Genomic DNA, 288,358 nt, shown 5'->3' with positions numbered 1-288,358 from the left:
ATGAAGTTTTAGTTCGTTCTCAGGATGTGGGCATCGCTGGCATGGCCAGCATTTACGAACATATATACACACGAATTAGAAGGAGTCAGCCCCTCGAGCCTGCTCCACCATTCAAAAAGTTCATGGCTGAACGGATAACCCCACATTTCCACCTACCCCCAATAACCTTTCAACCCCTTGCTCATCAAGAATCTATCTACCTCTGCCTTAAAAATATACAAAGACTCTGCTTCCACAGCCTTTTGAGGAAGAGAATTCCAAAGACTCACGACCCTGAGAAACAATTTCTCCTCATCTGTCTTCAATGGGCGACCCCTTATTTTTAAACAGTGTTCCCTAGTTCAAGATTCCCCCACAAGGAGAAACATCCTTTCCACATCCAGCCTGTCAAGACCCCTCAGGATCTTGTATGTTTCAATCAAGTCGCCTCTTACTCTTGTAAATTCCAGCAGAAACAAGCCTAGCCTGTCCAATCTTTCCTCGTAAGACAGCCTGCCCATTCCAGGTATTAGTCCAGTAAACCTTCTCTGTACTGCCTCTAATGCATTTACATCCTTCCTTAAATAAGGAGACCAGTACTGTACACAGTACTCCAGATAAGGTCTCACCAATGCCCTGTATAGCTGAAGCATAACCTCCCTACTTTTGTATTCAATTCCCCTTGTGATAAACAATAACACTATTAGCTTTCCTAATTATGTGCTATGCCTGCATACTATCCTTTTGCAATTCATGCACTAGGGCACCCAGATCCCTCTGCATCTCAGAGCTCTGCAATCTTTTATCGATCGTTACTAATTGCCCTTGAGAACATTTCAGAAATCAGATCAGAGTCAAGTGCATTGCTGAGAGTCAGGAGTCAGATATAGGCCACACCAAGTAAGGACAGCAGATTTCCTTCCCACAAGGATGTTGGTGAATCAGATGGCTTTTCATGAAAATCCAACAGTTACACGGTCACCATTACTGAGACAAGCTTTTTGTTCCAGAATGAAACCAGACGGACCACCTGGCATTGACAACGGCAAACCCAGCCCCGTCGACCCTGCAAAGTCCTCCTTACTAACATCTGGGGGCTTGTGCCAAAGTTGGGAGAGCTGCCCCACAGACTAGTCGAGCAACAGCCTGACATAGTCATACCTTACAATGTCCCAGACACTGCAATCACTATCCCTGGGTATGTCCTGTCCCACCGGCAGGACAGACCCAGCAGAGGTGGTGGCACAGTGGTCTACAGTGGGGAGGGAGTTGCCCTGGGAGTCCTCAACATCAACTCCGGACCCCATGAAGTCTCATGGCATCAGGTCAAACATGGGCAAGGTAACCTCCTACTGCCCTCCATCAGCTGATGAGTCTGTACTCCTCCATATTGAACATCACTTGGAGGAAGCACTGAGGGTGGCAAGGGCACAAGATATGCTCTGGGTGGGGAACTTCAATGTCCATCACAAAGAGTGGCTCAGTAGCACTGCTACTGACTGAGCTGGCCGAGTACTAAAGGACATAGCTGCTCGATTGGGTCTGCGGCAGGAGGTGGGGGGAACAAACATGAGGGAAAAACATACTTGACCTTGTCCTCACCAATCTGCCTGCCGCAGATGCTTCTGTCCATGACTGTATTGGTAGGAGTGACCACCGCACAGTCCTTGTGGAGACAAAGTCCTGCCTTCAGATTGAGGATACCATCCATCGTGTTGTGTGGCAATACAACCATGCTAAATGGGACAGATTTCGAACAGATCTAGCAATGCAAAACTGGGCATCATGAGGCGCTGTGGGCCATCAGCAGCAGAATTGTACTCAACAACAATCTGTAACCTCATGGACTGGCATATCCCCCACTCTACCATTACCGTCAAGCCAAGAGACCAACCCTAGTTCAATGAAGGGTGCAGGAGGGCATACCAGGAGCAGCACCAGGCATACCTCAAAATGAGGCGTCAACCTGGTGAAGTTACAACCCAGGACTACTTGCATGCCAAACTGTATAAGCAGCATGCAATAGACAGAGCTAAGCGATCCCATAAACAACGGATCAGATCTATGCTCTGCAGTCCTGCCACATCCAGCCGTGAATGGTGGACAATTAAACAACTAACTGGAGGAAGTGGCTTCACAAATATCCCCATCCTCAATGATGGGGGAGCCCAGCACATCAGTGCGAAAGATAAGACTGAAGCATTTGCAACCATCTTCAGCCAGAAGTGCCGAGTTGATGATCCATCTCAGCCCCCTCCTGAAGTCCCCAGCATTACAGATGCCAGACTTCAGCCAATTTGATTCACTCCGCGTGATAGCAAAAAACTGAAGCCACTGGATACTGCAAAGGCTATGGGCCCTGACAATATTCCAGCAATAGTGCTGAAGACCTGTGCTACAGAACTTACCGCGCCCCTAGCCAAGCTGTTTCATTATAGCTACAACACTGGCATCTACCCGGCAATGTGGAAAATTGCCCAGGTATGTCCTATGCACAAAAAGCAGGATAGGTCCAACCTGGCCAATTACCGCCCCATCAGTCTACTCTCAAACGTCAGCAAAGTGATGGAAGGTGTCATCAACAGTGCCATCAAGCAGCACTTGCTTAGCAATAATCTGCTCTGTGACGCTCAGTTTGGGTTCGGACAAGGCCACTCAGCTCCTGACCTCATTACAGCCCTGGTTCAAACATGGACAAAAGAGCTGAAATCAAGAGGTGAGGTGAGAGTGACTGCCCTTGACATCAAGGCAGCATTTGACAGAGTATGGCATCAAGGAGCCCTAGCAAAACTGGAGTCAATGGGAATCAGGGGTAAAACTCTCTGCTGGTTGGACCTAGAACAAAGGAAGATGGCTGTGGTTGTTGGAGGTCAATCATCTGAGCTCCAGGACATCACTGCAGGAGTTCCTCAGGGTAGTGTCCGAGGCCCAACCATCTTCAGCTGCTTCGTCACTGACCTTCCTTCAATCAGAAGGTCAGAAGTGGGAATGTTCACTGATGATTGCACAATGTTCAGCACCATTCGCAACTCCTCAAATACTGAAGCAGTCAGTGAAGAAATGCAGCAAGACCTGGACAATATCCAGGCTTGGGCTGATATGTGGCAACTAACATTTGCGCCACACAAGTGCCGGGCAATGACCATCTCCAACAAGAGAGAATCTAGCCATCGCCCCTTGACATTCAATGGCATTACCATCGCTGAATTCCCCCACTATCAACATCCTAGGGGCTACCATTGACCAGAAACTGAACTGGAGTAGCCATATAAATACCGTGGCTACAAGAGCAGGTCAGAGGCTAGGAATCCTGCGGCGAGTAACTCATCTTCTATCTCCCCAAATCCTGTCCACCATCTACAAGGCACAAGTCAAGAGTGTAACGGAATACTCTCCACTTGCCTGGATGGGTGCAGCTCCAACAACACTCAAAAAGCTCAACACCATCCAGAACAAAGCAGCCCACTTGATTGGCATCCCATCCACAAACATTCACTCCCTCCACCACCGACGTACAGTGGCAGCAGTGTGTACCATCTACAAGACGCACTGCAGCAATGCACCAAGGCTCCTTCGACAGCACCTTCCAAACCCGCGACCTCTACCACCTCGAAGGACAAGAGCAGCAGATGCATGGGAACACCACCACCTGCAAGTTCCCCACCAAGCCACACACCATCCTGACTTGGAATTATATCGCCGTTCCTTCACTGTTGCTGGGTCAAAACCCTGGAATTCCCTTCCAAACAGCACTGTGGGTGTACCTACCCAGCATCAACTGCAGCATTTCAAGAAGGCAGCTCACCACCACCTTCTCAAGACAATTAGACAAGGGCAATAAAAGCTGGCCTTGCCAGTGACACCCACAGCCCATGAAAAAAAAACTTAATTTCCTAGGAAGCTAGGTGTAAGGGAAGGGATAGGGAATGCGCTGCCTGAAAGGCGGGGTGTGGGGCGATGGAAGCAGATACAATAACAACTTTCTAAAGGGAACTGATTGAATACATGAAGGTGAAACATTTGCAGAGTGATAGCTCTTTCAAAGAGCTGGCACATGCACGGTGGTCCACATAGCTTCATCTGTGCTGTATCATTCTCTGATATTAAGAGCACTGTTTTGGGGCAGGGGAAGTGGAGAAAAAGAGTATCAGCATTCCCTTGTCACACGCTATATAATATTCTCTGCTGCTCGTCAGCCTGTGCAACACTGGGCAAAAGCCTTCGCTAGCTGTAATGCAAATCTCTGCTTAGACCAGAGGTTAGTCACTTGAGCAGTGATGTCCAAATGTGCCTTTAGGAAGGGTAAAGTGACAAAATATTTGCGGGAGTGAGAGCAAGGGGAGAAACACACATGGAGCTTCTGTGCATCTTTAACATTAAAAAAAAACCAAGACATTTGGTCCAACTATTCCAGACTGATGTTTACTCTCCACACGAGCAGGTGCTCCTATCTCTTATTTACCCACCATGTTCCCATATCCTTTCATTCTTGGCTTTATCCAGTCTCAAATGTCGACAGTTTTTCATTCAGCCATTAAACCAGGAAATGAATTCTCAGCTCATGAAATTTCTCCTCCCATCAGTTCTGAATCCCTTACATTTCACCTTCTCTCTGTGGCTCATAGTTCTTGATTGCACTCCACCAACTACTGGAAACAGACTTTTATCTGAACTATCCATTCCTTTCATCATTTTAAAACAAGAAAGAAAAACACTCCATTCAGACCAGCTAACTATGTTTAGCCACAGGACTCGCACAGGAAATTTTCATTTCTCTCTTGCTGGGAATAAATTCACATATCTTAGGCTTCCCACTAAGTCAGGGCTCCCCAAGTTCCACAGCAATTAAAACCAACAGTGACATTTCCAAATAGACGGCGAAGTGCAGGGATATCAGCAACATAATTCGTCAGGAGGGCACCACACAACCAAAAGCTCAACTTAAACAGAATTTTGTAGCACATAAAAGACCATTTGGCCCAGCAGATTTATACCCAAGTTTATGCTCCACATGAGCCTCCGCCCACCCTTCTTCATCTCACCCTATCAACATATTCTTCTATTACTTTCTTCAAGTGTTCATCGAGCTTCTCCTTAAATGCATCTATGCCAGTCATCTCAACTACTCCACGTGGTAGCGAGTTCCACAATCTCACCCCTCCTTCTGTGCTGTAAATGACTGTGACTCTCAGGGTCAAGAGGTTTCTCCCAAATTCCTTATTAGATTTATTAATGACTATCTTATAGTTATGGCCCCTAGTTTTGGACTCCGTTAAATGGAAACATCTGTCTACCCGACCAAATTCCTTCATAATTTTGACAACAAAGTAGTGTAACTGCGGTATTTTAACAAGAACTCAGATTGATTTATTTTCTCCTGCCAAGTTCAGTCGAAACAGCAGCACATCAAACGCACATTATCGAGCCCTGGTTGCACATGCGGCAGAATTCATGAGCTGCTCCAAGGCAATTAACATAAATAACGTCCCTTTGGAAATTACTTAATTTTACTAATCTTTCTCTTTATAAATTATTTCAGCAGGATGTCAGCTCTCAAACACATAATTGTCTGTGTGGTTTTGGAGTTAAACTTAAAGTACATTACTCTGGATTTGGGAATTGTGGTCTGTGGTTGAAGATGATATGTAATATGCTGCTGACTGAAGTTTTTTTAATTAATGTTCAATGAAGCTTAAAGTCAGACATAAAAAGATAGTTTTTAAAAAGATGGGTGAATTTTTTTTTTTTGAGATATCTGGCATTACAAACTTGACCAGAGGAATTTAGTTTAGAGATACAGCACTGAAACAGGCCCTTCGGCCCACCGAGTCTGTGCCGGCCATCAACCACCCATTTACACTAATTCCATATTCCTACCACATCCCCACCTGTCCAATTCAAGCTGTTCAATTCATAACCATGCAACAAAGCAGCGAATTTCTGTCAGCTGTTGGAAATTTAAGAGCCCCTGCCCCAAATAAACACCTTAAAAAACCTCCTGAGAAGCATCTGTGGCCTCTGGAGCATTCCCAATTTTTAATCGCCCCATTAATGGCCGTGCCTTCAGCTATGGAATTCCTTCCCAAAACCTCTCGGACACTCTCTCCTCCTTCAAGAGGCTTCTTAAAACCTACCTCTTTGACCAAGCTTTGGGTCACCTGTCCTAATATCGTCTTATGGGGCTGAGTGTCAAATTTTGTCAGAAAACCTTTCCGTGAAGTGCCTTGGGGTGTTTTACTATGCTGAAGGTGCTATATAAATCCAAATGGTTATCCAGAAAATGAGCCCTCGGTTTATTTTAAGTGGCACCCATCAAATAGAGGAAGGCCCATTTCAAGAGTAAATGGCAGAATTGGCTCAGTAGTGACATTTAACCAGCTCACTTCACATGTTGAAAACGTTTTTGAAGGACAAAAAGCCACCAGGATAAACATGATCCTCTCAAAAGAAAAAAAGCCATTACTGGTGTCAGACGGACACCCGGACGGCACTTTTACTGAATCAGTTTATCAGTGATAGGCAACATGGTTTTGTGCAGGGAAGGTCATGTCTTACCAACTTAATAGAATTCTTTGAGGAAGTGACGAAGTTGATTGATGAGGGAAGGGCTGTCGATGTCATATACATGGACTTCAGTAAGGCGTTTGATAAGGTTCCCCATGGTAGGCTGATGGAGGAAGTGAAGGCGCATGGGGTCCAAGGTGTACTAGCTAGATGGATAAAGAACTGGCTGGGCAACAGGAGACAGAGAGTAGCAGTGGAAGGGAGTTTCTCAAAATGGAGACGTGTGACCAGTGGTGTTCCACAGGGATCCGTGCTGGGACCACTGTTGTTTGTGATATACATAAATGATTTGGAGGAAAGTATAGGTGGACTGATTAGCAAGTTTGCAGACGACACTAAGATTGGTGGAGTAGCAGATAGTGAAGGGGACTGTCAGAGAACACAGCAGAATATAGATAGATTGGAGAGTTGGGCAGAGAAATGGCAGATGGAGTTCAATCAGGGCAAATGCGAGGTGATGCATTTTGGAAGATCCAATTCAAGAGTGAACTATACAGTAAATGGAAAAGTCCTGGGGAAAATTGATGTCCAGAGAGATTTGGGTGTTCAGGTCCACTGTTCCCTGAAGGTGGCAACGCAGGTAAATAGAGTGGTCAAGAAGGCATACGGCATGCTTTCCTTCATCGGACGGGGTATTGAGTACAAGAGTTGGCAGGTCATGTTACAGTTGTATAGGACTTTGGTTCGGCCACATTTGGAATACTGCGTGCAGTTCTGGTCGCCACATTACCAAAAGGATGTGGATGCTTTGGAGAGGGTGCAGAGGAGGTTCACCAGGATGTTGCCTGGTATGGAGGGCGCTAGCTATGAAGAGAGGTTGAGTAGATTAGGATTATTTTCATTAGAAAGACGGAGGTTGAGGGGGAACCTGATTGAGGTGTACAAAATCATGAGAGGTATAGACAGGGTGGATAGCAAGAGGCTTTTACCCAGAGTGGGGGATTCAATTACTAGAGGACACGAGTTCAAAGTGAAAGGGGAAAAGTTTAGGGGAGATATGCGTGGAAAGTTCTTTACGCAGAGGGTGGTGGGTGCCTGGAACGCGTTGCCAGCGGAGGTGGTAGATGCGGGCACGATGGCGTCTTTTAAGATGTATCTAGACAGATACATGAATGGGCAGGAAGTAAAGAGATACAGACCCTTAGAAAATAGGCGACATGTTTAGATAGAGGATCTGGATCGGCGCAGGCTTGGAGGGCCGAAGGGCCTGTTCCTGTGCTGTAATTTTCTTTGTTCTTTGAATGAGAGGCAGTACATCCATTTATCGACTAGCCTCCTCCAATCCATCTTCAGAATTTACAGCTCTCCTTGCAGTTTTCAAATTCCTCCGTGACCTTTCTCGAACCTCCATCAGCGTGAAAACCCTCCAAGATCAGCGTTAACAAATCCTGGCCTCATGCACATTGCCCGATTTCCATCACACGACCATTGGTGGCCATGCCTACAGCTGCCTGGGCCTTAAGCTCTGGAATTCCCTCCCTAAACCTCTCCTCCTCTCTCCTACTTTAAGACCCTTCTTCACCTGTCCTGATAGCTATGTGGTCTGTCAAATTTCATTGATAATCACTCCTGAGAAGCATCTACCCAGCGGCAATGAAATTCCATTTTGCAAACAGCATTTGGGACCAGACACACCCGACCAAATTAAGACATGCAACGATGAACAGCTTGCAAGGGGAACAATACGAAGAGATTTAAAAACACAAATTAACATGAACTGCATAGAATCAAAGCATAGAATGACACAGCACAGAAGGCCATTCTGCCCATCGTGCCTATTCCAGCTCTTTGAAAGAGCTACCCACTTAGTCCCACCTGTTCTAGCCCCATAGCCCTGCAGATTGCCCCTCTCCACGTATTTACCAAAATTCACCTTTAGTTCGTTAGTATTGAAGCTGCTTTCATTGCTTTTTCAGGCAGTGCATTCTCGATCACAACGCCTCACAGCGTAAAATCTTTCTCCCTGTGTTACCTTTGCCAATTACCTTAAATCTGTGTCCTCTGGTTACCAACTCTTCAGCCACTAGCAACTGTTTCTCCTCATTTACTCTATCAAAACCCTTCATGATTTTCCACACTTAAATCTCCCCTTAACCTTCCCTGCTCCAAAAGGAACAATCCCAGCTTCACCAAACTCCCGACACTACCTCAAGTCCCTCATCCCTGGAGCCATCCTAGTAAATCTCCTCTGCACCCTCTCCAAGGCTTAGACATCCTTAGAACATAGAACATAGAACATCACAGCGCAGTACAGGCCCTTCGGCCCTCGAAGTTGCGCTGACCTGTGAAACCATCTGACCTACACTATTCCATTTTCATCCATATGTCTATCCAATGACCACTTAAATGCCCTTAAAGTTGGCGAGTCTACTACTGTTGCAGGCAGGGCGTTCCACACCCCTACCATTCTATGAGTAAAGAAATTACCTCTGACATCTTTCCTATATCTATCACCCCTCAACTTAAAGCTATGTCCCCTCGTGTTTGCCATCACCATCCGAGGAAAAAGACTCTCACTATCCACCCTATCTAACCCTCTGATTATCTTATATGTCTCTATTAAGTCACCTCTCCTCCTCCTTCTCGCTAACGAAAACAACCTCAAGTCCCTCAGCCTTTCCTCGTAAGACCTTCCCTCCATACCAGGCAACATCCTAGTAAATCTCCTCTGCACCCTTCCCAAAGCTTCCACATCCTTCCTATAATGTGGTGACCAGAACTGCACGCAATACTGAAGTGCAGCGCCCGAAATTGGACACAATACTCCAGCTTGTGTTTTTATGCTATGCACCCTTATTTATAAAGCCAAAGATCCCTTTTGCAAATTATCAGCAAATAATTAAGCAGGCTATTTACTATAAACACAAATTTCTAAAATAACATGGCAAACCTTGTGCGTCATCATCCGATGCTGTGCAATTACAGTGAGCTTTTCCACGAGTTCCCGTAAGTGCTCTTGTGTCGCGTGAGATATGGTGCTCAACACGTCAGAGTTTACCTCCGTTACACCATGTTTCTTCCCTGCAGTAGGAGGAGCAATGCATCATTTATTATTGCATGATTCAAAACAAATGCCTGCATTACTTCCCAATGAACCCAAAACGCAGCACCCAGTTCTTTGGGAAGTCGCAAACTCAACACCTACTGCATCTTATTCATTATTAACAATTTTCATTTAGACATGTTGTTGAAGCTTTTCGTCTTGCATTCATCAGGACAATCTGCAAGAATACCAATGCAAGGGAAAACAACTTTCTGCTGTACAAGAGAGTGCTGATTTGTTGGCAAGTGGACTCAATGGTAGAGGCGTTGCCATGGAGAATGCACCAGTTTATGATGACGAACAGTAACTTTCAAGCTTTGTTTGAAATTTAAACTAGGCAGCTTGACTCTGATTGGTCAAGGCATTGCCCGGAGGCATGAACCAGCGAATGGCTGCCACTTATTTTGTTTAGCTGAAACAGGCACAATGTGGATACATGTTCTCTCTGTCTGCAAAGAACAGGGCCCTGTGTATTAATATATGTAGCTTCTAGTACGCGCAAATGCACCACAGTGCGCGCCCTCCTGACAATCTTAAATTGGTTGTCAGCGTAATTATTAGCACTTGGAGGATCATTTAGCAAATGTTGTCCAATCGTGGAATCACATCTGATGAGTAATGTGACATGAATTTCAATGTCAGTGTGATGCTAGGTATATTGGCCACACATCCCAAAGACTGGCAGATCGTATCAAACAACAGGTCCCTTCCGCTGTTTGCGACGGGCAAGGTACACGTACCCAATCAGCCCATGCTTGCAAAACTCAAAACTGTGTCCAACATGAATGTGACTCCACAATTCAACAACATGTGCTAAATAATCCTCAGTGTGCGAAGAATTACACTGACAACCAATTTAAGATAGTCAGTGGGGCTCGCAGTGTGGCACATATGTGTGTACTGAAAGCTACATATAATAATACACAGGGCCCTATTCTTTGCAGACCAAAAGAACACGTACAAAGAATGCACCTGTTTCAGCTGAACAAAATAAGTGACAGCCATTCGCTGGTTCATTCCTCAGGGCAATGCCTTGACCAGAGTCAAGCTGCCTGGGTTAAATTTCAAACAAAGCTTAGCAGTTAACTGTTGGTCACCATAAACTGGTGCATTCTCCATAGCAACACCACTATCAGAGTTCACTTTGCCAACCAATCAGCAATCTCTTCTTATACAGTATAAAATTGTTGTTTTCCCTTACATTGGTATTCTTGCAGATTGTCCTGATGAGTGCAAGACAAAAGCTTCAACATGCCTCTATTTTCAGCAATACTCAAGTTCTGTACTACCAAACGACAATTTTCATTTGTATAGTACCTTCAACTTAGTAAAATGCCCCAAGGTGCTTCACAGGAGCAATCAAAAATGCGGCAATGAGACACAAGGCAATATTAGGACAGGTGATCAAAAGCTTGGTCCAAGAGGTTGGTTTTTAGAAGCATGTTAAAGGAGGAGAGAGAGAAGCAGAGATAGCAACATAGAAACATAGAACATAGAACAAAATACAGCACAGAAGGAGGCCATTTAGCCCATCGTGTCAGCGCCAGCCAAATAAGCTATCCACCCACACTAGATTTAGATTTAGAGATACAACACTGAAACAGGCCTTTGGCCCACCGAGTCTGTGCCGACCATTAACCACCCATTTATACTAATCCTACCACATCCTCACCTGTCCCTATATTCCCCTACCACCTACCTATACTAGGGGCAATTTATAATGGCCAATTTACCTATCAACCTGCAAGTCTTTTGGCTGTGACAGGAAACCGGAGCACCCAGAGGAAACCCATGCAGACACAGGGAGATCTTGCACACTCCACACAGGCAGTACCCAGAATTGAACCCAGGTCGCTGGAGCTGTGAGGCTGCGGTGCTAACCACTGCGCCACTGTGCCGCCCTACCACTGCGCCAAACTAATCCCATCTTCCAGCACCTGGTCCATAGCCCCGCAGATAATAGCACCTTAAGTGGAACGGAACCCCTTTATTCGTGTTCCACATTACAACTTCTCTTGTTACCCAGTCAACAGGCTGGTTCACTGAGCAGTTGTGGTATTGACCCTCGACCCAACATTAGCTCGTGAAAGCTGAGAATAATTATCTAACTTCACAATCTGTATCAGTAGGATTGCCAATTCTCATTCAGCATATTCATAGAATCATAAATTGCAGCACAAAAGAAAGCCATTCAGCCTCTTGTACCTGTCCTGGCCCTTTCAAAGAGCTGTCATGCTTAATCTCACATCCCTGCTTTTATTCCATAGCCCTGTAAGTTCCTCATTCTCAAGTACCTGTCCAACTCCATTTTAAAACTATTTATGGAATCAGCTTCCACCACCTTTTTGTGTAAAGCGTTCCAGAGCTCGACAATACTGAGTGAAAAATTTTCTTCATCTCTCCTCCAGGTCTTAGTCAGTGATTTTAAATCTGTAACTTCAAGTTTTTGACCGACTCGCTAGAGGAAATAATTTTTCTCTCTCTACTCTATCAAAACCTCTCATCATCTTGAAAACCTCTACTCGGTCACCTCTTAGCCTTTTCTGTTCCGAGGAGAAATTGGCTAGCTGAAAGAAGACAGATGGTGGTGGTTGATGGCAAATGTTCATCCTGGAGTTTAGTTACTAGTGGTGTACCGCAAGGATCTGTTTTGGGGCCACTGCTGTTTGTCATTTTTCTAAATGACCTGGATGAGGGTGTAGAAGGGTGGGTTAGTAAATTTGCGGATGACACTAAGGTAGGTGGAGTTGTGGATAGTGCCGAAGGATGTTGTAGGGTACAGAGGGACATAGATAGGCTGCAGAGCTGGGCTGAGAGTTGGCAAATGGAGTTTAATGCAGAAAAGTGCGAGGTGATTCACTTTGGAAGGAGTAACAGGAATGCAGAGTACTGGGCTAATGGGAAGATTCTTGGTAGTGTAGATGAACAGAGAGATCTTGGTGTCCAGGTGCATAAATCCCTGAAGGTTGCTACCCAGGTTAATAGAGCTGTTAAGAAGGCATATGGTGTGTTAGCTTTTATTAGTAGGGGGATCGAGTTTCGGAGCCACGAGGTCATGCTGCAGCTGTACAAAACTCTGGTGAGACCGCACCTGGAGTGTTGCGTGCAGTTCTGGTCACCGCATTATAGGAAGGATGTGGAAGCTATGGAAAGGGTGCAGAGGAGATTTACTAGGATGTTGCCTGGTATGGAGGGAAGGTCTTACGAGGAAAGGCTGAGGGACTTGAGGTTGTTTTCGTTAGAGAGGAGGAGGAGGAGAGGTGACTTAATAGAGACATATAAGATAATCAGAGGGTTAGATAGGGTGGATAGTGAGTCTTTTTCCTCGGATGGTGATGGCAAACACGAGGGGACATAGCTTTAAGTTGAGGGGTGATAGATATAGGACAGATGTCAGAGGTAGTTTCTTTACTCAGAGAGTAGTAGGGGCATGGAACGCCCTGCCTGCAACAGTAGTAGACTCGCCAACTTTAAGAGCATTTAAGTGGTCATTGGATAGACATATGGATGAAAATGGAATAGTTTAGGTCAGATGGTTTCACAGGTCGGCGCAACATCGAGGGCCGAAGGGCCTGTACTGCGCTGTAATGTTCTAATTCTAATTCTAATTTAAGTGCATATCCAGGTACCTTTTAAAAGAATTGAGGCTCTCTGCATCCACCACCACCGATCCTGGCAGTGAACTCCAGACACTCACCATCCTCTGGGTGAAAACGTTTCTCCTCATGTCCCCTTTAATCATTCTACCAACCACCTTTAATCCCCTGGTAACCGACCTCCCCACTATGGGAAACAGGTCCTTCCTGTCCACTCTATTGAGGCCCCTCATAATTTTGCATACCTCAATCAAGTCACCCCGCAGCCGCCTCAATTTACAGGAGCAGGCATCAGCATTCAGCCCATCGAGCCTGCTCCACCATTCAATACGATCATGGCCGAGCTTCCATTTCAATACCTTTTTCCCACACTATCCCCATGTCCCTTAATATCATTGGTATTTAGAAATATGTCAATCTCTACTTTAAGCATAATCAATGACTGAGTTACCACAGCACTCTGGGGTAGAGCATTCCCAAGATTCACAACCCTCCGAGTAAAGAAATTTCTCCTCATCTCTGTCCTAAGTGGCTTCCTCCTTATTGTGAAATTGTGTCCCCTGGTTTCAGACTCCCCAACCAGGGGAAACACCTTACCTACATCTACCCCATCTATCCCTTTAATTATTTTGTAGGTTTCAGTGAGATCACCTCTCATTCTTCGACACTCTAGAGAATACAGTCCCAGTTTTCCAAATCTCTCTTCATAGGACAGTCCTGCCATCCCGGGAAAAAGCCTGGCGAACCTTCGTTGCACTCCCTCTATGGCAATCATAGCCTTCCTAAGGTGAGGAGACCAAAACTGCATGCAGTATCCAGGTATGGTCTAACCAAGATTCGATACAATTGAAGCAAGAATCTTAGTTAGACTGCACCTGGAGTAGTGCATGCAGTTCTGGCCCCCTTACTTTTGGGAGGATATTATTGCCATGTTGTTTAGCAATAAATTCCAGAGTTTCAGGCCAAGACAACTGAAGGCTAAGCCGCCAATGATGGAGAGATTAAAACTGGGGATGCGCAAAAATAGTTCTCCTGAAAATGAGAATGTCACAAAATACTATGCACTAATTTAAAAAAAAGTATTGTATTGATTGGAAGGACAGAGGATCAGCATTCTCATACCATTACAGCTTCAAATAACCATTCATCTCACAACCAAAAAAGCTGGCTCCAAGCACTGGGAAATATACATATTTTATTTTGCCTCAAGCACTCTATTTCGAGGTCACTTGGAAGACGAGTATTGTATTAAAGAGATCACAGGAGGAAAAGCAGGCTTGGTGGAAATAGGTAGAGAGCATCAGAAACAGGTATTTATTTAAAATGGTTACAATTGATTTCTATATATAATACACATGCACAAACGCCATGTTACCAACAGTGAGATGAATTTTTTTTTTTAATTAAAAAGCAAAAGATAAAACTGCTCTTGAAACAAGATTAAGCACATTTTATTTTTAAAATGTGGGATTTTAGTTCAATGTAATAAATTAGCAAGACGACAAAGACAGCCAGAATAAAAAAAAAATCACGGTAGACATTGAGCTCTAGGCACCAAGTGGCTGACCTAATGTTATTTTTAGCTCAATTTACTGTTGTCGAAGCTGGTGCATTTACAGCAACAACTTGTGTTTATGTAGGTCCCTTAACCTAATATAACATTCCGAGGCATTTCACAGGAGCATTATCAAACAAAAATTGACACTGAGTCACGTAATGAGATATGAGGACAGGTGACCAAAATCTTGGTCAAAGAGGTAGAGTGTTTGAGGGAGAAATTTAAAGGAGGAGAGAGAGATGGAGAGGTTTAGGGAGAGAATTTCAGAGCTTCGGGCCCAGGCAGCTGAAGGCACAGCCGCCAATGGTGGAGTGATTAAAATCAGGGGTGTGCAAGAGGCCAGAATTGGAGGAGGAGAGATCTGAGGGTGGTAGGACTGAAGGAGGTTACAGGGATAGGGAGAGGCAAGACCATGGAGCGATTTGGAAAGGCGGATGAGAATTTTTATAAACTAAGTGCTGCCAGACCAGAAGCCCATGTATGTCAGCGAGCATTAGGTAGTGGGTGAACGGGACTTGGTACGAGTTAGAATACAGGCCGAGTTTTGGGTGAGCTCGATTGTGCTTTACATGAGGTGCAAAGCATGTAGGCGAGGGGCAGACTATACCAGTCTCAGAATTTAAAATGTTTTAATTGAACTAGCATCCACTGCTTTTGGTGGGAAAGTGTTCCCCACTTCTACCACCATTTTTGTGAAGCGTTTCCAAACATCTCCCCTGAATGGCCTGGCTCTGATTTTTAAGGTCATGTCCCCCAGTCCTAGAATCCCTGACCAGCAGAAGTTGTTTCTCTATCTGCCCATCAATTTCCATTCAAAATCCTATAAACATTAATCAAATCTCCCCCTTAACCTTCTATATTCCAGGATTTTAAGGATAAAAAACCAAAGCATTTTAGTTGGAGTTATGATACGGATCAGCCATGATCTAAACTGAATGCGGGCATCAATCGCAATGCCTGCATTTGTTGTCCATCCCCAATTGCCCTCGAGAAAGTGGTGGTGAGTTGCCTTCTGGAACCGCTGACGTCCATCTAGTGCGGGTACACGCACAGTGCTGTTAGGGAGGGAGTTCCAGGATTTTGACCCAGTGATAGTGAAGGAACGGTGATACATTTCCAAGTCAGGATGGTGTGATTTGGAGGGGAAAACTGCAGACGATGGTGTTCCCATGCATCTGCTACCCTCCTCTTTCTATATCTGAGGAGTTGCGAAAGGTACTGAACATGTACAATCAGCAAACATTCCCACTTACCTTATGATGGAGGGAAGGTCATCGATGAAGCAGCTGAAGATGGTTGGGCCTAGGACACTAACCGGAGGAACTCCTGCAGTGATGTCCTAGGGCTGAGATGAATGGCCCCCAACAACCACAACCATCTTGCTTTATACTAGGTACGACTCCAACGAGCAGAGATTTTCCCCCGATTCCCATTGACTTCTGTTTGGCTAGGGCCTCTTGATGCCACACTCAGCCAAATGCTGCCCTGATATCCAGGGCAATCACTCTCACCTCACGTTGAGCTCTTTTATCCCATGTTTGGACCAAGGCTGTAATGAGATCAGGAGCCGAGTGGCCCTGCAGAACCCAAAATGAGCGTTGGTGAGCAGGTTATTGCTGTTTACGTGGTGCTCGACAGCAGTGATGACGACACCTTCCATTACTTTGCTGGTGATCAAGAGTAAACTGAAGGGACAATAATTGGCCAGATTGGATCTGTCCTGCTTTTTGCAGATCTGACATACCTGGGCAATTTTCCACATTGTCGGCTAGATACCAGTATTGCAGCTGTAATGGAGCAGCGTGGCAAGGGGTGTGGCTAGGGGTGCGGCTAGTTCTGCAGCACAAGTCTTCAGTACTACAGCCGGGATGTTGTCAGGACTGCAGCTTTTGCTGTATCCACTCCGGTGGAGTGAACCGAATTGGCTGAAAACTGGCATCTGTGATGCTGGGGACCTCAGAAGGAGGTAGAGATGGATCATCCACTCAGCACTTCTGGTTGAAGATGGATACAAATGCTTCAGCCTTGTCTTCTGCACTGATGTGCTGGGCTCCCCCATCATTGAAGATGGGGACATTTGTGAAGGCTGAAGGGCCTCCTGTTTGTTCTTACACTCCAGCCAGCAGCTGAGGGTTTATTCAGTACTCATCTCTGCTACTCCCACAGTGGCTGTAAAGACTGAAGATCGTGAGAAAGGCATGACTGTGTTTGTTGGTTTTTTGATACATGATTGAGATAGTGCGCATAACCAACCAAACTGAAAAAAGGAATAAATGAGTGCGAAATATTGTGTTTGCACTATTAGAACGTGTTGGGAACTAGTTTTGGGACATAGGCCCTTGTAGTATTACCAGCTGAAACTGATAATTGTACAGGTCACTTCTACGCCTTCCTCAATTTACAATCTTTTAGTACAAACGTAATATCTACCTATAGGAATATGGAACACATTACCACCTGACGTAGTTGAGGTGCATAGCATAAGTTCATTTAAGGGAAAGCTAAATAAGCATGAGGGATTACGGAAGAGAAGGATATGCTGAGGCGGCAAGACGAAGTAGGGTGTAAGGGGGCTCGCATGGGCCCTAAAGCAAAATACTGCAGATGCTGGAAATCTGAAATAAAAACAGAAAAAGTACTGGTAATACTCAGCAGGTCTGGCAGCATCTGTGACAAGAGAAACAAATTTAACCTCTCGGGTCGATGACCTTCCGTTAGAACTGGCATTAGCCAGATGAGCCTAATGGCCTGTTTCTGCGCCGTGAAATTCTACGCAGTACAATTGGGTTTGCTACCTCTGTGGGTTTCCAATGAGAAACAGACAAACTATGAGAAAAGAAGGAAATAAGAATTTTTTTTTTAAAAATCACTGCAGTGATAGATAAATGCTCATGGATTTCCCAGGGTGCTGCTCATAAATTATTCAATACACAGTAAGGACAGGAATGTTAATGCCATGTGATGCATAATGCATTATCCTGCTGCTAAGAAGCTTAAAGGTTCTAAGAGGAACCTTTAAGACTACAAGTTCAACTGCTAGATGAGTTCATAGTTCAATTGGACCAAAATCCTTGCTTTTGTTTTGAAGTGTGATTGGCAAGATAAAATCAACAGGCTGCAGACATTTAGACTTTGGTATATTCTGTTCCAAGGGATATTTTCCTGCACATTTCAACAAGGGAAGAGGTAATGTGAAAAGAAGAAAAAAAAAATGGAATGGAGGGAGAAAAGGGAGCGGACGGAAGCTTAACCTCTTGCAGGCGACATCTATCAACAAAAACGATTTGACTTGGCCATGAGATGGCAAGCAGCTGGGACATCCGGAGAAGTGGCTCAAATGTACATGTGCATCCACGACACTTGCGCAACAAGAAGGAATTCAAGAACTATATCTTTACCCAGAGAGTCCTGAGAATACGGAACTCAGAACCACATGGAGTGGTTGAGGCTAACAGTACAGATGCTTTTAAAGGGAAGCTAGATAAAGACATGAGGGAGAAAGGAGTGGAAGGCTATTGCTGATGGGTTGAGATGAAGTAGAGTGGGAAGAGGCTCTGGCAGATTTAAAGACAATGGCTGGTTTCTGTGCTGTAAATTCCACGTCGCACACACTTGGGACTCGGCCCACCTCCAGTCCCATATTTACACCACCATGGTTTATCTGCAAAGTGCATGCAAGCAGATGCACTTGAACAGAGCAGGGATTTCCTAATGGTCCAATTAGGCATGCAAAGAAAACCTATGAGTGCACAAAGGATCATGCTGATCCATCAACGAAAGATAGCAAAAGAGTCACTGCTTAAATAGGACAGCTTCACTCCACTTGTGTTATTTAGCTGTTCAGGCTTGAACAACAGTGAATGGATTTTACTTTTGCAGGTGGCTCAGGGTGTTCTAAGGAAGTTGATGAAAACTGCTGTCCCTCAGGCAGTTTATTAGTGTGCATGAATTATACACATTCCACCCTCCGAGCAACAGGTAATGCCTTTCAGTCAATAGGAGCAACAGTCGGGATCAAGCAAGAACCTTTGGGGATGGCCACAAACTCTCCTGAGCCACTCGCTAGCACTGGAGGGCTTATGAAACACCACGAGGAGCAGGGAGTGGAACGCAAATTACTGCCAAAAGAAAACTGGAAACCTGCATCACTTTCCACTCGAAGGGTCACTCAAATAACCATTTCAAAGCAGGTTTCATGATATACAAAAACCTGATGCCTACAGATAAAGAGAGTTCACTTTTCCTTCCAGATTGCTGTTATACAGTTAAGCAATTACATGAAAAGCAGTGTGAAAATGAGAACAGTAGGCCTAAAGAAACACCAACAGAATAGAAGGGGGAGAAAGAAACAACTCATTAAACCAGCACCTTGGGCGTTTGGTGTTTATCACAGGCTCCACAAACTTGCTCAGGGGAAAAGTGAGATCAAGCTAGTCAAGGAAGAAAGCCGCAGAGCGTACCAGAACAAATCAGACTTCCCTATTCAGTTACCTCTTTGTTAAAAGCCAACTCTACAACTTTAAAAACAGGAACAGTTTGCACAGACTTAGCACATTTAATATACATTTATTATATTTCCAAGAGAACTGTGCTTTTTTTGAAAAAATTACCTGAAAGAAATTGAATTTAAAAAAGTCAAATTGACTTTTGAAAAGAAAGGCCTCGTTTTTAAATGACCTTTGCTTTTTGACACAATTCCAAAAGGTGAGGGACTAGCCACTGCAGCAACTCCTGCATTCAGTGGTTTACAAAACAAGAATTGCAACAGAATTAAACACATATTCAAAACTACCTCATATAAAATAAGGACAGGATTTTATTAACAAATTACCTGGGCAGAATTCAGCTGGAATTAAATTAACTCCAGTTACAGGGGCCACTTTCTATGTATTCACTCAAGGCTTTAAAAAAAAGGCAGCTGGGAGATTCCAAGTCACACCCATAGGCTTAGTTTGGGATGAAGCTGAAATAAAGACAATAATAGCACATTCTATCCATTATCAGAGCTGTTATCATGAGCTAAATGCCTTTGAATTCAGCACTTTCTGCTGTATTAACAGAGTGCTCAAAAAGAATTCTATAATCATCCTTTTAATCACAAGCTTTGGAAAATAGAAAAGCAAAATACTGCAGATGTTGGAAATCCGAAATAAAAATAGGAAATGCTGAAAATACTCAGTAGGTCTGGCAGCATCTTTGGAGAGAGAGAAACAGATGTTTAAGATCAATGACCTTTCATCAGAACTGGAAAAAGTTAGAAATGTAATGGGTTTTCAGCAAGCCATTTGCTAGGCCATTGGTTGTGGTTGTTGGAGGTCAATCATCTGAGCTCCAGGACACCTCTGCAGTTCCTCAGGGTAGTGTCCTAGGCCCAACCATCTTCAGCTGCTTCATCAAAGACCTTCCCTCCGTCATAAGGTCAGAAGTGGGGATGTTCACTGATGATTGCACAATGTTCAGCACCATTCGTGACTCCTCAGATACTGAAGCAGTCCGTGTAGAAATGCAGCAAGACCTGGACAATATCCAGGCTTGGGCTGATAAGTGGCAGTAACATTCGCGCCACACAAGTGCCGGGCAATAACCATCTCCAACAAGAGAGAATCTAACCATCTCCCCTTTTCATTCAATGGCATTACCATCGCTAAATCCCCCACTATCAACATCCTAGGGGCTACCATTGACCAGAAACTGAACTGGAGTAGCCATATAAATATCGTGGCTACAAGAGCACGTCAGAGGCTAGGAATCCTGCGGTGAGTAACTCAGCTCCTGACTCCCCAAAGCCTGTCCACCATCTTCAAGGCACAAGTCAGGAGTGTGATGGAATACTCTCCATCTTCCTGGATGAGAGCAGCACCAACAACGTTCAAGTGCGACACCATCCAGGACAAAGCAGCCTGCTTGACTGGCACCCCATCCACCACCTTCACCATCGACGCAGAGCAGCAGCAGTGTGTACCATCTACAAGATGCACTGCAGCAATGCATCAAGGCTCCTTAGACAGCACCTTCCAAACTCCCGACCACTACCAACTAGAAGGACAAGGGCGGCAAATGCATGGGACCACCACCTGCAAGTTCCCCTCCAAGTTACACACCATCCTGACTTGGAACTACATCGCCGTTCCTTCACTGTCGCTGGGTCAAAATCCTGGAACTCCCTTCCGAACAGCACTGTGGGTGTACCGACCTCACATGGACTGCAGCGGTTCAAGAAGGCAACTCACCACCACCTTCTCAAGGGCAATTAGGGATGGGCAAAAAATGCTGGCCTAGCCACTGACACCCACATCCCATGAATGAATTTTAAAAAAGTGAAAGGCAGGAGGGTGGAAAAAGAAAAAGGAAAGTCTGTGACAGGGTGGATGACAAGAGAGATTAAATAACAAAAGAGCTGGTGTTGCAAAGCCAAAGGGGAGCGGTAATGGGACAAGTAAAGAAACAAAAGATCTGTCAAGAGGAGGTGTGAATGGCAGAATGATGAACTGCTGCTGCCCAAAATCAAAAATAATGGAAAAACAAAAGTAAAACTAAAACCTGCAAAGAACAAGGAAACAAAATAAGGGCAAAGCTTAGTCTGAAATTGTTGAACTGAATGTTGAGTCTGGAAGGCTGTAAAGTTTTTTTTTTGGGATCCTTAAGGGGGAGGGGAAGCAGCCCCAAGTCGTGGTCCACACAGGCACCAACGACATAGGTAGGAAGAGAGATGGGGATTTAAGGCAGAAATTCAGGGAGCTAGGGTGGAAGCTTAGAGCGAGAACAAACAGAGTTGTTATCTCTGGGTTGTTGCCCGTGCCACGTGCCAGCGAAGCGAGGAATAGGGAGAGAGAGGAGTTGAACACGTGGCTGCAGGGATGGTGTAGGAGGGAGGGTTTTGGTTTCCTGGATAATTGGGGCTCTTTCTGGGGTAGGTGGGACCTCGACAAACAGGATGGTCTTCACCTGAACCAGAGGGGTACCAATATCCTGGGGGGGAGATTTGCTAGTGCTCTTCGGGGGGGTTTAAACTAATTCAGCAGGGGGATGGGAACCTAAATTGTAGTTCCAGTGTACAGGATGTTGAGAGTAGTGAGGTCAGGGATAAGGTTACAAGGACGCAAGAGGGCACTGGCAAGCAAGAACTTGGTTTAAAGTGTGTCTACTTCAACGCCAGGAGCATCCGGAATAAGGTGGTGAGCTTGCAGCATGGGTTGGTACCTGGGATCTTGAGGTTGTGGCCATTTCAGAGACATGGGTAGAGCAGGGACAGGAATGGATGTTGCAGGTTCCGGGATTTAGATGTTTCAGTAAGAACAGAGAAGATGGTAAAAGAGGGGGGGGGTGTGGCATTGTTAATCAAGGAGAGTATTACAGCGGCAGAAAGGACATTTGAGGACTCGTCTACTGAGGTAGTAAGGGCCGAGGTTAGAAACAGGAGAGGAGAGGTCACCCTGTTGGGAGTTTTCTATAGACCTCCGAATAGTTCCAGAGATGTAGAGGAAAGGATAGCGAAGATGATTCTCGACAGGAGCGAGTGTAACAGGGTAGCTGTTATGGGGGACTTTAACTTTCCAAATATTGACTGGAAATACTATAGTTCGAGTACTTTAGATGGGTCAGTTTTTGTCCAGTGTGTGCAGGAAGGTTTTCTGACACAGTATGTAGACAGGCCAACCAGAGGCGATGCCACATTGGATTTGGTACTAGGTAATGAACCCGGCCAGGTGTTAGACTTAGATGTAGGTGAGCACTTTGGTGATAGTGGTCACAATTCGGTTAGGTTTACCTTAGCGATGGGCAGGGACAGGTATATACCGCAGGGCAAGAATTATAGCTGGGGGAAAGGAAATTATGATGCGATTAGGCAAGATTTAGGATGCGTAGGATGGGGAAGGAAACTGCAGGGGATGGGCACAACCGAAATGTGGAGCTTATTCAGGGAGCAGCTACTGCGTGTCCTTGATAAGTATGTACCTGTCAGGCAGGGAGGAAGTTGTCGAGCGAGGGAGCCATGGTTGACTGAAGAAGTTGAAGCGCTTGTCAAGAGGAAGGCGGCGGCTTATGTTAGGATGAGACGTGAAGGCTCAGTTAGGGCGCTTGAGAGTTACAAGCTAGCCAGGAAGGATCTAAAGGGAGAGCTTAGAAGAGCGAGGAGAGGACACGAGAAGTCATTGGCGGATAGGATCAAGGAAAACCCAAAGGCTTTCGATAGGTATATCAGGAATAAAAGAATGACTAGATTTAGATTAGGGTCAATCAAGGATAGTAGTGGGAAGTTGTGTGTGGAATCAGAGGAGATAGGGGAAGCGTTAAATGAATATTTTTCGTCAGTATTTACAGTCGAGAAAGAAAATGTTGTCGAGAAGAATACTGAGATACAGACTACTAGGCGAGATGGGATTGAGGTTCACAAGGAGGAGGTGTTATCTATTTTCACACTTTCCAAAATTGCTAAGTCCCCTGGGCCAGATGGGATTTATCCTAGGATTCTCTGGGAAGCCAGGGAGGAGATTGCAGAGCCTTTGTCCTTGATCTTTATGTCGTCATTGTCAACAGGAATAGTGCCGGAAGACTGGAGGATAGCAAATGTTGTCCCCTTGTTCAAGAAGGGGAGTAGAGACAGCCCTGGTAATTATAGACCTGTGAGCCTTACTTCGGTTGTGGGTAAAGTGTTAGAAAAGGTTATAAGAGATAGGATTTATAATCATCGTGAAAAGAATAAGTTAATTAGCGATAGTCAGCACGGTTTTGTGAAGGGTAGGTCATGCCTCACAAACCTTATTGAGTTTTTTGACAAGGTGACCAAACAGGTGGATGAGGGTAAAGCCGTGGATGTGGTGTATATGGATTTCAGTAAGGCGTTTGATAAAGTTCCCCACGGTAGGCTATTGCAGAAAATACTAAAGTATGGGGTTGAAGGTGATTTAGTGCTTTGGATCAGAAATTGGCTAGCTGAAAGAAGACAGAGGGTGGCGGTTGATGGCAAATGTTCATCCTGGAGTTTAGTTACTAGTGGTGTACCGCAAGGATCTGTTTTGGGGCCACTGCTGTTTGTCATTTTTATAAATGACCTGGATGAGGGTGTAGAAGGGTGGGTTAGTATATTTGCAGATGACACGAAGGTCGGTGGAGTTGTGGATAGTGCCGAAGGATGTTGTAGGTTACAGAGGGACATAGATAGGCTGCAGAGCTGGGCTGAGAGATGGCAAATGGAGTTTAATGCGGAAAAGTGTGAGGTGATTCACTTTGGAAGGAGTAACAGGAATGCAGAGTACTGGGCTAATGGGAAGATTCTTGGTAGTGTAGATGAGCAGAGAGATCTTGGTATCCAGGTACATAAATCCCTGAAAGTTGCCACCCAGGTTAATAGAGCTGTTAAGAAGGCATATGGTGTGTTAGCTTTTATTAGTAGGGGGATCGAGTTTCGGAGCCACGAGGTCATGCTGCAGCTGTACAAAACTCTGGTGCGGCCGCACCTGGAGTATTGCGTGCAGTTCTGGTCACCGCATTATAGGAAGGATGTGGAAGCTTTGGAAAGGGTGCAGAGGAGATTTACTAGGATGTTGCCTGGTATGGAGGGAAGGTCTTACGAGGAAAGGCTGAGGGACTCGAGGTTGTTTTCTTTAGAGAGAAGGAGGAGGAGAGGTGACTTAATAGAGACATATGAGATAATCAGAGGGTTAGATAGGGTGGATAGTGAGAGTCTTTTTCCTCGGATGGTGATGGCAAACACGAGGGGACATAGCTTTAAGTTGAGGGGTGATAGATATTGGACAGATGTAAGAGGTAGTTTCTTTACTCATAGAATAGTAGGGGCATGGAACGCCCTGCCTGCAACAGTAGTAGACTCGCCAACTTTAAGGGCATTTAAGTGGTCATTGGATAGACATATGGATGAAAATGGAATAGTTTAGGTCAGATGGTTTCACAGGTCGGCGCAACATCGAGGGCCGAAGGGCCTGTACTGCGCTGTAATGTTCTATGTTCTAAAGTGCCTAATCAAAAAATGAGTTTCTGTTCCTCAGGCTGAAGAATTAAATGACAGTCGGCCGGAAGCTCAGGGTCACACTTGTGGACTGAACAGAGGTATTCTGCAAAGCAGTCACCCAATCTGCGTTTGGTCTCCCCAGTGTACAGCAGGCAACATTCTGAACAGCGAATACAGTATATTAAATTGAAAGAAATACACATAAATCGCTCTTTCACCTGGAAGCAGTATTGCAACTCCTGCACTTGCATGGAAACCCACGGGAAGGGGAAGGGGAAGGGGTGTTGGGACGATCGAGGAGTAGACTAGGGTTATCATGGAGGGCACGGTCCCTTCAAAATGCTGAAAGGGGAGGGTGAACGGGCAGTGGGGGGGGGGGGGGGGGCGGGGGCGTGGGGTAGATGCATTTGGTGGTGGCGGAAATGGCGGAGGAGGATCCATTGAATACGGAGGCTGGTGGAGTGGAAGGTGAGGACAAGGAGAACCTATCATGGTTCTGGGAGGGAGGGAGAAGTGGGGAAATGGGATGGACATGGTCTCCCTCTGATGAAATGTCATTGACCTGAAATGTTAACTCTGCTTCCCCCTTCACAGATGCTGCTAGACCTGCTGAGCGTTTCCAGCATTTTGTGTTTACACTTTGGAAAATTGATATTTATGTGCACTGTGTATAAATAGTGCAGGATATAAAAAGCATATCAAGGCACTGCAGAATGGAAACAATAGTTACGAGAATGATACTAGAGGAGGGAGGTTATACCCACCATGGAAGACTGAACAGGCTGCGCCTCTTCCCTCCAGAGGGAAGAGGAGAAGACTGAGGGGTGACCCCATAGGGTTTGATAGGGTGGTCGTAGAGAACATGTTTTCACTCGTGGAGAGGCCAGAATTAGGGACCATGTATTTAAGATAGTCGCGAATAACTCCAATAGGGAGAAACACCACTTCGCCACCATGTTCTCAAGGGAAATTAGGGATGGGCAATAAATGTTTGCCTCGCCAGCGATGCTCATCGCAAGAATGCGCAAAAAAAATCTTCATCCAAAAAGTCGTTATAATATGGGACTCGCTACCACAAGGAGTAGTTGAGACGAATAGCACACTTACATTTCAGGGGAAGTTAGATAAACACAACAGAGCACTTTACAGCCAATGAAGTATTTCTGAAGTGCAGTCACAGTTGTAATGTAGGAAACGTGGCAGCCACTTTGTGCACAGCAAGCTCCCACAAACAGCAACGTGATAACGACTAGATAATCTAATTTAAGTGACGTTGGTTGAGGAATAAATATTGGTCAGAACGCTGAGGAGAACTCTCTTGCCATATCAAGCCATTTAAAAAAATAAGTAGAGATGCAAAATAAACTATTTTGGCACTTGCATTACGTGTCAGCAGTTGCAGTCGAAACTATTACTTTTACTTAATTAGGTCACATGATTGGTGGAACGTTGGGACATTATCATTTTGCAAAGTAGGTGAAAGATATTTTTAAAGTCAGACTTGCAAACCTAGTCACTATCTCCAAATACACTGAAAAACAGGCCTCCAGGAAATGTCCAAAAATTAATGAAGTTAAATGTTTTGTGTTTTAGAGGGGATTTGTTTGCAGTTCTATACATCAAGAACGTCAATATCTCATGTCTTCTCCTCTTAATGGGCATGAATCGTTCCTTTTTCCTGTTAACAGTTACCCCCACGGCCTCTGCCTTCAGCACCCAATTTAATGCCAAATTAAAGGAGTCTTCGGTTTTAAAACGGTATCCACAAAAACTCACTTTTATATAGAGCTTTTAAACCTAGTAAAAAAATGGTTCAAGCCACTTAATAGGAGCGTTACAGACAGCATTTGACACTACTTACATGAGATGATATTGGGACAGTGGTAGGTTTTAAGGTCAAAAGGGGTGGGGGGGGGGGGGGTGGAGTGAGGGAGAGGGGCTTAGTGAGGGAAATCCCAGAGCTTAGAGCCTTAGCAGCCAATGGTGGGGCATTAGACATCAGGAATGCTCAAGAGGGCAGAACTGGAGGAGTGCAGAGATCTCAGAGGGTTGTAGGGCTGGAGGAGGATGTTAGAGATAGTGAGGGGCATGGGTCAGGCAGCCATTTGAAAACAAGGGTGAGAATTTTGAAACTGAGGCGTTGCCAGGCTGGGATCCAATGTAGGTCAGCAAGCACAGCGGCTGATGGGAGTATGGGACTTGGTGCGAATTAGGATACAAACAGCAGAGTTCATAGATGAGCTCAAGTTTATGGAGAGTACAGGGCAGGCCGCCAGCCTTGGAATAGTTGTGTCTGGAGGTAACAAAAGGCATGAAGTAGCCAGCCCCAACCCCATTCCACTGAAGTCAATTGTCCAACAGGCAGCCGAACTTTGTACTGCCCGTTCTTGTACTCGTGATGATGACTCTTAGCAGCTACATCTTTTAAAAATTGAGCTGTTGCGATGGGACTCAGACACCTACCTATTTCTAAAGTTTTTTTCTGCAGGGAGACGGAGGAGAGAAATGCTTCGTCTTTACAGGACCGGATTATAGCGCCCACCAACTCCGAGTTTGTTGCAAGGATGCGTGCATTCTCTTCAGTGATGTTGACCCCGGCCATGGAGGCCACATCATTGATGTCATCCTCGTCCCTGGAGAATTAAAAGACATTTAGTAGCGTCAGGGAGAAGGCCATTATTAACCACATACTTAAAAGGAGACTACAATTTCAAACTCAACAGTTGGCCCCATTTGTGATGAAAAATGCAAAGAATTACATAAAACATACAACACAGAAACAGGCCATTCGGCCCAACCTGTCTGTGGTGTTTTTACTCCACACAAGTTCCCTCCCATTCCATCAGCCTGATCCCAGCCTTTCAGCATATCTTTCTCTTGCCTTTTCTCTCACATACTCATCTAGTTTTCTTTTGAATGCATCTAAGCTATTTCCCTCAACCACTTACTATGGTAACAAGTTCCATATTCTAACGAGAAGTTCCGAAAAAGGGTCACTGACCCGAAACGTTAACTCTGCTTCTCTTTCCACAGATGCTGCCAGACCTGCTGAGTATTGCCAGCATTTCTTGTTTTCATTCCATATTCTAACCACTCTGCTCATTCCCCTATTAAATTTATTAGTAATTATCTTGGATTCATTTTGAATTCTTCCACAAGTGGAAACATTCTCCCCACATGGACTGTATGCAGCCCATTCATAATTTTAAAAAAATCAAAAGACTGACTGACTTGTATCTACATCGGGCCTTTCATGACCATCGCACGTCCCAAAGCACTTTACAGCCAATGAAGTACTTTTGAAGTGCTGCCATTTTGTGTACAGCAAGCTCCCAAGAACAGCAATGCAATAATGACCAGATAATCTGTGTGATGTTGATTGAGGGTTAAATATTGGTATGAACAATGGGAATAACTCCCCTGCTCTTCTTCAAACCATTACCACGGGAGCTTTTATATGAACCCAAGGCGGCAGACAGGCACTTGGGTTTAACATCTCATCTGAAAGACACACCTCCAACAGCGCAGCACTCCCTCAGTATTGCACTGGAATGTCGGACTAGATTTTGTTTGTGCTCAAGTCTAAAGAGCGGAACTCGATCCCACAACATTCTGACTGAGGCAAGACTGCTACCCACAGAGCCACAGCAGACAAGTCAGGCTAAATCAGTACCTTGGGATTGCCTTAAAAGACTTGCTTTTATGTAGCACCATTTCATGACCTTAGTGTCCCAAACACTTTACAGCCAATTAGATACTTTTTGAAGAGTAGTCACTGTTGCAATGTAGAAATGCAGCAGCCAATTTGTGCACAGCAAGCTCCCACAAACACTAACATGATAATGACCAGATAATCTATTTTAGTGATGTTATTTGAGGGCTAAGTATTGGTCAGCACATTTGTTCTCCAAAATAGTGCCAGAAGATCTTTTACATCCACGTGAGAGGACAGAAGGGGCCACAGGGGCTCACTTGTGAGTAAATATCAAGGGAATCTATTAATTTGTTCTATGTCTGGAGTCACCACAAACATTGTTGTCCCATATGCTGCAGTTTGGTACCAGTTAGGTAATAGTTTTAACCTCAGCAGCCCATCTGGTGGAGTTGCCCTCCACAAACAGCTATGTTGTTAAATATAATGTTTTTCAGACTTTAACAATGCGAGTGAAATTAATATTGACTTCTAAATTGAACTTGAACTCAATAAGTCTAGAAGGATATGTTGCGTTATGGAATCATACAGCACCGAAGGAGGCCATTCGGCCCATCAAGCCTAAGCCGGCTTTTGAAAGAGCGATCCAATTAGTCCCACTCCCTCTGGCTCTGTCCCCACAGCCCTGCAAATGTTTCCTTTAAGGAAATATCCAATTCCCTTTTCAAAGTTTCTACTGAATGTGCTTCCACCAGCCTTTCAGTCAATGTGTTCTAGATCATTACTTGCCGAGTAAAAAAAATTCTCACCTCCCTCTGGGTTTCTAAACAGACCTTTAGCATCTGTTCTTGAAAAGTGTTGAGTGGCGCCCGACTGTTTCACTCATGTAATGTAGAAAATTTTATCACTGGATACTGTGGCACCTCTTAGTGGTTGGTCACAGTGTAGCATTATTTTTCAGCAGCTCCATTTGCTGTACATCCTATGTTCCATTTCAAGAAACGCTTCAAAATAACCAAACATGAATAGGAGATGGGGGAAAGAGAAGGAGAAAATTTATCCAGGTAGCCCTATAGCCCAAAATATGTACTGACCTCAATGATGCAGCAATGGTGACTGGTACCCACAAGGATTGTAATTATGTCATTCATTCATTACACTTTAAAATCACACTAAGTAAAAGTAGCAACTCAGATGCAGGAGGTATATTTTTACATCATGGCAGAAATGTACAGATGAATTACACAGAATTTTATAGCACAGGAACTGGCTATTTGGCCCATCTTGTCTATGCTAATGTTTAAGCTCCACACACAAGAACAAGGAGAAGTAGACCATATGGCCCATCGAGCCTGTTCTGCCACTCAAAACAATTATGGCTGATCTTGGGTTTCAATTCCACTTTCCTGCCTGCTCCCCATATCCCTTTCTTCCCTGCGAGACCAAACATCTATCTAGCTATCCCAGCCGTAAATGTATTCAATGATGGAGCATCCACAACCCTCCGGGGTAGAGAATTCCAAACCCCGAGTGTAGTAATTTCATCTCATCTCAGTCCTGAATGATTAACCCCCACACGAGCCTCCTCTCACCTTGCTCCATTTCACCTCATCAACATATCCTTCTATTCCATTCTCCCTCATGTGCTTATCTAGCTTCCCCTTAAACCTCTCTATACTATTTGCCTCAAATATTCCTTGTGCTAGCGAGTTCCATATTCTCACATTTGGATATTGCACTCATTAGTAAGTTTGGAAATTGAGGCAGTGAGCTGTACAAGTTTTAAAAAAAGAAACAGCTGGGAACATTACAAGGGCCTCTAAATCTCAAAACTAGTTCCCTACATGTTCCAATGGCACAAAGCCAATATTCCATGATTTGCTAAGTTTGCATTCAAACTGAAGTGTTTGTTCGGGTGTAGTATTCACAAAGCCCAATACCTCATCAACACCAGGCTAATTATGGAGTGTATTACAAAGATATAACACAATCAAGGGATTCAAAGGAAATCAACCAGATATCAATCTATTCCAACCCTAATACACCGTGCAATGTTATCCAACTTCAGTTATTCTGCTACAAGGCATAAACTACAGATTTTATCCTCCCCTCAATATAATTTACCATAAATACATAACTATACAGCACAGCAGGCGGCCATTCAGCCCATCACACTCGTTCCAAAAGAGATATGCAATTTAGCCAACACCCCTGTTCTTATCCCCATAGTCCTTCAAGTATTTCCTTTTCTAGTATTTGTCCAATTTCCTTTCGAAAGTTACGACTGTATCTGCTTCCGCCACTCTTTCAGGCAGTACATACAAATCATAACTTGCTGTGTAGATGAAAAAAATTGTCATTTCTCCTCTGATTCTTTTACCTTAAATCTGTCTCCTCTGGTCACTGACTCTCCTTGCCACTGGAAACATTCTCCTATTCACTCGATCAAAACCGCTCATAATTTTGAACACCCCTGGTAAATGCTCCCTTCTCCATCCACAGGATGGAAGATGGTCCCATATCCAAGGACCTTTGGTATGGTCAGGTAGCCGGGGCCAGACGACCAGTGGGGCACACAAAGTTTTGTTTCATGGATGCTTACAAGTATGACAAGACCACCCTAAATGTCGACTATTGCACCTGGGGGTCACTAGCTGGTGAAAGAGGGAAACGGCAACACATCCTGTGGACTGGTGTACACTAAGCAGTGGCTACAGCAGCTTGGCAACAGGCGCCAATGTCAAGAACAACTCACAGGGTCAATTGGCAGCTTTACATGCAGCACTTGCACAGAACCTGCCTGTCAAGGATTGGCCTTCACAGCCATCAGCAAAGGTGCACCAAGAAAAGACACCCCACCGGGGCGGCACAGTGGTTAGCACCGCAGCCTCACAGCTCCAGTGATCTGGGTTCAGCTCTGCGTACTGCCTGTGCGGAGTTTGCAAGTTCTCCCTGTGACCGTGTGGGTTTCCACTGGGTGCTCCGGTTTCCTCCCACAGCCAAAGACTTGCAGGTTCATAGGTAAATTGGCCATTGAAAATTGCCCCTAATGTAGGTAGGAGAATGGTGGGGATGTGGTGGAGAATATGGGGTGAATGTAGGATTAATATAAATGGGTGGCTGTTGGTCAGCACAGACTCGGTGGGCCGAAGGGCCTGTTTCAGTGCTGTATCTCTAAATAAAATTTTAATAAGTGGATTGCTTGCTGTGTATCCATCATCTTTCATAGATGGAAACATGCTAACCAACATTCTCCACTCCAGGAGAATTATGCCAGCTACTTTTGTCTCTCCACATAAAGTCCCTAATCCCTGGTAACATTCTAGTAAATCTCCTCTGCACCCTCTCCAAGGCCTGACATCCTTCCTAAATTGAACACAATACTCAAGCTAAGGCATAACTAGTGACTTATAAAGTTTTAGCATAACTTCCTTGCTTTTCTATGCTATTCCTCCATTTAGAAAGCACATATGCTTAACAGCTGGATACGTGAGGCATGTGAAGTATTCTACACATGCTAAAACTGAACAATACAACTTAAGTTTGGAGAATTAGAATGGTGGGACTATAGATTGAGAACTTACCACCACTATTACATATGCAGCCAACATAACTGTAGTCAATAAACATCAATTCTGGAAATCAGTTAGAACTACAGTTTGTGACTGTCAACTGCAAGGCACAAGTTCAGAAATAAACCGTGCCTGGCATTACAGCGCTGCTTAATAATTAGAAATAAAATCATGCAACTTACAAATATTCCTATCCAATGTCCCCTGTTCAGTTACCTCAACAGCTTTGAAAAATGCTTTACATTGTGATGTCACAGTAGAGAAAATCCTTTATTGCAGCACACAAATTAAAGACTTGCAATTCGACAGCACTTTTCATGGCATCCCAAAGTGCTTTACAGTCAATGAAGTACTTTAGAAATGTAGTCACTGTTGTAATGTAAAGAACACAGCAGTCAATTTGCACACAGCAAGCTCCCACAAACAATAGGACAATGACTGGATTATTTCTTTTTGAGATGTTGATTGAGGGATAAATATTAGCCAGGACACCAGTGCGAACTCTACTGCTTTTCTGTGAAATTGTGCCATGGGACCTTTTACATCCACTTGAGGTGGCAGACCAGGGCTTGGTTTAACATCTCAACCGAAGGATGGCACCTCTGACAGTGCAACACTCTCCTAGTACTGCACTGGGACTGAATTGCGTGCAGAAGGACGTGGAGGCTTTGGAGAGGGTACAGAAGATGTTTACCAGGATGTTGCCTGGTCTGGAGGGCATTAGCTATGAGGAGAGGTTGGATAAACTCGGTTTGTTTTCACGAACGTCGGAGGTGGAGGGGCGACATGATAAGAGGTTTACAAAGTTATGAGCGGCATGGACAGAGTGGATAGTCAGAAGCTTTTTCCCAGGGTGGAAGAATCAGTTACTAGGGGACATAGGTTTAAGGTGAGAGGGGCAAAGTTTAGAGGGGATGTGCGAGGCAAGTTCTTTACACAGAGGGTGGGGAGTGCCTGGAACTTGCTGCTGGGGGAGGTGGTGGAAGCAGGTACCATAGAGACGTTTAAGAGCCATCTTGACAAATACATGAATAGGATGGGAATAGAGGGATACAGTCCCCGGAAGTGCAGAAGGTTTTAGTTTAGGCAGGCATCAAGATCGGCGCTGGCTTGGAGGGCCGAATGGCCTGTTCCTATGCTGTACTGTTCTTTGGTCGTTGTAAGCCTGGATTTTTGTGCTCACGTCTCTGAAGTGGGATATGCACCCACAACATGCTGGTTCAGGTGAGAGAGTGCTGCCCACTGAACCACAGCCTTTTTTTTATTCATTCGTGGGATGTGAGCATCACTGGCGAGGCCAGTATTTGTTGCCCATCCCTAATTGCCTTTGAGAAGGTGGTGGTGAGCTGCCTTCTTGAACCGCTGCAGTCCTTGGGTTGTAGGTACACCCACAATGCTGTTAGGAAGGGAGCTCCAGGATTTTGACCCAGGGACAATGAAGGAACCGTGATATAGTTCCAAGTCAGAATGGTGTGCGACTTGGAGGGGAACTTGCAGGTGGTGGTGTTCCCATGCATCTGCTGCCCTTGCCCTTCTAGTTGGGAGAGGTTGCGGGTTTGGAAGGTGCTGTCGAAGGAGCCTTGGTGAGTTGCTGCAGTGCATCTTGTAGATGGTACACACTGCTGCCACTGCATCAGTGGTGGAGGGAGTGAATGTTGAAGGTGGTGGATGGGGTGCCAATCAAGCGAGCTGCTTTGTCCTGGATGGCGCAAGCTTCTCGAGTGTTGCTGGAGCTGCACCCATCCAGGCAAGTGGAGAGTATTCCATCACACTCCTGACTTGTGCCTTGTAGATGGTGGACAGGCTTTGGGGAGTCAGGTGGTGAGTTACTCGCCGCAGGATTCCTAGCCTCTGACCTGCTCTTGTAGGCACAGCATTTACACGGCTGGTCCAGTTCAGTTTCTGGTCACTAAATAGAACTATGACAGTGTGAATTGGAACAATGGCTTTCCAAACACAACGCAAAAGGTGCTTGAAGGACTACTGGCTTCTTTGAATAGTATTTGAAAATTCTCTCTCCCCCACCACAGGAGGCAGGAGGTCAAGAGAATTGTTCTCTTTTGTTTTGACTAAACTCTTTAGAAAAAAAAACAGCTGAGCAAAATTAACTCATTAAAAATAAATTTACAGTCAAGACGCTCCCATCAGATTCATCTCAAGACATTGGCGTCCGTTAAAAGCACTACAATAAATGCAAGTTATTGACATCAGGTAAAGCAGTTTATTGTACAAAGCTCTGCAACTGATGCAAAGCCTTGCTGGTAGCTGGTTTGAGTATGCTAAACAGGTGTACAAGGTCCAATGTCCTGGCCTGTTCGGTTATATTTATTAAAAAAGGAAAATTATTGTTGCTGCTCGTGTTATTACATTTTGCTCCTTGGATTGTAGTTTGGCTTTGGTGCCACTTGTCACTTTCTCAGTCAGACCGTCTCTTCACTTTTCTATAGTTGCTGCTCATATTTAAGTTCCACCGTACAAAGCAAGATGGAATTCCTTTTGGGGGTTTAACATAGCACTGCGTGATCTTGATAACAATGACAAGTTCATGAGTGACAGCGAACGCAGATGCTAAAAACAGGAGTTTTAGTCCACAGTCATCAGGACCAGAGTTCATAGACTGCTTGGGTCCAGTGGTCCTCGTCACCTCTGCCTCATGAAAGGCCCGTCAAGAGCTGCATCTCCTGCTACAGGATAATCTGGAATGAACACAGCTCTTCCCAAAGGGCTGTTGTTTACCACAACATAAAGATTCTGCATGGAACCAGAGCCAACCAAGCCACTACACAGAACATCTACCACTGCCAGTCTGTAGCACGCACGTGTATCAAGTTAACAGTTTGTTTGCAAAAGGCAATACTTCCATCAATAGCTTTGTATATACAAAAAGAGGCACCAGCTGAAACAGATGCACAGCTTCCACAAGGTGGGAGTGTTGTGTAGGATCAGGAAAAGGCCCTTCTGCCCCTTGAGCCTGTTCTGACATTCAATTAAATCAAGGCTGATCTGTATCTTAACTCTATTTACCTGCCTTGGTTCCATATCCCTTAATGCCCATATCCAAACAAATCTATCAATCTCAAGTTTTGAAATTTTCAACGGAGCCACAGCATCGACAGCTTTTTGTTGGGGCAGGGGAAAGGGTTCCCGATTTCCACTATCCTTTGTGTGAAGAAGTGTTTTCTGACATCAGCCCCAAATGGCCTAGCTCTAATTTTGATCATTCCTTGTTTTGGACCCCCCCACTCACCCCACCAGAAGAAATAGATTCTCTCTATCTATCCTATTAACTCCTTTAATCTTCTTAAATACCTCAATACTGATAGGAACACAAGGAGTTGGAGCTGGAGTAGGCCACATGGCTCGTCAAAACTGCTCCGCCATTCAATGATCACAGCTGATCTACATCAAATCCACTTTCCTGCCCTATTCCAGGCCCCTTTATTCCCTTAGTGCCCAAAAATCCATCAATCTCTGTCTTGAATATACTCAACCAATGAGCATCCACAGCTCTCTGGGTAGAGAATTCCAAAGATACACAACCCTCTGAGTAAAGAAAATGGCCGTCCCCTTATCCTGAGACTGTGTTCCAGCCAGGGGAAAGTCTCTCAGCATCTACCCTGTCAAGCCCTCTCAGAATTTATGTTTCAATGAGATAAATACTTGAAAAGGAGAAATTTGCAGCACTATAGGTAAAGAGCAGTGAGACTAACTGTCTAGACACGATGGGCTGAATGGCTTCCTGCTGTGTCGTAAGGGGCCAAGTGTTAAACTGAGGCCTCATCTGCCTACTCTGATAAAAGATCCTATGACAAAGAGGAGCAGGGAAGCTCTTCTGATGTCCAGAGGGTAAATTTCCTCGTCTGAAATTGCACATGTATCCACATTACTTTGGGTTCATCCATACAGGTCTTCGGAAGATGGTTCTATGGGCAAGTTTTTCAAAGAATACTTCTATCCAAGAAATGCTGTATAATTCCATATGTTCTATTATTTTACTTCATATACTTAGAGATTAAATAAACCATTTCTATTGCAAGTGATCAGAAACACATGCACAGTTTAAAAGTGCTGGATGTACTTTATAGTTTTCAAAGGGCCGATGCAGACCACCACAAGCACAGCTGGCTAAAAGAACGGCTTTCATTATGTGAAAGGAATTTTGGTCTCTAAGATTCTGCTCCCCTGCTGATATACAAGCCAGAAGTGTATACAGGTGCTCTAACCACCACCACCAATTCTGGATGTAGGGGCTCATTTCTCTTCACCAGGCCTCTACTTGGCAATTCCATAAACACTGCAATGTAAAACACACTGTGCTTTCATTTCGAGTGCTGCCCAAGGTCCTATTATTTGCTGCTTCAACATGGAGAGGTGCGTGCATGCGCAGGGTGGGGAGGAAGACACAGGGAAGATCTGGACCGCAGACTACTAAATGATATTTAACTTACTTAAAAGTGCTAGCCATCTTTAAGTAAATATTTTCACCTTCCTGCCCTCCAATCCCGCTACTTCGTGGGATATCCTGCCACTTGTGCGTAGAGATCTGCAGGTTGAGAGTTGGCCTGTTCAGTCACAAGACCACCAATGGCAGAAACTTTCGACCTTGAGTAGACGTCATCCTTGAATTGAGGGACAGCTGACGACAACGAGGGGGAGACTAAGTTTTTTTTTAAAAATTCCTTCATGGGATGTGGGCATCGCTGGCTAGGCCAGCATTTATTGCCCATCCCTAATTGCCCTTGGACTGAGTGGCCATCTCAGTGCATTAAGAATCAACCACATTGCTGTGGATCTGGAGTCACGTGTAGGCCAGACCAGGTAAGGATGGCAGATTTCCTTCCCTAAAAAGGACATTAGTGAACCAGATGGGTTTTTACAGCATTCGACAACGGTTTCATAGTCACCATTAGACTATGTAAGAGATTTGGGACGGTCAGTAAGTGCCTGCATTTTATGGTTGTCCATCATTTGCGAGAGTCTTGTTGAACCAGGTTTCATTATATCCGAAGGGTATACACAGCTAGCTGTTACACTCTACTCAACTACAATGGTCACGTGGGACCTACACAGGCCATTCTAACTTTTGATACGACTAAGAGTGTGAAACTAAAAGCATAATTCTATTACAGGCTTTTGTACATGCAATGATCATTTTTGTGGCAATTCTCTTAACAGTTTTTACCTGAAGGTACTGCCTCCAAATTCTTGTTTGATTATTTGACCAGATGAGGCTTGAAGGAGAACATTCCTGTTCATTTGTGCGAGTGTTACTTTTGTAACCGAAGTTGCAGCACCTGATTATAGAAAACCAAGTTTATTCCTTTGAGAAGTTAACAGTATTCTGGTGAGGAAATTGTCAGTCTACTATTATACTTGTATAGTTTCACACTTTAGACAAAATGAGATATAATGTACTAATAAATAAAGGTGAAATGTTTTCTAAATTAACGCTTACATTGATACAGCATCTTAGACAACCTCAGGCATCCCAAAGCACTTTATAGCCAATGAAATAATTTTTGAAGTGTAGTCAGCATTGTAACATAGGGGAAGCAGCAGCTGATTTGCACATAGCAAGATCCCACAAACAGCAGACAACCAACCAGCCAGATAATCTGTTTCAGGCCAGAGCACTGGCAAGAACTTTTAGATAGTGGCATGAGATCTTTTATATCCATTTAATGGACAGAGGGGGTGCCTCAGTTTAACCTATTAAAAAGACAGCACCTCCAACAGTGCAGCACTCCATCAGTACGGGCACTGGGAGGATGTTGTGCTCAAGTTGCTGGAGTGGGATTTGAATCCACAATCTCCTGACTCATAGACGAGACTGCTACCCACTGAGCCATTGCTGAAGCTCAACAGGATAAGTTTGGCAATGATGGAATATTTCTGCGCACCTTAAGTGACAGCGCAACCAATTAGTTTTCATAACATTTACATTTCAGTGATCACTGTGTTGCATTGCGATGTCAACTATTTTACATTCAATTGAACAGTATCTGTATGAATGAGGTGCACTTCCTAACTTGGATTGCTAATCATGTGTTATTATCTACAAGATGGTTAATAAGCGATCAGTCAGATCTACAAATTAAAAGAAAACTATTAGCAGAACAAATGCTGTGACGACTGCTATGCGTGTCTGAATTCAGATAGCGATTGATTGCACTTGCAGTTCTGAATTTAACTGGAACTGCCGATACAGATCACAGAAACATACACCACAGAAGGCGGTCGTTTGGCCCATTGTCCTGTGCCGGCTTTTTGAACGAACTATCCAATTAATCTCACTCCCCTGCACTTTCCCATAGCCCGCTATTATTTTTTTCCGCTTCAAGTATTTATCCAATTCTCTTTTCAAAGTTACTGCTGAATCTTCTTCCACTGCCCTTTCAGGCAGCGTGTTCCACGTCACAACAACTCGCTGTGTAAAAAAACACTTCCTTCTGTTGCCTCCGGTTATTTTGCCAATCACCGTAACTCTGTGGCCTCTTAGTGAGCCTTCAGACACTGGAAACATATTCATGATTTTGGACATCTCTATCAAATCTTTTCTTAACCTTCTCTGCTCTAAGGAATATAATCCCACCTTCTCCAGTCTCTCCACCTAACTGAAGTCCCTCAATTCTGGTACCATTCTGGTAAATATCTTCGGCAGCCTCTCCCAAGGCCTTGACATCCTCTTGGAATCAAGAAGTTTTTGAAAGTTAAAATCAGCAACAGGAAAAGCTTTCAAACCACCATTAAAGTGCAAAGTAGTCAGGAACAGACAAAAATAAAATCACTCAGGGGTGCCAGGGTTCGAAAAGAAATTAGCAAGTGTATGCTTATATGCCTCCACCCCTTTATTCTTTTTTAGTCCATTCCAAGCTATGTTATTAGCAGCCACGAGCAGCTAACTCCAAGGCCACAGTCAATGTCACACTTACTCAATGCCTCTTAACAACGCAGCAGAGTTAAGAAACTCAAAAACTGTGAGGAGGCCAAGCTCAACACACACAAGGCCATGACAAACCACAAGTTGGGGCATTAAAGAACCACTCAATCATGGAAGAAGTATTTAGCTTTCATTTTATCCCCAATCAGGTTTTAAAGCAACACATCTAGCTGTCAGCAAAAACAGCTCAAGAGCGTGTGACATGCTTGTCAAATTAATGAGTTTAGAAAAATGACACCATCACCAACCAAATGTCATTTATTTGCTATTTGGAAGCTAGGTTTGCACATGTACTTACTAGTTTGAACTTCTTTGACCTGGTTTTGAGATAGAGGAATAACAACATGGTTTGGGGGTCTTTGCAAAGTCACTGTTTGAGTTCTAGGCAGCGTGCTTGCTTGTGACTTGGTAAGTACTCCAGACTGTTGAGTGGCCTGCAAGTGAAGCAAATTATAACTGGTAGAAAGCAGACAAATTTGGTCCAGCTGCTGTGCGTAAATGTTCTTTTTATATAAAGCTCCTCATGCCTTTCGTAACTTTCCTTTAACAAGGAAATCCAGGTGTCTGGCACAATAATCACATCTCATATTCTCAATAGTTCATATTTTGGCTGACATGAAGTCTGTGCAAAAACAGTTTTAAAAATCTGTCAGATTACCTTACGTAAAAGCAAAATCATGCAGCACAGAAGAGGCCATTCAGCCCATCATGCCTATGCTAGCTATTTGAAACAGCTAGCCAATTAGTCGCACCACCCCACTCTTTCCCAAAGGACATAGGTTTCTCCTTTTCAAATACATGTCCAATTCCCTTCTGAAATTTTCTTCCACCACCCTTTTGGGCAGTGCATGCCAGATCACAACAATTCAGTGTAAAAAAATTCCGACCACCACCGCCCTCTGGTTCTTGTGTAAATTACCTTAAAAGAAGATAGAAATTTGTCACATTGGTCTATATAATCAGATTTGATTCCCAACACCACCACCATTTTCAGGTGTTGGTGTATAATAGTAATATGGTTGTTTCTTACCATCTGTGGTGATGACAAGCTCTGCAGGACTTTTGCCTGCTGTGTAGCACTGGTTACTGTGATAGTCTTCGTCACCTGCCCTGGGTTGGCTTGTTTCGATGCTCCAGATACAGCTGCAAGGGTAGCAGCTGGAGCTGCAGGTTTCTGTAGGCACTGTTGAATGAAAGCCTGGGAGTTCGGCATCAACTTCCGTAAGGCAGGTAAACTTCGCTAGGGAAAAATTAATACACAAATAGTTTGCAGAATTGTTTTCCTCTAATGGAATCATTGTGGAATGTTCTAAACAATGCAAGAGTTCTAGAATTGAATTCTTACAATATTAACTCAATTATCTTACTTAAAACAGATCACTTTCCAGCCAAGATAGGTGAACAAAACTACAAATTTCTCAACAAACCCAACATCCAAAATGCACATCGAAAGTGCAGAGGCGAAAACCTGACAGTTATTCAATTTTCATCTATTAAGTAAGCAAACAAAATGAGTTTTAGATGGCAGAAGGGGCAGCTCATCATCTTCCATAACTGTTTTAATGTTAGAACAGTTTCCTCACACCTCCGCATCCATCACGAAGCTGCCTAACAAGCATCACCGTGAACCTCACTACCACACGGAGTGCTTGAGGTGAATAGCATAGATGCGCTTAAGAAGCTAGATAATCACATGAGAAAGGGCACAGAAAGATATTTTGATAGCATTATGAAGTAAATATAGTGTGAGGGGAGACTGGCGTGGAGCATAAATGCCAGCAGAGACCAATTGGGTAGAAGGGCCTGCTTTTGTGCTGTACATTCTATGTGATCTCCGTCCTGAATTTAGTCTCCACAAATGGAAAGGCAGGTAAGGATTAGATTCTGGGTGGGCAGTGGAAGGCTGGTAAACTATTATTTAATAAAACCTGAGAATTAGAAGAATATTTCAAGATCCCTCTAAGCACCACTATCAAGCAGAACAAAAACTAGGATTATTAAAACATTTTCTGAGATTTAAATAAAAGCAAAATACTGTAGATGCTGGAAATCTGAAACGAAAACAAAGTGCTGGAAATACACAGCTGGTCTGGCAGCATCTGTGGGGAGAGAAACAGAATTAATGTTTCAGGTCTGTGACCTTTCATCAAAATTGATGAACTGGTGGTAGAGTTCACTGGTTTGAAAGGTGCTGTCAAAGGAGCCTTGGTGAGTTGCTGCAGTGCATCTTGTAGATGGTACACACTGCTGCCACTGTACATCGGTGGTGAAGGGAGTGAATGTTGAAGGTGGTGGATGGGGCTGCTTTGTCCTGGATGGTGTCGAGCTTCTTGAGTGTTGTTGGAGCTGCACCCATCTGGGCGAGTGGAGAGTATTCCATCACATTCCTGACTTGTGCCTTATAGATGGTGGACAGGCTTTGGGGAGTCAGGTGAGTTACTCAACACACAATTCCTGCTCTTGCAGCCACAGTATTTATGTAGCTGGTCCAGTTCAGTTTTTGGTCAATTGGCAACCCCCAGGATGTTGATAGTAGGGGACCCAGTGATGGCAATGCCATTGAACATCAAGGGGTGATGGTTAGATTCTCTCTTGCTTGAGATGGTCATTGCCTGGCACTTGTGTGGTCCAAATGTAACTTGCCACTTAACAGCCCGAACTTGGATGTTGTCCAGGTCTTGTTGCATATGGACACGGATTGTGTCAGTATCCAAGAAGTCACGAATGGTGCTGAATCATCAGTGAACATCCCCACTTTTGATCTTATGATGGAGGAAAGGTCATTGATGAAGCTTTTTGTAGGAGATGTCAGAGTTCACAGCACAGAAACAGGTCATTTGGCCCAGGATGGTCCAAACATAATATTTTTACTCCACGCAAGCTTTCTCCCACCCCACTTCATCTGACCTTATCTGCGTAATCTTCCATTCCTTTCTCCCTCATGTTTTCTAGCTGCCTCTTAAATACATCTATGTAATTCCTCTCAACTACTCCACATAGAAGCAGGTTTTTCATTCTCAGCATTCTCTGTGTAAAGCAGCTTCTCCTGAATTCCTTACTGGATTTATTCAGTGACCAACTCATTTATGGACTTTGGACTCATCAGAAAGTGGAAATATCATCGCCAAGTGTAAGCTTTTTTTTTCTTTCATGGGATGAGGGCATCGCTGGCAAGGCCAGCATTTGTTGCCCATCCTTAATTGCTTTTGGCAACTTAGTGGCTTGCTAGGTCATTTCAGAGGGCAGTTAAGAGTCAACCACATTGCTGGGAGTCTGGATTCACATGTCGGCCAGACCAGGTAAGGATGGCAGATTTCCTTCCCTCAAGGACATTGTTGTAAAAATCCATCTGGTTCATTCAATTTATGATAGTTTCACAGCATCATTACTGAGACTAGCTTTTAATTCCATATTTTTTTAATTAATGAATGGAGTTTAAATTCCACCAACTGCCATGATGGGATCTGAACCCCTGTCCCCAGGACATTAGACTCAGCCTCTGGATTACCAGTTTAGTGACATTACCACGAACCACCGTCTCCATGGCCCCCGTCAGACCACCTACAGGACACAAGTCAGGAGTGTGATGGAATACTCTCCACTTGCCCGGATGAGTGCAACTCTCAAAGTTGAAGGTCGACACCATCCAGGACAAAGCAGCCCCCTTGATCGGCACCCCACCCTCCACCTTCAACATTCACTCCCTCTACCACCGACGCACAGTGGCAGCAGTGGGCATCATATACAAGATGCACTGCAGCAACTCACCTTGACAAACCCGTGACCACTACCACCTAGAAGAACAAGGGTAGCAGATGCACGGGAACACCACTGCCTACAAATTCCCCTCCAAGCCACACACCATCCTTGCAAATATATAGCTATTCCATCAATGTCACTGGGTCAAAATCCTGGAACACCCTCCTTAACAACACGCTCCCTTCCCTAACAGTACTTATACCACATGGATTGCAGCAGTTCAAGGCGGTGGCTCATCACCGCCTTTAGAAGGGCAATTAGAGGGGGCAATAAATGCTGACCTCGCTGTGACATCCGTGTCACTTGAAAGAATACAAAAAAACCTCTCAAATCTTAAGGCCTCTATCAGGTCACCCAACATTAAACCTCTTGATATTTGCTGGAACATGCTGAGCGCAATCTGACTGATGCTTTGAGTTTAGACAACAATGACTGCACATCAAGGGATAACAGTGACTGCACTTCACCAAGGGCTTACGTGATTGCACATTCTTAGTCACGTCCATATCATCTCGCAGTCGCATCCACCACCAGAATGTTACCAGGTCTCAAAAGGTTAAAATATGAGGAGATATCACATAAACTCACCTTTTATTCCCTGGTTAAGGGAATAAACTGATTGAGTTTTCCTCAGATTTTAAAAGAAATTGATAGGGTAGATGGAGAGAAACTTTTTTCATTAGTGGGAGAGTCTAGGACAATGGAAATTAACAGTACAATCAGAGCCAGACCATTCAGGAGAGGGGTTAAGAAATATTTCATGCAAAGAGTTGAAGAAGAGTGGAACTCTCTCGCACAAAAAGCAGCAGATGCTAGCTCAATTAATTTTAAATCAGAGATCAATAGATATTTGCCAGCCCAAGGGCATGAAGGGATATGGAACCAAGCTGGGTGGATGGAGCTCAGATACAGATCAGCTATGATCTCATTGAATGGCGGAATAGGCTCGAGGGGCTAAATGGTCTACTCCTGTTCCTATGTTCCTAGCATGGGTTAAGTTTCCTCAGCATGTTCTGAAAAATATATACAGGTGCATTAAGTTGGTTGCCAAAAGCTAGTCCACACAACTATGAGGAGTGAATGTATTTGTATAGGTTACCAAGAAACATTTATGCTACACTGCTTTGTATTTCGCACCTCTTCTAAGCTACAGTCACATTTTCAGATTTAGATGGAGTCTTTGACAAAATGCAAAATTAAGACTTTTTAAAAAAAATTTTCTCACTCTCATACCAACCCCACTGAAGTGGATAGCCTACATCAACAGAAACCAGAGATGTCAAAGGCCTCACTCGGTTAAACAAAGGAATGTTCATTATTACCATGCAGCAGCACTCGATTTACACCACTGACCATTCTCAGTGAGCTGTACAAACAGTGCTCTCTACTGTTTTTGAACAGGTACTGAGGCACTCGATTACTTTGAAAACAAAAAGCAGCCAACGAAAAAACCACTCACCCATTCAACCTGCTTTTCCAACACCCCCACTTCCCCCATATGGTCCCAGACTAGCAATCCATTGGCTGGGACGAATCATCCCGAGACCAACAGTTCAAACCTCATCCTGGCAGTGAGAGAATTTGATTTTAGTTTTCCCGCCCCCCCCCCCCCCCCACAAGTGATCATGAAACTCAGATTTTTCTTAAAGAGCCAACCTATTTCCTTCAGAGGAAGAAACTAGCTATCCTTAAAAGGGGTCATGAAATATCTTTAGCAAACAGGGTTAAGGAAAATCCCAAAGCCTTTTATTCATATATAAGGAGCAAGAGGGTAACTAGAGAAAGGATTGGCCCACTCAAGGACAAAGGAGGAAAGTTATGCGTGGAGTCAGAGAAAATGGGTGAGATTCTAAACGAGTACTTTGCATCGGTATTCACCGAGGAGAGGGACATGACGGATGTTCAGGTTAGGGACAGATGTTTGATTACTCTGGGTCAAGTCGGCATAAGGAGGGAGGAAGTGTTGGGTATTCTAAAAGGCATTAAGGTGGACAAGTCCCCAGGTTTCTGTGGGAAGCGAGAGGGGAAATAGCTGGGGCCTTAACAGATATCTTTGCAGCATCCTTAAACATGGGTGAGGTCCCGGAGGACTGGAGAATTGCTAATGTTGTCCCCTTGTTTAAGAAGGGTAACAGGGAAAATCCAGGTAATTATAGACCGGTGAGCCTGACGTCAGTGGTAGGGAAGCTGCTGGAGAAGATACTAAGGGATAGGATCTATTCCCATTTGGAAGAAAATGGGCTTATCAGTGATAGGCAACATGGTTTTGTGCAGGGAAGGTCATGTCTTACCAACTTAATAGAATTCTTTGAGGAAGTGACAAAGTTGATTGATGAGGGAAGGGCTGTAGATGTCATATACATGGACTTCAGTAAGGCGTTTGATAAGGTTCCCCATGGTAGGTTGATGGAGAAAGTGAAGTCGCATGGGATCCAGGGTGTACTAGCTAGATGGATAAAGAACTGGCTGGGCAACAGGAGACAGAGAGTAGCAGTGGAAGGGAGTTTCTCAAAATGGAGACGTGTGACTAGTGGTGTTCCACAGGGATCCGTGCTGGGACCACTGTTGTTTGTGATATACATAAATGATTTGGAGGAAAGTATAGGTGGTCTGATTAGCAAGTTTGCAGACGACACTAAGATTGGTGGAGTAGCAGATAGTGAAGGGGACTGTCAGAGAATACAGTAGAATATAGATAGATTGGAGAGTTGGGCAGAGAAATGGCAGATGGAGTTCAAATCAGGGTAAACGCGAGGTGATGCATTTTGGAAGATCCAATTCAAGAGTGAACTATACAGTAAATGGAAAAGTCCTGGGGAAAATTGATGTACAGAGAGATTTGGGTGTTCAGGTCCATTGTTCCCTGAAGGTGGCAACGCAGGTCAATAGAGTGGTCAAGAATGCATACGGCATGCTTTCCTTCATCGGACGGGGTATTGAGTACAAGAGTTGGCAGGTCATGTTACAGTTGTATAGGACTTTGGTTCGGCCACATTTGGAATACTGCGTGCAGTTCTGGTCGCCACATTACCAAAAGGATGTGGATGCTTTGGAGAGGGTGCAGAGGAGGTTCACCAGGATGTTGCCTGGTATGGAGGGCGCTAGCTATGAAGAGAGGTTGAGTAGATTAGGATTATTTTCATTAGAAAGGCGGAGGTTGAGGGGGGACCTGATTGAGGTGTACAAAATCATGACGGGTATAGACAGGGTGGATAGCAAGAAGCTTTTTCCCAGAGTGGGGGATTCAAATACTAGGGGTCACGAGTTCAAAGTGAGAGGGGAAAAGTTTAGGGGGGATATGCGTGGAAAGTTCTTTACGCAGAGGGTGGTGGGTGCCTGGAACGCGTTGCCAGCGGAGGTGGTAGATGCGAACACGATAGCGTCTTTTAAGATGTATCTAGACAGATACATGAATGGGTAGGAAGCTAAGAGATACAGACCCTTAGAAAATGGGCGACATGTTTAGGTAGAGGATCTGGATCGGCGCATGCTTGGAGGGCCGAAGGGCCTGTTCCTGTGCTGTAATTTTCTTTGTTCTTACACAGTCTGGACCTGTACGTGACTCCAGTCCCACACTACTGTGGGTGACACTCAACAGCCCTTTGAAGTGACCCAGCGAGTCACACACTCAGTTGCATCGAGAGACAGCACTGCAGTGGCTTAAAGGGGGAGGAATTCTTAAAATGCATACAGGAAAGCTTTTTGAGCCAGTACGTAGAAAGTCCTACAAGAGAAGGGGCAGTACTGAAACTAATCCTAGGGAATGAAGCTGCACAAGTGGTAGAAGCATCAGTGGGGGAGCATTTTGAGGATAGTGACCAGTGACAGTAGTTATGGAAAAGGACAATGACGGGCCAGAAATAAAAGGCACTGAATTGTGGGGGGGGTTGGGGGGGGGGGGGGGAAGGCCAATTTCAATTCGATAAAACAGGATCTGACCAAAGTGGACAGGGAGCATCTACTTGTAGGAAAGTCGACAACAGACCAGTGGGAGTGATTCGAAGAGGAAATAGTGAGGGCTCAGAGCCAACATGTACCCGTTAAGGTGAAGGGTAGGACCATCAAGTCCAGGGAACCCTGGATGTCAAGGGATATAGAGGATTACATCAGGGAAAAAAAAAAAAAAGGAGGCTTATGGCAGATTCTGAGCACTGAAAACAGCAGAGGCACTAGAGGAGTATACCAAGTGTAGGGGGTACTTAAAATAGTAATTAGGAAAGCGAAGAGGGGACATAAAAAAACATTGGCGGTCAATATAAAGGAAAATCCCAAGACGTTTTATAAGTATATTAAGGGGGAGAGGATAACCAGGCAAAGAGTAAGGCCCATTCAGGACCAAAGTGGCAATGTGTGTGTGGAGCGGGAGGACATAGGTGAGGTTTTAAATGGTGACTTTTCATCATGGAGAAGGACGATGTAGGTGTAGAGATCAGGGAGGGGGATTGCAATATACTTAAATATATTAACATTGAAAGGGAGGATGTATTAGCTGTTTTAGCAGGCTTAAAAGTGGATAAATCCCCAGGTCCAGATGAGATGTAACGCAGGCTGTCATGTGAGGCAAGGAAGGAGATAGCAGGGGCTCTGACACAAATTTTCAAATCCTCTCTGGCCACAGGAGAGGTGCCAGAGGATTGGAGGACAGCGAACGTGGTACCATTATTCAAGAAGGGTAGCAGGGATAAACCAGGTAATTACAGGCCGGTGATTCTAATGTCAGTGGTTGGGAAACTATTGGAAAAAATTCTGAGGGACAGGATTAATCTCCACTTGGAGAGGCAGAGAATAATCAGGGATAGTCAGCACGGCTTTGTCAGGGGGAGATCGCCTCCAACTAACTTGATTGAACTTTTCCAGGAGGTGACTAGATGTGTTTCTTTTGGGCCTCCTTATCTCGAGAGACAATGGATACGCGCCTGGAGGTGGTCAGTGGTTTGTGAAGCAGCGCCTGGAGTGGCTATAAAGGCCAATTCTGGAGTGACAGGCTCTTCCACAGGTGCTGCAGAGAAATTTGTTTGTTGGGGCTGTTGCACAGTTGGCTCTCCCCTTGCGCCTCTGTCTTTTTTCCTGCCAACTACTAAGTCTCTTCGACTCGCCACAATTTAGCCCTGTCTTTATGGCTGCCCGCCAGCTCTGGCGAATGCTGGCAACTGACTCCCACGACTTGTGATCAATGTCACACGATTTCATGTCGCGTTTGCAGACGTCTTTATAACGGAGATATGGACGGCCGGTGGGTCTGATACCAGTGGCGAGCTCGCTGTACAATGTGTCTTTGGGGATCCTGCCATCTTCCATGCGGCTCACATGGCCAAGCCATCTCAAGCGCCGCTGACTCAGTAGTGTGTATAAGCTGGGGATGTTGGCCGCTTCAAGGACTTCTGTGTTGGAGATATAGTCCTGCCACCTGATGCCAAGTATTCTCCGAAGGCAGCGAAGATGGAATGAATTGAGACGTCGCTCTTGGCTGGCATACGTTGTCCAGGCCTCGCTGCCGTAGAGCAAGGTACTGAGGACACAGGCCTGATACACTCGGACTTTTGTGTTCCGTGTCAGTGCGCCATTTTCCCACACTCTCTTGGCCAGTCTGAACATAGCAGTGGAAGCCTTACCCGTGCGCTTGTTGATTTCTGCATCTAGAGACAGGTTACTGGTGATAGTTGAGCCTAGGTAGGTGAACTCTTGAACCACTTCCAGAGCGTGGTCGCCAATATTGATGGATGGAGCATTTCTGACATCCTGCCCCATGATGTTCGTTTTCTTGAGGCTGATGGTTAGGCCAAATTCATTGCAGGCAGACGCAAACCTGTCGATGAGACTCTGCAGGCATTCTTCAGTGTGAGATGTTAAAGCAGCATCGTCAGCAAAGAGGAGTTCTCTGATGAGGACTTTCCGTACTTTGGACTTCGCTCTTAGACGGGCAAGGTTGAACAACCTGCCCCCTGATCTTGTGTGGAGGAAAATTCCTTCTTCAGAGGATTTGAACGCATGTGAAAGCAGCAGGGAGAAGAAAATCCCAAAAAGTGTGGGTGCGAGAACACAGCCCTGTTTCACACCACTCAGGATAGGAAAGGGCTCTGATGAGGAGCCACCATGTTGAATTGTGCCTTTCATATGGTCATGGAATGAGGTGATGATACTTAGTAGCTTTGGTGGACATCCGATCTTTTCTAGTAGTCTGAAGAGACCACGTCTGCTGACGAGGTCAAAGGCTTTGGTGAGATCAATGAAAGCAATGTAGAGGGGCATCTGTTGTTCACGGCATTTCTCCTGTATCTGACGAAGGGAGAACAGCATGTCAATAGTCGATCTCTCTGCACGAAAGCCACACTGTGCCTCAGGGTAGACGCGCTCGGCCAGCTTCTGGAGCCTGTTCAGAGCGACTCGAGCAAAGACTTTCCCCACTATGCTGAGCAGGGAGATTCCACGGTAGTTGTTGCAGTCACCGCGGTCACCTTTGTTTTTATAGAGGGTGATGATGTTGGCATCGCGCATGTCCTGGGGTACTGCTCCCTCGTCCCAGCACAGGCATAGCAGTTCATGTAGTGCTGAGAGTATAGCAGGCTTGGCACTCTTGATTATTTCAGGGGTAATGCTGTCCTTCCCAGGGGCTTTTCCGCTGGCTAGGGAATCAATGGCATCACTGAGTTCCGATTTGGTTGGCTGTATGTCCAGCTCATCCATGACTGGTAGAGGCTGGGCTGCATTGAGGGCAGTCTCAGTGACAGCATTCTCCCTGGAGTACAGTTCTAGGTAGTGCTCAACCCAGCGGTCCATCTGTTTGCGTTGGTCAGTGATTATGTCCCCCGATTTAGATTTGAGGGGGGTGATCTTCTTGATGGTTGGCCCAAGAGCTCTCTTCATGCCATCATACATTCCTCTGATGTTTCCGGTGTCTGAGGCCAGCTGAATATGACTGCATAGGTGTTGCCAGTAGTCGTTTGCGCAACGCCTAGCTGTTCTTTGTGCAGTACTTCTGGCTGCTTTAAGTGCTGCGGATGTTAAATCGCTGGGGGCTTTCTTGTAGTTCAAAAGTGCAATGCGCTTAGCGGCTATGACAGGTTCCAGCTCTTCATTATGAGATTGAAACCAGTCTGCATTTCTCTTCGCACTTTTGCCGTAGGTGGTCAAAGCTGACTCATAGATGGCGTCTCTGATGTGGGCCCACTTGGTCTCAGCATCCCCTGTGGGAGTGTTTTGAAGGGCTGTTACAAGTGAATTTAGAAATTTTTGTAACAGCTGTGGGTGAGAAATTCTGCTCGTGTTGATGCGCGGGTGGCCCTTCTGCTTGGAATGATGCAACTTCTTTGGTCTGAGTCTAACCTTGCTGCACACCACGGAGTGGTCGGTGTCGCAGTCCGCACTGTGGAAGCTGCGTGTGATTTGAACACTGTTTAAGGCGGCTCGCCTTGTGACAATGAGGTCTAGCTGGTGCCAACGACGTGATCTTGGGTGCCTCCATGAAACCTGGTGACAGGGTTTAGTGTGAAAGAACGAGTTGGTGATGCAGAGGTTATGATAGGTACACAACTCAAGCAGTCTCTGCCCGTTCTCATTCATCCTTCCAACGCCATAGCGCCCAAGGCAGGAGGGCCATGAGTCATGGTCGGCCCCAACCCTGGCATTAAAGTCCCCCAGCAGGAATAGGTGTTCGGTGTTGGGGATGCTGCTAATGATGTTATGGAGTTGTTCATAGAACTGGTCTTTAGCTTCAGGTGCGGAACAGAGTGTTGGAGCATAGATGCTGAGTAGGTGTACTGGACCAGAGGTGGTGAGCAGTCGGATGGACAGTATGCGTTCCGAGCCATTTGAGGGAGGCTCTATCATGCTGAGCAAGGAGTTTCTGATGGCGAAGCCCACTCCATGCTGTCTTGGTTCTTCAGGATCCCTGCCCTGCCAGAAGAAGGTGTAGTCTTGCTCTGCTAGAGAGCCACTCGCGGGGAGGCGAGTCTCCTGAAGTGCTGCAATGTCCACATTGAGTCTACTGAGCTCGTTGTTAATGATGGCGGTCTTCCGAGAATCGTTGATTTGTGTAAGGTCTTCCGACAGGCCAGGACACATAGTTCTGACGTTCCAGCTTGCAAAGCGAAGGGCTGGTACCTTCTTTCCTTTTTTCATGTTGTTTGGTGCGGTGTATCAGTCCACCTTTCGGGCAATGACCCTGAGCTCCAAGCACCCATTGAAGCAGGCAGACTGTGGCGGGACAGAACCTTATTGACCGGGGGCTGCCTGGTTTGAGGCGGGCGGTAGCTGTCCAGTGAGGTGCAATGACCTCTCCCACCGACAAAGGCAACCCGTGGCGCCCAGTTTCTACGCCAATTTATCTGGACTTATAACCCGTAACTGCTGCCTTCCGTGTTGTTTCAGTCGCTGTGAGGCAACTATGGAGTGACCTCTCCATGGCGCATGCCTGGGCAAATTTATGGAGGTTGAGAGTTGCCCAGTCGTCAAAACCCCCCTCTCGGCCTTTCTGGTGGGGTCCAAAGGAGTGCAGGACACGACGTTTGGCACCAGTATGGCTGCAGGAACTGCCGGAAACATGCCAAAGGTGACACATGACCGCCTACGGGGTTCCGCTCCGGATTTTCTGTTAGGGTTTACTCCCTTAGCCTTGGTCTCTCCCGAGACGCCCACAAGGCAGTGGGGTTGTTGGGGCCCCTACACAGGTGTAGGATGGTGCCGGTGGGAGGAGGGGATGCAAGGGGGAGGGGTAGAGGGAGGGGGTGGGGGGGGGGGTGCAGGGGAAGGGGGTGCGGGGTGAAGATGGTGCGAGGGGGGGGGCGGGCTGGGACGGGGTTGTGAGGGGGTGAGCTGAGAGGGTGGAGCAGGGAAGGGGACGGGGGTGAGGTGGGGTGGAAGGGGGGTAAAGGGGGGGGAGGGGGGGGTGGAATCTGGTGCAGGTAATAAGCCATTTCCTCAGTGCCCACCATCGACGTCCGGAAAGCTCATCCACGTCCTTCGGGAGGTGAAGCATCATTTGGTAGACTTAGAGGTGATTACATTTGTTAAGGGTTTTTTTTTTTGCAGTGGTTTAAATAAAGGCATGCAGCATTGCCGACAGTGCGCTGCAGATGCTCTCCGAGCCATCTCCCGCGGGCGCTTTGAAGTTGCGGCCGGGGGGGCCGTTCGTGGATGTTTTGGGTGTTCGGGGCACCTTTTCACAGGACTTCTCTCGGGTCCCGCAGCTGCTTCTTCACCTCAATGGACTTACCGCATGCCGTGGCTGCAGACACTCTGGACTGTGAAGACAGCAGAATCGGAGATTAAAGTATCGGCAGCTGTTCTCGTCAGTGTAGATGTGTAGATGAGGGTAAAGCAGTTGATGTAGTCTACATGGACTTCAGTAAGGCTTTTGATAAGGTCCCACATGGGAGATTGATTAAGAAGATAAGTGCCCATGGGATCCAGGGCAATTTGGCATGTTGGATCCAAAATTGGCTTAGTAGCAGGAGGCAGAGGGTGATGGTCGAGGGTTGTTTTTGCGAGTGGAAGCCTGTGACCAGTGGTGTACCACAGGGATCGGTGCTGGGACCCTTGCTGTTTGCCGTGTACATTAATGATTTAGACGTGAATATAGGAGGTATAATTAGTAAGTTCGCAGATAACACGAAAATTGGTGGGGTCATAAATATTGAGGAGAAAAGCCTTAGATTACAGGACAATATCTTTTCTTCTTCTTTGGCCTCCTTGTCTCGAGAGACAGTGGGTCGGCGCCTGCAGGTGGTCAGTGGTTTGTGCAGCAGTGCCTGGAGTGGCTATAAAGGCCAATTCTAGAGTGACAGACTCTTCCACAGGTGCTGCAGATAAAATTGGTTGTCGGGGCTGTTGCACAGTTGGCTCTCCCCTTGCGCATCTGTCTTTTTTCCTGCCAACTGCTAAGTCTCTTCGACTCGCCACGCTTTAGCCCCGCCATTATGGTTGCCCGCCAGCTCTGGCGATCGCTGGCAACTGACTCCCACGACTTGTGATCAATGTCACAGGAGTTCATGTCGCGTTTGCAGACGTCTTTAAAGCGGAGACATGGACGGCCAGTGGGTCTGGTACCAGTGACGAGCTCACTGTACAATGTGTCCTTGGGGATCCTGCCATCTTCCATGCGGCTCACATGGCCAAGCCAGCTCAAGCGCCGCTGGCTTAATAGGGTGTATATGCTGGGGATGTTGGCTGCCTCGAGGACTTCTGTGTTGGAGATACGGTCCTGCCACCTGATGCCAAGGATTTTCCGCAAGCAGCGAAGATGGAATAAATTGAGATGTCGCTCTTGGCTGACATATGTTGTCCAGGCCTCGCTGTCCTAGAGCAAGGTACTGAGGACACAGGCTTGATACACCTGGACTTTTGTGTTCTGTGTCAGTGAGCCCACACTCTCTTGGCCAGTCTGGACATAGCAGAGGAAGCCTTTCCCATGCACTTGTTTAATCCTGCATCGAGAGACAGGTTACTGGTGATAGTTGAGCCTAGGTCGGTGAACTCTTGAACCACTTCCAGAGTGTGGCCGCCGATATTGATAGATGGGGCATTTCTGACGTCCTGTCCCATGATGTTCGTTTTCTTGAGGCTGATGGTTAGGCCAAATTCATTGCAGGCAGCTGCAAACCTGTCGATGAGTCTCTGCAGACACTCTTCAGTGTGAGATGTTAATGCAGCGTCAGCAAAGAGGAGTTCCCTGATGAGGACTTTCCGTACTTTGGTCTTCACTTTTAGACGGGCAATGTTGAACAACCTGCCACCTGCTCTTGTGTGGAGGAAAATTCCTTCTTCTGAGAACTTGAATGCAATATAGATGGGCTGTAAGATGGGCGGAGCTGTGGCAAATGGAATTTAATCCTGAGAAGTGTGAGGTGATGCATTTTGAGAAGACTAACAAGGCAAGGGAATGTGCAATGGATGGTAGATCCCTCGGAAGTACAGAAGGTCAGAGGGACCTTGGTGTACTTGTCTATAGCAGCAGAACAGGTAGAGAAGGTAGCTAGGAAGGCATATGGGATACTTGCCTTTATTAGCCGCGGCACAGAATATAAAAGCAGGGAGGTTATGATGGAGCTGTATAAAACGCTAGTTAGGCCACAGCTGGAGTACTGTGTACAGTTCTGGGCACCACACTATCTGAAGGATGTGATTGCACTGGAGAGGGTGCAAAGGAGATTCACCAGGATGTTGCCTGGGCTGGAACATTTCAGCTATGAAGAGAGACTGAAAAGGCTAGGGCTGTTTTCCTTAGAATAGAAAAGAATGAGGGAGGACATGATTGATGTATACAAAATTATGAGGGGCATGGATAGGTTAGATAGGTGGAGACTTTTTCCTTAACGGAGAGATCAATAACCAGGGGGCATAGATTTAAGGCAAGGGGCAGGAGGTTTAGACGGGATTTGAGGAAAATAAATTTCACCCAGAGGATGGTTGGAATCTGGAATGCACTGCCTGAAGAGGTGGTAGAGGCAGGAACCCTCACAACATTTAAGAAGTATTTAGACAAGCACTTGAAACGCCATAGCATACAAGGCTGCGGGCCAAGTGCTGGAAAATGGGACTACAATAGTTAAGTGCTTGATGGCCGGCACAGACACGATGGGCCAAAGGGCCTGTTTCTGTGCTGTATAACTCTATGACTGTATAACTATGGCCATGAGTGGTTCAAGGCAGATCATTACCACCTTTTCAGGGAAATAAATGCTACTCATCAGAGAAACCCACATCCAGAGACTGAATTAATCTCCAAGACATTCAGGCTGCTACAATCCACAGACACGATCAGCTCTCTCAACCCCATTACATCACCTGCAGTGTTTGAACTTAACAATCCAACTCAAGCACCTCATTTAGTTCCCAACCAGTTATCTGCCCATCCTTTGTCTTGAAGCTGTTAAAAACATAGCTAACATAATGTAACCAGAGCTGAGGACTGTCAGACTTCATGTAATTTGGAGAAGATAATGAGGCTGTTCATTTAGCAAATTTGTGCCCCCCTCCCTTTGAGAGCCAAAGTTTCATTGACATCTTCCACAGATCCACCCCAGATCTGCAGAATCTTCAACCCTGTAATCAACTTCTTTTCATTATGAGCAACCAGCAATAGATTCAAGATTGCTTTTTCATCCCCTCCCTTTTCTTCTGGCATAAATACCCAATATTCACCTGAGAGAACCTGAAAATACATTGGACAGGAGAAGCCTTGTGGCTATTTGAAGATTTTGGTTGGTCCTAAACAGAAATGTTACGTTAAACTTGTTGAGAACCTTGATTCGACCACATTTGGAATATTGTCAACAGTTCTGGTCTCCATATTATAGATAGGATATAGAGGTGATCGTCAAAATGAAAAAATATTAGAAAGATGATGCTAAAACTGACACGGTACAACTATCAGGAAATATCAAACAGGCTGGAGACCTTCTCTCTAGAAAAGGTGGCACGATAGAGGTCTACAAAATATGAACGGGTACAGTTCTGGTTACCACACTACAGGAAGGATGTGATTGCACTGGAGAGGGTGCAGAGGAGATTCACCAAGATGTTGCCTGGGCTGGAGCATTTCAGCTATGAAGAGAGGCTGAAAAGGCTTTCCTCCTTTGTTTTCCTTCGAACAGAGAAGGCTGAGGGGGGACCTGATTGAGGTATACAAAATTATGAGGGGCATTGATAGTTTAGATAGGAAGAAACTTTTGCCCTTAGCGGAGGGGTCAAAGATTTAGGCTAAGGGGCAGGAGGTTTAGAGGGGATTTGAGGAAAATCTTTTCACCCAGAGGGTGGTTGGAATTTGGAACACACTGCCTGAAGAGGTGGAGGCAGGAACCCTCACAACATTTAAGAAGTATTTAGATGAGCACTTGAAATGTCATAGCATCCAAGGCTATGGGCCAAGTGCAAGAATATGGGATTAGAATATTTGGGTGCTGGATGTCCAGCACAGACATGATGGGCCGAAGGGCCTGTTTCTGTGCTATTTAACTCTGACTCGATGGGCCTAATGGCCTCCTTCTGTGCTGTAATGACTCTGACTCAAATAATGTGTTCCAAAGCCTGGACTTTGTAACATGATTATGTTTTAAAAACTGAGATTGTTTTTAAAAGGTTAAGATGGAGTCGGAAAGTCAGGCGACCTCACATCCACTCTGCTAAGCAAGACAGACATCTTGGTTACCAGGACAACAGAGGACACAGATCAAAAGACTTTCTGAAAAAAAACTGCAGTGGTAACACCTGAAGAACAATGGGTTTCACCCTCCCAGACTTGCAGATCGTAAACAAGTCAGTGATGTTTAAGATGCAAATGCACCAGGCAGCTGTTAACACCTGGTAACAACGGAATGCCCAGGTTGCTCTGTGAAACCAGACTTCTGGACTTTGCATATTGGAAAAGGACAATAAGCTGGCGACTTTTGAGCCCAGATAAATTTAGATCAAGATCTAATTGCCATTACTGAGATATGGTTACAAGATCATTAAGGTTGGGAAATGACTACTCTATAGGGTACACAATATTTCGGAGAGACAGAGTGAATGGCAAAGGAGGAGGGGTAGCCCTGATATTAATGTCCTTATGTTATCCTTTACTAAGAAGGGATCTGGCCTCAGAAGATCATGAAGTAGAATCAGTTTGGGTGGAAATTAGGAATAGCAGGAGTCAGAAAACACTGGTGGGAGTAGTTTACAAGCCCCCCTAACAGTAGTTATATTATTGGAGAGAACATTAAATGGGAAACTATTGGAGCTTATAATAAAGGTAATTTATTAATTGTGGGGACTTGAATCTGCATTTAGACTGGGACAGTCAAATTGGCAACTATGGTCTAGAAGATGAATTTGCAAATGTTTTTGTGACAGTTTTTTGGAACAATATGTTGTAGAACCCATTAGGGATAAAGCTATCTTGGATCTTGTATTGTGTAATGAAACAGGATTAATTAGCAATGTTGTAGTAAAAGATCCACTGGGAAACAGTGATCATAATACCACTGAATTTCATGTTAATTTTGAAAGTGACATTTCAATAACAAGAATCTTAAACTTTAAGCTAATTACGAGGTATATGGGAAGAACTGGCTATGGCTAATTGGGTAAATAGACTAAAAGGTATGGCAGTAAATCAACAGTGGGAAATATTTAATGAAACAATTCAAAGGGTTCAGCAAAAATACACTCCGTTCAGTAACAAAAACGCGTCAAGAAAGACCCATCCGTAGCTCACTCAGGAGGTTAAGGAGAGTATTGGTTTAAACGAAGATGCTTACAATGTTGCAAAAAATAGTAGCAAGTCTGAGGATTGGTTGTGTTTTGGAAACCAGCAAAGGGCCACCAAAAAGTTGATAAAAAGGGTAAAAATACAATGAGAGTAAACTAGCCAGCAATATAAAAATTGCAAGAGCTTTTATAAGTACATAAAAAGGAAGTGAGTTGCTAAAGTAGGCATTCGTCCCTCAAAGGCAGAGAAGGGACAAATCATGGGGAATGAGGAAATGGCTTAAGCATTAAACAAATATTTTGCGTCTGTCTTCACAGAAGACACAAGTTCCATACCAGAAATAGGCAGTAACGAAGGTGCTAAAGAGAGTGAGCCAATTAAGGAAATTGATATCAGCCCAGAAAAAGTATCGGAGAAACTTGAGGGACTAAAATATGACAAGTCTGCAGGACGAGATGGCTTACACCCTAGGGTTCTAAAAGAGTTAGCTGCAGATATAGTGGATGCTCTGGCTATGATTTTGAAGAATTGCTTGGATTCAGGAATGGTCCCGTCAGATTGGAAGTTGGCAAACGTTACACCGCTTTTCAAGAAAGGAGACAGACAGAAAGCAGGGGACAACAGGCCAGTTAGCCAAACTATTATTAAAGATGTCTTAACAATGCGCATGGAAAAGCACAGTATGATTAGAACAAGTCAGCATGGTTTTACTGAAGGGAAATCCTGTTTGACAGATTTATTAGAATTTTTTGAGCATGTACCTAGTAGGGTGGATAGATTAGGATAAGGGGCAGATCATTCAGGACTAAGATGAGGAGAAATTACTACACTCAAAGGGTTGTGAATCTTTGGAATTCTCTACCCCAAAGGGCTGTGGATGCTCCATCATCAAATAGATTTAAGGCTGGAATAGAAAGATTTTTGGTCTCGCAGAGAATCAAGGGATATGGGGAGTGGGAAGGAAAGTAGAACTGAAGCCCAAGATCAGCCATAATCGTACTGAATGGTGGAGCAAGTTCGATGGGTCATATGGTTTACTTCTGCTCCTGGTTCTTGTGTCCTTGTATTAATAGATATTCTGAAAGGCAAACAGGCTGTAAGAAGGAACCCAGTGGTTGCAGCCTCAGAACAGATTGATTGCAAGGAAGACAGCCAACGATGGTGGCAGAGAACGAGAGCAAGAAAGAGTGAGTGCGAAAGAACAAGTACATATGAACTAAGAGCAAAAGTAGGCCATTCGGCCCCTCAAGCCTGCTCTGCCATTCAATAAGATCATTGCTGATTTGTTTTTGTTTCGAATTCCACACTCCCACCTACAACCAATAACCCCTAATTCCCTTGCCGAAGAATCTATCTACCTCCATCTTAAAAATATTCAATGACCCTCCCCCCCCTACCCGCCTCCAACACCTTCTGAGACAGAGAAATCCAAAGTCGCACAACTCAGAAAAAAATTCTCATCTCTGTCCTAAAAGGGCGACCCTTAATTTTAAAACAGTGCCTCCTAGTTCTGGACTCACCCACAAAAGGAAACATCCTCTTCACATCCACCTTGTCAGGACCATTCAGGATCTTATAAACTTCAATCAAGTCTCCCCTCACTCTTCTGAACTCCAGTGAAAATAAGCCCAGTCTGTCCAACCTTTCCTCATAAGACAACCTGCTCATTCCAGGTATCAATCGAGTAAACCTACTCTGAAACACCTCCAACGCATTTACATCCTTCCTTAAATAAGGAGACCAAAACTGCACATGGTATTCGAGATGTGGTCTCATCAATGCCCTGTATAACTGAAGCATAACATCCTTTCTTTTATTTTCAATTCCTCTTGTAATAAAGGATAGCATTCAATTAGCGTTCTTTATTACCTGCTGTACCTGCATGCTAATCTTTTGTGACTCATACACGAGAACACCTAGATCCCTTTGCACCTCGAAATTCTACAGGCGTTCTCCTTCAACAACTGCATAGGAAATACTGCAGGGGAGGTGATGGCATAGTGGTAATGTCACTAGACTAGTAATCCAGAGCCCAGGTGAATGCTCTGGGGACATGGGTTCAAATCCCACCACGGCAGGATGGTGAAATTTGAATTCAATTAATAAAAACAAAATCTGGACTTTAAAACTAGTCTAGTGGTGACCATGAAACCGGTCAATTGATGTAAAAACCCATCTGGATCACTAACGTCCTTTACCTGGTCTGGCCTACATGTGACTCCAGACCCACAGCAATGTGGTTGACTCTCTAAAATGGCCTAGCAAGCCACTCAGTTGTCAAAGGCAATAAGGGATGGGCAACAAATGCTGGCCTTTCCAGCCATTTTTAAACAGTCTGCCCTCATCCCTCCCTATGGCTGTAACCTCCGCCAGCTATAAAATCCACCAAGATCTCTGCGCTTTCCCAATACTGGCCTCCTATGCATCCCAGATTTTAACTGCTACCAACATTGGCAGCTGTGTCTTCAGCTGCCTGGAGCCTAAGTTCTGGAATTTCCTCCCTAAACCTCTCTGCCTCTCTCTCCTCCTTTAAGACGCTCCTTCAAATCTACCTCTAACCAAGTTTTTAATCATCTGTCCCAAATTTTGTTTTATCAAATTTTATTAATCGCTCCTGTGACAGGCCATGGAGCATCTTACTATATTAAAGGCGCTATATAAAGTAAGCTGTTGCTGAGTTTCAGAAGAGTAACTTGTAAAGCTACTCTCAAGAAGTTATATTTAAATTTAAAGGAAGCTTGCACAAAGTATCTTTGACAGATTCGGTATGCATCTGAGAGAGGCCAAAGGCAACTTTATTTAAACTGTGCTTCAGGGCTTTGCATAGACCATAAAGACTCAAAATACAGAGCAAAATGCAAGTCTTTCATTGTAACAAGCTAACTAACAACCAAAGCAAGTTGAAGTTCTTACACATTTCATATAAATCCAACTGCATCAACATTCTGTGCAGTAAAACTGCATGACAATTAGCATATGAATGATCTTATGATACGCCCAGGATGATGGTCTGTCGTATTTATCCAATTTTTACTAAAGCTCGAAATATCTCACATGCCTTGCAACTCAAATCACTAGGGAGACAGACAATCTTCTTCAAAGGACAATATGCTAAAGGCCGACTACCCAACCCGAAGCCGACGACATGCGTCGGGGTCGGGTCGCACTTCCGGGTCTGGCATTCGAGCTCAGGTCGGACACGCTCTATCACAGGTAAGTGGCTCCAATGTTAATTTAATTTTTGGACGAGAAAGGTGGTTTTGTTAGTTATTTTGTGCAGATCAGCAATAAAGTGAAAAACGGAAGGCAAGTTAACTGATGGCCGGGTCGAGTGCGGGACAAAAATGGAAGGATTCGGGCCGGATGTGGTTCTGTCGGGCTCGGGTCGGGTTTTTTTTTTTTGCAGACCCGAGCCGGCCTTTACAATATTCCTCATGGCCTTGGTTCACTCTGCAGTCTCCCAATCCTGTAATAGAACAGCAGAGGAGGCCATCTGGCCCATCAAGTCTGCACTGGTTCTTTCGAAGTGCAATCCAGTCCGTCCCACCCGCCCCTCCTTTACACATATCTATGCAATCTTTTCCCCTTACAAGTATTTATCCAATTCCCTGTTGAAAGCTGCTATTGAATCTGTAACCATCACCTGACCAAGCAGTGTATGCCAAATCCTACCAATCAGCTTAAAATTAATGTACAGTGAAAACTGCTTTCCATCAGTGCAAAAGTGTGAGTGTAAGTGCATTCTAATAGTTGTAAGTTTTTAAAACTTCACATGATCGCAAGATAATCCAATGGTTACCTTGAGAAAAGGCACAAGGTAAGGCTGTGGTGAAGACTTGAGTTCTTTGTACAACTGGTTTGTGAATTCCTCAACTTCCATCATCCCATCCTGAAGGAAAACAGATTGCATTCCACAATTATAACATACATTTTAGAGGTTGAAATAATTAATTGACTGAAACTTTGTTCACATCTCTATTAGAACAAGAATGCTGAAGGAGGAAAATTTGGAGATTTGGAGTCCTACAGCAGCCGAATATCAGCAAAATCAGATGCTGAGCAACACAAGACAAAATCTATAACTTGTTCTGGATGTTTGACGTGAGATGAAAGTCGCGTTTAATTCAAGCTTCCTACATATACCAGATTTACAAGCTAGATTGGAGGCTCAGCTTTGAAGACAATCCTGCGGCCAAATTTCTGAACTGATATACAAGTTTACATTGCAACAGTGCCTACACTTCAAAAGTACTTCATTGGCTGTAAAGCGCTTTAGAAAGTTAGGCGCTAGATAAATGCAAGTTTTTTTTTAATACTCTAAACACAAATTTCACAGAATTGGAAGGTTACTGACTAGGTTAATGGAAAATTTTAGAATCAAAATTGACATATGTTAGGTCAAGCAATTAAGGATTATAGACCCAAAGTGGATAGATGAAGTTAAGATACACATCAGCCATAATCTACATCAATAGCAGAATAGGGCCGAGGGGCCGAATGACCTATTCCCATTCCCATGTCTCTTCCTATTTCTGTCAATAGCCTAGATCAGTTTTGCTGCATGACAACATCGATTGCCATTTTTAACTGCATCGACAGTTTGTTCCTTGGCATTAAATTTATGCGCACAATTCTATTTGCTGTTCACACAAGGTAAACATTCCCTCACATTTCTAAAATTCCAAAATCCATCATGAATTAACTATTGTCCCGCTCAACCACAAAATTAAAAAGTGAACAGCTGGAAAACTAGCAGCAGGCAAGTGCAGAAGCAGAAAACTGGCAATTATCTTGCTTAATTGTATCATTTAACACAAGTTCATTCAGTTTTGATGCTCAGACAAAAAAAAAAAATTACTGCTCGTTCCCAGTGGTCCCATAAAGTTGCAAAGATTGTTTTATTGGACTTATTATTTTGCACTTCACGAGTAGAAGTTAGGTTTTAATAACGCACGGCACACATGCAACATGTTATTAAAACCTATCTTCTACTCATGAAGTGCAAAATGCTGTACACGGCCAAAAATCACATGAACTCAGCAAATGATTTTACATCCAAGTGAATGAGATTCAATTGCATGACATTACCAAACATTTACAAACTCTTATGTACCAGGAGAGGGAGGTTATATCAAAGAAGATTTAACTCGCTGGGCTCTTTTCTCGAGAAGAATGCCGAAAGGTGACCTGATGAAGGTCTTGAAAATATTGAAGGCTTTCGATGGGACAGACGTAGAGAAGATGCGTCCATTTGTGAGGGTGGAGTTCAAAACTTGTTTGGGGGGGGGGGGGGGGGGTGGAGTTGAAGGGGTCAGAGACATAAGTTCAAGCTGGTCACCATCAAATCCAATAGGGAATTCAGGAGAAACTTCTTTACTCAGGGGTTAAAATGCATTGAAGTGGAAGTTAGATGAGCACACGAGGGAGAAAGGAATAGAAGGATATGTTTGTAAGGTGAGAAGAATATGGGTGAGGGAAGCTCCTGTGGAGCATAAACACTATATGGAGCAGCTGGACCGAATGGCCTGTTCCTAAGCTGTAAAATCCATGCCAAGGACAGCTTTGTAAAAATATTTCCAGGTCTCTAAACAGCAGCTCTGAATGCAAGGTTTTGCTCTTCTTGACAAAAGGGCATTTATAGAAGATGGTCGATCATAAAGGGATAAGATGCATTTTACAGTGTCATGCACCGTAGTTCCCTGACACAAACATTCTGTCTGTAAAGATCAACTCTTAACCTTGGTCTTGAAACATATCCCACTTGTGTGACAACACCCTAGTTAGGGCCACACATGCTGTTACACTGATGAGACTTGCAAAGGCCTTCTGATGCTATATTTGGTGCAATGAATCAAACAATCGTATGCCCATTTTCTTTATTCTTTCACAGCAAGTGGGCATTGCTGACTAGGCTAGCATTTATTGCCCAAACCCAATTGTCCTCGAGAAGACGGTGGTGAGCTGTCTTTTTGAACTCAAGTCCATGTGGGTTAGGTACACCCACAGTGCTGACTGGAAGGGAGTTCCAGGATTTTGACCCAGCGACAGTGAAGGAACGGTGATATAGTTCCCAGTCAGAATGGTGTGCGGTTTAGAGGGGACCTTGCAGGTGGTGATGTTCCCACACATCTGCTGTCCTCGTCCTTCTAGGTGGTAGAGGTTGTGGGTTTCAAAGACGCTGTCGATGGAGCCTTGGTAATTTGCTCAGTGCATCTTGTAGATGGCACACACTATGCACCGGTGGTGGAGGCAATGAATGCTGAAAGTGGTGGACGGTGTGCCAATTAAGTGGGCTGCTTTGTCCTGGATGGTGTCAAGCTTCTTGAGTGTTGCTGGAGCTGCACCCATCCAGGCAAGTGGAGAGTATTCCATCACACTCCTGACTTGTGCCTTGTAGATGGACAGACACTGGGGAGTCAGGTGGTGAGTTGCTTGCCGCAGAATTCCTAACCTCTGACCTGCTCTTGTAGCCACAGTATTTATGTAGCTGGTCTAGTTCAGTTTCCGGTCAATGGTAACCCCCCGCCAGGATGCTGATAGTGAGGGATTCAATAATGGTAATGCCATCAAGGGGAGATGGTTAGATTCTCTTTTGTTGGAGTTGGCCATTGCCTGGCATTTAAGTGGCAAGCAACATTTGCGCCAGGCATCAGCCAAAGCCTGGATGTCATCCAGCTTTTGCTACATCGGGGCAGTGACTGCTTCACTGAGGAGTCGCCAATGGTGCTGAACATGGTGCAATCATCAGCGAACATCCCCACTTCTAGCCTTATGAATGAGGGAAGGTCATTGATGAAGCAGCTGAAGTTGGTTGGGCCAAGGACACTACCCTGAGGAACTCCTGCAGTGACGTCCAGGAGCTGAGATGATTGACCTGCAAAAACCACAATCTCTTTTGTGCTAGGTATGACTCCAACTTGCAGAGAGTTTGCCCCAATTCCCATGGACTTCAGTTTTGCTAGGGCTCCTTGATGCCACGCTCGATCAAATGTTGCTTTGACGTCAAAGGCAGTCACTCTCACCTCACCGCTGGAGTTCAGCTCTTTTGTCCATGTTTGAACCAAGGCTGTAATGAGGTCAGGAGCTGAGTGGCCCTGGCAGAACCCAATCTGAGTGTCACCGAGCGGGTTATTGCTCACTAAGTGCCGCCTGATAACTATCGACAACACCTTCCACTTTGCTGATGATCAAGAGTAGACTAATTTGGAAGTAATTGGCCGGGTTGGATTTGTCCTGCTTTTTGTGTACAGGACACACCTGGGCAATTTTCCACATTGCCGGGTAGATACCTCTGATGAATTACCCATTCGGACTGTGCCAGCTCTATGAAAGAGCTATCTAATTAGTCCCCACAAGTTTTTACTTTTCAATCATATATCCAATTACCTTCTGAAAATTATTGAATCTGCTTTCACCGCCCTTTCAGGCAGAGCATTTCAGATTATAACACGCTGAGTAAAAAACTCTCACCGCCTCACTGGTTCTTTTGGCAATTTTTTTCTATTTTTCCAGCATTATATAAAATCTGCAATAACATTTAATTTCAATCCTGCCAGGTTTGCTTAATCTGCAAAATCACATTGAAATCATCAGAAATTTGCCTCCATGCCTGCTAGACTGCAATCTGGATACAAGATCACGTCCTAAAGTGAAGGAGTACCATCTGGAAAACCAGCTCCTCATTTACGGAATTTGTTTGTCCTGTTATATACCTTGACTTCTACCTAGTTTATGCACAAAGTAGAGCTCCAATATGTAATGAAGTTAATATACTTTGTTAGGAGAGTAAACAATTGCTCAGTAGGTGCTGCAATCCCTATTAAAATACTACTGGCATACACAATCATCGATAACATGCCCACACAGGGATGAGGATGTGTCAGAGACACAAACACGCAAAGAACTCACGCCCCAACCCCATACAATGAGAATTATTTATTTGTTGAAAAGTTATTTAAAAAAGCAGACATGTATAATGTTAAAGACAAACCAATCTTACCAATAGTTTCTGCACTAAAGCCTTCACATTATTAGACATTTGTGGTGAGTGGGATCCACTGGAAGCCAGTTTAATTAATGTTGCAAGGAAGTTCTTGCATTTCTTCACGTTTTCCAAAGTTTCCTACAAAAAGAAAAGAACGGCATTAAGATAAATTGAAGAAAGAGATACTCGAATGCCTCGTGGCCTCTTGTTCTGGATTCCCCCAGCAGAGGAAATTGTTTCTCTATGACACAGTTATACCCTATAAACCATCCTGAACTCCTCAATTTCATCAACAATTTTCTACATTAAAAGGAATACAAGTATAGTCTATACAACCTTTACTCATAAGTTGACCCTCTTAGCCCAGAATCATTCTGGTGAATCTGCACTATATCCCCGACAAGAAAACCAGGCAAGTGAGCTGATGACCAGAGGTCATACTTTTGAAGTAATTAGGGCCCTAGGGAAGCCGTTCCAATGCTACTAGGTACAAGGTAGCCAAATAAAAAGAGACATGTATTGGTAAAACTAATTAAATGGGGATACTGGATGGACTGAACGAAAAAAAATTACAAGCACAACTCCAAAAATCCTTGGCAGATTAGAAGTTACATACAGATACCAAGCACAGTCCAATAATCCAGAAGGAAAACTGATTGCAGGAAAGACTCAAGAAAGCACATTAGACAAAGATGCAAACTGGAAGGTACAGGGACATTATAGTCATAACGGATTCATTAGTGAGGAAAGTGGAAAGCCATGTGTGCCATGAGGATGACACCCAAGAGGATGGTGATTTCTTTTATATATTACTTCATGGGATGTGGGCATCGCTGGGAAGGCCAGAATTTATTGCCCATCCCAAACTGCCCTCAAGAAGGTGGTGGTGAGCCGCCTTCTTAAACCATTGCAGTCCATGTGGTCGAGGTACACCCACAGTGCTGTTCGCGTTTGTTTACCTGGAGGTGTGTACCAGGAGCACTCATGAGATTGCGAAGCTGAGCCTCTGGGGAGGGGAGAAAGTGACACAATGAATTACTCTGGGTGTGCATCTTCAAAATCTAACCTTATAGGCTATGGACTCAGTCAGCAAGAAAAAGTTTTGCTGGGTGAATTTAAAACAACCAAGAATGAATTGGGAATATCCCAGATAGTTTGGACTCAGAGGTGGAAAACACAATATATCACTGCTTTTTAATGAAGAGTGTTAAGGAGGCAAGAGTCAGTGAGTATCTTTGTAAACTGTATATTAATTGTGTATTTGATTGTATGCAGGTAGTGGACATTAACTGGAAATTCACTTGTGCTCCATTACATATAGCAGCAGATTGAAACTGTGGTTGTTAGTTAGGAGGTGCATGTTTGTAATTTGTATCTCTGTAAATAAAAGTGTGCAAGGATTGGCTCCAGTTCTATCCTTCACCACCTGGCTTTCCCGAATATAACAATCTTGACCCGATAATATTAATTTCCCCAGACAACAGGAAAACCCACAAATTCTAGTAGCCTTGGTTTTTTTTTACATTTTTTTTTTAAGTAAAGAATGTTTTACTCGATTTGTACTGACACTCTCCAGGAACTATGTATTTGGACTGCTCATTCTTAAAAGTTCAGCATCTTTCCATTGTGTATTCCATTCCTTAATTTGCCTTGTAAAACTAGCCAACCTATTCACCTTAAATTGTATCCTCTACCTGCCTGCTGTGCTAACTTATCTACAACTTTATGATCTTCAGTCAAAAGCCCCTTGTGTGAAAAGCAAATTTCAAGAACATGCTCCCCCTGCCCAAGGGCAAGACACAGAGACACAGTGGCCCAAACCATCCGAGGATACACCACTTCCAACTGCTCTCAATCCAAGCAACATTCCTTTATCCCATTTTTGTCTGCCAGCCAACGTTCTACACAGACTGTGCATTTCCTCTTCTACCACAAGTTTGAGTTTTGCCAACAAGCTTTTTATACTGTATCCACTGAATTCTTTTCATCCATTAACATCTTCAAAGAAAAAACTAAAGTTAGCAAATATGATTTGCCTTTAACAAATTTATGCTGGCTGCACTTGACTAACCCACATTTCTCTAATGCTCATTTTTGTTTTGGCAATTATAGATTCTAAGAGATTAGTTACAACTGACACTGGACTAACTGTTCTATAGATACCTGGTTTATCCTTCTCTCTCCGAGTTACAGTTGTTATGTTAGGGAATGAGGGAGGAGAGAAAAAAAAAAAAGAACGTGGTGCTTCAGGAATTAGTATTGCAATTGTTAACAATTTCTAACTTTGCATCTATGACTCGAGTTAGGGTAATTGGACAGCAGGGGTGGAAAAAGCCTCCCCTCTCATGTTGACATACTCATTTCTTGAGTTTCATTTCACTAGTATCTGCCACTTTTATTTGGCTCATAACTTGCATTGGTGTTTGCCCAACTCTTATTGCCATTTTCCATACCCGCCTAGAGTTATAACTGGAATTGGAATGTTAGGCATATATTACTAACTTTAAATTAGACATACTCACTGCAAAGAACAGTTGTGCTCAAGGTCAAGACAGAGCATAGATTTGAGTGTAAGGGTTTTAACGACAATTAAGGGAATAGTGCTTAGGGTCAGAAACTCAAAGCACATTGGTCATATTTGCAGATGATGCCAAGTTCAGAGGCAGCTCAGAAAATACACAATAAAAAAAAAAGGATGAAAAAATGTCAGGGCAAGAAATTGCAGGACTACAGGGAAAAAGGAGGGAGAGTGGAACAAATCTGTACCCGATTCAAAGAGCCGGCACAGGCACAAAGGGCCAAACAGCCTCCTTCTGTGCTGTATCATTCTATGATGCTGAAGTTAGGAAACAAAACACACTTACATTTATACAACACCTTTAACAACCTCATGACCTACAAATGCACTTTACAGCCAATGAAGTGTGTTCACTGATGTAATGTAGGAAATACAGCAGCCAATTTGCACACAAGCTCCCACAAACACCAGTCTGATAATGACTGGATAATCTGTATTTTTTTTTTTCTTTCAAACTGATGTTTCTGCAGTGTTATGACCAGGTGAGAAAGAGGTCTAGGATTCCCTTTCAGCCTTCATCTGGTCTTACCATAACAGGGTTTAATTTTAAACACACCATGTTTTTAGCTCCCCCTTGGTGAATCCTTGTTCACTGCTTTCCAATTATAAGGCAAAGAAACCAGCACAAACAGGTTTTCTTTGGTTTAAAGAAAATGTTGAAATTTATTAAACTTAAACTCCAACTCGGTTGACGCCGACGGAGACACAACGTGCCCACGCTAGGATGTACATGCGATACAAAAATGCAAATAGAGATAGAAAAGAGAAGAAAAACAAAGTGGAAAGGTTTGAGGCAATATCTGAAGAGTTTTTGTTACAGTTCTTCGATCTCACTGTAGAGTCCTTGATTGTAGGTAGATCTTGCTTTTCATTGGGCCCAGTGTTCTTCTTAAACATTATTCGTGGTAAGAGATTTTTCTCTCTTGGGGTTCATCTGCCTTCAGTGATTCAGAGGCTTGTGAGAAAGAAATGGAGCAGACAGGAGAGGTGATCTCAGTCGAGGAGCAAACAGTCTTTCTCAGTTCAAACTCTGGCTAGTTCAAAAGAAAACCCTGGAAAAGTCAGTTAGTCATGTGACCAGCTAGTCAAACCAGTCCTGGTCCTTGTAGATTTAATCCTCCTTAGCAGGCCTTGGAATGCACTTCCTCAACTTCAATGTGTAAATATGTAAATGCTGTTTTCCAGCCATGGCTGATCTGTTTAACAAATCATTTTCTCGCTCCAACAAGTTAAAAATCAATGTTCATGACAAAATTGATGCGCCTCATTCTCAGCAGGTGGGAGCCTCGCATGACAGCAGGGATAAATATTGGCCAGGACAATGGGGAGAACCCTCCTGTGCTTCAAAATAATTCCCATCTGGTTTTAACATCCCATCTGAAAGACGGCATCTCCAATAGTGCAGCCTTCCCTCAGTACTGCACTGAACTGTCAGCCTCGATTTTAGTGCCCAAGTCTCTGGAGCAGGACTTGAACCTACAACCTTCTGACATGGAAGCAATAGTGCTACCCACTGAGCCATGGCAGAAATGCAATATGGACAAATACGATATCCTCTGCACAAAGAAATAATCATGTGAACTCGCAATGAATGGTGTCAAAGTGGGACAATGACGTTGGAGAGACCTGGGGCCCAGTTTAGGTTGTTAATGCACCAATGTGTACAATTACTCGTCTCCCTGTGGAAGAATATTTACCTAGTTATCTTACCGTCAGCTGTGGTTCAGTAGGTAGCACTCTCATCTGAGTCACAAGGTTCCGGGTTCAAGTCCCACTCCAGGACTTGAACACGAAAACCTAGGCTGACGCTCCAGTGCAGTATTGAGGGAGCACTGCACTGCTGGAGGTGCCGTCTTTCGGATGAGACATTAAAACCGAGGCCCAATCTGCCTGCTCAGGTGGGCGTAGAAGATTCCATGGCACTATTTTGAAGAGCGGCAGGGGAGTCCTCCCCGGTGTCCTGGCCAATATTTATCCCTCAACCAACGCCTAAAAACAGATGATCAAATCATTATAACATTGCTGCTTGCGAGAGCTTGCTGTGTGTAAATTGACAGCCACGGTTCCTACATTACAGCAGTGACTACATTTCCAAACAAAATACTCCATTGGCTGTAAAGCACTTTGAAAAGCCGATATAAATGAAAGTCTTTTTTTTCCTCTGTCACTAAGAAAGAGCGATTTTAATTTCAGTTCAGTTTGATAATCTTACCGGTGAAGCACTGGTCTGCACAACTGGCACAGTGGCTGAACGGTCTGCTGATGCCGATGCTTGTTTCTGGGCGACTGTTGATACAGACTTTGGTGCAATTGTTCCACTCATAGTCTGTGGCTTAATGAAATTAAAATAAAGCAATTAACAACTGAAGCATCTACCTCCCTGTGTAACTAATGCTTCTATTTATCAGAAAAAACATTTTACAGGCATTAAGAAACAAGATAATAAAAGAAAAATACTGCAGTTGCTGGAAATCTGAAATAAAAATAGAAAATGCTGGAGAGTAGGTCTGACAGCATCTGTGGAGAGAGAAGCAGAGTTAATGTTTCAAGTCTGTGACCTTTCATCAGATGAAATGTCACAGACCTGAGAAGAAACAAGATGTTTATTACAAATATTGAGCTGCAAGCAAATACTTCACATTACAAACCTCCAGTAATATTTGAAACCAGTACAAAGTACATTTCAAAAAAAAAAATCACAAACCAATATAGAACTAGTAGATTATGTTGACAGGGTGAGATGAAGAGGGATGGGAGGAGGCAGTGCTTTGTGGAAAGCACAATTGCCACTAAGGGCTATTGGATCAAATGGCCTGTTTGTGTCATAGCTTCTATATCGTTCTTCTTTGGCCTCCTTGTCTCGAGAGACAATGGGTAAGCGCCTAGAGGTGGTCAGTGGTTTTCATACAAGGGCATTTTCATACTACGATGAACCTTGGCTATGCTCAGACACTCGGAAGGCTCCCCATTTAAACCTTCAATGAATGGAGCTCATACACATCAGCTTGTGATGACAGCAATTGGTAACTTTGTTCAGAACACCAATAGATGAAAAATTAGATGGATAAAGGAAATTCTATTTTATAAAAGAATATGGCATCTGTAACTATTGCAAATTTGTTAAAAGCAGTTGGTGTGTACAAAAAAGAACATTTATGGAGGGAACACAGGAGCCAATTTGCGCAGAGCAAGCTCCAACAAACAGCAATGTGATAATGGCAAGATCATCTGTTCTAGGATGTTGGTTGAAGGATAAATATTGACCCAGGACACTGATGGGAAGAGTTACCGCCCTCTTCTTCAAAATAGTGGGCACGGGATCTTTTACATTCACCTGACAGGGTAGACAGGACCTCAGTTTAACATCTGCAAAAGATGGTGCCTCCAACAGGGTAGCACTCCCTCAATACTGCACTCGGAGCAGCAGCTTCGGTTTTGTGCTCACATCTCTCAAAAGGGACCTTAACCCACATAACCTTCCAACATCGGACAAGAGCACAGCCCGCTCAGCCACAGCTGAATGCCACAACTTGAATTTAACCATTGTAATGGGCGATGAATTAAAAAAAATCAGGGCAGGATTTTACACATAATACTGTAATTTTATATAAAAGTAGAGTATTTTTAAGTGATGAGAGATTGGGAAATGTTCATATTCAGAGACACCTGGGGGGGGGGGGGGGGGCGCTCCCTGTACACAAATCACAGTTAACAGGCAGGTACAGCAAGCGATTAGGAAAGCAACAATTATGCTAGCCTTTATTACAAAGAATGATAGAATGGTTAAAGCACAGAAGGAGGCCATTCAGCCCATTGTGTCCACCCCTGAAAGAGCAACCTAGCTAGTCCCACACCCCGCTCTTTCCCCAGAACGCTTAAAATTTTCTCTCTACCGGTGCTTATCCAGTTCCCTTTTAAAAACCACTATGTCTATACATACATGATGTTTCTTCAAGAACATCCTACAGGACAAAGAAAATGCTTGCATATTTCGCGTGGGTGTCATACACATTAGAGAAACTGGAGAGCAATGGGTGTTGTAGAAGATATTACAGTACTTTAATCCTAGTAGACTTAAGAGTGCACATGTGTGTCAGTTTTGATGCAGGTCAAAAGGTCTGACATTTCTAATCATCATTCCAAACCTTTCCCATTCATTTTCCATCGATTATACTGTATCTGTACTGTGGAATAATGGAAGATTTAAAAAGAATTCAACCTGAAGAAGTGTAGGGTCATGCATTTTGGGAGGGCAAACAAGAGTAGGGAATACACAATAGATGGTAAGATACTGAGATGTGTAGAGGGAACTTGGAGTGCTTGTCCACAGATCCCTGAGGGTAGCTGGACAAGTAGATAAGATCAGAAGGAATACAGCATACTTTCCTTTATTGGCCTGGAGCACAAGAGCAGAGAGATTAGATTAGATTAGATTAGAGATACAGCACTGAAACAGGCCCTTCGGCCCACCGAGTCTGTGCCGACCATCAACCACCCATTTATACTAATCCTACACTAATCCCATATTCCTACCAAACATCCCCACCTGCCCCTGTATTTCCCTACCACCTACCTATTCTAGTGACAATTTATAATGGCCAATTTACCTACCAACCTGCAAGTCTTTTGGCTTGTGGGAGGAAACCGGAGCACCCGGAGAAAACCCACGCAGACACAGGGAGAACTTGCAAACTCCACACAGGCAGTACCCAGAATCGAACCCGGGTCCCTGGAGCTGTGAGGCTGCGGTGCTAACCACTGCGCCACTGTGCCACAGTTATGCTAAAACTGTTTAAAACACTAGTTAGACCACAGTTCGAGTACTGTGCACAGTTATGGTCACCGCATTACAGGGAGGATGTGATTGAGTATAGGAGTAAAAAAAAAAAGTCTCACTGCAATCACACAGGACCTTGGTGAGACCACATCTGGAGTCCTGTGTACAGTTTTAGATGCCTTACTCAAGGAAAGATATACTTGCCCTACAGGGAGTGCAACTAAGGTTCACTAGACTGGTTCCTGGGATGACCGGACTCATGTTCCATGAGCAGAGATTGAGTAGACGAGACCGATAATTACCTAGTATAGAACACTGAGGATGAGTTAATCGAAACATTGAAAATCCTTACGGGGATTGACAGGGTAGATGCTAAGAAAATGTTATCCTTGCTGAGGAATCTAAAACATGGAGTCACAGTCTCAGGATAAGCAGTTGGCTTATAGGACTGCGACGATGAGAAATTTCTTTACTCAGAAGCTCGTCTGTCTTTGGAATTCTGTACAGCAGAGAGCTGTGGATGCTCAGACATTGAGTATACTCAAGACAGAGAATGATAGATTTTTGGAGACTAAGGGAATCAAGGGATCTGGAGATAGTGCAGGAAGGTGGAGCTCAGGTAGAAAATCAGCCACGATCTTATTTAATGGCAGAGCAGACTCTAAGGGGTTTATGACTTACTCCTATTTCTGATGAGAACATTACAGTTCAGTATCAAATCTTTTTTAAAAAATGCTTCTCACCTGCACTACTGTGATGCGCTGTGCTGCAGTACTCGTCTGAACTCCAGCTTGTAATTGGTTCATGTGCTGGACAGTGGGCGGCTTCACTTGATTGGGAACTCTCTGGGTCCCAGTTGCCTAGTATCAAAGCCAAAATAATCAGCAAAACATTAAAATGACTGACAAAAAGAAAAAAAACACAGCAATTTAAGATGGAGCAAACGAAATGTCAACACCCTTACCTGCACAGTGGAAATTCGGACCGTGGGTGCGCTAATAGGTGCTGCAGACGAGGTGTTCCCGGTTCCATGCACTTGAGCCCGGGCTTTAGCCTGAGCAATGACTTTCTGTGGAACTAGCACTAGCTGTCCACTGTCACTTCGAACAAGCACCATACCTGTATGGCAACACAGACAAGTTACAGATCAACATATGTAAAATGGAACTGCATTTCAGTATTCAAAACTCATTTCATTTCATGCAGGGCCCTTTACAGCATGCACCAGCAGCATTCTTGTACAATTAGATCATTCAGACAGAATATAAACCCAGCTGCATCTACTGAATGCAAACTTCTGCACCACCTAGTCCCAAAATATGCAATGTTCCATAACTGTAAGTAACCTTCATTATAACGGACATACAACCGCGACATTAACTGCCAACATCAGATTTACATTTTCAGTTCTCATTATGTTGCCTTATTTTAACATGAAAGACAGGCTTGTATTTACTTAAGGACCTTTCACAACCTTAGGAAGGTCCAAAGTACATTTTTTTGAAGTGCCGGCCCTGATGTAATGCAGAAAACGCCACATAAAATTTGCACACTGCAAGCTCACACAAACAGCAATGCAATAATGACCAGATAATGTGTTTTTGAGATGTTGGTTGAATGATAAATATTGGCAAGAACACTGGGGGTAACTCCCTTGCTCTTCTTCAAAATAGCGCCATGGGATATTCTGCGTCTACCTGAGGAGGCAATAGCAGCCTCAGATTAGTGTCTCATCTGAAAGACGGCACCTTTGACAGTGTAGCACTCCCTCAGTGCTGCACTGCAAGTGTCGACCTAGATTATTGCGCTCAAATCCCTGGAGTGGGACTTGAAACCACAACCTTTTGATTCCGAGGCTAGAGCGCTTCCAATCACTTCAAATCTGCACCCCCTCGTCACTGACCTCTCTGCTAAGGTGAACAGACCCTTCACCTCCACTCTATCTAGGCCACTCATAAATTTTGAACATTTCAATCAGATCTTCCCTCAGCCTTCTCTGTTCCAAGGGGAACAACCCCAGCCTATCCAATCTTTCCTCATAGCTGTATTTTTCCAGTCCTGGCAATTTCCTCGTAAATCTCCTCTGTACCCTCTCTAGTGCAATTACATCCTTTCTGTAATGAGGTAACCAGAACTATACACAGTACTCAAATTGTGGCCTAAACAACAAGTTGTACAGTTCCAGCATAACCTCCCTGCTCTTATATTCTATACCGCAGCTAAGGAAAGGAAAGGATTCCAAATGCCTTCTTAACCACCTTATCAACCTGCCCTGCTACCTTCAGGGATCTGTGGACATTCATTCCAAGGTCCCTCACTTCCTCTGCACTTCAGTATTTTCCCATGTATCATGTATTCCTTTGTGTGTTCCTTTGCCTTGTTTGACCTCCCCAAATGCATCACCTCACTTCTCCAAGTTGAATTCCATTTGCCACTTTCCTGCCCAGACCATCAACACCTTCCTGCAGCCTACAGCTATCCTCCTCGCTATCTACCACACGGCCAATCTTTGTGTCGTCTGCAAACTTCTTGATCATGCCCCCTACATTTTCGCTCAAATCGTTTATATACCAGAAGGAACAGGGGACCCAGTACTGAGCCCTGCGGAACGCCACTGGAAACAGCCCTCCATTCACTAAAACAGCAGTCAACAACTACCCTTTGTTTGCTGCTGCTGAGCCAGTTTTGCATCCACCTTGCTGCATTTCCTGGATCCCATGGGATTACATTTTTTTTTAAATCAGTCTGCCGTGTGGGACCTTGTCAAAAGTCTTGCTACAATTTATGTAGACCACAACAACTTCACTACCCTCATCTATCTTCCTTGTTACTTCAAAAAATTTAATCAAGTTGGTCAGACAAGATCTTCCCTTAACAAATCCATGGTATCTTGGATTAATCTGTGCCTTTCTAAGTGACAGTTTATCCTGTCTCAGAATAGATTCCAATAATTTTCCCACTACTGAAGTTAGACTGACTGGCCTGGAATTATTTAGTCTCTCCTTCGCTCCCTTTTTAACCAGAGGTACAATGTTAGCAGTTCTCCAACATCCGGCACCACACCTGTATCCAGTGAGGACTGGAAAATGATCATCAAACCTTCCGCTATTTCCTCTCTGGCTTCTTTCGACAGCCTGGGGCACATTTCTTCCAACCCTGGTGATTTATCAATTTTCAAGTATGCTAATCCATTAATACGTCCTCCCTCCTTATATTGATCACATCCAATACTTCACACCCCTCTTCCTTAACTACAATATCCGCATCGCCCCCCTCTTTTGTGAAGACAGACGTAAAGTATTCATTAACAATATCAACATCTTCTGCCCCTACATATAGGTTACCTTTTTGGTCTTTTATGGGCCCTACTCTTTCCTTAGTTATCTTCTTACTCTTAATGTATTGATCAAACATCTTTGGGTTCACCTTGATTTTGCTTGCCAATATTCTTTCATGCCGTCTCTTTGCTTTCAAGTGAGTCTAAATAGCAGGGGCCAATATATAGGGGAGGGCAGTCGGTGGGGAGGGGGGAAATCAAGGAGTTCACACCTGTCCTCAGCAGGCAGCAACACAAATTATTCAGAGGTCACAGAATATCTCAGGAACAGAAAACAGAGAAATGCTTTATCTCAATTGTCCAGGTAGCACTATTATTGACATGTAATTGAGGTCAGCTAAGTTTAAACCAGGGATCAAACCTAAAATCCTGATATGCACAACTCTGTTTCATAGTCAGCACTGCACCCAAAACACCAAGAAAGTGCATTTGTTTGCACTTGAAAACAAAACTGCCCAAAATAAAGTCCCAACCTGATGGTTGTCTCCAAGGGCAAATAGGTGCGGAAAGGAGACTGCATTACCACCTTTTTATGTCAATCTACGATGGGGATAACACTTGACTAATTTATTGGCAATCTTTCCCGGTGTCCTGGCCACTTATATCTCAATCAACATCACTAAGACGGATTATCTGGTCATTATCACATTGCTGTTTGTGGCTGTTCATTGTGGGCAAATTGGCTGCCGTGTTTCCTACATTACAAGGGTGGCTACACTTCAAAAGTAAAGTGCTTTGGGTCACCCTGAGGTCATGAAAGGTGCTATCTAAATGCAAGTCTGTCTTTCTTGGGGCTTTTTGCTTCCTAGAATTGCAGGATGGTCATTTGATGCAAAATTCTTCACTATGCTTTTTTAAAATCTCCAACTGATCATCCTACACCCATATTTGTGGATTCTCTATCTTGTTAACAAGCACCGTGATGTAGTAAATATCAAATCACTTATGTCTGCCAAGCTGTTCATCTATTTTAATGACAATATCTGGCAAACTTTGTTCAGGTCAGGAGAAAAGGCAGAAGGGGAGTCTGAATCCCATTAAAAAGCGTACAGCAAACATGTTTTGCTGCAATTATGATCTGTACACAAGGAACAAAACACTATCAGCTGCTTTTCTCCTGCAGATATACAGCGCCCCTTTAATGTTTGCCAATAACAGGACAACATATACACTCAAATTTATCATACTCAGATTACACAACAATGAACTGAGGGTTACTGAAATATGATAATCAAATCAGTGTTCTTCTTTTGAGCGCAACACCTTCCTTGCAGAAAAAAGGGTCCACTTTTGTTTAACACCCCCTTTCAACCCTTTGAGTTCTTTAAAGGTGAAGGATATTTGCGCTGAACTCCAGTGATGAGGGGAGAGTGACTGCCCTTGAAATCAAGGCAGCATTTGATCGAGTATGGCATCAAGGAGCCCTAGCAAAACTGGAGTCAATGGAAATCAGGGGGAAAACTCTCCGCTGGTTGGAGTAGTACCTAGAAGGAAGATGGTTGTGGTTGTTGGATGTCAATCATCTCAGCCCTAGGACATCACTGCAGGAGTTCCTCAGGGTAGTGTCCTAGGCCCAACCAACTTCAGCTGCTTCATCAATGACCTTCCTTCTATCGTAAGGTCACAAGTGGGGATGCTTGCTGACGATTGCACAATGTTCAGCACCATTTGCGACTCCTCAGATACTGAAGCAGTACGTGTCCATAGGCAGCAAGACCAGCACAACATCCAAGCTTGCGTTGATTTGCACCACACAAGTGGCAGGCAATGACCATCTCCAACAAGACAGAATCTAACCATCTCCCCATGACATTCAAAGGCATTACAATCGCAAACCCCCCCCCCCCAGTATCATCATCCTGGGGGTTATCACTGACCAGAAACTGAACTGAACAAGCCACACAGATGCTGTGTCTACAAGAGCAGGTCAGAGGCTGCGAATTCTGCTGCGAGTAACTCCCCTCCTGTCTCCCCAAGTGCCCTGTAGATGGTGGACAGGCAAAGTCAAGAGTTTGATGGAATACTCTTCACTTGCCTGGATCAGTGCAGCTCCAACAACACTCAAGAAGCTCGACCCCATCCAGAACAAAGCAGCTCGCTTGATTGGCACCCCATCCACCACTGATACACAGTGGCAGCAGTGTGTACCATCTACAAAATGCACTGCAGCAACTCACAAGGTTCCTTTGACAGTACCTTCCAAACCGACAACCACTACCACCTAGAAAGACAAGGGCAGCAGATACACTGGAATGCCACCACCTGCAGGTTCCCCTCCAAGCCACACACCGTCCTGACTTGGAACTATATCGCTGTTGACCACTGTCGCTGGGTCGAGATCCTGAAACTCCCTCCCTAACAGCACTATGGGTGCTCCTATACCCCAAGGACTGCAGGGGTTCAAGAAGGCAGCTCACCACCTTAGCAAGGGTAATAAATGCTGGCCTAGATAGTGACACCCACATCCCCCCAAGGAATAAAAAAACAGTTTTTGAAAAGGTCACAGAGCTGACTTTGGGAATTACAGGTCAGTGAGCTAAACATATGTGGGGAAGATTTTTTTTTGGCATCCACGTATCTGGATAGAGAAAATAGCTTTAAGAACCAGCATCTACCAGACAATGTGGAAAATTGCCCTAGTATGTCCTATCCACAGAAAGCAGGACAAATGCAATCTGACCAATTACTTCCCCATCAGTCCACTCTCAATCAGCAGCAAAGTGGTAGAAAGTGTCATTGACAGTGCTATCAAGGGGCACGTACTCAGCAATAACCTACTCAACGATGCTCAGTTTGAGTTCCCCCAAGGCCGCACAGATCCAGTCCTCATTACACAGACAAAAGAGTTGAATTCCAGAGGTGAGGTGAGAGTGACTGCCCTCAACATCAAGGCAGCATGTGACCAAGTGCAGCATCAATGAGCCCTAGCAAAACTGGAGTCAGCGGGAATCAGGAGGAAAACTCTCCACTGGTTAGAGTTATACTTAGCACAAAGGAAGATGGTTAGCGTTGTTGGAGGCCAAACATCTCAACCCCAGGACATCACTGCAGGAGTTCTCAGGGTAGTGTCCTAGGCCTAACCATCTTCGGCTGCTTTTCAATGTCATTCCCTCCATCACAAGGTCAGAAGTGGGGACGGTAGCTGATGCACAATGTTCAGCGCCATTTGCGACTCCTCAAATACTGTAGCCGACCGTGCCTGCAAATAACAATGCCTGGACAACATACAGCCTTGGACTCATAAGTGGCAAGTGAAATTCACGCCAAACAAGCATCAAGCAATGACATCTCCAACAAAAGTGAAAATCTTACCATCTCCCCTTGACATTCAACAACATTACCATCGCCGAGTACCACATCAACAACATCCTGTGGGTTACCACTGACCAGAAACTTAACTGGACCAGCCATGCAAGGACTGTGGCTACAAGAGTAGATCAGAGGATGGGAATTCTACAGTGAGTAACCCGCCTCCTGTCTCCCGAAAGCCTGTCCACCATCTACAAGGCACAAGTCAGGAGTGTGATGGAATACTGTCCACTTGCCTGGATACGTGCAGCTCCAACAACACTCAAGAAGCTCAGCACATTCCAGGACAAATCAGTCTGCTTGATTGGCACCCGATCCATCACCTTCAACATTTATTTCCTCCAGCAATGTGGCAGCAGTGTGTACCATCTACAAGATGCAAGTCGCCAAGGCTCCTTCAACAGGACCATCCAAACCCGCAAACTCTACCACCAAGAAGGACAAGGGCAGCAGACGCATGGGAAACTGCCACCTGCAAGTTCCCCTCCAAGCAACACACCATCCTGACTTGGAAATATACCACCATTCCTTCACTATCGCTGGGTCAAAATTCTGGAACACCCTTCCTGCAAGTTGCTTCCAAAAGAAGAGCTCATGGTATCGGGATTTTTTTTTGAAATACTCGTTCATGGGATGTGGCTTCGCTGACTAGGCCAGCATTTATTGCCCATCCCTAATTGCCCTCGAGAAGGTGGTGGCGAGCCGCCTTCTTGAACCACTGCAGTACATGTGGGGTAGGTACACCCACAGTGCTGTTAGGAAGGGAGGTCCAGGATTTTGATCCAGCGACAGTGAAGGAACAGTGATATAGTTCCTAGTCAAGATGGGGCATGACATAGAGGGGATGGCATTCCCATGTATCTCCTGCCCTCGTCCTTCTAAGTGGTAGAGGTCGCAGGTATGAAAGGTGCTGTTGAAGCAACTTGGTGAGTTGCTACAGTGCATCTTGCAGATGGTACATACTGCCGCCACTGTGCATCGGTGGTGAAGGGAGTGAATGTTTGTATATGGGGTGCCAATCAAGAGGCTGCTTTGTCATGGATGGTGTTGAGCTTCTTGAGTGTTGTTGGAGCTGCACCCATCCAGGCAAGTGGAGAGTATTCCATCACACTCCTGACTTGTGCCTTGTAGATGGTAGACAGGCTTTGGGGAGTCAGGAGGTACGTTACTTGCCACGGAATTCCTAACCTCTTACCTTCCGGGAGTGGAGCGGAGCGGAGCTCTTCCAGCGCGCTGGAGTTTTTTTTTTAAAAAGCCAACAATGACGTCAGAGGAGAGCTGCAAGGTGATTGGTTGGCGAGTAGCAGCTGTTAGAATATCTTAAAAAAAAAGGGGAAAGTTTTTTTTATTGGAAAAAGAACCTCTGGTGATAAGGTGAGTACTACTAAAATGTTTTTTGTTCAGGACTTTACATTGTAGTGGGTAGAACAAGTGTAATTAGTATTTTTTAATTAAGGGAGTAACAATTAACCTAAGGGTAAGTCATGACAGGAGAGCTCAGCCCCATGATATGCTCCTCCTGCGCTATGTGGGAAATCAGGGACGCTTCCCCTAATTTCGATGGCATCAGACAGGAACTCTCAAAAGTTGAATGGGAGAGGCTGCTTACAGGTAAAGGGACATCTGGCAATTGGGAGGCTTTTAAAAGTGAGATGGGAAGAGTTCAGGGCCGGCAAGTTCCTGTTAGATGGAAGGGCAAGGCTTGCAAGTTTAGGGAACTTTGGTTGACTAGGGATATTGAGGGTCTGGTCAGGACAAAGAAGGAGGCATATGTCAGGTATAGACAGTTGGGATCAAGCGAGTCCCTCGAGGAGTATAGGGGATGTAGGACTACACTTAAGGAAATTAGGAGGGCGAAAAGGGGCCATGAGATTTCCCTGGCAGATAAGATAAAGGAGAATCCTAAAAGATTCTATAAGCATATTAAGAGCAAAAGGGTAGCTAGGGAGAGAGTAGGACGCCTTAAGGATCAGTGTGGCAATCTATGTGTGGAGCCACAGGAAATGGGTGAGGTCTTAAATGAATATTTCTCGTCCGTATTTACCGTGGAGAAGGTCATGGAAGCTAGTGAGTTCAAGGGAGGGAACACCGATATCCTGGGGCATATCAACATTACAAAGGAGGTGGTGTTGGAGGTTTTGAAGCACATTAAGATGGATAAATCCCCAGGTCTTGACCAGGTGTATCCTAGGATGCTATGGGAAGCAAGAGAGGAGATTGCTGGGGCCCTGGCAGAGATTTTTGTATCATCATTAGCCACAGGTGAGGTTCCGGAAGACTGGAAGATAGCTAATGTTGTGCCTTTATTCAAGAAGGGCAGCAGGGATAAGGCAAGGAATTACAGGCCGGTGAGCCTTACTTCAGTGGTGGGAAAGTTATTGGAAGGGATTCTGAGAGATAGGATTTATATGAATTTGGAAAGGCATGGTCTGATTAGGGATAGTCAGCATGGCTTTGTGCGTGGGAAATCATGTCTCACGAATTTGATTGAGTTTTTTGAGGAGGTAACCAAGAGGATTGACGAGCGTAGGGCAATGGACATTGTCTACATGGACTTTAGCAAGGCCTTTGACAAGGTGCGCATGGTAGGCTGGTCCAGAAGGTTCGAACACATGCGACCCAGGGTGAGCTAGCAAATTGGATACAAAATTGGCTTGGTGATAGGATGCAGAGGGTGGTAGTGGACGGTTGTTTTGCAGATTGCAGGCCGGTGACCAGTGGTGTGCCGCAGGGATTGGTGCTGGGCCCTCTGTTGTTTGTCATATATAGTAATGACTTGGATGTGAATGTAGGGGGCATGATTAGTAAGTTTGCAGTTGACACCAAAATTGGTGGTACAGTGAACAGTGAAGAAGGTTGTCTAAGGTTACAACAGGATATAGATCAACTGGGAAAGTGGGCAAGGGATTGGCAAATTGGATTTAACGCAGACAAGTGTGAAGTGATGCATTTTGGGAAGTTAAACCAGGGTAGGACATATAGAGTGAATGGCAGGGCCCTGGGAAGTATTCTTGAGCAGAGACACCTTGGGGTGCAAGTACATAGTTCCCTGAAAGTGGCAACACAGGTAGACAGGGTGGTGAAGAAGGCGTATGGCATGCTTGCCTTCATTGGCTGAGGCATTGAGTACAAGAGTTGGGACGTCATGTTACAGTTGTACATAACGTTGGTTAGGCCGCATTTGGAATACTGTGTGCAGTTCTGGTCTCCGCACTACAGGAAAGATGTGATTAAGCTAGAGAGGGTGCAGAGAAGATTCACAAGGATGTTGCCTGTTTTGGAGGGCTTGAGTTATAAAGAGAAATTGGATAGACTGGGTCTGTTTTCCCTAGAGCGAAGGAGGCTGAGAGGGGACATGATAGAGGTATATCAAATTATGAGAGGCATAGATAGGGTAGATAGCCAGAGTCTGCTTCCCATGGTAGGGGTGACTAAATCTAGAGGGCATAGATTTCAGGTGAGAGGGAGGAGGTTTAAAGGGGATCAAAGGGGTAAATAGTGGGTATCTGGAATGAGCTGCCTGAGGTGGTGGTGGTGGAGGTAGCAACAGTAGCGACATTTAAGAGGCATTTCGACAGGTACTTGAATGAGCAAGGCATAGAGGGATAAGGAATTAATGCAGGCAGGTGGGATTAGTATAGATAGGCATTATGGTCGGCATGGATGCGGTGGGCCGAAGGGCCTGTTTCTATGCTGTACGACTCTATGACCTGCTCCTGTAGCCACGGTATTCATATGGCTACTCCAGTTCACTTTCTGATCAATGGTAACCCCCAGGATGTTGATAGTGAGGGATTCAGCGATCATAATGCCATTGAATGTCGAGGGGTGATGGTTGAACTCTTTCTTGTTGAAGATGTTCAATGCCTGGCACATGTGTTGGGCGGACATTACTTGCCACTTATCAGCCCAAGCCTGAATGCTGTCCATATTTTGCTGCATATCGACATGGGTTGTTTCAGCATCTGAGTCGTCGCGTATGGTGCTGAACATTGTGCAATCAGCCAACATCCCCACTTCTGACGTTATGATTGAAGGAAGGTCATTGATGAAGCAGCTGTAGATGGTTGGGCCAAGGGTACTACCTTGAGGAACTCCCGCAGTGATGTCCTGCGACTGAGATGATTGACCTCCAACAACTATAACCATCTTCCTTTGTGCTTCCGGAAGAGCAGCGGACAGAAGCGGAGCTGCGGGTGAAACACGGAGCGGGGAGCAGTTAACTAAAGCCCGAGGTTCGTGGCCTACAGCACTTACCTTCCGGGAGAGCAGCGGACAGGAGTCCAGGCGCGCCAGAGTTTGAAAAAAGTGAACAGCGACATTACATGAAAGCAGTTTGTGATTGGATGGTAAGTAACTACTGTTACGGAGTATCTGTAAATAGCTGGGTTAGTACGCTACTCTTAGGATGCATGTGCAAACAGCTACAAAATAGAAAAAAAACGTAATTAAAATTTTTTAACTACCTTATAATTAATTGAGGCACACAAGCAGAAGAGAAAGGTCTACTGTTCAGTTTCATTTTAAAGCAGTAAGGTTTATTACTGAGATTATTATTACTAGTGGTATCATTTTAATATTGGTAGGGTATATTAATAGCGTTAAGTGGATATCACAGGGAAACAGGTAGGTGACTGGCTGGGTGAGACTTTGCAGCTACAAACAGCACGAGAAGGGGGAAAGAGAGCCGCGAAGCACAGGGGCTAGTTGGTGAGTTTTCTGGTGAGGTTTTTTTTTAAAACTTTTTCTTTTTTATGCTGATTTTTTTCTCTAACATTTAAGTCTATTTACTAAGTAGAAGCTAAAATACCAGTCGTCGTCATCTTAAAATAAAAAGATAAAATAATTAAAATAAATTCCTAATACACATATCTGTCTAATTAAGAAAAATATAACTTCAGTTGTAGGTGGTACTATCATTTAATAAGCACAGTGAATTCTACTATTCATTAGGAATTATTCAAAGTTAACTAGAAAGTAATTGAAGTAAAATTAACGAATAGCCTAAGTAACAATGGCAGGACAGGTGTTAGGTGCAGCTGTGATATGTGGGAGCTCCTAGATGCCAAGGCGATCCAAGACAAACATGTCTGCAAAAAGTGTAAGCAGCTAGAGGAATTCCAGATCAGGATTACTGATCCAGAGGCCAAACTGCAAACACTGCGCAACATAAGGGAGAAGGAGAAATACCTGGACATTTTGTTCCAGAAGGCAGTCACAGGAAGATGTGACCGTGAGTGAGGCAGGTAAAGGGACCAAGAAGATAGTAGTGGAGGAGCCTCAGACTTTGCAATTGTCAAACAGGTTTGAAACGCTCTCAACCTGTGTGGACAAAAGCGAGGTCTGCAAGGCGGATGACAGGGAGAGGATCCAGTTGTCAAGGGCCATGTAGGTACCAACGACATAGGTAGGACTAGGAATGAGGTGCTGCTCAGACAGCATAAGGAGCTAGGCACAAAATTGAAGAGCAGAACCTCAAGGATAATAATCTCTGGATTACTTGAGCCATGTGCCAATTGGCAGAGGGCACATAAGATGAGTGAAATGACTATGTGGCTCAAAAACTGGTGTGGGAGAAGCAGCTTTCAGTTCATGCGGCACTAACACTAGTACTGGGGAAAGTGGGAGCTGGACCGTCTGCACCTAAACTATGCTGGGACCAGTATTCCAGCAAACCGTATAACTCGGGAGGTAGTGAGGGCTTTAAACTAAACAAGGATCATAAGGAATCAAGCAAGTTGTAGCAAATCAAGGGGTACAGTCAAGACAGGAGAACAGAATAGTAATATGAGAAATGAAGGTCAGAGAATGGCAGGGACAGAGAGAAAAAAAACCTAAGAATCAAGACTAGATGTTACAAATAACAAAAAGACAAAACTAAAGGCTCTGTATCTGAATGCATGAAGCATTCATAAAAAAGCAGACGAACTAATAGCGCACATTGAAGTAAATAAACATGATCTGATAGCCATTATGAAGACGTGGCTGCAGGATGACGAGGATTGGATCCTGAATATTGAGGGGTATGTGACATTCAAGAAGATTAGGAAGCTAGGAGGGGTAGCACTGTTAATCAAGGATGGCATTGGTGCAATAGTTAGAGATGATCTTGGTTCGGGAGATCAGGATGTAGAATCGGTTTGTGTGGAGATGAGGAATAGTAGGGGGAAATAAGTCACTAGTGGGAGTGGTCTACAGGCACCCTAACAGTAATCACAATGTAAGAAGTGTGCAAGAAATATGGGTGATTTTAATCTACATATAAACTGGCAATGTAGCCTGGATGAAGAGTTCATAGAATGCTTTCAAGGTAGTTTCTTAGAGCAGCATGTTCTGGAACCAACCAGAGAGCAGGTTATATTAGACTTGGTTTTGTGTAATGTGATAGGATTAATTAATGACCTCAGAGTAAAGGCACCTCTAGGTAGCAGCGGCCACAATATGACTGAATTGTACATCCAGTTTGAAAGAGAGAAGAGTGAGTCTAAGACTAGCATCTTAAACTTTAATAAGGGCAACTATGTGAGCATAAAAGCTGACTAGCTGAAGCGAACTGGGTTACTAGGCGAGGAGACAGATCAATAGAGAAGCAGTGGTAGACATTTAAGGGGATATTTCAGAATAGTCAGGATAAGTATATTCCTACTGTAAAGAAAAATTCTAAGCGGAGGACCCACCAACCGTGGTTAACTAAAGAAGGAAAGCATCAAACTTAGGGAAAAAGCACATAATTGTGCAAAAATGAGTGGCAGGTCAGATGATTGGTCAAAATATAAAGAACGGCAGAGAATGGCAAAAAGGTTAACCAGGAGAAAGAAATTACGAGTATGGGAGGAAGCTAGATAGAAATATAAAAACAGACAAGAAATTTTAAAAAAGCCTCTCTTCTCGAGAGTGAGAATGGGGAGCTAATAGTAGATAATAAAGAAATGGCAGATGAAATGAAAAAATATTTTGCTTCTGTATTCACTATAGAGGATACAAAAACATTCAAGTAATAGCTGTAAATCAGGAGGTGGAAGGAAGAGAGGAACTTGGTGAAATTACAATCACCAGAGAAGCAGTACTGAGCAAACTTATGGAGCTGTGGGCTCACAAGTCTCCGAGTCCTGATGGGGTTCATCCTAAGGTCTTAAAAGAGGTGGCTAATGAGATAGTAGATGCGTCGGTCTTAATTTTTCAAATTCACTAGATTCTGGAAAGGTTCCATCAGACTGGAAAGTAGCAAATATAACCCCACTATTCAAGAAGCAGGAGGCAGAAAACAGGTAACTACAGGCAGTTAGCTTGACGTCTGTCGTGGGGAAGGTGTTAGAATCGAGCATTAAGGAGGCTATAGCTGGGCACTTAGAAAAACTCAAGGCAATCGGGAATAGTCAGCATGGTTTTGCAAAAGGGAAATCATGTTTAACCAATTCAGTGGAGTTCTTTGAAGGAGTAACATGCGCTGTGGATAAAAGGGAGCCCGTTGACGTACTGTACTTGGATTTCCAGAAGGCATTCAACAAAAATGTTACTGTGCAAAGTAGGAACTCAAGGGGTAGGGGGTAACATATTAGCATGGATAGAAAGTTGTTTCTGCCAGCAAGCCAGAGAGTATGCATAAATGGGTCCTTTTCTGCTGGATGTGACGAGTGGAGTCCCGCAGGGGTCTGTGCTGGGGCCTCAACTTTTTACAATTTGTATCAATGAGTTAGCTGAGGGTAGCGATGGCATGGTAGCTAAATTTGCAGATAATACAAAGATAGGTAGGAAAGCATGTAGTGAAGAGGACACAAGGAGGTTGCAGACTGATATAGATAGGTTGAGTGGGCAAAAATCTGGCAGATGGAGTATAATGAGGGAAAATGTGAAGTTATTCACTTTGGTAAAAGGAAAAAAAGCAGAGTGTTACTTAAACAGAGAACGACTGCAGAATTCCGAGGTGCAGAGGGATCGAGGTGTTCCAGTGCATGAGTCACAAAAAGTTAACACGCAGGTACAGCAAGTAATAAAGGCGGCTAATGGAATACTATCCTTTATTAAGATAGGAATTGAAAATAAAAGTAAGAATGTTATGCTTCAATTATACAAGGCATTGGTGAGACCACATCTTGAATACGGTGTGCAGTTTGGTCTCCTTACTTAAGGAAGGATGTACATGCATTGGAGGCGGTGCAGAGGAGGTTTACTAAATTGATACCTGGAATGAGCGGGTTGTCTTATGTGGAAAAGTTGGACAGACTGAGCTTGTTTTCACTGGAGTTTAGAAGAGCGAGGGGAGACTTGATTGCAGTTTATAACATCCGAACGGTCTTGACAAGGTGGACGTGGAAAGGACGTTTCCTCCTGTGGGTGAGTCCAGAACTAGGGGACACGGTTTTAAAATTAGGGGTCGCCCTTTTAGGACAGAGATGAGGAGAAATTTTTTCTCAGAGGGTTGAGAGACTTTGGAACTCTCTGCCTCAGAAGGTGGTGGACACTGTGACATTGAATACTTTAAGGCGGAGGTAGATAGATTCTTGTTAGGCAAGGGAATCAGGGGTAGATGGGAGTGTGGAATTCGAGACACAAACATGATCTTATTGAATGGCAGAGCAGGCTCGAGGGGCCGAATGGCCTACTTCTGCTCCTAATTCATATGTTCGTATGACTCCAACCAGCAGTGAGTTTTCCCTGACTCCCATTGACTCCAGTTTTGTTAGGGCTCCTTGATGCCATACTCGGTCAAATGCTGCCTTGATATCAAGGGCAGTCACTCTCACCTCACCTAGAGTTCAGCTCTTATGTCCATATTTGGACCAAGGCTGTAATGAGGTCAGGAGCTGAGTGACTCTGGCAGAACCCAAACTGAGCGTCAGCGAGCAGGTTATTGCTAAGCAAGTGCCGCTTGATTGCACTGCTGATGACTCCTTCCATCACTTTACTGATGATTGAGAGTAGACTGATGGGGCGGTAATTGGCCGGGTTGGATTTGTCCTGCTTTTTGTGTACAGGTTGTGTTCACATTGCCGGCAGAGGCACAGCAAGATTTGGAGCACAAGTCGTCAGTACTATTGCACGAACGTGATCAGGACACATAACCTTTGCAGTATCCAGTGCCTTCAGCCGTTTCTAGATATCACATGGAGTGAGTCGAATTGGCTGAAGACGACATTTGTGAAGCTGGGGACTTCAGGAGGAGGCGGAGATGTATCATCCACTCAGCACTTCTGGTTGAAGATTGTTGCTAATGTTTCAGCCTCATCTTTTGCACAACGGTGGCTGATCATCCACTTCAATGCCTTTTTCCCACACTATCCCCTTATCCCCCTGATGTCATTTTGTAAGAGATACAGCACTGAAACAGGCCCTTCGGCCCACCAAGTCTGTGCCGACCAACAACCACCCATTTATACTAACCCTGCAGTAATCCCATATTCCCTACCACCTACCTACACTAGGGGCAATTTACAACGGCCAATTTACCTATCACCTGCAAGTCTTTGGAGCACCCGGCGAAAACCCACGCGGTCACAGAGAGAACTTGCAAACTCCGCACAGGGAGTACCCAGAATCGAACCCGGGTCCCTGGAGCTGTGAGGCTGCGGTGCTAACCACTGCGCCGCCCAAAATCTGTCAATCTCCGTTTTAAACATAATTACTGAGGTTCAACAGCCCTCTGGGGTAGAGAATTCCAAAGATTCACAACCCTCTGGCTAAAGAAATTTCTCCTCATCTCTGTCTTAAGTGGCTTCCCCCTTATTTTGAAATTGTGTCCCCTGGTTCTAGACTCCGCAACTAGGGCAAACATCTCAGCTGCATTTACTCTGTCTATCCCTTTAAGTATTTTGTAGGTTTTAATGAGATCACCTCTCATTCTTCGAAACTCTAAGAGAATACAGGCCCAGTTTCCCCAATCTCTCTTCATAGGACAGTCCCGCCATCCCGGGAACAAGTCTAGTGAATCTTCGTTACACTCCCTCTATGGCAATAATATCCTTCCTACGGTAAGGGGACCAAAACTGCATACAGTACTCCAGGTGCGGTCTAACAAAGGTTCCATACAATTGAAGCAAGACTTGACTACTCCTGTACTCAAATCCTCTCGCGATAAAGGCTAACATACCATTAGCCTTCTTAATTGCTTGTTGCACCTGCATGTCAGCTTTCAATGACTCACTGATGAGGACAACCAGGTCCCTTTTTAGATCTACACTTTCTAAACTCTTACCATTTAAGAAATACTCTGCACATCTGTTCCTCCGATCAAAGTGGATAACCTCACATTTTTCCTCAGTATATTCCATCGGCCACGTTCTTGCTCACTCACTAAATCTTTCTAAATCTTCTTGAAGCCGCTTTGCATCTTTTTTTTTTAAGAATATGTAGTTTGCCTTTAAAGCAATACTGATCCCTTGCAAGCTTTAAGAGCTGGAAAGCCTTAGGAGTTATAGGAAGGTGCATTTTCGTTGCCTTAGAAACAGCCATTTGGACACTGTGATTCAAAGACTGCATTCTCGATACCATGGAAACAGCCACTGAGAGTGAGCCTGATTTGATAAATTTGTTACAATTCAGTTTGAACTGGCAGTTAGTAAGACAGTTTGAACACACAGACAGAAGATACAGAGGACACAGCTGTGGTGTCAGCACTAAAAAAGAGCTCTCAACCACTTAAACTGAAGGAAATAGGATTTAAGTCTGTTTTAATTATCACTCAAAATTCTAAAACATTAAGCCAAAACAGAGATCTCTGGTAATTTAAATTGAAGTTAGACTGTGACAATCTTTTATCCCTCAAAAACTCTAAAGTCAGAGTGATTCTATCAAAAGTGTTTGCCAGTTGTTAATTGTTGAAATTCATCGCCGAAGAAGGAAGCAGCACCTACTGCTGAAGTTAGACTACGGACTGTTCTACGTGGAAGAACTTTTCCCCCATCGGACGGCTGCGAGGACTTCGAGCAACATCCTGTGAGGACTTGGAGCAACACTGGTCTGTAAATTTGCAAGAACTCAAATTTTTTCTATTTTAAATGTTGTTTATATCTTCATAGTGTTTAAGAATTTAGTTTTTCTAATTAAACAGTTAATTTAAAGACACTTGGTTTGGTTAGCCTCATTCGGGGGTTAATAAATGGTACAATTTGGCTGGGTCTTTCTTTAACTTGGAAAGTTTCAAATGATATGTTAGCTGATCTGTGAAACGACGGGATTGAATTAACAGTCTCACCACAAACAGAATCGTATATTTTGATTTGGGGCTTTGACAGGAGCGGTCGGTCCTAACACAACACACATTTCCACCTAGTTCTGTGTCATCCGCGAACTTGGAAATACTACATTTGGTCCCTACATCCAAATCATTGATATATATTGGGGCCCAAGCACTGATCCCTGCAGCACCCACTAGTCATAGCCTACCAACATGAGAATGACCCGTTTATTCCTACTCTCTGCTTTCTGCCTGTTAACTAATCGTTAATCCATGCTAGTGTATTATCTCCTATCCCATGTGCTTTAATTTTGCTAACCAAACTCCTGTGGAGGACTTTATCAAAGGCCTTTTGAAAATCCAAGTATACCACGTCCCCCTTTATCAATTCTGTTAGTAATATCCTCAAAAAACTCCAACAGGTTCGTCAAACATGATTTCCCATTCATAAATCCATGTTGACCATGCCCAATCAGATTATTATCCAGGTGTCCGTTTATCACATCCTGTGGAATGGATTCTAGCATTTGCCCAATGACTGATGTAAGGCTAACAGGTCTGTAATTCCCTGCTTTCTCTCTCCCTCCCTTCTTAAATAGTGGGGTGACATTTGCGACCTTCCAATCTGCAGAAACCACTCCAGAATCTAGAGAATTTTGGAAGATGATCACCAATGCATCCACTATCTCCATAACTACCTCTTTCAACACTCTGGGATGTAGAATATCAGGTCCTGGGGATTTATCAACCTTCAACCCCATTATTTCCTCCAATACAACCTTCTTACGAATACTAATTTCCTTCAATTCCTCATTCCCCCTAATCACTTGGATCTCTCATTCTGGAAGATTTCTTGTATCTTCCTCAGTGAAGACAGACACAAAGCAATCATTTAGCTTCTCTGCCATTTCTCTATTCGCCATTATAAATTCTCCTGACTCTGCCTGTAATGGATCCACATTTGTCTTAGACAAACATTTCCTTTATACGTACCTATAGAAGCTTTTACAGTCTGTTTTTTACTAGCTGGCATTCAAATTCTATTCTCCCTTTCTTCATCCTCCTTTGCTGTATTCTGAAGTCCTCCCAATCCTTAGGTTTACTACAATTTCTGGCAACTTTTAAGCCTTTTCTTTTAACCTTATGCAATCCTTAACATCCTTTGTTATCCACGGTTGACTGTCTTTATTTTTGGGGGGTTTTGTGCCTTGAAGGAATGTATAGTTGCTGTAAACTACGTAATATTTCTTTCAAGACTATCCATTGCCTATGTACTGTCATACCTTTTAATGTATTGTCCCAATTCACCCCTCATATCTTCATAATTTCCTTTGTTCAAATTTAACACCCTGGCTTCAGATTGAACCACCTCACTTTCAAACATAAAGTAAAATTCTATCATATTATGGTCACTCATCCCTAAATGCTCGGTTACAAGATTATTAGCCCTTTCTCATTACATAATATTAGATCTAAAACAGGCTGTTCTCTAGTCGGTTCCTCAACATACTGCTCTAGAAAACCATCCCTAACACACTTCAGAAACTCGTCCTCCACAGCATTGGTGCTCAATAGGTTTACCCAGTCTCTATGCAGATTGAAGTCACCCATGGTTACTGCATTGCCCATGCTACATGTTTTTCTAATCTCCTGATTAATGCCATGACCCACACTACCACTACTGGTTGGTGGCCTATCAACAACTCCGACCAATGTTTGCTGCCCATTGTTTTTTTTTTAATAAGAGTCATTGAGTTATACAGCACAAAAACAGGCCCTTCGGCCCAATGCGTCTGCACCAACCATAAAGCACCCATCCAATCTAATCCCATTTTCCAGCACTTGGCCAGTAGCCTTGTATGCTATGGCGTTTCAAGTGCTCATCGAAATACTTAAATGTCGTGAGGGTTCCTGCCTCTACCACCCTTTCAGGCAGTGTGTTCCAGATTCCAACCACCCTCTGGGTTAAAACATTATTTCTCAACTCCCCTCTAAACCTCCTGCTCCGTACTTAAATCTATGCCCCCTGGTTATTGACCCTCCGCTAAGGGAAAAAGTTTCTTCCTATCTATCCTATCAATGCCTCTTTGTATACCTCAATCAGGTCCCCCATCAGCCTTCTCTGCTCCAAGGAAAACAACCGCAGCCTATCCAGTCTCTCTTCATAGCTGAAATGCTCCAGCCCAGGCAACATCCTGGTGAATCTCCTCTGCATCCTCTCAGTGCAATCACATCCTTCCTATAGTGTGGTAACCAGAACTGTGCACAGTACTCCAGCTGTGGCCTAACTAGCGTTTTATATAGCTGCATCATAACCTCCCTGCTCTCATAGTCTATGCCTCGGCTAATAAAGGCAAGTATCCTATATGCCTTCCTAACCACCCTATCTAGCTGTGCTGGAGAGCGCGCGAGAGGGAAAAGTGAAAGAGAGATGAAAGGAAAGAAAGCAGCCCCTCCCTCAGACACCAAACTCCCACTTTACACTCTGTGCACTCAAATTTATTTTCTTATTTTATAGTTCCCCTCCTTACCGAACTCCATCAATTACCAAACTCCCTTCTTGACACGCTGTGTCCTCCAGCAGCACTCAATGCAGACAAGCAGCACTGAGAGTCCCCTCAAGTCAAGTAGGTTTTTCCCTCTTGAAGGTTCCCTTACCACCTGTAGACCCATCTAGCAGCTTTGCCCTTTAGGACTCGGCCAGCTCAGTCAGTTGTGGTGCTACCAAGCCACACATTCAAGTGGCTCACCCAGAGTACATTCTGCGCCCTTGCTACCCTCAATGCTTCTTCCATGCGGTGTTCAACATGGAGGAGTACTGATTCATCAGCTGATGGGGCGGGGGGGGTAGATGATAATCAGCAGGAGGTTTCCTTGCCCACGTTTGACCCGATGCCATGAGACTTCATGTGGTCCAGAGTTGATGTTGAGGACTCCCAGGGACACTCCCTCTCGACTGTAATCCACTGTGCCACCACCTCTGCTGTACCTGTCCTGCCAGTGGGACAAGACATACCCCGTGATGGTGATGTCTGGGACAATATCTGTAAGGTATGCTTCCGTGAGTATGACTATGTCAGGCTGTTTGCTTGACTAGTCTGTGGGACAGCTCTCCCAATTTTGGCACAAGCCCCCAATGGATTTTAGTAAGGCATTTGTCATGGTCCCACATGGCAGACTGGTCAGTAAAATGAAAGCCCATGGGATACAGGGAAACGTGGCAGGTTGGATCCAAAATTGGCTCAGTGACAGGAAACAAAGAGTAGTAGTCAACAGATGTTTTTGTGAATGGAAAGCTGTTTCCAAGTGGCCTTCCACAGGGTTCAGTGTTGGGTCCTTTGCTGTTTCTGGTATATATTTATTTGGACTTAAACGTGGGAGGCATAATTTTAAAATTTGCTGATGACAAAAATTGGCCGAGTAGTTGATAAGTGAAGAGGATAGCCGTAGAATGATATTAATGGTTGAGTGGGCGGAAAAGTGGCAAATGGAATTCAATCCAGAGAAGTGTGAGTTAATGCATTTGGAGAGGGCAAATAAAGCGAGGGAATACACAATAAATGAGGGGATATTGAGAGGGTACACCTTGGAGTGCGTGTCCACAGGTCCCTGAAGGTGGCAGGACAGGTAGATAGAGTGGTGAAGAAGGCATCTAGAATGCTTTCCTTTTATTGGCCGAGGTATAGAATACAAAAGCAGGGATGTAATGCTGGAACTGTATAAAACCCTGGTTAGGCCACAGCTGGAGTATTGCATTCAGTTCTGGTCACCACATTACAGGAAGGACATAATTGCTCTGGAGAAAGTAAAGAGAAGATTTACAAGAACATTGTCAGAACTTCAAAGCTGCAGCTATGAGGAAAGATTGGATAGGCTAGGGTTGTTTTCCTTAGAACAGAGGAGGCTGAGGGGTGACTTAATAGAGGTGTACAAAATTATGAGGGGCCGAGATAGACAGGAAGATGGAGTTTCCCCTGGCAGAGGAGTCAATTAAGGTGATCAGTAGAAGGATTAGAGGAGACATGAGGAAAAAGATTTTCACCCGGAGGGTGGTGGGTGTCTGGAATTCACTGCCAGTAAAAGTGGTGGAGGCAGAAACACTCAATTCTTTTAAAAAGGTACCTGGGCATTCACAGGAGGTCCTGTAAGGCTATAGACCAGGTACTGGAAGGTGGGATTAGATTGGGCGGCTAGTTTTTTCGGCCGGCATGGACATGACAGACTGAAAGGCCCCCTTCTGTGCCATAATTTTTCCATGGTTCTATGGTTAGTATGGAGGACTTTGAAGGGTCGACAGGGCTGGGTTTGCCATTGTCGTTTCCAGTACCTAGATCAATGCTGGGTGGCCCGTCCAGTTTTATTCCTCATCAACTTTGAAGCGATTTGATACAACTGAGAGGCTTGCTAGGCCATTTTAGAGGGCATTTAAGAGTCAACCACATTGCTATGGGTCTGGAGTTGCATGTAAGACAGACCAGGTAAGGGCAGCAGGACGACTGAGAGCGGGGGAAAAGGAGAAGGCGGCGTTGGAAGTGGGAGAGATTCCCAAGGCTGGTAGTGTGCTCACCGGAACGTTCTCCCGACAGGTTTCCCGCCCCGCCGTTAACAAGCGGCCCTCCCAGCGCCAGCCCGTTAGTCACTGCCGGGGGACCGGGGTTAGAGGAGGAGGAAGAGGGTGGGTCGGCGCTGACAGTCGGGGCAGGAATTCTGCCGCTCTCAGGGGGCTGTTGGCCCGTCGGCCGCGCCATTTTGGGGGGTTCGGGGGTGGGCATGATTCAGGCGGCAAGACAGACAGGCGCACATCCAGTGCTCCCAGCGTGTCAGAGCCCGTCCCAAGGCTGCGACCACTTGGTTCCGCTCTCCTTTCCTGAACCCATGTCCTTTCTTGCAGCGGCGCAGTGAGAATGCGGGGCTTGGACTTCCCGCCATAGCGGCTCGATTCCCCCTCCGCCAAACCGGCATCGCCATCTTTGTATTGACACAAGTAAGTTCGAATGTAAGTCACTCACCATCCTGACTTGGAACTATAATCACCGTTCCTTCACTGTCGCTGGGGCAAAATTCTGGAGCTCCCTCCCTAATAGAAGTATGGGTGTACCTAGACCAGATGACTGTAGTGGCTCACCAGCACCTTCTCAAGGGCAATTAGGGATGGGCAACAAATGCTGGCCTTGCCAATGAAGCTCACATCCAACGAACAAGTCAAAAAAACAATGCGACACCTTACATATCCAGCATGTGTTTATTTGTTCTTGGGATATCGGCATCGCTGGCAAGACGCACATTTCATGCCCATTCCTTGCTGCCCTCAAGGTGGTGGTGGTGAACCACTTTTTTGATCTGCTGAGGTCGATGTGGCGAAGGTGCTCTGACAGTGCTATTAGGTTTGCGAGTTCCAAGATTTTTGTCTCAGTGAAGAAGAAATGACGAGTACATGTCCAAGTTGGGATGGTCTATGTGACTTAAGGAGAATTACAAGGATTGTATTACCAACATTCAGGACTGTTAAACCCACCACTGGAAACAATTAACTGTCCTCATCCACACACAAGCTTCATGCTCCATCATCTCTGGGCTTGATCTACAAATCAGTCCGAAAACGTCTCAGTTTGAAACCTTCACCCTTATATAACTGCCATGCACAACACACATTCCATCTGCAGCACCATGCATAACACACTCCACCGCTACCACCAGCAGCTGCGACTCACCCCAAGCCTTTGCCCTTCCCTTAACCTCCTCCAACTCTAAAACCCTCCGACATCTCTCTTCATAACCGTACATTCAGCTGTCTTGGTCCTAAGCTCTGGAATTCCCTATCTAAACTTCTCTCCTTTAACACATCCATAAAACCAACCTCGTTGCTGCCTTAATATCTCCATATGTGGCTCCATATCAAATTGTGTTTGGTAACACTCAATTTGTAGCAGCTTGGGACATTTTACATTGTTAAGAGAGCTATATAATTCCAAGTTGTTGTACCTCGAACGTAACAGTGGACCTGCTCACAAAAATATTAATGCAAAAAAAACCTCTGGAGAAGCCCTTAATAAAAATTCAAGTTTGACAACTTCATTTGGTGACATAGTGGTGTGCTGTTGTAAAAACTACACAGCTGCAGCAAAGACAGATCCTTGTAGATAAATCTCCACGTACCATGTGCAGCACACACACACACCCTACAGCCACGTGTTGAGGATAATACAACATTAAAACCTGTTACAGCCTTTACACACACAACACTGTCTCTGCTTACCTGCTGGGACCTGGAAGTTTTGCAGGAGCGGGACTGTTGTCTGACTGAGTTGAGGGGTTTTGGAAGAGACAGTGATCCTCTGGACGGTGGCAGTAGAAGCCCTGGCGACTGGAAGCGGGTTGCCTATTGTCACTGCCACAGTCTTCATCATTGCAGGCGATGCCGGGGAGGGCAGGGGGCTGCCTGCGCCTGTGCTGGGCCGGGGCTGGCCGCCTGCGCCTGTACTGGGCCCCGCCTGATTTTGCCGCAAATGATCGGGCAGCAGGACGACTTTGAGAGCGGAGGGAAAGGAGGTGGAGGTGTTGGAAGCGGAAGAGATTCCCGAGGCCGGCACTGCGCTCACCGGGACGGAGGCGGGACGTTCGCCCGACGGGTTTCCCGCCCCGCCGTTAACAAGCGGCGCTCCCGGCGCCAGCCCGTTCGTCACCGCCGGGGGAGCGGGGTTAGAGGAGGAGGAAGAGGGTGGGTCGGCGCTGACAGTCGGGGCGGGAATTCCGCCGCTCTCAGGGGGCTGTTGCCCCGCCGGCCGCGCGATTTTGGGGGGTTCGGGGGTGGGCATGATTCAGGTGGACGGACGGGCGCACATCCAATGCTCCCGGCGAGTCAGAGCCCGTCCCCAGGCTGCGGCCGCTTGGTTCCGCTCTCCGGTCCTGAACCCATGTCCTCTCTTTTAGCGACGCAGTGAGAATGCGGGGCTTAAACTCCCCGCTATAGCCACTCGATTCCGACTCCACCAAACCGGCGCCGCCATCTTTGTATTGACGCACGTCCACCCAATGCGCATGCGCCGTTGCCTGCCTCGCGGCACAGTCGTGTGTAGTAGTGCGCATGCGCCACTGTCTGCCGGCGCTGTGCAACTGGTTAACGCGCAGACGCTGCCGTTCTCTGCTGACGGCACCCGGGATTTCCCCCCACCCACCACCACCACCCCGCGCCCATTGGTCGAGAGGAAGAATCAGTAAGAGGAAAGAGCATGCAAGCAGCATCATTTTGTACTGTATGCCCTTACTGTGTGATAGGAGCTCCCAACAGCAACCTGCTTTCATAATAGCAAAATAGTAAATATATTTATAACATAAAACATTCCTATTAACTCTGCATCATATGCACAAATTGGGTTAAGGGAGCTTCCAACAGCAGTTTGCATTTCTAATAGTATATTTAATTTAGATTAGATTAGAGATACAGCACTGAAACAGGCCCTTCAGCCCACCGAGTCTGTGCTGACCATCAACCACCCATTTATACTAATCCTACACTAATACCATACTCCTACCACATCCCCACCTGTCTATATTTCCCTACCACCTACCTATACTAGGGGCAATTGCTAATGGCCAATTTACCTATCAACCTGCAAGTCTTTGGCTTGTGGGAGGAAAGCAGAGCACCCAGAGGAAACCCACACAGACACAGGGAGAACTTGCAAGCTCCACACAGGCAGTACCCAGGTCACTGGAGCTGTGAGGCTGCAGTGCTAACCACTGTGCCACAGTGCATTCCAATTGCTGAGCACTGCAAGCACAAACTGTTACAGGAACTTCCAACAACGTGTATTTATGCAGCACTTTTAACTCAGTAATTGTCCCAATTATGTAGCACCAACTGTATACTGTTCTAAAATAATCCAAAATCACAGAATTGTTACAGTGCAGAAGGAGACCATTCGGCCCATCGTGTCCACACTGGCTCTCTGAAAGAGCAACTCCCTCAGTTCCTTTCTCCTGCCTTCTCCACATAACCTTACTTTTCATATAACTGTCTCTAATTCCCTACTGACTGCTTCAATTGAACCTGCCTCCACCAAGTTTTCAGGCACCGCATTCCAGACCTTAACCACTCACTGCATGAAAAGTTTTTCCTCCTGTCACTTTTGCTTCTCTTACCAAATACTTTAAATCTTTGCCCTCTTGTTCTTGATCCTTTCATGAGTGGGAACAGTTTCTCTCTATCTACTCCAGCTAGACCCCTCATGATTTTGAATACCTCTATCAAATCACCTCTCAGGCTTCTCCAAGGAAAACAGTCCTAACTTCTCCAATCTATCTTCATAACTGAAATTCTTTATCCCTGGAACCATTCTTATGAATCTTTTCTCTACTCTCTCTAACGCCCTCATGTCTTTGCTCAAATGCGGCGCCCAGAACTGGACGCAATACTCTAACTGAGGCTGAACTAGTGTCTTATACAAGTTCAACATAACTTCCTTGCTCTTGTACTCTCTGCCCCTATTAATAAAGCCCAGGATACTGTAGGCTTTATTAACTGCTCTCTGAACCTGTTCTGCCACCTTCAATGATTTGTGCACATATACACAGAAGTGCCTCTGCTCCTGCACCCCCTTGAGAATTGTACACTTTATTTTATATTGTCTCTCCATGTTCTTCCTACCAAAATGAATCACTTCACATTTCTCTGCATTAAACTTCATCTGCCACCTGTCTGCCCATCCCACCAACTTGTCTATGTCCTTTTGGAGTTCTACACCAACCTCCTCACAGTTCACAATGCTTCCAAGTTTCATATCATCTGCATACTGTGAAATTGTGCCCGATACACCAAGGTCTAGGTCATTAATATTGTTACGACCGACCGCTCCAGTCAAAGCTCCCAATCAAAACATACGTTCCTGATTGTGGTGGGAGAAACGCACTGTTAATTCAATCCCATCCCTCCACAGATCGCCTAACATATCATTTTAAACTTTCCAAATTAAAGAAAGACCCAGCCAAATTGTACCATTTGTTAACCCCCGAATGAGGCTCACCAAACCAGGTGTCTTTAAATTAACTGCTTAATTAGAAAAACTAAATTCTTAAACACTACGAAGATATAAACAACATTTAAAATAGAAAAAATTAGAGTCCTTGCAAATTTACACTTCCCGATGAATAATTCTCTGATTAAAGTCCACACGCAATCTTCCAGGGTCCGATGAGGAAAGGAAAACAGTCCAACACCCGAAGTTTCAAACTCCTCTTTCTTCCAGCCATGACCACAGTAGATCAACAACTCACAACCACTTTCAATAGAATAGATCTGGCTTTCGAATTTTTGAGGGATAAAAGATTGTCACAGTCTAACTCCCTTCCTTCAGTTTAAATTATCAGTGATCTCTGTTTTGACATGAATTTTTTGAATTTTGAGGGACAATAATAAATGAACAGGCTAAATTCTCTTCCTTCAGTTTAAATGGGTTGAGAGCCCTTCTTTCAGCTGCTAACACACAGCTGTCTGTCTGTGTCCCCTGTTAGAACAGGCTGTTTGCATTATAAGCCAGTTCAAAATTAAATTGTACCAATGTATCTCTTGATCTCTCATCCTGAATGGCTATATCCAAGGCAACGAAAATGCATTCTTTGATTCAGTCTTTAGAGCTTGCTGCCTTAATGCAGTATGGCTCTTTTTCCAGCCTTAAAGGCACATCGCATTCTTCCCGAAAAACATATACAGGATCAAAACAATATCTATCAGGAAAAGCAAGGGTTCCAACACTGATCCCTGGGGAACTCCACTATAAACCTTCCTCCAGCCCGAAAAACATCAATTAACCACTACTGTTTGTTTTCTGTCACTCAGCCAATACCATATCCATGTTGCTACCGTCCCTTTTATTCCATGAGCTACAAGTTTGCTCACAAGTCTGTTGTGTGACACCGTATCAAATGCCTTTTGAAAGTCCATACACACCACATCAACATTCCAGCATTTCTTGTTTTTGTTCCACATCAACAGTATTGCCCTCATCAACCCTCTCTGTTACCTCCTCAAAAAACTCCAGCAAGTTAGTTAAAAATGATTTTCTCTTAAGAACTCCATGCTGGCTTTCCTTAATTAACTCGCATTTGTCCATGTGACTACTGATTTTGTCCCGAATTATTTTTTCCATAGGTTTTCCCACCACCGAAGTTTTCACCATAGAGGATACAAGTAATAACCCGGAAATAGCTATAAATCAGGAAATGGAAGGAGGGAGGGACTCAAGTAAATTACAAGCACCAGGGAAATGGTACTGAGCAAATTGTTAGAGCTGCGGGCTGATAAGTCCCCGGGTCCTGATGGACTTCATCCTAGGGTCTTAAAAGAAGTGGCTGGTGAGATAATTGATGCGTGGGTTTTAATTTTGCAATATTCCTTGGATTTGGGGAAGGCTCCATTTATTGAAAAATGTAACTCCTTTATTCAAAAAGGGAGGGAGACAGAAAGCAGGAAACTACAGGCCAGTTAGCTTAATATCTGTCATAGGAAAAATGCCAGAAGCTATTATTAAAGGCCTTATAACAGGACACAGAAAAATTCAAGGTAAAAAACGTAATCTGCTTTTTGTGGCATATATTAACGATTCAGACATAAATGTAGGGGACATGACCAAGAAGTTTGCAGACGACACAAAGATTGGCCGTGTGGTAGATAGCGAGGAGGATAGCTGTAGGCTGCAGGAAGATATTGATGGTCTGGTCAGATGGGCAGAAAAGTGACAAATGGAATTCAACCCGGAGAAGTGTGAGGTGATGCATTTGGGGAGGTCAAACAAAGCAAAGGAATACACAATTAATGGGAAAATACTGAGAAGTGTAGAGGAAGTGAGGGACCTTGGGGTGAATGTCCACAGATCCCTGAAGGTAGCAGGACAAGTCGATAAGGTGGTGAAGAAGGCATATGGAACCTTTTCCTTTATTAGCTGAGGTATAGAATATAAGAGCAGGGAGGTTATGCTGGAAATGTAGAACTCATTAGGCTACAACTTGAGTACTGTGTGCAGTTCTGGTCACCTCACAGAAATGATGTAATTGCACTGGAGAGGGTACAGAGGAGATTTATGAGGATGTTGCAAGGACTGGAAAAATTCAGCTATGAGTGAAAAAAAATTGGTTAGGCTGGGGTTATTCTCCAGGGTTGGGGCTGACCATGACTCATGGCCTTCCTGCCTTGGGCGCTATGGCATTGGAAGGATGAATGAGAATGGACAGAGACTGCTTGAGTTGTGTACCTATCACAACCTCTGCATCACCAACTCGTTCTTTCATACTAAACCCTGTCACCAGGTTTCTTGGAGGCACCCAAGATCACGTCGTTGGCACCAGCTGGACCTCATCGTCACAAGGCGAGCCTCTTTAAACAGTGTCCAAATCACACGCAGCTTCCACAGTGCGGGCTGCGACACCGACCACTCCCTGGTGTGCAGCAAGGTTAGACTCAAACCAAAGAAGCTGCATCACTCCAAGCAGAAGGGCCGCCCGCGCATCAACACGAGCAGAATTTCTTATCCACAGCTGTTACATAAGTTTCTAAATTCACTTGAAAAAGCCCTTCAAAACACTCCTACAGGGGATGCAGAGACCAAGTGGGCCCACATCAGAGACGCCATCTATGACTCAGCAATGACCACCTATGGCAAATGTGTGAAGCAGAATGCAGACTGGTTTCAATCTCACTTTGAAGAGCTGGAACCTGTCATAGCTGCTAAGCGCATTGCACTGCTGAACTACAAGAAAGCCCCCAGCGAGTTGACATTCGTAACACTTAAAGCAGCCAGAAGCGCTGCACAAAGAACGGCCAGGCGCTGCGCAAATGACTACCGGCAACACCTATGCTGTCATATTCAGCTGGCCTCCAACACCGGAAACATCAGAGGAATGCATTAAGAGAGCTTTTGGGCCAACCATCAAGAAAATCGCACCCCTCAAATCTAAATCAGGGGACACAATCAGTGACCAACGCAAGCAAATGGACCGCTGGGTGGAGCACTACCTAGAACTGTACTCCAGGGAAAATGTTGTCACTGAGACCGCCCTCAATGCAGTCCAGTCTCTGCCAGTCATGGATGAGCTGGACGTACAGCCAACAAAATCGGAACTCAGTGATGCCATTGATTCTCTTGCCAGCAGAAAAGCCCCTGGGAAGGACGGCATTACCTCTGAAATAATCAAGAGTGCCAAGTCTGCTATACTATCAGCACTTTACGAACTGCTTTGCCTGTGCTGGGATGAGGGAGCAATACCACAGGACATGCTCGATGCCAATATCATCACCCTCTATAAAAACAAGGGTGACCGCGGTGACTGCAACAACTACCGTGGAATCTCCCTGCTCAGCATAGTGGGGAAAGTCTTCGCTCGAGTCGCTTTAAACAGGCTCCAGAAGCTGGCTGAGCGTGTCTACCCTGAAGCACAGTGTGGCTTTCGAGCAGAGAGATCCACCATTGACATGCTGTTCTCCCTTCGCCAGCTACAGGAGAAATGCCGCGAACAACAGATGCCCCTCTAAGTTGCTTTCATTGATCTCACCAAAGCCTTTGACCTCGTCAACAGACGTAGTCTCTTCAGACTACTAGAAAAGATCGGATGTCCACCAAAGCTACCAAGTATCATCACCTCATTCCATGACAATACAAAAGGCACAATTCAGCATAGCGACGCCTCATCAGACCCCTTTCCTATCTGGAGTGGCGTGAAACAGGGATCATAAAGAACAAAGAAAATTACAGCACAGGAACAGGCCCTTCGGCCCTCCAAGCCTACGCCGATCCAAATCCTCTATCCTGCTCTCACATGCGTTCAAGTCATCAGAAGAAGGAATTTTCCTCCACACAAGATCAGGTGGCAGGTTGATCAACCTTGCCGTCTAAGAGCGAAGACCAAAGTACGGAAAGTCCTCATCAGGGAACTCCTCTTTGCTGACGATGCTGCATTAACATCTCACACTGAAGAGTGTCTGCAGAGACTCATCGACAGGATTGCGGCTGCCTGCAACAAATTTGGCCTAACCATCAGCCTCAACAAAACGAACATCATGGGGCAGGACGTCAGAAATGCTCCATCCATCAATATCGGCGACCACGCTCTGGAACTGGTTCAAGAGTTCACCTACCTAGGCTCAACTATCACCAGTAACCTGTCTCTCGATGTAGAAATCAACAAGCGCATGGGAAAGGCTTCCACTGCTATGTCCAGACTGGCCAAGAGAGTGTGGGAAAATGGCGCACTGACATAGAACACAAAAGTCCGAGTGTATCAAGCCTGTGTCCTCAGTACCTCACTCTAGGGCAGCGAGGCCTGGACAACGTATGTCAGCCAAGAGCAACATCTCAATTCATTCTATTTTCGCTGCCTCCGGAGAATCCTTGGCATCAGGTGGCAGGACCGTATCTCCAACACAGAAGTCCTCAAGGCGGCCAACATCCCCAGCATATACACCCTACTGAGCCAGCGGCGCTTGAGATGTCTTGGCCATGTGAGCCGTATGGAGGATGGCAGGATCCCCAAGCACACATTGTACAGCGAGCTCGTCACTGGTATCAGACCCACCGGCCGTCCGTGTCTCCGCTTTAAAGACGTCTGCAAACGCGACATGAAGTCCTGTGACATTGATCACAAATCGTGGGAGTCAGTTGTCAGCGATCGCCAGAGCTGGCCGGCAGCCATAAAGGTGGGGCTAAAGTGTGGCGAGTCGAAGAGACTTAGCAGTTGGCAGGAAAAAAGACAGATGCGCAAGGGGAGAGCCAACTGTGTAACAGCCCCGACATCCAATTTTATCTGCAACACCTGTGGAAGAGTCTGTCACTCTAGAATTGTCCTTTATAGCCACTCCAGGCGCTGCTCCACAAACCACTGACCACCTCCAGGCGCTTACCCACTGTCTCTCAAGACAAGGAGGTCAAAGAAGAAGAAGAAGAAGATTCTCCTTGGAACAGAGAAGGCTAAGCGGAGATCTGATTGAAATGTACAAAATTTTGAGGAGCCTAGATAGAGTGGAGGTGAAGGGTCAATTCACCTTAGCAGAGAGGTCAGAGACTAGGGGCCATAGATTTAAAGTGATTGGTAGAAAAATTAAAGAGGAGATGAGGAAAATCTTTTTCACCCAGAGGGTGGTGGGGGTCTGGAACTCACTGCCTGAAAGGTTAATTGATTCAGAAACTCTCAACTCATTCAAAAGGAGTCTGGATATGCACCTCAATTGCCATAATCTTCAGGGCTATGGATCAAATGCTGGAAGGTGGGATTAGAATAGGTGGATTGTTTTTCGGCTGGCACAGACACGATGGGCCAAGTGGCCTCTTTCTGTACCTTAAACTTTCTATATCAGGCAGAGTCGGCGTGGTTTTGTGATAGGGAAATCATGTTTGACCAATTTATAGGCGTTCTTTGAAGATGTAATATGTGCTGTGGATAAAGGGCAACTGGCGGATGTACTGTATTTAGATTTCCGGAAGGTACTTGATAAGGTGCCACATCAAAGGTTATTGCGGAAAATAAAAGCTCATGGTGTAGGGGGTAACATATTGGCATGGATAGAAGATTGGCTAGTGAACAGGAAACAGAGAGTAGCTATAAATGGGTCATTCTCTGGTTGGCAAGATGTAATGAGTGGTGTGCCACAGGGATCTGTGCTGGAGCCTCAACTTTTTTACAATTTTTATAAATGACTTGGACGAAGGGACCAAAGGTATGGTTGCTAAATTTGCTGATGACACAAAGATAGGTAAGAAAGTAAGATGTCAAGAGGACACAAGAAGGCTACAAAGGGATATAGATAGGTTAAGTGAATGGGCAAAGACCTGGCAAATGGAGTATAATGTGGGTAAATGTGAAATTGTCTATTTTGGCAGGAAGAATATAAAAGAAGCATATTATCTAAATGTTGAGAGATTGCAAAGCTCTGAGATGCAGAGGAATCTGGGTGTCCTAGTGCATGAATCGCAAAAGGTTAGTATGCAGATACAACACGTAATTAGGAAAGTTAATAGAATGTCATTGTGTATTGCGAGGGGAATTGAATACAAAAGTAGGGAGATTATGCTTCAGTTATAGAGGGCATTGGTGAGACCACATCTGGAGTACGGCGTAGAGTACTGGTCTCCTTATTTAAGTAAGAATGTAAATGTGTTGGAAGCAGTTCAGAGAAGGTTTACTAGACTAATACCTGGAATGGGCGGGCTTTCTTCTGGAGAAAGGGATAGGCTTGTATCCACTGGAGTTTAGAAAAGTAAGAGGTGACTTGATTGAAACATAGAAAATCCTGAGGGGTCTTGACAGGGTGGATGTGGAAAGGATGTTTCCTCTTGTGGAAGAATCTAGAACTAGGGGTCACTGTTTAAAACTAAGGGGTTGCCCATTTAACACAGGGATGAGGAGAAATTTTTTCTCTCAGAGGTCGTGAGTCTTTGGAATTTCTCTTCCTCAAAAGGCAGTAAAAGGAGAGTCTTTGAATATTTTGAAGGCAGAGGTAGATAGATTCTTGATTAGCAAGGGGGTGAAAGGTTATTGGGAGTAGGTGGGAATGTGGAGTTGAGATTACAATCAGATCAGCCATGTTCTTGTTGAATGGCGGAGCAGGTTCAAGGGGCCAAGGGGCCTGCTCCTGCTCCTAATTCATATGTTCGTATGTATGTAACATTAACTCCAAACCGCATGAAGACTCATGGCATCAGGTCAAACATGGGCAAGGAAACCTCCTGCTGATTACCACCTACAGCACCCCCCATCTTGTCTGATGAATCAGTGCTTCTCCATGTTGAACACCAATTGGAAGGAGCACTGAGGGTAGCAAGGGTACAGACTGTGGGTGGGGGACTTCAATGTCCATCAGCAAGATTGGCTCGGAAGCACCATTACTGACTGAGCTGGCCGAGTGCTAGCTGCTAGACTGGGTTTGCAGCAGGTGCTGAGGGAACTAACAAGAGGGAAAAACATTTTTGACCTCGTCCTCACCAATCTATCTGTCACAGATGCATCTGTCCATGACAGTATTGGTAGGAGTGACCACTGCACAGTCATTGTGGAGACAAAGTCCCGTTTTCACATTGAGGATTCCCACCTTTGTGTTGTGTGGCACTACCACCACGCTAAATGGGATAGATTTCAAACAGATCTAGCAACTCAAAACTGGGCATCCATTAGGCACTGAGGAACATTGGCAACAGCAAAATTATAATCAACCACAATCTATAACCTCATGGACTGACATATCCCCCACTCTACCATTACCATCAAGCCAGGGGACCAATCCTGTTGCGATGAAGAGTGCAGAAAGGCATGCCAGGAGCAGCACCAGGCATACCTAAAAATGAGATGTCAGCCTGATGAAGCTACAACACAGGATTACTTGCGTGCAAAACAGCGGATGCAGCATGTGATAGACAGGGCTAAGCAATCCCACAACCAGCAGATCAGATCTAAGCTGTGCAGTCCTGCCATATCCAGTCGTGAATGGTGGACAATGTTACAACTGAGGTGGGAGGAATGCACTGTTTCCTCGAGTCCCACTTCTCCACGGGTCACAACATATATTTAAATGTTTACCCAGTTACCAATATGGCCAATTATATACTCTATTTTTTATTTCAGAATAAAATACACCAACCAGGTTTCTTTAATAGACACGAAATCATCAGTTTATTATAAAACAAGACTTATTCAGTAGCAAAGCAACCGATTAACACACAGATTGAAATATGAAAGTTCCCTTTTTAAATACCCAACACACACACATTCACACACACACTGGTTAAAGAAAAAATAGAGAAATATTCTCTCCCTGCAGAAGTCTTTTACAAAAAAATAACAAAAAAGAATATTTTGACCAAATACTTGCTAATTCTTGAAGAACAAGGATGAGATATACTGTGCCCCAAAAATCGTGCAGAGTCTGGTGTCTGAGTACACGGAGTCAGTTCACTGGGATGTTTTCTAGAGCAGTTCTTTTCAGGTGGCATCAAAAAGTAATCTGGCAGGCTTTCCAGGTGCTTCTCAGGAGAAATGCATTATCAGGGGTTTTAGCTCTCACATAGTGGATTCGTAGGGTTTTTTAAAAGAGGTAGACAAAAAGGAGCTGGATGTTTTTCAGCAGGCCACAACCCCAACTGCTTTCAACACAGTCCACACACTAACTGAACCAAAACAATATCCCAAAAGCTAAACTTCCTGACCACTAAAATTTGACATGTCACTTCTCTGTAAACATCTCCCCCCCCCCACTCCCCCCACCCCCCCCCCCCCAAGTCACCAAGATTTCTGTGGTTTATTGAGCTTAAGGCATGTGACATCCAGTAAAGGTTTGTTTTCAAACAAGACCTCTCAGTGTTCCTTGTAAAAAAACAAATCCATGGAATCTTTTCAGTTTTCCCAAATGAACCAATGTCTATAATTCTAAAATATGAATCCTCAAAAGAAATATTAAAAAGAAGCACTTTCATAACACCTCCATCCTTGGAGGAATGAAACACAATTTTAAATGCATTTCATTACAAAGTGTGGAAAAAACAGAAGGTGAAAAATATTAAAACATATTTACACACTCATCCTTATTTACTCTTTACCTTTAACGACTACAGTTTCGCTTTTTACCATCTTTCACTCAGCTAACTCAAAGCAATGTTACATTTTAGACAAAGCATCAGAAATTACATTGTTTTTTCCCACAATGTGGATTATCTTTAAGTGATAAGGTTGCAATAGAAAGCTCCATCGAAATAGTCTGGCATTCTGGTTTGTGCATTTTTCCACAAAGGTTAGGGGATTATGATCAGTATATACCAGTGTTTCTCTTTGTATTTGCAGCGGACATGGACCTCAAAATGCTTAAGGAGCTAGTAATAAGCCCAGGGTTTCTTCTTCCACTGTTGAGTATCTCTTTTGGTGTCGGTTTAGCTTTAAGGAAAAATATCCCACTAGCCTTTCTATACCTGATTCATCGTCTTGAAACAGGACTGCACCAACCCCGAGGTCACTAGCATCAATTGCTACCTTGAAGGTGAAATTTGGGGCAGCCAACACTGGTTCATTAATCAAAATGGTTTTCAGTCTCTCATAGGATGCTTGGCACTCTCCTGACCACTATCTTGCATTTCTTTTTTTGTAGAAAATCCAACAGTGGAACAGCTATGGTACTAAAGTTTGGTACAAACCTGCGGTAGAAACCACACATCCCCAAAAACCTCATGGTTTCTCACTTAGTCTTAGGGATAGGGAACTCCGCCAATGCTTGTACTTTTGCTGTTCTTGGTAACATTGTCTTTGCCCTACAATATGCCTTAGGTAGGTTACTCGCGGTTTTGCAAATTCACTTTTGATGATGTTTATCACTAAATCAGCCGAACATAATTTTGTAAACAGAGCATCTAGTTGCTCCATGTAAAATAAAAGCAAAATACTGCGGATGCTGGAAATCTGAAACAAAAACAAGAAATGCTAGAATCACTCAATAGGTCTGGCAGCATCTGTGGAAAGAGAAGCAGAGTTAACGTTTCGGGTCAGTGACCTTCTCTTTCCACAGATGCTGCCAGACCTGCTGAGTGATTCCAGCATTTCTTGTAGTTGTTCCATGTGGTCCTTCCAAGCGTCACTGTATACCATCACATCACCAAAGTTAACCACACAGTTAGGAACACTGGCTACCACCTGCTTCATTAATCTCTGAAAGTGGCTGGGGCATTTTTTAGCCGGAATGGCATCACACGACATTAGAAATACAGTCTGGCGTGACAAAGGCCGATATTTCTTTATCTCAGAGTGTCAAAGGAACCTGCCACTTAACAAATCTATTTTTGTAAGTAACATGGCACTGCCCACTCTGTCAATACAGTATTCCAAGCGAGGAATTGGGTAGGAGTTTGCCTTTGTTACTGCATTAACCTTTCTGTAGTCTTTGCAGAATCTAATTGAACTGTCAGGTTTAGGCTATAACACCACTGGGGAACTCCAGCTGCTTTGACTGAGTTCAATTAGGTGGGTTTTCAACATGTATTGGATTTCTGCTTTCACCTGGGCCTGTTTCTCTGAACTTAAATGATAAGGATGCTGTTTTATAGGAGAGGATTCCCCTAAATCCACATCATGTGTGGCTAAGGTGTACATCCTGGTTTGTCTCTACGGACTCTTTTAAATGCTGTGAGTAGCCTTGTTAGGTCTTCTCATTGTTCTGCATCTAAATATGAAAGCATAGCGTCTAATTTCCCTCACAATTCAGTATCAGCTAACCGGAAAGTAGGAGGTTCAATTTAAGAATTGTCTAGGCCTCCTTCTGCCTCATCCTCACTATCCCTTTCGTCCTTCACTGTCCCTACTACCTGACATAAGTGCCCTTGCTTATCCTCCTCCCAGTGGTGATATTGTTTCAACATATTGATATGTTTCCGGTGATCTAGGGTGTCAATCAAATAATTTACTTTACCAAACCTTTTGGTCGAGATGGTCCACTGGACCGTGCTTTCAGTGGTTCACCTTGTAAAGGCAGAAATATGAACACCTGGTTGAACTGTTCGGGTCTTGGCATGCTTGTCTGCCCATTCCTTCATGGTTATTTGGGAAGCTTTTACGTTTTCCTGAGCCACTTTGCAGGCTCTCGTGAACCGCTTCCGGAACACGGATACATAATCTAACATTCGTCTCTCTGTTCTAAAAACCTTCTTTGATTAGTTTTAGAGGACCTCTTATCTCATGTCCATAAACTAATTCAAAACGACTAAAACAGGTAGACTCATTAGGTGAATTCCTCATGGCAAACAAAAGAAATTCTAGAATAAAAGCAAAATACTGCAGATGCTGGAAATCTGAAGTAAAAACAGAAAATTCAGGAAATATTCAGCAGGTCTGGCAGCATCTGTGGCGAGAGAAGCAGAGTTAGCGTTTCAGGTCTGTGACCTTTCATCAGAACTGGCAAAGTTTAGAAAAGAATTAGGTTTTAAGCAAGTGAAAGGGAGGCGGGTGGGGGAGAGAACAAAGGGGAAGGTGTGTGATAGAGCAGAAGGCAGGAGGGATTAAGTGACAAAGCTGTCCTGGGACAAAGGCAAAGAGTGTGTTAATGCTTGTGGTGAAAGACAAAGCATTAGTCCAGAGAGAGTGTTAATAGCAGAATAATGAGCAGCTCTGACTACATGAAAAACAAGCACATGGTTAAAAAATAAAATAAAAAATATAAAAATATTTTTAAACAAAGGCCAGTCATGCTCTGAAATTATTGAACTCAACGTTCAATCCGCAAGGCTGTAGAATCGAAAGATCAGGTGCTGCTCCTCGAGCTTGTGTTGATGTTCCCTGGAACCCTGGAGCAGGCCAAGGACAGGAATGTGGGCATGGCAGCAGGTGTGTGTGGGTGGAGGGGGAGGTGGGTGGTGGGTGTTGAAATAGCAAGCATCCGGAAGCTCAGGGTTATGCTTTCGGACTGAGTGGAGGTGTTCCGCAAAGCGGTCACCCAGTTTGCGTTTGGTCTCCCCAGTGTAGAGGCGACCACATTGTGAGTAGCGAATACAGTATACTAAATTGAAGGAAGTGAAAGTAAATCGCTGCTTCACCTGGAAGGAGTGTTTGGGGCCTTGGATAGTGAGGAGAGAAGAGGTAAATGGGCAGGTATTACACCTCCTGCGATTGCATGGGAAGGTGCTGTGGGAAGAGGACGAGGTGTTGGGGGTAATGGAGGAGTGGACCAGGGTATCGCGGAGGGAGCGATCCCTTCGGAATGCTGACAGCGGAGGGAAAGGAAAGATGTGTTTGGTGGTGGCATCACGCTGGAGGCGGTGGAAATGGAGGAGGATAAACCTTGGGATGTGGAGGCTGGTGGGGTGGAAAGTGAGGACAAGGGGAACCCGATCGTGGTTCTGAAGAGGAAGGGGTGAGGGCAGACGTGTGGGAAATAGGTCAAACACAGTTGAGGGCCCTTTCACCACAGTGGGGGGAATCCTCGGTTGACGAAAAAGAAAGACATATCAGAAGCGCTGTTGTGGAAGGTTGCTTCATCAGAGCAGATACGTCAGAGACGGAGAAACTGGGAGAATGGGATGGAGTCCTTACAGGAAACAGGGTGTGAAAAAGTGTAGTCAAGGTAGCCTTGGGAGTCAGTGGGCTTATAATGAATATTAATACACAGCCTATCCCCAGAGATGGAGACAGAAAAGTCGAGGAAAGGAAGGGAAATGTTGGAGATGGACCAAGTAAAGGTGAGAGAAGGGTGGAAATTGGAAGCAAAGTTGATGAAGTTTTCCAGTTCGGAGTAGGAAGTGGCACCGATACAGTCATCAACGTACCAGAAAAAGAGGTGAAGGAGGGGGCCTAAGTAGGACTGGGTAAGGAATGTTCAACATATCCCACAAAAAGACAGGCATAACCCGGACCCATGCAGGTACCAATAGCAACACCTTTTATTTGAAGGAAGTGAGTGGAGCTGAAGGAGAAATTTCAGAGCACCACTGGCCTTTTTTTAAACAAAGTGATTGATGACAATGCTACGTCATCAGGATGCGCCGCGGTGCGCACATGCGCACACGGTCTCGGGCCCTCTGCGCATGCGCTGCGGTCCGAATTGCCAGGACCAGTTTGCGCATGCGCAGGTGACGTCATCGAGTAACGTCATCTTCCTCGGGGAACACGCCAGGTTGGCCTCTGCGCATGTGCAAACTGGTCCTGGCAATTCGGACCGCAGCGCATGCGCAGAGGGCCGGAGCCCGTGTGCGCATGTGCGTCAATCTTCCGAAAGCTTCGGCGCGAGTTTTTGAAAATGGAAGGAGGAGAGGTTTCGTCGGGCATTTTATCTCAATTATTTAGTCATTTTGGACATTTGCTTCATTTTTATTAGACAGAGGAGATTGTTCCAAGGTAAGTTGCTCTGAAAATATTTACATTGTCTGGGGCACCGCATGTGCTCCAGTCCCTGTTGTTAAGTTGGTCTGAAAACATTTCAAGGGAGGGAAGGAGGGGGGAAGGGAGGGAGGGAAGGAGGGGGGAAGGGAGGGGGGAAGGAGGGAAGGGAGGGAAGGAGGGGAGGGAGGGAAGGGAGGGACGGGGGGAAGAGAGGGAGGGACGGGGGGGAAGAGAGGGAGGGAAGGAGGAAGGAAGGGAGGGAGGGACGGGGGGGTAAGGGAGGGAGGGACGGTGGGGGGGAAGGGAGGGAGGGATGGGGGGGAAGGGAGGGAGGGGGAAAGGGAGGTCGGGGGGGAGGGGGGAGGAGCGGAAGGGGAGTGCCTTTTTCTGTGCATGCGCCATAAACACAAGGACTGGCTGATGAGATGGAGCCAATTAATTTGCCCAACAATTGCCCGGAAGCACCTTCGAATGGAGGTGGCCACGCGCTGGACATCAGTCGCATGCCACAATCCATGGATCCTGAGCGTTTCACCCCCTGGCCTAATGATCTGATGGACCATACATACGCCTGCCTGTTCAAAGCTCCACTTCCCCCACCTGCGGTACCCTCTCCTTGCTGTTCAGTTACACAGTCACCTGTTCCTGCACCCATCCAAGCAGTGCACGTGGACACACAGCCACATGTTTCCCCATCCGCCCTTGAAACAACCATGCAGAGCCTTGTGAGACTCCGCAATTGCCAGCTGCTGCCTGTCAAGCAGAGAAGGCGTCCAAAGGGGTCAAGCACTTGGGGAACATTCAGCAAGAAGAGACTGAGCACTAAAAGAAACAAGCATGCCGTGTCCAGTGGTAGCACAAATGTGAATGCTCTTGCTGCGTTCACAACTGGTGAGGTGGGAGTGCAGCCACACCATTCTCCATCCTCAGTGTTGCTTTAAGGCAAAGGTAGATAAGAGTGAAAGAAATGGAAGATGATGCTGATAGTAGTAGGCAGGATTAAATGGGAATGGATGGGAAGACGCACGAGTAGCATAACCACTAGCAGAGAATAGCTGGGCTAAATGGCCTGCTTTATGTTCGTAGTCCAAAAGAAATGTGCTTCTTTTTCCAGCACCCTCACATCATTCATGTTTTCCCTGAGAGCAGCATTGAACCATCACGAGATAGGGGCAGTTACATCATCCTGACTCCTACAGCTGAGGTGGGTACTAAGTGATTCATTGGCCTATACTGCAGAGCATAAAGCATGCACAACAGTAATTTCATTGGAGGGAGGGAAGCTCTGACACTGATGTTCTTTCATTATTTCCTTTCATGTAAAATGTGCCCTTGAGAAAACAATCCTTGACACTTAAGGACGGCATTCCAGCAAAGGAGGCAGTGCAGGAGATGACGCAAGGATGTGCTGATTCCTGCATCTGAGGTGGGTAATAAGTGCTTCATTGGCGACGTTATCAATTGGTGCCTTCACTGCAGAACTTAAAAAGGTGTGCACAACAGTAATTTCAGTGGATGGAGAGAGGCAAGCTCTGACTCTGATTTGCTTTTCTTCTTTTCATGTAAAACATGCCGTCGAGAAAACAATCCTCGAGACTTACGGTCAGCATTCAAGCAACGAAGGCAACTAGACCATGCTGCGGAGCTCATCACGATGTGGAAAGGAACATTGCATTTATGGATGAATTGGGAATGCACATTGGGATGCGCTTGGGGAACATTCACCAAGAATAGACTGAGCTCAGACTCTTGTGACTTTGCCTTCTTCACATGGACAATACAGTAGTGGAATAGAGAGCCAAGCGTTCATTCACCACAAGGCTCTCCAGGAACAATCTCTTTAGCTGTGCATAGCAGAGACTCGGCCTGTCTGTCTAACGGGAATGCTGGACACAACACTCACGTATCCATGCACAGCAGTTCCTCGGATACTTAATGAACTTAATAAAACTTTTCAATAATTAAATAATTAAACCCAGAATTGTTGAGGTTTTGTTTTGCATGCTATTTCCCCGACTTTGCAACTGCACTTCAGATATTCAACTATGGTGGAGGGGTGGAGGTAGGGGGGTAGAGGGAGGGGTGGGTGAAGAGGGGGAGGGGTGGGGAGATCAGGGAGCGGTGGGGAGAGGGAGCATGCAAAATGCAGGGACCAGACAGTTGCAATGCCTGAAGTACTGTGGAGAAGGGGAGAAAGCAACTGGATTGGGCATCCGCAGCTGGAGGGAACGGCTGAATAGAGAGGGCCGGAAGCGAGAGGCCGTAGAGAGCCGCGGGGAGCGAGCGTGCGAAGACCTTGGTGTCACCGGGTCCAGGGACTGGCCAGTAAGTCTTTTGCTGTTGTGTTTATGGCGCATGCACGGAAAAAGGCACTCCTCTTCCGTTCCGCTGCTCCCCCCACCCCCACTCTCTCCCCTTCCTCCCTCTCCCCCCCCGTTCTCCCCTTCCTCCCTCTCCCCCCCTCCCTCTCCCTCTTTCTCCCCCCCCTCCCTCTCCCTCTTTCTCCCCCCCTCTCCCTCCCCCCTTCTCGGCACCGCTACCGCTGGTCTCCCCGCCCCCCGCGCTGCTCTCCCCGGCCCGCTCCACTCTCACTCTGGCCATTGTATTCTGCCACGTGTTTGTTAGGTTTCATCTCTGTGATTCTTTGAGCAGCGCCATCTTTAGTCCTGGCACCTGCTCCAGTCGCAAGCTGTGACGTTTTCGTGGCACATGCTGTATTTGCGCATGTGCCAAAACAGCGCCACCTACCGATCGCGTTGTCAACAATTGCGGTCTTTTTTAAATGTTTATTTTATTTTTTAACCATGTGCCTGCTTTTCATGTAGTCAGAGCTGCTCATTATTCTGCCATTAACACTCTCTCTGGACTAATGCTTTGTCTTTCACCACAAGCATTAACACACTTTTTGCCTTTGTCCCAGGACAGATCTCTCCTGCCCTCTCAAACACCTCCCCTTTTGTTCTCTTCCCCACCTCCCAACCCCCACCCCTTCACTTGCTTAAAACTTAATTCTTTTCTAACCTTTGCCAGTTCTAATGAAAGGTCACAGACCTGAAACGTTAACTCCGTTTCTCTCTCCATAAAAGAAATTCTAACCCTTTATCCCAAATATGGGGATATTCATGACAGTATGCCCTGATGATCGTTTTGAGGGTCTGATGGTACCGTTCTAAAGCCCCTTGTGTCTGTGGGTGGAACGCTGAGGGCTTTAACTGTGTTATACTCAAATTACCCATAACTTCCTGAAAAGTTTTCGACATAAAATTGGAACCTTGATCTGACTGAATCTCAATCGGTAATCCATATCTCGTGAAAAACTGGGTTAACTTCTCTACCACTCCCTTAGCAGAATTTTTTCTCAAGGGAAAGGCCTCTGGGAACCAAGGAGTCATATCCATAATAGCATATATTGGTGTCCTGCTTTTATTTTCGTTAAAGGTCTGACACAGTCTACCAACATCCAACTAAATGGTTCCCCAAAAACTGGTATGGGAATTAGAGGTGCCGATTTTATGGCGGGTTGTGGTTTTTCCACAACCTGGCATGTCTAGCACGTTTTACAAAACTGCATCAGGTCCTTGGAAAGACCTGGCCAGTAAAAATGTTGACTTATACGTAATTGGGTCTTTCGGATCCCCACATGTCCCACCATAGGAATTTCATGGGCTATCCTTAATATTCTCCAACACCTCGCTTCCTAACAGCACAGTTGGTGTATCTACCCCACATGGACTGAAGCAGTTCAAGAAGGCAGATCACCACCACCTTCTCAAGGGCAATTAGGGAAGGGCAATAAATGCTGGCCTTGCCAGCGACTCCCACAGCCCATGAATGAATAAAGAAACATTCCCTGCGATTCTTGGGCGGTACTACTATCTGGTGAACAACCATCCATTCTCCGTCCGCAGGTCTGTGAAGAGGTCTCCACTTACTCATCAGAATCCTATTTTTAACATAGTAGCCTTCTGGAACTCCCTTTGCCTCAGCTTCCGTTCGAGCCCATTGTACCACTTTATTTAACTCTGGATCAGCTTTTTGAGCCCTGATCAGAGAGGACTTACTTAACATTTCCTTCAGATTATCTAAATCCCCAAAGAAAGTTTCAGATATTCGGCTGTGGTGCCAATTTGACCTCCAACAATGGAACTTATTTAGCCATTGCTCGGGTTACTACACATGAAGGAAAAATGCCTGGAACCTTTTGCTGCAACTGCTCTGTCTTTTTGACTTCACTTGGTCTTTCCGTGACAACTGGAGAAGCTACTACCTTCACTCAGGCCAAATCTGTCCCCAAGGGAAGGTCAACTCAGTACAGACAAACCATGGACAACTCTTATGGTTACCATTCCAGACATTAGGTCAAATACCAGTTGCACCTGATACAAAGGTACGGGTATATACTCCCTGCCAATACCATTCACTAAAATCTTGGCATTGTGTGCTCTCTGATGGAAAGCATATGCCTTACCCCAGCAAGAAAGTTTAGGTGGCTCCTGTATCCCTAAATATAACTATAGGTTTACCTGCCTATCGAGAGATAAGGAGTTACTTTTCCTTTTGACAAGAGGGGGTTATCCTATGATGACAGGATGAGTAAATTAGGCCTATATTCTCTGGGGTTTGGATGAATGAGAGGTGATCTAATTGAGGCAGACAAGATTCTGAAAGGGCTTGATAGGGTAGAAGCTGAGATTGTTCCCACTGGTCAGGGAATTTAGAACACAGGGACACAGTCTCAGGATAAGGGACCAATCATTAAGGACTGAGATGAGATGAAATTACTACACTCAAAGGGTTTTGAATCTTTGGAGTTCTCTACCCCCAGAAGGTTGTGGATGCTCTAGCGTTGAATATATTTCAGGCTGGGATAAATAGATTTTTGATCTTGCAGGGAATCAGAGAATATGGGGAGCAGGCAGGAAAGTGGAATTAAAGCCCAAGATCAGTCATGATCGCATTGAATGGCGGAGCAGGCTCGATAGGCCATGTGGTCTACTTCTGCTCCTATTTCTTGTGTTCTTATAACTCTTAGGTATCATGTTCACATCCCACGCACTCACAGCAGTTTTTGTATTTGGCCTTACAACTGCAGTCAGAGCAATAGCCTGATCTGCTGGACTCTCGGTCAGACCCCCTTTCTCTGCATTGGCTTTGTGTACCCCAATAAGTTCCATGGGTTTACCCCGCAACTTCCAGCATTCTGCACCAAGGTGTCCCAACTTGTGGCAATGGAAACACTTAGGCTTGTGGACCTCACTTTCACCCTCAGCACTTTCCTTTCTGGCCTGAGGAGATGATCCTGGGTCATTCCCAGCTGTCCCTTCTTGTCCCCAGCTACTTGCCTTCCTTTCACCCTCCCACCTTCTATCCTTCTCAGGTTTGTGGAGGTGACGGACAAAGGGTTTGGGCTTGTAAACAAGCTCATAATGATCAACAATCTCAGCTGCCGGTCTGTCTGTTGAAACCTTCTGGTTCTCTACATGGGTTCTTACTAACGGAGGGAGTGAAGTTTTCAATTCTTCCAGGAGAATTATTTCTTTAAGGTTCTCATACGTGGCCTCTACCTTTACTGCCCGCATCCAACAATCAAAATTAATTTGCTTCAGCCTCTCAAATCCTATATATATCTGCCCAGACTGTCTCCAGAGGTGCTGAAATTTCTGCCGAGAAGCTTCAGGCTCTAACTCATTAGCAGCGAGAATAGCCTTTTTCCTGCCATCTGAATCTGCAGAACGCTCCTCAGAAAGCATGGCATAAACTTCATGAGCTCGGCCCATCAACCTGCTTTGCATAAGCAGTGTCCAGCTTTCCTTCGGTCACTTCATCTGTCTAGCTATCTTGTCAAAAGAAATAAAAAATGCCTCTACGTCCCTTTCCTCAAACTTTGGGAGGGCTTGCACATATTTAAGCAGCTCTCCACTGGGTCACAGGCTGGAGTCAGATCTTTCCTCACTAGAATTTTCCTTGGAGTCAAGTCCACTCATACCTTACTTCCAGCTTTTTAAATTAGAATTCCCTTCCCTCTCTTACCCGCCGCTCTGCTTGCTCCCTTTGAAATGCTAGCTCAAATTCAAGCTTTTTCATTGCCAATTCTCTTTCCTGTTCAAGTTGCTTTCATCTGCAACTGAATCCCTGAACGACCATCTTGATTATCTTTTCCTTCTTCCAATTTCAAATGCTGTACTATTACTTCAATTACGTCCGCTTTCTTAGCCCCTGGTTTTAACTCTAACTCCAACTTTTCTGTCAATTTCTTTAGTCTAGACTTGGTTAAATTTTTCAAATCACTCAATGATGAGTCCTCCTTCTCCAGAAAGATCATAGCATCCGACAAATCCATTCTGGTAATGTAAACTTTACTCCAATGCACAAGAAACCTGGTTTTTCCCTTTCCTCTTTTCAATTAGAACTGCACGGTGTCGGCTTTGGGTTATCCCGCAGAGCCCCCAATTACATGTTACCACTGAGGTGGGAGTGCACTGTTTTCTCTAGTGCTACTTCTCCACGGGTCACAACATATATTTAAATGTTTACCCAGTTACCGATACGGCCAATTATAGACTCTATTTTTATTTCATAATAAATATACCAACCAGGTTTCTTTAATAAACAACAAAATTATCAGTTTATTATAAAACAAGACACATTCCACACCACCATTTCAGTCAGACCACTCGGCACTGTTAAAGAGCAACAGAGCCAAAGGATGCACTGGCTCTCACTTATTGTTGGTTTATCTGCAATTATAATTCTTCACTTGCCAGATTGCACAAAGAATTGTTCAATGAGTACAAACAAATTAAACTTTTAAAGAGTCCTGGAGTCTTTGACATTCTGCATTCAGAATTCAATATTTATTTGAACCAATGCACAACTATAATAATTCCAAAAGTGTGCACAGCAAAAGTGTGCACAGCACTATATTAACACTAAAATAACATACCTTATTCCAAGTTAAGAAATACAATTTTTTTGTAAACAGACATAATACTGTGCTTTCTTTTGATGCACCACTTCAAAAAATTGTGATGCCACAATATTATTTTAACCCCAAATTTCTCTCTTCTTTTACTGAAGGTAGTGACTTGGGATGGAGTATAGTTCAAGGTTACTGGCAGCTCTTGCATTCCTTACCCAAATAGTGTGTTTTCCCTCGTGAATGCTGGTTGTCTATTTGCTAACTCTTATGCACCACTTTCAACAGCAATTACTGGATGGCTATCAGAAGCGAGTACCTCGACTAATTCCTATCGCTTCTTCCTTCCTAGCCAGGGACAACTGCAATGCCCTCCAACACTGGGAGAAATCAAACTCAGAGACCCAGGACAGGACACTGATAAGCATCTTGTCTCACAGCGGCAGCCAAGAATGTCCCACGAACTTCCAATGGCTGGACATGTTGGTGTACGAAAAACCACAGTCTGCATAAGATAGCATTTTTACTGGCCAAAGCTCCACAAAGATGTGGTGGAGTTCCATAAAACTTGCCACACAGGTTGTGGAGAAGCCCCAAACTGCAATAAAACCTGCACCCCTAATTCCCATCCTGGCTTTTGGGGAACCCCTCAGCAGAGTGCTGGTGGATTGTGTGGACCTCTGCCAAAAACGAAAAGGGGACAGACAAGCACAGGTCTGACAGATAGTTAGGGAGGAAGGGGACGAAAAGGACAGTGAGGACAGGTTTGAGGAGGATCGGGAGGATTCTCAACTGGAACCCCCTACTGTCCGGTTAGACAACCCTGAAAGGTTGGAAAATGAGACCCCACACTCTCCAACTTCACTTAATCATAGGGAAAAGGGGACAGAAAATAAAGTGGGATCCTTTTATTTAGCCAACTTTTCTCCCCCTCTGCCCCTGAAGTGTTTAACTATTCACTTGGCTACAGTGATACAACTGCCCATCTCCCCAACACTCTGTCCAAGGACCATAATCTTCTCGGAGAATTTTGGCAGGCTGTTTAACTGTAAAGGAGACATCACTGGTGAGCACCTATATGGATATGTGAATACCTCCAACAAGGATTCCTTGTTTAACAGCCCAGAATGGGAACGCTGGTTGGCTTTCCACACACCCCACCTTAACCCCCAGGCCAAATGGAGTGTCTCCACCACTTCCCTACCGACATCAAATGATGTGGCGCAGTGATTCCTGCTCACAACAGAGCTGTGATTTATTTTCCAAGCCTTCAATTCCATGCTGCATCACGGATAGCCTAATATTTGTTTATCTTTACAGTTCTCATTCAACAACAGGGCCAGGACTAAGACCATTTGATGCAAATGAAAAGGAGCTTGCATCTTTATTATATCCACAGCGTTGACTAAGTAATTTTAAAAAAGTAAACAAATATCATTAAGGTTAACTATTGTGACCTGGTAACTTTACACAATGGTGAAAATGCCCCACTGCAGCAGGCTACTGTACCATTTAATTCAGTCTTTCGACACCATGAAATGAGGTTCCTGACCTCATTTGGATGAGGGTTCTCCACTGGGCTGCTGTGAAAGGGCAGTACTGGCTCTATCTCGCCCCAGGGAGTTCAACCACAAGTGCAGGTGCCACAGCAGGGACGAGAAGGAAGAGGAAGAGAGAAAATTCAGCCTTTTAATGTTTTGTATCTGTCCATGCAGTCTTCTGTTGGATGAAAAACTAATGTCTAATTTGCAGCATTAACAAAATTACTATCTGCATATTTTTAAGAGTTAGGTTTTCTTTGGTTTCTTCTTTTCAGTTTCTTCTTCCTTCTCCTTTTCAATTTCTGCGACAAGGTGTTCTATTTCTTTCGCATCTAGGAGCTGTGAAAAGGAAATATTGCAGTGTTAGTTGCCATTGAATAACAGAAACTATTCAGTCACTTTACAATATTAAGCGCAGGACTTCTGTTGTCCATGATCCCAATAGTCATGGAATTTCTCCCACGCCATCACTATCCTTTCCAAAACGGTTTTCATCGCCATCATTGCCTTGGAGCCAATATGATCGATAACCTGGCATTTGGACTCTATGTAAAAAGTGACTAATCCTTACCAAGCTGCAGGTCCTCAATCCCTGCCTAGTTCAAACCTGACCTGTGTGTTTCATGTTTGGATTCAGAACAACGCTATTCTTTTCCCACTCTAACTATTAGATGTCATTTCGCATGTAGCTGTCTCATACAGCTTGGTGAAGAGCCAGGTGAATACAGTCAATTGTTGAGCGCCAATTGTACAGTACAGTCAACAGGGCTGGTCTCCATAGTATACAAAAACAGTATATAGAGGCACTGGGAGAAAGTCCAAAAAAGACTGAATGGAATGATACCAGAACTGAGAAGTTATACTTATCAGAAAAAACTGAACAGGCTGAAGCTCTCCTCTCTAGAAGAGAGAAGGCTAAAGGATGATCTGGTGGAGGTCTTCAAGATTATGAAAGGTTTAACAGGGTAGACATAGAGAAGATGTTTTCACTTGTGGGCGAGACCAGTACTAGAGGCCATTAATATAAGATCACTAATAAATCCAATGTAATAAAAGTAAAATACCTTTGGATGCTGGAAATCTGAAATAAAAACAGAAAATGCTGGAAATCCCCAGCAGGTCTGGCAGCATCTATGGAGAGAGAAACAGAGTTAATGTTTCAGGTCTGTGATCTTTCACCAGAACTCAATGATGACAGGTCACAGACCTGAAATGTTAACTCTGTTGCTCTCTGCACTAACAAATCTAATAGGAATTCAGGAGAAACTTCTTTACCAGAGAGTGGTGAGAATATGGAACACTCTACCTCAATAAGTGGCTGAGGGGAATGGTATAAATGAATTTAAGGGAAAGCTGGATAAGTACATTAGGGAGAAAGGAATAGAAGGATAGATAAGTTGATGGGGTGAGATGAAGTAGGGTGAGAGGAGACTCGCGTGGAGCACAAACACTGGCACAGACCAGTTGGCCTGAATGGCCCATTTCTGTGCTGTAAACACTTTGTAACATGGTAATTATCACTGTAAACTGCTAATTAGCATATGCAGGGCCGAGAGAAAAGTACAATGAACGGATTTCAAAATGCATGTCCTCAAATGAAAAGACACCAGTTCAGAACTACATTATAAACATATTATTCTCAGATTAAGACACCTTCAAACACTGCACAGACTTACTGCAGAATTTATATTCTTATTCCATAGTAGTTGGTTGGGCTCATCTCAGAAATCAGCTTGAAGCGCTGCAGAATTCTAGCAATCTTGATTATACATCCAGCTCCACCCCAAGTAGTCAAATAAATGCTACAATCACTTCTGGGCAGATGTCATCACTCACCATCTCACTCAACCATTCCACCCTCCTACAATCTTCAGGCTTTTAGACTCCAAGTTTGGCATCACTTCATTACCATTTTCTGGAATATCTCATCTTTCTTTTACTCTTTTCAATTTGGCAGTGTCCCGCATGGGTTTTCAACCAGATTTTACAAAAGAAGGATCCTGAGCAATGTCTGTCAGTGATGTCAAGAACAAGTCACTACAGAAATACAGGCAAAAGACAACAAAACCATCCCAGACTCCACAGGTGACTGTGGAAAATAACAGTTACAATAGTTGACCTCAAGCCAGTAATTTCATTGCATGATTTATATAATAGTTATTATTCATATAATTTTCTTTCACATGGTTTACAGTGCCTTTTGAACTCTAAGATGAATGCTGCCTTGTAATCATTGCCTTTTATCCATTATTCTCTGTTCAATAAGAGTGCAAAAACAAACCCACCTGATGAACCCCGATAGCTACCTCCCCTCACTCAAAAACGAGGCATTTCAAACACACTTGCTGTGCCTTTTTATTTTAAGAGGCAGGATAAGTAGGCGGGTTAACATTGTGTATTGAATACTAGTAGGTCAACAGATCAGCAGCAGGAAATTTGCACATGAGCTGAATGAAACATGAAATGAGTAAATTCCTATAAAGGTGAAAATAAGTGTTCTGTGAAAAATGAGAGATTAAAATCAAAGACTCAAGCGTAGGCTTATGGAAAAATTGGCATCAACAATACTGAAGACAACTATCAGCAATACATAAAATGCAGCAGAACGTGAAAATTAATGTGGGAAAAAGGTAACTGAAAATAGAAAAGGGTATTGTGAATATATTAAAAAGTAAATGAATAGTTAGAGAGGGTAGGACTGCCCAAGCATGGGCCTGGGAGTAAGACTAATTAAAAGCTATAACTTTATCCTTTACAAATACTTTACATCATTTTTTCTTTTACAAATACTGGTGGAAGTGACGATGTGGGAGTATTAGAAGCAAGAAACCATTACAGAATAGGAATTGATTCCGAAAGGTTTAATGAAATAATCACAACTGCCACATGTTTTTGATGTCTATTCAGACAAAGTACATGGCGGGCTTGAGTATTTCACTAGGCGCACACACACTATCAACATCCTGGGGATCACCACTGACCAGAAACTGAGCTGAACCAGCCACATAAATACTGTGGCTACAAGAGCAGGTCAGATGCTGGGAATTCTGCAGCAAGAAACTCACCTCCTGTCGCTCCAATGCCTGTCCACCATCTACAAGGCACAAGTCAGGAGTGTGATGGAATACTCTCCACTTGCCTGGATGGGTGCAGCTCCAACAACATTCAAGAAGCTTGACACCATCCAGGGCAAAGCAGCTGCCCAATTGATTGGCACCCCATCCTCCACCTTCAACATTCACTCCCTCCACTACCAACGCACAGTGGCAGCAGTGTTTTCCAATCCTCAAGATGCACTGCAGCAACTCACTAAGGGTCCTTCAACAGCAGCTTCCAAACCCACGACCTCTACCACCTAGAAGGACAAGGGCAGCAGATGCATGGGAACACCATCACCTGCAAGTTTCCCTCCAAGCCACACACCATCCTGACTTGGAATATCGCAGTTCCTTTGCTGTCGCTGGGTCAAAATCCTGGAACTCCCTTCCTAACAGCACCGTTGGTGTATCTACACCCCAAGGACTGCAGCGGTTCAAAAAGGCAGCTCACCACTACCTTCTCATGGGCAATTGGGGATGGGCAATAAATGCTGGCCCAACCAGCGATGCCCACATCCCAGAAACGAATATAAAAAAAAAACAGGCTTTCTACCCACCTTGAGTGGCTGATTCCTTCTTATTATAGCCAGCTCAATATTTTTACCACCAGACTGTACGACCTAAAATGAAAAAGTACAGAGAATAGGTCATATTCAAAAGCAAAATTAAGATAAAATTAAACATATTACATCTACATAGTGCCATCAATGTAGAAAGACATCGCAGTGCACTCGAGATTATAATCAAAAATAGAGGCTGAGTTAAAGAATGAGATTATTTATGGAAACAACCAAAAAAAAGTGTGGCTGAAGAAGTGGGTTTTAGGAAGGGTCGTAGAGGAGTTTAGAGGAGGAATTCCAGAGCTTGGGACCAAAGGGGCTACAATTATGGCTACCAACGATGGAGCAAAGGGGGGGGCAGGAGGTACAATAGACAGAATGAGAGGCACAGAGTGTTTGTTGGGGCATGGGAGGGAAGTGGGTGCTGCACGTTGTAGGGCTGGAAGAAACTGGAGAGAGGGATTAGGCCATGAAGTGATCTAAATGGGATTAGAATTTTAAATATGAGGCATTGGCGGTATGGGGGAACCAGGAGACAAGGTAGGAGAGGGATTAAGGGAAAGATCCTGATTGAATAGGTCGCTGAGGTTGTCAGTCAGGTTCAGCTAGAGACTGTGGCCAGGGACGGACATAGAAATTGTAGCCCAGAGTCCGGAACTCGTGGTAGGAACCGAAGATGGGAAGTTTGGTCTTTCCGATGTTTAGTTGGAGGAAGTGCTCATTTCTGTGTTCCGAAATGCAGAAAATTATTTCAAATATTACAATTATTTGAAAAATAGAACTTTCTGTTACCTAGATGGTCAATTATTTTCCAGTCTTTATCTCCTCTATTTCCTTTCACTCTTTAACTCTAACTTAATCACAATCAATAAAAGGAATCATTCTTGGACTCCAACTTTTGCTCAATATTTCCTGCTGGTCAGAGCCCTTATAGAACAATACAGCACCAAAGAAGGTCATTCTCTGTACCAGGTCTTTGAAAGAGCTCTCCAGTCAGTCGCACTCCCTCTGCTCTACCCCCATAGCCCTGCAAACAGCTCCTTTTCAAGTAAACATCCAATGGCCCTTTTTGAAAGTTTCTACTGAATCTACTTCCACCACCCTTTCAGGCACTGTATTTCAGATTACAACAATTATAACCCACGTCTGGAATATTACTGAGTTGTGAGAGGCAGCTACAATTCTACTGCACAGTTCTAGAATCTGAGAAAACAGGATTCTGTGCAGGAAGCCTGGACTTTCAAAAAGAACTCTTCACAAATTAAAGAAGGGTTGAGGGGACAGCTGCCGACAGGAAAAAATACATCTGATTCAGCAAACCACCCATGTTCTTAAAAGTTAAAAAAGCCTGTTCCATACCTGCAGCCATCACACAGCATTAGTCGCGAGTCCCCCCCCCACCAACAATGTTTGTAGTGAGATCAAGGTTAACAAACTCAGTAATCCGGCAGGTCTGACAATGTTGCAGTACCAAAGAACACACGGTACTGACACCCCCGCCAACACCTCCATCAACAGATGCATTATAACTGGGGAAGATGGCAGCATCACCACCAGGGTCACTGATCTGCAGTGACAGGAATTAGACAAATTTCATTTTAAGGACAAGATTTTTGCCTGTAGTTTTTGAAAATCACACTCTGCGATTGTTACTTCACGATTTGGGCCACTGGTTGATAGTGACTGAAAGAGCCACATTCAGTTTTAATTATGACATGGTAGGATTTTGCCAGTATATGTGGATGGTTTTCATGGCCCTGTGCCCTTTTCTTTTTGCAAAGACTACTTACAAATATGGTCTCAGCAACAATGTATTTTACTCACTTCTAGCAAAGCCTTAATTGCCAGCTTGATAGTGTCATTGTCCGTTGCAATCGCTTCATCTGTATAGTTCTTTTCAAGGAATTCTCGAACTGTCTTGGCACTACGACCAATGGCATTTGCCTGCTCATACAACAATTTGCAGTGTTCAGATGCTCAATAATTTTTAAAACTTTCACATCTCAACTATCTCATAAAATGACCGCTGTTTATACATGTACAGCAATAACATATACACTCCGGTCACCTCATTACAGAAGGAATTTAATTGCAATATAGAGAGAGTACAGAGGAGATTTACAAGGACATTATCAGGACTGGAAAAATGCAGCTATGAAGAAAGATTGGATAGGCTGGGGTTGTTGTCCTTGGAACACAAAAGGCTGAGAGGAGATTTGATTGCAAATGTACCAAATTGCGAGGGACCTGGATAGAGTGGATGTTAAGGGCCTACTCACCTTAGCAGAGGGGTCAGTGACTAGGGGGCATAGATTTAAAGTGATTGGTAGAAAGATTAGAGGGGAGATGAGGAAACTTTTTTTCACCCAGAGGGTGGTGGGGGTCTGGAACTCACTGCCTGAAAGGGTAGCAGAGGCAACAACCCTCAACTCATTTAAAAGGTGTTTGGATTTGCACCTCACGTACCATAATCTGCAGGGCTACAGACCAAATGCTGGAAGGTGCGATTAGACTGGTTGGCTCGATTTTTAGCCAGCACAGACACTACAGGCCAAGTGGCCTTTTTCTGTGCTGTAAACTTTGTGATTCTACTCCAAAAAAGGGGAAAAAATGATTTAGATCATTGTGACCCCTCTGAGCTTCAAGAAACCTACTGTACTCCAGTGTTAATAATTGTAAGTTAGAGAGCAAACTGTTCATATATAGGCAGCCACACCAATGATCAGTGGGTTAAATGCGTCACTGAAGCAAATGAATCAAGAGGCTTCCAGGTTTAGTTCCGGGTCTCTACTGAAAACTATAGACAAAGCAATTGCAGGGAGAGTGCTTACATTTGTCCATATGACCTTGATTAGGAAAAAATATTCAGGATTCCTGCTTGCAATTGCGATTTAGTAACCTGTTGCTTTGCTTTCATGTGTGGTTTTCTCCCCCTCAAATGTCTGGCTAGGCAGACCAAATGCACGATAGCCCACTCTTACTGGGCTCACGCATAAATAGTCACTTCGACAAGGTACCAGTGTCAGCCATAGCTCAGTGGGCTGCACTGTCAACTGTGCGTCAAAAGGCTGTGGGTTCAAGCCCCACTACAGGATTTGACCACATGAAACTAGGTTGACCGTCAAATGCAATCCCGAGGAAGCAGTGAACTGCCGAAAGTGCCATCTTTTGGATGATATATTAACCGAGGCCCTCCCAGGTAGACGTAAAAAGATCCCACAGCCACTATTTTGAAGAGGAGCAGGAGTGTTCTCCCTGGTGTCCCTCAAACAACATCACAAAAAACAGATTATCTGGTTTTATCGCATTTCTGCTTTTGGGAGCTCGCTGTGTGTAAATTGGCCGCTGCGTTTCCTACATTAAAGCAGTAACTACACTTCAGAAGTACTTCATTGGCGATAAAGCACTTTGGGATATCCTGAGGTCATAAAAGATGTGACAGAAGTGCAACTTTCTTCACTGCTTTATGTGTTATTGTACTCCAGGGCAAGTCATTGTCCACAGCAGAAGAAAAAGGTATGGGAAGAAATTAGAGTAAAAGAGAGAGGATTACAGGACAAGTGGGAATGCTCACATCTGACCTATGTCAAATATCACTCTTCAGAAAGGAAACAATAGAAAGAGAAGCACTTACCTTCCAAGCTTGATACGTCCCAGATGGGTCAGTCTGGTACAACCGTGGCGTGCCATCATAGTCAAACCCCACAATCAAAGCAGAGATTCCAAAGGGTCTGCGCCCATTGCTTTGTGTGTAGCGCTGAACAAAACATCAAAGTGCAACACTTCAGCAACCTAAATACATCAAACAATTTCATTTGTTAATTCTTCCTTGCTGCTTACAAGTAACCAGCAAACACTAGAATAAAGTGTATTGCTGCTACGAGAACAGAAGAGAGGAATTTTGGCAGGCAAGTCTATCAATGTTTGAACTTTTATAAAAATTGACTAATTGAAAAGGAATTTAGTACTGTAGTAAGAGACTAGAAGTATTAGTTATAAGCTCCCACCATTTTACCTGCTAAAAACAAGTCTATTGTTCAACACTATCGATCTTACCCCAAATATTTCCTTTTAATAAAGCACTCCTCTTTTTCAAGCAGCAGGGATAGAGGGGCATGGATCTAAAGCATCTTCACATCCAAGTTTTATAGAAATGCAGAACTTCACTAAGCATTCTGGTCACATTTTCAACAGATGCTTCTGTATTTGGTCTATTTATTCCCTTTAATTTTAACAAATCAAGACACTTTTGCTTCTGTTGCTACTGAAGAAATGGGCCCCTCGAACTTGCTCTACTATTCCAAAAAATCAGGTCTAATCTACTTCAACTCTACTTTCCCACCCTATCGCCATATCCTTTGGTTCCCTTAGTATCTCAAATTCTATTAATCTGAGTCTTGAACATACTCATTGACTGAGCATCCATAGCTTTCTGGGAATTCCAAAGATTCACAACCCGCTGAGCAAAGAAATTTCTCCTCATCTCAGTCCTAAATGGCCAAGCCCCTGTCCTGAGACTCTGATCCCTAATTCGAGATGCTCCAGTAGGAGAAACAACTTCTCAACATCTAGCCTGTTAAGCCTTTTCAGAATTTTATATCTTGCAATAAGATCACCTCTCATTCTTCTAAACCCCAGAGAATATTGGCCTCATCTCCTCAACCTGTCCTCAAAAGATTGCCCTCTCATCACAGGAATCAATCTGGTAAACCCAAGTTGCACCCTCTCTAAGGCAAGTAGGTAAGGAGACCAAAACTGTATACAGTAGTTCAGGTATGGTCTCAAGAAAGTCCTATATAATTGCAACAAGACTTACTTACTCTTATACTCCAACCCCCTTGCAATAAAGGCTATGTCAGGAAAACATGCTCTGCTGAACAAGGATTTTTAATTCATCGGTTGGAAACTGACATTCAACTTTTACAAAGGAAAGCTGGAACCCTACATACAACTTTTAAACAACTGGCAGTCAAGATGGTCATCACAATGTGCATTAAAATACCTCACATTCCAAGGCATTGCAGTGGAGATGCAAGTCTAAAAAGCTCCCATCCAGGACAATGGCTTACATATAAGCATACAGACGAACATAGGAATTAGGAGTAGGCCACTTGGCCCCTCGAGTCTGCTCCGCCATTCAACAAGAACATTCAACAATTACTGGTTGTAACCTCAACTCCACATTCCCGCCTACCCCCAATAACCTTTCACCCCCTTATCAAGAATCTATCTATCTCTGCCTTCAAAATATTCAAAGACTCTGCTCCCACTGCCTTTTGAGGAAGAGTGCTCCAAAGACTCACAACCCTCTGAGAAAAACTCTCTCATCTGTCTTAAATAGTGACCCCTTATTTTTAAACAGCGACCCCTAGTTCGAGATTCTCCCACAAAACATCCCTTCCACATTCATCTTGTCAAGACCCCTCAGAATCTTATATGTTTCAATCAAGTCACCTCTTACTCTTCTAAACTCCAGCAGATACAAGCCTAGCATGTCCAACCTTTCCTCATAAGGCAACCTGCCCATTCCAGCTATTAGTCTAGTAAACCTTTTCTGAACTGCTTCCAATGCATTTACATCCTTCCTTAAATAAAGAGACCAATACTGTACACAGTACTCCAGGAGCGCTCTTAACAATGCCCTCCACAACTGAAGCAATTCAATTCCCCTTGTTACGACCAACCGCTCGTCAAAGCCCCCAATCAAAATGTACGATTCTGTTTGTGGTTGGACCAATGCACTGTTAATTCAATCCCGTCGTTCCACAGAACGGCTAACATATCACTTAAAAACTTTCCAAATTAAAGACCCACCAAATTGTACCATCTATTAACCCCCGAATGAGGCTAACCAAACCAGGTGTCTTTAAATCAACAAATTAACTCTAATTAAAAGAACTAAATTCTTAAACACTATGAAGATAATAAACAACATTTAAAATAGAAAAAATTAGTGTCCTTGCAAATTTACAGTCCGAGGTTGCTTGAAGTCCTCAGTCGTCCGATACGGGGAAAAAGGTTCTTCCGCAGTAGAACAGTCCGTAGTCTAACTTCATTAGGTGATGCTTTCCTTCTCCAGCAAATTTCAACAATTAACAACTTGCAAACACTTTCAATGGAATCAATCTGACCTTAGAGTTTAAGGGATAAAAGATTGTCGCAGTCTAACTTCCCTTTCTTCAATTTAAATTACCAGAGATGTCTGTCTTTGCTTGATGTTATTGGAATTTTGAGATATAATAATGATCAGACTAAAATCCTCTTCCGTCAATTTAAATGGTAGAGAGCTCTTTTTCAGGTGTGCTCATCACAGCTGTGTCCTCTGCGTCTTCTGTCTGTGTTCAAACTGTCTTACTAACTGCCAGTTCAAACTGAATTGTAACTCCAGTGGCTGTTTCCAAGGTATCGAAAATGCACCCTTTGAATCGCAATCTCCAAATGGCTGTTTCTAAGGCAACAAAGATGCACCTGCCCATAACTCCTAAGGCTTGCCAGCTCTTAAAGCAATACTGATCCCTTGCAAGCCTTAGAAAGGCAAACCGCATATTCTGAGAAAAAAACTACAGGACCATGACACCCTTGCATGAAACAATAACATGCTCCAACATTCCTAATTACTTGCTGTACCTGCACATTAACCTTTTGTGATTTATGCACGAGGACACCCAGATCCCTCTGCATCCTCTCACCATTTAGATAATATGCTTCTTTTTTATTCGACCTGTCAAAATGGACAATTTCACATTTTCCCACATGATACTCCATTTGCCTGAGCTTTGCCCTATCTATATCCCTTTGTAGCCTCATGTCCTCTTCGTAACTTACTTTCCTACCTATCTTTGTGTCATCAGCAAATTTAGCAACCATACCTTCGGTCCCTTCATCTAAGTCATTTATATAAATTGTAAAAAGTTGAGGCCCCAACACTGATCCCTGTGGCACACCACTCACTACATTTTGCCAACCAGAAAATGACCCATTTCCTGTTAGCTAGCCAATCTTCTATCCATGCCAATATGTTACCCCCTACACCATGAGCTTTTATTTTCTGCAATAACCTACGATGTGGCACCTTATCAAATGCCTTCTGGAGATCCAAGTACAGTACCTCCACTGGACCCCCTTTATCCACAGCATGCTACTTCTTCAAAGAACTCTAATAAATTAGTTAAACATGATTTCCCTTTCACAAAACCATGTCGACTCTGCCTGATTATCTTGAATTTTTCTAAGTGCCCTGTTATAACGTCTTTAATAATAGCTTCTAAGATTTTCCCTATGACAGATGTTAAGCTAACCACCGACGCACAGTGTGTACCATCTACAAGGTGCACTGCAGCAACTCAACACGCCTCCTTTGACAGCACTTTTCAAACCAGTGACCTCTTCCACCTAGAAGAACAAGGTCAGCAGTTGCATGGGAACACCACCCCAAGTTCCCCTCCAAGCCACACACCATATTGAGTTAGAAATATATTGCCATTCCTTCACTGTCACTGGATCAAAATCCCGGAACACTCTTAACAGCATTGTGGGTGTACCTGCACCAGATGGACAGCAGCAGTTCATGAATGCAGCTCACCACCACTTTCTCAAGGGCAATTAGGGACGGGCAATCAATTCTGGCCTTGCCAGTGACAAAGAACAGTACAGCACAGGAACAGGCCATTTGGCCCTCCAAGCCTGCGCCGATCATGATAACTGTCTAAACTAAAACCTTCTGCACTTCCGGGAACCGCACCCCTCTATTCCCATCCTATTCATGTATTTGTCAAGATGCCTCTTAAACGTCGCTATCGTACCTGCTTCCACCACCTCCCCCGGCAGCAAGTTCCAGGCACTCACCACCCTCTGTGTAAAGAACTTGCCTCGCACATCCCCTCTAACCTCTGTCTCTCGCACCTTAAACCTATGTCCCCTAGTAACTGACTCTTCCACCCTGGGAAAAAGCTTCTGACTATCCACTCTGTCCATGCCACTCATAGCTTTGTAAACCTCTATCATGTCGCCCCTCCACCTCCGTCGTTCCAGTGAAAACAATCCGAATTTATCCAACCTGTCCTCATAGCTAATTCCCTCCAGACCAGGCAACATCCTGGTAAACCTCTTCTCTACCCTATCCAAAGCCTCCACGTCCTTCTGGTAGTGTGGCGACCAGAATTGCACGCAATATTCTAAGTGTGGCCTAACTAAGGTTCTGTACAGCTGCAGCATGACTTGCCAATTTTTATACTCTATGCCCCGACCGATGAAGGCAAGCATGCCGTATGCCTTCTTGACTACCTTATCCACCTGCGTTGCCACTTTCAGTGACCTGTGGACCTGTACGCCCAGATCTCTCTGCCTGTCAATACTCCTAAGGGTTCTGCCATTTACTGTATACCTCCCACCTGTATTAGATCTTCCAAAATGCATTACCTCACATTTGTCCGGATTAAACACCATCTGCCATTTCTCCACCCAAGTCTCCAACCAATCTATATCCTGCTGTACCCTCTGACAATCCTCATCACTATCCGCAACTCCACCAACCTTTGTGTCGTCCGCAAACTTACTAATCAGACCAGCTACATTTTCCTCCAAATCATTTATATATACTACAAACAGCGGAACACCACTAATCACAGCCCTCCATTCAGAAAAGCACCCTTCCACTGCTACCCTCTGTCTTTTATGACCGAGCCAGTTCTGTATCCATCTTGCCAGCTCACCCTTGATCCCGTGTGACTTCACCTTTTGTACCAGTCTGCCATGAATGACCTTGTCAAAGGCTTGACTGAAGTCCATATAGATAACATCCACTGCCCTTCCTTCATCAATCATCTTCGTCACTTCCTCAAAAAACTCAATCAAGTTAGTGAGACACAACGTCCCCTTCACAAAACCATGCTGCCTTTCACTAATAAATTCATTTGTTTCCAAATGGGAGTAAATCCCGACCCGAAGAATCCTCTCTTATAATTTCCCTACCATTGACGTAAGGCTCATCAGCCTATAATTTCCTGGACTTCCCTTGCTCCCCTTCTTAAACAAAGGTACAACATTGGCTATTCTCCAGTCCTCTGGGACCTCACCTGTAGCCAATGAGGATGCAAAGATTTGTGTCAAGGCCCCAGCAATTTCTTCCCTTGCCTCCCTCAGTATTCTGGGGTAGATCCCATCAGGCCCTGGGGACTGATCTACCTTAATGCTTTGCAAGACACCCAACACCTCCTCCTTTTTGATAACGACATGACCCAGACTATCTACACTCCCTTCCCTAGGCTCATCATCCACCAAGTCCTTCTCTTTGGTGAATACTGAAGCAAAGTACTCATTTAGTACCTCGCCCAATTCCTCTGGCTCCACACATAGATTCCCTCCTCAGTCCTTGAGTGGGCCAACCCTTTCCCTGGTTACCCTCTTGCTCTTTATATACGTAGAAAAAGCCTCGGGATTCTCCTTAATCCTGTTTGCCAATGACTGTTCATGACCCCTTTTAGCCCTCTGACTCCTTGCTTAAGTTCCTTCCTACTGTCTTTATATTCATCAAGGGCTTCATCTGTTCCTAGCCTTCCAGCACTTACGAATGCTTCCTTTTTCTTTTTGACGAGGCTCACAATATCCCTCGTTATCCAAGGTTCCCGAAACTTGCCAAACTTATCCTTCGTCCTCACAGGAACATGCTGGGCCTGGATTCTAATCAACTAATCAAATATCCTGCTTACATTTTCAAAGAAAATTAATAGATTTGTCAAACACAATTTCCCTTTCATAAAACCATTCGTGATTTTCCAAGTGCCCTGTTAACATAATAGATTCTATTGTTGAATGCACTGACTGGCAGGGCCCAGATCACCACAAACGTAGGTGTGATCTCGTCCCCCAAGTGAGCAAAGGGAGCAGCTCCAGATCGCCGCTTCCTATGTCCATCCCCCAAACCCTCCAGCCAGGTCCGTGCACTTCCCCAACTCACCCTCTCCTTTATCCTTCGCTGCTGCTGGTGTCTCCAGCCAGGTCCCTGCCACAGCCAATCACTTATTCATCTTTCTCTGACGTCACACTAAGATTTGTTTTTACAAATGCTGTCGGTGGGATCTGAATCCATGCACTTGCCCCCTACTGGTCTGCCTTTAACTGCTGCTCCCACTCTTTTATCCTCCTGCTGCTCTGCCTCTCGCCAGTGCTCCTGCTCTTTTATCCTCCCTGCTGGTCTCAACATTAAGAGCTAATGGCTAAGGGAGTAAGCACAGTGGCGCAGTGGTTAGCACCGCAGCCTCACAGCTCCAGCGACCCGGGGTCAGTTCTGGGTACTGCCTGTGCGGAGTTTGCAAGTTCTCCCTGTGACCGCGTGGGTTTCCACCGGGTGCTCCAGTTTTCTCCCACAGCCAAAGACTTGCAGGTTGATAGGTAAATTGGCCATTGCAAATTGCCCCTTGTGTCGGTAGGTGGTCGGAGAATAGAACATAGAACATTACATTACAGCGCAGTACAGGCCCTTCGGCCCTCGATGTTGCGCCGACCTGTGAAACCATCTGACCTAAACTATTCCATTTTCATCCATATGTCTATCCAATGACCACTTAAATGCCCTTAAAGTTGGCAAGTCTACTACTGTTGCAGGCAGGGCGTTCCATGCCCCTACTACTCTCTGAGTAAAGAAACTACCTCTGACATCTGTCCTATATCTATCACCCCTCAACTTAAAGCTATTTCCCTTGTGTTTGCCATCACCATCCGAGGAAAAAGACTCTCACTATCCACCCTATCTAACCCTCTGATTATCTTATATGTCTCTATTAAGTCACCTCTCCTCCTCCTTCTCGCTAACGAAAACAACCTCAAGTCCCTCAGCCTTTCCTCATAAGACCTCCCCTCCATACCAGGCAACATCCTAGTAAATCTCCTCTGCACCCTTTCCAAAGCTTCCACATCCTTCCTATAATGCAATACTCCAGGTGCGGCCGCACCAGAGTTTTGTACAGCTGCAGCATGACCTCGTGGCTCCGAAACTCGATCCCCCTACTAATAAAAGCTAACACACCATATGCCTTCTTAACAGCCCTATTAACCTGGGTGGCAACTTTCAGGGATTTATGTACCTGGACACCAAGATCTCCCTGCTCATCTACACTACCAAGAATCTTCCCATTAGCCCAGTACTCTGCATTCCTGTTACTCCTTCCAAAGTGAATCACCTCACACTTTTCCGCATTAAACTCCATTTGCCATCTCTCAGCCCAGCTCTGCAGCCTACCTATGTCCCTCTGTAACCTACAACATCCTTCGGCACTATCCACAACTCCATCGACCTTCGTGTCATCCGCAAATTTACTAACCCACCCTTCTACACCCTCATCCAGGTCATTTATAAAAATGACAAACAGCAGTGGCCCCAAAACAGATACTTGCGGTACACCACTAGTAACTAAACTCCAGGATGAACATTTGCCATCAATCACCATCCTCTGTCTTCTTTCAGCTAGCCAATTTCTGATCCAAAGCACTAAATCACCTTCAATCCCATACTTCCGTATTTTCTGCAATAGCCTACCGTGGGGAAACTTATCAAACGCCTTACTGAAATCCATATACACCACATCCACGGCTTTACCCTCATCCACCTGTTTGGTCACCTTCTCAAAAAACTCAATAAGGTTTGTAAAGCACGACCTACCCTTCGCAAAACCGTGCTGACTATCGCTAATGAACTTATTCTTTTCAAGATGACTATAAATCCTATCTCTTATAACCTTTTCCAACATTTTACCCACAACCGAAGTAAGGCTCACAGGTCTATAATTACCAGGGCTGTCTCTACTCCCCTTCTTGAACAAGGGGACAACATTTGCTATCCTCCAGTCTTCCGGCACTATTCCTGTCGACAATGATGACATAAAGATCAAGGACAAAGGCTCTGCAATCTCCTCCCTGGCTTCCCAGAGAATCCTAGGATAAATCCTATCTGGCCCAGGGGACTTATCTATTTTCACTCTTTCCAAAATTGCTAACAGCTCCTCCTTGTGAACCTCAATCCCATCTAGCCTAGTAGTCTGTATCTCAGTATTCCCCTCGACAACATTTTCTTTCTCTACTGTAAATACTGACGAAAAATATTCATTTAACGCTTCCCCTATCTCCTCTGATTCCACACACAACTTCCCACTACTATCCTTGATTGGCCCTAATCTAACTCTAGTCATTCTTTTATTCCTGATATACCTATCGAAAGCCTTAGGGTTTTCCTTGATCCTATCCGCCAATGACTTTTCGTGTCCTCTCCTCGCTCTTCTTAACTCTCCCTTTAGATCCTTCCTGGCTGGCTTGTAACTCTCAAGCGCCTTAACTGAGCCTTCACGTCTCATCCTAACATAAGCCTTCTTCTTCCTCTTGACAAGCGCTTCAACTTCTTTAGTAAACCACGGCTCCCTCGCCCGACAACTTCCTCCCTGCCTCACAGGTACACACTTATCAAGGACACGCAGTAGCTGCTCCTTGAATAAGCTCCACATTTCGATTGTGCCCATCCCCTGCAGTTTCCTTCCCATCCTACGCATCCTAGATCTTGCCTAATCGCATCATAATTTCCTTTCCCCCAGCTATAATTCTTGCCCTGCGGTACATACCTGTCCCTGCCCATCGCTAAGGTAAACCTAACCGAATTGTGATCACTATCACCAAAGTGCTCATCTAAATCTAACACCTGGCCGGGTTCATTACCCAGTACCAAATCCAATGTGGCATTGCCCCTGGTTGGCCTGTCTACATACTGTGTCAGAAAACCCTCCTGCACACACTGGACAAAAACTGACCCATCTAAAGTACTTGAACTATAGTATTTCCAGTCAATATTTGGAAAGTTAAAGTCCCCCATAACAACTACCCTGTTACTCTCGGTCACTGACCCGAAACGTTAACTCTGCTTCTCTTTCCACAGATGCTGCCAGACCTGCTGAGTGAATCCAGCATTTCTTGTTTTTGTTTCAGATTTCCAGCATCCGCAGTATTTTGCTTTTATTACCCTGTTACTCTCGCTCCTGTCGAGAATCATCTTCGCTATCCTTTCCTCTACATCTCTGGAACTACTCGGAGGTCTATAGAAAACTCCCAACAGGGTGACCTCTCCTCTCCTGTTTCTAACCTCGGCCCATACTACCTCAGTAGACGAGTCCTCAAACGTCCTTTCCGCCGCCGTAATACTCTCTTTGATTAACAATGCCATATCCCCCCCTCTTTTACCATCTTCTCTGTTCTTACTGAAACATCTAAATCCCGGAACCTGCAACATCCATTCCTGTCCCTGCTCTACCCATGTCTCCGAAATGGCCACAACCTCGAGATCCCAGGTACCAACCCATGCTGCAAGCTCACCCACCTTATTCCGGATGCTCCTGGCGTTGAAGTAGACACACTTTAAACCAAGTTCTTGCTTGCCAGTGCCCTCTTGCGTCCTTGTAACCTTATCCCTGACCTCACTGCTCTCAACATCCTGTACACTGGAACTACAATTTAGGTTCCCATCCCCCTGCTGAATTAGTTTAAACTCCCCCGAAGAGCACTAGCAAATCTCCCCCCCAGGATATTGGTACCCCTCTGGTTCAGGTGAAGACCATCCTGAATGAATGGTGGGGATGTGGGGGAATATGGGATTAATGTAGGATTAGTATAAATGGGTGGCTGTTGGTCAGCAAAGACTTGGTGGGCCGAAGGGCCTGATTCAGTGCTGTATCTGTAATAATAATAACCTGGAGTGGAGTCCCATTAGGTGGTTGGCGTTTCCCTCAAGTTAGCACCTTGCGGCAAGTCCTGCAACCGAATAGGTCCCAGATTTGTAGCTTTTTGTCTTTCCTTTGGACACCTGCCTACAAGGTCGGGCTGGGGAGGGGCGGTGGGGGGGGGAGCTGCTGCTGCAGGTGCTAGGAAAGCCTGTAGCTCCTACAACCATGACTAGGCTATGCAGCAAACAAAGATAACCTTTCGGCTTGGAAGCTGGAATGTGAGGACTATGTGTCCTAGAATGAACAGCGACCCACACTAGTGTATGCAACAGCCCTGATTGACCGTGAGCTGCACAAGCTTGGTATCAACATTGCCGCTCAACAAGAAACCAGATTAATCTCTATTCAAGAGGCTAATTACACCTGGCATGGAAACAGCACTGAAGACACCGTGACCATGGTGTAGGCTTCGCAGTGAACAACCGGCTAACACAGCGCCAATTCATCCACCAGTAGCAACCTTGGAGCGCCTCATCTCCTTGCCGTTATCGTCCGATGGAGGCACAGTCAACATCATATGCGTCTCCGCACCAACTCGATAAGCCAGCATCTCAGATAAATAACATTTCTATGACTCCATAGGTGACATTCTGAGAAACATTCCTAATGGCAAGAGGCTATTCAACCTGGGTAACTTTAAATCACATGTTGGGTCAGACAATGACGCATGGCCAACGTGCTGAAGTCGTCATGATCAACGGTAATGGACAACAGCAAGATCAAAGATAATGGCCAACGCCTTTTCGTGGCCTAAATGAACTCTATCACCAACACCTTCTTCCAGGGCAGACATCGCCACAAGGTATCATGGCGTCACCCATGGTCTGGACATTGGTACTAAGACCTAGTCATCACAAGGAAGTGCCATCTACGCAGCGTTCTTCACACCCGCATCTACCATAGCGCAGACTGCGATACCAACCACTCCCTTGGCAGCAGCAGAGTGAAGGTGCACCCCTGAAAATTCCATAGCTCCAAACGTGATGGCCCACCATGTATCAGCATCCCTTGCACAAGCAATGATGCCAAATACCAGCACTTTGCAGTGTCACTGGAACACTTGCTACCCACCCAAATCCTTAATGGGAAACATGGATGACATTATTGAAGAAGCTTGGAAATCACTGAGCTCAAATCATCTATGTAGCAGCTGAAGCATCATTTGGTAAAGTCAGAATCCGCAACACAGGATTGTTTAAGACCTACTCAGCTGAGGTGATATCTGTCATTGATGCAAAAAACAAGATACACAGCATAAACCCAACAGCTAAAACACTGCATGACCTGCAAGTAGCCAAGACAGCTGTGCAAAAGACAGGGAGATACTGCACAAACACTGGATCAACTTATGTCAAGAAATCCAAACTGCATGTGACAAAAGAAATCTACGAGCTATGTACGAAGAGGTCAAGAGGGCGTTTGGCCTGGCCATCACCAGAGTTGCTCCCCTGAAGTTGGCAGATGGTGAATTACTCACCAACAGTATTAAACAGATGTCCCGCTGGGCTGAACACGACTGTAAGCTTTACTCCCATGAGTCGGACAACTCCCAATCTATGCTTGACGCTCTCCCGCAACTTCCTGTCATGGATGAGTTAGATGAAGAACACTGGAGCTCGAAAAGGCCATAGACCGCTTAGCGAACAGAAGGGCACCGGGCGAGGATGGAATCCCAGCCGAGCTGCTCAAGCACAGAAAGTCCCATCAATTGCCACACCTTTATGACCTTCTTCTCTGCTGGAACGTAGGCTCTGTTCCACAGGAGATGCACGATGCCAAAATCATCACACTATACAGAACAAAGGCGACAGAGGAGACTGCACCAATTACAGGAGCATCTCATTCCTTAGCGTCACGGGGAAGGCCTTTTCTAGGGTCATGCTTAAAAGACTCCATCTACTTGCAGATTTAGTGCAACCGGAAGTACGGTGCAGTTTCCGTGCTGGCAGATATACTATGAATAATTATCTTTTCCATACACCAACTCCAAGAGAAGTATAGGAATAAAGTATACCTCTTTACCTTACTTTTGCAGATCTCACTAAGGCATTCAACACCATCAGCAAAGCAGGGCTCTACAAGATTTTACAAATAATTGGCTGTCCATCAAAGTTCCTCAGTCTCACACCCTCCTTCCATGACAACATGCACTGCACTGTACAGTTTGATGGCTCCACTTACTACAGTGAAGAATGGAGTGAAACTGGGTTGTGTCCCAGACCCCACTTTGTTTGCCATCTTCTTCTCCATGCTCCTGACCTTTGCCTTCCCTGCAGATATGGAAGGAGTCTACTAGCACACTAGGTCAGACAACATGCTCTACAATCTATCAAGGCTGAAAGTGAAGACAAAAACACATCACGTCTTGATCAGCGAACTCCTCTATGCTGATAATGCTGCACTAGTCGCTCACACAGAAATTCAGCTACAAAGCCATTCAGAATCATGGATAATTCTCTTTGATTCTTCTGATTTAGTCAACTACTATTCTGTTCCATCAGCTCCCACTCTAAGCCACATGATTAGCAGATCAATTTCCTTCACGGCAGTGTCAAAAGCTTCAATAAAATCTCAGTATACAGGATGAAATTAGTCTTCAGCAGGACTGCCAATTGGGCAACAGCGAATCACCAGTCTGTCTGACACACTGTCATACTGTAGGCCAATTTCACCCCCCGCCACTCCCGTGTCTATGTAGTGCCCTTTGTCCACTAATTTCTCTCACTGAACTCCAATAGGCCGTCAGACATGACCTCCTCCCAGAAAGTCACATCAGTCCACATTTCTCTAGGTGCTTCATTATTTCCCCTTTCAGGATCTCGTCCAGTATTTTCCCTGTCAAAGGTGTCAGATTCACCACGTTATCAAGAGGTACCTTCGTGGCCCGTTGCAAGCCGAAATGGAATTTTATATTTTGGCAGATGGGTGAGAAAGACAATAGATCTTTACCTGCTTCAAAGTTGCAATGAAACGTGTTATGTATTCTACAGTCACTGGATCTTCTACAGTAAGTTTATGACTCTGACACTCCACGCGGGCTCTGTTAATCACTATTCTGGCATCAGCCGTTAGACCTGAAATTAAAAGCAGAATTAATCAGTCAAGCAAATTTCCTGATTGTGTGGGAATCTTAATTGTTACCTGACAGCTCATACACAGAGATATCGCAAGCAAAGATTCCACATATCAGAAGAGTAAATTCAAAATGGAACTTAAGATCATGAACCCCAGTTGTTTCAGGTACTGCCATCAAAAACATTTAACTACCACACATTAACTAACAATGCAATGGTAATATTAATTATATATAGAATTAACTGTTGCATAACTGCACAAGTAACGCCGTTTTAAATGCAGACAGTGTTTCAAGGCTGGAAGAAACAAAAAAAAAATTAATAAAATTGCACATTCATAAATTTGTTTCCCTAAGTAGACAGAACAGACTTTGAGCATTTTCATAAAATGGAAAACAGACTGGTCCATAATTATCACAAACTAAGCATCTCTCAATTTCATTACTTTTGTCTAGCAGCAATTGAACAAGACAAGTTCAATTTAGCTTGACAATGTTATGAATATATCACACGCCATTAAATAATATTCCTCATAGAATGAAACAAGTTTGCACTGCTGCTGGGTAGCTGCTGACTTTTTCACATTGGCACTTGATTGTGGGCACTAATAATTTAGTAACAATTGACGATTATTACGTTTTTTTGCCCATTTAAGATTGCAGATTTTCCCAAATGTTATTTGTAATGGGGTGGTGTGGGGAAAAAGAGAAAGAGAAAAAAATTAGAACAGGTAAATGTGGAGAAAATCAGGAGAAAGTTCCCACACTGATCTCACATCCTGACTTCTGGATGACAAATCAAACAACAACTTCCATTTTTAACCACTACTCTATCATACTTCCCTGCGGCATCATGATCTCAGAAAGGAGCTGGGGGTGGTGGCAATCCCAAGTAGCAGCATTGCAAGGCCCAGCAGTGAGCTGGAGTGCAGTTTTTTGGGGAGGTTTAGGAGAAGCATTCCTGCTCCTCCAGATCCCGCAAAATAAAATCTAGAAGGGAATCGAGGAATATGGGAATAGGGTGGGACAGTGGAGTTGAGGTAGAAGAGCAGTCATGATCCTATTGAATAGTGCAGTAGGCTATATGGCCTACTCCTATTTCTTAAGCTCTTTCCTCAGTCATTTTTCCCTTAGAAGGGCGATAGGTTAAACAGTTCAACCCTCACCTCTAAATAGACAGAAGGTGTTTGGTGCGGAATCCACCCATTTGTACTTGAAATATATTGTAATTGGAGTCCTACAACTGACGTAGGACAAACTGTAATTTGCCTATTTAAGCTGCTGCCTGCTGGTTTCAGGCAGACGGCTTGCTCGTCCACTTCCAGGGTTGCCTGAAAAATGTAGCAGGATGGCCTTGGGTGCCAACGGGGTAGCTGAGGTGCCACCTTCCCCAGTTTCAATGGTTGGCCGCCTCTTTTCTCAGGCAATATTTGGGCATGCGGCAATTGAAAATTGCCCCCCCAAATCTACAAGGCACACTTCACTTAAACCTTAAGATTTTTAATGAAACTGTTGCGAATTTTTAGAATTCTCTATCCTGAAGGGTTGTGGATGCTCCATCTTTGAATACATTCACTGCTGGTCTCGCAGAGAAGGACATGGGGAGAGGGCAGGAAAGCGGATTGTACTGAATGGCAGAGCAGGCTCGAGGACCGTATGGTCTATCCCTGCTCCTATTTCTAATGATCTTATGCAGAACTCAAGGTTACTGCTACAGCTCTAATGACTTACTTTCCATTATGATGGCGGGGGATAAGAATCAAAAGGAGACAAGGACAAGGCAACAATTTTTCCCATTTCTTTCATTAAACATTGCTTTGGCATACAAGAACATAAGAAACAGGAGCAGGCTAGAGTCAATCTTATACTTTCCCATAATTTACAAAGCAAGATGGTTGTCCCAGGCACCGCTGCAGTAATTCCTCATACAAGTGCCTTTGGTCCAACCATCTTCATTTGATTCAATGACTTTCTCTCAATCAAATGGTCAGAATTGAAGATGTTCACAGATTAATTCCACAGTGATCAGCTGCATTTACAAATCCTGATCATGAAGCAGCTGGGAGGTATGACGAGTAGTAGTTATCCATTTCACTGTTAAAGGTGCTATATAAATCCAAGTTGTTGGAATAATAACCCAGAGAACCCGCGGGATAGTACCTTGGTAGTTGAGAATTTGATTTTGATTTTTTATAAAATCTGGAACTAAAAAGCTGATACCAGTAAACGTGACCATGAAGCTGTCAGATTGTCATTAAAACCCACTGGTTCACAAAAGACCTTTAGGGAAGGAAACCCACCATCCTTACCCGATCTGTTCTATGTGCGATTCCAGTCCGACATCGTGGTCTTAACTGCTCTCTGACATGGCCCAGCAAGCCACTCGGTTTATTAAACTGCTACAAAGAATAACAAGAATGCAGTTCATGAAGGCGGCCCACCAACACTGTCTCAGGGCAACTAGGAGTGGGCAATAAATGCCAGCCTTGCCAGCAAGAGTTAGGCAAATAACTTCCTTGCCACTTAAGTGCACAGTATTAAATAATAGTCAAACAAAAACACCCATCACCTCTCCCAACTTCACAGAGTCTCCCAACATCAACACCTTCAGGGTCACTATCGACTGAAAGCTTAACTGGACCAGAAAATCAACACCGCAGAGCCACTCCACCATGTACAAGGCTCAACCTCTAGACTACTGAGCACTCGCCTGGATGGCTGTAGCTGCAACAATACTCATGAGGCTCAACACCATTCAACTCACTTTGCTGGTGCCCCTGCCGCTGCAGTCAATCCCTTTATCACCAAGTCAAAGTAGCTAAAGTATGTATGATCTACAGGAATCACTGCAACTCACCAAGCTTACTTTGACAGCACCTCTCTCCCCTGCAACCTCTACCATTAAGAAGTATGAAGCAGACATGTGGAAACGCCATTCAAGTCATACACCACCGTGACCTAGACACTTATCACCTTTCCTTCAAGGTTGTTGCATTAATATCCTGGAATTCCCTACCCAACAGCATTAAAGGAGCACCATCAGCACAAGGGTTGCAGCAGCTTAAGGGAGCCCTACAACACTTTCTCAGGGAAACTAGGGATGGACAATAGATGCGGACTTGCCAACATTACTCCATATCCCGAGAATCCAACAACTACCACAAATTTCCACATACTGAGCTTAACTAGTCATTTTTCATATGGAACTTTCTAAGAGTCCTTTTGGAAGTACAGATTCAGCACTTTTTTTTTTATACACAGTTGTTGTGATCTGGAAAGTGCTGCCTAAAAGCACAGTGAAAGCAGATTTAATCGTAACTTTCAAAAGGAAGTGGGTAAATACTTAAAAAGGAAAAATGTGCAGGGCTATGGAAAAAGTGCAGGGCAATGGGACTAGTTGGATAACTCCTTCAAAGAACTGATGCAGCCACAATGGGCCGAATGGCCTCCTCTTGTGCTGTATGATTCAATAATTTGAAGGGTTTCCCACACCACTTGGGTTATAATTTTCTCAAAGCAGTCTATGCGGTTGGTTAGGCAGGATCTTCCCCTTCTAAAGCCAACATTGTTGACTAAATCATTGCTGTATACATCATACTCAAGTTCAATATGCGCACCACATTGGCCTGTTTCCATTCTATCAGCCACCACCCCAGTTTACTGACTCCCTCATAATGATCATCAACAGTTTAGGTTTTCAGCATACCACCAATTGTGGATCCAAATCCCATCCCACCCCACCCTGCCAAACAACAATAGCGCAGATGAACAACCTGCTCTGAAGACTCTACAATCGGGGTATTCTGACTGAGCATGCTCTCAGCTGATCTTTTTTGCATCTCTTTATGTTTGTCACCAGGACACTTCTGTTACCCATTTATACCCCTATCTAGCCTCTGTTGCTGCTGAAACCTTTCCTCGGCTTTCAACACCTTGAGCACTGATTCGAATGGAAGCTTTTTTCTGGTGAAAAGATACAAAACATCTACAGATAATAATTACAGCTGTCATCATCAGGACAAGACGAGCTTGAGGCTTTCAAAATACACATCAAAAATAAATTTATTGATGAATATTCCGCACACATAGTTTATGTTTTTTTGAAGGCATATATGCAAAATGATCAGAAGCAACTGCAAGCAATTAATTTATACTGAAAAGCAGAAGAATGAAATCCCATAGCCTACCTGCAAATGCCATGCAGACATGGTCATCAAGTGCACAGATTTTTCTCACTGTTCTCTCCTCCTGAAGTTTTGCAACCGACTTTTTCTCCACACCGAGAACAACTATGTCTTTACCACGAATCCCAACCTTTAAAGAACAATGCCATCACTTTATAGCATGAAGTAAAAATGAATGGAATAAACACTGGATATAAAGATCTGAACCCAACTCCCTCTCCATTGGCTGAGGGCAACGGAGGCCATCACTCGTCCCTACGGAATGGTATTGCCTATCTCTTAGGACCGAATGGGGAAACAGTGGCGTAGTGGTAATGTCACTGAACAAGAAATCCAGAGGCCCAGGCTAATACCCTGGGGGACACGGGTTCAAATCCCACCACACCAGCTGGCGGAATTTAAATTCGACAAATTAATAAAAATCTCGAATTGAAAGCTGGTCCATGAAACTATCATTGATTGTCATAAAAACCCATCTGGTTCACTATTGTCCCCCAGGGAAGGAAATCTGCCGTCCCCACCTGGCCTGGTCCACCTGCGACCCCAGACCCACAGCAATGCGCTTGACTCCCAACTGCCCCCTGAAATGGCCCAGCAAGCCACCCAGTAGTCAAGGGCAATTAGGAATGGGCAACAAATGCTGGCCTTGCCAGCGACACCCTCACCCCATGAAAGAATATAAAAAGGGACAACATAGAATACGTAATAAAAGGGAAAATATTTACAGGGCTACGGGAAGATCAAGGGCTTAATTCGACAGCTCCAAAGAGCTGGCACGGGCACGATGGGTGGAACGAACTCCTTCTGTGCTGTATGGTAGGATTAAGAAAAGTTGACCCAAGACCTTTTATTGATTTATTCATGGGACATAGGCACCAAGGGCAAGGCCAGCATTTATTGCCCATTCCCAATTGCCATCGTGTTACAACTGAGTGGCTTGCTTGGCCATCCAACAACAGTCAAGAGTCAACCACATCGCCAAGAGTCTGGAGTCACAAGTAGGTCAGACCAGGCAAGGACACCACACCTCCTCCCCTGAAGCACGCCAGTGAACCAGATGAGTCCCTACGTCAATCCTGTAGTTTCATGGTCACTGTCAAAAAAACCCTGCATGCCAAATGAGAAATATTAATCTCATCGGTTGGAAACTTACCTTCGACTTTTAATGGGCAAAATCCGACATATTAATTTTTTTTTAAAAACCAGCAGCCAAGATGGCCACTGCAACTTATATCTGAAATACCAGGAGATTGAACTGGAGACAAAAAGTCTAACCAGAAGCCCAGCCAGGACAATGGTTTGCTCTAAGCGATTTAATTACCTAAAATGGCTTCATTAGCATGGCAGTCAAGGCCTTCCTCACACATTGACTTTAGAAGAGCCAACCCCCTCCAAGTGTCAATGGGCATCCTGGGGCATGTAGAACCTTGAATTTCATTAGAAAGTTCCAGAAAGCCTCTTTATAAATTTAGGGGATTGAGAGAACCATGTGACCAACTGTTCATCCCTGAAGAAACTGGGAGTTGCTACTCAGACAGAATACAAACAGTTACACTGAGCGTGCAGCAGCAGAAAGCTGCATGCTTCCCTTTCTCTCTCCCCAGAAAACATTAAGTTTGAAAACTTTCTGCAACTGGGGGATCCTCCAAGCCTATAGGCTGCTACAACCAGCAACCAGGGGAAGAGAGCCAACTACAGTTTAATATACTTACCTCTTTCTTGTTAAAACTCAAGAAAACCTGTCCGATTGGTTCTTTCACGATCACAGTAAAGGAAAAAGGCAAAACACTCAGAGAAATAAACACTGTTATGGTCAAATAAGAAGGGGCAAGAGGGGAGCCTGAGACCCCCCTCCTCACCTGGCCATTACAGACATCAATACCGATACGAGATTTTTATTCCAGATTTATTTAATTAACTGAATTTATATTCCCCAGCTGCCGTGGTGGAATTTGAACTCACGTCTCCAGATCATTAGTCCAGGCCTCTGGATTCCTGGTCCAGTAACATAACCATTATGTTCTGATTTTACCAGAACAGGCAGCATAACAAATATGGGAAGACAGAGGTTGTGCTGCTTTATATGCATAGCAGTTACTATCCATAGGGGTGGCACAGTGGCGCAGTGGTTAGCACCGCAGCCTCACAGCTCCAGGGACCCGGGTTCGATTCTGGGTACTGCCTGTGCGGAGTTTGCAAGTTCTCCCTGTGACCGCGTGGATTTTCGCCGGGTGCTCCGGGTTCCTCCCGCAGCCAAAGACTTGCAGGTTGATAGGCAAATTGGCCGTTGTAAATTGCCCCTAGCGTAGGTAGGTGATAGGGAATATGGAGGGTTAATATAAATGGGTGGTTGTTGGTCGGCACAGACTTGGTGGGCCAAAGGGCCTGTTTCAGTGCTGTATCTCTAAAATAATAAAAATAAAATGCATAGTGTGTTATGTGCTGCTGGTGTGCACCCATCTCGCTTTTAAGACTAAAAGGTCTAATTCAAACAAACCCTCAACAATTCAGAGTTGAAATTGTTGTTTGGTCAGGGAACTTTGGAAATGTTAATAAAAGCAAAATACTTTTTGACTGGAAATACTCAGCAGGTCTGGCAGCATCTGTGGAGACAGGAAGCGTTAATGTTTGAGGTCTGTGACCATTCATCAGAACTGGCAACGGTTAGAAATGCAATAGGCTTTGCGCAACTGAAAGGGAGAACGGCAAGAACAAAAGGGAAGGTGTGCGATAGGGCGGAGGACAGGAGAGATTAAATGACAAAAATGTCATGGAACAAAAGGCAAAGGGAGTAGTAATAGCCGTCATAAAAAACAAACCATTTGTCCAGAGAGCGTTAACGGCAGAATAATGAACACTGTGGACTCAAGATAGCAGAATTTGCCAACCACTTCCAGTGGAGTGTTATTTAGTGCGATCAGGGTCGGAGATGCAACACCTGGTCCCATGACCATGGTTTTCTTGGCACTTATAGTCAAGGAGAACAATTTACAAGCATGGAAGAGACAGTCCATGAGTCTTTGTAGCTGAGTTTCTGTGTGACTAGCACCGCATCATCAGTGTAGAGGAGTTCTCTGATCAGGACATGATGTGTTTCTGTCTTCACTTTCAGCCTTGATAGACTGTCGAGCTTGCCATCTAACCTAGTGTGCGACTAGACTCCTTTCATATCTGCAGAGAAGGCGAAGGTCAGGAGCATGGAGAAGATGTCAAATGGAGTGGGGGCTGGGACAGAGCCCTGTTTCACTCCATTCTTCACTTCGAAACAGTCAGAAGTTTTGAAGTGTAGTCACTGTTCTAACGCAGGCAATGCAGCAAGCAATTTGTGGACAGCAAGCTCCCACAAACAGCAAAACACTGCAGATGCTGGAAATCTGAAATAAAAACAAAAAATGCTGGAAATACTCAGCAAGTCTGGCAGCATCTGTGAAAAGAGAAGCAGAGTTAACGTTTCAGGTCAGTGACCTTTCATTAGAACTGGCAAAGGTTTGAAATGTAATAGGTTTTAAGCAAATAAAGCAGAGGTAGGGCAATATCTTTGGATCCAAGGCCCCAAACACTCCTTTCAGTGAAGCAGCGATTTACTTGTACTTCTTTCAATTTAGTATACTGTATTCACTGCTCACAATGTTGTCTCCTCTACATTGGCGAGACTAAATGCAGATTGGGTGACCATTTTGTGGAACACCTCCACTCAGTCCGAAAGCATGACTCTGAGCGGTTGCTTGCCATTTCAACACATTCCCCCACCACCCCTCCCGCTCTCATGCCCTGAGCTTGCTGCAGTGTTCCAGTGAACATAAACACAAGCTCGCAGAACAGCAAGTCATTTACTGAATAGGCATGCTACAGCCTGCCAGACTGAACATGGAGTTCAATAATTTCAAACATGACAGCACCCTCCCCCCACCTTTTTCTTTTCAGTTACTTTTTCTTCTTTTTTATTTTAGTTTGTTTCATCATTAATTTTTTTTTTTACCATGTGCCTTCCTACCTTTTTTCTCATGTTTGTGCTTTGGGCTAGGGGCTGTTCATTTTTCTGTCAATTAACACCATCTCTGCACTAACGCTTTGTCTTTCAGCACACAGTTAACATACCTTTTGCCTTTGCTCCATGACCTTCCTGTCAGTTATTCTCTGTCCTATCAACACCTTCCCTTTTGTTATCGCTTGCCCACTCCCGATTTGCTTAAAATCTATTTCTTTTCTAACCCTTGCCAGCTCTGATGAAAAGTCACTGACCTGAAACGTAAACTCTGCTTCTCTCTCCACAGATGCTGAGTATTTCCAGCATTTCTAGTTTTTATTTTATCCCACAACCAGCAATATGTTAATGACCAGATAATCTGTTTTAGTGATGTTGATTGAGGAATAAATATTTACCAGCACACAGGGTATAACTCACCTGCTCTTCTTTGAAAAATACTATGGGATCTTTTACATTCACCAGAGAGTGCAGATGGGGCTGGGTTTGACACTTTTTTTATTTGTTTGGGGGATGTAGGTGTCGTTGGCCAGGACAGCATTTATTGCCCATCCTTAATTGCCCTAGAGAAGGTGGTGGTGAGCTGCCTTCTTGTTAGGAAATGAAGTTCCAGGATCTTGATTCAGTGACTGAAGGAACAGCGATATAGTTCCAAGAAATGTCATGTGTACTGCACGGGGAGTCATAGAGATACAACACTAAAACAGACCCTTCGGCCCACCAAGTCTGTGCCGAACATCAACCACCCATTTATACTAATCCTACATTAATCCCATATGCCCTACCACATACCCACCTTCCCTCAATTCTCCTACCATCTACCTACACTTGGGGCAATTTACAATGGCCAATTTACCGATCAACCTGCAAGTCTTTGGCTGTGGGAGGAAACCGGAACACTCGGCAGAAACAGACACGGTCACAGGGAGAACTTGCAAACTCCACACAGGCAGTACCCAGAACCGAACCTGGGTCGCCGGAGCTGTGAGGCTGCGGTACTAACCACTACGCCGCCCCAACTGTTGATGTTTGATTTATGTGCTCAAGCCCTGGACTTGAACCCAGAACCTTGTGACTCAGAAGTGAGAGTGCTAGCCACTCAGCCACAGCTGACATACCAACGTTCCTACAAAAGCAAAACAGTGCAGGTATTACAAGTGACTACAGCTCGAAAAGTAAATATAAGTATGTCTTTCTATTTTTGGCAGGAAAACCAAACACAAACACGACGGGCCAAGTGGCCTCTTTCTATGCTGTAAACGTTCTATGATTGACACAGATTTAAGAAAACTGGCAAAAGAATTGGAGGGGAGATGAGAATTTTTTACGCACTGAGTTGTTGTGATTCAGAATGCACTGCCTTAAAGGATAAATACGTGAAGGGAAAAATTTTGCAGGGCTATGGGGAAAGAGCAGGGGGGATTGGGAATAATTGGATAACTCTTTCAAAGAGCCGGCACAGGCACGATGGGCCAAGCGGCCTCCTGTACCAGGTGCTTTTGAGTGAAGGGGCCTCAGGCGAAGGCCATTGCGCCCCAAAGCCCGAGCACCTACCGCCGTAGAGCCTTTCTTCACCGCTTCTTGCGCATACTCCACTTGGAAGAGGTGTCCATCTGGTGAGAAGACGGTGATGGCGCGGTCGTATCTGGTCGCCATGGTTCAGGCCAAAATCAAACGAAAATAAAAACAGCCCCCCAACCTCCAAAGGAGGAGCCGCCGCTTCAAACCGAGCAAACCACCCAGCACCAATCTCAACGGCCACTGCGCACGCGTCACTCTCAAACACCGCCACTGCGCACGCGTCACTCTCAAATGTAGCCGCCACTGCGCACGCGTCACTCTCAACTGTAGCCGCCACTGCGCACGCGTCAATCTCAACGGAGGCCGCCACTGCTCACGCGCCAATTTCAACGGCCCCCCCCCCCCCCCGGCCCCACTGCGCAAGCCCCAATCTCAACAGCCGCCCCTGGCACGGTCAATCTTAACGGCCACCACTGCGCACGCGTTAATCTCGATGGCCGGCAATGAGTACGCGTGCGCACGCGGAGGAGATTTTGGTTCGGGGGCCCAGCCAAACTAGAAGAAACCACAAAGTAGGGAGGGGGGATTAATTAATATAGGGTTGATAAATTCAGGACAGTTTATCATAAATTTCCGCCATATATTTGGCAGTTGGAATTTAATGAAAAGAAAGAGCGACTTATTGTTTGGAAATCCCGAAAGCGCTCCAGTTAATTGCATTATTGAGTCTACTGCTCCAGAAAATCCCGTTCTCCTCTGTGGACCCGCTCCAAGTTCTGATGGAATGTACCACTGTCTGGGTTATACGGGGGAGGGGAAGGGGGGGGGAGAGACACTGAGCTAAACTACACGGGCTGAATGGTTTAATTTATTGATTAATACAATATTCAAGCGTGTATCAATGATGTATTTTCATATATCAGTCTATCCAAACTCTTATTTGCTGCTTTACATTTTTCAGGATTTTTTTTGTAATTGTACCATCTCACTTTCCAATTGTAACTGGGAGAGTTTATCAGGAACTCTTCATTCATTGATAGGGAGATCCTCAGCTCACTGATTAACATGAAATTGCACCTAGATACAGCACTATCTCCCCAGTCAGTGCGAGTGTATCATTCAGAATATTGCATGCACTTTAATTCCTCCTCTCTCCTTTGTCGTCCTGTAAAGCTGCCGACAACTGCTTTTTGCAGCTTAATTTGCATTTCCCACCCCTTTTTTTTTACTGGGGGGGAACCCTGCTATTTCCCCTTCCCCCTACCACAGTTGCTCTTACAGAGTTTGGCAGGAAATCCAGTTCCCTCCCCCCCCCCCCCAACCTACCTATCTCTCTCTCTTTTCCTGTAAAAGCATTGCCTGTGTCAAAGGAGGAGGAGTTGATAGAATATCTGCTGGTTGTGCTCTGCTGCATTGTGTGTGTGGAGGAAGAGGGGAGGAGGGGGGAAAATTCCTCCCCACACATACACAGACAGAAAGAACACCATGTCGGTTGCATTCGCTACTCCCAGACAGCGCGGGAAAGGTGAAATTACACCTGCCGCCATTCAGAAGGTAATGTAGCGAGTTTTGGAACGTTGTGACAATGTATCCGGTCAGATTGTTACATTGTAGCGGGAGCGCAACCACTGCTCTCCCCCCCCCCCCCCCACACTGGGCTATGGTGCCCAGGGGCCTGAGCGTTGAGTCTTTGTATATTCATGCTGCCTTCTAGTTTACAATATTAAGCTTAAGCAGAAAAAAAAAGCCTTTTTTCTACTTTATATATGTTTAGAATTTAAAAACCATCGCTGGTTCCTTTACACTGAACCTATTTTCAAAAAAAAAGAGTGAAGGGGAATTTTACTATAGCGGCCATGATGAAGATCTCTAGCTGTTGGAGAACATTTTTCTTTCCCTGTGCTTTTAAGTATCGCCTTTCTCAACCCCGAGTGAAAGTACAAGCACCAGTAACGATTTTTCTGCAGCTAACTTTTAACCCGTCCCTAGTTTTAGGTTTCGCAGTGGCTGGGTTGATTTGAACTGTTTCCCTTGTTCTGGGAAAAAAAAACTTTTGATGTGCTCATGGTGTGCAATTGTTAATGTTTTCTTTCAAACCCTATTCTTTCAAAGTTTCAGTTGGTTATGTTAATGTAAGTTTTTGCGAGTTACAAGTTGTGTTAGATTTTCACCAATTTTACTGCAAGACTGCTTTCTCTCCCAAGGTCTTTCGACATTTTTTTGGAGTTCGAAGGTGAGATGGAGCATCAGTTCCCGCTTCTGTTTCTGCAGTGAAAATTTGTAGCGATGTCTAACTTTGGGAATCTGCTTCTGGATTTATTGGGGTTACTTTATCATTTTCAGCAGAGTTTAGGATTAAGGCAGATCCAGTCTATTAACCGCGCTCACGTTAGTTTCAAAATGTGACTTGGCTTTTCTCGTCTTAATTGTCTCAACTCAGCTCCCAAGGTATTTTGCAAGTCACGGAGTACGGTAACATAGTGATTGTTGGTGGGTTATTCCTCCAGAGGCCTATACTAATGATCTGGAAATGTGAGTTGAAATCCCACCACGGCAGCTGGGGAATTTAAATTCATTTATTCAATAAATCTGGAATAAAAAGCTAGTGCTAATGATTTAGATTTGGATGTACAGGGAACAATTTCAAAATTTGCAGGTGACAAACTTGTAAGTATTGTGAACTGTGAGGAGGATAGTGATAGACTTCAACACGTCAACTGGGTGGTAGAATGGGCAGACATGTGGCTGATGAAATTCCATGCAGAGAAGTGTGAAGTGATCCATTTTGGGTGGAATATATGAGCGCGAATATAAACGAAAGGGAACAGTTCTAAAAGGAGATGCAGGAGCTGAGGGACCTGGGCGTCTATGCACACAAATCATTGAAGATGGCAGGATAGGTTCAGAAAGCGGTTAATAAAGTATAAGGGATCCTGGGCTTTATAAATAGAGGTGGAGAGTACAGAAGTAAGGACGTTATGATGAACCTTTCTAAAACACTGGTTCAGCCTCGACTGGAGTGTTGTGTCCAATTCTGGGCCCCACACTTTAGGAAGGATGTGAAGGTATTAGAGAGAGTGCAGACAAGATTCACGAGAATGGTTCCAGGGATGAGGGACTTCAGTTACGTGGGCAGAAGTTGGGGCTGTTTTCCTTGGAGACAAAAAGGCTGAGAGGTGATTTAATAGAGGTATTCAAAATCATGAAGGGTCTGTACAGATTAGATGGGGAGAAACTGTTCCCATTGGCAGGGTTGAGAACCAGAGGACACCGATTTAAGGTGAATGGACAAAGAACCAAAGGTGACACAAAAAATCTTTTTATGCGGCGAATGGCTGGGATGTGGAATGCACTGCCTGAGTGTGGCGGAGGCAGATTCAATTGTGGCTTTCAAAAGGAATTGGATAATTATCTAAAGCACAAATATTTGCATGGTTACGGGGAAAGGGTGGGGGGGAGTGGGATAGCTGAATTTTTTTATTCGATTGTGGGATGTGGGCATCACTGGCAAGATAAACATTTATTGCCCATCCCTAATTGCACCTTGAGAAGGTGCAGTCTCTTGCAGAGAGTCAGCACAGATATGATGGGCCGAATGACTGCATTCTGTGATCAGTAATGGTGACTGTGTAGCTACCAGATTATTGTAAAACCCCATCTGGTTTACTAATGTCCTTTGGGGAAGGAAATTTGCCATCCTTACTGGCTGTACCTACATGTGACTCCAGACCCACAGCAATGTGGTTGCCTCTTAAATGCCCTGTGAAATAGCCTAGCAAGCCAGTCAGGTGCATCAAAACTGCTATAAGGGCAATAAATGCTGACCTTGCCAGCAATGCCCACATCCCATGAATAAAAAAAATTGCAAGTGGGTTTTTAGTTGAGCCATCCTGTATGATGTCATGAAACAACTGAAGTTTCTCTCGTCCTTCCCACTCAACATTTACTAGGGCAAAGGGAAAAAGTGGAGACAATTTGGAGAGAAAATGGGAGGGAAGCAGACAAAAGGGGAGTTATTGCAATGTGATGGGGAAAATCGTAGAGAGGAACTAGATGTAGTAGGGATAACACAAACATGGTTGCATAAAGAACAGGATTGGCAATTTAGTACTGCAATATGTTGACAAATATATGAAATGAGTAAAAGACATAGAGTAATCATGGGGAATTTGACTACACACAATCCCCCCCATAAAGTGGAAAGTCGAAGTAGTGAAAAAGAAACAACATAGAATCACAGAATTGTTACAGTGCAGAAGGAAGCCATTCAGCCCATCCTGTCGGCACTGGCTCTCCAAATGAGCAACTCGCCAAATACCATTCCCCTGTCGTCTCCACGTGACCCTGCACATTCTTCCTTTTCAGATAACTGTCCAATTCCCTTTTGAATGCTTCAATTGAACCTGCCTCCACCATGTTCTCAGGCAGCGCATTCCAGACCTTAACCACTTGCTGCATGATAAAGTTTTTCCTCGTGTCACTTTTGCTTCTCTTACCAAATACTTTAAATCTGTGCCCTCTCGTTCTCGATCCTTTCACGAGTGGGAACAGTTTTTCCCTATCTACTCTGTCCAGACCCCTCATGATTTTGAATACCTCTATCAAATCACCTCTTGGCCTTCTCCGAGGAAAACAGTCCCAACTTCTCCAATCTATCTTCATAAATGAAATTCCTTATCACTGGAACCATTCTCGTGAATCTTTTCTGTGCTCTCTCCAATGCTTTCACGTCTTTCCTCAAGTGTGGCGCCCAGAACTGGACGCAATACTCCAGCTGAGGCCAAGCTAGTGTCTAGTTTAACTTAACTTCCTTGCTCTTGTACTCTATGCCCCTATTAATAAAGCCCAGGATACTGTCTGCATAATTAACCGCTCTCTCAATCTGTCCTGCCACCTTCAATAACTTATGCACATATATAACCAGGTCCCTCTACTCCCTTTAGAATTGTATCCTTTATTTTATATTGTGTCTCCATGTTCTTCCTACCAAAATGAATCACTTCACATTTATCTGCATTGAACTTCATCTGCCACCTGTTTGCCCATTCCACCAACTTGTCTATCTCCTTTTGAAGTTCCACACTATCCTCACAGTCCACAATTGTTCCACGTTTCATATCTGCAAATTTTGAAATTGTGCCTTGTACACTAAGGTCTTGGTCATTAATATAGATCAGGAAGAGCAAGGGTCCCAACACTGAGCCCTGGGGAACTCCACTACAAACCTTCCTCCAGCCCTAAGAGCATCCATTAACCACTACTCTTTGTTTCCTGTCACTTAGCCAATTCTGTATCCATGTTGCTACTGCCCTGTTTATTCCATGAGCTATATCTTTGCTCACAGGTCTGTTGTGTGGCACTATATCAAAGGCCTTTTGAAAGTTCATGTACAGCACATCAACCGCATTGCCCTCATCAACCCTCTCTGTTATCTCTTTTTAAAAAAAAAAAAATTTCAGATTTTCCCTTCATGAATCCATGCTGACTTTCCTTAATTAATCCATATTTGTCCATGTACCTATTAATTTGGTCTTTCTAGAAGTTTCCCCGCCACCAAAGTTAAACTGACTGGCCTGTAGTTTCTGCGGTTATCTTTACACCCTTTTTTGAACAAACGTGTAACATTTGCAATTCTCCAGTCCTCTGGCACCACCTCTGAGTCTAAGGAAAACTGGATAATTATAGCCAGTGCCTCTGCAATTTCCACTCTCGCTTCCCTCAGTATCCTTGGATGCATCTCATCCGGTCCTGGTGCTTTATCTACGTTAAGTATAGCAGCCTATCTAATGCCTCCTCATCAATTTTAAATCCTTCTCGTGTATTAATTACTTTCACTGTTGCCTGGGTAGCATCTTCCTTGGTAAAGATAGATGCAAATTATTCATTTATATCTCTGCGTGTAAATCCCTTTTGGTCCCTAATGGCCCAACTCCACATTTCACCACTTTTTACTATATATATATATATATATACCTATAGAAGACTTTGGGATTCCCTTTTATGTTAGCTGCCAGTCTCTTTTCATATTCCCTCTTTGCTTTTATTTGCCTTTTTGTTTCCCCTCTGAACCTTCTTTATTCAGCCTGGTTCTTCATTATATTACCTACCTGACATCGGTCATAAGTACACGTTTTCTTCGTCTTCATCTCCATCTCTTGTCATCCAGGGAGCTCTGGATTTATTTGTCCTAGCGTTCCTCTTCGAGGGAATATGCCTTGACTGTGCCCCAACTATCTCTTCTTTGAAGGTAGCCCTCTGTTCAGCTACAGTTTTTCCTGCCAACCTTTGATTCCAGTTTATTCAGCCCAGATCCATTCTTAGCCCATTGAAGTTGGCTTTCCCCGCTGTTAATTATTCTTACTCTAGATTGTACTTTGTCCTTTTCCATAACCAACCTAAACCTTATGATAGCATGATCACTGTCCCTTAAATGTTCTCCTATTGATATATGATCCACTTGGCCCATCTCATTCCCCAGAATCCCATCTAGTAGTGCCTCCCCTCGTTGGATGCAAACATACTGTGTAGGAAAATTTTCCTGAACGCACTCTGGGACCTCTTGCTCTTTTCTGCCCTTTACACTACTACTATCACAGTCTATATTTGGATAATTGAAGTTCCCCATTATAACTACTCTATAATTATGAACATATGAATTAGGAGCAGGAGTAGGCCACTTGGCCCTTCGAACCTGCTCCGCCATTCAATAAGTTCAAGGCTGAACTGATTACTCCGCATTTCTATCTACCCCCAACAACCTTCCAGCCCTTAGCTTATCAAGAATCTATCTACCTCAGCCTTAAAAATATTCAAAGACTCTTGCATCTCTCTGTAATTTCTTTGCAAATTTGTTCCTCTTCATCCTTTCCACTAGTTCATGGCCTACAGACTACACTGAGCAATGTAATTGCACCTTTTTTGTTCCTTAGCTCTAGCCAAATAGATTCCGTCCTTGACCCCTCAGGGATATCTTCTCTCTCCAGCTGCAATGCTCTCCTTAATTAATACTGCCACCCCTCCCCATTTTTTTCCTTTTCTTTCTTTCCTGAATGCCTTGTATCCAGGAATATCCAATACCCAGTCTTGCCCTTTTTTGAGCCAGGTCTCTTATAGCCACAACATCATATTTCCATGTGTCAGTCTGCGCCCATAACACACAAATCTTATTAACAATAAAATGTGCATTCACATACTTGCACATTAACCCTGATTTAGACTTTATTGCTTTCTCCCTTACTCTGACCCCAGCTAATAACTTAATATTCCTTACTCTCTCTCCAAATATTCTGTGCACCTTGGTATTCCTCTCTGATATTTCCTCCTGGTTCCCATACCCCTGACAAGATAATTTTAACCCTCCCCAATAGCACTAGCAAATTACCCTGCAAGGAAATTTGTCCCAGCTCTGTTCAGGTGCAACCCCTCCAGCCTGAACATGTCCCACTTTGTCCAGAACTGGTCTTAGCGTCCTAGGAATCTAAAGTCCTCCCTCCTGCACGATCCTCCCAGCGAGGTGTTGAGCAACATTATTCTCCCATTTCTGTAACCGCTTGCACGTGGCACTGGGAGTAATGCAGAGATGACTACTTTTGAGGTCCTGCTTGCTAATTTCTTACCTAGCTCAGTAAACTCTTTTTGCAGGAGCACATTCCTCTTCCTATCTATGTCGGTACCAATGTGGACCATGACTGCTGGCTGTTCCCCTCCCCCCTTCAGGATGCTCTGCTCAGTGACATTCTTGACCCGGGCACCAGGGAGGCAACACACCATCCTGGATTCACGTCTGCAGCCACAGAAACGCCTGTTTATTCCCCTCGCAATTGAATCTCCTATCACTATCGCTCCTCCAGTCTTCCTTGTGCTCCCCTGTACAGCTGAGCCAGCCATGGTGTCATGGCCTTGATTGTGGCTGCTCTCCCCAGATTCTTTCCTCAGTATTCAGAACTGAATACTGGTTGGAGAGTGGGATGCGCTCACGGGACTCCTGCACTGCCTGCCTGTTCCCTCTCTCCCTGCATAGTCTTGAACTGCATGGTTGGCCACATCTATAAACGTGCAATCCACGAAACACTCATCCTCACGAATGCTCCGTAGTGATGCCAGCTGTTGCTCACGTTCCGAAACCCGGAACTCAAGCTGCTGCAACCGACAACACTTCTGCACATATGTTTATCCACGACCCGAGAAGTGTCCTGGAGTTCCCACAAAGCACAGGATGTGCATTCTAGGGGTTGGAACGACCGTGCCATTCCTCTATCTGTTGATTAATAACCTTGCTACTTCCAATAAATCTTACTGCTAATAAATCTTTACCAATACTAATAAACATTACTCCTCTTAATAAACCCTAATACTTAATTTGCCTTACTAATACGAGTAGCAATAAACCCAATTTTTCTTAAATAAAAAGGAGTCGCCAGTTTATTTCCGAGTTTAGATAAGATAAATGGCTGGTGAGTATTTCCTAATCACCTCCCTGCTTCCCTGTCATGTGATACCTCAATATTTTTTTCTTTCCGAACACTGCTCTGAACGTATTGTTACGACCGAGGTGGGAAGAGTGCACTGTTTATTCTGGTTCCACTTCTCCATATTTAAATTTTCCCATTTGCCGATACTGTCAATCATATGCTCCATTTTTCCCAGAATAAAACACAGGAAACAGGTGTCTTTAATAAACAACAAAATTATCAGTTTATTATAAACACGTCTTAACCAGTAATCAAGTAAAGCAAAAACACACAGACTGAACTATAACAGTTCCCTTTTTACCTTAGCCCCTCACACCCACACATACATACCCTTACCCCTTACCTTAGGAAGGATATTATTGCCATAGAGGGAGAAATGAAGTTTCATCAGACTTTTTCCCGGGGTGGTGGGACTGTCCTATGAAGAGAGATTGGGGAAACTGGGCCTGTATTCTCCAGAATTTGGAAGAATGAGAGGTGATCTCATTGAAACCTACAAAATACTTCAAGGGATAGACAGGGTAGATGCAGCTAAGATGTTTCCCCTGGTTGGGGAGTCTAGAACCAGGGGACACAATTTCAGAAGAAGGGGGAAGCCACTTAGGATTGAGATGAGGAGAAATTTCTTTACTCAGAGGGTTGTGAATCTTTGGAATTCTCTACCCCAGAGGGCTGTGGAAGCTCAGTCATTGAGTATGTTTAAAGCAGAGATTGACGGATTTCTAAGTGCCAATGACATAAGGGGATATGGGGATAGTGTGGGAAAAAGGCATTGAAGTGGATGATCAGCCATGATGGGCTCAATGGGCTGAATAGCCTACTCCTGTTCCTATACATTGGTTAATTGGAAAAATAAAATGGATTTTGGTTTTAGAGCTCAAACAAAAAAACAACACTTCAGCTCAAGCAAGAATACTTGCTCATTCTTGATGAAAAAAGATATGGAAATATGTCCTTTGTTTTGGTTTGGCATCCCAAATGCGATAGACAGCTGTCATTGGGATCTTCGTAGAACAGTTCTTTCCGGGTGATGATGATCTGTTTGTGTAGGCTTTCCAAGAAATGCAGCTAAAGAGGCTTCAGATAGCTCTTGCAGCAGAGATGCAGCCACAGGGGTTTCAGTTCCCGCACATTGGATACGGAGGGTTTCTTCAAATACAGGAAGAAAGACGAGACTGACACACTGGATATGCAGGGTTTCTTTTCAAGAGAAAGAAAGCGATGAGCTGAGTTTTCTTGGAAGATAAAATTGCAATTCAAAGTAAAACCAAAAATATTCCAGAAGTCAAGCCTCCTGACCTCTGCAAATCTTGACCTGTCACTTCTCTGTAAACGTCTTCTCCAAGTCAAAACAACCAGCTCCCTGCTGGTATTTCATCTCAAAACAGATGCTTTCCAATAAGGGCTTGTTTATAAACCTAGTCCAGGAAGCCTTCTGGTGACCTCTTTTTAAAAAAAAAAAACACAACGTTCAGCATCTATTCAAGCTTCCAGATGAACCAATGTCCATAATTCAACTATAAATCCTTAAAAACTTTTTTTACCAAAAAAAAGCACACTCAGCATATTATAGACTGGCAGCGGTGGCTATCCTCACTCTGCTCTCGCTGTTTACACCTGCTCCACTCTCGTTTCCTGCCGTTCTCCGTGAACTCTCATACTCTCCTGGGCTCTTCATGCCCCATTCTGCTTTCGCTGTTTTCCGCTGCTCTCGGTGAAGTCTATCTCTCTCTTGGGCTCTTTATGCCCCACTCTATCCTCGATTTTTGCGTTCAAGTCCTGCAGTAGGCTGTGAAGATCTACTCTGATACCTTTCAGCTATTGTATCTTCAGAGAACCTTCTAGCTAAAGCAGGAGCAGAGTGCTACTTGTTACAGACTGAGGTGGTACAACTAGGTGGGTGATTAGGGTGATGTGAATCCAACTATTTCCTCACTTTGATTCGATAACCCTGTCAGTGTGGAAGTACGGACTGTATCTAATGGGGCAGTTTAAAACAAAATTCATAGAGACAAGACTTTCGAATGGTAAGCATGTTGGGTGTGCAGGAATTCTGAACGCCAACTAAGTTATGCCTATTACATTGATTTCCTCTATCTATTCTTTTATTAGTTACTGGATGAAAACAATCAGCTTATCCAATGCATAATGGAATACCAGAGCAAAGGGAAAACTGCCGAATGCTCCCAGTAAGTTGATTTTTTTTTTTTTGGTTTTGCTTTTGCTTTCTGAAAATCTGCAACTAAACTGATGCCTGGCCACATGAACTATCTTTAGTCGTTGAATCTACTCCGGGGGGGTGGGGGGGTGAAAATAGGTAAAATTGCACATGGCTATTCATCCTGTGTGATGACACATTGCAAATGAATACAAAGCACACATGTAAGATTGAACAGACCAGGCATCTTTACTCTAGAAAAGAAGCATCTGATAGAGCACCTGATAGAGCAGTGTTAGATTATGAAGGAGCTTGATGGGGTAGACATAGAGAAGATGTTTCCACTTGTGGGGGAGACCAGAACTGGAAGCCATAAATATAACATATAATAAAAGCATAAACACACAGATAGGGACAGAAAAGAGCAGAAGAAAAGATAAGTGAAACAGTTTGAGGCAATATCTTGTTACTGTTTCTCAAGCTCGCTGTAGCCTTGATTGAAGATCTGGTCTTGCGTTTTGTTGGGGCCCAGTAGTCATCTTAAAAACCTTGTTCACGTAGGAAACCTTGCTCTCTTTTGAGTTTCACGTGTTTTCACAAGATTCAGTTCCGTGGGAAAAAGATGGAGGCAGGCAGTCCTAGAATAGAATCATAGAATGGTTACAGCACAGAAGGGGGCCATTCATTCCTTTGTGTCTGTGCTAGCTCTCCAAGAGCAGCGCAGTTAGTTCCACTCCCCCGCATTTTCCCTGTGCCCCATATATGATATAATTGCCTGGCGTCCTAATATTTTTAACCTTGTGTATGCTTCTTTATAATGACCGATGTCTCTAGAGCGATGCATTATTTTTCTTTTAGATGGCCTCCTGCTTAAGCTGATCTGTCTCTTTAAGGCTAGAAAGTTTAATTGCAATGAACAAATGCAATCATGGTTCACACTGAATTTAACTGTTGTTTGGTGTGGTACATTTTATAGATTAGATATAGATAACTCTCAGTAAATTCTTCTCTACTGGTGATTTGTAAGTTTCCTTCGGAAAAGTTGTCATTCTTTGCTTGAAGTACGAACATACGAACCAGGAGTAGGCTATTCGGCCCCTTGAGCCTGCTCCGCCATTCTATAAGGTCATGGCTGATCTGTTTGTGGACTCAACTCCACTTTCCTGCCGACCCCCGATACCCTTTGACTCCTTTGTTTGTCAAGAATCTGTCTTTAAAAACATTCAATGACCCTGCCTCCACTGCTCTCCGGGGAAGAGTGTTGCATGGACTCATGTTCCTCGGAGAAAAAATTTCTCCTCGTACTGAGGAGCACTCTAAACTAACTTAGTTCCACATTTTGTGTAATTAATATGTGGAAATTTTATTACAATTTGAGGCCGATGATTATTGTTCCACCTCTGCAATCTAATTTTAGTTATATCATTATATTAAGTAGTTCAGGCAGAAGTCAACAGTGCTATGTTCGTACTTAGTCAGAAGGTTGTGGGTTCAAGTCCCACTCCAGAGACTTGAGCACAAAATCCAGACTGACGTTCCCTCTGGTGCCAATAGTGAGGGAATGCTGCACTGTTAGAAGCTTTCAAATGTGACATAAAACGAGACCCCGTCTCACTTCTCGGGTGGACATAAAAGATCCCTTCGCAATGTGTTCAGAAAGAGCAGGGAAATTCTCCCTGGCGTTCTGACCAATATTTATCCCTCAGGATCACTTTTTCAAAAAAAGAAAATTACATTGTTGTTTGTGGGAGCTTGCTGTGTGCATATTGTCTGCCGTGTTTCCTATATAACAGTGACTACACTTCAAAAAGTAATTCATTGGCTGTAAAGCACTTGGGGGAGTCCTGAGGCTGTGAATGCAATTTGGTTCTCCCTGATTTGCTTTGATATTTGCATCATAATTTTTTATTTTTGGCATGTTTCCAAAATGACGGTTTTGAGCCATGTTTTGTGACTTACTGAAAGTGTTGAAGCAAATCCAGTTTAAAAAAAATAGTCGATCATTGCACACACAATCTGGGAGGCATGGGCACTTAATGCTGAGCTTCCCTTACATCAGTCAGATAATTACATCGTAGTCAGTGGGAACTATTTTTAAAGGTTTAACAATGACTGCATATGATATTTTACTCTGTGAACCTTTCATTATCTTCTTAGCATGGGGTAAATAAATGCAGAACACAATACTAAAACAGAAAAGGCTGGAAGCAGTATGCAGGTCAGGCAGTATCTGCAGAGGGAACAGAGGAGTTCATTTCTTTGTGTAAACGGGAGGGTTTTATGGCGTTGTAATGAGGAACAGAAATGGGAGCTGTGGCAATGGGATATCCTAACAATCATCATTTCTGGAAGAGAAATGGCCGCGAGTTAAAGAATATGAAGAAAACACCAAAAGAACAGCAGATGCTGGAAATCTGAAACAAAATCAGAAAAGGAGACCAAAACGATAGCTAGTGTCAGCTGTGGCTCAGTGGGGAGCACTCTCGCCTCTGAGCCAGAAGGTTCTGGATTCAAGTCCCACTCCAGAGACTTGTACACAAAAATGTAGGCTCGTACTCCCAGTGCCAATACCGAGGGAGTGCTGCACTGTCGGAGGTATTGTTTCTCAGATGAGGCGTTAAAGCGAGGTCCCACCAGTTCTCTCCTAGGAGCAGGAGTAGGCCATTCAGCCCATTGAGTCTGCTCCACCATTCAGTTAGATCATGGCTGGTAATCTCCCTCAACGCCACTTCCCCACGATATCCCCATATACCTTGATGTCATTAGTATCCAGATATCTATCGATTTCTGTCTTGAACATGCTCAGTGATTGAGCTTCCACAGCCGCCTTGGTGAGGGGGTGGTGCGGGAGATGTAAAAAGATCCCATGGCGCTATTTTGAAGAGCAGAAGGGGAGTTTTCCCTGGTGTCCTGGCCAGTATTTATCCCTCAACCCACATCAAAAAACCATTGTTACCTGGTCATTGTCATGTTGTGGGAGCTTGCTGTGTGCAAATTAGTTGCCACTTTCCTACATTACAGCACTTCAAATAGTACTTCATTGGCTGTAAATAGTTTGGGACATCCTGAGGTCATGAAGGCCGCTATAGAAATGCAAGTCTTTCTTTCAAGATCTTCTCTAATAAATTCAATGGAGGAATTCAGGAGAAATGTCTTGGCCTGAGAGTGGAGAAAATGTAGAACTTGCTGCCACAGGGAGTGTTTGAGACAAATAATAGATCCATTTAAGAAGAAGCTAGATTAACACGTGAGGAAGAAATGAATGGAAGGATATGTTGATCGGGTGAGAGAAGGCTTGTGGCGGACCTGGACCGGTTGGGCTGAGTGGCCTGTTTCTGTGCTGTAAATAGACACAACTGGAAGCGTTCAAGCTGATCAGGCAGCATCTGTGAAGAACAGAGAAGTTTAACATTTCAGTTTGGATGAAAGGTCACAGAGCTGAAACGTTAACTCTGCTTCTCTCTCTCCACAGATGCTGCCAGACCTACTAAGTATTTCCAGCATTTTCTGGTTTTTATTTCAGACTTCCAGCATCGGCAGTATTTTGCTTTTGTATTGGAGAAGTTAACGCTTCGTTTTTTGGACCCCTTTGTCAAAAGCTTTGCCCTGTGCTGGTTTGATGCTCTGTGGTTGAATCATGTGCTTTGCAATTTTTGAAGCAAGTGACTTCTGTTGCACATTGCAGTGTTTCCAAGTCTGGTCTGTTTGGAATAATGTCAGCAGTAGATTCTCTGGAATTCCCTTATCTGAAAACACGAGCTCATTCTAGGACACGCTGTAGACTCTTGTGATTTAAGACCAAGTGAAGCAGCGTTTTTGAGACCATTTTACTTACGACTGTGAACAGCCTCTTCTGTTCTGGACTCCGATGGGAGAAATCAGAGGGGATGTTCAAAAAAAGGTGTTTTTTTTATGGAACATTTTTAATAGTTTCTAACTGGAGATGAAAGGTCTTTGAGCGGACAGAGCAAGAGTTCACATGATGGAAGCTCCAGAATACATTCAACCAGAGTTGGCAACTCGTTACTTATCAATTAGGGTTATCATCGAGTCCTGTTCTGTTCTTCTGGCCCTCATTGTCAGTCTGATTCTCACTGTCTTGTTACAGGATTTGTTTTAACATGTGGCCTCAATGTTTTGAGTTTTGTGCAAAACTGTTGTCCGTATCTTTAGTGCATGCCTGTAGTGAGAGCTGCGGCTAATTGTCAGCAAGATTTTTATTTATTAGGGTTCTGTTTAGCCTGCTTTTTGGTTACTTTTTAGACTTGGGAAGCGAGATTGAATGAATGAGTTAAAATAACACTTTTGTAACCTTCCCCAGCCCTCCTGAGATTTCTGCGTTCCTTCAGTTCTGGCCTCTCTGCATCTGTGATTTCCATCGCTCCACCATTGGCGGCCGTGCCTTCGACTGCCTGGGCCCTAAGTTCTGGAATTCCCTCCCTAAACCTCCCCCCACCCCCCCTCCTCTCCCACTCCCTCCCATCTGTCTGTCTCTCTCTGCCTCGCTCTCGCGCATCGGGACAATCTGCAAGAATAGCCAATGTAAGGGAAAACAACAACTTGTACTGCATGAGGAGAGAGTGCTGATTGGTTGGCAAGTGAACTCTGGTACAGGCGTTGCCATGGAGGATGCATGTCTCTACCAATCAGAGTTCACTTGCCAAACAATCAGCACTCTCTTCTCATGCAGTATAAGTTGTCTTCCCTTAATTTGGTTATTCTTGTGGATTGTCCAGATGAGTGCAAGACAAAAGGCTTCGACAGTATGTCTCTATTTTCAGCAATGGCTCCTAGTTTTGTTCTCACTTGCAAGTGGAAACATCCTCTCTCTCTCTACCCTACTGAACACTTTCATAACTTGAAGTCCTCTAACGGGTTACACCTCAGTTTTTTTCCAGTGATAAGAGCCCCAATCTGTTTGTTTCCTAATGGGTGTAAACTCTCAATTCTTGTATCAATCTAGTAATTCTTTTTTGCAATTTCTGCAGTGCCTCTACATCCTTTTCATATGGAGCCTGGAACTGTGCAGAGTACTCTAAGTTTAAATAAAGTAAATGAAGAGAAACTGTTTCCAATGGCTGAAGGGCCAATAACAATGGGGCACAGATTCAAGGCGATTGGTAAAAGGACCAGGAGGTGACATGAGGAAAAATATTTTTAGGCAAGGAGTGGTTCGGATTTGGAATTCCCTGCCTGATAGGGCGGTGGATACAGATTCAATAGTAGCTTTCAGAAGGGAATTGGATAAATACTTAAAGGAGAAAAAATTGCAGGGATTGGGAAAGAGCAGGACTAACTGAATTGATCTTCAATGGGGAGATAGTGGCATAGTGGTAAAGTCACTAGACTAGTCATCCACTGGGCTAATGCCCTGGGGACATGGGCAAAAATTATAAGATAATTATAATTTTTTTTAAAATTCATTCATGGGATGTGGGCGTCGCTGGCCAGGCCAGCAATTATTGCCCATCCCCTAATTGCCCTTGAGAAGGTGGTGGTGAGCTGCCATCTTGAACCGCTGCAGTCCATGTGGGGTAGGTACACCCACAGTGCTGTTAGGAAGGGAGTTCCAGGATTTTGTCCCAGCGACAGTGAAGGAACAACGATATAGTTCCAAGTCAGGATGGTGTGTGGGGGACTTTAATTATCCAAACATTGACTGGGATAGTAGTAGTGTCAAGGACAGTGAGGGGCAAGAGTCATGAGGGGTCTGGACAGAGTTGATAGGGAGAGTCTATTCCCACTTGTGACAGGATCGAGAATGAAAGGACACAGATTTCAAGTATTTGGTCAGAGGAGAAAAAGTGACATGAGGAATAACTTCACGCAGAGAGCGGTTAAGGTCTGGAATGCACTGCTTGAGCATGTGGTGGAGGCCAGTTCAATTGAAGCATTCAAAAGGGAATTAGACTGTCATGTGAGCAAGGAGAAGGCAGGGGAATGGAAGTGAGAATTGCTCTTTTGGAGAGCCAGTGCAGACACGATGGACCGAATGGCCGCCTCCTGCACTGTAAGTATTCTGTGGTGGATTTAGATTCCACGATGGCAGCTGGTGGGATTTAAATTCCATTATTTATTTTAAAAATTCAATTACTTAATTAAAATCTTAAATTGAAAGCTAGTCGCAGTAATAGTGCCATGTCGTAAAAACGCATTTGGTTTTTGGAATTGCATGCAATTCTGGTCGCCACACTACCAGAAGGACGTGGAGGCTTTGGAGAGGGTACAGAAGAGGTTTACCAGGATGTTGCCTGGTCTGGAGGGCATTAGCTATGAGGAGCGGTTGGATAAACTCGGATTGTTTTCACTGGAACGACGGAGGTGGAGGGGCGACATGATAGAGGTTTACAAAGTTATGAGCGGCATGGACAGAGTGGATAGTCAGAAGCTTTTTCCCAGGGTGGAAGAGTCAGTTACTAGGGGACATAGGTTTAAGGTGAGAGGGGCAAAGTTTAGAGGGGATGTGCAAGGCAGGTTCTTTACACAGAGGGTGGTGAGTGCCGAGGACTTGCTGCCAGGGGAGGTGGTGGAAGCAGGTACGATAGCGACGTTTAAGAGGCATCTTGACAAATACATGAATAGGAAGGGAATAGAGGGATACGGTCCCCGGAAGTGCAGAAGGTTTTAGTTTAGGCAGGCATCAAGATCGGAGCAGGCTTGGAGGGCCGAATGGCCTGTTCCTGTGCTGTACTGTTCTTTGTTCTTTGTTCACTAATGTCCTTTTAGGGAAGGAAATCTGCCGACTATGCCTGGTCTGGATTACGTGTGACTGCAGATCCATAGTGGTTGACTCTTCACTGCCTTCTGAAAAGGCCTGGCAAGCCACTCAGTTTAAGGGCAATTAGGGGATGGACAATAAATGCTGGCCTTGCCAGCGATGCCCATATCCCATGAAAGAATTTAAAAAAAAAAAGCTGGCACAGGCTCGATAGGCTGAATGGCAGCCTCTAGGGCTGTGTTATTCTCTGATTCAGTCAGTGTGGTCTAACCAAGGTTCAATGCAAGTTTAACATTGCTTCTCAATTCTCTCCCTCTAGAAATTACTGTTTTCTTATAACTGTGTGTGACTGCCTAGTGACTCATCTTGCTGTAGCCTCCTCTGACTTCATCTTTCCCAGGAAGCTCAGAACTGTGGTTTTGAGAGAGAGCGGAGAGAGCTTTCACCTGGGGGCATAGATTTCAAGTAATTGGTCGAAGGATTAGAGGGCAGTTGTTGTTTTTTTGCCTTGAGGATGGTAATGGTCTGGAACTCACTGCCTGAAAGAGGCAGAAACCCTCATCGCATTTGGGAAAAAAAGTGAGCTAGATATGCACTTGAAGTGCCTTAACCTACAGGGTTCCAATCAAGAGCTGAGAAGGGGGATTAGGTTGGGTAGCTCTTTCAGCCCCGCACTGGCACCATGGACTGAATGGCTGCCCCCTTGTGCTGTAAATTTTTCTATGTTTCTATGTGATGTTCCTTAGTCTCTCTGTCACCAAGTGCTTCAATCTATAGACTTTCAAAATCCTGCGGTTCAAATCCCACCATGGCAGCTGGGGATTTAAATTCAATTAATTAATAAATTTGGCCTAAAAAATTAATATCAGTAATGGTGACCATAAAACTACTGGATTGTTTAAAAAAAAAAAACATCTGGTTCACTAGGGAAGGAAATCTGCCGTCCTTACCTGGTCTGGCCTACGTGTGACTCCAGACACACAACAATATGGTTGACTCTTAGCTGCCCTCTGAAATGGACCAGCAAGCCACTTAGTAAAGGGTAAGTACAGATGAGCAATAAATGCTGGTCTTGCTAGCACAGCTATGAATAAATTAAAAAGAAAGCTGGGAGGCTGGCCAGGAGAGCATTGGAAAGGTACTGGTATAGAATTCATCTTTCCTGTCTTCCCTGCTTTTTGATGTCTTTTATGGTTGAACTATTTCACTTTGGTGTATCTGAAAAGTTAGTAGTACGTGTTATAGAGCCATTTACAGCACAGAAGGAGGCCATTCAGTCCATCGAATCCATGCTGGTTCTCCACGGAGCAATCCAGTAACTACCACTCTTTCTGCCCTCCCCACCCCCGCAAGTTTATTTTCAAGTGGACGTCCAGTTTCTCTTTTGCAGGTGACTCTCTGGCTACGATTAGATACATAAGAATGGCACCAGATGAGAGCAGCCCCACCCAGTTGGAGAGGCTACTGTACATTCTAAAACCTAATTTCGTTTTTCCTTTCCTTTGAATTTGAGGTTGTGTCTTTTTATTTTAAGTTCTGTTTGGGAATCTTCTCAATTCAATTTTTTGCTTGTAATATTTCAATGAAAATGTGCAAGCAGTGGGTAATTTTTTTTAAACTTGTGCGATTGGGTGTTTAATGTGAATATGCTGTAATATGAATGCAGGGTGTAAATTGTTATACAAGCCAAATACTGCGGATGCTGGAAATCTGAAATAAAAATAGAAAATGCTGGAAATACTCAGCAGGTCAGACAGCATCTGTGGAGAGAGAAGCAGAGTTAAAGATCCATCTCGGCTTCCTCCTGAAGTCCCCGGCATCACGTATGCCAGACTTCAGCCAATTCGATTCACTCCGCGTGATATCAAGAAACGACTGAAGGCACTGAATACTGCAAAGGCTATGGGCCCTGACAATATTCCGGCAATAGTACTGAAGACCTGTGCTCCAGAACTTGCCGCGCCCCTAGCCAAGGCACCTTCGACAGCGCCTTCCAAACCCGCGATCTCTACAACCTAGAAAGACAAGGGTAGCGGACGCGTGGGAACACCATCAGCTGCAAGTTCCCCTCCAAGTCACACATCATCCTGACTTGGAACTATGTCATTGTTCCTTCACTGTCGCTGGGTCAAAATCCTGGAACTCCATCCCTAACAGCACTGTGGGTGTACCTGCACCACATGGACTGCAGCGGTTCAAGAAGACAACTCACCACCACCTTCTCGAGGGCAATTCGGGATGGGCAATAAATGCTGGCCTGGCCAGCGACGCCCACATCCCATGAACGAATAAAAAAAAAACCTCTGTGACCTTTCATCAGAACTAGTTCACAGACCTGAAATGTGAACTCTGCTTCTCTCTCTACAGACTGCCAGGCCTGCTGAGTATTTCCAGCATTTTCTGTTTTTATGTAAATTGTGTTGTTTGGTTTTGGCTTCTTATTATTCAAGATCATTTTAAGGTGACTTAAATCAAATTTTGATTTTTAGCTATGATTCCTGTGAGTTTGGAAGTATGTTCTGTCAATCTGCCTGTTCGACCATAAAAATGGGAAATCTTTTTCTTTGGCTGTTTTATTGTGACTTGAATAAGTCGAATTATATTTTCTTCATGTCATGTCTATCGCACAGAAATGGGCTACTTGGCTCACTGTGTCCACGTAGGTGTTTGTGCTCCAGGCAAGCCTCCTCTCTCACTTACTCATCTCACACTCAGACTATCAGCATATCCTGCCTGAAAGGGTGTGAGAAACAAAAAACTTCATAAAATTTTAAACAGTACTTGGATATGCACTTAAAGTGCCGTAACTTACAAAGCTACGGACCAAGAGCTGGAAAGTGGAATTAGGTTGGATGACTACTTGTCAGCCAGTGCGGACACGATGGGCTGAATGGCCTCTTTCTGTGCTGTAAATTTATATCATTCTAATCTCTAGTCTTTTCTTTCTTGTGTTTATTCAGTTTCCTCTTAAGTGCATCTATACTATTCACCACAGCCACTCCCTGTGGTAGCGAGTTCCTCATGCTCACCATTCTATGGGTTAAGAAGTTTCTACTGAATTCCTTATTGGATTTATTAGTGACTATTATATTTGTCTTCTAGTTTTATACTCCTGCACATCAGAGTCTTTAGAATTGCATATGTGCTTTGACAAAGTCCTCCTTTTTTTTGAGTTATGATTAATCACACCCACCCCACCCTTGGTGTCTCAGACATGAACAATTTATTTTTGTCGTGACACGGACCAGAAACTGATGAAGAAATTTTGCGCATGTGGAAGAGAAATGTAATGCTGCACGTGCATGAAGCAGCTGTAGTTCACCTTTTGAGATTTCGACTGTTATATCAGTATTAGTTGCAGCTACTGTATGATTATGAAAATGCCTCTTGTTTTGTTCAATATTTTTTTTTGAGGATTCATTTCTGAAAGATTGAAAAAATGTTAAACTTTGGGTTTTTCAAAGGGGGTCCTGTAGCATCCACCTGACTTTGAAAAACACTCCCTGGAAATGATTTTTAAAGGGGCAGTGAGGGGTCTTGTGAGGAAAACGAGCCTTTCTGGGAAACCACCTGACTTACAGCTCAATAAACAACAGAGAACTTTGGACACCTGGAGAAGTTGTTTACTAAGAAGTGACAGGTCAAGATTGATGGAGGTCAAAAGGTTGACTTGCTGTTATCAGTTTCGCTTTTGAATTGTTTTGAGTTGGGGTTGAACTGTATATAAAAATGGAGAGAACTTCCAAAAAAGGAGGGAAGACCACAACAGCTCAGCTTTCCAGCACTTCTCTAAAAGACCCTGAGAAGGCCACTGTGTCACCTCGCTGGTCTCCTGTCTGAAGAAAAGCCTGCTAAATTAATTCTCGACGCTGCCTGAAAAGAACTGTTCTAAAAGATCCCAGTGACCTGTCTCCATGTACTCCGGGGTCAGACTGTGTGCCAGTTTTGGAACACAACATATCTCATCTGTCTCTTCAAGAATGAGCAAGTATTCAGCCCAAGTGTGTAGTTTTATTGTCTGTAACAGAGCTCTAAAAACAAAAATCCCTTTATTTTTCCGGTTAACTGGTTGTATGTGTGTGTGAGGGGCTAAGATAAAAAGGGAATTTTAATATTTCAATCTGTGTTTATGCTTTGCTTCATTTCTGGTTAAGACTTGTTTTATGATAAACTGATAATTTTGTTGTTTATTGGTTGGTGTTTTATTCTGGGATAAAAATGCAGTATATGATGGACTGTATTGGTAAGTGGGGGGGGAAAATGTAAATATATGTTGTGACCAGTGGAGGAGTGGAACCAGAATAAACAGTGCACTCCTCCTGCCTTGATTGTAACAATATAGTCACACGCTTTCAATCACTCATCTGATAGTGTGGACCCTCAGTTTCCACAATGTATAACTTGCTCCCTCAATGTCTCATGTGATGTGACAATACACATTCTCTGTACCTTTTTAACATCGACCTTTGTAAGAGTGAAACTCTGCACTGCCATGTCCAACAGAGAGACGGTGGTCCCAACTTTGTGCTTCGTGACTAAGCAGGGGTGCTCGCCACTGTCTTTTAAGAAAGCTGCAGGCAGAATTAGCGACCAGTGTGGTGAGAACTTCACCTCTCTGTGCAGTGGGTTGCAGCGTTCCTCAATGGGGATTCCCAGCATGGAGCTCCAGTGTTGTCAGCAAGCAGCCAATCACATTAAGGAACTCTCTCAGACAGCCAAACCGGAAATGAAAAGCACGAATAAATCAAATCACCTTTTATAAAAAATTTTTACGGGGAGCGATTAGGGCACACAAATAGGGTGAAGGTGGAAGCTGAAATATCACGAACTAACTATAATTTTTTAATTCGTTAAAAACTACTTTAAATAAATCTAGTAGTTAATCTAAACTGGTGACATTTAACAAATTCCACAAATATAAAATTACTTTTCAAGGCCAAATTTATTCAGCAGTAGCTACTACTCAGATTGCCATTAAAAAAAATCCAGTTCCACCTGATTGAATATGGTGTAACTTATTGAGGTTTCTACCCGCGATGTGGTAGCAGCAAGGGGGACAATTTGACCGCATTGACTGATTTCATTGATTTCTGGCTCTGTTAGCTCGTGTGGGGGGGGGGGGGGTGGGGGGGAATGGTCCACAACTCAGCCAATGGCGGCGGATCAGTGAGTGACTGAACTTCAGGATTTCCTCGTTAATATGCTCCTGTGATAAATCCAGAAGGTCAGTTTCCAAGGGATAGTGACAGCGAACACTCCGTTTCCCCTACAAAATTGCATCCACATATTTGAAAAGAATCTAGGGAAGAGATCAGAGGCATTACTACACATATTGATAATTTGTTGGAAAAAGATGTAGTGCCAGAAGACTCGCAGATAACTAATGCCATTCCTTTCTCTAGAAAGGGAGACAGAACATGCCCAGGGAATTATAGGCCAGTCAGCTGAACAACAGTGGTAGGAAAATAATGGAATCCCAACTAAAAGAGAGAATGGAAAAGCTTCGAGAAACAAAAAATAATAATGAATAGTCAGCATGGATTTTAAAAGGGGAAATCTTGCTTGAATGGAGTAGACAGTGGTAGTGCAATAGATGTAATTCATCTGGATTTTAAAAAGGCCTTCAATAAGGTGCCCCATAATAGACTAATGAATAAGGTCAGGGAACGTGGAGTCTGGACAAGTGGCAGAAAGGATTGCTAGCTGGCTTCAAGACAGAAAGCAGAGTGGGAGTAAAGGGTAGTTATTCAGAGTGGCAGAAGGTGTGAAGTGATGTTCCACAAGGATCAGTGCTGGGACCACTGCTGTTCACAATTCACATCAACGATTTGGACTTTGGTTTCAAATAGACAATTTCTAAATTTGTGGACAACACCAAAGTGTGGGGAGGATTGGTCAATACTGGGGAGGGTTGCATCAAATTACAGGAGAACATTAATAAACTTGCAGAGTAGAAAAGTAATTGGTAAATGAAGTTCAACACTGATAAATGTGCGGTAGGACATTTTGTTAATAAAAACAGGGAGGGCACTTATTACTTGGAAGGTGCGAGTCTAGGTGGGGTAGAGGAACAAAGGGATCTCGGAGTACAAATACACCATTCACTAAAAGGTGTGCCTCAGGTTAGCAAGGCCATAAAAAGCAAACCAAGCGCTCGGCTTTATAGTTAGAGGACTAGAAACGTTACGGAGGTTATGTTCAATCTGTATCGAGCTTTGATTAAACTGCACTTAAAGCACTGTGTGCAGTTGTGGTCGCCATATTATAGAAAAGATATAGGAGCACCGGAGAGAAGATTTACAAGGATGATAGCAGAAATGTGTGGGTATATATATCATTGAAAGGATGAACGGGCTGGGGGTTTCACCTCTTGAAAAGGCAAGGCTGAGGGGGTAACCAAATCGAGGTCTTTAAAATTATGAAAGGTTTTGATAGAGATTGTTTCCACTTGTGGAGGAGAGCAAAAGTAGAGGTCATCAATAAAAGATTGTTAACAAAAAATCCAATAGGGAATTCAGAAGAAACTTCTTTACTCAGAGTGGTGAGAATATGGAACTCACTACCACAGGGAGTGGTTGAAGTGATTAGTATAGATGCATTTAAGGGGAAGCTAGATAAGCAAATGAGGGAGAAGAGAACAGAGGGTTATGATAGATTTAGATGAGGAAAGGTGGAAGGATGCTAGAGAGGAGCATAAAGACCGGCATGGACTAGTTGGGCCGAATGGCCTGTTTCTGTGCTGGATATCCTATGTAAAATCTGGGCCATTAGTATAAGTGTCTCCCTGAAACTAACAAGTTGTTGCACTCAGTCCCACAAAGGGCACTGAAAAAAATGATCAGATCGTTTTATTTTTTAGTGATGGTTGAGGAATAAAATATTGGCCAGGACACCAGGGAGAACTCAGCTGCTCCTCTTCAAACTAGTGGCCATTGCATCTTTTACGCCCAATTGAGAGAACAGCTGGAGCTTCGGTTTTAACGTCACATCTGAAAGGTGGCACCTCAGACTGCAGTACTCCCTCAGTACTGCACTGGAGCTTCAGCCTTGATTTTATGTGCTCTGGCCTCTGGCGTGGGACTTGAACTCACAACTTTTTGACTCAGTGCTACCCACGGAGCTACAGATGGCAGTAGACTTGTTCACATTTACATGTGTGTTAAATAAACTCTAGTATAAATCGAAGCTTTCAGAATGACTGAGTGGTAAAAAATTAATTTTATGATAGTCATTTGGTAGTACAGAACTTGAGAAGTGCTGAAAATAGAGACCTGTTGTCGAAGCTTTTCATCGTGCACTCATCAGGACAATAGGCAAGAATAACCAATGTAAGGGAAAACAACAACTTATATTGCGTGAGAAGAAAGTGCTGATTGTTTGGCAAGTGAACTCGGGTAGAGGCGTTGCCATGGAGAATGCGCCAGTTTATGGTGATTGACAGTTCATTGCCAAGCTTTGTTTGAAATTTAAACCAGGCAGCTTGACTCTGGTTAAGGCATTGCCCCGAGGAATGAACCAGTGAATGGTTGTTATTTTGTTCAGCTGAAACGGGTGCAATGTGTATACATGTTCTTTCTGTCTTCAAAGTACCGGGTCCCGTGTATTAATATATGTAGCTTCCAGTACGTGCGAATGTGCCACACTGCAAACCCTGCTGACCATCTGAAATTGGTTGTCAGTGTAATTCTTAGCACGCTGAGGATTGTTTAGCAAATCTTGTCCAATCGCAGAATCGCATCTAATGTTGGACACTGTTTTGAAATTTGCAAGCACAGGCTGGTTGGGTATGACCTGTACCTTGCCCGTTGCGAACAGCGGAAGGGACATGTTGGATACGATCCACCAGTCTTTGGGGTGGATGGCCTATATACCTAGTGTCATGCAGGTCCCCACCTGCCAAGAATGAGGAATATTAATTTTGCCACATGAACATTAATTTTAAACTGTCACTGGAGTAAAGAAAGAACTGGTTTAAAAAAAAAACCTGCAATGGATCCTTGGCTGGAGAGACAAAGGGGCTACTCCCTGCTGCAATTTAATCCACAATGGACTTTTGATGACCAGACATTGAGGGTGGAGGAGCTCGCATTCCAGGTTAATTGCTAAGATGGCTGAATACACAGAAGACGTGGACAGACCACTTTAGTCACGTGACTAACTGGTGCAGGAATTTGAACTTGCCACAGAGTTTTGAACTGGCAGAAAGCTTCTGGATTGAGAACATCTCTCTCCTGTCTGCTCCCATCTCTTTCTCACCAGCTTTGGAATGCATTGAAGACACATGAACCCCAAGAGAGAATGGTCTCTTACAATGAACAAGGTTTAAGAAAAATACTTGGGCCTATTCATAAGTTGGTGCGATATACAGCGAGCAATGATGTGATCAGGGTAGTCATTGTCACACAAGATGTCTTTGATTTGCCCTATTTCAGCATCGAGTTTGTATGGTGAGCAAATGTGATCTATGAATTTCAATGCCAGTGTGATGCTAGGTATACAGGCCGTACATCCCAAAGATTGGATCAAACATGTCCCTCCCGCTGTTAGCAATATGCAAGGTACAGGCCATACCCAACCTGCCTGTGTTTGCAAGGCTCGAAACACAGTGTCCAACATTAGATGTGATACTGCGAATGGACAGCATTTGCTAAATAATCTGCAGTATGCTTAGAATTACGCTGACAGCCAATTTAAGATTGTCAGTCGGGCTTGCAGTATTTGCACGTACTGGAAGCTACATATATTAATACACAAAACCTTGTTCTTTGCAGACAGAAAGAACATGTGCACACATTGAGCCTGTTGCAGCTGAACAAAATAAGTGACAGCCATTTGCTGGTTCATTCCTCAGGGCAATGCTTTGACCAATCAGAGTCAAGCTGCCTGTTTTAATTTTCAAACAAAGCTTGGCAATAAACTGTCAATCACCGTAAACTGGTGCATTCTCCATGGTATCTACCAATTAGAGTTCGCCTGCCATCCAGTCAGCTTTCTCTTCTCGTGCAGTATAATTTGTTGTTTTCCCTTACATTGGTTATTCTTGTGGATTGTCCTGATGAGTGCAAGATGAAAAAGTTCGACATGACTCTATTTTCAGCAATTCTTTATGATTGTGATTAAAAGGCCAAATAGTTAAACAAGAGCAGTGATTGATTTTTGATGTAACCCTTGTCTTTTCCCTCTTAGGTACCAACAAATGCTTCATAGAAATTTGGTCTATCTGGCAACAATAGCAGATTCCAATCAGAACATGCAATCACTCTTACCGGCTGTAAGTATCCTTTTAAAACATAATAAATCCAGCAAGTTTGAAAGCAATTTTTTTTTCCTGATGTTTGCAGGTGACAAAACCTTATCAGAAGCTGGAGCCAGTGTAAGTAGTAATTTGGGTTCTTCACTTCTGCCTTCAAATGTGTATATTTTCACAGGAACTTTTTGAAAAAATAATTCAACAAACTTAGGATAACCATTTAGACTTTGCAATCGAAAGCACCATTTCTAAATTTGCAGATACCTGACTGGAGGGGTTAGTAAATACTGCAGGAGGTGGCGACAAATTATAAGTTTTTTTTTGTTCTTTCATGGGATGTGGGCATCACTGGCAAAGCCAGCATTTGTTGCCCATCCCTAATTGACCTTGACAACAGAGTAGCTTGCTCAGCCATTTTAACGGGCATTTAAGAGTCAACCACATTGCTGTGGCTCTGGAGTAACGTGGGCCAGACTAGGAAAGGGTGGCAGATTTCCTTCCCTGAAGGACATTGGTGAACCAGATGGGTTTTTACGACAGTCGACAGTCTCATGGCATTACATGGCTTTCAGTTGAAGATTTTCCACCAGCTGTCATCATAGGATTTGAACCTGTGTCCCCTGGGCCTTGGCCATCTGGATTACTAGCTCAGTGATATTGCCACTACGCCATCAGCTCCTCTATATAATAAACTTGCACTTAAGTAATTAGGAAGGCAAATAGACTGTTAGCCTTTATTGCATGGAGTATTTTTTTTCTTTCATGGGATGTGGGCGTCGCTGGCATTTATTGCCCAACCCTAATTGCCCTTGAGAAGGTGGTGGTGAACTGTCTTCTTGAACCACTGCAGTCCGTGTGGGGTAGGTACACCCACAGTGCTGTTAGGAAGGGAGTTCCAGCATTTTGACCCAGCAACAGTGAAGGAACGGCGATGTAGTTCCAAGTCAGGGTGGTGTGTGACTTGGAGGGGAAATTGCAGGTGGTGGCGTTCCCATGCATTTGCTGCCCTTGTCCTTCTAGTTGGTAGAGGTCACGGGTTTGGAAGGTGCTGTCTAAGGAGCCTTGGTGCATTGCTGCAGTGCATCTTGTAGATGGTACACACTGCTGCCACTGTGTGTCGGTGCTGGGGGGAGTGAATGTTTCTAGATGGGGTGCCAATAAATTGGGCTGCTTTGTCCTGGATGGTGTCAAGCTTCTTGAGTGTTGTTGGAGCTGCACCCATCCAGGTAAGTGGGGAGTATTCCATCACACTCCTGACTTGTGCCTTGTAGATGGTGGACAGGCTTTGGGGGGTCAGAAGATGAGTTACTCGCTGCAGGATTTCTGGCCTCTGACCTGCTTTTGTAGCCACGGTATTTATATGGCTACTCCAGTTCAGTTTCTGGTCACTGGTAACCCTGAGGATGTTGATAATGGGGGCTTCAGCGATGGTAATGCTGTTGAATGTCATGGGGAGATGGTTAGATTCTCTCTTGTTGGAGATGGTCATTGCCTGGCACTTGTGTGGTGAGAATGTTACTTGCCACTTATCAGCCCAAGCCTGGATATTGTCCAGGTCTTGCTGCATTTCGACACTGACTGCATCAGTATCTGAGGAGTCGCAAATGGTGCTGAACATTGTGAAATCATCAGCGAATATCCCCACTTCTGACCTTATGATTGAAGGAAAGTCATTGATGAAGCAGCTGAAGATGGTTGGGTCTAGGACACTACCCTGAGGAACTCCTGCAGTGATGTCCTGGAGCTCAGATGATTGACCTCCAACAACCACAACCATCTTCCTTTACATTAGGTATGACTCCAACCAGCGGAGATTTTTCCCCCTGATTCCCATTGACCTCAATTTTTCTAGGGCTTCTTGATGACATACTCTGTCAAATGCTGCCTTGATGTCAAGGGCAGTCACTCTCAACTCACCTCTGGAGTTCAGCTCTTTTGTCCATGTTTGAACCAAGGCTGTAATGAGGTCAGGAACTGTATGGCCCTGGCGGAACCCAAACTGAGCGTCACTGAGCAGGTTATTGCTAAGCAAGTGCCGCTTGATGGCACTGTCGATGACACCTTCCATCACTTTACAGATTGAGAGTAGACTGATGGGGCGATAATGGGGTTGTACATGTCCTACTTTCTGTGTATGGGACATAGTTGGGCATTTTTCCACATTGCAGGGTAGATGCCAGTGTTGTAGCTGTACAGGAACAGCTTGGCTAGGGGCGTGGCAAGTTCTGGAGCACAGGTCTTCAGTACTATTGTCAGAATATTGTTAGGGCCCATAACCTTTGCAGTATCCAGTGCCTTCAGTCGTTTCTTGATATCATGCGGAGTGAATCGAATTCATGCTGGGGACTTCAGGAGGAGGCCGAGATGGATCATTCACTTGGCACTTCTGGCTGAAGATTGTTGCAAATGCTTCAGCCTTAACTTTCACATTGATGTGCTGGGTTCCCCCATCATTGTGGATGGGGATATTTGTGGAGCCACCTCCTCCAGTTAGTTGTTTAATTGTCCATTACCATTCACGGCTGGATGTGACAGGACTGCAGAGCTTAGAACTGATCCGTTGGTTATGGGGTCGCTTAGCTCTGTCTATCGCATGCTGATTACGCAGTTTGGCATGGCGATAGTCCTGGGTTGTAGCTTCACCAGGTTGACACCTCATTTTGAGGTATGCCTGGTGCTGCTCCTGGCATGCCCGCCTGCACTCTTCATTGAACCAGGGTTGGTCTCCTGGCTTGATGGTAATGGTAGAGTGGGGGATATGCTGGGCCATGAGGTTATAGATTGTGGTTGAGCACAATACTGCTGCTGCTCCTGGCCCACAGCGCCTCATGGATGCCCAGTTCTGCATTGCTAGATGTGTTCAAATCTATCCCATTTAGCACGGTGATAGTGCCGCACAACACGATGGACGGTATCCTCAATGTGAAGGTGGAACATCGTCTCCACAAGGACTGTGCTGTGGTCACTCCTACCAATACTGTCATGGACAGAAGCATCTGCGGCAGGTAGATTGGTGAGGACGAGGTCAATTATGTTTTTCCCTCTTGGTTCCCTCACCACCTGCCGCAGACCCAGTCTAGCAGCTATGTCCTTTAGTGCTCGGTCAGTAGTGGTGCTTCCGAGCCACTCTTGGTGATGGACATTAAAGTCCCCCACCCCGAGTACATTCTGTGCCCTTGCCACCCTCAGTGCTTCCTCTAAGTGCTGTTCAACATGGAGGAGTACTGACTCATCAGCTGACGGAGGGTGGTAGGTGGTAATCAGGAGGTTTTCTTGCCCATGTTTGACCTGATACCATGAGACTTCATGGGGTATGGAGTCGATGTTGAGGATTCCCAGGGCAACGCCCTCCCAACTGTATACCACTGTGCTGCCACCTCTGCTGGGTCTGTCCTGCTGGTGGGACAGGACATACCCAGGGATGGTGATGGCAGTGTCTGGGACATAGTCATACTCACGGAATCATACCTGATAGACCATGTCAGGGTGTTGCTTGACTAGTCTGTGGGACAGCTCTCCCAACTTTGGCACAAGCCGTTAGTAAGGAGGACCTCGCAGGGTCGACAGGGCTGGGTTTGCCGTTGTCGTTTCCGGTGCCTAGGTCGGTGTTGTTCCTTTTTTATTGACTTCGTAGCGGTTAGATACAACTGAGTGGCTTGCTAGGCCATTTCAGAGGGCGTGTAAGAGTTAACCACATTGCTGTGGGTCTGGAGTCACATGTAGGCCAGACCAGGTAAGGACAGCAGATTTCCTTCCCTAATGGACATTAGTATAAAAGTAGGGAAGTCTTTCTACACGTGTCCAGGGCATTAGTGAGACAGCACATAGAGTACTGTGTACAGATTTGGTCACTTTGTTTAAGGAGGGGATATACTTGGATTGGAAGCAGTTCAGAGGAGGCTAATTCCTGGGATGAAGGGGTTGTCTTATGAGGAAAGGTTGAGTAGGTTGGGCCTATAACCATTGGAGTTCAGAAGAATGAGGGGTGATCTTATTCAAACATCTAAGATTCTGAGGGGGCTTGACCGGGTCGATGCTGAGAGGATGTTTCCCTTTGTGGGGGAATCTAGAACTGGGGGACATAGTTTCAAAATAAACGGTCTCCTACTTATGACAGATGTTGAATTTCTTCTGAGGGTGGCTGAGTTAGAAAATGTTCTGATCTACAGGGGAGTCCAGGGTTATAAGGGAATGTAGGAAAGTGGAGATGAGGCCCCAATCAGATAAGATTGAAATTCATTTTCCAACTATATGCCCATTCTGAACATAAGAACTAGGAGCAAAAGTAGTACATTCAGCCCCTCGAGTCTGCTCTGCCATTCAATAAGATCATGGCTGATCTGATTGGGGCCTCATCTCCGCTTTCCTACATTCCCTTAGCCATGATCTTATTGAATGGCAGAGCAGACTCGAGGGGCTGAATGTACTACTTCTGCTCCTAGTTCTTATGTTCAGAATGGGCATATAGTTGGAAAATGAATTTCAACTTGGGTAAATGTGACATTCTCTTTTTTGCTCGGATAAAACAAGGAGATCACATATCACTTAGAAAAATAAGACTCTAAATGGGGTAGAGTCACAAAGTTATACAGCACAGAAATGGGCCCTTCGGCCCATTATGTCTGTCCCGGCCATCAAACACCTATCTATTCTAATCCCATTTTCCAGCACTTGGCCCGTAGCCTTGTATAGAGGAGCAAAGGGACCTGGAAGAACAAATGCACAAATCGCTAAAAGTAATGGCTCAGGTTAATAAGGCCATGAAATGCAAATCAAGCACTGTTTATTCCTAGAGGGATAGAGTTGAAAAGGTAGAAAAAGTTATACTAAACTTGTATTGAACCTTGATTAGATCTAACCTGGAGTACTGTGTACAATTCTGCCACAGAGAAAGGATGTGTAGGGTATGGCGAGACTCCAAAAAATAGATTAAGTGCATCTATACTTCTTTTGTTCATGGGATGTGGGTGTTGCTGGGTAGCATTTCTTGCCCCTCCCTAATTGCCTTCTCACGGTTAACAAAGCAGTTAAGAAAGCGTAAGGAACCCTAGTCATTATAAATAGAGGCAGAGTACAAAAGCCAGGAAATCATGCAAAACCTGTATAAAACTCTAGTTTGGCCCGAGCTGGAGTGTTGTGTTCAAATCTGGGCACTAGACTTAAAGGGCATGACTGCTTTGGAGAGGGTGCAGAGGAGATTTAGACTCATAGAAAGTTTACCCCATTTACAGAAAGAAGCCACATGCTCCATCATGTCAGTGTCAGCCAGAAAACGTTCCACCCATTCGAATCACACCTTCCAGCATTTGGTCCGTAGCCCTGCAGATTACGGCACTTGAGGTGCAAATCCAGACTTGTTTTGAATGAGTTGAGGGTCTCTGCCTCAACAACCCTTACAGGCAGTGAGTTCCAAACCCCCACCACCCTCTGGGTGAAAAAGTTTTTCCTCATCTCCTCTCTAATGTTTCTACCAATCACTTCAAATCTGCACCCCCTCATCACTGAGCTCTCTGCTAAGGTGAATAGACCCTTCACCTCCACTCTATCCAGGCCCCTCAAAATTTGGTACATTGCAATCAGATCTCCCCTCAGCCTTCTCTGTTTCAAGGGGAACAACCCCAGCCTATCCCATCTTTCCTCATAGCTGCATTTTTTCAATCCTGGCAACACCCTCGTAAATCTCCCCTGTACCCTCTCCAGTGCAATTACATCCTTTCTGTAATGAGGTGACCAAAACTACACACACTACTCGAGTTGTGGTGCAACCAATAAGTTATACATTTCCAGCATAATCTCCCTGCTCTTATATTTTATACCTCGGCTAATAAAGGAAATGTATGCCATCTTAACCACCTTATAGACCTGTCCTGCTACCTTCAGGGATCTGTGGACATGTACTCCAAGGTCCCTCACTTCCTGTACACTTCTCAGTATTTTTCCATTACACGTGCATTCCTTTGCCTTGTTTAACCTCCCCAAATGCTTGACATCTCACTTCTCCGGGTTGAATTCCATTTGCCACTTTTCTACCTATCTGACCGGGGGAAGCAGTGAAGTAGTAATCCAGAGCCGAGGCTAATGCTCTGGGGATGGCAATTTGAATTCAATTAATAAATCTGGAATTAAAAAGCTAGTCTAATGACCATAAAACCATTTTCGATTGTTGTAAAAACCCATCTGGTTCACTAATGTCCTTTAGGGAAGGAAATCTGCTGTCCTTACCTGGTCTGGCTAGACATGTGACTCCAGACCCACAGCTATGTGGTTGACTCTTAATGCCCTCTGAAATGGCCTAGCAAATTAGGGCAAAGGGCAAATTAGGGCTAGGCAATAAATGCTGGCTTAGCCAGCGATGCCCACATCCCACAAAACGGAAAAAAAACATCAATACCTTCCTGCAGCCTATAGCTATCCTCCTCGCTATCAACCACACGACCAATCTTTGTGTCATCTGCAAACTTCTTGATTTGCCCCCTACATTTATGTCCAAATCGTTAATATATGCCACAAAAAGCAGAGGACCCGGTACTGAGCCCTCGGAACGCCAATGGGAACACCCGTCAACAATTACCCTTTGTTTCCTGCCACTGAGCCAATTTTGTATCCGCCTTGCTGCATTTCCCTGGATCCCATGGGATTTTATTTTCTTTAACCTGTCTGCCATGTGGGACCTTGTCAAAAGCCTTGCTAAAACCCATCTAGACCACATCAACTGCATTACCCTCCTCCTATCTTGCTTGTTACTACTTCAAAAAATTCAATTAAATTGGTCAGACAACAACTTCCCTAAACAAATCCATGCTGACTATCCTTAATTAACCTGTCCCTTTCTAAGTGACAGTTTATCCTGTCTCTCAGAATAGATTCCAATAATTTGCCCATTACTGAGGTTAGACTGACTGGCCTGTAATTATTCGGTCTCTCCCTCGCTTCCTTTTTAAACAGAGGTACCACGTTAGCAATTCTCCAATCCTCCAGCACCACACCTGTATCTAATGAGGACTGGAAAATGATGGTCAGATCTTCCACTATTTCTCCCCTCGCTTCTTTTAACAGCCTGGGGTACATTTCATCTGACCCTGGTGATTTATCAACTTTCAAGGATGCTCATCCCATTAATACTTCCTCTCTCCCAATGTTGATCACATCCAGCACTTCACACCCCTCTTCCTTCACTACAATATCTGCATCATCCCCCTCTTTTGTGAAGTCAGACTCAAAGTATTAATTAAGGACAATACCAACATCTTCAGCCCCTACCTTTTTTGGTCTTTTGTGGGCCTAGAGTAGCTCCAGGGATGAGGGACTTCAGTTATGTGGATGGACTGGAGAAGCTGGGATTTGTTCTCCTTGGAGCAGTGAATGTCAAAGAGATTTGATAGAGGTGTTCAAAATTATGAAGGGCTTAGATAGAGTAAATTAGAAAAACCTGTTTCCAGTGGCTGAATGGTTGTTAACCAGAGGGTACAGATTTAAGGTGATTAGCAAAAGAAACAGACATGACATGAGGAAAAACCTTTTTGTGTGATGAGTGGTTAGGAAAGGCAATGCACTGCCTGATGGGATGCTGGATACATTTTGAATAGTAGCCTTCAAAAGAGAATTGGGTAAATTTTTGAATGAGGAAATTGTGCAGGGATCTGGTGAAATGGAATATTTGGAATGCTCTATGGAGGAATCAGTGCAGACTCGATGCCTGAATGGCTGCCTTCTCTGCTGTAACCTTTTTTTAAAAAAAAAAACTATTTAAAATCTCCCCACAGCCTTCTCCACTGCAGTGGAAATTATCTGTGTATTGCAGGTATCCCCTCATTATTATAGTTTTGCATCTCTGGCTAAATGGACTCTGTACCTTCTCTATGGCACTTTGTCCTTTCTGCAATGTGTAGAATGGAATACCCACGGGAGGTGATGGCGTAGTGGTATTGTCACTGGACTAGTAACCCAGAGACCCAGGGTATTGCTCTGGGGACTTGGGTTCAAATCCACAGCAGAAGGTGGAGTTTGAATTTAATTAATAAATCTGGAATTAAAAAGCTATCTGAGGATATCTGCTGTCCTTACCTGGTCTGGCCTACATGTGACTCCAGACCCACAGCAATGTGGTTGACTCCAAACTGCCCTCTGAAATGACCTAGCAAGCCACTCAGTTGTATCTAACCGCTATGAAGTCAATAAAAAGAAAAGAAACCGGACGGACCACCCAGCATCGACCGAGGCACCGGAAATGACATCGGCAAACTCAGCCTTGTTGACCTTGCAAAGTGCTCCTTACTAACATCTGGGGGCTTGTGCCAAAGTTGGGAGAACTGTCCCACAGACTAGTCAAGCAACAGCCTGACATTGTCTATCAGGTATGATTCCGTGAGTATGACTATGTCCCAGACACTGCCATCACCATCCCCGGGTATGTCCTGTCCCACCGGCAGGACAGACCCAGCAGAGGTGGCAGCACAGTGGTATACAGTAGGGAGGGAGTTGCCCTGGGAGTCCTCAACATCGACTCCGGACCCCATGAAGTCTCATGGCATCAGATCAAACATGGACAAGGAAACCTCCTGCTGATTACCACCTACCACCCTCCCTCAGCTGATGAGTCAGTACACCTCCATGTTGAACAGCACTTGGAGGAAGCACTGAGGGTGGCAAGGGCACAGAATGTACTCGGGGTGGGGGACTTCAATGTCCATCACCAAGAGTGGCTCGGAAGCACCACTGCTGACTGAGCTGGAAGAGTCCTGAAGGACATAGCTGTTCGACTGGGTATGCAGCAGGTGGTGAGGGAACCAACAAGAGGGGAAAACCTACTTGACCTCGTCCTCACCAGTCTGCCTGCCGCAGATGCATCTGTCCGTGACAGCATTGTTAGGAGTGATCACCACAGAGCTTGTGGAGACAAAGTCCCATCTTCACATTGAGGATACCGACCATTGTGTTGTGTGGCACTGTCACCGTGCTAAATGGGATAGATTTCGAACAGATCTAGCAATGCAAAACTGGGCATCCATAAGGCGCTGTGGACCATCAGCAGCAGCAGAATTGTACTCAACCACAATCTATAACCTCATGGCCTGGCATATCCCCCACTCTACCATTACCATCAAGCCAGGAGACCAACCCTGGTTCAATGAAGAGTGCAGGCGGGCATGCCAGGAGCAGCACCAGGCATACCTCAAAATGAGGTGTCAACCTGGTGAAGCTACAACCCAGGACTATCTGCATGCCAAACTGCATAAGCAGCATGCAATAGACAGAGCTAAGCGATCCCATAATCAACGGATCAGATCTAAGCTCTGCAGTCCTGCCACATCCAGCCGTGAATGGTGGTGGACAATTAAACAACTAACTGGAGGAGGTGGCTCGATAAATATACCCATCCTCCATGATGGGGGATCCCAGCACATCAGTGCGAAAGATAAGGCATAAGCACTTGCAACCATCTTCAGCCAGAAGTGTCGAGTTGATGCACTCTCTTGAAGTCCCCAGCATCACAGATGCCAGAGGTCAGCCAATTCGATTCACTCTGCGACATATCAAGAAACGACTGAAGGCACAGGATACTCCAAACGCTCTGGGCCCTGACAACATTCCGGCAATAGTACTGAAGACCTGTGCTCCAGAACTTGCCGCACCCCTAGCCATGCTGTTCCAGTACAGCTACAACACTGGCATCTACCCTGCAATGTGGAAAGTTGCCCAGGTATGTCCTGTACACAAAAAGCAGGACATGTACGACCCGGCCGATTACTGCCCTATCAGCCTACTCTCAATCATCAGTAAAGTGATGGAAGGTGTCATCAACAGTGCCATCAAGCAGCACTTGCTTAGCAATAACCTGCTCAGTTTGCGTTCCGCCAGGGCCACTCAGCTCCTGACCTCATTACAGCCTTGGTTCAAACATGGACAAAAGAGCTGAACTCGAGGTGAGCTGAGAGTGACTGCCCTTGACACTGAGGCAGCATTTGACCGCGTATGGCATCAAGGAGCCCTCGTCAATGGGAATCGGGGGAAAAACCTCTGCTGGCTGGAGTCAAACCTAGCGCAAAGGAAGATGGATGTGGTTGTTGGAGGCCAATCATCTGAGCTCCAGGACATCACTGCAGGAGTTCAGGGTAGTGTCCTCGGCCCAACCATCTTCAGCTGCTTCATCAATGACCTTCCTTCAATCATAAGGTCAGAAGTGGGGATGTTCGCTGATTGCACAATGTTCAGCACCATTCGCGACTCCTCAGATACTGAAGCAGTCTGTGTAGAAGTGCAGCAAGACTTGGACCACATCCAGACTTGGGCTGATAAGTGGCAAGTAACATTCGTGCCGCACAAGTGCCAGGCAATGACCATCTCCAGCAAGAGAGAATCTAACCATCTCTTCTTGACATTCAATGGCATTACCATCGCTGAAACCCCCTCTATCAACATAGACCAGAAACTGACCTGGAGTAGCCATATAAATACCGTGGCTACAAGAGCAGGTCAGAGGCTGGGAATCCTGTGGCGAGTAACTCACCTGACTCCCCAAAGCCTGTCCACCATCTACAAGGCACAAGTCAGGAGTGTGATGGAATACTCTCCACTTGCCTGGATGGGTGCAGCTCCAACAACACTCAAGAAGCTCAACACCATCCAGGACAAAGCAGCCTCTTGATTGACACCCCATCTACAAACATTCACTCCCTCCACCACCTTCGCACAGTGGCAGCAGTGTGTACCATCTAGAAGATGCAAGGCTCCTTAGACAGCAATTTCCAAACCCGTGACCTCTACCAACTCGAAGGACAAGGGCAGCAAATGCATGATACCACCACCACCACCTGCAAGTTCCCCTCCAAGTCACGCACCGTCCTGACTTGGAACTATATCGCCGTTCCTTCACCGTTGCTGGGTCAAAATGCTGGAACTCCCTTCCTAACAGCACTGTGGGTGTACCTACCTCACATGGACTGCAGTGGTTCAAGAAGGCAGCTCTCCACCACCACCTCTAGGGCAATTCGGGATGGGCAATAAATGCTGGCCTGGACCGCGACGCCCACATCCCATCAATGAATAAAAAAAGACTTGTGGTCTAACCAATGTTTTATCCAGGTATGGAGTACAAAGCTGAGTAAATTTGTTTTCAGTTGTACAGAGCCTTGATCAGACCCTATCTGAAATACTGCCTTCAGCTTCGGACACCAAATTCGAATTTATGCAGTTATTTTGATGAGAAACTGTTGCCACTGGCAAGACGATCAGTAATGAGAGGAACCGAATTTAAGATAATTGGAAGAAAGACGGCAGAGATTTTTTTTTACTGCAGCATGCTGTGATCTGGAATGCGCTGCCTGAAAGGGCGTTGGAAGCAGATTCGATAGTAACTTTCAAAAGGGAATTGGGTAAATTGAAAGGGAAATCTTTGTCAGGCTATAGGGAAAGAGCAGGGGAGTGGGATTATTTGGATAGCGCTTTCGATGAGCTGTTACAGGCACGATGGGCCGAATGGTGACCTCCTGTGTTTTCTAACTCCGTGAAACCTCAAAAAATCTATATTGACCTTGGAGGGGGCACAGTGCAGTTTCACCAGAATTATACCGGGGTTAAAGGTGTTACGAGCCGGAGTGATTTAAATTATGAAGGCAGGTTGCATAGACTATCCTTGTATTCCCTTGTGTTTAGCAGATTGAGGGGTAATCTAATCACTATATTTAATATGATAAACACATTCAATAGGCTAGGTCGAGAGAAACTGTATCCTCTGGTGTGGGGAGTTCAGAATAAGCCAGCATAACCTCAAAATTAGAGCTAGGACATTCAAGATTAAAATCCAAAAGACATTTGAACACAAAGCGGTTGTGGAAATGGGGAGCACTCTATCCCTGAAATGCTCTGGTTGTTGGGAGTCAATTGAAATTTGCAAGACTGTGATTGGCAGATTTTTGTCTAATTTGGAGCAAAAGCGGGTTAATGGCGTCAAGATGCAGATCAGCCATTGTCGAATGGTGGTAGAGGCTGGAGGGGCTGAATGGTCTACTCTTGTCCGTATGTTCCTTCACCAGGAGGTTGAGAGGCCTCAATAAGCAGAAATAAATACAATTTAATGACTTTAAGGAGGTGTAAACAGTTGAAACTACTCAGAATAGCTGACCGGCTTAATACGGTTTAAGCTGCAACTTTGCAGTTGAAGTCTATGAAAATTACCTAGGAATAGGAAGAGGCCCTTCAGCCCCTCAAACCCAATCTGTTCCCCCATTCAATTAGCTCATGACTGATTATCTTATCTTCGTTTACCTGCCTTGGTCCGGCATCTTAACATCCTCACCTAACAAAAATCTTGGGAATCTCAAAGGTTTGAAATTTTTAATTGCCCTCCGGCCTCAACAGCTTTTTGGGGGAAGAGAGTTCCAGATTTCCATTACCTTTTGTGTGCTGAAGTGCTTCCTGACATCACCCCTGAACTGCTTAGCTCTAATTTTAAGGTTATGTCCCCTTAGAAACATAGAAAGTAGGCGCAGGATTAGGCCATTCGGCCCTTCGGGCCTGCTCCGCCATTCAAACAAGATCATGGCTGATCGTCTAATTCAGTACCCTGTTCCTGCTTTTTCCCCATATCCCTTGATCCCTTTGGTATTAAGCAATATATCTATCCCCTTGTTGATTATATTTAATGATTTGACCTCCACTGCCTTCTGTGGTTGAGAATTCTGCAGGTTTGCCATCCTCTGAGTGAAGAAATGTCTCCCCATCTCAGTTCTAAATGGCATACCCAGTGTCCTGAGACTGTGACCCCTGGTTCTGGACTCCTCAGCCATCAGGAACATCCTCCCTGCAACTAGCCTGTCTAGTCCTGTTAGAATTTTATAGGTTTCTAATGAGATCCCCTCTCAATCTCTCAGGAGAGACCCAATCTCTCCTCATACGCCAATCCTGCCATCCCAGGAATCAGCCTAGTAAATCTTCTTTGCACTCCCTCCATGGCAAGAACATCCTTCGTCAGATAAGGAGCCCAAAACTGCACGCAATACTCCAGATGTGGTCTCACCAAGGCCCTGTATTACTACAGTAAGACATCCTTGCTCCTGTACTCAAATCCTCTTGTGATGAAGGCCAACATACCATTCGCCTTCCTGATTGCTTTCTGCACCTGAATGCTTGCTTTCAGCATCTGTTGAACAAGGACACCTAGGTCTTGTTGCACCTCCCTCTTTCCCAATCTGTCGCCATTGAGATAATCTGCCTTTCTGGACTTGCCTGCTAGAGGAAATAGTTTCTCTCTATCTACCCTATTGACTCCTTTAGTCATCTTAAACACTTCAATTAGATCACCTCTTAATCTTCAACACTCAAGGGACTACAAGCCTGGTCAATGCAACCTGTCCTCATTTCTCTGGGGCTCAAATGGTTAAATAATTAGTGTCACTTGGCCCTAAACAGGTGCCTATGCAGGATAAGCAGGGACGGTGTGAGAGTTGGGGGCTGTAACTACTTGCTTGTGAGTGTGTAAACAGGAACGATTCTTGAGTTTTCAGTTCATTTCATACTTCTCTATTCTGTTTTAGCCTCCCACACAGACCATGCCGATGGGACCAGGGGGAATGACCCAGAGTGGAATGACCCAGCTCCCTCACGGACATGCCATGGCCATGGACAGTATGGTAGGAGGAGGTCCCCCTGCCTCTCACATGCAGAGCCAGATGAACGGGCAGATGCCTGGTGAGTTTCTCTCGTGTGCCATTAAGCGTCAGTGTTACTGAGCAACTGGGGCAAACTGCTTCATGTCCTCTTGAAGAGAAGTCTTGTGTCCGAGGGTTCCAGAACCTTCTGGAACATGGTTTGATGTTGATCAAGCTTCCCTCCAGCTTGACTTTAACTCAGGCAAAACATGTATAAGCATAATTTTTAAAATTTCATCTTTGAGATGTGAATGTCGCTGGTAAGGCCAACCTTTAATGTCCATCCCTTCTCAGGGGCAATTATGAATGGACATTAAATGCTGGCCTTGCCAATGGCACTCACATCCCAGGATTGAATTGAAAGAAACCAGAGCCGGCTGACCATTTTTGGATGAGATGTAAGGTGAAAGGTTTGTACAGGTTCTGATAGGGTTGTGTTGTTAGCGCCTCGCTACAATCCTGCAGCATCGAGGGATTGTAAAAACCAAAAAGATTGTAAAAACCAAAAAGGTTCATACCTGGGAGACTTCAGTTATGTGGAGAGACTGGGGAAACTGGGATTGTTCTCAGAGTTGAGAAAGTTAAGGGGAGATTTAATAAAGATGTTCCAAATTATGAAGGGTTTTGGTAGAGTAAATAAGGAGGGTCAGTAACCAGAGAGACAGATTTAAAATAATGGCAGAAGAACCAGAGGGGAGGGAAAGAGAATTTTTTTTTTCTTTTTTTTTACACACGGTGAGTTGTTGTGATCTGGAACGCGCTGCCTAATAGGGCGGTGGAAGCCGATTCAATAGTAACTTTCAAAAGACGATTGGATAAATAGTTGAAAAGGCAAAATTTGCCAGGCTGCAGGGAAAGAGCAGCGGGGAGCTGAATTAATTGGATTGCTCTTTCAAAGAGCTGGCACAGGCATGTTGGGCTGAATGGCCTCCTTCTGTGCTGTAATTGAATTAAGTTTCTCCCCATCTCTCTTAAAGGCACTGATTTGTTTTACGCAGGGACTGCAGTCATCCAGGTAGCCAGTTTACATGTGTGAACGCACAGTGAATGTCAAACAGGTGATCCCACTTCAGGGAACATCATCACTGAGCCCAATCTCAATCTCTGTACATGCATACACCTTCCCCGAGGGGGGGAGGTTGAGTTACTCTATGGTAACAAAGAACAGTGGCTGTCTGCATTTTGTTTCTTGTAGTACACCCTTACTACATCCAGTACTGTATGAGTAAGGTCATTGACCCAGGACTATCCTTGTCCACTGGCTCATAGTCCAGGACATCACTGCAGGAGTTCCTCAGGGTAGTGTCCTAGGACCAACCATCTTCAGCTACTTCATCAATGACCTTCCTTCACCCATAAAGTCAGCAGTGGGGATGTTCGCTGATGATTGCACAATGTTCAACACCAATTTAAGGTGATTGGAAAAAGCCAAAGGCAGCGTGAAAAATTGTTATGACCTGGAATTCACTGCCTGGGAGTGTGGTGGAGGCAGATTGAATTGTGGTTTTCAAAAAGGGAATTGGATAATTATATAACAATCTCAAACAAGAGAGAATCTAACCAACTCCCCTTGGAGGCATTACCATTGCTGAATTCCCAACTATCAGTGTTCTGAGGGGTGGGGTGGTGTGGTCACCATTCAACATAAACTGAACTGGACCAGCCACACACACACCGTGGCTACAAGAGCAGGTCCGAGTCTGGGAATTCTGTGGCGAATAACTCATCTCCTGGATCCCCAGTGCTTGTCCACCATCTACAAGTCAGGAGTGTGATGGAACACTCTCCACTTGCCTGGATGGGTGCAGCTCCAACAACACTCGAGAAGCTTGACACCATCCAGGATAAAACAGCCCACTTGATTGGCACCCAATCTACCACCTTTAATATTCACTCCCTCCACCAGTACCATCTACAAGATGCACTGCAGCAACGCACCAAGGCTCCTTCGACAGCACCTTCCAAACCCGCAACCTCTACCACCCAGAAGGAGAAGGGCAGCAGATGCATGGGAACACCACCACCTGCGAGTTCCCCTCCAAGCCACACACCATCCTGACTTGGAACTATATCGCCGTTCCTTCACTGTCACTGAGTCAGAATCCTGGAACTCCCTTCCTAACAGCTCTGTGGGTGTACCTACACTCCAAGGACTGCAGCAGTTCAATAAGGCAGCTTCTCGAGGGCAACAAATGCTGGCTAGCCAAATTTAAAAAAAAAACAACTCAGCGCAGCGTCCAAGTGTGGTCCAGCCACCTTTTTGAAATGGTTAAAAATCGGTTTGAGTTTAATGTCAGAATGTTTACAATAGCAGGGCTCGCCCTTCCTCGCACTCCCTCTTTTCTCACTAATTGGATTAGGAAATGTAGTGAAAAGATTTAACAGGGTCAGGATTGTGCCAGTGAGAGTTTGTGTGGACCTTTAACTATTGCTTTTAATGTAGAGCCTGTCATTATGACACACAGAAGAAGGCCATTTGACCTATCGAAAACATGCCGTCTCTTTGTACAGCAATCCAGTCAGTCCCATTCCCGTGCTCCAACCGTAGCCTTGCACGTTTATTTCCCTCGAGTGCCCATCCAATTTCTTTTTGAAGTCATTGACGTCTCCGCTTCCACCACCCTCGTAGGCAGCGAATTCCACGCGCTGCTTTTTTAAAAAAAAAAACTTTGTCACATTCCCCCTGCATCTCTTGTCCAAAACTTTAAATCTAGTCTCTATCATCAGTTAATGGGAGCAGCTTTTCTTAGTCTACCTTGTAATCTGAGTGATAGGTATTGCTAAAGGTTTACGAGTGTGAAGTGAACTGCGAGTATCCATATTCAGATTGGTCTTCAGGCTGGGTTATCCTTCAACCTATGACTTTGGGACTCTGACAGTAAAATGCGCGAGTGATTTTAACTACACACCTGTACAAACACATTACTTTTGAAGGCTGGGGAAATAATTGGTTTCTGTAATATCTGTTTGTTTGTTCGTTCCAAATCTGCCAGGACCAAATCACATGCCAGTTCAAGGACCAGGCCAACCCAGTATGGCGAGTGCCTCTGTGAACATGCCAACGAGTAGCCATGGTTCCATGGGAGGTTACAGTCATTCAGTGCCATCGTCGCAGGGTATGTCAGTGCAGAACCAGATGAGTATGAACCCAGGACAGTCTATGGGTAACTATGGCCCCCGAACAAACATCAACATGCAGCCAAACCAAGGTACTTAAAATGCTTGTGCAATTTTCATTTGTATAGCATCTTTAATGTAGCAAAAACATCCCAAAGTGCTTCACAGGCATGATTATTGGCTTTAAACTAAGAAGTGCAGACGAGGGATCAAGTGAGGGAAGATGTGGTAAATTAAAGAGAGGACAAGGCAAGAGAGCAAGGTAGCAATGAGAGGGAACATTTGGCGGCACAGTGGCGCAGTGGTTAGCACCGCAGCCTCACAGCTTCAGGGACCCGGGTTCGATTCTGGGCACTGCCTGTGTGGAGTTTGCAAGTTCTCCCTGTGTCTGCGTGGGTTTTCTCCGGGTGCTCCGGTTTCCTTCCACAAGCCAAAAGACTTGCAGGTTGACAGGTAAGTTGGCCATTATAAATTGTCACTAGTATAGGTAGGTGGTAGGGAAATATAGGGACAGATGGGGATGTTTGGTAGGAATATGGGATTAGCATAGGATTAGTATAAATGGGTGGTTGATGGTCGGCACAGACTCGGTGGGCCGAAGGGCCTGTTTCAGTGCTGTATCTCTAATCTAATCTAATCTAAGTGTGGCAGGAAGGGACAGGGCATACAAACCTAAGAGTGTGTCAACGGGTAAGGCTAGAGGTTGAGAAAATAAAAAGACGGAATTAAAGGCAGTCTATCTGAATGGACACAGCATTCGCAACAAGGTAGATGAATTGATGGCGCAAATTTTGGTAAACAGGTATGATCTAGTTACGGAGACATGGCTGTAGGGAGACTAAGACTGGGAACTGGATGTCCAAGGATTTTCAGCATTTAGGAAGGATAGGCAAAAAGGAAAAGGAGGTAGGGTAGCGCTGTTAATAAAGAATGTGATCAGTACGTTAGTGAGAGAGGAATCTTGGATCAGAAAAGCAAGATATGCAATCAGTTTGGATGGTGTTAAAGAGCAAGGGGCAGCAAACATTGGTATGGGTTGTAAATCAGGCACAGTATAAACCAGGAAAATAGAGCTGCATGTAACAAGGGTAATACAGTAATCATGGGGGACCTCAATCTACATATAGACTGGGTAAACCTAATTAGCACTAATGCTGTAGAGGATGAATTCCTGGAATGTATACCAGATGGTTTCTAGAACAGTATGTTGAGGAACCAACTCGAGGACGGGCTATTTTAGATCTAGTGTTGTGCAATGAGAAAGGAGTAATTAATAATCTCTCTGTAAAGGAGCCTCTAGGGAAGAGTGACCATAATGTGAAAGAATTTTGTATTAAGTTTGAAACTGAAGTAGTTCAATCCAAAACTAGGGTCTTCAATCTAAACAAAGGAAACTATGAAAGGGTGAGCGGCAAATTGGCTGTGGTAGATTGGGAAACTACATTAAAAGATATGATGGTAGACACATAATGGCTAGCATTTAAAGAATTAATACATGCTTTACAGCAAATTTATGTTCCTTTTGAGGCATAAAAACTCAGCAGGACAGGTGATCCGACCATGGCTAACGACAAGTTTAAGATTGTATCAGATCAAAGGAAGAGGCTTATAAAGTTGCCAAAAAAGTCGTAAGCCTCGGGATTGGAAGCATTTTATAATTTAGTAAAGGAGGACTAAGAAACCGATAGAAGATAGTATATGAAAGTAAACTAGCGAGATCCATAATAATGGACTGTAAAAGCTTCTACAGGTATGTAAAAAGGAAAGGAATACCAAGGACAAATGTTGGCCCACCACAGGCAGAGACGGGAATTTATAATGGGGAATAAGGCGGAGAAACTAAACCAATACTTTGTGTCTGTCTTCATGGAGGAAGATACAAAAAAATTCCTAGAAATACTAGAGAACGAAGGGACTAGCGATAATGAGGAACTGAAATAAATTAGTATTAGTAAAAAAGTAGTACTGAAGAAATTAATGGGACTGAAAGTTGATAAATCCCTGGGACCTGATGATCAACATCCCAGAGGGTTGGAAGAGGTGGCTGTAGAGATAGTGGATGCTTTGGTGATCATCTTCCAAAATTGTATAGATTCTGGAATGGTTCTTGCAGATTGGAAGGTAACAAATGTAACGCCATTATTTATGCAAGGAGGGAGAGAGAAAACAGGGAACTACAGACCTGTTAGCCTGACATCAGTAGTAGGGAAAATGCTAGAAGCTATTACAAAGGATGTGATAACTGGACACTAAGGTAATAGTAGGATTGGGTAGAGTCCACATGGATTTATGAAAGGCAAATCATGTTTGACAAACCTGTTGGAGTTTTTTAAGGACATAACTGACAGTATAGATAAGGGGAAACCAGTGGATGTGGTGTATTTGGATTTTCAGAAGGCTTTCACTCGTGTCCCATGAAGCAGTCCGTGTAGAAATGCAGCAAGACCTGGACAATATCCAGGCTTGGGCTGATAAGTGGCAAGTAACAGTCATGCTACACATGTGCCAGGCAATGACCATCTCCCCTTGACATTCAATGGCATTACCATCGCTGAATCCTCCACTATCAACATCCTAGTGGCTGCCATTGACCAGAAACTGAACTGGAGTAGCCATACAGGGCACTGGTGAGACCACATCTGGAGTACTGTGTACAGCACTGGTCTCCTTATTTAAGGCAGGATATAAATGCGTTGGAGGCAGTACAGAGAAGGTTTATTAGACTAATACCTGGAACGGGGGGGGCCTGTCTTACGAGGAAAGATTGGACAGGCTAGGCTTGTATCCACTGGAATTTAGAAGCTTGATTGAAACATAGAAGATCCTGAGGGGTCTTGACAGGGTGGATGCGGAAAGGATGTTTCCCCTTGTGGGAGAATCTCGAACTAGGGGTCATTGTTTAAAAATAAGGGGTCACCCATTTAAGACAGAGATGAGGAGAAATATTTTCTCTGAGGGTCGTGAGTCTTTGGAATTCTCTTCCTCAAAAGGCGGTGGAAGCAGAGTCTTTGAATATTTTTAAGGCAGAGGTAGATAGATTCTTGATGATCAAGGGGGTGGAAGGTTATTGGGGGTAGGTGGAAATTTGGAGTAATCAGTTCAGTCATGAACTTATTGAATGGCAGAGCAGGCTCGAGGGGTCGAGTGGCCTACTCCTGTTCCTAATTCGTATGTTCATATATAATACCATGGCTACAAGAGCAGGTCAGAGGCTAGGAATCCTGTGGCAAGTAACTCACCTCCTGATTCCCCAAAGCCTGTCGACCATCTACAGGGCACAAGTCAGGAGTGTGATGGAATACTCTCCACTTGCCTGGATGGGTGCAGCTCCAACAACACTCAAGAAGCTCAACACCATCCAGGACAAAGCAGTCCACTTGATTGGTACCCCATCCACCAACATTCACTCCCTCCACCACCGACGCACAGTGGCAGCAGTGTGTACCATCTCCAAGATGCACTGCAGCAACTCACCAAGGCTCCTTAGCCAGCACCTTCCAAACCCGCAACCTCTACCCACTAGAAGGACAAGGGCAGCAAATGCATGGCAACACCACCACCTGCAAGTTCCCCTCCAAGTCACGCACCGTCCTGATTTGGAACTACATTGCCGTTCCTTCACTGTTGCTGGGTCAAAATCCTGGAACTCCCTCCGAACAGCACTGTGGGTGTACCTACCTCACATGGACTGCAGCGGTTCAAGAAGGCAGATCACCACCACCTTCTCCAGCGCAATTTGGGATGGGCAATAAATGCTGACCTAGCCAGCAATGTCCACATTCCATGAATGAATAAACAAAAATGTCCCACATAGGTTAGTGAACAAAGTTAGAGCGCCTGGGCTTAGGGGTAATCTACTGGCATGGATTGAGAATTGGTTAACGGACAGAAAACAGAATCAAAGTATAAACGGGTCATTCTCGTGTTGGCAGGCTGGGACCAGTCGGTAGTGCAAAGATCAGTGCTTGGGCCCCATCTGTTCACAATCTATATCCATGATTGGATGTAGGGACCAAATGTAATGTTTCCAACTTTGCTGATGACACAAACTAGGTGGGAATGTGATTTGTGAGGGGGATGCAAAGAGGCTTCAAGGGGATTTAGACAGGCTGCAGGAGTGGGCAAATACATGGCAGATGGAAGATAGTGTGAAAAATGTGAAGTTATCCATTTTGTTAGGAAAAATAGAAATGCAGAGTATTTCTTAACCCTTCCCAACCTCTCACTATTTAACGTCCAAAGGGACCTTGGTGTCCTTGTTCATACGTCACTGAAAGCTAACATACAAGTGTAGCAAGCAATTGGGTAGGCAAATGATATATTGGCCTTCATTGGAAGAGGATTTGAGTACAGAAGTAAAGAAGCATTTGTACAGAGTCTTGGTGAGACCGCACCTGGAGTATTTTGTACAGTTTTGATCTTAGCTAAGGAAGGATATACTTGCCATAGAGGGAGTGCAACAAAGGTTCACCAGACTAATCCCTGGGATAGCGGGATGTTCCTGTGAGGCGAGCTTGAGGAGACTGTCTATATTATCTAGAATTTAGAAGACGGAAAGGTGATCTCAATGAAGCATGCAAAATTCTTACAGGGCTCAACAAGGTAGATGCAGGAAGGATGTTTCCCCTGGCTGGGAGGGATCTAGAACCAGGGGACACAGACTCAAAATAAGAGGTAGGCAATTTAGGACTGAGATGAGGAGGAATTCTTCACTGAGGGTGGTGGATCTTTGGAATTCCCTACCCCAGAGGGCTGTGAAGGCTCAGTCGTTGAGTATGTTCAAGACAGAGATCAATTTAGATTTCTAGATATTAAAGATATCAAGGGATATGGGGATAGTGCGGGAAAATGGCTTTGAGGTAGATGATCAGCCATGATATAGTTGAATGGCGGAGCAGGCTCGTGGAATCGAATGGCCTACTCCTGCTCCTATTTCCTATGTTTGTAAAACTTATAAATAAGCCACAGAAGGTGACATTAGGATAGGTGACCAAAAGTTTTATCAGTGATTTAAAGGAGCTCCTTCAAGGATAAAGAGAGGCGGAGAGGTTTAGGGAGGAAATTCCAGAGCTCGAGCCCAGGCAGCTTAAGGCACGGCCACCAATGGTGAAGCGATGAAAATTGGGATGCACAAGAGGTCAGAATTGGAGGAGCACAGAGATCTCGGAGGGTGCTTGAGCTGGAGGAGATCACAGATGGGGAAGGGCGGCACCATGGAGGGCTTTGAACAGATGCATGGGAACACCACCACCTGCAAGTTCCCCTCCAAGCCACACATCCTCCTGGCTTGGAACTATATCGCCGTTCCTTCACTGTCACTGGGTCAAAATCCTGGAACTCCCTTCCTAACAGCACTGTTAGTGTACCTACCCCGCATGGACTGCAGAGGTTCAAGAAGGCAACTCGCCACCAAAGGCAATAAATGCTGGCCTAGCCAGCGACACCCAGTTCCCAGAAATGAATTTTTTTTAAAAAGCACAAGGATGGAATTTTAAAATGGTGGCATTGCTGGAACTGGAGCCAATGTCGATCAGCGATCACGGGGTGTGATGGATGAATGTGACTTGGTGTGAATTAGGATTTAGATAATAGAATGCTTGATGGGGTCAAGTTGACAGGTGGTCAGGAGAGCATTGGAATAGTGAAGTATGGAGGTAACGAAGGGGGGAAATGAGGGTTTTAGCAGCAAATGAGCTGAAACATGGGCAGTGGATCGCACTTTCTCCTCTGAGTCAAAAGTTTGCAGATTGATATTTGAGCACAATTTCTTGGGTGATACACCGACTGAAGGGGTGCTGCACTGTCTGAGGTGCTGTCTTTCAGATGAGACATTAAACTGAGGCCTTGTCTGCCATCTTGGGTGGATGTAAAAGATTCCATGGCACTATTTTGACAAAAAGCAGGAATGTTCTGTAATAAAAACAGAAAATGCTGGAAATACTCAGTTTCGACTGCATCTCTGGATAGAGAAACAGTTGTTTCAGGTTGATGATGTCATCAGAACTGATATAAGGTGCTATATAGAAAAGTTTGTCTTTCTGTACAGTTGGTAGAGACTGAACAGCCAATAGAACCTAGGCCACATGTCCGTTGCACTCCCTGAACGGCTGGTAGAAGCATTCAAATCTGAATTGGATGAATAATTGAAGGTTTAAAAAAAAAATTACAGGGCTATGGGGAAAGAAGTGGGGAGTGGGATGAATTGGATAACTCTACCCAAGAGCTGGCACAGGCACGATGGGTTGAATGGCCTCCATCATTCTATTCTGAGAATGAGTGTTGAATTTTCTTAGCTGAATGACTGACTGACTGACTGACCTGGAATACCCAATGTGTAACTGGTCATGAGGACTGTTGTTGAGCTATTGAGGTTTTATTTTAAATAGAATAGTTAAGGAGCCATGAGCAGAGGACAAAATTAAGGTAATAGGCAAAAAATATCCAGGGTGCGGGGAGGGGGAGGTGGGGGGGGGGAAATGAGAATTGCTTTTGAACAGTGAGTTGTTGTGATCTGGACCGCGCTGCCTGAAAGGGCTGTGGAAGCAGATTCAATAGTAACTTTCAAAAAGGGAATTGGGTAAATACTTGAGCAGGAAAATCACAAATAAAGCCAATAGGGGAATGAGATAAATTTCTTCACCCAGAGAGTGGTGAGAATGTGGAACTTGCTACTTCAAGGAGTGATTGAGGGGAGTGGTCTCGATATCTTTAAGTGAGATAAACATGAGAGGAATAGAAGGATATGCTGATAGGGCGAGATGTGTAGGGGTGACAGGAGGCTCGTGTGGAACATAAACACCAGCATGGACCAGTTGGGCCGAATGGTAGAGCTATGGGGACAGAGTGGGGGGATGGGGCTAATTGCATGGCTCTAAGAACCAGTACGGGATGGAAAGGCTGAAGGTCTGCCACCTTCTGTGTGGTAAGAGTCTGAAACGGGACAGACTGCCTCAACGATGACTGTCTTTCAGGCCCCATGATGCATCAGCAGCCGTCTGCCTCACAATACAATATGCCACAGGGAGGCGGCCAGCATTACCCCAACCAGCCACCGATGGCAATGATGAGTCCAGTCAACCAAGCAAATCATATGATGGGGCAGAGGCAGATTCCCCCGTACAGACCAGCACAGCAAGGTGAGTGTGTGTGACATCAGTACGACTGGATGATTCATTGTGCAAATGTATTATGGAAAGTGTCTTGTGAAATCCCAAAGCAAATTAGCTTTTGAGTGACGAATTTGTACTTTTCCATCCCAAGGTTGAATTCTTAGTTTGAGTGTTTGTATACAACCCTGTTTATGATGAACTTTATCCATTCACTCATTTACATCAGGACTCCACTGATGTCACCGATTAACCTTTGATCTGTTTTTGCCATTATTTATTACTTTGGGGCAGATTAAGTTACAGGATATAGCAGGTGATCATGTTTTTGTCTTAAGTTTGCTTGTACAGGTCTCCAGAATGCTGAGGTGAATTTGCTAAATGGTACGAGCTCCCCAAAACATGTGATTTCGCTCCACCCCAATCCCCCCTCCCCCACTGGCCCATCCCCACCAGAGCTTTGCCAAACACTGTCGATGCGGAGCTTTAGTTTTTGGAAAAACTAACTTTCAGTCCTAACAAGTCATTCCAGACATCCTAGCAATTGTTAAAACCAGCGGTACTGCATTCTCCCATAGAGTACTTCTGGTTATAGCACTTGGATGAGTGAATCGAACCATCTCCCCTGACATTCAATGGCGTTACCATTACACAATCCCCCACCATCAACATTCTGGGGGTTATCATTGACCAAAAACTGAACTGGAGGAGCCATATAAATACCGTGGCTACAAGAGCAGGTCAGAGGCTAGGAATCCTGTGGCGAGTAACTCACCTCCTGATTCCCCAAAGCCTGTCCACCACAAGTCAGGAGTGTGATGGAATACTCTCCACTTGCCTGGATGGGTGCAGCTCCAACAACACTCAAGAAGCTCGACACCATCCAGGACAAAGCAGCCCGCTTGATTGGCACCCTATCTACAAACATTCACTCCCTCCACCACCGACGCACAGTGGCAGCAGTGTGTACCATCTACAAGATGCACTGCAGCAAGTCACCAAGGCTCCTTCGACAGCACCTTCCAAACCCGCAACCTCTACCACCTAAAAGGACAAGGGCAGCAGATGTATGGGAACACCACCACCTGCAAGTTCCCCTCCAAGTCACACACCATCCTGACTTGGAACTATATCACCGTTCCTTCACTGTCGCTAGGTCAAAATCCTGCAACTCCCTTCCTAACAGCACTGTGGGTGTACCTACCTCACATAGACTGCGGTGGTTCAAAAAGGCAGCTCACCACCACCTTCTCAAGGGAAATTAGGGATGGGAAATAAATGCTGACCTGGCCAGCGACGCCCACATCCCCTCCAACATTTAAAAAAAAATCAGCTTGTGCAGTTTTCTAAAAGGGGTCAAGTCTTGTATGTGATTAGTGATAAAACTAAAGCAGATTAAGAATGTGCAAAAGAAAATTGCTTGCCGATTTTTGTTTTGCTGCATGAAAATTTTCCCCGCTGTTGGGCGGCCTGATGTCTGCTTTCTCTCAACACCAGTATTGCACATGTAAAGCGATGAAACGTGTGTTTTGTCAAAACCAATAGATGATTTAATGGAACTCGAGAGAATGCGTTCTATCTGTTCTGATGAAATTGTTCTTTGAATGTGTACACAGTAAACTTTAAAAGTTTCTTTTTTTCGCAGCTCGTTGTATCTGTACATTTTAATATATTTATCTATAAATAAATACCAAACAGCAAAGGCTACACTTAACGCGAGACTGTTACTTTTTTAGGTCCTCTACAACAATATGCAGGGCAGGAAGATTACTACAGTGATCAGTTCAATCATGGACAGGGTACCCCAGAGAGCATGAACCAGCAGTATTATTCTGATGGTAATACATGCCTATCACTTTTTTTGTGCTTTTTCTTTCTGCATTCTGTTGCATACGTGAAGATAACACTAGGTTTAATCATCCAGACTGTTCACTTTTTCTGTTGGGCGAGTTTCTATGATAGGAGATTCGCAGGTGATGCTTTTGATGAGGGTAATTGGATGCTTTAGGCTTCTTTGAGAGAGCTATGTAGAATGTTGCCACAGAAACAGGCTGTTTGGCCCTAAAATCCAAGTGAGCCTCCTCCACTTCATCTTTCATCTGCATCTCTCACTGTCAGTACATCCACTTATTCCTCTGTCCCTCACATACTCCACCTTAAATACATCTACGTATGGAGCGGTAAAAAAAGAGCGTCCAGTGTAATTAGGAAAACTTCAAATTGGAAGGATTTCTAAGCAATTCAGCGCAAACTGTCTGTTTGCAGTTAATAAATTCCAATTTTTTGGGTTGGTGTGGTATTAACTGGCTCTCTAGCTATGGTCAACGTTGGATCATTTTAGCATGGAGGCAGGAGTCTCTTTCAGATTTATGAGGGATTTTAATAGTGAATAAGGAGAAACTTATTTCCAGTGGTAAGAGTGTCAAAACCAGAGGACACAGATTGAAGGTAATTGACAAAAGAACCAGAGGAGCAATGAGAATTTTTACACAGTGAGTTGTTGTGATCTGGAACGCGCTGCCTGAAAGGATGGTGGAAGCAAGTTCAATAGTAACTTTCAAAAGGGAATTGGATAAATACTTGGAAAGGATAGAATTTGCAGGGCTCTGCGGAAAGAGCAGTGGGGAGTGGGACTAATTGGATAGCTCTTTCAAAGAGCTGGAACAGGCACGATGGGCTGAATGGCCTCCTGTGCTGTACAATTTTATGATTGAGCTATGCGTGCAAGTACAATACATCCCGATCTGCTCAATCTTTTATGCCCTCTTCATCTTACCAGGCAGGTCCCCACTCTGCTCTGGTGAAGAAGTTCCTCCTAAATTCCTTATTGGATTTATTGGTGACTATCTTGTATTTATAGCTTTTAGTTTTTGTCTCTTTGATCTAACCCTGATCTAATTGACAGCGAAGTGCCGGTGCCACTGAATATCTCGCCTATTAAGGGGAATAAAATGTAGAACAATTATGAAATATTTGTGAACATGATCTCACAGCGGCACACAGGACTGGTGTTTCTGCCCCTGGCATCCTGTTTGTGGATCCCTATTCCAGGTTTACACAGGATTGTTATTTTAAAGATTGTCACTTCACAACAGAATGCTTCAGTGTTTTTTCCTTTAAATCCTCTTCAAAAGCTTCATCTCCCATGCTCTTCCTCGCAAGTTGCTTTGTATGTGACAGACTTTGTATCATATCGAGGTGATGCGCTTTTTCTTGCTGCCTGGTTTGACACAACAATGCCAGAACCTGAGCAGGAATTCTAATATCCCTTTGAGCTTGTCGCCACCTCCTGTCACATGCGCCCTGCATGGGTTAGTAGGTAGGTTGTGTGCTGAATATACAGAACTACAGGTAGCTCAATTGACCCTCAAAGTCAACAATTGCTACATCTCTACGTATTCTGTTCATAGATAATTTAAGCAACTTATTTATCTTCATGACAGTGTAAGATTTTCCTGATAAACTCATACTGTAACCAGGACCACTGTTGTTCATTACATGAGGAAAAGCCATCGGAATTCCAGGATGCAATCCCAATATATCGACAAAAATGCTTGAATTCCACACCATGAAATTTGACTTATTCAGTCAACATAAATCAGCCAGTGAAGAACTTTTGAAGTGTAGCCACTGTTGTAATGTAGGAAACGCAGCAGCCAATTTGCACACAGCAAGATCCCACAACCAGCAATGTGATCATGACCAGATAACCTGTTTAGTGATGAATGTAAGCCAGGACAAAACTTAGTTAGAAAAGCATTTTACTTAAAAATCCATGCAGACACCTGGCCACTAGAGCATAGTGAATGAATACGACTTTGGGAGTCCTGACAGAATAAATGCATTTACTGGCAGGAGGGTCAGTAACCAGAGGACACAGATTTAAGAAACATTGGCAGAAGAACCAGATGAAAATCTTTTACACAGCAAGTAACGAGAACATAAGATATAGGCGCAGGTGTGGACGATACGGCCTCTCGCGCATTCTCTGCCATTCAGTACGATCTTCTGCCTCAACAGACACAATGGGCCAAGTGGCCTCATTCTGTGCCTTAAACTTTCCTGCCTAATCCCCATATCCCTTGATTCCCTGACAGACCAAAAATCTCTTGATCTCAACTTTGAATATATTCGGCGACTGAGCATCCGCTATCCTCTGGGGTAGAGAATTCCAAAGATTCACAACCCTCTGAAGAAATTTCTCCCTCATCTCCTAAATGATCAGCCCCTTTAGCCCTGAGACTGTGCCCCCTTTGTTCTAGGTTCCCCAGCCAGGGGAAACAACCTCTCATTGTCTACCCTGTCAGACCCTTTCAGAATTGTTTTTGATTCATTTTTATGGGGTGTCGGCATCGCTGGCTAGGCCAGCATTTATTGCCCATCCCTAATTGCCCTTGAACTGAGTGGCCATTTCAGAGGGCATTTAAGAGTCAACCACATTGCTGTGGGTCTGGAATCACATGTAGGCCAGACCAGGTAAGGACAGCAGATTTCCTTCCCTAAAGGACATTAGTGAACGAGATGGGTTTTTTTTTAATGTTTCAATCTTTTATGTTTCAATGACATCACCTCTCATTCATCTAAATTCCAGAGATTATAGGCCCAATTTACTCAGCCTTTGCTCATAGAACAGCCCTCTCATCCCAGGAACCAATCTAGTGAGCATTCATTGTACTGCCTCCAAGGCTGGTATATTGTTTCTTGGATATGGAGACCGAAACTGCACGCAGTATTCCAGCTGCGGTCTCGCCGAAGTCATGTACAACTGTAGCAAATTTTCCTTCTTGTATACCAGTCCCCTCATGATCTGGAATGTGCTGAAAGGGTGGTGGAAGAAGATCCAAAAGTAATTTTCAAGAGGGAAAATGGATACTTAAAAGAGGAAATATTTGCAGGGCTATGGGGAAGGAGAGGAGTGGGACTAATTGGATAGCTCTTCTAAAGATCCAGTACAGCATGATGGGCTGAATGGCCTCCTTCTGTACTAATCCTGTACTAAAACACAACCTGCAGAATGCCAAAATAATACCATTAAGTATTCAGCTGTGCGAGTTATAAAAGAGAAAATGTTTACACTTTGTATATATCAACAGCTCATAGGTATAACTGAGAAGTCATAGAAATTAACAGCACAGAAGGAGGCCATTCAGCCCATCTGACAAACTGCTACTTTCCGATTACTTTTGTAAAATTGCTGTCTTTAGGTATTTTGAGGTAGTAATGCCGGACTTGCATCTCGCTGCATGGAAGAACAGTTTTTATTGCACTTCAATGGGTAAAGCAAGTCTTCAAAATTCAGGAACCGTTTGCATTTATATAGTGCCTTTAACATCTTAAAATGTCCCAAAGTACTTCACGGGAGCATTATCAGACAATTTGACACCTTGACGCAGGAGCTATTAGGAAAGGCGACCAAAATCTTGCTCAGAGGTATGTTTTAAGGAGTGTCTTAAAGGATGAGAGAGGGTGGAAAGGTTTAGGGAGGGAATTCCAGAGCTTAGGGCCCAGGCAGCTGAAGGCAAAGTGACCAATGGTGGAGCGACAAAAATCGGGGAAGACAAAGTGGCCAGAATTGGAGGAGTCCATGGATCTGAGTGTTGTAGAACTGAAGGAGGTTACAGATAGTGAGGGGGGAGCGAGGCCATGCAGGAAATGAGAATAATGAGAATTTAAAATTTGAGGTGTTGTTGGATTGGGAGCCAGTGTAGGTGAGTGAGCCCAGGGTGAATGGGACTTAATGTGTGCAAGAATGCAGGCAGCAGAATTTGGATGAGGTGAAGTTTATGGAAGGTAGAAAGCTCGCCAGAAGAGCATTGGAAAAGACAGGTCTGGAGGTGACGGAAGAATATTCTGATCCAGATAAACTTATGAAGTGAAACTAGCAGTATTTGGGGCTAAGGGTGCTGTGAATTTGTTTCAATATTTGGCCTTTTGTGCTCGTAGCATATAACAGTGCGACTACTTTCCTTCATGGTGTCAAACCTTTTATTTGGGTCCGAATAGTCTATTATTCATTTTCATGAAAGGCCCAATTCTCGTGTGCAAATCTGTTTTATGGTTCTGTTATCTAGTTCCCAGTCCTGATGTGGTTACCGCCATTTTCGAAGCAGAGTGCCTAATTAGTCGCATTTCCCCCTTGCATTTCTTCGCCCGCTCCCTGACTTTCTTCTCAAAATAAATCACATCTGTTCAGTTCTCCACCGCAGTAACAGTGGGAGGACTTTGTATCCTGGTCTTTTCTTTTTGGGATTTACATAGCTGGCGTGACTGAGCATGTTCCTGCTTTGCTGTATTGTAGCAATATCAAAATAAACAATTTAACAAACCAGGCACAGTTTTTAAAAATGAAGTTACTTGTGATAGAGCATGGCTGCCCGACCTGAACCCGACGACGTGTCTGGTTCGGGTGGGGCCAGGTCGGTCTTCCAGGTCTGGCATTTGGGCTCGGGTCAGGTCAGGCCGGATCGGACACAATGACAGCCAGGACGTCAAGGCAGGAAACGCTCCGGACTAGTCTGCTTTGAGTGATTCCGTCCAAGGTAGAGCACAACCTCTTTAATATAATCAACTTTATTCGGGTGGTCAGGTTGGGCGTGGGAAAAAAATCAAAGGACTCGATCGGGCTCGGGTTGCATGTGGTTCTGTCGGGCTCGGGTTGGGTTTCATTTGCAGACCCAAGCCGGCCTTTAGCTTGAGATGACAACATTGCCTAGTAAGGAACAAAAGCAGACAAAAAGCGAATAGAATCACAAATATACTTATAGACCCAAATAGAAACTATGTTGGCAATTAATGTTTTAAAAAAATATATATGTAGTATGCCAGTAAAATAATGGAATGGGTGGGGCATTCAGGGGGAAAAGGTGGCATAGTGGTAATGCCACTAAACTAGTAATTCAGAAGCCCAGGCTAATGCCCTGGGGACACGGGTTCAAAACCCACCACGGCAGCTGGTGCAATTTAAAATTCAACGAATAAATTCAAAAAAAAATCTAGAGTTGAAACTTCGTCTAAGTAATGGTGCCATGAAATTGTCATCGATTGTTGTAAAAACCAATCTGGTTCACTAATGTCCTTTAGGGAAGGAAGTCTGCTGTCCTTACCCGGTCTGGCCTACATATGACTCCAGATCCACAGCAATGTGGTTGACTCTTACATGCCCTCTGAAATGGCCTAGCAAGTCACTCAGTTGTCAAGGGCAATTAGGGTGGCAATAAATGCTGGCCTTGCCAGTGACACCCACATCGCATAAAAAAAGTACCTCTCAGGGAGTCACAAAGCTCTTTACATCCTGTTGAGTATTTTTTGAAGTGTAGTCACTGTTGTAAGGTAGGAAACGTGGCCGCCAACTGTTCAAAGCAAGATCTCGCAAATAGCAATGAGATAATGGCCAGATGATCTGTTGGTTGAGGAATAAATATTGGCCAGGACACGAGGGAGAACGCCCCCGCTCTTTGAAATAATGCAAGATCTTTTATGCCCACCTGAGAGGGCAGCGAGGGCCTGGGTTTAACATTTCATCAGAAAGACAGTACCTCGGACAGTGCAGCACTCCTTCAGTACCGGCAGTGGAGTGTCAGTGGAACGTCTGTCTCGGTGAGTGTGCTACCCACTGAGCCAAGGCTGGCAGTTAAAGGAGTAAAGCCGTGAGAGATTTGATTGGAAAATGGACAAAATACATGTGCCTGTATCCAGAAAGAAGATAACCCCGTGTCATAGTCATTTACGGCACAGAGGAGACCATTCAGCCCATCGAGTCCATGCCGACATGTGGCAGTAGTCTGCATTTAAAGCCTTAATTTATTTTTGTAATGCCATGCAGGCAATGCGAAGTGAAGGCCGGGTTTCCCTTGTTTCCCACAATCAGGGGCACATCTTTTAAATTTATGGATGTGTTTGTTATTGCTTTCCAATTTGAAATAAATTTTACAATCTCATTACGGCGTTTCCGGCAAATCATGAATGTTGTACTCGGTGCCAGCTCTTGTTAGGCTTCACTTCTTGGCTGTCTGGTAATCCCTTCTATCTGCCTTTCAGTGGCAGATGTTGTGAAGGTGAAGATTGTTGCTCTAAAAAGCTAGACGATATTTCTTTCTCTCTAAGTCAGTGCAGCTAGTTCTGTTAACTTACTGTACATAAGGCATGTTAAATTAGAAGTGCGTTATAAATCCTTTCATTGGGACTACTATTTTGTTGCTATTTGGGTTTGAGAGGCTTAAAAAAAAAAATTCCTGATTTGAATCAAGCACTTAGTTCCTGTTTATGAATAATTCTGCATGTACTCCACTTGAGGGCAGTTCATTCCACAAACACGCATACCTCGGGTCTAGTAAGCTGTATCTGAATTGCTGCAGCCGAGATTAGATTCAGTCCTAGATTTATAGAACAGAATCATGGAATGGTTCCTGCACAGAAGGAGGTCCGTTCGGCCCGTTGGATCCATGCTGGCTTTCTGCAAGAGCAACTCGCCTCGTCCCACCCCCCCGCCTTTTCCCCGCAGTCCTGCAAATCTTTTTCCCTTCAGGTTCTTATCCAATTCCCTTTTGAAAGCCCGCAGTTGAATCCGTCTCTGCCACACACTCAGGTAGTGCATTCCAGATCTTAACCACTCGCTGCTTTTAAGTTTCCAGTAAGTGCTTTGTCGCAGTCACTTTTTTCCCCTCCTTCCTTGGTTTTCTTGTAACCTTTTGAACTTTCTATATTTGCTGTACATCATCGAGGACTCCTGCTTTTCAGCCAAGTTTCCTTATGTCTTTACTTTGCCTTTCCAGCTGGATTCACTCAATCCAAATTGCAATTGTTTATTTTAAAATAATTGAGACTTGCAGCGTTGGAAGTTCCCATGGCATGTACTCGATTGCAGTACCATGCTGGACTTTACTAGCATGACGCTGTTTCACCTCCGATGGGATCTATGCCTTGGAATTACAGAACATGGAAAGGAATGGGAACCTAGGGACGAGAGGAGGCCATTCAGCTCCTTGAGCCTGTCCTGCTAGTCAATCATGTCATGGCTGCTCTGTATCTTCACTCCATCTACCCACCTTGGTTCTGTTACCCTTAATACACTTACTAAACAAAAATCTATCAATCTCAGTTGTAAGATTTTCAATTGACCCTGAACAGCTTTTTGGAGGAGAGAGCCCGACCCTTTGCGTGAGGAATTGCTTCCCGACATTATCCCGAGCTCTAATTTTCAGGTTGTTTTGAACACTGCCAACAGAGGAAATAGTTTCTCTCTATCAACCATATCAAATCCTTTAATCTTCTTAAACATTTCAATTAGATCACACCTTGAACTTCTATACTCGAGGGGATACAAGCCTAGTCTGCGCAAGTTGTCCCCATAATTTAACTCCTTTCGCCCCAGCACCCCTGTGGAATGTGATTACACCTTGTCAGTGTCCACCTTGGGGAAAGGTTACCAATATTGTCCTAAAGAAGCATCTAAATGTTTCTGGGGTGGGGAGGAATGTGGTTTGAGAGTCACGCTCTTATCCAGACCCTTCTTGTCGATAGAAATCCAGAAAACAGGTTGCACGTCATCCTTTCATCCTGTGTGAACAGGAGGGTATGTTTAAATTGGGGAAGAGGAATAAAACTGCAGTGACTGTACAGTGGAATTTTGTGTAGACAGGACCTAGATATTTTCAGAGATATCCCTAGGTGATGTCCATAAAATGTTGCATTTTCACATTTATAAAGTAACAGCGGGGTTTAAAATGTTGAGAAATGCAGTTGTGCATGACGGAATAAGCAATAAAGAAAGACCTGCATTTCTGTAGCGCCTTTCACGTCATCGAGATGTCCCAAAGTGCTTTACAGTCAGCGAAGTACTTTTGAAGTGTAATGTTGGAAATGCAACAGCCAATTTGTGCACAGCAAGCTCCCACAAACAGCAATGATATAATGACCCGATCATCTGTTTTTTTTTAAAGTAGTGATTGAGTGATAAATATTGGTCAGGTCCCCGGGGATAACTTCTGCCCTTTTGCAAAATTGTGCCATGGGATTTTTTGCATCTACCTGAAAGAGCAGACGGGCGCCTCAGTTTAACATCTTATCCAAAAGCCAGTACCTCCAACCATGCAGCACTCCCTCAGTACTGCACTGGAGCGTCAGCCTAGATTTTATGCTCGAGTCTCTGGAATGTGACTTGAACACAAACCTTTCTATCTTAGAGGCAAGGGTGTTGCCAACTGAGCCACAGTTGACATTTATATAGTGCTTTTCGAGACCTTTAATCGTCCCAAAAAGCTCCATAACCAACAAAGTACTGTTGAAGTATAGTCGCTGTTGTAATGGAGGCAAATGACACTGTGCCAGATAACTGAGCAATGACATTCCTGAGATTGTCTCTTCATTCTTTCTATGATTATAAAGATGTATCCCTATATATTCAGTTTAGGCAGACATATATTTTTAGGATAATTATGTACTATTTACTTTTCTCTCATATTGTAAAAGGGTATAACAAGTGTCGTACTGCTGGCTGATCTCCTACATTCTACCTTCGGTAAACTTGAGGTTGACTAAATTCTGCTGCCCATGTCCTAACTCGCACCAAGTCCCATTCACCCAACACCCCCGTGCTCACTGACCTGCGTTGACTCCCAGTCAAGCAATGCCTCAATGTTGAAATCCGCATCCTTGTTTTCAAATCCCTCCATGTCCTCACCTCTCGCTATCTCTGTAATCTCCTCCAGCCCCAACACTCTCCGACGTCTGTGTGCTCATCTAATTCCGGCCTCTTGAGCGTCCCCCGTTTTAATCACTTTACAATTGGCAGCTGTGTCTTCAGCTGCCTGGGCCCTAAGCTCTGGAATTTCCTCACTAGACCTCTCTACACCTCCCTCCTCTTTTAAGATGCTCCTTAAAACTGACCTGTTTTCCCAAGCTTTTGATCACCTGTCCTTATATCCTCTTTATGTGGCTCGGTGTCAAATTTTGCTTTATAATGCTTCCTGTGAAGCACATTGGGACGTTTTATCCTATTATAGGCACCATATAAATACAGGTTGTATTGGGTTTAATCATGTGCATGGTTAATTGTAATGTCATTGTGTGGGTGGATAGTATTTTTCATATTTTCATTTTGGTGTCGCCGCCCTTCCCAGTTTATGGATTTTAGTTTGTGTGATGGTGTCCTTAAATTCAGTTTCCACAATCCTTGTATCGTTCCCAAACTCATCTTCCATGTGTTTCCCCATTTCAACCTTTTTATTCATTTTAAACACATGAAGCAAGATTATTGTCAGTGTGGGTTGAATCTTTGGATGAGCATCTAAATGTGTGTAGGTACAATTAATAAATCTGGATCTTTGCTGCTGACCTTTTTAAATGTCATCATCTGATGAGCATTTATGTGTGACACTGTACTAGGGGCATTGCAGCATAGTGGTTGTTACTGGGCTATTAGTCCAGTGACTGGACTAATGATTGGGAGACATGAGTTCAAATCCACCACGGCAGCTGGGGAATTTAAATTAGTTTATTAAATCTGGATTAAAAAGCTAGTCTTAGTAATGGTGGCCATGAAACTACCGGATTGTTGTAAAAATCCATCTGGTTCATTAATGCCCTTTACGGAAGGAAGTTCTTGCCCGGTCTTGCCTATATGTGACTCCAGACCCACAGAAATATGGTTGACTCTTAACTGCCCTCTGAAATGGCCTAGCAAACCATTCAATTGTATTCAGGAAGGCGTCTCACCACCACCTGCTAGTTCCCCTCCAAGCCCCACACCATCCTGACTCGGAACTATATCGCCGTTCCTTCACTGTCGCTGGGTCAAAATCCTGGAACTCCCTCCCGAACAGCATTGTGCGTGGACCTACATCCCAAGGACTGCAGTGGTTCAAGAAGGCAGCTCACCACCACCTTCTCGAGGGCAATTGGGGATGGGCAATAAATGCTGGCCTGGCCAGCGACGCCCACATCCCATGAACAAATTTTTTTAAAAATTGAAAATCTTGAAGGATTTTGATTGAATAAATAAGGAGATACTGTTTCCAGGGGCAGTAACCAGTGGACACAGGTTGAAGGTAATTGGCATAAGAACCAGAGGGGAGATCAATTTTTTTTTAAACGCAGTGAGTTGTTGTGATTTGGAATGTGCTGCCTGAAAGGGCGCTGGAAGCAGTTTCAATCGTAACTTTCAAAAGGGAATTGGATAAATACTTGAAAAGGAGAAATTTGCAGGGTTAGCGGGACTAATTGGATAGTTCTTTCAAAGAGCCAGCACAGGCACGACGGGCAGATTGGCCTCCTGTGCTGTATCATTCCATGATGTATAATCTCCTGCCTTACTATCTCTTTAATACTCCTGTCACATTCTGTCTTTCCCCAAAATTTTTAATACATCAAAATTCGACTTGCTTAGATTCTCAAATTTATGATCATTGTGTCAAATTTTCATTCAGTGATGGAAAAGATTTTTGAAGAATAATTGCTGCCAGTATTGACGGCAGACTGAAGTCAAGAGTGTGAAACTTTACCCAAGTGTGTTCCTTTGAAATATTAGTTCTGATATGTGCAGGTATTTGCTCAATATGGTTGCAGTACTTGCGTTGTTTTCCTAGGGGATGTCATAGTATGTATTACAAGCTTTCTGTGCCAAATTGTATGACCTCTTTTAGCTAACATAAATGTCCTGGGTGACTCTTCGCATTGTTGCTACTTAATGTCAAAAACACTCCCAGCAAAATTATCAGTCACTATGAAATTGTCTTGCTGGATTTCATAAGTCTTCACATCTTCTTCTTCTTTGGCCTCCTTGTCTCGAGAGACAATGGGTAAGCGCCTGGAGGTGGTCAGTGGTTTGTGGAGCAGCGCCTGGAGTGGCTATAAAGGCCAATTCTAGAGTGACAGGCTCTTCCACAGGTGCTGCAGAAAAAATTGGTTGTCGGGGCTGTTACACAGTTGGCTCTCCCCTTGCGCTTCTGTCTTTTATTTCCTGCCAACTGCTAAGTCTCTTCGACTCAGCAGTCTTCACATCACTCTAGGCTAAATGGGATTTGAAAGTTGGCTGAAGGCTTAAACTAAAAGCATTTGACATGCCCTATCCAGCAATCATTGGCTTAAAGAGTTAACTCGGAGGAAGTCTCCAGCCAATAAGCTTCAAGTTTCTAACTCGCCCTTGAAAATGTCCCCATTCCTTCTTAATTTAAAGAAAACACGCAGGAAATGGAGAACGATTGTAACAGCCCCTGTAAAGCTTTGTTTTAAAATCTCATTTCAGTTATGTAATTTTCTGTAACTTTTTTTTCCCGACTGCCTTTAAGCTGCAGTTTAGCAAAGAGTTCTGAAACCCGTTAGTTTAGCATCGGTTTTGGGGAAGTTATTGGAAATAATAATTAAGGACAGAGTGAGCGCTTAGGGAAATTTGAGTTTCTAAAGGGTAGATCATGTCGAATGAACCTAATTGAAGTTTTTGGGGAAGTAATTAAAGCAGCGGACAGGAGACGGCTTATGAATGTGGTTTATCTGGATTTTCAGAAGGCATTTGATAAGGTTCTATTTAAGAGATGGTGAAAGCTCATGGAATTGAAGAAAATTATTGGCCTGAGTAGGAGATTGGTTGAGCGGTAGAAGACAGAGTAAGGATAATCCGTATGTACTTGAATTGGAAAGAAGTGACTTGTGGTGTCCCACAAGGATCTGTAATGGGGTCTCAATGATTCACTATATATTTATTAATGATTTGGATAACACAATAGAGAGCCACCTATCCATTGTTATTGCCAATGGCACCAAGATTGGTGGCATAGTGAGTAAAGTAGGCAGGAGAATACAATTTCAAAGAGACATTGATAGATTGAGAGTGGGAAAAACCCACGGCAGCTGGATTTCAGTGCAGCTAAGTGTGAGGTCATCCATTTTGGAGCAAATAAAAGGATAAATCTGAGTACTTAAATGATGAAAAGCTAGGAGCAATGAAGGTTCGAATAGATTTAGCTTTCTGTGTGCCTAGATCACTAAAATATAGTGGTCGGGTACAAATAAATTAGTCAAAAAGGCTAATGGAATGTGGGCCTTTTTATCTAGAGGGCTAGAATATAAAGGAGGAAGTTTTGCTACAGCTGTACAAGCTCTGGTTAGACCACATCTAGAGCTCTACACTTTTGGATATTGCACCTTTTTGCTTCTTAACATTTGAAGCCCTGAGCCTTTTAGAAGTTTAAAAGAAAAATCATCTCTCTCTTTCGTCCAGTTCTGATGGACAGGGAGAAAAGTGACACTAAAGCTATTAAATTGTCCCTGAAATGGAATGCGGTCAATAAAATGAGACCAGGCTACAAGTAGGAATATATATCTACAGATAACGCTGGCAACCAATTTAAGATTGTCAGTCGGGCTCGCAGTGTGGCGCATTTGCGCGTACTGGAAGCTACGTATATTAATAGACAGGGCCCTGTTCTTTGCAGACAGAGAGACCATGTGCCCACATTGTGCCTGCTGCAGCTAAACAAAATAAGTGGCAGCCATTTGCTGCTTCATTCCTCAGGGCAATGCCTTGACCAGAATCGAGCTGCCTGGCTTAAATTTCAAACAAAGCTTGGCAGTTAACTGTCGGTCACCATAAACTGGTACATTTTCCATGGCAACGCGTCTATCGATCGGAGCCAACTTGCTAACCAAGCCGCACTCTCTTATACAGTATAAATTTATTGTTTTCCCTTACTTTGGTATTCTTGCGGATTGCCCTGATGAGTGCAAGACAAAAAGCTTTGACATAATGTCCCTATTTTCAGCAATAGTCAATGTCCTTGAGGGAAAGAAATCTGTTGCCCTTTATTGGTGTGGCCCATATATGACTCCAGACTCACCGATGCAATTGACTCTTAACTGCCCTCTGAAATGGCCTTGCAAGCCACCCAGTTAAGGGTAACTAGGGAATCAACCCATGAATAAATTAAAATATACCCTAGACTGGACACTGAAGAGAAAGGCACATTGGGGTGTGATCTTTCATTATGAACATTGGCCCAGTCTGGGTTCCTCTGTGTTGATGGCATTTTCTTGTTGTTTTTCTAATCCAAGAATGTGAAATGGTCTTAGACCTTAACTGTGCATCTTTCCTTTTTGTGGGTGCTTTTTTCTTTAAATAGTATCTGAAGGTGAAGATTCCTTATGAACACGAGTGTTACGACCAGGTGAGCCGGGGTCTCAGGCTCCCCACACGGCCCTTTCCTGGTTTGGCCGTAACAGGGTTTAACCTTTTAAAACAGTGTTTTTAGCTTCCCCTCAGTAAGTCCTTTCTCACTGCTCTCTAATTGTAATTGTAAAGGAACTAATCAGACAGGCTTTCATAGGTTTAAACAAGAAAGATGTAAGTTTATTAACCTTAACACTCTACCTCAGTTAAAACTACTAAAAATACATGACGCAACCACGTTAGCATGCAGACACGATAAACACACACACAAATTAGATACAGAGGAGGAGAAAGTATTAAAGGAGGAAGGTTTGAAGTAGCAGATGGAATTCCGTTTTTGTTTTAGTTTTGCTGTGCAGTCTTTGAAGTTAAGTCTTGCAGTTCTCGTTGGGGCCCAGTGCACACTTTCAAACTTGTTTCGCTGGTACCAGAAGGCTGCAGGATTTTTCTGTCTTGAGGCTTAAGTTACTTGGGTCCCTGGAACTTTGCGTGAGAGAGAGAGAGAGAGACCTTGCTTCTCTTTGGTCTTCAAAATTGCAGTCTGACAAAAATTTGACTGTGATGCACCATTCAATCAATTCCCAGGTTGGCCAGCAGGTTAGTCACCTGACCAGCTCTTTGTTTGACACAGCAGCGCCAGCGAGGGTTGTTGATTCTTCAAAGCTTAGTAGACACGTTCGGTGGGGGGCGAGGGTGGAATACTGGTTCTTAAAACAAACAATGACTCTCAATGTCTTTTGATCATCACTATTGACAAAACCCATCTGGCTAATTGAATCAGGGAGCACTCCTATTGTCTCCCTCGGCAACTGTTTGTCAGAATGCAAATGTGCAGCCATGTTTTCAGCCACTGCTCTGTGGTCTTTTCAAACACGTTATGTTCCAAGTAGTGTTCCACATGCCGAAATTAATATGTTTCCATTTGGCAGGTGTGGTTTCCGTCACTCTAGTGTACTATTGACGAGTGGAATTTCTATAGCTTTACCTCTAACCATTGTCAGTACAGCTTCTTTAAAGAGTTTTTATTTAGATAGCACCATTCACCACCTCAAGATGTTCCAAAGCATTTTACTGCCAATGAAGTACTTGTGAAGTATAGTCATTGTTGTAATGTAGGAAACGCAGCAGCCAATTTGGAGACAGCCAAACTCCCATAAACAGCATGACGAGACAACCTGTTTTCGTGATGTTGGTTGAGCGATGAATATTGGCCAGGACACCTAGTGAGAACTCCCAGTGCTTGAAATAGTGGCCATGGGATATTTTGAGAGGGCAGACGGAGCCTTGGTTTAACACCTCATCTAAAAGACGCCACCTCCGACAGTGCAGTGCTTTCTCAGCCTGGGTTTTGTGCTCAACTCTCTGGACTGGGACTTGAGTCCACAGCCTTCTGACTCAGCTGAGAGTGTGACCCACTGAGGCACAGCTAACACCTACTGCATTCATCATATTTATTTAGAAACTTTTTAATAGATAAAAGTCATAATTATCATGGGGACAGTTAATATCAAGTAATGATGCTTACTCTATGTTGTACCTATCACTGCTGGGCTTGCTGACCTACATTAGCTTCCAGTTAAGATTTTTAAATTGCCTATCCTTGTTTTCAAATCTCTCCATGGCTCCATTACTTGGCTCAATGTCTAACTTTGTTTCATAATACTTATGTGAAGCTCCTTTTTATTACTTTACAAGTTGTTGGTACAGAGAAAAGCAGTTATATTGGGACTTTTCCTTCCTTTCCTTTTCCTGTAATAGGTTATAGTCTTACAGTGTAGAAGAAGGCTATTGGGCCCCTTGTGCCTGTGCTGGCTCTTTGAAATAGCTGTTCCATCCCATAAACAGTGAATAGGAAAGTCACCGTTCTAAGATTTTGAAGATTCCAGTTTTATGTGCGCTACTGAAGTTTGTTTAGTTACAATAAGCCTCAAATAACTTTATTGTATTCGCTACTGTTGATTTTTCTAACTTTGTAACAAAATAACCAGAGTGGCGTATAAGTACATTTGGGGAAAAATGAATTTTTAGTCATTGCACCTAGTCATGAATAAAACTTCAAAGTAAGTGAGAAACATCTTGGAAGCATGAACCTCTTTTCTCTTTCTTGCTCTGTTGCCCTATTGTCTGCTGTCGTTTTGTGTAGCTGGTACTTGGCAGAAAACAAGAGATTTTTTTTTGTTTCGTCAACTGAAAATAGAGAACGTTTATAAAAAAAATAAATAAATAAAAAATATACTAGCTGTGAAGTCTTAGTGTGCATAATTCAAGCAGGTTTACATAGAGCCTGCAGCACAGAAACAGGCCATGTGGCCTAACTGGACTATGCTGGCTTGTATGTCCCATTTATTAACAGCAGACTGTTGAAGCTTATTGTCCTGCTCTGGTAACTGACCTTTTAGCCCTGTTCTGGTATGACTATCGATAGGTAGTTCCAAGTTCATGAAAACATGTCTTTTCAAGAAATTTTCAGGAAAAAAAAAATGCTAAAGTTTTACATTGCAGAATCTTTCACGTTACTTTTGAAATATTGTAGGATTGTAGCTGAAAGGCCATTAATCTCTTTCCTGTTTGATGTAGGGCCTAATGACTACAGTTATCAGCAACCAGCGTATCCCGAACAAGGCTTTGATAGGCCTTATGAGGATTCCTCACAACATTACTACGAAGGAGGTATATACATATATACCTTCACACATGCATACACACACATCTTACCCCCCCCAAAAACTTGGAGAAAAACTTATCCTTCCCCAACCCCTCACTGCAAAGCTCTTGTAGAACAGTAGTTGCTGGCTGTCGCAGGTTCAAAGTAGCTTCAAAATTAATTACCTTACCAATGCTTACAAATGTAGTTTTAACATTTCTAACTTACTTTTAAAATAAAAGTTGCTTTGGAAATCTAAATACATATTTGTCGCTGATAATAGAAAAGACCTTAAAAAGATTAACACACGCACACATCCCTCGAGTCAATATTTTGGTATGCAATGCCTATGTGTCAACAGCTTGCTGAGTTTTGTTTTTTTTTGTGTAGCTGTCTCTTTATTGTGTCTTTTTATTTTTTTTTCATACAGCGTAGCCGCACTCTAATTGTTACAGTAAGTGTACGCTTAGTTTTATTTTGCAGGGTTGCTGAAAATGCTGCAGTTTTAAATATGCAAAGATTGCTTGACTGTAGGATTTGTATGGCTGACTCCTTTTTTTTATGTTTGGTTTTTAGAAATCTCTCTCTCTTTCTTTCTCTCTCTCGCGCTCTCTCTCTCTCGCTCTCTCTCTCGCTCTCTCTCTCTCTCTCTCTCTCTCTCGTGCCCAAATTTCATTTTCCCCTTTCTTTCATCTGTTGACTTGTGCATTATAATTTCTGCAGGTAGTTTGAAATTGAAATTTGACAATGCTGCTGTGTATCTTTTTTTTGCAGGTAACTCGCAGTATAGTCAGCAGCAAGATACCTATCAGCAAGGGCCTCCACAGCAACAGGGGTATCCACAGCAACAGTACACAACTCAGCAGGGCTATCCAACACAACAGGGTTATGGTAAGCAGCCAGTCAGGATATGTACTCATTAGGCCCAGAAGATCATGACGAGGATTCATACTGGTTTGTAAATTACTTCTGTATATTTTTTTTTTTAAAAAGCTGATTCTGATGTTTGATGGTAAGTCGGCCCATCGTGTCTGTGCTGGCTCTTTTGAAAGCTAGTCCAATTAGTCCCCCTTCCCTTAATATAAGAACAGAAAATGCTGGAAATACTCCGAGCATCTGTGCAGAGAGAACCAGACTTAACAGTTCAGGTTGATGGCCTTTTACAGTAGTATAATGGTTATGTTACTGGATTAGTAATCCAGAGGCCTGGACTATGATCCAGAGATGTGAGCTTAAATCCCACCGTGATAGCTGGGGAATTTAAATTCAGTGAATTAAATAAATCTGGAATGAAATGCAGTCTCGGTAAGAGTGACCACGAAACTGTCGGATTGCCATTAACAAAAACTTAACTCGTTTGCTAATGTACTTTTGGGAAGAAAAGAAGGACTTTCATTTCTAGAGCACTTGTCACCATCTCGGGACGCCCAGTGTTTTTTTACGGCCAATGAAGTACTTTTGAAGCATATCCTCGACATTGGTTAATATTGTAATGTAGGAAACTGACGTCCATTCCCAGTCTGGGCTGATATGTGATGGTGTCCACACATATGGATTCTGGCCTCTGAAATGGCCGAGTGAGTCACTCAGCTGTATCTAAACTGATTCAGCACATGGACGGCAGCAGTTCGAGGAGGCAGCCCACCAGCATCTAAAGGGCAACGAATGATACCCACATCCTGACAGTGACTTAAACTTTTTTTTTAAAGTTTCACCAAAATCTAGTTCTCAAACCAGCAAAACAATATGAGCCAGTTGTGTCATGTTCATTGTTTTACAAAATTATTTAAGTCCTTTTTGGAAAAAAAACATGAATGCAGCTGTTAACTTAGCCTGGTGAAATGCAGCTTATAGCTGTAAACTTGAGCTCATCCTAAAATCCCCTGCCAGTATCCTAACTTGCACCAAGTCCCGTTCACTTGCTACCCCAGCCTCAACAACTCTTCAACTCTTTGAAATGTTTAAAATTCTGAGATGGATTGGCAGGATGAATGCCAAGAGGCTGTTTCCCTGCAGACCCCAACACCCTGGCTGGACAGTCAAGAACTAGTGGACGTAGTCTCAGGGTAAAGGGTTGGCCATTTAGGACTGAGATGAGGAGAAATCTCTTCACTCAGCGGGTGGTGAATCTTTGCAGTTCTCTACCAAGAGAGCTGCAGATGCCAGATCTGTTGAGTATATTAAAGACAAAGATCGAGGGATTTTTTTTGGGTACAAAGAGAATCGAAGGATATGGGGTTCGGGTGGGAAAATGGAGTTGAGGTGAAAGATCGGTCATGATCTTTTGGCTGAGCAGGCTCGAGGGGCTGTGTAGCCGACTCCTCCTCCTATTTCTTATCCAGATTTCCATTTCCTTTGTGTGAAGACATGTTTCCTGGCTTCACCTGTTGAACAGCCTAGCTCTAATTTGAAGGTTTTTTCATCCCTGTTCTGGACATCCCTCATCCCCACCTATGTGTGGATTGGTTGAGAAAAGTGGAAAGCACAATGATTTCAGTGTTCTTGGTTGATTTAAAATACTGTTCTACTTGCAGGCCCTTCACAAGCTCCTCCAACCCAGTACGCAAACTACCCCCAAGGTCAAGGGCAGCAATATGGAGGCTACAGACCACCCCCACCGCAGGCTGGACCCCCACAACAGCAACAGAGGCCTTATGGGTATGACCAGGTACGGGATGTGTGCTGTGTTTATGCAAATTAATTTTATTTTGCAAACTGGAGCCTGATCCACTGGACTAAAGCACAATGTTGTTCTTAATAATGCAAAGGAGGAAGATTCAGAGTCCAAAGAGACTTGGGGAGGGGGGCGGGGTTCCAGCTACATCGATCATTAAAATCTCAAACAGGTACTGAAAGTAATGAAAAAAGGCTAATGGAATGCTGGCCTTTGTATCTCGGGCTAGAACACAAGGGGGTAGAAGTCATGCTTAGCTATACAAAGCCCTGGTTAGACCACACCTGGAGTTATGTGAACAGTTCTGGACACCACACCTTAGGAAGGATATATTGGCCTTGGAGGGAGTGCAGTGGAGATTTACTAGAATGATACCTGGACTCCCAGGGTTAAATTACAAGGAGAGATTGGAGTCAAGGGTTGGATTCCCTAGAATATAGAAGATTAAGGGGCAATTTGATTGAAGTTTTCAAAATATTAAGGGGAACTGAAAGGGTAGATGGAGAGAAATTGTTTCCACTGGTTGGGGAGTCTAGGGCTAGGGGGTATGGTCTAAAGATTAGAGCCAGACTTTTCAGGAGTGAAATTGGGAAACGCTTCTATGCACCAAGGGTGGTAGAGGTTTTGAACTGTCCTCCACAAAAAGCAATTGATGCTGGACAAGGGGAAAAGGCGAGTATATGGAGTTAGGTCATAGATCAGACATTAGGGCGGCGCAGTGGTTAGCACCGCAGCTTCACAGCTCCAGGGACCCGGGTTTGATTCTAGGTGCTGCCTGTGCGGAGTTTGCAAGTTCTCCCTGTGACCACGTGGGTTTTCGCCGGGTGCTCCGGTTTCCTCCCACAGCCGAAGACTTGCAGGTTGTTGGGTAAATTGGCCATTGTAGATTGCCCCTAGTGTAGGTAGGTGGTAGGAGAATGGTGGGGATGTGGTCGGGAATATGGGATTAATGTACGATTAGTATAAATGGGTGGTTGTTGGTCGGCACAGACTCTGTGGGCCGAAGGGCCTGTTTCAGTGCTGTATCTCTAAAATAAAATAAAATAACAAAAATTAAAAACATGATCTCATTGCTTGGGAGAACAGGCTTGAGGGGCGAAATGGTCTCCTCCTGTTATTTTCTATTCAAATAAAGTTCTTAGCCTGGATGCAGCATTATAATTGATAATGTGCTTGGGGAAGGGGGTTGGGGGGCATAGGTCAGCCAGAATTCTTGCTTCTGATCACTTCGCCAGGACATAACTCCAGTCAAGACATGGTTCAGCCTCAAATAGTGTATTGTGTCCAATTCTGGGCACCATACTTAAGGAAGGATGTGAAGGCTTTGAGAGGGTGCATTAGGAGAATGCTTCTAGGGATAAGGCATTCAGTTACATGGATAGATTGTAGAAGCTGGGGCAGTTCTCCTTAGAGAAGATTGAGTGGAGATTTGATAGGCGTCTAAACAGAGTAGACAGAGAAACTGTTCCCATTGGCGCAAGTGTCGAGAACAAAAGGACACAGATTTAAGGTGATTGGCAAAGAGACAAAGGCAAGATCCCACAAGCAGCAGTGAGACAAATGACAAGATCATCTTTTTTGAGTCTGGTATCTCTGGACAACATCCCACAGACCTTTTTATTTTTAAGTTCAGTAATGTCACTGGGAAACATCTTGATTTTTGTTCTGTTTTGTTTTGTAAGCTCTAGTGTCCAGTTTCTTCCATGCAGCATTTAATAGTTTTTTGTCTGTTTCTGGTGTTTTCCTTTCTCCCCCAAATTTCTACCTTTTTCCTCTTGAAAGCAATGAGTTACAATACACTTACAGATGAGCAAGGCCATTCAGCCTATTTTAATTTATTCATGGGTCAGACTTGATGGAAGAACTGGTTTTTTTTTTTATTCATGGGATATGGGTGTCGCTGACTAGGCCAGCATGACTTGCAGCGGGCAGCTAACAATCAACCACATTGCTGTGGGTACAGAGTCATAGGTAGGCCATGTTACCATTACCTCATGAGTTTTTACGTCTTCACCTCCACTCTTTTCTGGAAGTCCGTCCCATGTTTAATCACCCTTTGTATGAAGAGGTATTTCTCGACACCAGTCTTAAATTTTGCGATGATGTGTGATTACGTGAGATGTTAGCCACCCTCTGTAACGAGTCCAAACTTAAATAGTCTTTGTGCGTGAGTCTAGACATTGAATGTCAATAGGATATGTTCTAATCCAGAAAGCCAGGTGGTGAAGGATAGAACTGGAGCCAATCTTTGCACACACCTAAGCTTTTATTTACAGAGATGCACATTACAAGCTTGCATCTCCAAACCCAACAACCACAGTTTTAGTATGTAGGAGCACAAGGGAATCCCCAGTTAATGCTTACCACCTGAATATAATTAACCACTCAATCAATATACAGTTAACAGGATATTGATCTTGGGTGGTTAGTAGGGAGTGGCAGAATCGCACATGAGCCAAGAACCGTACATCCACACAGGTTCTCCTAGCAAAGGTTGCTTACTACATTACAATCAGAAGTGGAATCTCAGGCTGTTCATGTTGTTCCCCATTCCTTTACTCCAAGGTTAGGCAGACTGATAACAATTACAGTGCCCGCTCCACTCCCCTAGTATTGATGGGCTAACTTGGTGCCGGCCAGTGAATTTAAAGCCAGCAACAGTATAGGCTGTACAACTGCATGACCACGCACCTTGCACATTGAGCCTGGGAATTGTATGGCAAGAAGCAAGTTAGGAGTGTAATGGAATACTTTCCACTTGCCTGGATGGGTGCGGCTCCAACAACACTCTAAGCTTGACACCATCCAGGACAAAGCAGTCCGCTTGATTGGCACCCCATCCACAAACATTCACTCCCGCTACCACCGATGCACAGTGGCAGCAGTGTGTACTATCTACAAGATGCACTGTAGCAACTCACCAAGCTTCCTTCGACAGCACCTTCCAAACCTGTGGCCTCTACCACCTAGAAGGACAAGGGAGGCAGATGCATGGGAACACCACCACCTTCAAATTCCCCTCCAAGTCGCACACCATCCTGTCTTGGAACTATATCGCAGTTCCTTCACTGTCGCTGGATCAAAATCCTGGAACTCCCTCCCTAACAGCACTGTGGGTATACCTACACCACATGGACTGCAGCGGTTCAAGATGGTGGCTCACCGCCACCTTCTCAAGGGCAATAAATGTGATGCCCCCATCCCATGAATGAATTTCTTTTTAGGAAAAGAGAGAGCCAGAGAAGAAGCTATTATTTCAGTTAACGTGGTTTTCTTGTGATGGTTTTTGAAAATGTTGCAGTATCGTTAGGTAATGATTTTTTTTTGTGGTTAGGGTAGGAAATAAAAACATGTTTAGTAATTTCAGTTATAGGATATTCAAAACTGCTCAGGTGGGCAGAGGGGGTAACAGTCGGTCGGAATGTGATTGTATCAGATTTGGGTGTGTATTTAGACCCTTATCTCATTAATGGGGAGACACTTGCCAGCTGTGAAGGTATCTGCTTTTTATACTGCCGTTAGCTTCACAGCCGGGTGTAATATTACAGTTGAACTGGTATTTATATTTTGAGTGGCATTTCTTAGCTTGAGGATTGTGATGTGGAATGCACTGCCTGAAAGGGCGGATGAAGCAGATTTAATGGTCACTTTGAGAGTTGAATATATACAGGTGGAGCGGGGGGTGAATTAACAGGGCGATGGGGAATGGGACCAGTTGGATAACTCTTCCGAAGAGCTGGCGCTGGCACAGGCATGATGGGCTGAATGGCCTCCTTTTCTGTATCATTCTTTGATATAACTTTTAACACTCCAAAAAGCATCAATTTAGCCACATATTGAGTGTTATTCAATTAACTCTCCCATGTAACTTTTCAGATTCGGGTATTTAGGTTTATCCTGATATAAACCCATCCATGGTGTGAGTCACGATCAAAGTTGACTTTGTTATTGTTAAAAATTAGGTCATAACAATAATATTTATAGCCAATGCAAAGCATTTTAAGCCTCACTGATCCGTGTGTTACATCCTAAAGCAACAGTAAATGAGTGCCAGCCTCCTCCCCCACCACCTCCCCAACTTTGATTCTAACTCCGACAAAGAGAGTTCACATTTGCAAGGCATTGGAGAAAGTGGGAGAAATGGGACTATTTGGATAGCTCTTTCAAAGATGGGCTGAATGGCCACCTCCTGTGCTATATGATTCTAAGTATTTTTTTCACTGCATCGTTCTAAATGAACACTTGAGAAAAATTTGAAACTGTCACTGTTCTGGAGGAGAAAGCCACCGTCTATATTGACAATGGAACCCCAAGACCCAGCAGAATGGACAAGATCCTACCTGCAGACAGTGGAAAGTGGCAGATAATCGACAGTGACCAGGACTTCATGAGTTATTAGCTTGTGATTGGTGTATTGAATTTACTCTAATCCAAGCTCCTGCCACCCGCAGATGAGGCTCAATTATTTTTTTCTGTTAAATAAAATACGTATCCTTGGAAAACGAATGCTGCCAGCACCAGACTCGACCTTTGCTCCATTTTGGTCTTGAACTACCAAACCTGCCTGTTTACTTGGCGAATGGAAATCCTGATAGATTCAAGAACCCAGGAGTTCAGGGGGAAAAGAGAAGAATTGCACCTTAAGTTTCTTTAAGCGAAGCTTTAAGTCCTGACTCCCTCCAAAGGTTCTCGGTGATAATTGAGAGGACAGATTATCGAGTCTCCCTGGACTGATGAAAGCAGGACTCGGAGGATGAAAGAGAGTCCCACGTCTGACAGACGGTTGCTGAAACTGTTAAGAGTTGAAAAAATGAAAGGGGTAAGCGAGCATTGCAGGTTTCCACTCCTGTATGATATACTGGAGAGCTGGCATGGAGAAGGGAAAATAGGCATTGACACACAGAAGAGGTGAAAAGAAACCATTTAGTCAAAGATCCACTTAAAATTTCACAGGTAAATTTTTATTTCAGTATATACAAAGAGTGGTTATCCTCATCATATTGCTTTGTGGACTAAAATTTTAATAAAAGTACATCTTTTAAGAGAAATATTATTGCTGTATGAAGATGTATAAATTCAATGAGAAATCTAATCAAGCTTAAGCTCGTGTCTAAAACTCTCTGCATTTTGTCTCCACAGAACTTGCAATGAATTGACTGCAGATCTCCGGAAGAGTGTGGCTACTCAGTGGGATCACCCAGAAGGTCACATTTCTAGATTTGCTGCGTCAGCCACAGAAGAACAGGACAGCACTATAAACCGACCCGTCAAAGAGACTCGGTATTTGGGTGGGGAAGCTCAAAACAGCAACTTCCGGAAGCTGCAAAGGAGAAGCATTGCTTGTTGCTGACCAGTGTGGTAACCAGATTAACTAGGGAATCGACCAGTGCTCCCTGCCCCGACTCCCACTGTGGCCCGCTTATTCCTGACAATTATCCAATCTTGTCATGTCACTGTGCACCTTGAGTTTTACGTCACTGCACAGTGTCAAGGGCGTCGTGGATAATTTGCTAAGAGTTGACAAAGTGCTCTCTCGCGTTTTCTGGGTATGTGGCAAGGGTGTTGGAAGACCTGCACTCTTGCACTGTGGGCCTGGTCTTTCTGCGGTAAACTCTCTGCTTTGTATGGCACTATCTAGACATAACCTCATGGAGGATTCTGTCATTGTGTTGGAACCCCCTCCAGCACCGTGCGAGGTCTGGTATCTGAAACTTGGATTCCTTGACCTCAGGCGCTCCATTTCACCAGACATTTTGCTCTCCCAGTCAGCCTCGCTCACCCTTGCTGAAGATCGCACTGGGTTATTTTTTTGAAGATACCAAGGAACTGGAATGTTGAAGAATCATCTGTTACCGATATGAAATAGTATTTTCCTTTTTTTGCTAGACTACGTGTTGCTTGTAGGTTTTCAGTGATCTGGAAGAGACAAACTCAACAACGCTTTTGGCTTCAAGTGCAATTTTTTACAGACACAGGACATTATACGTACAAGACTTTACGAAATATTATTGGCAAAAATTATAAGAACTCATTTCCAGAATCGAATCAAATGACTTGGGAATGTTGTGACACTCATACCTGAATGTTAATACCTGTGGCTATATTTTATTTACGCTAAACATTTAAAAAAAAAATTGTGCACATTTCCTTCAATTTTGTGCATTTCTAACACCTTAGTGAACTTCATTGACATTTTTTTGGACAACTTCTGCTTAAACCTTTTTTTATACTACCCAGCCCCCTCCCATGTTGAAATTGCTATTTTGGGAGCTGGGGTGTGTGGAAAGAGGTGGGGAATGCAACTTTGAACATATTTAATGTATTCAGACATGTGCCTTCTCGAGTCCATTTCTGGTCTTTACTGGTAGGTCATTATGACTAGTGTTTATCCATATGGCTCATTTCCAATTGGTTAATTCCAGTAACATCCTAATCTTGCAAAACTCCATTGGATAAGAGTCCATTATGCAGCATTCCACTCTTTCACTTCAGTGAAGTGGTTTCGTCGGGTGACCTGCTCCACTTATCAGAGTGGCACAGAAAACCCCTGAAATACAATACCTGTCCCTCTGCACTGTGGCTGCATATTTTCCTGAGCGGACAAGGATTCCACGTGCTAAAGTTGAATAATGCTGTGGTAAACTTTTCAATTTTACAAAAAGGAACCTCACTGAGTCAAAAGATTCTGAGCAAAGGAATACTTCAGCAAAGGGGTTTTTTTTTTTTTTAGACAGAGGTTGCTTTTTCCTTCGGGGTATGGTGGCATAGTGGTTATGTTATTAGACCAGTAATCCAGACACCTGGACTAATGAAATAAAAACAAGAAATGCTGGAACCACTCGGCAGGTCTGGCAGCATCTGTGGAAAGAGAAGCAGAGTTAACGTTTCGGGTCAGTGACCCTTCTTCGGAACTCTGCTTCTCGTTAACTCTGCTTCTCTTTCCACAGATGCTGCCAGACCTGCTGAGTGGCTCCAGCATTTCTTGTTTTTATTTCAGATTTCCAGCATCTGCAGTATTTTGCTTTTACCTGGACTAATGATCCTGACACATGTGTTTAAATTCCACTAGCTGGGGAATTTAAGCTCAATTAATTAAATAAATCTGGAATAGGAAGCTAGTATCAGTAATGGTGACTAGGAAACTAACAGGTTGTTGTAAAAACCCATTTGGTTCACTAATGTCCTTTTAGGGAAGGAAATCTGTCATCCTTACCCAGTCTGGTCTATATGTGACTCCAGACCCACAGCAATATGGTTGACTCTGAAATGGCTTAGCAAGCCTCTCAGTTATATCCAAGAAGGCGGCTCACCACCACCTTCTTGAAGGCAATTAAGGATGGGCAATAAATGCTGACCTTGTCAGCCGCACCCATGTCCCATGATTGAATGCAAAAACAAATTCGCCATAGCCAGCTCTTCTAAATCTGATCATTTTCTTCACAAAAAAAAAAATTGTTTTTGAATGACGGTAACATCACATTGTTTTGCTAATTCCCAATTGCCCTAATCAGAAGTTAGCATTGGTCCTTGTTTGTGTAACGCAACAGTTTGCTACGTCACTTAAGAGGGCGTTGAGTTAACGGTCGAATTTTGTGTTGTCTGCCTGACCGGGTGTAAGAAAATTCTTCTCTCTCACCTCTAGTCTCCAACCTCTCCATCTCTGCAACCTTTCTTGTATTTCTCTGTTTTACTAATGCAGGGTGAATGTTCCCCTGCTTATTTCTAATTTCTGAATGTGCCACTCTCTCCTTTCCTCCACCCCAATGGTTTCAATCAGAACTTATTCTAGTCTCCTAATCTCAGCTCCTCCCTTTCCGGGACCTCCTTGTCTCTTTCTCCTACAGTCTTCAGAATGTTGAAACCAAACTTGACATTACTCAATCTCCTCCTACCACGTCTCTTACTCTCTCGAACCTTGATGTGCTGCACTGATGTGGGCCTTAGCTCTTTGCTCAAGTTTCTCAACTTAAGAGAAAACACACACAAAAGATATATGGCCACCAATAATGCGCCGTATTAGTCCAACTGCAATTTATATCAATCATAGGTCAATCAGGTGAGAAACATAAATAGCTTGAGTTCACACTGCAGACTTTTCTTTCGATGTTACCTGAATCACTGGAAATTTGCTAACGAGTAACTATTTTTCTTCTTTCGCTGTATCTAAAGAGAAGTGTCCAGAGACCTATTGAATAACACATTTGTGAAGCCAGCAGCAAGTCTTCAAGCTTGCTTTTCTCCAACTGGCCCCATGCAGCAGCCAAATGGATGTTGAACTTAGTGACGGCCACGTTCTTTCCGTGTTTCCCCCACTCTCCACAACTTGACTCAGTAGATCAAGTCTTCCAGAACTGGTATTTCGAAGGAAGTTGTATTCAGAAGTAAACTGCACTGAATCGAACATCCCAAGCAATGACAGTGCTAATGATTCATAGTGTTCCTATCTGTTCTGATAGATTTTGCAGTGTTACCCAAACTCTATGCATGGCCTTTATTTTGCAAGTTTTAATATTTACATTATATGTTGCATTCAAAAACAAATGCAAAATTCTGACCCTCCTATGGTGTCTATAGAATGGCAGACAATGGAGGCGTTGGTTAGAATAAAATGTGCAGCTCTTGCTCAGAGGAACATCGCTGTCAATGTGTTAGTCAGTAAGGTCATTTGTTGCATAATTAGTATTGAGTACCACTCTGCCATATATCCTCACTTTGTATAATGTGTATTAGAGGTTGAATTATGTGTTTATGGTAAATGTGTTAATTGATTATTCATGTGTTTTCCATTTGGGACAGTATTTACATGTAATGTATTGAATTTTTATAAACATGTTGAATATTCATAGTTTCCAAAACGCAATATGAATACCAGAGGTGATTTCTGAGACATTCTCTCGGCAGTGATCAGTAAGTTCGCAGATGACACAAAAATTGGTGGCATTGTAAATATTGAGGAGGAAAGCCTTAGATTACAGGACGATATAGATGGGCAGAGCAGTGGCAAATGGAATTTAATCCTGAGAAGTGTGAGGTGATGCATTTTGGGAGGACTATCAAGGCAAGGGAATATACAATGGATGGTAGGACCCTAGGAAGTACAGAAGGTCAGAGGGACCTTGGTGTACTTGTCCATAGATCACTGAAGGCAGCAGCACAGGTAGATAAGGTGGTTAAGAAGGCATATGGGATACTTGCCTTTATCAGCCAAGGCATAGACTATAAGAGCAGGGAGGCTATGATGGGAGCTGTATAAAACGCTAGTTAGGCCACAGCTGGAGTACTGTGTACAGTTCTGGGCATCACACTATAGGAAGGATGTGATTGCACTGGAGAGGGTGCAGAGGAGATTCACCAGGATGTTGCCTGGGCTGGAGCATTTCAGCTATGACGAGAGACTGAAAAGGCTAGGGTTGTTTTCCTCAGAGCAGAGAAGGCTGAGGGGAGGACCTGATTGAGGTTTACAAAATTATGAGGGGCATTGATAGGGTAGATAGGAAGAAACATATTCCCTTAGTTGAGGGGTCAAGAACCAGGGGGCGTAGATTTTAAGGTAAGGGGCACGAGGTTTAGAGGGGATTTGAGGAAAATGTTTTTCACCCAGAGGGTGGTTGGAATCTGGAATACACTACCTGAAGGGATGGTAGAGACGGGAACCCTCACAACATTTAAGAAGTATTTAGATGAGCACTTGAAATGCCGTAGCATACAAGGCTATGGGCCAAGTGCAGGAAAATGGGATTACAATAGATAGGCTTGATGGCCAGCACCCATCCAGGCAAGTGGAGAGTATTCCATCACACTCCTGACTTCAGCCTTGTAGATGGTGGACAGGCTTTGGGGAATCTGGAGGTGAGTTAACTCGCTGCAGGATTCCCAGCTTTTGACCTGTTTTTGTAGCCAGTGTTTATATGGTGGTCCAGTTCAATTTCTGGCCATTGGAAACCCCCAGGATATTGATGATGGGGGATTCAGCAATGATAATGCCGTTGATTGTCAAGAGGCGTTGGTTAAATTTTCTCTTGTTTGAGATGGTCGTTGCTGGGTATTTGTGCGGCGTGAATGTTACTTGCCACTTTTTAACCGAAGCCTGACCAGGTCTTGCTGCATATGGACACGGACTGCTTCAGTATCTGAGGAGGCGCAAATGGTACTGAACACTTCTGACATTACAGTAGAGGAAAGGTCATTGATGAAGCACTTGGGATGGTTGTGATTAGAACACTGCCCTGAGGAACTCCTGCAGTGATGTCCTGTGCCTGAGATGTTTGGCCTGCAACAACTACAGCATCTTCCTTTGTGCTAGATATGACTCCAGCCTGTGGAGAGTTTTCCACCAATTCCCATTGACTTAAGTTTTACTAGGCCTCTTGATGCCACACTGGGTTTAATGCTGTCTTGATATCCAGGCAGTCTCGCATGTTGTAATGAGGTCAGGAGCTGAGTGACCCTGGCGGAACCCAAACTGAGAATCGGTGAGCAGGTTATTGCAGAGTAAGTGCCGCTTGGTAGCACTGTTTAACACACCTTCCATCACTTTACTGATGAAGCTGCAAATGGCCTGATTGGAATTGTCCAGCATCTCCAGGGCAATTAGGTATGAGCAGTGAATGCTGGCCTTGCCAGTTATGCCCACATCTCATGAATAAATAAATATTGCTGAAAATAGAGACATGTCGAAGCTGTTCGTCTTGCACTCATCAGGTCAATCCGCAAGAATAACCAATGTAAGGGAAAACAATGATTTATACTGCATGAGAAAAGAGTGCTGATTGGTTGGCAAGTGAACTCTGGTAGAGGTGTTGCCATGCAGAATGCACCAGCTTACAGTGACTGCCAGTTAACTAACTGCCAAGCTTTGTTTGAAATTTAAACCAGGCAGCTTGACTCTGGCCCAGACATTGCCCTGAGGAATGGAACAGCGAGTGGCTGTCGCTTATTTTGTTCAGCTGAAACAGGTGCAATGTTTGACCCTGTTCTTTCTGTCTGCAAAGAACAGGGTCCTGTGTATTAATATATGTAGCTTCCAGTATGTGCAAATGCGCCACACTGCGAGCCCAACTGGCAATCTTAAATTGGTTGCCAGTGTAATTCTTAGCACGCGGCTGATTATTTAGCAAGTGTTGTCCAATCGCAGAATCACATCTAATGTTGGACACTGTGTTTTGAGTTTTGCAAGCACGGGCTGGTTGGATACGGCCTGTACCTTCCCCATTGTGAACAGAGGAAGGTACATGTTGTTTGATATGATCCGCCAGTCTTTGGGACGTACGGCCTATATACCTAGAAATTGAATATGACGACGTGTGTCTATTTTCAGCAATACTCAAGTTCTGTGCTACCACACAACTATTAATAAATAAATAAACCAGAAGTTTCACTCCTGCTGACAAAGCTTCACCCCTGTCCCAGGGAACGGATGGAAGGGTGAAGGAGCCTTGGATAACAAGAGATGTGGAACAGCTAGTCAAGAGGAAGAAGGAAGCTCACTTAAGGTTGAGGAAGCAAGGATCAGACAGGGCTCTAGAGGGTTACAAGGTAGCCAGGAAGGAACTGAAGAATGGACTAAGGAGAGCTAGAAGGGGACATGAAAAAGTCTTGGCGGGTAAGATTAAGGAAAATCCCAAGGCGTTCTACACTTATGTGAGGAACAAGAGGATGGCCAGAGTGAGGGTAGGGCCGATCAGGGATAGTGGAAAGAACTTGTGCCTGGAGTCGGAGGAGGTAGGGGAGGTCCTAAATGAATACTTTGCTTCAGTATTCACTAGTGAGAGGGACCTGGTCGTTTGTGAGGACAGCGTGGAACAGGCTGATATGCTCGAACCCAGGTTGAGGTTAAGAGGGAGGATGTGCTGGAAATTTTGAATGATATGAGGACAGATAAGTCACCGGGGCCAGACGGGATATACCCAAGGATATATTACGGGAAGCGAGGGAAGAGATTGCTGCGCCTTTGGCGATGATCTTTGCGTCTTCACTGTCCACTAAAGTAGTACCGGATGATTGGAGGGTGGCAAATGTTGTTCCCTTGTTCAAGAAAGGGAATAGGGATAACCCTGGGAATTATAGACCAGTCAGTCTTACGTCGGTAGTGGGCAAATTATTGGAGAGGATTGTGAGAGACAGGATTTATGATTATTTGGAAAAGCATAGTTTGATTAGAGACAGTCAGCATGGCTTTGTAAGGGGCAGGTCATGCCTCACAAGCCTTATTGAATTCTTTGAAGATGTGACAAAACACATTGATGAAGGAAGAGCAGTGGATGTGGTGTATATGGATTTTAGCAAGGCGTTTGATAAGGTTCCCCATGGTAGGCTCATTCAGAAAGTAAGGAGGCATGGGATTCAGGGAAAGTTGGCTGTCTGGATACAAAATTGGCTGGCCCATAGAAGTCAGAAGGTGGTAGTAGATGGAAAGTATTCAGCATGGAGCTCGGTGACCAGTGGTGTTCCACAAGGATCTGTTCTGGGACCTCTGCTCTTTGTGATTTTTATAAATGACTTGGATGAGGAAGTGGAAGGCTGGGTTAGCAAATTTGCCGATGACACGAAGGTTGCTGGAGTTGTGGATAGTGTGGGAGGCTGTTGTAGGTTGCAACAGGACATTGACAGGATGCAGAGCTGGGCTGAGAAGTGGCAGATGGAGTTCAACCTGGAAAAGTGTGAAGTGATTCATTTTGGAAGGTCGAATTTGAATGCAGAATACAGGCTTAAAGACAGGATTCTTGGTAGTGTGGAGGAACAGAGGGATCTTGGGGTCCATGTCCATAGATCGCTCAAAGTTGCCACCCAAGTTGATAGGGTTGTTAAGGCGTATGGTGTTTTGGCTTTCATTAACAGGGGGATTGAGTTTAAGAGCCGCGAGGTTATGCTGCAGCTCTATAAGGCCCTGGTTCGACCACACTTGGAATATTGTGTTCAGTTCTGATCGCCTCATTATAGGAAGGATGTGGAAGCTTTAGAGAGGGTGCAGAGGAGATTTACCAGGATGCTGCCTGGACTGGAGGGCATGTCCTACGAAGAAAGATTGAGGGAGCTGGGGCTTTTCTCATTGGAGTGAAGAAGGATGAGAGGTGACTTGATAGAGGGGTACAAGATGATGAGAGGCATAGAGTGGATAGCCAGAGACTTTTTCCCAGGGTGAAAAGGGCTATCACCAGGGGGCATAATTTTAAGGTGATTGGAGGAAGGTTTCGGGGAGATGTCAGAGGTAGGTTCTTTACACAGAGAGTGGTGGGTGCGTGGAATGCGCTGCCAGCGGTGGTAGTAGAAGCAGATACATTAGGGACATTTAAGTGACTCTTGGATAGGTACATGGATGATAGTAGAATGAAGGGTAGGTAGTTAGTTTGATCTTAGAGTAGGTTAAAGGTTCGGCACAACATCGTGGGCCGAAGGGCCTGTACTGTACTGTGCTGTACTGTTCTATGTTCTATATTAGAACATGTATGTGTGTGAGCATTGTGATGGATCAGGTTCAGTATATACAAACCACCTGTCTGCATACCTAATAAACCTGTGCTGAAACTCATTGGGCTGAATTTTATGTAAAATTCCGCCACTGGGGTGGAAAATGGATCCAGAGACCGCGTAGGTGCTGGCGTGGGGGTGTATTTTACCACCGGCGGTCAATTACGAGGCAGCCGCTGCTGCTGGGACTGCCATCCAATTAAGGATGGTGGTCCGCCTCTGAGTGACCAGTCCAGTCAGGGCCACCAATAGAAGCACTGCTGCTGAGGCGAGGAGGAGGGGACAGCACCTCCACATTGAAGTGCCCTCGAAGGCCAGATAAGATATTGTTAAATGTAGAGGGGCCGGTCAGGAAGGCCCCGGTGATCGGAGGGGTGAACCCACCAGGTGTGTTGTTGGAGCCATGCGTGTGGTCATTGCAGCTGGGTAGCCCCCCCGCTTCTCCCCCTGCCCCCATCCCATGGGCCAGCCTTGATATACCTGGCAGTCTTCCCACACAGCGGCCTGTCTCAATGCTGGTAAAATACCGGTGGGGCTGGGAAATGTCTGTTAATTGGCTGATTAATAGCGTTAATTGGGAACCCACCTCTGGCAGTTGCACCGCTGCCGTTCCCACCAATGACAATATCCCGTGGTGGTGGGAAGACTTCCGGCTTCCCTCCTGATGCATTCCGCCACCATTGTACGAGCCTTCCCATCTCCAGAGGGCTGGTAAAATTCAGCCCATTGTCTAGGCTGGCGTATGGAGGTTCATCACTTGGGCAAGTCACCAGAAGGCATTTGGAATACTTGTGGAACATTGTTTTCAGGAGAATATCTGTAATCATTACAATCTCAGCACAAAATGAGGCCCTTCAGCCCATCATGCCTGTGCTGGCTCTTTGAAAGGGCTATCCAATTAGTCCCGCTCCCCCACCGCTCTTTCCCCATTGACCTTCACATTTCCCCTTTTCAAGTCTTTATCTGGTTCCCTTTAGAAAGTTCCTGCTTTCACTGCCCTTTCAGGCAATGCATTCCAGATCACAACCATCCACTGCTTAAAAGTTTATTTTTAAAGTTCTCCTACTCTGCCCTCTGTTTTGTTCAGTCTGTGTTCTCTGGTTACCGACCTTCCTGCCAGTGGAAACAGTTCCTCCTTATTTATCCCTTCACTATTTTAGAGCACCTCTATTAAACCTTCCCTTATCATCCTCTGCTCTGAAGGTCTCTCCACATAACTGAAATTCCTGGGGCCTGGTACCAATAAATGTAGTCCTTGGGATGCCTCAAGACACGTTTAATGGGGCAGCCTGCTTAGCGTGTGATGGTAATCTCAGAAGTGTTGTAATTTTGGAAGTGCTGCAAGCTATATTTGACATGAAAAATGGCTTCGCAATGGAAGCCCGTTGCTCTCTTCTGTGATGTCATCAAACTTGCACCATTTCATCTGTGCCAGGCATATTGCACAATGAGTTTGCAGTTCCTGTTTTTGACATTGAACTATTTCGGTTTTGTAAAATGCAGTGTTTTACTGGGGCCTCAGCCTGCTGAGAGAATTCCAAAAAGAACAATTGATAAATGATTTTCTCACCGTGGAGGGAGTTGAAACCATCAGATTTATGTTAGAAGCCAAGTATATATGTAAAATGTGTTGTGCACCTGGAAGAACTGGTATAATGTTGGCATCACTTAGTGACCTTGGAAAGGCGCATTATATTCTATGATGTACTACAGAGTCAGGCCATTCTGCCTAACTAGTCCATGCTGTGTTTATGCTCCACCCATCTTCATCTCACCCCATCAACATATCCTTCTATTCCTTTCTCCCTCGTGTTTATCCAGCTTCCCCATAAATGCATTTATGCTATTCACCTCAACCACTCCGTGTTAGCGAACTCCACATTCTCAACTCTCTAGTTTTCTACTGAATTCCTGATTGGATTTATTAGTGACTGTCTTACATTTATAGCCCCTGGTTTTGAACTCCACCCCGCAACCCCCCACTCCCCCGCCACAAGTGGAAGATCTTCCTTACGTCTCCTTATCAAACCTTTTCATGATCTTAAAGACCCTCTGTCAGTTCATCCCTCAGTCTTCTCACATCTGGAGAAAAGAGCCACAGCCTGTTCAGTCTTTCCTGGTAGCTTTACCCCTTATACAGCTGAAACATATTCACCTTGGTTTGCAACTTTAATAGATTTTGACTGAACATTAGCATCTGCTTAATTTTTGCAGTCACTCTTGTATATTTGGGAGGAAGTAGAGAGGCAGTAGAGTTTAAATAGTTTTGAGTGGGTGCAAGAGATGAGAGACATAGGGGAGCGTATTCACAAATCTTTGACGCTAACAGGGCAAGTTGATAAGGCAGTTAAGAAACCATGTAGGATACTTGGCTTTGTGAATCGGGACATTGATATCATGCTAAATCTTTATAAATCACTGGTTAGGCCTCAGCTGGAGCATTCTGTCCAATTCTGGGCACCGGACTTTAGGAAGGATGTCAAGGCCTTGGAGAGGCTGCGGCGGAGATTTACTAGAATGGTTCCAGGAAGGAAGGACTTCAGTCACAGGGAGAGACTGGAAAAGCTGGGCTTGTTCTTGGAGCAAGGAAGGTTTGGGGGAGACCTGACACTTCTCAGATTTTAACTAATTGGCAGAAGAGCCAGAGGGGAAATGAGGAATTATTATACACAGTTATGATCTGAATGCACTAACTGAAAGGGCGGTGGAAGCTGTTTCCATAGGAACTTTCAAAATTGGACACTTAATTGAAAAGAATCATTTTGATGATGATTCTACTAATCTCATTTACATCTCCTCTGGATCCATCTTTCATTTCTTTCCAGTTCTGACATAAGATCGTGGACCGAAACGCTAGTTCCTGTTTCTCTTGCTACACATGTGACCTGCTGAGTATTTCCAGCAATTACTCTTTTAGTTCTGCTTAGTACCTGAAGGGGAAAACTTTGCAGGGCTATGGAGAAAGAGCGGGGGCGTTGAACTAATTGGATAGCTCTTTCAAAGAGCCAGCAAAGGCATGATGGGCTGAATGGCCTCCTTCTATGCACAATGAGCTGATTGGTTTCTTACATTTCCATGAGACTATGGATCGTCAGATTTTGGAACAAGTTCTCCAGAAAAGATGCTTTTTTGTTCCCAAGTTGGCCATTGCCTGACACGTTTATAGTTGCAGAGGGATAGTCTCAAGTATGTGAACAGGTTGATATGTTATGACCGACCATTCAAGCCAAAGCCTCCAACCAAAATATATGGTTGATTGTGGTGGGAGAAACTGTTGATTCAGTCCCGCCCCACCACAGATCACCTAACATATCATTTTAAACTTTCCAAATTAAAGAAAACCACAGCAAAATTGACCATCTATTAACCCCCGAATGAGGCAAACCAAACCAGGTGTCTTTAGATCAACAAATTAACAGTTTAATTAGAAAAACTAAATTCTTAAAACATTAAGATATAAACAACATTTAAAATAGAAAAAAAAGTGTCCTTGCAGATTTACGCTCCTGCTGAAGTAGAATCTTCCAATGTGGAACAGTCCAAGGTTGTTTGAAGTCCTCTCAGCCGTGCAATGGGGGGTACAAAAGGTTCTTCAGAATAGTCCGTAGTCTAGTTCAGCAGTTGAAGTGAAGCTTTTCTTCTCCAGTGATGAATTCAGCAATTAACAACTTGCAAGCCTTTTTTAGTGAATCAATTTGGCTTTAGAATTTTTGAGGGATAAAAGATTGTCACAGTCTAACTTCCCTTCCTTCAGTTTAAATTATCAGGGATCTCTATTCCATTCATGCTGGTCCAGCTGTCTGTCTGTGCCTGTTAACTGTCTCTCAAAAGCCAGTTTTTCAGCTAGTTTCAAATGTCAATCGGCAACATTGTATTTCGTGTCCTTGGTCCTTAGTGGCTGTATCCTATGGCAACAAGAATGCACATTTGAAGCTGGCTGTATCCTACAGCAATGCAAATGCATTCTTTGACTCAGTCCCTGGAGCTTGCTGCCTTAAAGCTGTACTGATCCTTTACCAGCCTTAAAGGCACGCTGCATACTTCCTGGAAAAGAAAAAACAACCTACAGGATCATAACAAATAATGTAAACCAAAGTGACATTCAGTATGTTGGAAAGAAACAGCAGTGGTAGCAGGATCTGAGCATGGCAATCACCAGATTCTTTATTTTGTCAATGTCTATACATTGATTTTAAGTCCACTTTTAGGTGAATTATAGATGTTAATTGAAGAGGACTAGGAAGCATAAATGTAAAGTTCAGCAGACTTGCAAGATTAAAGAAAAAAACGAACTCTCATTTCTGTAGTGCCTTTCATAACCTCAGGCCATTGCAAAACCTGTTACAGCCAATGAAGTACTTTGTGAAGTGTAGTCACTGTGGTAATGTAGGAAACACAGCACCCAATTTTCACACAGCAAGATCCTACAAGCAGCAATGTGATAATGGCCAGATCATCATCTGTTTTGATGATGTTGATTGAGGCATAAATATTGGCCAGAACACTGGGGAAACACCCCTGCTCTTCTTTGAAGTAGTGCCATGGGATCTTTTACATTCAGCTGAGAGGGCAGACAGGAGTCTCTGTTTAACATCTGAAAGGTGGCACCCCGACAGTGCAGCACACCCTCCAGTATTGCACTGGAAGTGTCAACCTAGATTCTGGAGTGGGACTTGAATCCACGATCCTCTGACTTAGAGGCATGAGTGTTGCCACTCTTACTGCAAGTAAGTAGCAGTGACCTGAGAAAAGGGCAAAATATAGCAGATGCTGGAAATCTGAAATTAAAAACCGAGAAGGAAGTAGTTCCGTATTAGATGGGAGTGGACTGAGAAGGAGTATGAGGAATGCAGAGACAGGATTACAATGCGTGTGTGCAAATGCACAAAAGTGTGAATAAGGTTGGTGAGCTACAAGCACAAATGGCCAGTGTGGGAATATGATGTCGTGGCAATGATGGAAACGTGGCTTAATAATGGTGAGGGCTGGGTGCTTAATACACAAGGATATAAAGTGTTCATTACAGGTAGAAAAGGAAAAAATGAGGTGGGGTGGCAGTCCTGACTAGGGAAGACATTGCAGTGCTGGAAAGGGAGGATGTCCTTGAAGATGCAAGGACAAAATCAATTTGGTTAGAGTTGAGCAAAAGGGTATGATTACATTATATGGGGTACTCTCCAAATAGCAAGAGGAGAGCAAATCTGCAGGGAAATCAGAGATGTGCAAGAACTATAACATAGTTATATTGGGGGACTTTAATTACTCAAATATCAATTGGGATAATTTTAGAGTAAAGGGAGAAGGTGAAGAATTCCTCAAATGTGTTCAGGAGAACTTGCTTGATCAGTATGTTTTCAGCCCAACTAGGAAAAAGGAATTGCTGGATCTGGTGCTGGGAAATGAGGTGGGCCAAGTGAGGGAGCACTTGGGTAAGAGTGCTCATCATATCATAAGGTTTAGACTGGTAAAACAGAAAAGCAAGGAACAAAATAAGGTAGAATGTTTATATTGGATGAAGGCTAATTTCAATGTCATGAGAAGGGATCTAGCCAGGGTAGAAGGGATCCAAGACTGGCGGGAAGAGCTGTATCGGAACAATGGGTTATCTTTAAGGAAGAGATTCTTCAGTTACAGGCTAGAAGCATTCCAACAAGGGTGAAAGGTAGGGAAACCAAGAACAGGGCATCTTGAATGAAGAGGGAGATAAAGATGATGAAACAAAAAAAAGAGGGTGCATTTGCATGTCAGGTGAACTCATCAAGTGAAAACTAGGCCATATACAGTAAGTTGAGAGGGGAGGTGAAGAGGAAAATAAGACTGGCAGAGAGAGACTATGAGAATAGAATGACAGTCAACGTAAAAGGGAACCCAAAGATCTTCTATCAGAATGTAAATAGTGAGCGAGTAGAAAGAGGAGTGGGGCCTATTAGGCACAGAGAGGGTGATATATGCTTAGAGGTGCAGAGCAAGGCTAATATACTTAATGAGTACTTTGTATCAGTGTTCACTATGGAAATGGAGGCTGACAAAATATTGGTAGAAGTCGAGAGTAGAGGCCATGGATAGGATAAAAATTGAGAGGGGGGGAGGTACTAAAAATGTTGGCTATGCTTAGGGTCGATTAAGTCACCTGGTCCGGATGGCTTGTATCCCAGGTTGCTCCAGGAAGTGGGGATAGAGATAGTGGAAGGGCTTGCCATAAGCTTCCAATCCCGTCTGGATACGGGAGAGGCGCCAGAAGATTGGAGAGTAGAAAATGTGACATCCTTATCCAAGAGAGGATGTAAGGACAGTCCTAGCAACTCCAGGCCAGTTAGTTTAACATCAGTGATGGGTAAGGTTTTGGAAACAATTATCAGGGAAAATATCAACAGACACTTAAGAGAGGTTGAGTTAATTAAGGATAGCCAGCATGGATTTGTAAAAGGAAGATCGTGCTTGACTAATATAACTACAGGCCAGTCATTTTAACTTGGGTGGTGGGAAAACATCTCGAAAAAATAATCCGGGACAAAATCAATAGTCACATGGACAAATGTGAGTTAATTGAGAAAAGCCAGCATGGATTTTTTAAGGGAAAATCATGTTTAACTAACTTGCTGGAGTTTTTTGATGAGGGCAATGCTGTTGATGTGGTGTACATGGACTTTCAAAAGGCATTTGATACAGTGCCACATAACAGACTTGTGAGCAAACTTGTAGCTCATGGAATAAAAGGGACGGTAGCAACATGGATACGAAATTGGCTGAGTGACAGAAAACAAAGAGTAGCGGTTAATGGATGTTTTTCGGGCTGGAGGAAGGTTTGTAGTGGATTTCCCCAGGGATCAGTTTTGGGACCCTTGCTTTTCCTGATGTATATTAATGACCTAGACCTTGGTGTACAGGGCACAATTTCAAAGTGTGCAGATATGAAACTTGGAAGCATTGTGAACTGTGAAGAGGATATTGTAGAACTTCAAAAGAACATAAGAACTAGGAGCAGGAGTAGGCAATTCAGCCCCTCGAGCCTGCTCCGCCATTCAATACGATCATGGCTGATCTCATCTCGGCCTCAACTCCACTTTCCTGCCCGTTCTCCATAACCCTTCAACCCATTACTAATTAAAAATCTGTCTTATCTCCTTAAATTTACTCAATGTCCCGGCATCCACCGCACTCTGGGGCTGTGAATTCCACAGATTCACGACCCTTTGAGAGAAGTAATTTCTCCTCATCTCTGTTTTAAATCTGCTACCCCTTATCCTAAAACTATGACTGCTCGTTCTAGATTGCCCCACAAGAGGAAACATCCTCTCTGCCTCTACTTTGTCAATCCCCTTAATCATCTTATATACCTCAATTAGATCTCCTCTCATTCTTCTAAACTCGAGAGAGTAAAGGCCAAACTGCTCAATCTCTCTTCATAAGACAAACCCCTCATTTCTGGAATCAATCTAGTGAACCTCCTCTGAACTGCCTCCAATGCAACTACATCCCTCAAGTAAGGGGAGCAAAACTGTACGCAATGCTCCAGGTGCAGTCTCACTAATGCCTTGTACAGTTGCAGCAACATTTCCCTACTTTTATACTCTCTTCCTTTAGCAGTAAATGCCGAAATTCCATTTGCCTTCCTTACTACCTGCTGCACCTGCATACTAGTTTTCTGCGATTCATGCACGAGGACACCCAGATCCCTCTGCACCGAAGCACTCTGAAGTTTCTCTCCATTTAGATAATTTGCCTTTCAATTCTTCCGCCCAAAATGGATAACCTCACATTTATCCACATTAAACTCCATCTGCCAAATTTTCACCCATTCACCTAACCTATCCATATCCATTTGTAAATTTCTTATTTCTTTATTGCAACTTATATCCCACCTATTTTAGTGTCATCTGCAAATTTGGCTTTAGTACCTTCTACCCCTGCATCCAAGTCATAAATATAGATTCTAAATAGTTGGGCCCGAGGACCGAACCCTGTGGCACCCGACTAGTTACATCTTGCCAACCAGAAAAAGACCCATTTATTCTGACTCTCTGTTTTCTGTTGGTTATCCAATCCTCTATTCAAGCTAATAAATTGCCCCTAACCCCATGTGATCTTAAAGGACATAGACAAGTTGGTGGAATGGGCAGACAGTTGGCAGATGAAGTTCAATGCGGAGAAATGTGAAGTCATTCATTTTGGTAGGAAGAACATGGAGAGATAATATAGAATAAAGGGCACAATTCTAAAGAGGGTGCAGGAGCAGAGGGATCTAGGTGTATATGTGCATAAGTCATTGAAGGTGGCGGAACAGGTTGAGAGAGTGATTAATAAAACATACAGTATTCTGGGCTTTATTAATAGGGGCATAGAGTACAAGAGTAAGGAAGTTATGTTGATTAGATTAGATTAGAGATACAGCACTGAAACAGGCCCTTCGGCCCACCGAGTCTGTGCCGAACATCAACCACCCATTTATACTAATCCTACACTAATCCCATATTCCTACCAAACACCCCCACCTGTCCCTATATTTCCCTACCACCTACCTATCCTAGTGACAATTTATCTGCAAGTCTTTTGGCTTGTGGGAGGAAACCGGAGCACCCGGAGAAAACCCACGCAGACACAGGGAGAACTTGCAAACTCCACACAGGCAGTACCCGGAATCGAACCCGGGTCCCTGGAGCTGTGAGGCTGCGGTGCTAACCACTGCGCCACTGTGCCGCACACAAGTTGACCTTGTATAAGACACTAGTTCAGCCTCAGCTGGAGTATTGTGTCCAATTCTGGGCACCGCACTTGAAGAAAGACATGAGGGCATTGGCGTAGAGAAAAGATTCAAGAGAATGGTTCCAGGGATGAGGAATTTCAGTTATGAAGATAGATTGGAGAAGTTAGGACTGTTTTCCTTGGAAAAGAGAAGGCTAAGAGGTGATTTGATAGAGGTATTCAAAATCATGAGGAGATGGATAGAAACTGTTCCCACTCGTGAAAGGATTGAGAACGAGAGGGCACAGATTTAAAGTATTTGGTAAGAGAAGCAAAAGTGACATGAGGGAAAACTTTTTCACACAGCGAGTGGTTAAGGTCTGAAATGCGCTGCCTGAGAACATGGTGGAGGCAGGTTCAATTGAAACATTCAAAAGGGAATTAGACAGTTATATGAAAAGGAAGGTTTTGTGGAGAAGGCAAAAGGAACTGAGGGAGTTGCTCTTTCAGAGAGCCAGTGTGGACATGATGGGCCGAATGGCCTCCTTCTGCACTAACGATTCTGTGATGCTGTGAATTCTTTGAAATAACAGCGAAGGTTGATGAAGTTGTTGCAGTCGATGTCTACATCAAATGCTTTCTTCAAATCCATAAGGTACCACATAAAAAGCAGGTTAATAAAATTGAGGCTCGTGGAATAGGAGTGTCAGAGTTTCATTGTCTAAAATATTGTCTTTAGGACAGAAAACGAAGAGTCGTGGTAAATGGGTTTTTTTCAGACTGGAGGATGGTAGACAGTGGTGTTCCCCAAGGGTCAGTGCTGGGGCCATTGTTTTTCTGCTATATATAAATGACTTGGATCTTGGAATACAGAGCAGAATCTCAAAATTTGCTGTGACATCAAACTTGGAGGTGAGGCAAACAGTGAGGATGATATGAACTGCTTGCAACAGGACATAGACTAGCAGAATGGACAGAGAGGTGGCAGATGGAATTTCATACTGACAAGTGTGAGGTGATACATTTGGCAGAAGGAATGGAGGGAGGCAATATAGACTTAATGGTGCAGTTCTAAAGAGTGCAGAAGCAGAGGGATCTGGAGGTGTATGTGCAGCAATCTTTGAAGGTGGCAGGACATATTGAGAGAGTGGTTAGTAAAGCATATGGGATCTTGGGATTCATAAATAGAGGCATTCAGTAAAAAAGGAGGGAAGTTATGCTGAACCTTGAGAAAGCTCTGGTTTGGCCCCAGTTGGAGTATTGTGTCCAGTTCTGGTCACCAGACCTCAGGAAGGATGTGAGGGCCCTTCAGAGGGTGCAGAGGAGATTTAACAGGATGGTTCCAGGGAGGGAGGGAGGATTTTAGTTACAAGGCTAGATTTGTTAAAGCTGGTGGTGTTCTCCTAAGAACAAAGTTGGATAAGGGAATACAGTTTCCATTAACAAGTGGTACAAGGACTAGGGGACACAGATTTTAAGTTTTGTGCAAAAGATGCAGGAGAGTTATTCACTTTGGTCGCAAGATTCGAAAAGCAGAATTTTTTTTAAAAGGTGTGAAAATTTTAAATTTGATATCCAGAGAGACTTGGGTGTACTCATACAAGGAACACAAAGTTAGCATGCAGGTACAACAAGCAATTAGGAAGGCAAAGGGCATGTTGGCCTTTATTGCAATGAGATTGGAGCACAAGATTAAGGAAGTCTTGCTACAATTGTACAGGGCTGTGGTGATGAGAGGCTGGGTAAATTGGGCCTATACTGCCTGGAGTTTAGAAGAATGAGAGGTGATCTCGTTGAAACATACAAGATTCTGAAGGGGCTGGACAGGGTAGACACTGAGAGGTGGTTTTCCCCTGGTCAGGGATTCTAAAACACGGGGGCATAGTCTCAGGATAAGGGGCTGATCATTTAGGACTGAGATGAGAAATTTCTTCACTCAGAGGGTTGTGAATCTTTGGAATTCTCTACCCTTGAGGATTGTGAATGCTTCATCGTTGAGTATATTCAAGGTTGAGATCAATAGATTTTTGGTCTGTCAGGTAAACGAGAGCAGGCAGGAAAGTGGAGTTGAGGCAGAAGGTCGGTCACAATCATATTGAATGGCAGAGCAGGCTTGAGGGGTCATATGTTCTACTCCTCTTATTTTTTATATTCTTTAAGATGTTCCTTAAAACCTACATCTTTAACCAAGATTTTCGCCATCTCTCCTAATATCTCCTTATGTGGCTCGGTGTCAAATTTTGTCTGATGTACACTCCTGTGAAGTGCCTTGGGCCATTTTGCTGCATTAAGGACGCTTTATAAATGCAGTTTGTTCGAAGGAAGAGCAAGGCATCTGCTGTTAGACAACTAGTGTAAAAGCAGCTGGAGTTGACAGTACGATCTTTGTTTATTTTTGTACCTCTATCTTTTAACGATATTTTCTCACATGACCTGTATCTCTCTGTCTCTGTTTTTCTCTCCAGGGGCAATATGGAAATTATCAGCAGTGAGTCAGTTAGGTTGCTGACTAATCGCCTGACATCTGATAACAGCCATGTTGTATCCTCAGCACTGTGAACATCCAGCTGTGATTAGAAACCCATCAAGTTTCATCTCCTCATGTTTGGGACAAACATTTCGATGTCTGGATGTCTGCTCCCACTGCTTGACCGATGTTCAGACTGGCCCCTTGGATTTCCAGTGCTGGACAGAGCCCAGTTTAACAAGTTGCAGCTAATTGCAGACGGTGGCTGTGTGACCCCTCTCTAGAAGGGGCAAACGCTACATCTAACAGTTATTGAGAAGTGCCGACATTATTTAACATTGAGAGATTATTAAACGTTGCCAAATTTGATCTTGGCACTCATCCAGTAAGTGAGAACTGTGTTAAACTTGAGATTTCCTGTGTTGGTCATCCACTGTTTTGGAGGGAGGGGAGGGGGAGTCCTTCAAATATTTTCTGCTTTGCCAAAACCAAGAGTATTACTCTTTCTGTAAAACAACAATGCTTTGCAGTATTTTTTACAAACACATGTATTTAACTTAAGCAAAATTAACATTTAAGTGAGCTCAGCAAGAATTTTTAAAAAGTGGAAAAGTAGAATTTCTTTTTAAAGGAAGTGATACTTTTGGTTTTTGCCAAATGAGGAAAAATAATTATTTTTAAAAAATGAGAGAGAATGAAACTGTTGGTTACGTAGTGTGAGTGAGGTGTGGGTGACCAGCAATTTAACATCTGCTCAAATCACATCCGAAGCAGTAAACAAGCTTAAAAAAAAACCTTTTGAGTAATTCCCTCCCAGAAGGAAATTTAAAAATAAACTGATAAGGGTCAGTCATTGTTGTTGCACAAATGTGTTTTAGGCTTTGGTAAAATGATGACAATTTTGTATAGTAAGTATTAAACTGTAGACTAGATGAATTCGTTAGCTTCTGTCTCTTATTTTACCATTTTAGAGAGTATTGTATTATTTTTGACTAGAACTAATTTTTATTTGTCATAAACTGCCCCCTCAAACCGAACCCTTCTGATTTTAAGGAGTATTTTGGAGGGAAGGTGAATATTTTGGGGCATTCGGTTAACCTGTACAGAGTGGCAAAAAGCATAAACAGTATTATTAGCAAACATACTAGTCAACCATTTGTAAGTTCTGTGGCAGCCTCCTCCACTATGTATTTCATTGCTATTTAAATCTGTACATCACAGGATCGTAACTAAAAGCTAATAAATTATTGTGATTTCACAAGCTGGTCTGTGTCAGCTATTTGTCTTCCAAGATTATTTACACAAGAATTTCAACACTCAAGTAGAGTCTAGACTGAATAGAGCTGTAAAGGAACCTCGGGCTACACTTTCACAGATTATTAAAAGTAGCAGTACAAGTTAACAAGGATGTATGAAAATGCAAACCAAGTCCTGGAGTTCATTTCTGGAGGAATAGAATTGGAAAGGAGAGAAGTTAATGTCAACAGAACCTTGGTTTAGAGCACGATTCTGGGACTGGATTTTGAGTGTCCGCTGGATCAGGAACGGACACAAGCGGGCAGTAAAAATAGCACCGCTGGCTTGCGTGCTGGTTCTCTGGCCCCAACCTGACCCAGTCCATTTTCCCAGAGGCAAGATGGGGGGGAGGGAGGGGCAGCAGGGCTACCCCTCCCCCCACCCCTGACCCCAGCACACGGCGGGTAGCCGATTAAGCTTGCTAATGGACACGTGCCAATTGAAGGAGGCCAACTGGCATTTTCCAGTCAGCCTCCAGATTCCCGGGGAGAGGGGAGGTGCCTGGTGGCAGACGAGGGTGGGCGTCGGAGTTCAAGGCAAGCGTAGAGACCCTCCCTGCCGTCCTGGGTGCAGCAGCTGCTGCAATCAGCCCCGTATAGGGTTTCACCCCAAACCCCTCCCACGCACCCCCAATGGTGACTCAGCTACAAAGGCCATGCTGCCAAGCTGGAAGTCCTTTGATTGGCCCACAAGCTTTTTTTTTCTTCATTTCATGGCATGTGGGCATCGCTGGCCAGGCCAGCATTTATTGCCCATCCCTAATTGCCCTTGAGAAGGTGGTGGTGAGCTGCTGCAGTCTTGAACCGCTGCAGTCCATGCGGGGTGGGTACACCCACAGTGCTGTTAGGAAGGGAGTTCCAGGATTTTGACCCAGAGACAGTGAAGGAACGGCGATATAGTTCCAAGTCAGGATGGTGTGTGACTTGGAGGGGGACTTGCAGGTGGTGGTGTTCCCATGCATCTATGTTCTTGTTGGTAGAGGTCATGGGTTTGGAAGGTGCTGTGGAAGAAGCCTTGGTGCGTTGCTGCAGTGCATCTTGTAGATGGTACACACTGCTGCCACTGTGCGCCAGTGGTGGAGGGAGTGAATGTTGAAGGTGGTGGATGGGGTGCCAATCGAGCAGGCTGCTTTGTCGCAGATGGTGTCGCGCTTCTTGAGTGTTGGAGCTGCACCCATCCAGGCAAGTGGAGAGTATTCCATCACATTCCTGACTTGTGCCTTGTAGATGGTGGACAGGCTTTGGGGAGTCAGGTGGCGAGTTACTTGCCGCAGACAGGTCTTGCTGCATCTGGACCTGGGCTGCTTCGGTATTTGACGAGTTCCAAATGGTGCTGAACATCATGCAATCATCAGCCACTTCTGACCTTATCGAATCATAGAAAAGTTACGGCATAGAAGGAGGCCATTCAGCCCGTCGTGTCCGTGCCTGCCGAAAAAACTAGCCGCCCAATCTAACCCCACCTTCCAGCACCTGGTCTGTAGCCTTGCAGATTACAGCACTTCAGGTGCATGTCCAGGTACCTTTTAAAAGAGTTGATGGAGAGAAGGTCATTGACAAACCAGCTGAAGATGGTTGGGCCGAGGACACGACCCTGAGGAACTCCTGCAGTGATCTCCTGGGACTGAGATGATTGACCTCCAACAACCACAACCATCTTCCTTTGTGCTAGGTACGACTCCAACCAGCGGAGAGTTTTCCCAGATTCCCATTGACTTCAGTTTTGCTAGGGCTCCTTGATGCCATACTTGGTCAAATGCTGCCTTGATGTCAAGGGCAGTCGCTCCCATTTCACCTCTTGAGTTCAGCTCTTTTGTCCATGTTTGGACCAAGGCTGTAATGAGGTCAGGAGCTGAGTGGTCCTGGTGGAGCCCAAACTGAGCGTCACTGAGCAGGTTATTGCTGAGCAAGTGCCGCTTGATAGCACTGTCGCAACACCTTCCATCAGTTTACTGATGATGTAGACTAGACTGATGGGGCAGTAATTGGCCGGGTTGGATTTGTCCTGCTTTTTGTGTACAGGACATATCTGGACAATTTTCCACATTATCGGGTAGATGCCAGTGTTGTAGCTGTACTGGAACAGCTTGGCTAGGGGCGCAGCTAGTTCTGGAGTACAAATCTTCAGTACTGTTACCGAAATGTTGTCAGAGCCCATAGCCTTTGCAGTATCCAGTGCCTTCAGTCATTTCATGATACCACATTGGAGTGAATCGGATTGGTTGAAGACTGGCATCTGTAATGCTGGAGACCTCAGGAGGAGGCTGAGATGGATCATCAACTTGGCAATTCTGGCTGAAGATGGATGCAAATGCTTCAGCCTTATCCTTCGCACTGAGGTGTTGGGCTCTCCCACCATTGAGGATAGGTATATTTGTGGAGCCACCTCCTCCTGTCAGTTGTTTAATTGTCCACCGCCATTCACGACTGGATGTGGCAGGACTGCAGAGCTTAGATCTGATCCGTTGGTGGTGGGATCACTTAGCTCTGTCTATTGCATGCTGCTTCTGTTGTTTGGCATGAAAGTAGTCCTCTGTTGTAGCTTCACCAGGCTGACACCTCATTTCGAGGTATGCATGGTGCTGCTCCTGGCATGCTCTCCTGCACTCTTCATTGAACCAGGGTTGATTCCCCCTGCTTGATGGTAATGGTGGAGTGGGGGATATGCCGGGCCATGAGGTTACAGATTGTGGTTGCCATTTGTAATTGGATAGCGAGCCCGTCCTCTGGCCATTAATTGACTGCTCTGAGGAAAGTCACACTGTATGACTGTTTCCCACACAGTGCAGGCTTCTGACCCTCGTTTGAGCCTGATGGTGGAGTTCGGAAGCTCACAGGGAATGTTAAACCCTTGTTCTCTATATCCTTTTCTACAATATTGTTGTATATAGCATTATAGAAGGTGCAAACAAAGATTTACAAGGGTGATATTTATAACCTTTCAGTTCTAATATCAGGAAAGATTAAACAAGTTTTGGGCTTTTTTTCTGGAATGACAAAGGCAGAGGGGCGAATTTTAAAATCTCCTAAGGCTGAGATAAGTCACAACTTTCTGCAGTGGAACTTTCATTAGTTACAGAGAAACCTTTGCACCTTTTGCTGTTCCATCCCCCGGTTCTGCTAAGTCTAAAGTTGTGCAGCCTGTGGGGTCCCGCTCTACTCTGACATGAGCTGCAGACCCCACACCCAGTCTTGTCACCAACTCCTTCCACCTACTCAACGCCACGGGAGCTCCCCATCTTCAGCCATTTGGTACAGATGAGCGAGTGTATTGGAGAACTGGGCCCACTCCTTCAGACTGGCTGAAACTGCCATCAACAGATCCAGCATGCGAAGGATCGCTGGGAAAGAGTTACTCCAACTATTTGCTTCTCTTCTGCTTGTCTTGTGCAACCCAAGGCAGGCTCGATACTGCTTAATTTAAAAATAATTTGAAAGGATAATGGAATATTATGCCCATGACTGGAAAACAAAGGGCTGGAAGATATATTAATATGAATTAGGAGTAGGCCATTCGGCCCCTATTACAGCGGTACAGCACTCTGGTTAATCCCCATTCTGTTCTGGGCATCACCCCTCAGGAAGGATCTATTGGCCTTGGAGGGGGTGCAGCACAGATTCACCAGAATGATATTGGGGATGAGAGGGTTAAATAAAGAGGACAGGTTGAAAGACTGGACTAGTATTCCCTTGACTATAGAAGATTCAGGGTGATCTAACTGAGGTGTTTAAGATGATTAATAGATTTTATAGGGTAGATAGAGAGAAGCCATTTCCTCTGGTGGGGGGAGTCCGGAACAAGTGATCATAATCTTAAAATTAGAGCCAGCGGTGATGTCAGGAAACACTTCTTCACACAAAGGGTAGTGGAAATCTGGAACCCTCTCCCCCAAAAAGCTGTTGAGGCTGGAGGCCAGTTGAAAATTTCAAAACTGAGATTGATAGATTTTTGTTGGGTAAAGGGATACGAACATACGAATTAGGAACAGGAGTAGGCCACTCGGCCCTTCGAGTCTGCTCCGCCATTCAGTAAGTTCATGGCTGAACTGATTACTCCACATTTCCACCTACCCCCGATAACCTTCCACCCTCTTGCTCATCAAGAATCTATTTACCTCTGTCTTAAAAATATTCAAAAACTCTGCTTCCACTGCCTTTTGAGGAAGAGAATTCCAAAGACTCACGACCCTCAGAGAGAAAACATTTCTCCTCATCTCTGTCTTAAATGGGAAACCCCTTATTTTTAAACAGTGACCCCGAGTTCTAGATTCTCCCACAAGGGGAAACATCCTTTCCACATCCACCCTGTCAAGACCCCTCAGGATCTTATATATTTCAATCAAGTCGCTTCTTCCTTTTCTAAATTCCAGCGGATACAAGCCTAACCTGTCCAATCTTTCCTCATAAGATAGTCCGTCCATTCCAGGTATTAGTCCAGTAAACCTTCTCTGTACTGCCTCCAATGCATTTACATCCTTCCTTAAATAAGGAGACCAGTACTGTACACAGTACTCCAGATGTGGTCTCACCAATGGCCTGCATAGCTAAAGCATAACCTTTGTATTTAATTCCCCTCATGATAAATGATAACATTCTATTAGCTTTCCTAATTACTTGCTGTACCTGCATACTAACCTTGTGCGATTGATGCTCTAGGACACCCAGATCCCTTTGCATCTCGGAGATCTGCAATCTCTCACCATTTAGATAATGTGCTTTTTTATTCTTCCTGCCAAAGTGGACAATTTCACACTTTCCCACATTACACTCCATTTGCCAGGTCTTTGCCCACTCACTTCTCACTTCACCTATCTATATCCCTTTGTAGCCCCCTTATGTCCTCTTCACAAGTTACTTTCCTACCTATCTTTGTGTCATCAGCAAATTTAGCAAATATACCTTCGGTCCCTTGGTCCAAGTCATTTATATAAATTGTAAAAAGTTGAGGCCTCAGCACAGATCCCTGTGGCACACCACTTGTTACGTCTTGCCAACCAGAAAATGACCCATTTATGCCTACTCTGTTTCCTGTTAGCTAGCCAATCTTCTATCCATGCCAATATGTTACCCCCTACACTATGAGCTTTTATTTTCTGCAATAATCTTTGATGTGGCACCTTATCAAATGCCTTCTGGAAATCTAAGTACAATACATCCACTGGTTCCCCTTTATCCACAGCACATGTAACTCCCTCAGAGAACTCCAATAAATTGGTTAAACATAATTTTCCTTTCACAAAACCATGTTGACTCTGCCTGATTACCTTGAATTTTTCTAAATGCCCTGCTATAAAATCTTTAATAATAGCTTCTAACATTTTCCTTAAGACAGATGTTAAGCTAACTGGCCTGTAGTTTCCTGCTTTCTGTCTCCATCCCTTTTTGAATAAAGGAGTTACATTGGCTATTTTCCAATCTAACGGAACCTTCCCCAAATCTAGGGAATTTTGGAAAATTAAAACTAACGCATCAACTATCTCACTAGCCATTTCTTTTAGGACTCTAGAATGAAGTCCATCAGGACGGGGGACTTGTCAGCCCGCAACTCCAACAATTTGTTCAGTACCACTTTCCTGGCGATTGTAATTTTCTTGAGTTCCTCCCTCCCTTCCATTTCCTGATTTACAGCTAATACTGGGATGTTACTTGTATCCTCAATAGTGAAGGCCGATGCAAAATATCTGTTTAATTCATCTGCCATCTCCTTATTATCCGTTATTAATTGCCCAGGGATTAAGGGATATGGAACCAAGATGGGTAAATGGAGTTTAAGATATAGATCAGCCATGACCTAATTGAATGGAGGAACAAGTTCAAGAGGCTGAAAGGCTGCCTCCTGTTCCTATAATATGCTTTAAACATTCTACAACTGGTGGATTCTAACTGCTTATAGAAAGCAGATCATTTTAATGTACCTTTTAGTTTGATTGGACCATTTGTGTTGAATGTGCCTGTCTCCGGGGGCCGTGAATAAACTGTGGGGCCACTTTTTCGGTCCACTTAAAATTAATTCCCCCCCCACATCACAACAACTTGAGCACTCATTCATGCCTTCAATGCCTGAAATCCTGATCTCTCATATGTAAACTGGGAGGGGAGTTAATTGCGAGGATAGGGTGCAGCAAGACCATGGAGGGATTTCGAAAGGTAATGGACCAATTATAAATCACTTTGGGACATCTTAAGGACGTGATAGGGTGCCACGTAGATGCAGTCTAGTTTTCTCCTTATCTCTTTGATTAATGTCTCTCCTGTTTCCCTGCTCTAATATTTGTAAAGCATCCTGGTACACTTGTGACATGAAAGATACAAAGTCACATCATGTTGGACCTGTATCTCAAGATGGTTTATTCCGTACATTAAAAAATCAATTAGGAAATGTCCTTCCCTGGAATCATTAAGAATGTGAGGGACTTTGCTTACTCAGATAGTATGCACAGAATTTATGTACACTTTTTAATCAATTAAAATTGTTAAAGATGCATTGTAATCATATCTCTTTTTTTCCTAATTATATATTTCTTTCCCTTTTCTGAATGTTTCAAGATTCCTGGGATGAGAGGATTATCCTATGATGAGAGGCTGAGTAAATTGGACCTAAACTCTCTGGAGTGTAGAAGAATGAGAGGTGATCTTATTGAAACATACAAGATTCTGGCTGGGGAATCTAGAACACAGGGGCACAGCCTCAGGATAAGGAGCTGATCATTTAGGATTGAGAGTTATGAAAAGATGTCAGAAGTTCTTTTCTAGTTTGGCGTCCCAAATACGTATAGACAGCTGTCACTGGGATCTTCCTAGAACAGTTTTTGGCAGGCAATGTTGAAGATCAGTTTGAGCAGGCTTTCCAGGGAAATTGTAGTAACAGGGGTTTCAGGCAGTTTCTTACACTTGCTTCCCAGCTTATCAAGAGATAGAAAACTGGCAGGCTTTTACAAAGAGCTGGAACAGACTGAGCTGAGGTTTTGCTCCCTTGGCAGGTTTTCTCCAACTGTCTTTTCAAACCATTGTCCATATCACAACTCACTGTCCAAAGTGAAACCAAGACCAATGTCACCAGAGTCAAGTTTCCTGAACCCTATAAATGTTGACCTGTCACTTCTTTGTAAACATCTTCCCCCAAGTCAAAAACAACCCCTGCTGGTAATTATTTGAAGATAGGTGCCTTCCAGTAACTGTTTACAGTCCAGAATTCTCAGTAACCCTTGTAAAAAAAAGCATCCATGGACTCCTTTTCAGTTTTAAACCACAAATCGTTAAAATTTAACCCAAAAATGGAAGCACTCGTACCAATGATTTTATTGAATGGCAGAGCAGGCTCGAGGGGCTGAATGGTCTACTCCTGCTGCTATTTCTTATGCTTTTAAGATTGGAGATCAAGGACAATTCACTGTTTTTTGAGACTCCATCCCGCCCCCCCTCCCACTCCCTCAATCCTCTGACCACCCAACACCAGATCATGTGATTGCTATTCCTGTCTCCCATGCTCTGGTAAGGATCCTCCTCTTCAAGATGCCCATCTTTGACACCTCTGCATTCTCCTTGTAAGTGCTGTAGATCCCAGCCCCATGTCCATCTGTCTTGCTCTCTCACTGAATCTTTTCAGTCAGTCTCTGCCTTGCTAACAGAACCAAGACCATTCACAAACGTCACTAGAACATAAACAGGAGCAGGAACAGGCCATACGGACCCTCAAGACTGCTCTGCCATTCAATACCTCAACTCCATTTTACTGTCTGATCTCCATATCCCTTACCTCCCTTAGTGTCCTCAAATCTATCAATCTCACTCTTGAGTATACTCAACAATTGAGCATCCACAGCTCCCTGGGGTCATGCAGTTGTCGACTCTGGTTGGGTGTATCCCTGGAGATTTCATCACATGAGCTCCCACCTCAAAGAGCCCTGCCCGTATCTTCCCATTGGTTCATCCTCTGGGCACTACCTTCCCACAGCCAATTGGAAAAGGAGTAGACTCTTCGTTAACCAATTATATTACTCTTAGTGAAACAGCATTTGTCAGTCCCTCTCCAATTCCTTCAGAACTAATAAATGAAATATTTCAAAAAAAAAATTCACAATTTTGTTTAATGCCCCTTTGAGTTAAAGGCCTGCTCAGGTCAGGAGAAAAAACCTGACCCGAACCCGACTGAACCACATGCAACCCGAGCCCAACCCGCCCCGAGTCCCTCCATTATTTCCCGCGCCCGACCCGACCCCACCCGCCGACCACCGGAATTGTTCACTTTACCTAGCTTGCGATTCCGACTCTGCAGGAAGCTGCAGCATGAGTGCAATGACATCATAGAGACGCTCACTCGCTCACTGCACAGATGCAGAGTTTCCCTCCTTGACGTCCCGGACTCCCAGCTCAGGTAGGTTTTTCAACTTTCGACACTTACCAGCAGAGCAAAATGTGTGTTTTGAAAGTAGAATCTTACAGTGTGTCCCCGAGCCGGACCCGTCCCGACCCGGACCCAGCCCGAGCTGAGCCCGAAAGCCTGACCTGGAAGAGCGACCCGACCCGACCTGACATGTCGTCAGGTCCCGTCGGGTTTGGGTTGGGTAGCAGGCCTTTACTTTCAGTTTTCTCTTATTTTCAGCAGTGTCCAGGAGATTAATTTTCGGGAGGATATTCCAGAGCTTTGTGCCCAGGCAGTCGAAGGCACGATCGCCATTGGTGGGGTGCGCAAGAGGCCAGAATTAGAGGAGCACAGACATCTTGGAGGGTTGTAGGGCTAGAGGAGATTACAGAGCTAGGGAGGGGCAAGGCCATGGAGGGATTTGGAAGAGGATGAGAATTTTAAGTCTGAGGTGTTGCTGAGTTGGGAGCCTTTGTAGGTCAGTGAGCACAGCGGGCGATGAACATCCAGACTTCAAACTCTTTTGAAACAAGCTCAGGCTCTCAATGGAATGTACACATATTCGTGTCTGTTGGGTGAGGACAGCAGTCAGCTCAACTCTGATGCTGTACAACACTCAGAGCCTTAGATTCACACATGAAGAATGATCATTTGAGAAAGGTTTCAGAATGCTGCAGGAACCTGTGGAACTGCAGCACAGGAAGAGCCAGCACCTGGCTTGGCCTCAACTGGAGTATTGTGTCCAATTCTGGGCACTGCAGTTCAGGGAGGACATGAAGACTTTTAAGAGGGTGCAGAAAAGATTTATGACAATGGTTCCAGGATTAACAGACTTCAGTTACATGGATAGATTGGGGAAGCTGGGGTTGTTCTCCTTAGAGGAGAGAAGGTTGAGAAGAGATTTGATAGAGGTGTTCAAGATCACGAGGGGTCTGGACGGAGTAGATCGGGAAAAACTGTTCCCATTGGTAGAAGGGTGGAGAACCGATTTAAGGTGATTGGCAAAAGAACCAAAGAGGGCATGAGGAAAAACTTTTTCCCACAGTGAGTGGTTAGGATCTGGAATGCACTGCCTGAGAGTGTGTTGGAGGCAGATTCAATCGTGGCTTTCAAAAGGGAATTGGATAAACACCTGACGAGAGAAGATGTGCAGGACTACGGGGAAAGAGTGGGGAGTAGGACTTACTGGGGTTGATTTTCCAGAGAGCTGGCACAGACATGAAGGGCTGAATGGCCTCCTTATTTGCTCTAATCATTCTATGATTCTACTTTCAAAACAGCATCTAGAGACAGGTTACTGGTGATAGTTGAGCCTAGGTAGGTGAACTCTTGAACCACTTCCAGAGCGTGGTCGCCAATATTGATGGATGGAGCATTTCTGACATCCTGCCCCATGATGTTCGTTTTCTTGAGGCTGATGGTTAGGCCAAATTCATTGCAGGCAGACGCAAACCTGTCGATGAGACTCTGCAGGCATTCTTCAGTGTGAGATGTTAAAGCAGCATCGTCAGCAAAGAGGAGTTCTCTGATGAGGACTTTCCGTACTTTGGACTTCGCTCTTAGACGGGCAAGGTTGAACAACCTGCCCCTAGATGCAGAAATCAACAAGCGCATGGGTAAGGCTTCCACTGCTATGTCCAGACTGGCCAAGAGAGTGTGGGAAAATGGCGCACTGACACGGAACACAAAAGTCCGAGTGTATCAGGCTTGTGTCCTCAGTACCTTGCTCTACGGCAGCGAGGCCTGGACAACGTATGCCAGCCAAGAGCGACGTCTCAATTCATTCCATCTTCGCTGCCTTCGGAGAATACTTGGCATCAGGTGGCAGGACTATATCTCCAACACAGAAGTCCTTGAAGCGGCCAACACCCCCAGCTTATACACACTACTGAGTCAGCGGCGCTTGAGATGGCTTGGCCATGTGAGCCGCATGGAAGATGGCAGGATCCCCAAAGACACATTGTACAGCGAGCTCGCCACTGGTATCAGACCCACCGGCCGTCCATGTCTCCGTTATAAAGACGTCTGCAAACGCGACATGAAATCGTGTGACATTGATCACAAGTCGTGGGAGTCAGTTGCCAGCATTCGCCAGAGCTGGCGGGCAGCCATAAAGACAGGGCTAAATTGTGGCGAGTCGAAGAGACTTAGTAGTTGGCAGGAAAAAAGACAGAGGCGCAAGGGGAGAGCCAACTGTGCCCCAACAAACAAATTTCTCTGCAGCACCTGTGGAAGAGCCTGTCACTCCAGAATTGGCCTTTATAGCCACTCCAGGCGCTGCTTCACAAACCACTGACCACCTCCAGGCGCGTATCCATTGTCTCTCGAGATAAGGAGGCCCAAAAGAACTTTCAAAACAGCAGCACCCAACATTGTTGAGATAAAAAAAAGTGAAATCATGAAAGCAAGAAGAATGCTCATTGATGGACCTCCAAACTGGGCACCATAAATATAAGATAGTCACTAATAAATCCAATAGGGAATTCAAGAGAAAGCTTTACCCAGACAATGATGAGAATGTGGAACTATCACAAGGAGTAGTTGAGGGAATAGTATAGAAACTTTTAAGGGGAAGCTAGACAAGGGAGAAAGGAATAGAAGGATACGTTGATAGGTTGAGATGAAGTAGGGTGGGAGGAGGCTTGTGTGTTGCATAAACACTGGCAGAGGTCAGATGGGCCAAATGGCCTGTTTCTGTGCTGTAAATTCTTTCTAATTCAATGTAGAGCTTTTATTGTTGCTTAAGATTTTCCATACTTGGTCTTCCCGTGATTGTTTATTTCTGACCACTGGGTGGCAATAACTCCTGCCTAATCTTAACATATCAATATATTACACACGTCTCTGTTTTATACTGTACCATAATTATTTGGTATAGTGAGAAACTGCTGCCTGCCAAGGTAGCTCTGAAACTTAAACCCATAGCCAATAGTTAGGATCCAGGGAACCTGAATCTGTAATTAAGCATTTACTAGCACTGATAATATTTACTGCACCAAGACACTGCGCCGAGTTCATGCTCTTTCTCTCTTCAGTGTTTGATTTTATTCTATTTGTTCCCCAACTGGCCAGTAGATGGTATAGCTAAACCAAGATACAACACTGGCATCTACTCAGCAATGTGGAAAATTGCCCAGGTATGTCCTGTACACAAAAAGCAGGACAAATCCAATCCAGCCAATTACTGCCCTATCAGCCTGCTCTCGATCATCAGCAGCAAAGTGATGGAAGGGGTCGTTGACAGTGCTATCAAGCAGCACTTAGTCAGCAATAACCTGCTCAGTGACGATCAGTTTGGGTTCTGCCAGGGCCACTCAGCTCCTGACCTCATTACAGCCTTGGTTCAAACATGGACAAAAGAACTGAATTTCAGTGTTGAGGTGAGAGTGACTGCGCTTGACATCAAGGTAGCATTCAACCGAGTGTGGCATCAGGGAGTCCTAGCAAAACTGGAGTCAATGTGAATCAGGGGAAAACTCTCCACTGGTTGGAGTCACACAAAGATGGTTGTGGTTGTTGGAGGTCAATCATCTGAGCTCCAGGACATTGCTGCAGGAGTTCCTCAGGGTAGAGTCCTAGGCCCAATGATCTTCAGCTGCTTCATCAATGACCTTCCCTCCATCATAAGGTCAGAAGTGGGGATGTTCATTGATGATTGCACAATGTTCAGGACCCTTCGCGACTCCTCAGATACTGAAGTAGCCTGTGTCCAGATGCAGTAAGTCCCGGACCATATCCAGGCTTGGGCTGATAACTGGCAAGTAACATTCGTGCCACACAAATGCCAGGCAATGACCATCTCCAACAAGGGAGAATCTAACCATCTCCCCTTGACATTCAAATGCATTACTATTGCTGAATCCCCCACTATCAACACCCTGGGGGGTCACCATTGACCAGAAACTGAACTGGAGTAGCCGTATAAATACCGTGGCTACAAGAGCAGGTCATAGGCTGGGAATCCTGCAGCGAGTAACTCACCTCCTGACTCCCCTAGGCCTGTCCACCATCTACAAGGCACAAGTCAGGAGTGTGATGGAATACTCTCCACTTGCCTGGATGGATGCAGCTCCAACAGCACTCAAGAAGCTCAACGCCGTCCAGGACAAAGCAACCCACTTGATTGGCACCTCATACACAAACATTCACTCCCTCTACTACCGACGCACAGTGGCAGCAGTGTGTACCATCTACAAGACGCACTGCAGCAACTCACCAAGCCTCCTTCGACAGCACCTTCCAAACCCACGACCTCTACCAACTAGAAGGACAAAGGCAACAGATACATGGAAACACCACCACCTGCAAGTTCCCCTCCAAGTCACACATCATCCTTACTTGGAACAATATCGCCGTTCCTTCACTGTTGCTGGGTCAAAATCCTGGAACTCCCTTCCTAACAGCACTGTGGATGTACCTACACCACATGGACTGTAACAGTTCAAGAAGGCAACTCTCCACCACCTTTTCAAGGGAATTAGGGATGGGCAATAAAAGCCCACCATATCAGGATTGCCCACATCCCATGAATGAATAAAAAAAAAGAAACGCTGACATCTGCTAAGCTGAGCCACAGACTACTGTCAGTCTAAAGGAGACTATCAGGTCCATTTTGGAGTTGCCAACTATAGTTGGATGCATACCTGGAGGTTTCATCACATGGTCTCCAACCGCCCACCCCACACTCCCACCATTGGTCACCTTCCCACCGCCAATCACAAAGTCAACAGACTCTTCGCTACCCAATTGGATGATTCTTGACTCTCAGTCAAACAGCCCCTTTTCCCTACCCCCATCTCCAATATGTTTGTAACTATTAAACAAAAAGTGTTCAAGGGAAATGAAAATAAACGTACAATTTTTATTAACACCCGGATCATTTTTCTCCTGGGTATTGCTTGGAGATAAATCTCCAATCAGAGCAGTCCTGGAGAGTTTGTAAATCCGATTCATAAGAATGTTTTTTTCAGTGATTACAGACAGTAAAACTGGAATCTCAAATGGTTTATATGTTTTGAATTTCTATTGCTGAAGGCTTTATGCTGATGTGTTTGGTAGTATAAATATAACATGGAGAAATGTAGGATATAGGCTTGTCTTGAACATACTCGATGACTGAGCATCTCCAGCCCTCTGGGGTAGAGAATTCCAAAGATTCACAACCCTCTGAGTGAAGAAATTTCTCCTCATCTCACTCCTAAATGGCCGACCCCTTACCCCAACCCCTTATCCTAACACTGTGACCCCGTGCTCTAGATTTCCCAGCAACTAACCTATCAAGAGCTTTTCAATGAGATCACCTCTCAGTCTTCTGAACCCCAGGGAATATAGACCCATTTTACTCAGCCTCTGATCATAGGACAATCCCTTCATCCCAGGAGCCAGTCTAATGAACCTTTGTTGTACCCCACACTGCACCCCCCGCACCCCCTCCCCACCCCCAGGTTGTCCCTTTGTCCTTCAAGTGGAATAAAAAAGTGGAGAAATGACTAAGGGTAAAAGAATTACTGGTCAAGATCTGTTGCTTGTTTCTAAACACACTGTCAACTTACTTAGAACATTTTTATTAACGTCGGCATAAAATAGCTCGGGCCAGTTTTACTTCTGTCACATTCTGGTTAAAAGAAAGCTATCAGATTCACCTGTTTACATGAGATGAAGTGTACAATGATAAAAGAGGATGCTGGAACGGAGAGACCTGAGGGTCATAGAGAATCATCGAGTCATTATGGCACAGAATGCAGCTATTCGGCCCATCAAGTCTATGCCAGTTCTCTGTAGAGCAATCCAGTCAGTCCCAACCCCAGCACGATCCCCATAGCCCTGCAAGTTTATTTCCCTCAAATACGCATCCAATTTCCTTCATTCATCATCTCCATTTCCATCAGCCTCGTAGGCAGCGAGTTCCGGGTCATTACCACTCACTGTGTGAAAAGGTTCTTCCTCACACTCCCCCTGTATCTCTTGCCCAAAACCTTAAATTTTGTCCCCTAGTCCTTGTACTATCAGCTAACAGGAACAGCTTTCCTTTGTCTCCTTATCAAACCTGTCATTATCTTGTACATCTCTGCCAAATCTCCCCTCAATCTCAACAAGACCTGAAGCATTAATTTTGCTTCTCTCTCCACAGATGCTGCCTGACCTGCTGAGTATTTTCAGTACTTTCTGTTTTTGTTTCAGATTTCCAGCATCTGCAGTATTTTGCTTTCGTATTCGTGTTTAATTCCCCTCAGTCGTGTTTGCTCCAAGGAGAATGTACACAAACCTTTGAAGGTGGCATGATAAGTTGATTAAACCGTTACATCGGATCATACGGGATCCTGGGCTTTATAAACAGAGGCATAGAGTACAAAACCAAGGAAAGCTCTGTTAAACCTTTACAAATCATAGTTTAGGCCTCTGCCATAGTGTTGCATGCACTTATGGGCACCAGACTTTAAGAACGATTTCAACGTCTTGGAGATGATGCAGAGGGGGATTTACCAGAACGGCACCAGGGCTGAGAGACTTTAGTTATGTGGAGAGACTGGAGAAGCTGAGATTGTTCTCCTTAGAGCAGAGAAAGTTAAGAGGAGATTTGATAGAGGTGTTCAAATTTATCAAGTGTTTTCATAGAGTAGAAAGGAAGAAATTGATTTCAGCGGTCGGAGTGTTGGTAACCAGAGGAAACAGATTTAAGGTAATTAGCAAAAAAAGAGAGGGGAGATGAGGACAATTTTTTTACGCAGTGAGTTGTTGTGACCTGGAACGCGCTGCCTGAAAGGGGGCAGATCCAATAGCAACTTTCAAAAGGGGATTGGATAAAAACTTGAAAAGGAAACATTTACCGGGCTGCGGGGAAAGAGCAGGGGGGAGTGGGGCTAATTGGATAGCTTTTTCAAAGAGCCAGCACAGGTACGACGGGCTGAATGGTCTCCAATGCTGTATTATTCTATGATTCTATGAAAAGACACAGCAAGGAAGTTAAGCTCAGACATTATCACAGGATGAGATGATAGCGTTGTCACACAACATTGCTTCACAAATGCATCGGGGGCGAACAATTTGGTTTTGTAATCACTATCTTGCAGATTACAAGAATTGGTTGTGTAAAAAATTGTTTCTTCGTGTAACCTCTGACTCTTTTATCAATCACATTAAATCTGTGTCCTCTAGTTAGTGACCCCCACCTCCACCACCCCCCCCCAACTGTTTCTCTATATTTACTCCATCAAAATCCTAAATAATTTCTGAACACCTCTACACCTGAAAACACAGCTGTGAAACACCTTGGGATGTTTTACTGTATTAAAAGCACTATTCCAGAACTCTGCTGCCCGTGTCCTAACTCTCACCAAGTCCCGTGCACCCATCACTCGCTGTGCCCTCTGACCTACCTTGGCTCCCGGTCCAGCAAAGCCTTGATTTTAAAACTCTCATCCTTGTTTTCAAATGGCTTCACCCCTCCCTATAACCTCCTCCAGCCCCACAACTCTTTGAGATCTTGTGCTGCTCCAATTCTGACCTCTATGCATCATAAATTTTAATCAATTCACCATTGCCGGCCGTGCCTTCAGCTGTGTTGTCCATAATCTCTGGAATTCTCTTCCTAAACCTCTCCAACTCTCTACCTCTCTCTCCTCCTTTAAGATGCTCCTCTTTGACCAAGTTTTTGGTTACCTGTCTTATATATCGCCTTAAGTGGTTCGGTGTCAACTTTTTTTGATAACTCTCCTGTGAAGCGCATTGGGACCCTTTACTACATTAAAGGTGCTGTAGAAATGCAAGTTGCAGTTGTTGTATAAATGTAAGTTGTTGTTTTGTAATAAAAGGCATTTTATTTAATTTCACAGGAACTCAGTGCTGCCTCTGGATTGTCTTACCATTGGTCAAATAAAATTTGTTTAATATTGTTGCTGCTCTGTCTGAATATTTTGCAAAATGCAAATTCCACTTTCTGAAGAATACATTTACTATGTACTTTATAGCCCACCATCCACATTGTCACAAATGGTACACTGATGGAAATAATGTTAACTTATTTGTTTAAAAATTACCTGATGAGCGTTTTAAAGCACTGATTGGATTCCTGTGCCATATAGGAATTGCTGCCACAAATAGACTTGCTATCTAACTGAAATGCAGTAGGGTTTCTGATTGAGTTATGGCTGGACTTACATGTGCAAATAAAATCCATAAAATCCACACATAAAATACTATTACAATATATTTATTTGAAAAGATATAGGTAGTACATTTGCTCCTTTAATGGCAATGCTTTTAGTTTATTTGATTAATATTTAGATTTTAAACCCTGAAGTGTATTTTCCTTTCTCAACTATGCACGATGCATTAAGATGACAGCACAAATTGTGAGACAAATTGCAATACTTATGGAACTAGGTTTAAAGCACATTTTGCACTAAAAGCTCACAAAGTATATTGATTATTGTTGTTATGAAGTGTAAAATCCAGCATTTATTAAAAATGTTTTATCTTGTACCAGACAGTATAACTGTGTTAAAATTTAAATTCTTTGCATTTCCACATTGTGTGGTCTTAGCAAAAGAAAAACACACACAGGGATCAGCTTGAAGCTCTGCAGTCCTGCCACATCCAGTCGTGAATGGTGGTGGACAATTAAACAACTAGCAGGAGCAGGAGGCTCCACAAATATCCCCAACCTCAATGATGTGGGAGCCCAGAACATCAGTGCAAAAGATAAGGCTGAAGCATTTGCAACAATCTTCAGCCAGAAGTGCCGAGTGCCATCTTGGCCTCCTCCTGAGGTCCCCAGTGTAGTACATAAGCTGTTGCTGGGTAGATTATGTACATATCCTTAAGCATCATCACAGGATGTGATGTCACGAGTTTTTAATTATTTTTAAGGCAGAGGTAGATAGATTCTTGATATACAAAGGGGGTGAAAGGTTATCGGGGGTAGGCAGGAATGTGGAGTCGAGGTTGCAATCAGATCAGCCATGATCTTATTGAATGGCAGAGCAGGCTCGAGGGGCCGAGTGGCCTACTCCTGCTCCTAATTCATATGTTTGTATGTATGTTCGTGTTGCTCAGTGTTAATGTAGATGCCTTAAGGGATCAGACCCCTGTAAATAAACTTCTATTACTTTGACCCAAAGTCTACTATCTTCATTTAATATTAACAACACACTGACCAGTATAGTATATGGTGATAGCGATAAAAATGACTTTTGTAGGTTAAAGACAGAAGATATCAGAAACATCAGAGAGAAGCTTGGAGAAGTCGATACCCTTACCGGAGAACTTCGAGCCAGCAGTGGGGCCCAACCAGGCCGAGATATAGCCGAGATAGAGTCGAAGAGTCAACAGGTGTGTAGCGGCATGACCAGATAGGGAACAGGTCAGTGGTTTACTTTACGCCATGGGAGACAGTGTGGACGATATTTTAACCACCCTGGGGATCGATGAAAAGGAAATCCCAGATGGCGAAGTAATAAAAGCCTTGGAGGGATATTTTAAGATCAGAAAGAATGTTATCGTGGAAAGGATGAAATTTAGCAAATGCACCAAAAAAGATGGTGAAAGTATTGATTCATTCGTTAATGATCTATAGAAAATAACTGAGGACTGTGATTACGGGAGCTTGCAAGAAGAATTGATTCGGGACAGAATAGTAGTCGGGGTCATAGATGAAGCGCTGTCAGACCAGCTTCAGTCGAAAGAGGATTTGACTTTGTAAAAAGCCATTCTGTTGAGCAGGCAAGTAGAGGTCTGAAAATTTAACCAACTACTAGTTTAAGGAGATCAGAGGAGTCTAAACCTCGGAAATTCGAGAATCAGTTGAGTCAGTAGAAAAGACAGGGAGTAATGGCGACAGAAAGCCCGAGCGGCGGGAAAGACACCTACAGGTAGCAACACTGAATTGCAGTAGGTGTGGCCGGGAGCGGCAGTGGCGGGAAAATTGCCCCGCCCAGGAAGCTGAATGTTTCTGGTGCAAGAAAAGGGGGCAGCTTCAGCACGTTTGTCACAGCAGAAAAACAAATGCAGCAGACTAGCAAAAAAAGATGAAGTAGAAGAAAAACAAATGATCAATACTCCCTCCCTTGGTGACATGCAAAAGATAAACAAATATTGCTGGGAAGCAGAAATCTTAGTGGGGAAAAATGAAACCAACTTCAAATTAGATACAGGAGCAGCAGTTTTGGTCCTATCTGACAAAGCACCAGGGCTGAGGAAGGAAAGGTTCAGGAAAACCAACAAGAAATTATACAGGCCGGGAGGGACTCAATTAAAGGTTGTAGGAGAAATTTAAACAACCTTAACTCAAAGAAATAACACTATCCCAGAAACCCTATACGTTATAAAGAACGAAGCCTGTTCACTGCTCAGTAAGAAAGCTCATTTAGCCTTACAGTTGTTATGCAGGGTGGAAGAGATCAAAGAACAAGGAAAAAAGCTGAAAGATTTTAGAGCTGAATTTCCCAAATTATTGAAAGTTTAGGGAAATTAAAAACAGAGTATCACATTACACTCAACAAAGAGGCAGAACTAGTGGGCTGGATTTTATAGGGGCTTTGATGTCAAGATCCATGGCGGGGGTGGGGAGGCATGAAGATTGCCCCGGATAAGGTCTGCCATGGACCTCGATGCCGGCAGAGCCCGTCCCGATCTTGCCGGCGGCGGTGAGACCTCATGGTAGCACCCCCCCACCCCCCAGCCACTTGGCAACGGGACGCAAATAAATTAACTGACCTGCATTAATGAAGTTCTCGTCGCCTCCTCAAGTGCCGTCGCGATCTTCATCCCGGCATCTGACACTGCCGTGCCTTCAAATGAGCATCTGCAGTATTTTGCTTTGATTTTATTGTTCTAACAGAACTTGGACAACAGACACAGCCAGCTGTGATGAGCACCTGAAAAAGAGCTCTCAACCATTTAAACTGAAGGAAGAGGATTTTAGTCTGTTTATTATTATCTCTCAAAATTCAAAAAAAAAAATCCAAGCCAAAACAGAGATCTCTGGTAATTTAAATTGAAGAAAGGGAAGTTAGACTGTGACAATCTTTTATCCCTCAAAGGCTCTAAAGTCAGATTGATTCTGTTGAAAGTGTTTGCAAGTCGTTAATTGTTGAAATTCGCTGGACTTCAAGCAACATTCTGCAAGGACTTCAATCAACATTCTGTGAGGACTTCAAGCACCATTAAACTGTAAATTTGCAAGGACTCTAATTTTTTCTATTTTAAATGTTGTTTATATCTTCATAGTGTTTAAGAATTTAGTTCTTCTAATTAAAGAGATACCTGGTTTGCTTAGCCTCATTAGGGGGTTAATAGATAGTACAATTTGGCTGGGTCTTTCTTTAATTTGGAAAGATTTAAATGACATGTTAGCTGATCTATGGAGCGACGGGATTGAATTAATAGTGCATTGGTCCCACCACAATTAGAATTGTGTATTTTGATTGGGGGCTTTGACAGGAGCCGTTGGTCGTAAAAGGCAGACGCAAAGTATTCATTAAGAACAATACCAACATCTTACACCCTTACAAATAGGTTACCTTTTTGGTCTTTTATGGGCCCTATTCTCTCCTTAGTTATCCTCTTATTCTTAATGTATTCATAAAACATCTTTGGGTTCACCTTGATTTTACTTGCCAATATTCTTTCATGCTCTCTCTCTGCTTTCCTAATTTCTTGAGTTCTCAGCGTTGGACATAAGATTTCCTTTTCTGACTTATCTTACCCAGTAGGCTCCTTGACATCCCTGGGGTTCTAGATTTGGTTGTCTCACCCTTTTTCTTTGTGGGAATGCATTTATCTGAACCCTTTGAATTTCCCCTTTGAATGCCTCCCACGGTTCTGACACTGATTTACCTTCAAGTAGTTGTTTCCAGTCCACTTCTGCTAAATCACTCCGCAGTTTAATAAAATTGGCCTTGCCCCAATTGAGAACTCTAACTCCTGTTCTATCTCTGTCCTTTTCCATATTTATGTTAAAACTGACTGAATTATGATTGCTACCCCCAAAATGCTCATGGCATAAGATCGTAGCAGCTCCATGCATGCGTGTGAGACGCCATCTTTTACAGCCGCCACCGTACTCAGCTGCAGCAACATAAAATCCAGCCCGGTATGTTTGTTCACACTGAGAAAGGTCCCACACTCACTCCTGGAAAAGGTAAAGAAGGAAATTAAATTCATGTTAAACCAAGGAGTTATTTCCATAGTGACTAAACACACTAGGTGGTGCTCTGGGATGGTTCCAGTAAAGAAACCAAACGGATCTATTAGGATTTGTGTGGACCTCGCCCTAACTCTATAAAGCTGTAAAGAGAGAGAGATTCACCCTATGGCGTCAGTCGATGACAGCCTTGCCAGGTTGGGAAAAAGCTCCATATTCTTAAATTAGATGCAAATAGCGGATTCTGGCATGGGAGCAAAAGCCCATCAGTTTTGAAAACCTCAGCTGGAATCCAATCGGGGCCACAGGCTTTGTTATTTTTCATCCGTTTGATTGCTTGTTGCAGCTCTCCCGATGGTGGTCCATCAATGGATTCTACCACAGGACACAGGTGGATAGCCTGGAGAGTATCGGCTGTCATTGTGGATTCATGGTTGAGCAGTTGTTGAAAATGTTCTTTCCAGCCATGACGGTTGGCATTGTCATCTTTAAGAAGAGAGACAGCGAGCAAAGGGGATTTTGTCCATTTGATCTTCGTCTATGGTTGGCCCTGGCTAAGAAAGTAAAGTAAGGTTAAGAAAGTAAAGTAAGTTTCTTATAGTCTTAGGCAGGGATTAACAGGCTCTACTGCAGAGTAGCTGATTAGTTAAGCAGCTGACCAGTCTAATCTGTTTGCTGCAGTTTCCACTTCAAAAGGTATAAATACAGAAGTCTGGGTGCAGCCTGCAAACGGATTGCAAGCTGAGTGTGGAGATTTGAGTTTGGTGAGTGGTGAGTTCAGTGAAGGAGGGGGAGGTGGTCCATTTTTCTACTTCTTTTTCTACTTTTTTACCCCGCCAGTATTTGGTTCTTGCTTTGGTGCAGTGGAAGGAGCTGTTTGGTGAGTACCTGGTTAGCTATTCTACTTATAATAAATAGTCTGTAAAGTTTAGGGATGGTAGGGTAGCTCTGCCGAGTGGAATGTACAGCCTGTGGCATGTGGGAAGTCATTGACACACCATGTATCCTGGACAAAGACATCTGCAGGAAGCGTCACTGGCTCCAGAAGTTTGAGCTCCGGCTTTCGGAACTCAAGTGGTGGCTGGAGTCACTGTTGCCCATCCACGAGGCGAAGGACTACGTGGATAGCATGTTTAGGGAGGTGGTCACACTGCAGGTTAGGAGCATGCAGGCAGATAGGGAATGGGTGACTGCCAGGCTGTCTAAGAGAACCAGGCAGGTAGTGCAGGAGTCCCCTGATATGATTTCACTCGCTAACCTGTTTTCCATTTTGGATACTGGAGAGGGTGATGGTTCCTCAGAGGAGTGCAGTCAGAACCAGGTTTGTGGCACCACAGGTGGCTCAGCTGCACAGGAGGGGAAGAAGAAGAGTAGAAGAGCAGTAGTGATAGGGGATTCGTTAGTTAGGAGAACAGACAGGCATTTCTGTGGCAGTTAACATGACTCCAGGATGGTGTGTTCCTCCCTGGTGCCAGGGTTAAGGATGTCACGGAACAGTTGCAGGACATCCTTCTGGGGGAGGGTGAACAGCCAGAGATCGTGGTCCACATTGGTACCAAGACATAGGTAAGAAGGAGGATGAGGTCCGGAAAGCAGATTTTAGGGAGCTAGGAAGTAGATTAAAAAGCAGGACCTCAAAAGTAGTAATCTCAGGATTACTCCCAATCCCACGTGCAAGTGAGCACAGGAATAGGAAAACTGAGCGATTGAACTTGTGGCTGGAGAATTGGTGTAGGAGGGAGGGCATTAGATTTCTGAGACATTGGGGGACCGGTTCTGGGGCAGATGGGACCTGTACAAGATGGACGGTTGCATCTTAGCAGGACTGGCATGAAAATCCTTGCAGGGAGATTGGCTAGTGCTGTTGGGGAGGGTTTAAACTAAATTGTCAGTGTGATGGGAATCTGAGAGGGAGCTCAGATTGGAGGGAAGCAAAACTGTGGGAACCAGGAGCAAGTATCAGAGAGGAATACCAAGGAGCACATAATACTGGGGGAGATAGAGAGCACAAGAGTAGGGAATAGTAAGTTATGAGGTGGGGTCAGGGTAAGGGAGAAAGTAATAAAGTCTGAATCAGGGTTAATCTATATGTATGTGAACGCATGGACTGTGGTTAATAAGACTGGTGTGTTACAGGCACAGATTGCCATGTGGAAATATGATGTGGTGGCTATGACACAGACCTGGCTCAAAGAAGGGCAGGACTGGGTGTTAAATATTCCTGGATACAAGATGTTCAGGAAAGATAGAAAAGGAAGAAAAGGGGAAGTGGTGGTGGTATTGATTAATGGAGAAAAAGGATGTGCCAGAGGAGTCGAGGACAGAATCAAGTTGGCTAGAGCTAAGAAACAAAAAAGATGTGGTTACATTGCTCGGTGTTGTCTATAGGCGACCAGTTAGTGGGAAGGATGTGGGGGAACAAATTTGCAAGGAAATTACAGAGAGGTGCTAAAATTATAGGCTAGTTATACTGAGGGACTTTAATTATCCAAACATAGACTGGGATAATAGTAGTGTAAAGGGCAGTGAGGGGCAAGAGTTCCTAGAGTGTGTTCAGGAAATTCTTTTACAACAGTATGTTGCTAGTCCAACAAGAAAGGAGGCACTGTTACACTAATGGGAATGAGGTGGGCCAAGTGGATCAAGTATCAAAAGGAGAGTATTAGGGGATAGTGATCATTGTATCATAAGGTTTAGGCTGACTATGGAAAAGGTCAAAGAGCAATCCAGAGTAAGAATAATTAATTGGGGAAAGGCCAACTTCAATGGGATAAGAATGGAGCTGGGGCGAATAAATTGGAGTCAAAAGCTGGCAGGAAAACTGGTAGATGAACAATGGGCTACCTTTAAAGAAGAGATAGTTGGGGCACAGTTCCCTCGAAGGGGAAAAGTAGGGCAAACAAATCCAGAGCTACCTGGATGACAAAAGAGGTAGAGATTAAGATAAAGAAGAAAAAGTGTGCTTATGACAGATGCCAGGTAGATAATACTACTGAGAACCAGGCTGAATATACAAGGTCCAGAGTGGAAGTGAAAAAGCAAATAAGAGAAGCAAAGAGAGAGCATAAGAAGAGACTGGCAGCTAGCATTAAAGGAAATCCCAATTTTTTCTATTGACATATAAAGAGTAAAATGGTGGTAAAAGGAGGAGTGGGGCCAATTAGAAACCAGAAAGGGGATTTACACGTGGAGGCAGAGGGCATAGCTGAGGTAATAATGAATACTTTGCATCAGTCTTTACTAAGCAAGAAGATGCAACCCAGGCAATGTTGAAAGAGGAGTTAAGTCAGACACTAGAAGGGTTTAAAATTGATAAAGAAGTATTAGATAGCCTATCTGTACTTAAAGTGGATAAAGCATACAACTTTCTCTTGAAGTCTTTGATCGTCTCTGCTTCCACCACGCTTGTGGGCAGCGAGTTCCAGGTCATTACCACCCCCTGCGTAAAAAAGTGCTTCTTCATATTCCTCCTACATATTTTGCCCAAAACCTTCAATCTGTGGCTCCTAGTCCTTATACCATTTGTTTATGCGAACAGTCCTTGTCTAACTTATCTAAGCCTGTCATAATCCTGTACACTTCTATTAAATCTCCTCTCAAACTCATTTGTTCAAAAAGAACGAACACAACTTTTCCAACTAAACCTTGAAACTAAAATCCTCCATTCCTGGAACCATTCTGATAAATCTCCTCTGTACCGTCTCAAGGACCCTCACATTCTTCATGAAGTGTGGTGACCAGAACTAGACACAATACTCCAGTTGGGGCCTAACCCAAGTTTTATAAAGGTCCAGTTATATAACTTCCCTGCTTTTGTACACAATATCTTTTTTTTTATTAATTCATGGGATGTGGGCATCGCTGGCTAGGACAATATTTATTATCCATCCCTAATTGCCCTTGAGAAGGTGGTGGTGAGCTGCCTTCTTGAACAGCTGCAGTCCATGTGGGTTAGGTACACCAACAGTAAGGAAGAGTGTTCCAGAATTTTGACCCAGCGACAGTGAAGGAACGGCAATATAGTTCCAAGTCAGGATGGTGTGTGGCTTGGAGGCGAACTTGCAGGTGGTGGTGTTTCCATGCATTTGCTGCCCTTGTCCTTCTAGTTGGTAGAGGTCGCGGGTTTGGAAGCTCCTGTTGAAGGAGGATTGGTGAGCTGCTGCAGTGCATCTTGTAGATGGTACACACTGCTGCCACTGTGCGCCAGCGGTGGAGGGAGTGAATGTTTGTGGGTGGGGTGCCAATCAAGCGGGCTGCTTTGTCCTGGATGGTGTTGAGCTTCTTGAGTGTTGTTGGAGCTGCACCCATCCAGGCAAGTGGAGAGTATTCCATCACACTCCTGCAATTGTGCCTTGTAGATGTTGGACAGGCTTTGGAGTGTCAGGAGGTGAGTTACTCACCACAGGATTCCGAGCTTCTGACCTGCTCTTGTAGCCACAGTATTTATATGGCTACTCCAGTTCAGTTTCTGGTCAATGGTAACCCCCAGGATGTTGATAGTGGGGGATTCAGCGATGGTAATACCATTGAATGTCAAGGGGTGATGTTTAGATTCTCTCTTGTTTGAGATAGTCATTGCCTGGCACTTTTGTGCGCGAATGTTACTTGCCACTTATCAGCCCAAGCCTGGATATTGTCCAGGTCTTGCTGGATATGGACACGGGCTGCTTCTGAGGAGTCACAAATGGTATTGAGCATTGTGCAATCATCAGCGAACATCCCCACTTCTGACCTTAAGATTGAAGGAAGGTCATTGATGAAGCAGCTGAAGATGGTTGGGCCTAGGACACTACCCTGAGGAACTCCTGCAGTGATGTCCTGGAGCTCAGATGATTGCCCTCCAACAGCCACAACCACCTTCCTCTATTTATAAAGCCCAAAATCTCATATGCTTTACTAACCACTCTCTCAATATGTTCGACCACCTTCAGGTCCCTCTGTTCCTGCACACATTTTAGAACTGTGCCATTAAGTATATATTACCTCTCCCTATTCCTTCTGTTAAAATGCATCACCTCACATTTGTCAGTATGAAATTCCATCTGCCACGTCTCTGTCCATTCTGCTAGTCTATGTCCTGTTGCAGGTGATTCATATCATCCTCACTGTTTGCCTCACCTCCAAGTTTGGTGTCATCAGCAAATTTTGTGATACTACTCTGTATTCCAAGATTCAAGTCATTTGTATATATCTCAAAAAAGCAGTGGTCCCAGCACTGACCTTTGGGGAACACCACTGTCTACCATCCTCCAGTCTGAAATACAACCATTTACTACAACTTGCTGTTTTCTGTCCTTAAACCAATTTTTTATCCAATTGGACACTGATTCTCCTATTCCATGAGCCTCAATTTTATTAAACAGCCTTTTATGTGGTACCTTATCAAATGCCTTCTTAAAATCCATATAAACAACACCCACTGTATTCCCTTCATCAACCTTCTCTGTTACTTCATCAAAGAATTCAATTCGATTAGTCAAGCATGATCTGCCTTTTACAAATCCATGCTGGCTATCCTGAATTAACTCAAACCTCTCTAAGTGTCTGTTGATATTTTTCCTGATTATTGTTCCGTAAACCTTACTCACCACTGATGGTAAACTAACTGGCCTGTAGTTGCTAGGACTGTCCTTACACCCTTTCTCAAATAAGGGTGTCACTTTTGCCACTCTCCAATCCTCTGGCATCTCTCCCGTATCCAGGCAAGATTGGAATATTATGGAAAGCCCTTCCACTATCTCCATTCCCACATCCTTTAGCAACCTGGGATGTAAGCCATCTGGTCCAGGTGACTTATCGACCCTCAACAGAGACAGCCTTTTCAGTACCTCCTCCCTCTCAATTTTTATCCTATCCATTGCCTCTACTCTCTCTGCTTCTACTGATATTTTGTCAGATTCCATTTCCTTAGTGAATACTGATACAAAGTACTCATTAAGTATATTAGCCTTGCCCTGCGCCTCGAAGCATATATTACCCGCTTTGTCCCTAATAGGCCTCACTCCTCCTCTTATTACCCACTTACTATTTACATGCCGGTAGACGATTTTTGGGTTCCCATTTATGTTGACTGCCATTCTATTCTCATATTCTCTCTTTGCCAGTATTATTTTCCTCTTCACCTCCCCTCTCAATTGATTGTATATGGCCTCGTTCTCACTTGATGAGTTCACCTGCCATGCATCATACACCCTCTTTATTTGTTTCATCTCTCAGACACAACTCAAAACGCTTCACATTACAATAAACTACTATGAGGTATAGTGACTGTTGTTACTTAGAAAATCTGGAATGCACTTCCTCTCACAGCAAGATCTCACAAACAGCAATAAGACGACTGTCCGGTTAGTCTTCTTTTTGGGAGCAGTGGTTGAGGGAGAATTAGTACCCAGGACATGTTGTGGGAACAATTTAAGAGGCTGTAAGTGAAATGTTACCAGAGGAAGTGATGTTGCATCACACATGACCGACAGAGAAGATGTGTGTTGCTGTGCTCGTGTAGTAGCTGTTCCTGTTCTAGTTTAAGTTATAATAAAAACATATGTATTCTTTGGATGTTACTTGTAGTCCTGTAAATCTTACAATAGGTTACATCCTAAAGGAACAAGTAATATTACAGGACACTCCCTCCTCTTCTTGGGATCCATTCCCCAGTCACTGACTCCAACCCTCTCCTCGGCCATCATGCCTTCAGCTGTCCGGGCCCTAACCCCTGGAATTCTCTCCCTAAACCTCTGGGTATCTCTAACTCACCCTCCTCCTTAAAACCAAGCTTTCAGTCACCTGTCCTGATATCTCCGCATGTGGTGCAAATTTTGTTTGGAAACGCTTCTGTGAAGCGCCTTGGTACGTTTTACTACATTAAAGACAGTATACAAATGCAAAATGTTGTTGCTGTTAAATTTGCATTGGAATGTGCATTAAATGGGCCTTGGTTTGACGTCTCATCTAAAGAAAATGGCAAGTTCAATAATGAAACATTTTGGAAATTCTGCTCTGGAGTCTCAACTTAGATTGTGGCTCAAAACCTCAACCTTCTGGCTCAGCATCACCAGAACTGAGCTAACATATAATATTTTACACATTATCAAATCTACCCTTGTGTTCTGAACAGTACAGAAATAAATAACATGCATTTATATAGCACCATTCATGGCCTCAGGATGTCCTAAATCCCTTTACAGCCAATGAAGTACTTTTTGACATGTAGTCACTGTTCTAATGTGGGGAACTAATTTGTGCACAGCAAGCTCCCACAAAAAAGGATTGAAACAATGGTGGATAGTTTGATTTTTTAGTGATGGGTCTCGTTTCTCTAGAAAAGAGAAGACTGAGGGGATGATCTGATACAGGTCAATAAAATTATGAAAGCATTTGACAGGGTATGTTTCCACCTGTGGGGGAGTCTATAACTAGGGACTAGCAATATAAGATGGTCACTAATAAAGCCAATGGGGAATACAGGAGAAACTTCTTTCCCCAGAGAGTGATGAGAATGTGGAACCTGCTACCACATGCAGTTGTCGAGATGAATAGTATAGATACATTTGAGGGGAAGACTAATACCTAGAATGGGCAGGCTGGCTTACGAGGAAAGACTGGACAGGCTAGGCTTGTATCCGCTGGAATTTAGAAGAGTTAGAGGCAACTTGATTGAAACATGTAAGATCCTAAGGGGTCTTGACAGGGTGGATGTGGAAAAGATGCTTCCCCTTGTGGGAGAATCTAGAACTAGGAGTCACTGTATAAAAATAAGGGGTCACCCATTTAAGACAGAGTTGAGGAGAAATTTGTTCTTTGGAGTCTTTGGAATTCTCTTCCTCAAAAGGCAGTGGAAGCAGAGTCTTTGAATATTTTTAAGGCAGATAGATTCTTGAGAAGCAAGGGGGTGGAAGGTTATCAGGGGTAGGTGGAAATGTGGAGTAATCAGTTCAGCCATGAACTCATTGAATGGTGGAGCAGGCTCAAAGGGCCGAGTGGCCGACTCCTGCTCCTAATTCGTTTGTTCATAAGTTCGTATGAAGCTAGATATGTACACAAGGGAGAAAGGAACAGAAGGATATGTTAATGGGGTTAGATGAAGAGGGTTTGGAAGAGGCCCATGTGGAGCATAAACACTGGCCTGTTTCTGTGCTATAAATGCGATATAAATCAATGAAATTATTGCCCATCCCTTGTTGCGGTGATCGTTCTCCTTGAACCACTGCAGTCCAGTGGTGATGTGGCGCCCACAGTGGCAGTCTGATTGGTCCCCATCAGCAGAGTATAGACGAGCCAAGCAGTAAGTGTGCCTTTAAAAATAACAAATGGTCTCTCTGTTCCATGTACGGCTTTCAATCGGCAAACACAGCTGGGCTGCTATCCCACTGAGGATAAGGCTCCATGGCCAAGAAACACCCATCGGGCAGACATTAACGTCTTATGCAGGGGGCTGCAGCAAACAGCCACTGCCTTATCCTGGTCACCATTAGCACTGTCCTCTGAAGGGAAAACTCAGGAATGTTGGGGTAGATGAGGTGAAACCCAGCCCGGCCTCCTCCAAATGCCCCATTTCCCTGAGCCCCAGACATACGTCACCATTGCTACTTCTGCTCAAGATGAGGTGAGAGTTGTATAATGCCAGCATTGAGGTTTCCCACTACAAAACAGATGGGAAAATTCATTCCTGCTGGTATTAACGCTCCTCACAGTTATCGACAGTAAAGAAATCAAGGCCAAAATGCTTAGACACTACAGCAGAAGACTGTTCATGTTATGTTTAAATCTAAAGAGTTGCTTAGACTGACTTATTGCTTTTGACATGCTAGAAATTATTTTATGAAGAGTGCAGGAGGACATGCCAGAAGCAGCACCAGGCATACCTCAAAATGAGGTGTCAACCTGGTGAAGCTACTACCCAGGACTACTTGCATGCCAAACTGCGTAAGCAGCATGTGATAGACAGAGCTAAGTGATCCCATAATCAATGGATCAGACCTAAGTTCTGCAGTCCTGCCACATCCAGCTGTGAATGGTGGTGGACAATTAAACAACTAACTGGAGGAGGTGGCTCCACAAACATCCTCATCTTCAATGATGGGGGAGCCCAGCACATCAGTGCGAAAGATAAGGCTGAAGCATTTGCAACAATCTTCAGACAGAAGTGCCGACTGGATGATCCATCTCGGCCTCCTCCTGAAGTCCCCAGCATCACAGATCCCAGACTTCAGCCAATTCGATTCACTCCGCATGATATCAAGAAACGACTGAAGGAACTAGATACTGAAAAGGCTATGGGCCCTGACAACATTCTGGCAATAGTACTGAAGACCTGTGCTCCAGAACCTGCCGTGCCTCTAGCCAAGCTGTTCCAGTACAGCTACAACACTGGCATCTACCCAGAAATGTGGAAAATTGCCCAGGTATGTCCTGTACACAAAAAGCAGGACAAGTCCAACCTGGCCAATTACCGCCCCATCAGTCTAATCTCAATCATTAGTAAAGTGATGGAAGATGTCATCGACAGTGCTATCAAGCAGTTCTCTTTTCTTTTGGGCCTCCTTATCTCGAGAGACAATGGATACGCGCCTGGAGGTGGTCAGTGGTTTGTGAAGCAGCGCCTGGAGTGGCTATAAAGGCCAATTCTGGAGTGACAGGCTCTTCCACAGGTGCTGCAGAGAAATTTGTTTGTTGGGGCTGTTGCACAGTTGGCTCTCCCCTTGCGCCTCTGTCTTTTTTCCTGCCAACTACTAAGTCTCTTCGACTCGCCACAATTTAGCCCTGTCTTTATGGCTGCCCGCCAGCTCTGGCGAATGCTGGCAACTGACTCCCACGACTTGTGATCAATGTCACACGATTTCATGTCGCGTTTGCAGACGTCTTTATAACGGAGACATGGACGGCCGGTGGGTCTGATACCAGTGGCGAGCTCGCTGTACAATGTGTCTTTGGGGATCCTGCCATCTTCCATGCGGCTCACATGGCCAAGCCATCTCAAGCGCCGCTGACTCAGTAGTGTGTATAAGCTGGGGATGTTGGCCGCTTCAAGGACTTCTGTGTTGGAGATATAGTCCTGCCACCTGATGCCAAGTATTCTCCGAAGGCAGCGAAGATGGAATGAATTGAGACGTTGCTCTTGGCTGGCATACGTTGTCCAGGCCTCGCTGCCGTAGAGCAAGGTACTGAGGACACAGGCCTGATACACTCGGACTTTTGTGTTCCGTGTCAGTGCGCCATTTTCCCACACTCTCTTGGCCAGTCTGAACATAGCAGTGGAAGCCTTACCCATGCGCTTGTTGATTTCTGCATCTAGAGACAGGTTACTGGTGATAGTTGAGCCTAGGTAGGTGAACTCTTGAACCACTTCCAGAGCGTGGTCGCCAATATTGATGGATGGAGCATTTCTGACATCCTGCCCCATGATGTTCGTTTTCTTGAGGCTGATGGTTAGGCCAAATTCATTGCAGGCAGACGCAAACCTGTCGATGAGACTCTGCAGGCATTCTTCAGTGTGAGATGTTAAAGCAGCATCGTCAGCAAAGAGGAGTTCTCTGATGAGGACTTTCCGTACTTTGGACTTCGCTCTTAGACGGGCAAGGTTGAACAACCTGCCCCCTGATCTTGTGTGGAGGAAAATTCCTTCTTCAGAGGATTTGAACGCATGTGAAAGCAGCAGGGAGAAGAAAATCCCAAAAAGTGTGGGTGCGAGAACACAGCCCTGTTTCACACCACTCAGGATAGGAAAGGGCTCTGATGAGGAGCCACCATGTTGAATTGTGCCTTTCATATTGTCATGGAATGAGGTGATGATACTTAGTAGCTTTGGTGGACATCCGATCTTTTCTAGTAGTCTGAAGAGACCACGTCTGCTGACGAGGTCAAAGGCTTTGGTGAGATCAATGAAAGCAATGTAGAGGGGCATCTGTTGTTCACGGCATTTCTCCTGTATCTGACGAAGGGAGAACAGCATGTCAATAGTCGATCTCTCTGCACGAAAGCCACACTGTGCCTCAGGGTAGACGCGCTCGGCCAGCTTCTGGAGCCTGTTCAGAGTGACTCGAGCAAAGACTTTCCCCACTATGCTGAGCAGGGAGATTCCACGGTAGTTGTTGCAGTCACCGCGGTCACCTTTGTTTTTATAGAGGGTGATGATGTTGGCATCGCGCATGTCCTGGGGTACTGCTCCCTCGTCCCAGCACAGGCATAGCAGTTCATGTAGTGCTGAGAGTATAGCAGGCTTGGCACTCTTGATTATTTCAGGGGTAATGCTGTCCTTCCCAGGGGCTTTTCCGCTGGCTAGGGAATCAATGGCATCACTGAGTTCCGATTTGGTTGGCTGTATGTCCAGCTCATCCATGACTGGTAGAGGCTGGGCTGCATTGAGGGCAGTCTCAGTGACAGCATTCTCCCTGGAGTACAGTTCTAGGTAGTGCTCAACCCAGCGGTCCATCTGTTTGCGTTGGTCAGTGATTATGTCCCCCGATTTAGATTTGAGGGGGGTGATCTTCTTGATGGTTGGCCCAAGAGCTCTCTTCATGCCATCATACATTCCTCTGATGTTTCCGGTGTCTGAGGCCAGCTGAATATGACTGCATAGGTGTTGCCAGTAGTCGTTTGCGCAACGCCTAGCTGTTCTTTGTGCAGTACTTCTGGCTGCTTTAAGTGCTGCGGATGTTAAATCGCTGGGGGCTTTCTTGTAGTTCAAAAGTGCAATGCGCTTAGCGGCTATGACAGGTTCCAGCTCTTCATTATGAGATTGAAACCAGTCTGCATTTCTCTTCGCACTTTTGCCGTAGGTGGTCAAAGCTGACTCATAGATGGCGTCTCTGATATGGGCCCACTTGGTCTCAGCATCCCCTGTGGGAGTGTTTTGAAGGGCTGTTACAAGTGAATTTAGAAATTTTTGTAACAGCTGTGGGTGAGAAATTCTGCTCGTGTTGATGCGTGGGTGGCCCTTCTGCTTGGAATGATGCAACTTCTTTGGTCTGAGTCTAACCTTGCTGCACACCAGGGAGTGGTCGGTGTCGCAGTCCGCACTGTGGAAGCTGCGTGTGATTTGAACACTGTTTAAGGCGGCTCGCCTTGTGACAATGAGGTCTAGCTGGTGCCAACGACGTGATCTTGGGTGCCTCCATGAAACCTGGTGACAGGGTTTAGTGTGAAAGAACGAGTTGGTGATGCAGAGGTTATGATAGGTACACAACTCAAGCAGTCTCTGCCCGTTCTCATTCATCCTTCCAACGCCATAGCGCCCAAGGCAGGAGGGCCATGAGTCATGGTCGGCCCCAACCCTGGCATTAAAGTCCCCCAGCAGGAATAGGTGTTCGGTGTTGGGGATGCTGCTAATGATGTTATGGAGTTGTTCATAGAACTGGTCTTTAGCTTCAGGTGCGGAACAGAGTGTTGGAGCATAGATGCTGAGTAGGTGTACTGGACCAGAGGTGGTGAGCAGTCGGATGGACAGTATGCGTTCCGAGCCATTTGAGGGAGGCTCTATCATGCTGAGCAAGGAGTTTCTGATGGCGAAGCCCACTCCATGCTGTCTTGGTTCTTCAGGATCCCTGCCCTGCCAGAAGAAGGTGTAGTCTTGCTCTGCTAGAGAGCCACTCGCGGGGAGGCGAGTCTCCTGAAGTGCTGCAATGTCCACATTGAGTCTACTGAGCTCGTTGTTAATGATGGCGGTCTTCCGAGAATCGTTGATTTGTGTAAGGTCTTCCGACAGGCCAGGACACATAGTTCTGACGTTCCAGCTTGCAAAGCGAAGGGCTGGTACCTTCTTTCCTTTTTTCATGTTGTTTGGTGCGGTGTATCAGTCCACCTTTCGGGCAATGACCCTGAGCTCCAAGCACCCATTGAAGCAGGCAGACTGTGGCGGGACAGAACCTTATTGACCGGGGGCTGCCCGGTTTGAGGCGGGCGGTCGCTGTCCAGTGAGGTGCAATGACCTCTCCCACCGACAAAGGCAACCCGTGGCGCCCAGTTTCTACGCCAATTTATCTGGACTTATAACCCGTAACTGCTGCCTTCCGTGTTGTTTCAGTCGCTGTGAGGCAACTATGGAGTGACCTCTCCATGGCGCATGCCTGGGCAAATTTATGGAGGTTGAGAGTTGCCCAGTCGTCAAAACCCCCCTCTCGGCCTTTCTGGTGGGGTCCAAAGGAGTGCAGGACACGACGTTTGGCACCAGTATGGCTGCAGGAACTGCCGGAAACATGCCAAAGGTGACACATGACCGCCTACGGGGTTCCGCTTCGGATTTTCTGTTAGGGTTTACTCCCTTAGCCTTGGTCTCTCCCGAGACGCCCACAAGGCAGTGGGGTTGTTGGGGCCCCTACACAGGTGTAGGATGGTGCCGGTGGGAGGAGGGGATGCAAGGGGGAGGGGTAGAGGGAGGGGGTGGGGGGGGGTGCAGGGGAAGGGGGTGCGGGGTGAAGATGGTGCGAGGGGGGGGCGGGCTGGGACGGGGTTGTGAGGGGGTGAGCTGAGAGGGTGGAGCAGGGAAGGGGACGGGGGTGGGGGGGGGTGGAAGGGGGGTAAAGGGGGGGGAGGGGGGGTGGAATCTGGTGCAGGTAATAAGCCATTTCCTCAGTGCCCACCATCGACGTCCGGAAAGCTCATCCACGTCCTTCGGGAGGTGAAGCATCATTTGGCAGACTTCGAGGTGATTACATTTGCTAAAGGTTTTTTTTTTGCAGTGGTTTAAATAAAGGCATGCAGCATTGCCGACAGTGCGCTGCATATGCTCTCCGAGCCATCTCCCGCGGGCGCTTTGAAGTTGCGGCCGGGGGGGCCGTTCGTGGATGTTTTGGGTGTTCGGGGCACCTTTTCACAGGACTTCTCTCGGGTCCCGCAGCTCCTTCTTCACCTCAATGGACTTACCGCATGCCGTGGCTGCAGACACTCTGGACTGTGAAGACAGCAGGATCGGAGATTGAAGTATCGGCAGCTGTGCTCGTCAGTTTCATCCGGATCAATTTCATTGAGAAAACAAAGAGCAGGTGTGGCTGGGGGAGGGCAGTGGGCCCAGGTAACATACACTAAACTAACTGTTAACTTTTAGATAGGGCTAAAATGAACTGATTTAAAGAGCCAGGGGAATTTAAACAGTTTAAGAGGGCAGATTGGGGGAGAAAACGTTAGGGATGGGAGCAGATGGCCATGGATAGAGTTGAACAGCAAGGGAGCTTCCTAGGGAGCTTCCAGCCCAGGAGCCATCTTGTACTTGCTTAGCAATAACCTGCTCACTGATGCTCAGTTTGGGTTCCGTCAGGGCCACTCAGCTCCCGACCTCATTTCAGTGTTGGATCAAACATGGATAAAAGAGCTGAACTCAAGAGGTGAGGTGAGAGTGACTGCCCTTGACATCAGGGCAGCATTTGACCGAGTATGGCATCAAGGAGCCCTAGAAAAACTGGAGTCAATGGGAATCAGGGGGAAAACCCTCCACTGGTTGGAGTCATACCTAGCGCAAGGGAAGATGGTTGTGGTTGTTGGAGGTCAATCATCTCAGCTCCTGGACATCACTGCAGGAGTTCCTCAGGGCAGTGTCCTAGGCCCAACCATCTTCAGCTGCTTCATCAATGACCTTCCTTCAATCATAAGGTCAGAAGTGGGGATGTTCGCTGATGATTGCACAACGTTCAGCACCATTTGTGACTCCTCAGATACTGAAACAGTCCGTGTACCTGGACAATATCCAGGATTGGGCTGATAAGTGGTAAGTAACATTCACGCCACACACAACTGCCAGGCCACGACAATCTCAAACAAGAGAGAATCTAATTATCTCCCCTTGACATTCAATGGCATTACCATCCCTGAATCCCCCACTATCAACATTCTGGGGGTTACCATTGACCAGAAACTAAACTGGACCAGCCACATAAATATTGTGGCTGCAAGAGCAGGTCATAGGCTGGGAATTCTGTGGCGAGTAACTCACCTCCTGACTCCCCAAGGCCTGTCCACCATCTCCAAGGCACAAGTGAAGAGTGTGATGGAATACTCTCCACTTGCCTGGATGGGTGAAGCTCCAACAACACTCAAGAAGCTCAGCACCATCCAGGACAAAGCAGCCCGCTTGAGTGGTACCCCATCCACCATCTTCAACATTCACTCCCTTCACCACTGACGCACAGTGGCAGCAGTGTGTACCATCTAAAAGATGAACTGCAGCAACTCACCAAGACTCCTTCGACAGCACCTTCCAAACCCACCTCCAAGCCACACGCCATTCTGACTTGGAACTATATCGTTGTTCTTTCACTGTCACTGGGTCAAAATCCTGGAACTCCCTTCCTAACAGCACTGTGGGTGTACCTACCTCACACGGACTGCAGCGGTTCAAGCAGGCAGCTCACCACCACCTTCTCAAGAGCAATTAGGGATGGGCAATAAATATTGGCCTAGCCAGCGACGCCCACATCCCACGAATAAATAATAAAAAAAGTATTAAAAATATGTCGACTGTTTAGTTGTAATGTTGAACTAAATAAATGAATTGCTCTCTCATTGGGCGGGGAGGGAGCGTGGGTGGTGAGAGGTCAGCTGGGCCATGTGACTGGTCTAGGATTGACTGTGATGGCTGATGGTCAGCTGTTGGTAAGAGCTAAGCTGATCCAGGGCTCCATTGATGGTGCTAGGAGAAGCCACGAGCATTTTGAAAGCTTCTCACTGACCGCTACGTGCCACAGATCCCAGGCTGAGAACCCATCAATTAGATTATGGCTTGTATCTCAACTTCATCTACTCACCTAGATTCCATAACCCTTATTCTCCTTACCCAACAAAAATCTGTCTCAGTTTTGATATTTCCAATTGACCCCCAGCTTCAACAGCATTTTGTGGGGGAGAGAGTTCCAGATTTCCACTACATTTTTGTCGTGACATCACCCCTGATTGGCCTGGCTCGAATTTTAAACTTACACCCCTTGTTCTGGACTCCTCCACCAGAGGAAATAGTTTCTCTCTATCTACCCTATTAAATCCTTTAACTCCTCAATCGCCCCTTAATCTTCTGGAAAGAGAATATAAGACTAGCTTCCAAACATGCACCATCACCCTGTGTGAAGTGAAATATTTAGTAGTTCATACCTGTATGCATCAAGTTGTTAATATTAAGCCACAGTGACAATGTTATCTACATTCTCACATAATCTACAGATGGTCATTTAAGTTAACAGGTTAAACAAATGGACCACTTCAACAACTGTTAATCAGGCAATTACATTTTTAAACACAAACAAAAGCAAACAGTAAAACACAGGAAAGTAATGGTCTGAAGGTTAAGTTTAAGACATGTCTTACTCCTCCAAGGAAGAATTATATCCTGGCTCAATAGTTCACATAGAGAAAGGTTTGAATGTCCTTGAGCCAACCACCATCAAAACAGCTGGACTGAGAATGGAAATAATCAGCAAACTGTTTTGTATTACCATAGATCCTGGCCAGCTGACCAGTCTAAAACTCAAAAGTGTTGGTGCAGCATTCCGAAGGAAGGAAGCAGATTAAAAAGGAAAGCAGCAAATTCTGGAAATCCACAGTCAGAACAAAAAAAATAAAATGTTGGAAATAAACAGCAGGCAAGTTTTGCGATGTGGCAGCCACAGAGAAAGCGGAGGAGGCTATTCAACCCCTCGAGCCTATTCCGCACCATTCAATGGGATCATGGCTACAAATCCAAACATCAATTGCGCCTGAAAGTCAGACTCATTCATCATATCATAAGAGAGATAGATACGTCCACTGGCTCTGAGTATCTAGTGAGCCGTAATAAAATAATATCATTCATTTTGTATAAATAACACTTTATTTATATGGCATTTTTAATTTAGTAAAATGTCCCAAGGAATGTCATGGGAGTGTTATTAAGAATTTGACACCGAGCCACAGAAGGAGATGTTGGGACAGCTGACCAAAAGCATGGTTAAAGTGGTTAGCAATTAGCAGGTATAAGTGACGCCAGGAGCATGGCAAAACTGGCCAACTTGTCATTCAGTGCTGTTGACCATCTTACCTGCTCTCTCTTTTCACTGGAGCCTACTCCCACACACAATCCATAACAGAGTGTAGCAGCTAACACTCATCTATCTCTGCTTATCATTGACCCTCTCTTCAATCATGAAGAGATTTGATAGAGTAAATAAGGAGAAACTATTTCCAGTGGCAAGGTCAGTAACCAGAGGACACAGATTTTAGGTAATTGGCAAAAGAACCAGTGAGGTGTTGTGATCTGGAATGCGGTGCCTGAAAGGGCAGTGGAAGCAGATTCAATATTAACTTTCAAAAGGTAATTGGATAAATACTTGAAAAGGAAAAGATGGCAGGGCTATGGGGAAAGAGCAGGGCAGTGGGACTTGCTGGATTGCTCTTTCAAAGAGTTGCCAGAGACGTGATGGGCCAAATGGCCTTCTTCTATGCTTTATGATTTGATGATTCTTCTCTTTCAGTAGAGCTCCTGGTCGGGGTGCTGGAAGAGTACAGAACCCATGGGGAGCACATCATCAACTGACCATAACCAAGCAAGCACCAACTCAGAGGCTGACACTGCTTGTATGTGAAAGGAGAGGCTAGATGGGTCTGCATGTGGACACTCACTCAGCTTTAGTGCTCGGGAACCTGGGCAGAAGGCTAGAACCGTACAGGAATCAGTTCACCAGGGGGAGAGCTTGCAACCTAGCCCTGCACCAGAGGGTATGTCAGGGCAGCAATATTCTTAGTTATAAACTTATATGTTATCCTGCAAAGATAATAGAGGTTGAAGGCATTCATTGGCTTCCAGAGGGGTAATATATATAAAGATACAACAGCCCAGAATTTGTTGGAGTGGGACATCTCATGACATGACACAGCCCCTGATCGTGGCATTGGACCCACGGGATAGGCTCATGATGTCCTTTCTCCTCCCAAACCAATATGGCAGCCACCACATCCAACATGGGATGTCACACCTTTGTTGCATTTGCACATTAATTACCATTGAACTCACCACAGAAAGTTAGGGTTGGCATTAAACAGCGCAAGGACTGTATAATGACAAGATTTATGTTCCTGCAATACCATTCATCCCCTGTGGTCCAGAAAGGGAACAATTGAAACTGCAGAGTTTCATTCCTACAGGTAGTAAATTGTTCTTAGAGGTTTTTAATATTTAACATTAAATTTTTTTCTTTACTATTATTTCTCTTTTTCTCACTTAATCCAACCTTTCTTTCCTTCCGAAGAAGGGTCACTGACCCGAAACGTTAACTCAGCTTCTCTTTCCACAGATGCTGCCAGACCTGCTGAGTGAATCCAGCATTTCTTGTTTTTCTTTCTTTCCTTCTCTTTATTTCTCTTTCTCGACCTGATTTGACTCTAATTCTCCTTCTCTGTCATTCCTCTGTTTCCTGCTCAATCCTTAAATCTCATTGGTTAAGGAGATAGACTGTTGCTGCCATCATTCACAGCTGCCCTGTTGCTCTCTCCCTGCCAGTATCAGCTTGCAGTTTCCATAACGAGGGACAAAAATTTTCGAGCTGAATGGCGAGTCTAACTAAAAATGAAAAACTTGCATTTATATAGCACCTTTCACCACCACTGAATGTCTCAAAGTGCTTCAGAGACAATTAAATACTTCTGAACTGTTGTAATATTGGAAATGCAGCAGCCCAATTTGTGCAAAGCAAGCTCCCACATACAGCAATGTGAAATGGCCAGATAATCTATTTTTGTGATGTTGATTGAGGGATATGTATTGGCCAGGACACAAGGTATAAATCCCCTGCTGTTCTACAAATTAGTGCCCTGGGATCTTTTACATCCACCTGAGAGGGCAGACATGGCCTTGGTTTGACGTCTTATCCAAAACACAGCACTTCCAGTAATGCAGCACTCCCTCAGTACTGCACTGAAGTGTCAGCCTTGATTTTGCACTCATGTCCTTGAACTCAAAAGCTTCTGACTCTGTGGTAAGATTGCTACCAACTAAAGCATGACGGACGCTGCTAACAGGGCGCTCTGCGGGATGCCCCCCTCCAGCAAGTCCTGGGCCATTGTATTTCCAAACAAGTCCCTTGTTTTGTTACATCTATATTTCTGAAAGTTTTTCAAAGCAAGTGGAGTTGAAAGTCTTAGCAGAGTAGTGTTTAATAAGCAATTTCTGCAGACAATGTTTTTAAAAAAAACATGATTGAAAACTCCTGTGTCGGTAGATCCTCAAGTGGTTCATCTGCAATGTAATCTGATCTTTAGATGAAGTGCCCATTGTCTCATCTGAGGCAGAGCAGGATGATAGATCCTAAGGCTTGCACTCCTGCAGGATACCACAATTAAGGGATTACTGTACATAAGGCAATTTTTTGAAAATTATTAGTTCCTAATGCAGCTCTGTAATCAGGAATGCACCGTTAATCTTCCCCAGCTCCCAGAGTGTGTGGTACGTGTGGGTTTGCTACATGAGAGAGAGAAAGAGAGAACAGAGGATAGCATTGTACAAATGCTACCGTTTCTGGTAAGTATATACACCTGCTTGCAGGGGTGGTAATTACTTGATAATGACCCTGCTTTTCCACATAAAGTTGATATTAGTGATCCTAAATTATTCTCCTAATGCACTGTTCTTGTGAGCTTTCTAATTGCCAGGAATTGTAAAGAGCTGCAGGTTTCAGTAATGTGCAAGTACTTACATACTGTAATTACAAGCTATCAGGTAAGTTAGCAACAGACAGAAGTTAATGACAACGATATCTGAACACCATATTTTGAGAGATTCAATAGGAATTGTAACACATTGTAAAAATCCTAATTGGTCATTCAAACAAATGCATTTACATGAAACTGGAAAATGGAGCAATTTTGCATCCAGCAGTCTGTCACAAGAGCTGTGACTCATGTTGCTGTGGAGACGACAATACTATAGAAAATATTTCGATTTCACCTATTAATTGTGTGTAATTAGCCTCTAATTAAATCTTAAAATGAGGCATTATGGGGCTCAAATTACAGTGTCGTCTAATTGCATCTACAGTGCAAAACCTCATAGATGGTGTTTATTTATAGTGGGCTAATTAATGAGAAGGGGAGGCAGTGGGATTTACAGTGGATGCTGTGCTTTATACCTTAAGGGTTTCAAACTTGACCAGACTGTAAATGTTAAAATCAATAAAAAAAATATGAAGATGCTGCTTAGGAAGAGATTGGTGAAGATTATTGTGCAGACAAAGTGAAGTGTGAGAAAGGACATTTGCACTAACTGCTGTTGTTAAGAAGCTAATATTGAAATGCACAAGTCAGCCTCTCTGTAATTATTTGATCTGCTGACATTTTAGTTTAGTTTAGTTCAGAGATACAGCACTGAAACAGGCCCTTCGGCCCATCTGCGCCGACCATCAACCACCCATTTATACTAATCCCACACTAATTCCATATTCCTACCACATCCCCACCTGTCCCTATATTCCCCTACCACCTACCTATACTAGGGGCAATTGCTAATGGCCAATTTACCTATCAACCTGCAAGTCTTTGGCATGTGGGAGGAAACCGGAGCACCCGGAGAAAACCCACGCAGACACAGGGAGAACTTGCAAACTCCACACAGGCAGTA

At 44.4% G+C, this 288,358-nt stretch overlaps 3 protein-coding genes across 10 annotated transcripts in view; 1 reads left to right on the top strand and 2 right to left on the bottom strand.

Moving 5' to 3' along the window:
• The window catches only part of LOC137369733 (transcription initiation factor TFIID subunit 4-like), a 190,562-nt gene extending 93,567 nt beyond the window's left edge, over nt 1–96,995 (bottom strand). For 3 of the 5 annotated variants that reach the window (XR_010975002.1, XM_068031115.1, XM_068031117.1), the window contains exons 1-11: nt 96,233–96,995; nt 73,122–73,276; nt 72,901–73,017; nt 69,593–69,712; nt 64,818–64,940; nt 60,618–60,707; nt 39,905–40,114; nt 39,173–39,308; nt 37,117–37,228; nt 27,174–27,343; nt 9,434–9,564 (exon numbers count right to left, since the gene is read on the bottom strand). Coding sequence is in view for 4 of the 5 variants with exons in the window: in XM_068031115.1 (XP_067887216.1) it covers nt 9,434–9,564; nt 27,174–27,343; nt 37,117–37,228; nt 39,173–39,308; nt 39,905–40,114; nt 60,618–60,707; nt 64,818–64,940; nt 69,593–69,712; nt 72,901–73,017; nt 73,122–73,276; nt 96,233–96,791 (1,923 nt within the window). In the remaining variant the exon portion in view is untranslated. Of the gene's footprint in view, nt 1–9,433; nt 9,565–27,173; nt 27,344–37,116; nt 37,229–39,172; nt 39,309–39,904; nt 40,115–60,617; nt 60,708–64,817; nt 64,941–69,592; nt 69,713–72,900; nt 73,018–73,121; nt 73,277–73,556; nt 73,578–96,232 lie in introns of those variants that run through there. The other 2 variants (XM_068031116.1, XM_068031118.1) reach the window with 2 other exon arrangements.
• Nucleotides 96,996–118,449: 21,454 nt separating this feature from the next.
• LOC137369732 (proteasome subunit alpha type-7) lies at nt 118,450–150,676 on the bottom strand. The gene is made up of 7 exons (XM_068031113.1): nt 150,473–150,676; nt 144,937–145,063; nt 140,626–140,750; nt 127,554–127,676; nt 125,744–125,863; nt 123,917–123,979; nt 118,450–120,600 (listed from the first exon to the last, which is right to left on the bottom strand). The coding sequence occupies exons 1-7, from the start codon at nt 150,572–150,574 to the stop codon at nt 120,508–120,510; spliced, it is 753 nt and encodes a 250-aa protein (XP_067887214.1). The 5' UTR covers nt 150,575–150,676; the 3' UTR covers nt 118,450–120,507.
• Nucleotides 150,677–151,745: 1,069 nt separating this feature from the next.
• Nucleotides 151,746–247,242, top strand: ss18 (SS18 subunit of BAF chromatin remodeling complex). Of its 4 annotated transcripts, XM_068031112.1 has the most exons (11): nt 151,746–151,993; nt 161,023–161,099; nt 176,973–177,057; nt 190,569–190,722; nt 193,676–193,891; nt 200,771–200,935; nt 202,642–202,743; nt 218,640–218,732; nt 219,481–219,597; nt 221,241–221,374; nt 245,995–247,242. In XM_068031112.1, exons 1-11 carry the CDS (start codon nt 151,925–151,927, stop codon nt 246,019–246,021), a joined length of 1,239 nt encoding a protein of 412 aa, XP_067887213.1. In that variant the 5' UTR covers nt 151,746–151,924; the 3' UTR covers nt 246,022–247,242. The 4 variants fall into 4 exon arrangements, with proteins under 4 accessions (XP_067887213.1, XP_067887210.1, XP_067887212.1 ...); XM_068031109.1 differs by lacking the exon at nt 218,640–218,732 and having other exon boundaries at nt 151,748–151,993; XM_068031110.1 differs by lacking the exons at nt 218,640–218,732; nt 245,995–247,242 and adding an exon at nt 226,520–226,615 and having other exon boundaries at nt 151,749–151,993.
• The last annotated feature ends 41,116 nt before the right edge of the window (nt 247,243–288,358 follow it).

The sequence above is a fragment of the Heterodontus francisci genome, chromosome 5 (genome assembly GCF_036365525.1).
Source record: "Heterodontus francisci isolate sHetFra1 chromosome 5, sHetFra1.hap1, whole genome shotgun sequence".
NCBI lineage: Eukaryota > Metazoa > Chordata > Chondrichthyes > Heterodontiformes > Heterodontidae > Heterodontus > Heterodontus francisci.
This window is presented reverse-complemented; position numbering and strand designations above follow the sequence as displayed.

Bases quoted from the DNA above. Each gene is read 5' to 3' on its own strand.
- LOC137369732 (XM_068031113.1), bottom strand. From the start codon at position 150,574: ATGGCGACCAGATACGACCGCGCCATCACCGTCTTCTCACCAGATGGA. The intron at 145,064-150,472 runs GTAGGTGCTCGG...TGTTCTTTAAAG, and splicing joins TGAAGAAAGGCTCTACGGCG to GTTGGGATTCGTGGTAAAGA. The intron at 127,677-140,625 runs GTAAAGATCTAT...TGTTTTGTTCAG, and splicing joins TCATTGCAACTTTGAAGCAG to CGCTACACACAAAGCAATGG.
- ss18 (XM_068031112.1), top strand. From the start codon at position 151,925: ATGTCGGTTGCATTCGCTACTCCCAGACAGCGCGGGAAAGGTGAAATT. The intron at 151,994-161,022 runs GTAATGTAGCGA...TTCTTTTATTAG, and splicing joins CACCTGCCGCCATTCAGAAG to TTACTGGATGAAAACAATCA. The intron at 161,100-176,972 runs GTAAGTTGATTT...TTTCCCTCTTAG, and splicing joins AAAACTGCCGAATGCTCCCA to GTACCAACAAATGCTTCATA.